Here is a 230,876-nt window from a genome sequence, read left to right on the forward strand (position 1 = left end):
GACTTGAAAAAGTTTTGGATCATGTCTCATAACAGACTGATAGAAAGTGGGAGCGGGACAGAAATCCTTAAAAAGAACATTTAAAAAAAATGTAACTGGCATGATGTCTGCCAGCTATCACCTTGATCGGTGCATTTCTTTGCCTGCATCATCCATTTACCCCCAACCTTCATCTGCCTTGTCTATTTAGATTGTAAGCTACTCAGAGCAGAGACTGTCTGTTGCTATGTGTATATATGATACCTAGCATTATAGGGTCCTGATTCTGAGTGAGGCCTCTGGGTATTGCTCTGCTACAATAATACTAATAATAAATATGTGCCGTATAGAATATATACAATTCTCTTTAAAATCCTACTATGCAACTTGCAATCACTGGAGCCCCACTAGCTCTTCTGGAATGCTGTAAAGATGTTTGATTAAAAATTAATGTAAAAAATTAATACAGCATTTGAGTAAAGTACAGAGATAGTATCCCAGGATCTGAACACTGTTATTATCACCTCTATTAATTAACTATAAAGATTCAGATCCTAGATTCCGTAGAAACCATTAATTATCCTTTCACCAATCTCATGTTCACAAAAGCCTAACAAGGCTGGTTTTATAAATTTCTCCTCTTTCTAGGGTTGAACTATTCTTTATCTAGCCTGGCTTGTTTTAAAACATGCAACACACTAGAAATAATATAATTTCTTTTCCTGTGGGGTACAGAAAAGTTATAAGAATGTAAATAGCCTTGATAAATAGTTTATAGACATGTTAATAAACGTAAAAGCTGAACAAGATTTGAATGTACAACCATTAGAAGAGCTGTAAAAGGCAAAAGCCAGGATTATCAAAACTGAATGCCTAAAGTTAGGCTCATGAGTCTGTATTTAAGTGTATAAAAACATGCCCTAATGGGAGCTGATGGGTGCTCAGCACTTTTGAAAATGCAGCAGGAGGCCAAACCTATATTTAGGGCCCTGACTTTATGAATCTAGTTTTGGAAATTTTGGCCTGATGCTTTTGGCATCATGCTACAGAGTCTTTGCTTAGTATTGATGAGAATTTACTAGTGCTAAATAAACTATAAAAGGGTTCCCTTAATGTTCCCCAAATGTAATGAGAGGAAGGATGGGAGAATAGAGCTGGGAGACCCAGGTTCAGTTCCCTACTTCACCAGATATGGGATGTATGACCATGGGCAAGTAACTTAGGCCAGATCCCCAATGGTATTTAGGTGCCTAACTCCTCTGTGCTTTAGTTCTCCATCTGTATAATGGGGATAATAGCACTTCTTTACCTCACGGGGGTGTTGTGATGATAAATACATTAAAAGATTGTGAGGTGTTCAGGTGTGGCATTGTATGTAACTCGTCTAGGAGACATGACTAACATAAACCTTGTGAAGTGTTATGAGTTTCAAAGGACTTTTTTAAACAACGGGCTCAGCCAATGGGCTAAGACAAGAATGAACTATTAGTTGAGTAGGTTTCCTAGGGAAATATGTGGGAGGAGGGGAATGCAAATGTCCACTACTAGACCTGATCCTTTGAGGCTTTGCCCTAGGGAGGAGACCTTTGTCTACAAATTACCTAATCCCAGGATCCAAAGCCCCAAAGAGCATAAAGGAGTAACTCACAGATTCATAGGGGTGTTTCATGACTGAGGGTACAATCTGGACTGTTGAATAGCTGTATCCCCTCAATTCTCCAGCCTTTTACACAGCTTTGCTGTGAGAGCAATGACTCCTGGCCTGCTCACGCACAGCCTCCAGTACGTAAATCACTCCCAGCTATACTGTATGAGCGCTATGGCCAGCCACTCTTCAATTACACGGCAGAGCAACACCAGCAAACTCACAGTCCCAGGCTTTTCCCCAGAAATGTGCATTTTGTACTGCCCAGCCCTCTCCTGGACAGCACAAGCTCAGACAAAGTCGGTCATTTTATTCATAGAAAATAATATGCGCAAGTCCCGTTATCTCAAATGGAGTTTCCCAAACACTTCAGTCCAAACACCCTGGTTTAGGTAAACCAATAAAACAAGTTTATTAATACAGAAAGAGGAATCTTAAGTGATTACATGTAATGAGGCATACAAGTCAGAATTGGTTACAAAGACATTAAAGGTAAAACACAACTAATACCTAATTTAACAAGCTAAGTGAATTCAAAACAAAAGGGCTCTCTCACCACATATGCTAGCAGTCTTACTAACTGAATTTATTTCAGCTAGGATCCCTCCCCAATCCAATGATGCTTTCTTTGTCCTTCAAGTGTTGTCGATGCCATGAGTGGAGATAAAGGGAGAGAATATTTTGGGGCATCTGTTCCCCATTCTTATATCTTTTCCTCTTCTTTGAGAATCATCTCCAGCTAGGGTTCAGGAGACAGGAAGTCTGTGGGGATGGGAGCCTCCCGCTGTTCCTTTGCCAAGATGTAAATGTCTCACTGACACCCCTTTTCCTGCCAAAGAATGGCTACTTAACCAGGTGATGGTCCATTTGATTTCATTGACACCTGGCTGAGGTGTCAGTTTGCCTTTTGTCTCTGAGGAACTGGTTTGTGGCTGCTCCCCCAGATTTGGAATGTCTTAATAACATTATACAGTAGAATCTTAAAACTTTACATACAATGTTGCCACACATATTTTGCCAGGAGAATAATGTTCAGCAAATTATGAGTCTTCAAATGATACCTCACAAGACATACTTTGTACAAAATTTATCACAGTCTTGTAAAAGGGGTGAACATAAGGGTACAGACTGTCACGGGGGTTCTTCTTCTGAGGAAAAAATTATGAACTTGTAACCACAAGAAAACCCCAGTGTGGGGTTTGAGGGACTATTCACCTGCCAGAGCCGTTGTTGGATTTGGGGGTGATCTCTGGTGAGGTTATCAGCATGCTTGTAGATTCTTTTATTGTTTCTAATATGTCTCTGTAATGCTTTTATGTAAGTATAAATGTGGTTGCTTAGAAACAGATGTATGGTAACTGTTCACAGCCTCTGAAGAGAAAGCAAAGCTGGCCTACTGAGGCAGTCTGTGTGACAGGGAATTCACAGTGTAGGCAGAAAACTGTGCAATCTCCAGGTCAGGAGAGGAAGAGATGCAGGTCTTCACCCAAGAAAATTGGTGGCTGGGGAGATGGAAGCCTAAGAGTGGACGCCCTGGCTGGATCACAAGGGGGAATTACAGGTGCAGTTATCCTGAACTGTGACAGGCATGTCAATGAAAATATCAATACAAAACTGAACATGAAGACTTCAATGTTCAAACACAGACTGGTGCTTAGTTCGTACTGAGATCCACATGTATGCAAAATTTCCTATATATTAAACTTATTTACAGTGTACTTTCCCTTCAATTAAAAAATGAGAAAAATAATAGCTGTGTATTTTAGCTGTGAATTTCTCCCTAAATGGTGATGCCTATTGCATGTTTGTATGTAGTGTTAGAATGACTGTGTGTGTTACCCACACACTCTAGGGCACCCACCTTTACTCAGTTCCTAGGGCTCAAGGCATAACCCAGTCAATTTAGGAACCCCCACCCTTACCCAGTTCCTAGGGCTCAGGGCGTACTCCTCTGCAGGTTTGTAGGATCTTTTTACCAGTGAAAGAGCCTTACACAGTAATATCCTTATCCACTATTTATTAACAATTACCATGCAAAATACACATGCTAAGCATACAATGACATGCTTACCAATCCTGATCATGCAGGTGGACTATCCCTGTTGTCCAGGCAAGGTCAGTCTCCTCTGGATTCTGGTTGGTGCACGTCACGGATTTTAGGCTGTGTTGGGGGAGCGAGTTCTTCTTCTTCTTCTTCCAGGTTTTTCCTTCTTATTCTTCTTCTTTTCCCTTTTCTGTTCTTTTTCCTTCCGAGCTAGTCTCCTTCTTGGACCTCAGTTTATATAGTGAAACTTGAGTCCTGCTTAGCTATCCCTAAACCAATCATTTTACTAAAATGTTACAAAATAATTCTTTGACCAATCCTAACATATTGTGTAATAATTCTTTACTCACTCATCATACCCCACCACCTTAGTTGATTTAAATCTTCTAAATTTAATTATGCAACAGACAGAAACAATCAAAGAACCAGACAGAGACCGTACGGATAAACAATAGAGAAGTGGGGACCATAAAAGCAAAACAATAACGAAGTCAGGATTTCACACCTACAACTGTTGATAAGTGGTTCCTTGCCAGACAGAATGTTATCAAACAAAGTTTTCTTTAGACATCTTAAGATCTGTTTCTTTATCTGGTGATGGTGGGTTCTATGAGGACGGGAGCGCCTTCTTACCAGCCCGATATTACATTGGTTTGATGCAATTTAGATGGAATGTGAGGATGTGGCTTCTTGGCTCGTGGCTGCTGTTCTCTGAATGTGGCTGCAGAAAAAGGCTTTGGACCTTACAGGTGTGTGCAAGAATGCAGATAAAACATAAAGCTTCAGAGCCTGATGCTGTCTGGACAATGTCCCAGATTCAAAGTGACCATTAAATTGAATTTGATTGTTCATCCACTTATCCCACACAAGAGGTGAAATGCAGAGGACCAGGTCCGCAGATGGAATAAACCAGCTTAGCTCTGTTGACTTCAGTGGAGCTCTGAAGCATAAATTTAGAATTCAAAAAAATGATGACTTTATTAAAACAGCCCAGGACATTTTGACTGACCTTCTGTCTTTGTCAGCAGCAAAAGATTCTTTCTCACAAGCATTTCATTAGTGGATCTACCTTACTAGGGAGCACTATGTAGAAAACTTTAAAGGGACAGAACAAAATAACATGTCACAGTTTAGAGCAAATGCATCTGTATTCCCCCTCTATGGTCCAGTAAAGGCACCCACTCTAGACTCCCAGGTCCTCAACCATCACCTGTCATGGTCTGAGGCCTGTTTCTCTCTCCTGACCAGGATGTTTCCAGACTGCATAGATCCCTGCCTATACTGTGACCGCCTCAGGAAATTAGACTGCCTCAGCAGGCCTTCTTTTCTTGTCTCCTCGGAGATGGTAAACAGTGAATTGCCACAGTTATAGTTACCAAACAGCTCTTTCTAAGCAAGCCCATTTATTCTTAAGGTAAAAGCATCACAGAAAAAAACATATTAAAAACAATAAAAGATAAAAGCTTATCAGAGGTCACCCCAACTCCAGTAAGGACTCGGGCCAGCGAACAAACCTCACACAGGGTTTTCTCCTGTGGTCACAAGTTCATCATGGCTCTTGCTCAGAACTAGCACACTTGTGAGTCCCTTCTTTATCCAGTTTGAGTCTTTGAAGAGACCACAAATAGTTAATCGGCCAGATAATGGGTTTCTGCTTGAGGGGCAGCTTCGAAAGGATGGATCTGGAGGTGGCTTATTTTGCATTCCTCTCCTCCCAAGTATTTCCTAGGAATCCCCCCTCTCTGTCTCGCACATTGTTTCAAAGAGTCCTTTGAAATGCATAACACATCTTTGCGTTTACATTAGCCATGTCTTCTCCTTAAAGAAGTTATATACAATCCCACAATAACAAGTCAACATTTGCATTTTTAATTCAATGCACTCCTAAAATACTTACACTTAAGTCAATACGATTTAACTGGGATAAAGCAGGAAATTACCATCTGTCACAACACCATGATAGAATACATGTTTTAAGCTATTTTTAATTTGTCATTTTAACATCCTGATTTCTAACCATATGTATATGTTTCATTGCTAGGGGCCAGCTGCTGCAAACACTTACACATGTAGGTAACTGTACTCCTGTAAGGAAAGAGGCAGTCAATTAGGAGCTAGGACAGCTGGGGTTTGTTCCAGATTCTGCCAGTGATGTGCTGCATGATCATGGGCATGGCAGTTCACCTCTTTGTGAATCCCAACCTTTGTCTGCCTGCCTATTTGGATTGTTAGCTTTTCAGGACAGCTTTTCTTAGTAGATGTTTGTCCAGTGCTTAGCACTATGGAGCTGGTTGGGACTTCTAGGAGCTACTATAAATAATAGTCCCATTAATGCTAATGATGGGATGCACATGAGTAAAGATACTTACATGCCTGTTTTCAGGATTGGAATGAATGAGTGTGCAGTTGACTACAGCTCAAAGAAATGCTATTAGATTAAAAATCATATGAAAAGCCCCACGCGGCACTCCCTGCATTACTGAAAACAGAGTTCATTATTAAAATTTAAATAATTTTTTTAAAATGTCATTCACTTTTCACCATATGTTCCCTTTGTTTATTTTTTATCCTTAGACTGTAAGCCCTTTGGGGCAGGGTCTGTCTTTTTGTCATGTGACAGGTTTCACAGTGGTAGCCATGTTAGTCTGTATCAGCAAAAACAATGAGTCCTTGTGGCACCTTAGAGATTAACAAATTTATTTGGGCATAAACTTTCCTGGGCTAAAACCACTTCATCAGAGGCATGGAGTGAAAAATAAAATACAACTGCATTTGTTCCAATCCCTCAGACAGAGACAAACACCTACAGGATCTATATCAAGCATTCTTAAAACTACAGTACCCACCTGGTGAAGTGAAGAAACAGATTGACAGAGCCGGAAGAGTACCCAGAAGTCACCTACCACAGGACAGGCCCAACAAAGAAAGTAACAGAACGCCACTAGCCGTCTCCTACAGCCCCCTACAGAATTACCCACAGCCCCCAACTAAAACCTTTCCAGCGCATCATCAAGGATCTACAACCTATTCTGAAGGACGATCCCTCACTTTCACGACTTTGGGAGACAGGCCAGTCTCGCTTACAGACCCCCAACCTGAAGCAAATACTCACAGCAACTACATACCACATAACAAAAACAGTAACCCAGGAACCAATCCCTGCAACAAACCCCGTTGCCAACTCTGTCCGCAAATCTATTCAAGGGACACCATCATAGGACCTAACCACATCAGCCACACCATCAGGTGCTCATTCACCTGCACATCTACCAATGTGATATAAGCCATCATGTGCCAGCAATGCCCCTCTGCCATGTACATTGGCCAAACCAGACAGTATCTATGCAAAAGAATAAATGGACACAAATCAGACATCAAGATTTATAACATTCAAAAACCAGTTGGAGAACACTTCAATCTCCCTGGACACTCAGTAACAGACTTAAAAGTGGCAATTCTTCAAAAAAAAACCTTCAAAAACAGACTTCAATGAGAAACTGCAGAACTGGAATTAATTTGCAAACTGGACACCATCAAATTAGGCCTGAATAAAGACTGGGGGTGGATGGACCACTACAAAAAGTAATTTTCCCTCTGCTGATACTCACACCTTCTTGTCAACTATTGGGAATGGGCAACGTCCACCTTGATTGCATTGGCCTTGTTAGCACTACAAAGGTAATTTTCCCTCTGTTAATATTCACCCCTTCTTGTCAACTGATGAGAATAGGCCACTTCTACCTTAATTGAATTGGCCTCGTTAGCACTGACCCCCCACTTGGTAAGGCAACTCCCATCTTTTCATGTGCTGTAATATATATACTGCTTACTGTATTTTTCACTCCATGCATCTGATGAAGTGGGTTTTAGCCCATGAAAGCTTTTGCCTAAATAAATGTGTTAGTCTCTAAGGTGCCACAAGGACTCCTCGTTGTTTTTGTCTTGTATCTGTTCAGTGCCTAGCACAGTGGGGTTGGGGCCTCTGAGCACTACAACACTACACAAAAGAAGTGATAGCAATAACTTCATTCATGTAGGACAATGGAAATAGACTAGTCAGTATCATTTGTGTTTCTAGCTCCTGTGGCTGTGCAGAAAACTTTGATAGCATGAGCTGAATTTAAAGTGATGCAGTATTGTCTGCCAAAGTTTCCAGATATCTTGAAACAGTAACTCTGAGAAGTATGAACAATCCTGTTTAATACCACTTGGGTGTTAACTCTGGAGTCTAATGATGCTCATTTAAATGTCTGTGTTAAATATTTCACTGCTGATCATTTGATAGAAACTTCCAGCTAATATGCTTATTCCACAGTTGAAAACTATCTCCTCAGGTGCCAAAATCCCCAGTTGTCACTTATCCAGTTGGCAAAGCCCTCAGCTTCTCCCCTTGACAATGTCCAGGATGTAGTGATGCACTGTCAGTGCAAAAATCTGTGATTTATTGGAAGTGTGGGAACAGCACAAAATCAATTGAATGCTATAGTGATTGCATTGTTCATTTCCATACTTCTTTTAATAAAACCTTGGGTTTTCCATTTAAATGAAGCTTCCCCAGAATTTTTCAGTTGACCGTACCCGAATGCCACAGATTCCTGAAAAATGTAAGGCCAGTTTGCCACACAATACATAGTGTTGATTAGCAAAAACATTGAGACTTCATGCTTGTAGCAGGGCATGCGCTCTGGGATAGATCAACTTTAAATAGTTTAGAACTGCTCCTTTGGGAAAATAATGCAAGTTTGGTGGAGCTAGGTGAAGGGCTGCTGAAGAGGGATGAATAGTCATTTTCCACCCCCTTTTGGTTCTGTGTTGAAAGCCACTAAAGAGAAGCCAAAAGAAGCTTTCCTGGCCAAGGCAGGTTTAGCAAGAATAGCTTCATGCCCTGGGCACTAGTTACCATGAAAGAAGCCCTAAGATTGCATTTTGAGATATGGTCAATGGCTGATCAAGGGATGTGGATACCAGACTCTCAATACAGGGCTGCCCTTGCTAACATACATAGCTGATTTGAGCATTAAACACCCCTAAGGCATGTATTTCATCATCAAATTCTGGCTTCAGTGGTACCAGGATTTGGCCCTTAATGACAGAGGATGCCATTAAGACACAGTCCGGAGTAGGGGTTGACCCCAGTGGGTGCTCAGCAGCATAGCATCACCCCTTAGGAGGGTGCAGCATACATTCATGAAGTGATCATGATCTAATTCAGTTCAAACTGAACGGAAGGATTAACAAAAATAAATCTGCAACTAGAGTTTTTGATTTCAAAAGGGCTGACTTTCAAAAATTAAGGAAATTAGTTAGGGAAGTGGATTGGACTGAAGAACTTATGGATCTAAAGGTAGAGGAGGCCTGGGATTACTTTAAATCAAGGCTGCAGAAGCTATCGGAAGCCTGTATCCCAAGAAAGGGGAAAAAATTCATAGGAAGGAGTTGTAGACCAAGCTGGATGAGCAAGCATCTTAGAGAGGTGATTAAGAAGACGCAGAAAGCATACAGGGAGTGGAAGATGGGAGGGATCAGCAAGAAAAGCTACCTAATTGAGGTCAGATCATGTAGGGATAAAGTGAGACAGGCTAAAAGTCGAGTAGAGTTGGACCTTGCAAAGGGAATTAAAACCAATAGTAAAAGGTTCTATAGCCATATAAATAAGAAGAAAACTAAGAAAGAAGAAGTGGGGCTGCTAAACACTGAGGATGGAGTGGAGGTTAAAGATAATCTAGCCACGGCCCAATATCTAAACAAATACTTTGTCTCAGTCTTTAATAAGGCTAAAGAAGATCTTAGGGATAACGGTAGCATGACAAATGGGAATGAGGATATGGAGGTAGATATTACCATGTGAGGTAGAAGCAAAACTCAAAACAGCTTAATGGGACTAAATCGGGGGGCCCAGATAATCTTCATCCAATAATATTAAAGGAATTGGCACCTGAAATTGCAAGCCCATTAGCAAGAATTTTTAATGAATCTGTAAACTCAGGAGTAGTACCGAATGATTGGAGAATTGCTAATATAGTTCCTATTTTTAAGAAAGGAAAAAAAAGTGATCCGGGTAACTACAGGCCAGTTAGTTTGAGATCTGTAGTATGCAAGGTCCTGGAAAAAATTTTGAAGGAGAAATTAGTTAAGGACATTGAAGTCAATGGTAAATGGGACAAAATACAACATGGTTTTACAAAAGGTAGATCGTGCCAAACCAACCTAATCTCCTTTTTTGAAAAAGTAACAGATTTTTTTAGATAAAGGAAATGCAGTGGATCTAATTTACCTAGATTTCAGTAAGGCATTTGATACCGTGCCACATGGGGAATTATTAGTTAAATTGGAGAAGATGGGGATCAATATGAACATCAAAAGGTGGATAAGGAATTGGTTAAAGGGGAGACTGCAACGGGTCCTACTGAAAGGCGAACTGTCAGGTTGGAGGGAGGTTACCAGTGGAGTTCCTCAGGGATTGGTTTTGGGACCAATCTTATTTAATCTTTTTATTACTGACCTTGGCACAAAAAGTGGGAGTGTGCTAATAAAGTTTGCAGATGATACAAAGCTGGGAGGTATTGCCAATTCAGAGAAGGATCGGTATATTATACAGGAGGATCTGGATGACCTTGTAAACTGGAGTAATAGTAATAGGATGAAATTTAATAGTGAGAAGTGTAAGGTTATGCATTTAGGGATTAATAACAAGAATTTTATAAGTTGGGGACGCATCAATTAGAAGTAACGGAAGAGGAGAAGGACCTTGGAGTATTGGTTGATCATAGGATGACTATGAGCTGCCAATGTGATATGGCTGTGAAAAAAGCTAATGCCGTTTTGGGATGCATCAGGAGAGGCATTTCCAGTAGGGATAAGGAGGTTTTAGTACCATTATACAAGGCACTGGTGAGACCTCACCTAGAATACTGTGTGCAGTTCTGGTCTCCCATGTTTAAAAAGGATGAATTCAAACTGGAGCAGGTACAGAGAAGGGCTAATAGGATGATCCGAGGAATGGAAAACTTGTCTTATGAAAGGAGACTTAAGGAGCTTGGCTTGTTTAGCCTAACTAAAAGAAGGTTGAGGGGAGATATGATTGCTCTCTATAAATATATCAGAGGGATAAATACAGGAGAGGGAGAGGAATTATTTCAGCTCAGCACCAATGTGGACACAAGAACAAATGGCAATAAACTGGCCATTTAGACTTGAAATTAGACGAAGGTTTCTAAGCATCAGAGGAGTGAAGTTTTGGAATAGCCTTCCAAGGGAAGTAGTGGGGGCAAAAGATCTATCTGGTTTTAAGATTCTACTCGATAAGTTTATGGAGTAGATGGTATGATGGGATAATGTGATTTTGGTAAGTAATTGATCTTTAAATATTCAGGGTAAATAGGACTAATCCCCTGAGATGGGATATTAGATGGATGGGATCTGAGTTACCCAGGAAAGAATTTCCTGTAGTATCTGGCTGGTGAATCTTGCCCATATGCTCAGGGTTTAGCTGATTGCCATATTTGGGGTCGGGAAGGAATTTTCCTCCAGGGCAGATTGGAGAGGCCCTGGAGGTTTTTCGCCTTCCTCTGTAGCATGGGGCATGGGTCACTTAAGGGAGGCTTCTGTGCTCCTTGAAGTCTTTAAACCACGATTTGAGGACTTCAATAGCTCAGACATAGGTGAGGTTTTTCGTAGGAGTGGGTGGGTGAGATTCTGTGGCCTGCGCTGTGCAGGAGGTCGGACTAGATGATCAGAATGGTCCCTTCTGACCTTAGTATCTATGAATCTATGAATTCTCCTCTGTTGCCAGCCAGCTGTACTGGCCAATCCCTGGAGGGGAGGCATAGTCTTGCCTCTGCCCCACTTCTGGTGGAAAGGCTGTGGGACACCACCTTCCATGCGGAGAAGTGCAGGGGCTGCAGTTGTAGCCAGTCCCTGCATAGGTTTGCAAAGTGGGGAAGATAACAGCTTCCAGATGCTTACCAACGGCTCCAACTTACTGTAATGAGAGGAAGGGTAAAGATTGGGTAAAGAGGGCCACTTGGCTTCAGTTCGCTCTTGTACCAATGATGTCGATGGGAGTTGGCCATTGACTTCAGTGGGAACTGGATCAGGCCCATAATCTGTGTGTCTCAGTTCCCCATCTGTAGAATGGGGATGGTAATAGAACTGGTTGGAAAAATTCTGAAAAAACAATGTTTCATTGGAATTTGCAGACTTGGCGAGTTGTGAGGTGATTGACCAATTTCACCAATGTTCTGAAAGAACACAGGCAGGTTTTGAAACCCTCTTGCGAGGCTGGTTTCCAGATAATTCACCCACCTGGCTCCTCAGCAGCCGGACGGGTGGGCTGCCGGAAAGCCCAACCTGCCAGTATCTGTGGCCCCAGAATACCCCTCACCTCCATGTGGATTGCTCAAGAGTCAGACTGACTGCCCCTGAGCCAGAACTTTCCTTTGCAGAGCATTTCTGGTTTTCATTCAGAACAAAGCCATGTTTTGGGATAGCCAAATCCGCTGTGGAATGGAATTACCTTTCTCTGCACTACTCTAAAGAATCTGCCACCTTTTGTCTGTCTTGTTTATTTTAATTATAAAGCCTTTTACAGGTACTGTCCCTAAGCATGTGTTTGTACAGGGCCTAGCACAATGGGGCCCTAATCTTGGTGGTGAACTCTGGGCACTATTGTAATACACATCATAAATATAGCTTTTATCCCTCCCTTAAACCACATACATATATGTAGATGTTTTACCAAATGGGAAAAGGGACTGTTTGCAGCAAAACCTTATAAAAAACTTCATTCTGAACTCACAAATCTCAAAATAAAACTTCAGAGGCCCAGAAGAGGTCCCAGGAAGTTCTGATTCTCGATCTGCTTGTTATGCTTTCCCTCCTTACTCGTAACTGTAGGATGTCACCTCTACCCCGACCCGACCAGGAGTGACAAGAAAGTCTTCTCCACAGGGTTCAGTCTCTTTATGTCTGGATAGTGCCAAGGGGAAAACCCTTCTGAGCAGAGTAAGGCCAAGCCCATTTTGGTTATCTTCTTCCTCTGGAGTTGTGGGTGGAAGGTAGGAAAGGAATGAGACGGCTGATGTTTTGTCTGAAATCATTTTTCTGAAGCGATGCGTAGTAAAATAGGAAAGTGTTTCTTTTGGGGTTCATTTATTTCATAGCAAAGCTAGACTCCTTCATGAATAAATGTTCCCATAAACAAAACTATTGAGAGCACTGGCTCAGCAAGGATTTCTGGATCAAGTATCGAAATGTGCATACTTGCCAAATGAAAACTGCCCCATAGTTTCAATCAATAAAAAGAGATGAGAGGCAAGGGATTTTTTTTGTCTTAGTATAATGGACTACACCTGCTAAATTGCCATGTACATTAATTATATTGTTATTTATATATTTGTATTGTTATGGTAGGTATCACCAGGTAGCATTGTTACATATAGACCTCCAAGTTCTTTTTCTTAGCCTGTGAACAAGTTTTGACTGTTGGAAAGATATGCCATGTTGGGTATATGCATCCATCCTTTCAGGTGCCTGGTGCAATGTTATGGAACTGTATGTGTCTATGAGGTTCTACAGTTATTTGAACTACTCTTGAATTTTGTACAGTGGCAGATTCTAGAGAGAAGGAGCTGTGTGAGTAGGAGGAGGATTTGCTTTCTGCCTTGGGCTCTGATTAGAGTCAACTTCTGAGGCAGAGTTGCTCCCTGGGAACTGCACATTGATATTGGGCTGAGATTCCTGGAGGAAGAGATTGCCTGGCATGCTGTTTGACTATATCATGTCATCACTGATGTCTGGGTGTAAATAAAGGAAGTTACAAAGAAAGCATACCCAGGCTCCGTGTCACTGATTTCTCCTCCATAGGGAGGACCTGCAAGGCCCTGGACACCTGCTGCTGGTCAGCACAGAGTGAGGCTGATGTCAGAATGAGGCACGGTGTAGGACAAAGGGGCACCTAGTGGTCCAGCCAGGAACCTGGGTCCCATTATGTTAGACACTTTACACACATGAAATGAAAAAGGACAGCCCCTGACTCAAAGAGCTGACAACCTGAGAATATGATAAGAGACAGCAAACAGGGCAGGCACCAGGCAACGACTGTATTTGAAATAATAAGTAGCAGTCGTTTCTATATGTAGCTTTAGCACCAAATCTGGGATTTATCTGGGGTTGTTTCCAGGTACTACAGGTAGTTTCTAAAGCCATGACCCTGCTAGGAAGTCAATGGGACTTAATACAAGCATAGGGATTCACCTGCATGGAGCTGATTGCAGGAGCAGGGCCAAGACAGGCCCTTTTCCAGGCAAAGAAGAGAATGCTGTGGTCAGAAATAAGGGCAGTGTTTTCAAAAGGATCTCATCACATAAGAAAGAGGTGACAAAGGGCCGTAAGCCAGGCAAAAGGAGCCAGCACAGCTGTGAGGCTCAGAGTATCTAGGGAGGCTTCCTAGGCTCTGTAGATGAAGAGGCTATTCTGTACTCCATGGGGAATGGAACCTCCCTGCAGGCAGGAAATGCCCACTGCGGTAATGTCTAGGTCCTTTTTAATACTTATTCAATAAAGTGTGAGGGGACAGGATGGAGCTAATTAGTTTGTGTGCCCAGGGTGACCCTAGGCCTGTGTCAATGTATAGGTAGATGGTGATTCACACTTTTGGGGCCCACTGTCTGTCAACCCCACCTCAACTTTCCATTAAAGTCTTCCACATTTCCGGGTGCACTATGCCACTCTACTTTGAAAGATGAATATAGGGAGTCAGTGCTCCCCCAGTGATAAGTGTCTCCCCAAATGTCCTGCCTGGATTATGGAAGTCTGTCTGAGGCCCCCCTCCCCCATCTTAATTTGCACAGAGATAACTCTGTGCTCACAAACTTTTAATGGTTCAAAATGACCTTGTCCATTTCCAGCAACCAGATGTGCATTTCACATGCCTGGGGGCTGGTCGCAGAACCCTAATACATTTCCAAGGTAGAAGCTGGAAGTGGCACTTGATCTCCATCATATATATGGATAAACAGAGACGCAAAGACATGAAGTGACTTTCTCAAAGTCCCTCAGCTGGTATGTGGAACTAGAACCCAGGTCTCCTGATCCCCAGTCCAGTGCCAAAATAAGAGATTAGGCCAAATACCTCCCTATTAGTGTCCATTGTGAGGCATCAGCCACTGATGTGCAGTTATCTGGACTCATCACACATGCTGCAGCTTTTTTACTTTTATTTTTAAAATAAATGTTAAATTTAAATTAAAAAAGTGAATAACCATTAGTGTCTTGTCTCCTAAAGATAATCTTTAAGAGCATCTAAGCAAGGCCCAAATCTTTAGAAGGGTGCAGAGCCCTTTTGAAAAATTTGGTCACTGTTCAAGTGCATTCGTGGGAACTGAATTCTTTTGAAAAATCTGGCCCAATTTATAGCTGCTGAGCTCTTAAAAAATCTGGTCCTAATAGTCGAGGGAGTATCCACATTTTTGCAGGCACTGCTGGGAATAATGCTTACCTCCCTTTGTCAAGCACTTTAAGAGCTATGGATGGATGACAAACGTTATATAAGTGCTAAATGAGTACTTAGCAAAGGCCCAGTGTTTAAAAACACATCTTTAAAGTGTTGCTATTGCAAACTATTGCCACGAGATGGCAGGTTTCAACTGTTTGATCAACAGATTACCTCCAGCTGGTCAAGCTTGTGCTACACTGCATAGGGAAAATAATCTGACATTCAGTCATGTACATTCTCATCTCAGCTCCTTCGCCCTGGAATTCTTTTTAATGTTGCAAGCCAGCTGGAGGTTTGATCTTAAAGGAGATGTCAGATGAGTGACGGCAAGGGGAGAACAATCAGAGCCAGTGTGGTCAGAAGGGGCAGGTGGAGGAAGGAGATGTTACAGGAAACCAGAAAGGAAGGCAAGGAGAAGCAAGATCAATGGGGGAAAGGCAAGAGGGAGGCAAAAGGGTGATGAAGTAGGTTGAAAGAGCAGCTGCTGAAGACATGGCCAAGAAGGGGAGAAGTAGGAGACACAGGCTGATAAGCCAGGGGGAACAGCTGCCAAGTAAGCAGGTTGGGCCTGGGCTGGGAGCCTGGCAGATGCATATCTGGTGGGTCAGACCCCTTGAGCTAGTGGTGTGTGCTGACTGCAGGGAAGGAGTTGCATGCTGGCTGGCCAGAGGGCATGAGGAGAAGAGGCTAATTGGAAGGAGAACAGAGCAGTGAACAGAGGAGCTGGAGACTTGGCCAGTTGTATTGGGCCAAAAGGGGCAGTGTGAGGAGGGCGTGCTCTAACTCTACTCACAGAGCCGTTCCCCATGCAGCGATGCCTTTACATAAGCACCGCCCTGTGCATTGCAGTGAGAATACACCCCCGCTCTGCTTTAAGTACAGTAACCCTGACAAATATTGGGTTTGAGTATGATACAGTAACACCGTTACAATATTCATGCCTTACTGTCTGATAACACCTTCACAGCTGAAGATCCCACTGCTTCACAGCTGAAGATCCCACTGAATTAAACCACACAACACCCCTGAAAAGTAGACAGCTATTTCCATCCCCACTTTATAGTTGGGTAAACATCTACTTGGAGCACATAATGATTGATGCCCTAGAAGATCACATATGCACAGTAGGCACTGGGGGGCGAACAATCTCAAATCTTCAGATCGCTGATGACATTGACGGCCTGGCAGGCAGCGAAGATGAACTTGCCAACCTTGTGAAATGATTGGATGAAACCTCCGCAAAATACGGCATGGAAATCAGTGCAGAGAAAACCAAGCTGATGACAAACAAAAGTGACGTGATCAGCTCACATATCATTGTCAGTGGACAAGAGCTGGGGACAGTGAAACAGTTCAAGTATTTGGGGGCAATCATCACTGATGAAGAATCCAAGGCCTATCCAGGATGATCTTCCAAGGGACAGTACAGGGGAAGAGATAGACAGAAGAAGAGATGGATTGACAACATAAAAGTGTGGACAGGAATTGACTTTGCAGAGATTCAAACACTGATACACAACCATCAGTAGTGGAGACAATTGGTTGATTGCTTTTCAGTGATGGTGACCCAATGACCAATGCGGTTCTGGGAGGGATGATGATGATGATGAAACTGAGGCATGGTGGTTAAGTGACTTGTTATGGCATGTCAGTGTGGGCAGTAGGAAGAGAACTCAGGATTCAAAAACTTTAGGAGGCAAAGAAAGCTCGGACTTGCCACTTATTCTAATCTGTATGCATATGATGAGGAGGCATGGGAAATTCAGTAGAATCAAAGATGACCTTAAGAACAGGAGAAAAGAGCTGGAGACTGGGTTAGTGCCAGAAGATTGGAGATCCTTCCAGAGTCAAGTTAGAGTGGGAAAAAGTAAAGACGGATATCTGAGTCCAACTGATGGATTTGTCTATAGTCCAGCGAGGGGAGGGTTTGGAATTCATGGAGAGTTTAAAGCCTTCTGTGATCAGAGGCTCGTTGGTGTCCCCTTAGCAAACGGGATTCCAACCACCTGGGTTCAAAAATGTTAGTCCTTGTTCGGCAGGCTTTAACCTGGTTAGGAAGGGGAGAGGAGCAAAGATGACAGACACCCAAATCTCACATGAGTTTTGCTTACTGGAAGAGACTAACTTTCTGAGCCAGAGATCATAATGCTGCGCCTATTGTCACTTTTCCTACTTCGAATGTGGTTGCTCTTTGTTGTCATTCTCTGGTAGTTAATTTAGTATCATGCCTCATCCCGAAGAGGTAGTCTGCCGAGAAGCAGCGGCAGAGGTCTGTGGTGTAACTCTGATGTGACTGGGGGAGTCAGCACAGAGACTGGGTTGCTGTCAGCAGCTGTGCAGTCCCCTTCATGCTCTGTAACTGCACAGAAATTGCTGCTGGGGTGGAGCAAACCACTGGGGTTTCACTGCAAGCTATTTTTCCTCTGACCGTTGCAGTGTAGGGAAGGCTGGAGGCAAAAAAAAAAAAGACAGTTTTGGCTTGTGGATTTCTAAGTCTGAAGGTTCAAACAACTCTTTACATGTAAATCTCCAAACCAATTAACACATTTAGGGGAAAAAACAAAGTGAAATCTATGAAAGTTCTTTCTTTTGCTCTTGCACAGGAAAGAACTTGTTATCCAAAAATCTGTAATATCCTAGCCAATCTCTATCCCTTCAGGTGTACAGTGCAATATTATGGAACTATACATGTGTATGGAGGCCCACATTTATTTGAACTATTCTTTGATTCTGCTTTGATCTATAGCAGTGGTTCTCAAACTTTTGTACTGGTGACCCCTTTCGCATAGGCAGCCTCTGAGTGTGACCCCCACCCCCGTACATTAAAAACACTTGTTTATACATTTAACACCATTATAAATGCTGGAGGCATAGCTGGGTTTGAGGTGGCGGCTGACAGCTCGTGACCCCCCCATGTAATACCCTCACAATCCCCTGAGGGGTCCTGAGCCCCAGTTTGAGAACCCCTGATCTATGGTATCTCAGAAAATGATTTTTTTGGCTCTAGTGAAAGAAGCAATGTGACCTAGAGCTAAGAGCAATGGTTCTCAAACTTGTTCCACTGCTTGTGCAGGGAAAGCCCCTGGTGGGTCGGGCTGGTTTGTTTACCTGCTGTGCTTACAGGTTCGGCCGGTCGCGGCTCCCAGTGGCCGCGGTTCGCTGCTCCAGGCCAATGGGAGCTGCTGGAAGTGGCAGCCGGTATGTCCCTCGGCCCACGTCACTTCCAGCAGCTCTCATTGACCTGGAGCAGCGAACTGCGGTCAGTGGGAGCCATGATCGGCCGAACCTGTGGACGCGGAAGGTAAACAAACCGGCTTGGCCCGCCAGGGGCTTTCCCTGCGCAAGCAGCGGAACAAGTATGGGAACCACTGGCCTAGAGAAAAGCACTGGGAATCAGGACTCCTAGGTTCAGTTCCTGATAGTGTTACTGACTTATTGTGTAACCTTGATTATGTCACTTAACTGCTCTGTGTCTCAGTTTCCCCAACTGTAGAATAAAAATGAAAAGGCTTGCCCATCTCAGGGGTATTTTGAGGAGTGCTTTAATGCTTGTAAAACAGCTGGAGAGCTCTAGCTGAAATGTGTTATAGTAGTGCAAAGTATTAACAAATGACTGCCAATGTCAGAGAAGATTGGTGACTTAGGTTCTGTAGTGTAGACATAGCCTATGTCTGCATAGCTATGGCAGCATGCATCCACAGTTTTTCTGCTGGCTTGTATTTAGTGAATGTTACAGCAACCTCAGGGCTGCTCTAACTCGTGGTTGGCTGACCACAACCAGGTATGACCAGGATGTAAGGATGCCCCAATTCCTTTTCCCAGAATCATGCCAAGGGTACAGGAGCTCCATGCTACCAAGGAATTCTCCCATGCAGTGAATTCTCAGGGTGTTGAGCCACCAACTTTATGGCCATTATGAGTTGCACAAGCAGCCAGAATGGGAGTCAGGATCTGAAACCTGTAGCACCCTGTGTATACTTTGAAAATAAATAAAGTATATCCTGTAAATCCTATTGTCTTACTGGTAGAAATCATGTATTTCTACAGCTGATGGCTCTTGAGATATCAGACCTTAAAATGATCACTAATCCTTTTGCCAACATGGTATTATTGGTATCAGTCTGGGACAGAACACAGCAAGTCTGAGAGCAGTGGAATTGTCATTCTCTTAACAGCAACAATTCTGCTGGTGAGATCTTCTACCAAACCCAAAAAGTCTTGCTGTAAATAAGATGAAGACACAGATCCACAAAGGTATTTAGGCCTAGATACCTTTCTGGAGCTGGGCTAAATTGAGATTGTCAGTAATGACTTCTGGAAAGCACCACTAGAATGCTCTCAACACCAAATCATTTCTTCTTTTGCTCTTCCCTTTGGTGGGCCTAAACTGCAAAATTCTGGCCTGGATTTTGAACCCCTGAAGATAGTGGGTGTTCAAATCTGCAGGGGTTTGGTTTTGTTCAGCTCATTCTGAGACAGGGGTCAGTTATGAAATTCTAGTTTGGGCTTGACTCACTCAAATTCAGAGGGAACTTGTGCTACAAGTTTGTTTTGGGCCCATCTTATGCTTAATTTCTTCAAGAGGAAAAAATCTAAATTAAATCAGCATTTCCCAAACTTTTCAAAACTGACAGGTTTCAGAGTAGCAGCCGTGTTAATCTGTGTTTGCAAAAAGAAAAGGAGTACTTGTGGCACCTTAGAGACTAACAAATTTATTTGAGTATAAGCTTTCGTGAGCTACAGCTCGCTCCATCGAATGCATCCGATGGAGCGAGCTGTAGTTCACGAAAGCTTATGCTCAAATAAATTTGTTAATCTCTAAGGTGCCACAAGTACTCCTTTTCTTTTTTCAAAGCTGAGTTTCATGTAAATGAAACCAATCGTACCCCTTACAACTAGTGTTAAAGGTCTAGCCTACATGAGCAGTCACTCCAGGCAGATTGCGTTAGGGATAGCAGAATCAGGGGAGCAGTAGGGGCTAGCACCTCCACAATGGAAAAACTGGGGGTGACTACATTTCTGCCCACCCATGCATTGTTCTGCTACATATTCTGGGAAATAAACTGGACACGTTGGGGGGCAGGACACAGAGGTGAGAGTGGGACTAGATGGGATGGAATGGCCACTGCAGGCTCTGGGCTCAGGCTACGAAGTGGGTAGGAATTTGTTTGGGTCAGGCCGAGGAGCAACTACCCGTCAACAGATTGCAGTGTAGACATACCCACTGTGACAAATAGGGCAATCTCCTGGATAAATCTGAAGGTTTGTTTTATACTTTTGGGATCCATCGTATTTAAAATGCAATTGTTTATGTGTTATTGTGCAAGTGCATGTAATTCCTCTAGATGTGACTAATGTAAACCTTGGGAAATATTAGGAACTTCTAACGATTTTTTTGAAACAATGTGAACTTGTAAAATTAAGTGAATTTCTCAGGAAAACTCTGCTGGGGGGTATGCTAATATAACCCCTCTGGTTAGGCAAAGATCTCATCTGTTTGAAGCTTTGCCCTGGAGAGGGGACATGCTGTCTGGCTGATTACCTATTCCCAGTCTCTTCAAAGACCCCAAACTGGATAAAGGACTCACTCAGATTCATAGGAGTTTTTATTCTAAGCAAAGCGTGTTATGAATTTGAAACCATAGGAAAAGGGCTGCTCACCTTTCAGAGCTCACATCAGGGTTGGGGTGATCTCTGGTAAGTTTATCAGCATGCATGTAGGTTCTTTATTGTTTTTAATAGGGTCTCTCTGTGATGCTTTTACCTTAAAAATAAAATCTGCTTGCTTAGAAAGAACTATGTGGTAACTTAAAATTGTGGCAATTATACTGCATATCATCTGAAGGGAGAAGCGAAGCTGCCCTGCTTAGGGTACTCTTTAATGGGAAAAACACAGTGGTAGCAGGGAACTGGTCAGCCTGGAAATACCCTGGTCAGAAGGAAAAGAGATGTGGGTATCCATCCCAGAGAGGTGATGGATGAGGAGCCTGAACTGGCTATCCTGGCTAGACTACAGAGGGGGAATACAGGTACAGTTGTCCTGAACTGACAAATATTTCTGTTTTACATGCTTTGAGCAGTGAAATAGTTAACTGGCATTTTAAAATATCATTGTTGGGGTCTGAATTAGCATTCATTGAAATAAATGGGACAGTTCACAACTCAGAGCTATTGTTTCAGGTTTTTTGCAAACTCAGATGAACATTGTTGCATCACTTATGCTCAGGCCACATTGTCAAGGTTTTCTTCACAATCATAACAGCTGCTAGCTTGTTACTTTTTGGTTTTGAAATTAAAGCTGAGGCTCTGATGAACAAGTCAGAGGGTTTGCCACCCCAGTCCCAGCTAGCTCCTGAACCTCAGTGGGAATATTCTGCAAAATGCTAAATTAAGTACCTTTCACAACAAGCAACATGAAAAAAAAATCAAAACACAGTTCCAAGTGTTTATTATGTATTAAAAATACTGTAAATAAGCCATACAGTTCACTTCAAAGTAACCTAAACAACTGTTAGAAACTTGAAAAGGAAAATCAACAAAGAACAGTGCAGTTCAAAAAGTAACAACAAAATTATCTCAATGCAGTGCATCCGCCTCACTTATTAAGACTTACTTGACTTATTAGCAACTTCTCACTATGTATAGTGGGAACAGTGTTACAAATGGCTGGGTATTTTATTCTTAAATATTGAAGGGAACTCCCTCTTTACCTTGGCTGTTCCCAGAAATTACCACTTGTGGGAGGTGCTAGTTCTATGAATCATTTTCTAATGCAGCCAAAGAGTTGACTAAAATAGGGCATATGCATTACACTCTCTGTAATGTGGGCTAGCAGATATCCCCATTTACAGAGCAGTCTGCACCAAGGCATAAGTACCTTTGAAAAACAACCTTTGAAAAGTAAACCTCAGAAAAAAAGGAAATCAGAAATCCTTTTCTAGGGTACAACCCCCCAGAAAGTTCCATGTTGGAGAGGTTCTTAGAGTGCTTGAAATTCTTTAATATTTGACAGTCATTCTGATTCTCAGCCAACCTGAGGCTTGCTCCTACTCCATTGAAGTCAATGACACAATCCCACTGACTCCAGTTGTACAGAATACATACAATAATACTAATTAAAGTCACTATCACCTCAGAGGCAATCTTGAAAGGCATTTTATTTAGAAACAATTCTGTTGGTATCATTCTGAATCTTCTCTTCCTCCTCCTGTGGTATTATTAGCAGGCTTAGGCCTGGTCTACACTAAAACATACGTCAGTCAGGGGTGTGATGCCCCTCCCCCATGCAGCAACCTAGATATGCTGACAAAAAACACCCCAGTTTGTGTGCTTATAGAAGAGGAGTTCTATTGGCATAGCTAAAGTCACTGGGGGAGGTGGTGTTCTTACACTGGCAGAACAACTCCTATGTCCGTGTATGTTGCATCTACACTAGAGGGCTGTGCTGGCATAGGCAGTGGTGTTTTAGTTCCTCTCCTCAGTCTTCCTCACTCAAAGCCCTAATCGTCTCCACAGCAACTAACCGTGGTATCACAAAAAGGAATTAGGACTTCAAGGGAAAGTTTCTGACAATGTAAATAACCCCAAAACAACACGGCAAAACGTTACTGAGCCCTCTGGCAATGAATCACATCCTTCAATTTAGATTCCTCTTCCCAGCCATGCTAATCTGTACATGGGGGTTTGGAGGTGCTGGAGAAAGGGGCATATGGGCACAAATATGTCTACTCTTTAGCAGTGCCATGGAACACCCCCCAGCAGCTCTCGTCTCATGTTTTTTGGAGAACTAGAGTCGTAGATGCCCTATACTTCTCCCCGCTCTATGAGTTTTCCTGTGTGCGGTTATGTATGCATGGCAGTCAGAACTTGCTTCTTTCCCTACATGGTGGAATAAGCTGAAGAAACAGATGAGTTGCCTCAGGCATAGTCTACACGTATTAGTTTTACCAGCATGATTATTTTGATTAAGGGTGTGTTTGTTTGGTTTTTAATCAAAACCGTAATACCACTAAAAGCCCTAGTGTGGATGCAGTTACAGCAGTATAAGGAACCTTATGCCAATATAGCTACCCCAGTATAAAGCACCTTTATATCAATATATCTATGGGTCTGTCTACACTACAGCTGCTACAGTGGCGCAGCTATGCATTGAAGCTATGCCACTGTAGCATCATAGCGTAGATGTTTTCTACATCGACAGAAGGAGTTTTTCAGTCGATGGAGAGATGGATTAACTACAAGAGGTGGTAGTGAGGTCACCAGAAGAATTCTTCCTTTGACCTAGCTGCATCTACACGGGGAGTTAGGTCAACCTAATTATGTTGTGCAGGGCACATTTTTCACAGCCCTGAGCAATCAAGGTAGGTCTATCTAATTTTAAGTGTAGACCAGGCCTATGTCTACGGTAGGGAGATTGTGCTGCTGTAACTATACCAGTATACCTAAAGCAGTACAACTTTCTAGTGTAGACTAGGCCTTAGTAATTTATCCTACTCACCCACCTATCCATCCGAACACACAAAACTTTTAAAAATGAAACTAAACAGAAGAGAGATCCAGGAACTAAGCACAACTGTCTCTAATTATGTGTCCTTGTTTTCTCTGGAGGTTTCAAAACACTGGGTATACAAAAGCTATTCTTTTAAATTCAATAACTGCACAGTTAGCACTGTTCACTTAAACTTTTTCATGTATCTTTTCTACTTTCATAAACAATCTATCCAGATCATTCCTTAGGTCATCTACCAAACTCCTGACAGACTCCACATTGTTCTCATTTGTTTCTATTTTCACTGAGTAAGCAACTAAACTATCTACTGCAGTTCTTATCATTTTCAAGTCAGATTCAACTTGATTGACAGAAGATCTTAATGTGTCTACAGAGCCTTCTACAGAAGACAGTTTTTCAAGATAGTCTTGAGATTGTGCTTGGCCCATCTGAGGCTTTTCTTGATCCACCAAAGCACTAACTTGTTTCTGGATGTTATGAAGTGCATCAGCAGAGTCTGGTAGGTCATTCACACTTCTTCTCAGTTCATCAACATCATTGTATAATGAGAGCTGAGATTCACTAAGACTTCGCACAGTGTCTGTTATTGAACGTACATCACCATCTGAGGTACTACGCAGAGATGCAATGGCTTCCTCGAGAGTTGCTAGCTTTCTTTCATACGCTTCATGCTTAGAAAGAAGTGATTCCATCTTTTCAGTCTGTTGAGCATCAGTAGAACTTAGAGACTGAAAATTGTCTTCTACATCTCTGAATCTGAATTCAAAGCCTTCCCTGTTCTTTTCAAGGGTTTCTAACACATTTTTGGAGAGTACATTTTCTTCCTGTTTGTTAAGGTTGGCTTTAATTAGCTGTAAATCTTCATCAAGTCTTTTAATCTCATCAGGGAGCTGCATAATGGATTCTTCAGCTTTAAGAACTTTCTCTTGAAAAGCTTTTAATGAAATGTGTTCTGTGTCTGCAGTCTCTTTGAACTTCTCAAGTTCCTGTTTGAGGTTGACTAATGCTTTGATTTCAGTATAAACATCAGATTCCATGGATTCTATTGTACTTTTCAGAGACTCTATGGCCTTTTCTTTGGTTTTCATGGATGTTTGCATCTCATCAACAGCATCTTTCAGCGCCTTTAATTCATGTTTATACACATCTGTTTCTCCCAGTGAAGCCACCTTTGCTTTCATATCGTTGATTTCATTTTGGCTACTTTTCTGGACTTCAGTGAATATGGCAATGTTATCATTGATAGACCTGGTCAACTCTGTTAATCTTTCTTCCACAGTGTTTTCAAGTGACATGAAGTCTCGTTCTCTTGCATCCTTTACCACATGAATGCCATCAGACAGGTCTTTCAGGATTTCATTTTGTAGTTTTTGAAGAACCTCACTGATTCGATTTATTTCACTCTCCCCTTGTTTAACACTCTTCTCGGTAACTTCTTGTTTATGCTGAGCACTTTTCATCATGGATTCAAAACCTCCAAATGTGGCTTGAAGAGAATGCACCTAAAAATAGAAATCCACATATTTTCAACTTAAATTTTCATCTTATGTTAGTTGATGAGGATGTCGCTATCTACCTAATTTACTTATAACCCCCACTATTGTAGTATCTGAGCACCCCAGAATCTTTAATGTTCCCTCCCTCAAAGCTTTCTTGTGATGCTGGGAAGTACTATTACCAAATAGGAAACTGAGGAACAAAGAAACAAAAGCTTGGGCTACACTGGAAAGTTATACTGGCATAGATGAGTTGGAGGGAGGTATGAAAAAACACACCCCGACCGACATAGTTACAGCTGACAAAACCCCCAGTATAGATGCAGGTATCTTGACAGAAGAATACTTCCAGCCAAGTGGCTCACGTTGTTCAGGATGGTGGTGTTCCTACACTGGCAGGATAACTCCTTCCGTTGATATAGGCTGCATCTATGCTAGGGGGCTATGACAGCATAGATATGCCCAGCAGGGGATGCAGATGGGGCCCTATGCCCAGGGGCCGCACTGAAGAGCCAGTGTCCAATAGAGGGACCAGTGCTCATGGAGTGCAGCCTTCTGCTCCCCTCCTGACCCTGGCCCATCAGTGCAGACAAAGTCTGTGCAGGGAAAGTGGACAGGTACTGAAAAAGGGTTGGGGTCAGGAGGAGAGCTTGTCCTGCACAGGCTCTCTCAGGAAGGGGAGCAGATGGGGCTCTGTGCCCTGGGGCTGTGCTGATGGGCCAGGGTCAGCAGGGGAGCGTCTCTGAAAAATTCCCAGGTCCTGAAAAAGCCAAAATTGAAGTGAAGTCTGTAAAACCCAAATAGTGGCTTTTTCAAAACTCAGGAATTCTTCTGAGAACATGAAGGGCTTTGCCTATTTGGTATGAGCTGATGGTCTCAGTCCAGCTCCCTGTCCAAATCACAGAAATTACCTCCACAGTTGGCACTGACTGGCACATTTGTTGACAGTCTCAGCTCAGAGGCCAAGGTATCATTGGGCATGAAGACTGAACTACCTCTCCCCCCTAGAACAAGGATCTAGGCATATGAATGGGAAAGCTTGCATGGCCATTGCCTGGCTGGTCCCGTTCTGCGGATAAACAGAATTTCAGGCTTTGGGTCTATGAAGGCGGCACGTTCAACAAGCACTAAAGTCACACAATTTAAAAAATCCCAAGTGATTTTAAAAACTCACGCCGACTTCAGTGGGGATCCTGCACAAAAGAACTCTTACAGGTTTTGGCTGTGTGGCAGTGGTGAATAATGCATGCTACAGGAATCCTGGAGATTCTGTCTTGACTCATTCCCTGCTACACATGTGGAGTGTGCATTAATCAGTAATGCCATGCAGTCTGTCAGGTTTATTGATTAGATAAGCTGCTTCAGAGCTGGTTTCATTTTGTAAATAATGTTATTAAATGGATGCACTTAAAAGAAAATATCTTATCTTTAATTATAAAAGGCCAAGTCATGAGGTCTTCATTCAGCTCCTGAGCCTACAAACACTTCCCACATGAGTTAGCTAATTAATTCAGTTACTAATGAATAAGTAAGTTATTCAGATACATGTTTGCAGGTTTGGATGCTCAGGCTGAACCTCCCTTGGTTTCAATGGGAGTCTGAGCTGAGTAAGGACTGCAGGATTTGGCCAAAAGTCTTTTAATTTTGTTTTAAATGCAAACATTAAGTGATCGACTGTTGATAGGTCCAAGTAATCCCCAAACTTTACAGGTGACCTGCAAAGGAAGTACGGTTTTACTATCCTTTTTTTCTTCAGGATGTATAGAGAAGGGGTAAAAGATTTCTCCCCGTCCTCCAATTTTCTTCAAAGCCTACTAAATTTATTCCTTAGGGCTTGTCTTCACTACTGCGCTGCGCCGATGTAGCACTTCTGGTGAAGACACACTATGTTGACGGGAGAGTGCTCTCCCGTAGATGTAATTACTCCACCTCAACGGGAGGCAGAAGCTATGTGGGTGGGAGAGCATCTCCCACTGACATAAAGCGTTGTGTACATAGTGCTAAGTCGATGTAACTTACATCACTCGGGGGTGGTTTTTTCATACCCGAGCGATGTAAGTTACATCAATTTAAGCAGTAGTGTAGACAAGCCCTAAGAAAAACCAGGTGTAGTATATCTATTTCTTGTTTTGCTGGAGTACCAAAAGGAGTTTTCTCAGCCTTCTGTTGAAGGGATAAGAGTATTTGAATCTTTAACAAAGATAGTCTTTCTCCCATACATTTGTCAGGTGTCTGAGGTAAATGGGTGTTAACAAAAGCAAACTTTTAAATAGTTTGTTCAAAAATCAAATTCCCTCTCAATTGCTCAAGTTTAAATCTAATTTGATTATGTTATAATCTCACTCCTTCTCCAGTTGTTCAGGAAAAACAGAGTAGATAAAACCTGATATTTCTAATAGAAAAATATGCAGGAAAAAACCCACTCTTGAATCCTACCTTGTCCATGCCCTAACTCCTTACCACAGTTGCCAACTTTCACGCAGTAAATAAGCACCCCGACTTTCACAATAAGCCAAAAATCAAGCTAATCCCATTTCAAAACTAAGCCAAAACAAGCCAATCCCTAAGAACCCCAACAATCTATGTGACTAGATCCCCCTGGCCTGCAGTCTGTGACCGTGGCGGGCCTGCTGTGCACCCCTGACTCCCTCCCCCACTTGCCCCTGCTTGTCGGGAGCTGATCAAAAAAAGAAGCAACAAGCTAAAAGCTGGCCAACAAGCAACTCACAAGCCCATTAAGCCAAAAACAAGCCCAATTTCTGCAGCTTTTTTGAGGGTTTGGCATATCTGCTCCTTACCCCTCTCACCTCAAAAAAAAAAAAAAAGTCCCAGGCCTCCTTCATATATCATAAAGAACCAAAAAGGGCGTGGAGGGGGGAGAGAGAGAGAATCCTTTCCTTTGCAGGCCACCTTTAAAATTTAAAGGAATGACAATTACATTTTAAGCAGTTTGTACCCTGAAGGTCTTATATGAGACTAAAAAGAAATTAAATGGGACAATGTGAATAATAATGTTACTCAAATTGCTATGTGGCAATGGTTATTAAATTGATAATGTGGTTCTATCAGTAGTTACCGCCCAGTGGTCTTTCAGTCTGATTTTACCATATACAGAGTTTTTCACTACAGAATTTTTTTCTGTATCTCTTTAAAGTTGTCATGTCACACATCAGATGTTTATAAGCCTTACACAGTGCAGGGAAACTACTGCTCACCTATCTCCTCCTGCAGAAACAGCTGTAAAATTAAACTAATGTGCTAAATTCATCCTATTAACTAACCTATCTCTAAATGTTACTGTTATCGGACCAGAGAATCTGGCTCTCTAATGTCACAATGTGCCATGTCAGGCCTAAAGTGCCAGATATGGTCAGTGGAGGATTCTCTGTAACTGGAAGTCTTTAAAACATGATTTGAGATCTTTGGTAACTCAGTCAGAGGTTATGGGTCTATTACAGGAGTGGGTGGGTGAGGTTCTGTGAACCTGCAATGTGCAGGGAGGTCAGACTAGAAGATCATGATGGTCACTTCTGGCCTTAAAGTCTGTGAGTCTATGAGACAGGAGACATAGGGAGATGGGTGTGTGTCGGGGCATGGTAGAATGGAGTTCTACTATGCCTGATTCTCCTCTTGTAATGACTCTGATGGACCATATGCCAAGTGATGTAGGTTGAAGCTGTTCCCCTGCACCTTTAATTTACTACACGGCCACGTGGTTGAGGATCAGAGCTCTAATGGAACAAAGAATCAAGACCAATATAGTCAAGATAGACCAATTTCTAATTTAATTAATCTTAATATGTACTCAGCCCATTTACTCTAAACAATGGCTAACTGGCCCCTACATGAGCCCTTTGCAAGAAAGGGATAAAACCCTAACTTCAAAATAACAGTTCACATTCATTATAAAACAAGGGTTTGGAATGGCTTCCATTTGAGAAGAAACTAAAAAGATTAGGGCTGTTCAGTTTAAGAGACAGATAACTAAAGGGGGGACATCATAAATGTCTATAATGTCCATAAATATCTAACATGAATGCTGTGGAAAAAGTGAATCAAGAGGTGTATATCTAGCTGTGCCCCCAAAGGCATGGATTTCAACCACAGTCTTTGAAAGGCTTAATATCATATATAAGACAGAAAAATGTTCTTTTACTGACAACCAGTTTTCTCCTTTAACAAGTCATGTTAACATGTCAAATAATCTTAGCTCCTCTGTAAATTGTGCTATACTACAAAGACTTAACTACAACTTTCCACATGATTTCCTTTCCCTTCCTACAGCTGATGTGAATAGCAGATGAGCTTATATAACTCTTACTTCTGACAATGGCTCTGTATGGCAAAAGACCAAAGAGGGTGGAGGACGGAGTTCCCTCAAAGCAGCCGGAACTGGCAGTGCTATATAGGTATAGCACAGTATCCTATAGTGATATAAGGCCATGAACTGATCTCCTCCCTCTGCCTTTCATCCTTACGTTAGAAATGCATACCTAATGTTAGCCAACCCTGACGCACAGGTAGCTGGAGTTTTATCTCCCTTTGGAACTAGAACACAGATATAAGAGCTGCCAAAATGGGTCAGACCATGGTCCATCTTGCCCAGCATCCTTTCTCCAACAGTGGCCTTCAGAGAGAGTGTACAGAACAGGGCAATTTTGGAGTGATCCATCCCTGTCTTCCACTCCCAACTTCTGATAGTGACCCTAAACATAACTCTTACCATGATTGCGTCCCTGACCATCTTGGCCAATAGCCATTGATGGAGCTATCCTCTATGAATGTACCCAGTTCTTTTTTTTAACCCAGTTATACTTTTCACCATCAAAACATCCCAAGGCAATGAGTCCCACAAGTTAGCTGTGTGAAAAAAGTACTTCCTCTTGTATTAAACCTGCTCCAATTAATTTCATCAGGTGAGCCCTTGTTTTTGTAGTGTGGGAAAGGGTAAATAACATTTCTTTATTCACTTTTTCCACGGCATTCATGATTTTTTAGATCTTTATCAGATCACCCCTTAGTCACCTCTTTTCTAAACTGAACAGCCCTAATCTTCTCTCCTGGTATGTTCTAAACCCTTGATCATCTTTGTTACCCTCATTTGAATCTTTTCTAGTTCCATTATATCCTTTCTGAGATGGGGAAACCACAACTGGACACAGTATTCAAGGTGTAGGCACTCCTTGGATAGCTAATTACTTAAAACATCATTTGTGCGCCTCTCTCTCAGAGCCTGGTATTAACTTGTGGTCTTTCAGTCTGATTTTACCATATACAGAGTTTTTCACTACAGAATTTTTTTCTGTATCTCTTTAAAGTTGTCATGTCACACATCAGATGTTTATAAGCCTTACACAGTGCAGGGAAACTTGCTCACCTATCTCACCACAGCAATCCAGAGATGAAGGGAGCACATTTTACACATCCCTATGCTTGGTAGGCCTCAAGACAAATTAAGGCTGGGATTTTCAAAGGGACCTAAGGGAACTAAAAACCTAAATCCCATAGATTTTGAAAATCCCAATCTAAATATTCGAACTAGTAGAGTGATGCTGATGTTTCCAATAACCTCAGCCTTCCCTTTGATAAGCAAGGGAAGAATAAAAGAGACACTGCCTGGTGTTACGGCACCTGAATTCGAATTGCTCTCTTTCAGAAAAAGCTCTCCTTAAAAATGTCTTGTTGCTAAAGAACAAAATATTAGCCCTGGAAATGATGGCAGTAACAGGCTGCTCAAGAGAGAAATGATAGTATGATTATGTCTAGGAACTTAGGTGTGGTCTACACTATAAAGTTAGGCCGTGTCTATACTGCCACTTTTCAGTGCTGCAACTTTCTTGCTCAGGGGTGTGAAACCCCCCCCCCCCCCCCCGAGCACTGCAAGCTTCAGTGCTGTAAAGTGCCAATGTAGATAGTGCACTGGGAGCCGCACTCCCAGCACTAGTAGCTACTCCCCTTGTGGAGGTGGTGTTTTTTGTTGTTGTTGTTTTTTTTTTTTTTTAATAGAGCTGGGTTGCCGCGACTACACAGCCACATTAAAGTACTGCCGCTGCAGCACTTTAACGTGGCTAGTGAAGACATGCCCTGCAGTCAGCTTTACTATATTGCTCAGACTGTGAAAAATTTCACACCTTAGGTTGGCTTAACTACGCTGCATAAGGCCCACTGTAAACACCACTAGGTTGACGGAAGAACCCTTTCCATCCCTGTAGAGTTTATGCTACAGTGACACCACTGCAGCATTTCTAGTGTAGACATAAAAAACTCTACTTTCAGTGAGTGCTGGATGAGAGAGGGATGGTATGTGTGGAAGGAAAACTAAAACTTCAGCGTTGCACTGTCTTGGCTTGCTCTCTTTTGTGCTCACACAGAACACACTCACAGCGGCCAGCTCCTGTCTGTTGAGTAAGTAGAGGACAGAAATTGATCTGAAATGTATGCCTCCGAGTTTCACAGATCAGGACTCCTCTTAGTTTAAATCCCTTGTCAGCTATTAGAGGACAAATAAGCTTGTGGTGATGGCACTGGACTGGGACTCAAGAGATCTGGCTTCTGTTCTTGGCTCTGTCATAGGCTGTCTGTTAGACCTTGGTCAAATCACTTAATCTGTCTGAGCCATAGCATACAAGCTGTGAAATGGAGAAAACAATACTTTCCTTTTTCACAAGGATACTGCAAATCTGATTCATTAGAGTCTGTGAGTTGCTCAGGTACTGAAGTGATGAGTGCCATAGAAAATACAATAAATAATTATATAACTACCTAAGTTCTTATACTAAGGCTATGTATTATATTCCTATGTCATACATGCCAAGCTTTTGATCCCAGTATCTCCCTTCCCCCATATATCTTTAAACAAATATTAGGCAAATTAAAACGTTGTGCCTGTCACATTTGTCAGTACCATGTGAACTTGAAATCCAGCCAGCAGGAAAAACTGAGTTCTACAATCACATATGCACTGAAGGTGTTTTTCTTTCCCTGGTTTCTGTGTAAAAGTCCCACACAAACAAACAAGAAACTGACCAACTAAACCCCCTATCCTGCACACTGATGCACGTGGGCAGATTCTTCACCTATATGGAAACCTCTGATCCCCATGGATCAGCTTACAGTTTGAGGACTTACTGATCACACATGGGAAACAGTGAAACTGAATGACTATACACAGGGTGCTCTCAGATGTACAAAACCCGCAAACTGAAAAAACAGACATTTTTTCTCTGATCCATTTCAGTTATAATAATCTCAGGTGTTACTGTATGTAACACTTCCTAACAGAAGTGCGATTTTTATTTTAAGTTGACAGTATTTCTAAAAAATTTTCACTTTTTAAAAAAATGTAAGTCATCCTGAAAGGTGTGGGAAGTGCATTGCACTGCCATGCCTGAAGCCGTAGCCTAGAAGCGGATTCCGTTTGAGCGAAAATAGCATCCTCCAGTTTCAAGGAAAAGGGTGCCTCTGTGATCAATTGGGCCACACGCTTCGCTGACTACTTCATTACACTCCTGTGGACATCAGTTGCAACAGAAGTTGCTGGTCTCATCCTCTTGGCTGGAGATAATGTAGGAATTTGGCAGACACTGTAAGCAGCAAGGGGGCAGCCGATCAGCAGTTCTGGTGCTACGGCTATTGCTTTTTAAAACAGGTGGGATTTTTGCTTTTCATAGCGTGCAGCAAATTCAACTGCCACTGAAAGCTGCAGGAAAATAAGGGCGATGCATAGTCAAAAACAGGTTTCAGAGTAGCAGCCGTGTTAGTCTGTATTCGCAAAAAGAAAAGGAGTACGTGTGGCACCTTAGAGACTAACAAATTTATTAGAGCATAAAGCTTTTCGTGCATTCATCGGAATGCATCCGATGAAGCGAGCTGTAGCTCACGAAAGCTTATGCTCTAATAAATTTGTTAGTCTCTAAGGTGCCACAAGTACTCCTTTTCTTTTTATAGTCAAAAACAGTGACAGTGTGAAAGCAAAACATGCTCTGCTATCATCTATGGTGTAGGAATAGCCAAGATTAGTCTGGTATAACTCAGGGGTGTGAATAAGCCACCCCCCTGAGCAACATCGGTTACGCTAACCTGAGTGCCAGCGTAGACAACGCTAGGTTGGCAGGAGAGCGACTCTGCTCCTGACACAGCTACTGCGGGGGGGCGAGGGGGGAATGGATTTATTTGGGCTAGTGAGCCCAACGGCAGCACTTTAACGTGGCTTGTGTGGTCGCAGGCAGCGCTGGGAGAGCGCTCTAAAAAAAAAAAAACCCCACCCCCACGAGGGGCAACGCTCCCAGCGCTGGAGCACTGTCCACACTGGCGCTTTAGGGCGCTGAAAGTTGCTGTGCTCAGGGGGGTGTTTTTTTCACACCCGTGACCAAGAGCGTTCCAGGGCTGCAAAGCGCCAGGGTGGAGAAGCCCTTAGCCAGGAGCGCTCTCCCCAGCGGCAGAGAGCGTCTTCACCGGACGCAGCACTTCCCCGGCCGACCAGCCCTTTGTCTGCTCAGGCCGAGCGCCAAGCACCGCCTTGCCTCCAGGCTTGGCCCGCCGTAGCGCCGTCAGGCCGCGCGCTCCCTCTGCCCTCGCAGCAATGCAGTCGTCAGAGGGCTGGGAGTCCCGGCAAACTTTGCCAGCGCCCGTCAGCTGCGGGGCGGGCGGGCGGGCGGGAGGGAGAAACCAACCCCCTCCCTCGTGCCTTACCTTCTGCGCGACTCCCTCCAGGGCGCGGGCCAGCTCCTCCCGCTGCCGCGCCGAGCCCTCGTGGCGCAGGCTGAGCTGGCGGAGCTCCCCGCGGAGGTGCTGCACGCCCCAGCCCGAGAACGCGGCGGCTGCCAGCAGAGCGAGGGAGAAGACAACGTTAAAAGCCCGGCCCAGGCTGCAGGGGGAGGGGCGGCCTCCCGCCGCTTTGCTCCCCTTGGCGGGAGCCGCCGCCGCCGCCGCCTGCTGCTGCTTCTTTGCCACGTCATCCGCGCCGCCGGAGTGGGACTGGGCTCCCTTTTCCGAGCCCGCCGAGCCGCTGCCCTTGCTGCTCCGCTGCCTGGCGGCGCACATGCCGGCGGGGAGCGCGGGCGGCGCCGCTTCACGCCGGTGAATCAGCGCGGGCTCCGCGGGAAGGGCTCAGCGCTGCGGGACGGAGCCGCTCGCGCTCCCCATTCAGTCCGGGCAGAGGCTATGGGGGAGGAGGGTGGGGTGACTCCAGCCACAGGAGCCGGGGCTTCCCCGCCCCGCTGCACGCCCAGCGCCGCCTCCCCAGCCCGGCGAGAAGGGGGAGCTGCCACGCACACCGGAGAAACCAACCCCGCTCCATTGGCCAGCGGGGCCCTTGCAGGGGAGCCAGGCAGTTAGGGTGGCCAGATAGCAAAGATGAAAAATTGGGACGGAGCATGGGGGGTAATCGGCGCCTATATAAGAAACCCCCCCAAATATCGGGACTGTACTTATGCACTTGGCAAAAAGAAAAGGAGGACTTGTGGCACCTTGGAGACTAACACATTTATTTGAGCATAAGCTTTCGTGAGCTACAGCTCACTTCATCGGATGCATTCGGAGGAAAATACACTGGGGAGATTTATATACACACACAGAGAACATGAAACAATGGGTTTTATCATACACACTGTGAGGAGAGTGATCACTTAAGATGAGCTATTACCAGCAGGAAGAGGGGGGAGGAAGAAAACCTTTTGTGGTGATAATCAAGGTGGGCCATTTCCAGCAGTTGACAAGAACATCTGAGGAACAGTAGGGGGTGGGTGGGGGGAATAACATGGGGAAATAGTTTTACTTTGCGTAATGACCCAGCCACTCCCAGTCTCTATTCAAGCCTAAGTTAATTGTATCCAGTTTGCAAATTAATTCCAATTCAGCAGTCTCTCATTGGAGTCTGGTTTTGAAGTTTTTTTGTTGAAGAGTAGCCACTCTCAGGTCTGTAATCAAGTGACCAGAGAGATTGAAGTGTTCTCCGACTGGCTTTTGAATGTTATAATTCTTGACGTCTGATTTGTGTCCATTTATTCTTTTACGTAGAGACTGTCCAGTTTGACCGATGTACATGGCAGAGGGGCGCTACTGGCACATGATGGCATATATCACATTGGTAGATGCGCAGGTGAACGAGCCTCTGATAGTGTGGCTGATGTGATTAGGCCCTATGATGGTGTCCCCTGAATAGATATGTGGACACAGTTGGCAACGGGCTTTGTTGCAAGGATAGGTTCCTGGGTTAGTAGTTCTGTTGTGTGGTGTGTGGTTGCTGGTGAGTATTTGCTTCAGGTTGGGGGGCTGTCTATAAGCAAGGACTGGCCTGTCTCCCAAGATCTGTGAGAGCGATGGGTCGTCCTTCAGGATAGGTTGTAGATCCTTGATGATGCGTTGGAGAGGTTTTAGTTGGGGGCTGAAGGTGATGGCTAGTGGCGTTCTGTTATTTTCTTTGTTGGGCCTGTCCTGTAGTAGGTGACTTCTGGGTACTCTTCTGGCTCTGTCAATCTGTTTCTTCACTTCAGCAGGTAGGTATTGTAGTTGTAAGAATGCTTGATAGAGATCTTGTAGGTGTTTGTCTCCGTCTGAGGGGTTGGAGCAAATGCGGTTATATCGTAGAGCTTGGCTGTAGACAATGGATCATGTGGTGTGATCTGGGTGAAAGCTGGAGGCATGTAGGTAGGAATAGCGGTGAGCAGGTTTCCGGTATAGGGTGGTGTTTATGTGACCATCGCTTATTAGCACCGTAGTGTCCAGGAAATGGATTTCTTGTGTGGACTGATCCAGGCTGAGGACATCCAGTCAAACTACTTGCAGTGCTGCGGGGAGGAGAGACTAGCAGCCCTTGCCTCTGTGGCATTTTCTGTTTGAAGTCTACTAAAGAAACTATAGGCAAGGAAGCTACGCCTACAGTTAAGGCCCTGTCTACACTGACAAGTTTCTGTGCAGTAAAGCAGCTTTCTGCATTGTAACTCTCGAGGTGTGCACACTGCCAAGCCACTTAGTGCGCAGAAACTGCACAGTAGCAGCGCTTTAAAAAAACCACCCCGACAAGAGGCATATGGCTTTCTGCGCCAGGGGTACAATGCTGCCGTGCCAGTGTAGACACCCTGGTCGATTACAGCGCTGTGATTGGCCTACTGGAGATATCCCACAATGCCTGTTCTCACCTCTCTGGTCATTGGTTTGAACTCTGCTGCCCTGTCCTTAGGTGACCAACTGTCATCCCCACCCTGTACATTCATTTGCAAATTTGAAAGTCCCCTTCCTGTTTGCTCGGTAATGCGTTCAGTGGTCTCAGCGCATCTTTTCAAGTGGCCATGCCTGTTCCATGCACCAGGTGATCTCCCACTTGGAGCAATGCGAGCTGCTGGACCTCATCAGCATTTGGGGAGAGGAGACAGTCCAGTCCCAACTGCACTCTAGCTGTAGGAATTAGGATACCTATGGCAGATTTCACGCTGCGTGATAGAAAGGGGCCAGGACCAGGACACACTGCAGTGCAGGGTCAAAGTGAAGGAGCTGTGGAATGCCTAGGACAAGGCACGGGAGGCAAACTGCCGCTCTGGTGCTGCACCCCGAGCTGCCGGTTCTACAAAGAGCTGGATGCGATACTCAGCGGCGACCCCATCTCCACTACGAAGGCCACTGAATACTTAAGTGGCTCGCGTGTCACTCAAGAGTGGACCGAGGCAGGAGGAGGAAATCTTGGACGAGAATGTGGAGGGGGACCCAGAAGCAAAGGGCAGCTCGGAGGTCAGAGATGCATGCAGCTAGGGGCTCTTTTATACCCCAGAGGAGGCTAGCCAGTCACAGCTGTTGGATGTTGGTGAAGCATAAACAGGAGAGGAGGCCACTGGTAAGTGGATTTGATTTTGGGAATCGCTGAAGAGAGTTGTTGGGTGCAGAAAGCATAGGTGCAGACTTCCCCACTTTCCCCTGGGTGCTCAACCCCCCCCACATCACACACTCTGCTCGTGGCCCCACCCCTTCCCTGCCCCCATTCCAACCCCTTCCCCAAAGTCCCAACCCCAACTCCACCCCTTCCCTGCCCCTATTCTGACTCCTTCCCCAAATCCCCGCCCTGGCCCCTCTTCTTCCCAGCCTCCTCCCCTGAGCGCGCCATGTTCCCACTCTTCCCCCTCCCTCCCAGCACACCGCCAAACAGCTGTTTGGTGGCAGCCAGGGGGAAACTCTGGGGGAGGTAGGCAGAGGAGCAGGGACGCGGCGTGCTCGATGCGGGGAGGACTCCCACTACAATCAACACCCATGCCTCTGCAGTTTGGCCCTGCTGAGGTACAGTGCCTGCTGCATTGTACTCCAAAGGAGAAAGTTGGATATGATCTCTGGACATACATAAATCTTTAGCCGCCCTGGGACCCCACCTCCCCCTGGGACCTTCCCTCCCCCCATCCCCCTCACTGCTGATGGTTTTTTGTTTGACTCTCTCCTCCAGTTGTTGTTTTTTAATAAAAGAATTGTGTTGATTTGAAAGCAATCGCTATTCTCTTAATTGAAAGCAAACAGAGCCCTGCAAAGCAACAGCCAATTATGTTAAAATTTCATATTGCATCGTCTGCACCAATCACAATCATCTCCTAGCATTGCAAGCACTCCAAGCATAGTAACAACTATTAGTGGCTTTCAGCTTCAAATTGCAGCTTCAAGGCATCCCTGATCCTTATGGTCCCGCGCTGCCCCCCTCTAATAGCCCTGGTCTCTGGCTGTTCAAACTCAGCCTCCAGGCGTTGAGCCTCTGTGGTTCAGTTCTGAGAGAAGCTTTCACCCTTCCCTTCACAAATACTGTGGCGCATACAGCACACGGCTATAAGCATAAGAATATTGTCATCGGCCAGGTCCAGCTTCCCATAGAGGCAGCACCAGCAGGCCTTTAAATGTCCAAAAGCACACTCAACAGTCATTCTGCACTTGCTCAGCCTGTTCTTGAACTGCTCCTTGCTACTGTCAAGATGCCCTGTGGATGGCTTCATAAGCCACGGTATAAAGGGGTAGGCAGGGTCTCCCAGGATCACAATGGGCAGTTCACCTTTCCCTATGGTGATCTTCTGGTCTGGGAAGAAAGTCCCTGCTTGCAGCTTCCTGAATAGGCCAGTGTTCCGAAAGATGTGTGTGTCATGCACCTTTCTGGACCAGCCTGCGTTAATGTCTGTGAAATGCCCACGGTGATCCACAAGCGCCTGGAGAACCATTGAGAAATACCCCTTGCAATTAATGTACTCAGTGGCTAGGTGCCAGAATTGGAATATGCGTGCCATCTATCATCCCTCCACAGTTAGGGAAGCCCATTTGTTCAAAGCCATCCAGAATGTTGGGCACATTGCTAAGAGTCACAGTTTTTCGGAGCAGGATGCGATTAATTGCCCTGCACACTTCCGTCAACACGACTCCAGCGGTCAACTTTCCCACTCCGAACTGATTAGTGACCAATCAGTAGCATTCTGGAATAGCCAGCTTCCACAGTGCAATCGTCACGCGCTTCTCCAATGGCAGGGCAGCTCTCATTCTTGTGTTCTTGTGCTGCAGGACTGGGATGAGTTCATCACACAGTCCCATGAATGTGCTTTCCTAATCCGAAAGTTCTGCAGCCAGTGCTCGTCATCCCATACATGCTTCATGATGTGATCCCACCACTCTGTGCTGGTTTCCCAAGCCCCAAAGCAGCGTTCCTCTGTGGTCAGCACCTCCATGAATGCCACAAGCAATCTCATGTCGTAGCTAGTATGTGTGGCGAGATCAATGTCACACTCTTCTTGCCTTTGTAGTTTAAGGAATAACTCCACTGCCACTTGTGATGTGTTGGTCCGAGCAAGCAGCATACTGGTCAACAGTTCAAGATCCAATCCTGCAGCCTGAAGAGGCAGGGTGCGCAGTACACAAACCATTGAAAGATGGCACCAAATGCGGCCAGAAGCACAGGGATTGCTAGGATGCGAAGCAATGCATCACTGGGCATTGGGACAGGACCCAGGATGCCCCGCAACCTCCCTCCGTCTTCCTACAACTCTTAGCGGCAGAAGAGGAAGAGATGCTCTGTGGGATAGCTCCCCAGAGTGCACTGCTCCGAATACTGCTGCAAGTGCTGCAAGTGTGAATATGGTATTGCGCAGGCAGCTGACAGTGTGAACACGCAACAGTGTTTTCCATTCAGCGCTCTCTAAACAGTGCTGTAACTCCCAGCGCTGTAACCTGCCAGTGTAGATATGCCCTTAAGGCTGCCCAACGCTTCCCATTACAAGCCGCTTGTTCAGGCCAGGTCTACGCTACACATTTACTTCAGTATAACTATCTTGCTCAGGGGTGTGAAAAATCCACCCACCTCCAGGGTGGCCAAGCCTCCAGGATTGTTCTGCAGTTTCCAGGAATTAAAGGTTCATCTTTCATGAAAGATTATGTCATGTGATGTAACCTCCAGGAATATGTCCAACCAAAACTGGCAAACCTACCAGCCTTGCTAGCCCCAAAAGTCAGACCTTCCCCAAAGTCAAGAAAATGAAAATAATGATAAATTATATTGGGGTTTTTTTGCATGTGGCTTTTGATTTTCTGAACTCTTCCTGCCCAGACCCAAAGCATTTGGGACAGCTGCAGTGTTGCCAGCTCTCCTAACAATAAGATGAAGTGCTCTCGGTTGGCTGCCAGATGATGCAGAGCTGCCAGCTTCTCCCAAACCACAAAAAATCTAATGAATGAATGCTGGTTGCCACACTCCCCAACCCCCAGTCCACGTCCAATCTGCCCTTTGCTCCTCTTGCAGTTCTAAGGGTTCTTCCCCCAGACTCCAGGTCTGGGAGGGCAGATCCAGCACATCCCTTTCTCCCCCTTCTCAGGCTGGGGAGATGGGAGGCAGCTCCAGGGGTTCTTCACCTCCTGTCCCCTTCCCAGGCCTGGTGTTGCAAGATGGGGGGGGGGGGGGAGGAGCACAGACCAGACTGATCACTTTTTTTCACAAGAGGGGAAGAGGGACCAGACCTCCCTGAGCTGCTGGGGACTATCTGCTCCTTCCTCTCCCCCTCCCCTACCCCAAAACACCTCCGGGCTCCTGAGGGGAGAGATAGCAACTTATCTCCTGCAGGAGCCTTGATTGACTGCCTTCCCCATTTCCTCACCTCCTGGGCAAGAGCAGCTAATCAGAGAGAGCTTTTCCGTGGGCAAGGCTGGCAAGGCAATACTGCAGTTTTCAGTTGCTTATAACTTTGCCAATCTTTAACCATTTGGGCTGAAACTTTTTATGCTGGGTGGCTGCTTCAGGCTGAATTTTTTGTTAAATGTCATTTCCAAGAATGAAGCTGGGCGAAATAATATGTGATTATGTATCATAATGAATACAAAAAGGGAGGCATAATTAAGGTTGCACTGGCAAGCTGAAGTCTGGTACTTCCTAACTATTGAGTGTTTGACTTTGCAACCTTATCGTTCTTGTAAAGTAGGGATTTTTTATGAAATATATACAGATAGAGACCTTTATGCTGCAGAGCTGTCCAAAATTGGATGGAAGATGTCCTCATTTGGGATTAATTTTAAAGTTGTTTTTAAAATTTCTCTCTCAAATGCTGGATGCTTTGGTGTGTGTAAGACGTTTAAAAGGTAACCAATCTATTTCTGAATCCTCAAATGGTCCTAGAAGGAGTTGACATTATTCAGAGGGGGGGAGGAGGAGATGATTTTTCCTTTTTTTCCTCCATTAATTCAATCTTCCCCTTTCCCCCTTTGTTGGACTGAGTATAGAACAAGTTCAAAAAAATCAAAAATTGGGAAATATTTCAAAACTTTTGAATTTTTGCTATATTTTCATCCATTTTTTTGTCCAGCTGTAGGTCTAGCTCAGGGCAACCCTTGCAGATAAACACCTTCTGATGTACAGTATATCTATCTGTTTTGCCATTTAGCCATGGTGACTTTTATGACATTTGGAGCCCAATCAAACCCCTATTCAGAGGGATTTCAAGCGGAGTTAGTGCACCTATATACAATACCCTCATCTGTACAGTGTATGTAATTAAGGCCGAGGTGTTCTATTGTTTCTGCTTCTGTGGTTCTGGGCCTCAAATTTAAGGAGTAAAACTTAGTTTTGATTCAGTGTTTAAAATGTCATCTTTGATTGTTAGAAACTGGCATTTTCTGAAGCACAGGGAACAACTGGACAAAGTTATTCATACATTGTCAGCCAACATGCATCACTCTTGGCTTGGAGGGCCCATTTCTAGCAAGGAGCTATCAACTCAGTCTCAATCAACCCACATTAGTCCTTTGCCTCTCTTCTGGTACTGCACAGGGATGCCAACTGTAACATAGTAACAAAAATATGTACAGAGCATTCCACATTTTTCAGACAGTGCTGAATGAACATTATAATTATTTCACCATCCCTTTGATGTAGGGGAATAAGTATTCTTTTCCTCATTTATAAAATGTGGCTACTGAGATGGAGCGGTTAAGTATCTTGTCCAACCCCACAGGGAAGTCAACTGGCAGAATCTGATGGGAATTAATGACTTCTTAGGCAAGTGACTGCTACTCTGAGCACTGTCAACAGACTGCAGAGGGACCTGAGTCCACCCCTTCAGTTTTGACAGAAGGCCCAAGGATAATGGTGAGAGAAATGGGGCAATCTGGAGGGTTTTACAGAAACTTCTATGAACAGTTTGGTCCCTCTATTCAGCATGTGAGGAACCAAGATTCTGCCTGAAATATAATTTGTGACCACCTCCTTCACCAGTTCTCATAGAAGTAGCCAATATCTGTGACATAAGGTAAACTCTACCAAGCATGTTCAAGACTGCCTCTAATTTCAATACAAAGTGATGATTAATGTGGCCTGATTTACATTGCCCTGTATGTTGTGCAATCATTTACCCCTGTGCAGAGTGGATGTAAAATGCTTCCATTCTTATTTAGTAGCTTTTTACATCCATTTTGCAACCTGCTCTGGAATAAATAACTAAACAATGTAGAAGATCACAGTGAGTAAGGCATTAACATCAAACTGGTTACTAGACAACAAATGGCAGCCATGGTGTTTTCAAAGCTGTTGGAAAATAGAAAAAAGTAATGAAAAATGTTACTCTCCCTCACTGTGATTAACCATGCCATTCAATATATATTTTGCTGTTTGTGTGAATACACCTGTTAAATTGCATACACAGAAAAATAATCCAATCTATGGCTTGGATTAATCTGATTCTAAAGCAGTATTGATCCACGGCTGCGTAGGGACAATATAAGTTGTGCATGAGATGAAAAAAAGTCATCTGACTTGTGTAAAGCATCCAGAGAACCAATGAAAAAAGCACTTTAAAGCCCAATGAGTGAAGATACACATTGTTTAAGTATTTGCAGGATCAAGGCCTTAGTTACAATAGGATGCTTTCTACAGCTACACTATAAACAGTCTAAATCTATTGTGTTTCTAAAGCAAATTTGATTTGTTCCTTTATATTTTACAGATATGTAGCTTTTCTTGCTTTGTGTTTTAACTACATTTAATTGTGGAGAGGCACACAATGAACAGAGGTTCATTTCATGGTTATGCATGCAAAAAATTAATCCTGAGGAGACAATGGTTATATATTGTCCTTTACCTGTTCATTTTGAATGTCTTAAAAGAATCACAATGGATTGTACTATCTTGGCTGAATCTTACCATTTCCTTTGCCTCTGTATTGATTCTGCTCTGCTTTCCTATAAGGATGTGATGTTTGTGCTAATCTTTCTTGGCTTGTGTGATGCTGGAAGATCAGGTCAGATCAGGGTCACATCCAACTCACTTATGTATTAAAATAGATCAAAATGAGTGTAAATGTAAGAGCGTATTCAGGTGTTTAAACTTCATGAAAAGTAGTGGAATGTTACTTGTATTGTTTTCACTTATCTGTTCCTATTATAATGTAATAGCAAACATTTACATTGTATATACCCTAGTAACTAAATAACCCATCAAAGAAATCTTGTGAAATGCTAATGAAGGATTTAAGGACTTTAACAGAAAATGGTTTCAGAGTAGCAGCCGTGTTAGTCTGTATTCGCAAAAAGAAAAGGAGTACTTGTGGCACCTTAGAGACTAACAAATTTATTAGAGCATAAGCTTTCGTGAGCTACAGCATCCGATGAAGTGAGCTGTAGCTCACGAAAGCTTATGCTCTAATAAATTTGTTAGTCTCTAAGGTGCCACAAGTACTCCTTTTCTTTTAACAGAAAATGCTAATTCAAAGCCAGTGGCCATTATGACTGATGGTCGGAGGTCAAAAGACTAAGTGCGTTCCTCACTTGCTGTCATCAAAGGAAAAGTCCACATGGGTAGAGATACTGTCAGGTTGTCTTCTGTCAGAAGAAGATACACAAATGAATTCAAAGAACAATCTTTCATCTCTGAACAGGGAAGTGTACCATATGCAAAGAGGAGATCCCCAGAGACAATTTGAGTATCCTGAAGGACTTTTGGGAAACAGGCAATTTATTACATCACTGCTACTATTTGGAATTACAAATTGTGACACACCTATTAATAAAAAAGAAAAGGAGTACTTGTGACACCTTAGAGACTAACAAATGTATTTGAGCATAACTTTCGTGATAGCATCCGATGAAGTGAGCTGTAGCTCACGAAAGCTTATGCTCAAATAAATTTGTTAGTCTCTAAGGTGCCACAAGTCCTCCTTTTCTTTTTTGCGAATACAGACTAACATGGCTGCTACTCTGACACCTATTCATATATTTTACCTGCTTTAACTGCTCAATAACTCTCATTTTTTTCCCCTCGGAGGCTCTCATATGCAAAGATCCTTTGGAACTGTTGTGGGAGTTAAATCTGCACACCATGGCAGGAAGAGGCACCAGATGAAAGGAAGAAATGTAGCTGATGCAGGAAGTGTATATTTTAAACATCCCTACACCAGCTTTTTTGAAATTGTCCCACTGTTGAGCCTATTATCAAAAACAGGCCTGAATGTCCCAGGAAACTCAGTGTCTTAATATCCATCTGTTCGAGGTAAGGACAGTCTGGCTCAGTCTGTCTGACCCAATGACTATTTAAGTATTTATCCACAGCAGATAGTCATTGGATCAGAGAGAGAGTGACTCGGTAGTCCAGTGGTTAGGGCATCCACATGGGAGACCAGGATCTAGTCCCCCTGCTCCAATCACTCTTTAATTATTTATCCACAGTGGCATAGCTTTAACAGGAGAAATTGAGGGAACCCCCTCTCCCCACACCAGAATAGATCACAGTGGAGCCTAAAACTGGGATTTAGGTGCCTAGGTCAGAGGATTAGGTGCCTAAGTACCTTTGTTGATTCCACCCTTATGTCTGACTTCTAACAATCTCTGTTCTCCCTTGCAGCTGAACCAATTTAGCATGAACAAAGATTACTCAGCTGTCAAACTCTGAAATGTAAACCAAAATTCAACATATTTAATATTTGAGTTATCTCCAGTCCTAATTCCTCTGTCTTTTCTGCAGCAGAGTCCATGCTCCAGATTTAAATTATATGGTCTTTAGGGAAAGCACTGTCTTTCGTTATATAGTGTCTAGCCTAGTGGGGCCCTCATCGTTGACTGGTACCTGTTGTGCTATCACAGTACAAATAATAAATTTCAGCTGAGCCTATCAATTCTCTATAGGCATTGGACGTTTTAATTTTCTTGTAAGATATGTTGTTTAGTGTTTGTTTGTTTTTAATTCTCTACAAAAATGGGTAAACAAATAATTTTAACTAAAGCTAATTTAAAAGGAGTGAATGATATTCCTGGGAGGGGAAACCGTGAGTTCTCAAATGGCTTGGCATTACAAATGGACTTCTCCCTGGCTTTTTTCATGAAAAGAGACCTTCCCTGAGGTTCTTGTATCCCAATGAGATGCAAAACTAGGACACGGTAAATAAACAAGCATGCATTAGAAATGTATTCTTCCTTGTGGAAGTAATCGGATTAGGCTATTGAGTGTAATCCCTTCTAATGTCTCTGAGTGATGGACACCAAAGGCAAGATTGACTGGTGGGATGCATCTCTTGGAAAAATAATCACTTATTCAACCAGGGGGCTAGGAATCACAGCATGATCTCCTTCCCACACTTTCAGCTCTTATTCATCAGTTTTCTTTAGCAGAGCTTGTGTTAATGAGGAGGTACTGCAAGCATCACCATTCTTATTTTTATTTATTATTTGCATTATGAGAATGCTTGGGAGCCCCAACATGCACCAGGACTCCAGTGTTCTGGGAGCCATACAAACACAGAACAAAAAGACAGTCCTGCCCTCCAGGAGTTTACAATTTAATAGAAGGTAATACAACCTTCATCACATGTACTACTTGTCAGGTGTGCTAATGCTAATGGCATTATTTCACAAGAAGGGAAGAAGAGCTATGTATAACAAGAACAAGCAAAGTATGATTTATTACCAAGAGCTACTTAATGCTGTAAGATGATTGCTAGCATTTTGCTTCCTGGTAGAAGATCACATTGCACATGGCTCAGGAATTTTTAGCATGAAGCAAGACGACTATGTCATACAATGTTACTAGTAAATAATCAAATCTTACAGTGCCTGGGCTTCATTGATGAAGTCAGTACAGCTGTAGGAATAGCTACAATAATGACAGTCTGCATTTCCTTAACACATTCCATTGGCAGGGCTTAAAGGACTGAGCAAGCCCTACAACGCCATAGCAGTGAGCTAGATGCATGAGTAAACTGAGGCAGAGAGGCTATGAGTGACTGTGCTAGGGCCACAAAACAAGAAAATGGCAGATGTGCAAACAAAACCTTGGCATGCACATGTTCTGCAGCTTGTTACGCAATGTAAAGTACAAGGACAAGTTTTTAAAAAGCGTCTCTTTAAATCCTAACATCCTTCCTAACAACAGTTTGGCGTGTTAGAGACACAGCTATCACTTTTTACAGCTATCACTTTCCTTGGCAGTGTACAAAGTGAAGCTGTGCCTTTGGAAATAGCCTACCTTGCCTGTCACCATGAAACGTTTTCCTCCTTTCCCCTCCGCTGCTGCTGCTGGCTTATTTTAAGTGATCACTCTCCTTACAGTGTGTATGATAAACCCATTGTTTCATGTTCTCTGTGTGTGTATATCAATCTCCCCTCTGTATTTTCCACCAAATGCATCCCATGAAGTGAGCTGTAGCGCACGAAAGCTTATGCTCTAATAAATTTGTTAGTCTCTAAGGTGCCACAAGTCCTCCTTTTCTTTTTGCGAATACAGACTAACATGCCTGCTACTCTGAAACCTGTGCCTCTGTGTATCTCATGGAGCTTCGCTCCCGGAGATCAGGCTGACAAGGTCCCTGATGGTTGACCTGCAGAGGAGCAGCGCCCACAGCAGCACCTAGTTTGCAAGCCTACGTAAGGACTATGTTCCTATTCTTCTTGGGGCAGCAGGAAAGGTTTTGCGAACCCGCCTTTCCCCCTGCGGGCAGCAGGGCAGTGGATGTTGGGGAGGATGGATTGGGGTGTGGGGGAGGATTCAGTGCCTGAGGGGAAGGCTGGGGGTAGAGGCATTTAGAACAATTGTTGTTGTGCGGGTACTCAAAACTATTCAGCAAAACTGTGAACTCTATATATGCTGGAAACCACTTCAAGCCACGGGGTGCTGCTGCACCCACGGGACCCCGAATTCCAGCACCCCTGGATGGGGGCATAAGGGGTCGGGGCAGAGGATGGAGAGGGGGATTCGTGCGTGCGGGCGGATGGGGGAGGGTATCAGAGGTGGGGGAAGCGGAGACTGGGAGGAACGAGGGAGGATATCCAGGGTGGGAGGCAGCGCATGGAGATGGGAGACGGATGGGGAATACGGGGGGGGCTGTGAGGAGAGGGGAGTGCATCGGGGGTGGGGGGCAATGGTGGGGTGGCAGACGGGGGGATTCCCTGCCGCGGGGGGGGTGAGGATGGGGGAGGGTATCGAGGGGAGCAGCAGGGTGATCCCTTTCTCCCCCCCCCCCTTGGGCGCCTCTTGAGCCGGGGCCGCCCGCGAAGGGAGGCACGATGCGGGGAGGGCGCACCGAGGACATGGCCCTTCCGTAAACACCATCCAGCCCTTCCCCATCCCCCGCCTGGACGGTTCCATTCTGTCCGGAGAGGGGGGCACCTACCTCCTCCCGAACAGAACTAAACCCAGAACCGCGGACTGGCGGAGCGAGAGGAAGATCCTGCCTCTCTCTGATTATTGGCCCCCTCCAGCCTGAGCTTCCTCCCCCCAGCCTCCATCTGCGTGGCCGAGCTGAGCGACCCACAAAGGGTTAAAACTCCCCCCCCCCCGCCTCTCGGCGGGATGGAAGCGCCCAAGGAGCTACTAATAGTCTCGGCTAAGTGGCTCGCGGGGGGGGGGGCCCGGGGGTTTAAAGTCCCGACCGCGCGGAGCTGGGCGGCAGCGCGAGATCGCAGGGTGAGCCCCCCCCCCCTCCCCAGGGAGCTGCCCGTCGAGGGCTGGATGAAGGCGGGTCCGCGGGAACGGCCGGGACCCTGCGGGGGGCTGGCTCTGTTCCCCCTCCCCCAATGGGCGGGCGGGGGCCTGGGTTTTGGGGGTGTCACGGTCTGGGCAGACGTTCCCCCACTGTACCAGGGAGGCGGCTAAGCCCCTCCGGCGGCGGCGGTGGGGGGGGTCGCTGATTCCCCCCCCCCCGCTTGTAAACAACCCCCGCTTGCCCCTTGGGGATTGTTCCCCCCCGCGTTGGGGCGCGGGCAGAGCCCGGGGGGGGGCCCGGCCCCGCTTCCCTTGGAAGCGCTGTTTGTTTTGTTGGGCTGGTGCCAAAGCTCCTGCCTCAAGTCACTGCCCAAAGCGCGGCTGGGGGAGGAGCCCTGGTGCGGCTGCTGGAGTGGGGCCAAGCTGCTCCTGCACGGTGCCCGTGGGACTCAGCGATCGGCTCCAAGGGCTGGCAACCGCCCCACTTCGGAAAGGTCAACGTGCCTGCGGGACGGAACATCCCCCGGGCCGCCCGGCTGCCGCCCTCTGAGGGCGGCTTCTTGACGTGACAGCCCACTTTGCCCCGCGCCGGACACACATGGTTTCGGAATCTAGCAGCTGTTAAGCAGTAGGAAGATTTGTTACCTCTGGAGACGTTTAGTGCTCACCTAGGCTGGCAGAGAAGCAGCACCCATCCCTTCAGAGAGCAAGGAGCACACCTTTGAAAATAAGGTACCCTAGCACAGTGGTTTTCAACCTGTGGTCTGTGAACCCTTGGGGAGGGTGTCTGCAGACTATGCCTAAGACTTCCAAAAGCATCTGCATCTCCATTTGAAAATTTTTGTTGATCTGCACATGAGAAAAGGTTGAAAATCACTGCCCTAGCTTTGCTGAAACTGACATCGTTCTCACTGCTTGTGTTGATGGTTCTGTGAGAACTAAGCATGTGTCTTGAGTTTTTTTTTTTTTAAAAAAAACAGCAAAAAATACTTGTCTATATATTCTTAATAGAAAAGCAAGAGGGGGCTCTAGACAGAGTTTTTCCTTTATACTAGCTAAGGACAACAGGGTGCTGTAGTAGGTGTAAACTTTAGTGACATAAATGTGCTTGTACCTTAATCCATCATCATCATACTTCACAGCCCATAGCTAACTGGTCATCTATGTAAAGTTAATCAACTAACAATAAACATACCAGACCTGAAGAAATATGTGGGAATAAAGTTTTGAAAGAAAACTGAGGAATCCCTGAAAACCCCAATCAAGAAAACTAATTGATGTTTCTAAACAAATGTTTCCCTTGCTATAGACAAAAGATAAGATGTCACACACAAACTTGTGTAGATCTCTCAGCAAAACAATTCCTAACAATCAAGAAAGGACTGGTGGTTCAAACCAAACAAGACTAATAACTTGTTACAAACTACTGTAGACTAAGAGGGAAAGTGAGGGAATTCTCTAACTTTTTAAAAGAGCTTCCACTAGCCCTGACATACTGTACAAGTACATATCAATGCTACAGCAGAAGTGTCAGCACCTGATGGGGGGAGGAAAGCAGCACAAACTGAAGATGCAGTAGGCGCTGGCTTGTTCTGGCAAAGGTTAAAAGAACATAAACCAAATGAAAAGAAACAAGACTCATTAATCCAGACTAGTAAACGCTGGTCAGCACACTTCCAAGGCCTATACAAAGGGAGCCAGTGTGGAAATATTACTTGAACAAAACAGCATTATTTTTTTAAAAATGTGCTTAAAGACTCTATTAAAGTAAACTGCCAGTCCTCTCTCAAGATACCTTGTATATTACATGAACTAAAGGAAAACCTTCAGGAAACTTAAACTAGGGGGAAATCACATGGCCCAGATAATGTCAAAGAGGAAACTTAATATACCCAGGCAGCCATTCTAAAACTGTTTTACCTAATCCTGCAATCTAGATATTTCGCTGATATATGTCATGTGTAGAGTGACCAGACAGCAAGAGTGAAAAATCAGGACAGGGGTGGGGTGCGGTGGGGGTAATAGGAGCCTATATTTAAAAAAAAACAAAACCGGGATATCTAGTCATATGGACTAATTAGCTCAATATATAAAAGCAAGCTTCCTTTAACCCAAACAACTATAGAGGTATCTATGTCAGCAGCAAAATATTCCATAGTATCTTCCTTTACGTTGTTAGTCAAATTTTGTATTCTTTTAATCTGTGAAAGTCAAATTGGATTCTTCCTGAGAAATTGACCGCATCTTTACCTTACCTGTTCAATATAGGTTTTTATACGGCGTTTATCACTGTAGTCTCTGAGCACCTTCCAATAGTATGTGAAGCAATATGGCTACACATCTGTCATTTGTTGTTTGTTCTCTCATTTCTTCCCTAGAGAGAGAAACGAGTGGATTGTCTTGTTTAAATATACCTGTTGCTGTGTGTGTGTGTGTATGTGTATTAGAGAAGGCAAGGTCAAAGAAATGTGCCTTGCACTTGTAGCAGATAGTGGTGCTGTTTGTGATAATGCTTACTTACTGATGGAGTTCGTTCCATTTTCTCAGACCACCCCCAGAGAAGGTTGTCTTCAACACAGACACGCTTTACTTTTTTTGCTGCAAGTTCCACTGTGCCAAAGGAATGAAGTTGTTGACCATGCTCTCTGTCCCTGAACTTTTAACAGTGTTTTGGGTATCCTGTGTCCTCGTAACAAACACGTAAAAAGCCAAGGGAAAAGATTTGTGTGCTTTGTAGTTTTAAAAATAGTTGTTTCAGTCTAGCATCGAGGAATGAACCTTAAATTGCTGCACAATAGAATTGGTGGAAAACCACATAACCTAATTAAAATTCATGTGCAATCTACTCAGCACCGGATAAAAATAAGCATGCCACCAAAGGCCTTCATGTAAAAAGGGGAGTAAAATTAGGATGCAACTTCAGGTCGAACCTTCTTACATGCTAGTGACTTATCAACCTTGGAACAATCCTCAAACTTAGGGAAGGTCTACACTAGAAGCAATACACTGTCACAGCTGCACTAATGCAGCTGCAGTGAGTCTGCCGAAGAGACACTATGCCAACAGGAGAGTGCTCTCCCATCAACATAATTATTCCACCTTCATGAGAGGCCAAAGCTAGGTCAATGGGAGAGCGACCTAAGGAGACACTCTAAGTTCTGTTGCTTGAGTGGGTGAATGTCATTTTTTCACACCCCTGAGTGACATAAGTTAGATCAATTGAAGCAGTAGTGTAGATCTGACCTCAGTTTTTTTCTCAGTTGTATAGTGGGAATCCCATCTGTGTAGTTGTACTATCATCTAGATGAGATGGCAGCTCATAGGACCCAGTAAGTGAAACTGGAAAACAAATACATTTAAAAGTCTGAAAACAAACTAAAATGCTGTTATAGAGATAAGAAAACTGAACATGTGCTAAATTATATTTGTACTTGGCCCTCCAAAATAAATGTCAGGGAGCTTAGACTGGCTATAAAAGCATTGCAAAAAAAAAAAAAGCTATTCCACTTTACACAGACTACTAGATTAACTCTCCAGTATAACTACTGCGGAAACATAATACTATAATTCAACCCAGTCTATTAAGTAGAAGTGCAGTCTGGAGCCCAATTTTAGCAGTTAATTACACTTTTTGGGACAAACTCTGTAAAACATCTGCAAACTAATATATGTACATTTCCCTCTCCTCCACACGCTGCACCCCGAACAATGACTGCAGAGCAGAGTTATTGCTTTCCTCCTTCTAGTGCCATCTCAACCAACAGAGCCAATTTTCTTTCCATCTCAAGCTTCTGGAAGGTATTCAAAAAAAAAAACCCACCATAAATCCAAGTGAAAACAGATCCACTTCCAAATATTGTTGCTGAACAACTCTAACACCCTGACAAGTAACATGATCCGTACCCACCATATCAAAAAAATACTCAAGATATTGGACCAACATATAAAAGTCACTGGGAAGAACAAATAAAAAACAAGATAGTTCTGTCCAATGATCTTCAGTACTCTATCATGTGGGCAGACTACCTCACTACACTGAATGTAAAAAGCTAAGTTTGATTCTTGCCAGTTACCCAATTGGTGGCTACAAATGTGGGGATACAAAACACACTTCAAATCAAGAAGAGAAACTTTAGACAGATGGCTTTCTTTTTCCAATCTCCGAAATAGGAGGGAGTACAAGAGATTTCCTGGATTTATCAGGGATAATAAACATTTTATATAAAAAATCGGGGAGGAAAAACTGAGTGCACAACTTGGAAGAAAGGAAACTACATTGCAGAGAAATGATCACGCTATATAGCAACCTACGTCTGCATCAAGAATGCCCACTAATGTTTATGGATGCAGGGTGTATATATGTATTATGTACATTTAGAAAATGCGAATCCCTCGCCTGAGCAGTTTGTACTTACTTCTGACAAATACGGGTTGGATGAGCTAATTTTTTTTTTTAAGTTCGGAATAAATATTTCCAGTTTCTGCTTGTTATGCACAGAAAATATAGGGTGTAGGTATGCGCTTATTGTGTGGTGCATCTGTTACAGTAACAACTGCCAGTAATGTCCAGATCCACAGTATTAAGATCTGTGCAGAATGCATTCCCTCAGCCTTTCCCCCACACCACAGAGAACTTCTCTAAGAAATAAGTCTTTGCTAGCAAAGATCATGATACTCTTTCCCTGTGTCATCTTATGTTGGGGTGCTCAAGTTTATAATTAAAAGCTTGTGAACAACTACATTAACAAAATGAATGTTTCCTCTGTTTCATGCATACATACGCATTGTCTGCTACAGAAACAAGTGTTAGTCTTGAGTCACTTGGTGGTACACAGGTGGGTGCATCACTATCAAGACCCTTGGCTGTTAATATCAGCAGAGTCAAAGTCTATTGAATGGGCATAGAAAGTGGATTCACTGCTTGTTCCATGAATGTGGACCTTCCCGCTCACTGTTGAAGCATCTAGTGGCATTGCAAGCTTTCCTCACAATCTGTTCAGTCTCTTTTTCTGGGGGCAGGCATCCTCAATCTGTAGGTTTGCCAGGCACCTATTCCTAACAGCTTAATACACTCACATGTGAGAGTTAACACCTGTAGTGAATATTCTACATTGTGAGGAAGAATTTTTTTTTTAAAGCATGCAATATAATGCCATGTGTCAGAGGTCTAGTCAAGCACCTCCTTATGGCCAGTCACCAAACTGCTGTGAGGGAACTGAGATGCTAGATCTTGTGTGTTTTAAGCCTCCAGTCTGAACAGAATCCAGTTGCTGCCGCTAGTTTGGGGTGCAGAGCTATCTGGCACCCACTTCTGAGAACTCAGAGCATGTGGCCCAGAGTCCCTGGAACTAGTACTGGTCCCTCAGGCTTCCTCCCCTACTAACCCGATAACTTAAATACCACCTTTTCCAGAACTCCATGTGAAGGAGTGAGCCTTTTGGTTTACCTCTTCAAGGGGCACATAGGATATGTCTACACAGGGATTAAAAAACCTGTGGCTTGCTCAGGTCAGCTAACTCGGGCTCAGACTCTGGGGCTGAAAAATCACTGTGTAGACATTCAGGCTCAGGCTGGAGCCCAAACTCTGAGACCCTGTGAGGGTGGAAATTCCCAGAGCTTGGGTCCCAGCCTGAGCCCAAATGTCTACATAGCAATTTTTAGACCCAGGAACCCAAGTCAGCTAACCTGGGCCAGCTGCAGCCATGCTGCAGGTCTTATGTTTCTGTGGATATGTCTACACAGGGATAAAAGAATGGTTCATCTAGTCCAGTAACCTGTCTTCTGACAGTGGCTGGTGCCAGATGCATCAGAGGGAATAAACCGAACAAGGCAATTACTGAGTGATCCATCCCCTGTTGGCCAGTCCCAGCTTCTGGCAAGTGATAAGATGGTGCAGGTTTGTAACACACCTCCTGCTATTAAATTGAGAACTAACATTTATACAAAAATGCTTTGTGTTGTTGTTTAGTTTAAAATTGTTATCGTTACTGTAAAAAATGTAATAAAACTAGCACCTTCCATATTCATCCTAACCATGCATTGTTGTTGCATTCAACTAAAACCCCAAAGGCTAAGCCATATAATTTAAAATAAAAAAAAAATACAAGGTTTAATAAAAATAAAGGTTTAAAACTAATAGTTGTGCTAAAAGCACAAAATGGGGGAATTGTAGGGGAAATTGCTGTTAACCTTGCTGTTGAACCTAACCCCATCCCACTCTGTGACAAGATCTATGCACTATATGCAGCATAGGCAAGAGCGGTAATACAAGAGGCCTACAGGCCTGCATCCTGTAAGACTTAGCTTAAGCTAAGAGCATTTGCATATGCTGGGCTATGGTATTTTGACCCAAATAACAAACTAGGCCAACCTCTAGCCTGGCTCAAGTCCCTAGCTGCCATTCTATGCAACCCCCGTCCCCCAAACCTGCAAAAGCCCCTAGACAAAACGCTGCCACAAGCAAACTGCAGATCTTAATAATAACAAAGTGCATCAGCACAGTGCTAATTATAAAACTGTTTACTTTGGCTCCTTATAAGGCTTTATTAACAATGCTTAAGTAATAAAAAAAGTATCATTTAACTTAAATGTAAAAAGCTATATAAGACTGGTATTATATAGAACAGAGAAAGACCAGGGTAGCACCTGCATGTGGCCATCTCTGTCTCCTTCTCCCTGCATGTTTGTATTCAAATAAAAAAACCTCAAACTGTTTGAACCAAACAGATGGTGTGACTTGTTTTCCACAACAAATGTAACATTAGTTTTTTTATTAATAGTAACTTTATTTTTTGTTTGTTTGTTTTTTTTCCTCATCTCATCCCTGGAGAAAACCTTTCCAGTTCAATTATTAGTCTGCTTTTGTGGCTTGCTCCTTTTAGGTGAATCCTTTCACATTTCAAGATCCATGAAGAAATTGAATGTCTTTGACAAGATGTATTAATTCCCTCTCTCCCTTTAAACATAGCTGCAGCTCGTGCCCCTGTAACTGCAGTAACTTTGTAGGAGAAAGGGATTGCTATGACCAAGTGCAGAAACTAAGGTGCCTTTAGAGTGCTGCTCTACATCTAAATTCATCAGTAGGGGTAGTGCTTTAAGGAGTACCTTTTAAAGAGTTTGAGAGCTCTGCTTCTGATGCTCCTGACAGCAGAATACCTTCTGCGTAAAGAGTAGATTAGAGGTTGATGCTGCTGACATTCATCTTTAGTTTTCATTTAACTTCTTGCAGAATTGAAAGTTTAATTCTTAGGATTTGTACAATCCTATACATGTTACAAGTTAAGCAGTAAACTTCACAAATCCACTAAACTTCATAACACCCTTATAAAGTAGGCAAGCATTTATCCCTATTTTGCAATGTAATATTCAGTGCTCATAACAGTAACTATTGAAATATTGCTGCTTTTGTAAAGAAGTCTTTAGAAAATATGAAGTGCTAGAAAATGTTGATCTTGTAAAATTATTTCTTTCTAGGTTCTGTGTACTGTACCAAGTGAAGTGACTCAAAATGCCCCTCAATGATGACCAGAACAGTGATTTTGATTCTTCAAGGCTTTCTGAAAGCACAGCTTCTTCCAGTGACTCTGAATATTCAAGGCAGAGTTTTACTAGTGACTCTTCAAGCAAACCCAGCTCCCCAGCTTGTAAGCAGATTTAACCTGTACAATAGAGATATAGGCTATATTTGTGTATTTTCTTGGGTGTCCCACACATGTAGTGGGACTTGGGATTTATAGTTGGTACTTCAGAGAGTGTTAGGAGAAAGGCACAGCTTCTTGTTTGGATCACCACATCTCCAAGAGGTACAGTCTGCCACCATAAAGCATAAGTAGATCCTCAGTATACATACAACAGTTGTTACTACTTCCTTCTAAAAGAGTAACCAAAGTTTGCCTGGCAGGGCATTCTTGTCTTGGGTTATTCTGGTTTTGGCTTATAGGTTACAAAATAGTACCATTCTGTCCATTCACCAAATGTTGCTTCATGAACAAAGGACAAGATGCCTCCATTTAGTCTTTAAACTTCAGAATTATGAAATCAAATCAATAGTGTTGTGACTTTTTTTCATTGAACAGTAAGAAGTCAAAACACAAAATAGACAGGTGAAGAAGCAAGTTATTTTGAATGACTTATGAGAATAAATACTACTGTACATAAAATGCACTTAATTGTAGAGCACTTCACTGATGCTAACAAATCTTTTTCGTATGTATACATTTGTCTTAGTTTAAAAGTAAACTTGTTAATGGAACTGAAAGTTTGTATTTGGTATGTTTCCTGTCCTATATCACTCTTCTCAAAAGTACAGTTTCCAAATATGAAAAATAAACTACAGAAGTTTATTTTAGAAACTTTGTGAGCAATCACTCCTTCTTTCAAGTAAGAGTGTGTTATGTTCTTCACAACATAAACTCTTCAATCAGAGACTTGATTAGTGGGGCAAAGACACTATGGCATATGCTATGGAACAGAAACTGCATATCTCAAAGTAATGAGTTAGACTGTGGTTACAATGATTGTGGAGAGAAATGCATCCATTTGCTCAGTAATAACATGCAGCCTGTATGCGTGCTTATTTATTTTGACTCTTATGTAAAACCTGCCCGTCCAAAACTCTGGGTTATATAATGGGTCCTGTGTTTAATGTGAGAGGGGTACATTGGGCAAGATATCAGAGTAAACTGCTGGTGCTGCTCTTCAAAACATGCCATGAGAGTCTTCTACCTTCCAAAGATAAGCTGGGAGGGCCATTCATTTACCAGATCATTTTAAGGAGATGCAAAGAACTCCCAGTTTTGCTAAAAGAAAAGGAGTACTTGTGGCACCTTAGAGACTAACAAATTTATTAGAGCATAAGCTTTCGTGAGCTACAGCTCACTTCATCAGATGCATTTGGTGGAAAAAACAGAGGGGAGATTGATATACACACACAGAGAACATGAAACAATGGGTTTATCATACACACTGTAAGGAGAGTGATCACTTAAGATAAGCCATCACCAGCAGCAGGGGGGGAAAGGAGGAAAACCTTTCATGGTGACAAGCAAGGTAGGCTATTTCCAGCAGTTAACAAGAATATCTGAGGAACAGTGGGGGGTGGGGTGGGGTGGGGGGGAGAAATACCATGGGGAAATAGTTTTCCTTTGTGTAATGACTCATCCATTCCCAGTCTCTATTCAAGCCTAAATTAATTGTATCCAGTTTGCAAATTAATTCCAATTCAGCAGTCTCTCATTGGAGTCTGTTTTTGAAGCTTTTTTGTTGAAGTATAGCCACTCTTAGGTCTGTGATCGAGTGACCAGAGAGATTGAAGTGTTCTCCAACTGGTTTTTGAATGTTATAATTCTTGACGTCTGATTTGTGTGCATTCATTCTTTTACGTAGAGACTGTCCAGTTTGACCAATGTACATGGCAGAGGGGCATTGCTGGTACATGATGGCATATATCACATTGGTAGATGCGCAGGTGAACGAGCCTCTGATAGTGTGGCTGATGTGATTAGGCCCTATGATGGTATCCCCTGAATAGATATGTGGACAGAGTTGGCAACGGGCTTTGTTGCAAGGATAGGTTCCTGGGTTAGTGGTTCTGTTGTGTGGTGTGTGGTTGCTGGTGCGTATTTGCTTCAGATTGGGGGGCTGTCTGTAAGCAAGGACTGGCCTGTCTCCCAAGATCTGTGAGAGTGATGGGTCGTCCTTCAGGATAGGTTGTAGATCCTTGATGATGCGTTGGAGAGGTTTTAGTTGGGGGCTGAAGGTGATGGCTAGTGGCGTTCAGTTATTTTCTTTGTTGGGCCTGTCCTGTAGTAGGTGACTTCTGGGTACTCTTCTGGCTCTGTCAATCTGACTCCAACGAGAGACTGCTGAATTGGAATTAATTTGCAAACTGGATACAATTAATTTAGGCTTGAATAGAGACTGGGAATGGATGAGTCATTACACAAAGGAAAACTATTTCCCCATGTTATTTCTCCACCCCACCCCACCCCCCACTGTTCCTCAGATATTCTTGTTAACTGCTGGAAATAGCCTACCTTGCTTGTCACCATGAAAGGTTTTCCTCCTTTACCCCCCCTGCTGCTGGTGATGGCTTATCTTAAGTGATTACTCTCCTTACAGTGTGTATGATAAACCCATTGTTTCATGTTCTCTGTGTGTGTATATCAATCTCCCCTCTGTTTTTTCCACCAAATGCATCTGATGAAGTGAGCTGTAGCTCACGAAAGCTTATGCTCTAATAAATTTGTTAGTCGCTAAGGTGCCACAAGTACTCCTTTTCTTTTTGCGAATACAGACTAACACAGCTGCTACTCTGAAACCAGTCTAGCTAGCTTCTCATAAATTAGTGTCCAGTTAATAGGAAATAAAATATCATGCCTAACTATTTCCATGTTTGGTTTTTGCAGTCCAATCCGTCTTTTAAAATTGAACTTGCCTACAACTGACTTTTGGCTCTCATCTCATTTCCTTTCCTTCATTACAGCAACAAGCCCTCCAAAAACTGTTACATTTGATGAATTGATGGCTGCTGCAAGAAACTTGTCAAATTTGACTCTAGCTCATGAAATTGCTGTAAATGAAAACTTTCACATGGAACATGTAGACCTCCCACAGAACAGGTAAGTTACTCTTTATAAATTTTGCAGAAACTGATATAGCGTGTGTGTGTGTGTGCATGCAAGGGAAACTGGTCTGAAGGTACACAACCTGCAAAGGTGTTCCACACTTAATGGGGAACTGTCAAGGCTGCAACATTGTGGCATAAGTTGTACAATTTGGTAGGGTTAACACATTTTCTTGTCCTGGAGCATATGATGCTCTGCCTTATCTGTAAGGGGAGATATGTAAGCAATGTGATATGCACTCTACTTTTGGAGTCCACCTTTAATGTTTCTTGCCAATCTAAGATCTCTGTGAAGGGGTGAGGGATGGGGAGCTAAAGTTGTAGTACTGCCGTGTGTATGGTATGTATGGCTTTTATCTATACAGCTTACTCAATAGCTCAAATGCTGTGTATAAACTATACTAATCTCAGTAATGAACACAGTACTCATGCTGCTTTGCATACTAAAACACTTCTTGGAAGTTGGAGGAAGAAAGGAATAATTTACATACCAAGGTTAGACTACAGTGGGAATGTTGAGAGATTATCATTTAAAATGGAATCTGGCCATGCTATTGAGCCAATTTTTACAAAAAATACAATGGGATTATTATTGATAACAAGTTAGGGTTGTTCTTTTATTTATATATAATATGCCAAAAAATGCTTCCCCCAAAACATATTACTCAATAGCACCAAGCTAGTGGAATTTGTTTAATATAGAGTTGGGATAAAAGTCTTTTATACCCAAATACTGAATTGCCAGCACGTCTTTCTGCAATGTCAGGCTGTTCTTGGGAAACCTCTCATTTTAATTCTTAATTCTGCTTAGTTTTGGGGGGTGATAGGGTCCAAGGGTGATCTGGTTGCAGATATAGATCTTCGAATTAGCAGATGTGAGATGATGGTTCTCCACCAAATCATTGGACTGGTTTAAGATTGTGTGTGGTGGTTGTTTTTGTTTTTAAACTCTGTTTACTTCTTTAAATCTTTTTGTGCAAATTGATTTTCCAGCAGTTTGGAGGGTAGAGTGAAACAAATTGTACATAAGGCATTCTGGGATCATTTGGAGTCAGAACTGAATGAAGATCCTCCAGAATATCATCATGCTATCAAGCTCTTTGAAGAAATTAAGGAGGCAAGTTAGTTTTTATTTCCTCCCTTCACACCTCCAGTATTGTGTTGACATCTTAGGCCCCATCCTGCAAATGATTCCATGTGGGTAGACCCCCACTGTAGTCAGTGGGATACTTCTACATGTTAGTTGCAGGATGGGGATGTGATACAGTACTATAGTATGCCTAGAATACAAAGTCAGACATCAACTTTCCAAATAGGATCAAGATCTTCCCTTATTACTGGAAATCCTGGTACCAATTCATTAACTTTTTAGTAAAGACCTACGGGTGTTTCTGAAAGGTTGCAAAGGTCTCAACCAGTAAGGTAGTAAACTTGTCTTCACCAGCTTCTGTATCTGTATTCTGTTCCCTTTGGCTGCTTTCTCCCATCCTGCTAAATAAAATAGCCTTTCCAGTTTCAGGATTTGCAGTCAGGCTCTACAGTGTACCCTTGACATCTTCAAAAAGCTGCTTTCATTTCATCACAGTTAAGGGCTTGCTGGTCTCGTGTTGCTGCACTTATTGACGTGTCTTATGGTTTTTTGGTTTTGTTTTTCACTTCAGACTCTTCTTTCCTTTTTAACTCCTGGAGCAAACAGGATTCGAAACCAAATCTGTGAAGTCCTGGATGCAGATCTTATAAGACAGCAGGCTGAGCATGATGCTGTTGACATTCTTGGGCTAGCTAACTATGTCATCAACACTATGGGGAAATTATGTGCTCCAATAAGAGATGATGATATAAAACAGTTAAAAGCAACTGTCAGTATTGTAGAATTGTTCAGGTTGGTGTTTGGCTACTTTTCATATCATTTTTTTATTTGTTTTGTTTAGAAAATATCAATTTTTGACAGACAAGGTGTTTGGGTGGAGAAGAAAAACTCAAAACTAACATTAAACTGGAATAGCGGGCTAAGCTAACAAACTGCCAAAATGCTTTCATTTGAAATAGGTGTTGGGTTAGGGTTTGGTAACACGGTACTTCATCTAAGAGTTCTAATTGTTTTGGGTTTTTCACAAGCATATTTTTCAATGGTGTTATGTTAGTGTTGTCATACCCTGAAAAGTGTCACCATTTTTAAAAACAAAAACGTCATGCAGTTCCATGTGTTTTACGCATACTTCCATATCAAACTTACTTATTCTTACAAGTTAAAAGGTGAGTGTTCTTGTTTAGAATTGGCAGGGAGGAAAAATGTACACTCCATCTGGAATATGAAAGTGAAGCTCAGTTCTTTTTATCTGTACCATTCCCTTTATTAAAGACTTCACTATTAAAATTTGATTCACAAATCTGCATGAGTCTCAGATGTATTAGCTCTGTAATATTAAAAATAGTTTCTTGCTTTATTATGTTTTTGCTATCACTTAGGCATACCTACAGGGAGCAAAGTGGTTGAGTAGGAGGGAATGAGGTGTTTTGTTTTTATTTTGGCATAATCAGAGTTGTTAGAATTTTTTAAATTTCAGTTTGCTTTGGCTGTGATGTGTTAATTGACTCCATATTGCTTCAAAACCTTTCTGTTATTGGCCTATGGCACCAATGTCTTGATCATGCAACATCTTTGCCCTACCTTTTGTAACTTACACCAAATATCCCAATACATTATTTAATTCTCCAAAATGCTTTGGTATATAAACTACCATGAAAGTCACTGCAGTGCTAGTACTTTCTCTTCAGTACTTGGAGCCTGTTCTCTAAGGTGGAATGACTACAAAACAAGTCAAGTATGTAGGTGTACATCAGGCTGTTCAAGACCATATGAGTTCATCTTGAAACTTCAACCTAATTTCTTCTGTGATGTTGCACTGTAATTTTGTCTTTGCTTTCAGACAAATATTCCATGTTCTGGATCTCATGAAAATGGATATGGTTAATTATACCATTCAAAACATTAGACCACAGCTTCAGCGTAACTTGGTGGACTATGAAAGAACAAAATTCCAAGAAATTCTTGAAGAAACACCAAGTACGTATTATGCTGTTTTCAGTTAATCAGATACAGTGGAAACCATTAAAACCAACCTTTCTCTCTGTTACTATAGATATCTGTTGAGCAAGGCACCTGGGGGCAAATGTGACCATATCATACCTTTATATGATAACTAATAATTGTGAAATGCTGACTTTATTGGTACTGCTGTTGTAAATTCATTAGACAACGCCACAAATACTCCTTTTGTTTTTGCGAATACAGACTAACGTGGTTGCTACTCTGAAACCTGTCAAAATGATAGTTTGTGAAGAACTTGTTCCTGCAATCAAAGCATTTGATATCTGATTAAAACAGTTCTGCATACATAGGGCTCAGTATTATCTCGCAATATATGGAACCACTCTCTTGTGTATCTGAAAATCTGCTCCTGTTCATGTGCACTTGCACAGTAGCTGGCTTTTCCAGAATACGTGCTATTACGTGCTATGTAATTGGTAGTAGGCAGAGCAGGATTAAGTCCATAATGAAGCATAGAACAACAAAACCTATTCTCTAGTGAAAATAAATGTTTAGTTTAGTTTAGATGTTGTAAAGGCAAAAGTTAATCTTGTTGCACTGTAAAGATAATACAGTTAAACCATTGTTAAGAAATTTTGGAAGAGGAAGGGAAACTGGTGACATTGATGGCTAATGCACTAGACTTCTGAAGGTTCAGATAGCTGTATTTAAATCTTGCTTGTGCCTCCAGTGCCACTATCTGCTATGGGGTTTTTATAACCTGTCTAGAAGCTTCAGCTGGTCACCTGTGTTGGCTAGGTGAAAAAAGCTTGGGGAAAAACTGACTTGAGTAGACTTAACAGTTCACTGCAGTCTATTTAGAGATCAGAAATGGAGTTGTCTTGTTTCACCTACATTATTTGTCAATATGCTGTACACTTGCATAGAAAGTTTATACAATAAACCTGTGCAAAATTTTGTTGTTGTTTAGGTGCTCTGGATCTAACAACAGAGTGGATAAAGGAATCAATAAAAGATGAATTGTCTGTTTCTTGTGAAACCTCTTCATCCCCTGGTGCTGATGGTAGCTCTAAACCAAATCTCAGTCCTACTCTGGTGCTAAACAATGGCTACTTGAAACTGTTACAATGGGATTATCAGAAAAAAGCAATTCCAGAGGTAAGAAGTGAATTCTCATGACTCTTCTTAAATTATCCCAGTGCCTCAAAATTTACTCTTAATTCTAATTGCATGAAAGTACTGGTACAGCAGTTATGCTGTTAATGATGCTAGATGTCGTGGAACTCTCCTGTAGGACTTCTCTTGCTAAATAATTCCACAAATTTAGTAGTTTCATAGTGGCATGCTCCATAATCAAGGAGCACATTCCTAGTAAGTATCAGTTGCTTGTTGTTCCCTGCATTACAATGTCCTAGTGCTGATGATACTATATATGTGTGTATGCACTTGTGTGGATGCTCTCTCCTCCATAGCAACAGCCTTACTAGTTACCTTAACTGTGATAAGAGCAAACTAATGTTAACGGCTAGAGAATTTTCTCCAAGAGTGAATTAATACGACAGCAGTTTATCAGTTCACATTATGAATGATCTTCTTGCCATGGACAAAGGCAGTGCATCTGTTCTGATATTACTGGACTTCCCTGTAGCATTTAAGACATTTGACCATGGAATCCTGCTATGCTGCCAGAAAAGTCAAGTATTAGCAGGTTCCTGCTAATAAGAGTTGGTCATTCCCCTTGGGCCATATATAGAATCATGATTGGCACCTGCTTTGCCATCTGGAGAGCCCTCCAGGGATCAATCCTGTTGAACTGTATGAACCCACTAGAGGAAAATGGTAAAGCAGCATGACTTAAATGGTAGCAATAGGCAAATGATGCCTAGCTCAGTTACCTGTACAATTAGTGGTGTGTTTAATCTATCTGCTAGCTGTCTAAGTACTTGGCTGAGAACAACAATGAATGAAGACCAGTTGGCAGCAGTTAAACCCAGAAAGACTGAAGTGATGCTGGTGGGGAGAAAGGAGCATTTACCAACTCAGTAGCCTCACTTTGAAGGACATGTACTGTTAGACTGTGAAGAGTTTACAGCATTCATATTCACCCGAACTGTTTACAACCTCTGAATGCCTTTTATGCCCAGAGCAGTAAAACATGCCCTCGTCTATCTGAAAGACAAGGTGGATGAGAAAATATCTTTTATTGAACCAATTTTTGTTTGTGAGACAGACAAGCTTTCGAGCTGCATAAAACTCTTCCATCTAAAGTTGGCAAGAAAACTGCTCCTGTTCCTGTCAGATTTGTACTTATCTATCAAGTTGCATGCATATGTGTGCTCTAGCTTGATTATCTTAATTCTCTTCCTGTGAATGAAAACTGTAGACTAAAGTTTTTGAAAACAAAACTTTAGTGTGGAACACTGTAGCCTGCACTGATGAATAATTGGATGCAAAGAGCACATGAACCCAGTGTTCTCTGTGACTGGCTCCCTGTTCCATACTGGGTTACAGTCAAGGCTTTAGACCCCGAAATGGCATTGGCCCAAGTTCCCTGAATGACCACCTCAGCCTGTTTGATCACCATCTCTTGTGATAGCTACATTCCACTGCAACAATGGTACTGTCCTCCTCAATAGTGAAATCTGTATGCAACAGATAACGGTTCGGATATAAGTGGCCCGTTAACCTGGAATTCTCTGCAAGAAATCAGAATGCTGCTAAGAACCTCAGAACTTTCGGAGAAAATGGCCAACTCACTACTTTGACTTAGCCATCCCATAATAATGCACTATAACTATCTTTAAGAAAAGGGGTAAGAGTGTGGGAGGAATCCAGTCTCTCTTGACTGGAGGGAAGAGAAATATATCAGAACATGTAGGCCCCAGTCCAGCAAAGTATTTAAATAATCTGAGTAGTCCCCATGAAGTAAATGGGACTACAAGCTTGCCTAAGGATAACTCTGTGCTTAGATATTTTTCAGGATCGGGGCCTTAATTTTTGGAGAGTCACTTTGATGTCAGTGATAGGGCTCCATATAAGAAGCTAGATGAACATTCTCATTATGATACTCTAGGAGTTATTTTTCTATTGCAAAACTGCTGAAAGAGTAGATACACCTTAAAATCCACCAAAGTGTCCTGTTACTAACATTAAATTGTCCATATACAACCGATGTTTTATGACTAGTTACTATTCCTACTTGGAGCTGGTCAAAATATTTTGAATTTTTAACACAACCCACCTGAAACTATTAAGTCTTCTTTTTGAAACTCAGTTCTGTATACATTGGATATGCTCTTCTGCTTAGTGTAGGTGAATTTGTTTAGTTTGAAAATGATTAGCATCATCCTGATCCTGGGCTGCTTCAGAGGCTTAAGTGGCCATCTCCTAGGACTGTCCTGTGGGCAGCAAGCTGCAGCCCCTCCTCCCCCTCCCCCCACCACACACTTGGGCTCACAAGGGAGGCTTCTGAAGGCAACCTTAGGTCAGTCTTCTGCAGTGTGCGCACTGAAGGAATCCTCCCTCAACTGTGTTCAGGACTTCTAGGGCTCCTTATGCCACTCTGGCCCTCTTTACTTTATAGAAAGGGGCAAGAGTTGGGGTAGGACTCATCCATACATTTTTCTATTTCTTGGTTATTTTTAAAAAATTGTTTTTTTAAAGGAACTGTATAATACTACATAGGCAAGGGGTTGGCTATAATTACTGTTAATTTCTTGACTCTTGAGCACTGAAATTTTCTACTGCAATGTTGCATGAAAGTAGCTTCTCCTCTGCCCCCCTCAAATTACTTGTTAGGGCATTAGCTTACGTCTCAGCTTGGTATTACTTACAGTAATCAATGTTGTTCTAATTCTAGACCTTAATAACAGATGAAGTTCGTCTTCAGAAGTTGAAAGAGAAGCTGAATGAGTTACAGATTATAGCCTGTGTATCTCTTATAACTAGCAATATGGTGGGCTCAGCTATCGTGGGCTTACCTGATTTTGCTGACAAATTAAAAAGGATTTCAGCTGTTCTGCTGGAAGGGATGAACAAGGAGTAAGTTCTTTCTCTCTCCCCCACCCCGCCTTTTAAAGAAAAAGGCCAGTTGGCTTGTAACAAACTTTACTGATTTATTTATTTATTTTTACATAAATAGTTAAAATGTTGTATAGCCTATGCACCTTGTTACTGACATGACTATAACTGATAGTAATAATCCATTTATTATGTATCACTCTTAGACCTACATGTGTACTAGTGAAAACAGTTGCCTAATGCAGTGCAATGAAGTTTGATAACTCCTGTGACCCCCTTCTGACAACAAAAATTACTACATGACCCCAGGAGAGGGGACCAAAGCCTGAGTCCACCTGATTCCCACTGCTCTGGATAGAAGAACCAAAGTCCAAGCCCCACTGACCTGGACGGGGTCAGGAGTCAAAGCCAAGCCCAATGGCTTCAGTCCCCTCCAGGGGGGCTGTAAACTGAGCCCTGCTGCATCCCTTGGGCTTTGGTTTCAGCACCAGGCAGTGGGGCTCAGGTTTCAGCCCCGAGCCCCAGCAAGTCTAAGCCAGCCCTGGCGACCCCATTAAAATGGGGTCATTACCTAAGTTCCCTATAAGCTGTGCAACAAGATGCCTTTCCCCCGGCCTGGCCCAGCCCATGCTCACCGGAGCTGCTGGGGAGAGGAGCCCCTCCCTGTGCCAGGCCCAGCCCAGCTGCGCCCCACAGGAGCTGCCGCAGCCAGGGAGAGGTGCCTCTCATCTGGCCCTGCGCTGCTGTGGCAGAGGGGGCTGGGGGGAGTCCTCTCTCCCTGATGCAGCCCCGTGGCAGCCTGCTCCCCCAAACTCCTCAGCCCCATCGCAGAGCCCTCATCCCCCAAACACCAACTCTCTGCCCCAGCCCTGAGCAGGACTGGCTCTAGGCACCAGCAAAGCAAGCACGTGCTTGGGGTGGCACAATTCCAGGGGCAGCATTCCGGCCACCCCCTCTTTTTTTTTTTTTTTTTTTTTTGCGCTCACGGAACTTGGGGTGGCAAAAAACCTAGACCTGGCCCTCGCCCAGAGCCCCCTCCCACACTCCGAACCCCTCAGCCCCACTCCCACCACACATCACCTCCATATTGGAGCACATAACAAAATTAATTCCGCACATGGACCTAAAAAATTAGAGGGAACACTGGTCGTGACCCACAGTTTGAGAACCGCTGGCCTAATGCATCCACATATTTTAATTCTTTTTTACAATTTAAACTTTTGTACTGAAAATCTGACACCAAATTCCATGTATAGTGTTGAAATTCCTCCATTTATGCACCATTCAGGTCAGCACAGACTGTGGCAGTGCAAGCTTCATCATGTTGCTCTGCCAATTGCTTCAGCCTTTCACATTATTCATTCAGTCCCTGGCTCCTCTGCTGCAACTGCCACTAGTGCTACAAATTGTGGTGATTGTGTGTGTGTGTGTGTGTGTGTGTGTGTGTGTGTGTGTGTGTGTGTGTGTGTGTGTGTGTGTGTGGACACTGCCCTATATGGACTGATGTTAAGAATAGAAACGTGGTTCACATATGCCACCAAACAGCTGTTTGGTTGTAACAACTCTGTCAGTCATTACTTGGGCAATTTGTACTGTGGACATATTCAGCTAAGTATACTTAAGTATTTTCCTGGACTGGCACCACAGTATTTAAGTGCATGTTTAATTTTAAGCACATGTATTAGTCTCATTGAAGCCAATAGAATTTAATCATATGAGCAGTCTTCTCTTCCTCCTCCCTCACATGCCTGCCAATGGGATCTACTCTTATCCTGGGGTGGAAGATTTGTGTCTTATATCTGGAAAGCTGACAAAGTTTGCAAAAATCCACCTGGCTCTCTTATTTTATTGGAGATGACCCATTTAAAAAGAAAAAGGGGGAGGGTGTCAAAATAGCTATGCAACTGATGTTACAAGAACTGTTAAGAGTTAAATGCTCAAACTTTTTTCTTTTCAGAACATTTGATTTGAAGGAGGCTCTGAATACTATAGGTGTTCAGATTTGCAGTGAGGTGAACAGGTCCCTGTCTGAGAGAGGATTTCCCACTCTCAATATGGAAATTCAAAACAGTCTAGTAGGTCAGATCTGTAGCATTGTTGAAGAAGATAATCCCATCAGCTCCCTGATTGGTTAGTATTATTTGTGTGGTTCACTGGTTGTATGCATAATTTTTTAAAATAAATGAAGGCTAATTGCCCATCTATACTATAAAAATTAAATTAATTCACTAGAGTTAAAGATTGCCTTATTATTGTGAAAAAGTTAAAATGAAAGTAACTTTCTTACAGTAAATATTGGGTCATAGTGTGCAAACCTGTGCTGCTTCTATTGTTTATATTAAGATAGTCTTCTGAAAGATTGGTTCAGGAGGGACAACAAAGTAAGAAAGAGTCCGCAAATATGAGCGGAATGCTCTCAGTGATTCTGGGATGTTCTCTGTGAACCCAGAAGTACCAGGATTTCAGAGGGGAATTTAATACCTAACTGTGGATTGTGTGCACCCGTGGAGGATCTATCTCCCACAACTCCAGGTTTAACTCAGTCTTAATTATAGCTGTGCATCTATTTCACAACATAAATCCTATTGCTCAGTCTGAAGGCTGTCCCTCTACAATGGGAAAAATTTGACTTTGTTCTAAATTAAAACTGAAGGAGGAAGGTAGGGAAAGGTAGCATTCAAGATGTGTCTCTGCTTTATTTTGATTCTTCCATGTGCCAGTGTGTGAAGTATTTCTAAGGCAACTGTGGCTTGACGCTTTGGATTTACATTTATATGGTCTGTTCTATCATGAACTCAGTTATCTTTTCCATTTCAGATAAACGAATCCAGCTGTATATGAAAAGCCTTCTTACTCTTCCAAGCATTCAGAAATGTATGCCTACAATTCCAGGAGGCCTTGCTGTGATTCAGGTAGAGATAGAATCTATTGGATCTCAGTACGCAAGCATTGTGAATTTTAATAAACAAGTGTATGGACCATTCTATGCAAATATTCTTCGAAAACTGCTTTTTAGTGAGGCACCAATGGGGAAAACAGAAACTGGTGATTCTACTAATTGAGGGAAAAGAATGATTTGGTTGTGCATCCAGCCCTTTTCCTTCACAGTATTTATTATAAAGATATTGTGAACTCTGTTCCCTCAATGTACATAATTTACTCCAATGACTGTTACTGAGACAGGGACAGACAGAGGTGTATCCAAAGGCGAATAGACCCTATAAAGTGTGTACAGGTAAAGCTTCCAAAATTAATTGGAAGGCAACTAATTAATATATATTTTTTCATGGTCTAAATCTGTTTAATGGATTTTAACGCACATTGTACCTGATCACTGTAAGTGTCTTCTTCCTAAGCAAGCATTTTTGACTTAGTGTAGATTTGGAAAAGTACCTCCTGGTTTTACCACCATTACAATTTAATCAATGGAACTCTTTGCACTCTTATTAAAAAAAATTACTAAACACATTTATGTATACTGGTGCAGTGACATAAGATGAAATTTTAGTTAATATATACTTAACTTACAGTGCTTTATTGGTGACACTACATAACTGAATATGCATCACTTCTTGAAAGACTCAGAGGAAAATAGCATGTAATTGAACTTGTAACAAAGTAAAGAATGAAATTAGGCCAAATTCTGATCCCAATAACTATATCATCGGGATTTGACCTATCTTTCACTAGTGCATGTTACTACACCAACATTACTATAAATGGTGTTAAGTGTACCAGTTATAGAGTGAATACATCTTGCAAAATAAAAACATTTCAGAATTTTGTCAAATGTAATCTAGCAATAAAAGATAAGTCTAGCAATTCTTTTATTCATGGAAAACTAACTTGGGTGCTGACTTCAATTTCCTTACACAAACAAATGGTTCTAAAAGTTCTCTAATAGAGGTCATATTGTCCTTTAATTAAACATTTGGAGGCCTAATCTGCTTTTTATACATGTAACGGTTGCACCTTTGATCTTCAGAGATGGTTAGGCACCTCTGAATTGGGACTTTAAGCCTTTGATCTTGAAAGCATTTAAGCACAAGAGTAGCCTTATTGACTTCAAGGGAACAATTTGTGCTTAAAATTAAGCATGTATTTAAATATCTTACTGGATTGGGGCCTAAATTTTGAATGTGAGTAGTGATTTTGTTCACTGACTGGATATTTCAATTCTTTAGGTCTCAAGTTCAGCAGCCAAAATCAGTCACTAATCACTTTTGAAAATTTAAGCCAAAAGCTATTAATTCCATACTCATTAGGCAAATGCTGTAGCCTAGAAGCTGGCCTGATCCAAAGCCACTGGAGAGTATAGAAAGACTCCCACTGTCATGAATGGGCTTTGGAGCAGGCCCTTGGGTCATTGGGGTCTTGCGGAGATTGTTGGATTGGACCTTTTGATATGGGAATAAACTTCTAAAAGTCTACACAATATAGACAAATTATTTTGCATATCTCACATTACTAGATATGAGTGCTGAACTATTCAGTGTAAAATGTTCCCATCAGAGTTAATCAAATATACTCAAAATATATAATTATAGTATTTGTGACTGTTAAATAGTGAATTAATCCTATTTTTAAATGTCAAAAAATGTAAACTTTGGCTGGTACAAGTTTCCAGATATCTTCCTAGTGTGTTATATACAGTATATTTTTATTTAAAAAATAAACTTTGCCCATATGGGATTAATGTGCCACTCACAATATATAGTACAACTAGTGTATCTCTTATGAAAATCTAAAATGGCTGGGCATTAGAAGCACTTTGGGTTTATAGTCAAACCTCCTTTTTACAGAATTAGGTTGTTTTTTGTTTTTGTTTTGTTTAGCAAGGGAAACATACTTTTTAGACAAGACAATACTTTTTCTCAAACTTAGGCTGGTGTCCCAGGAAAAACAAAGCAGGAATTTATTTTAAACTTTCTTTTTGGATGGTTTCCATGTGGGACTAAGCAACAGCAGACTCATATATTAAGTACATACTCTTCTGGATTCATGTCAAAAGCTACTACTGACATTCTATCTATGTACATGTGGGGGTGGAGGGAGGCTAAAAAGTCTCAAATTGCAACACTTCTCAATGACTTCTGACCCCACTTCCTCTTTATGCCTTGTTAAAAATATTGCACCAAATAGATGAGTACAGTTTTTAGTCTGAGAAACTCAAAATTAAAAGGAGCTGTTACAGTGTAACAAGAGTGCCAGGGAAGTGGTACATTCTTGTCTTCATGAATATGGGACTTCAGTACATATATCAAGAGAAGAATATATCCCAAAAGCTGAAAAGGGAAGTTCTGTTAGTAATTCCGTAACCTTGGGAAATCCAACTTTTCTAAATTTGTGCTTTGGGCCTAAAGAAAAGATTTTATGTTGAAAATGTACAAAAAATTGTATTGTAACTTTATCATAGCAATTTACCTTTCTAAACTTTCTAGTATAAAATAGAAAAATTTACTGTGGTGAGATCAGCTGGAGCATAGTTTATAAACCTCTGGTTTAAAACATCTGGGAAATTGACATTGTAACTTCCCACTGGAAAATGAGAACACAATAGTTTGTTTGCATTGATGTGACTTTTTTTTTAAGGGCATTTTATAGCATGGTATAGGTCGGAGATCACTTAAACATTACAATTAGGATATATTTTAACAGTGCTTTGGATGTAGATGTTTCCTCTCACTTCTGTCTGTTGCATGCTCATGGATCAAATGTTTACCTCCGGTCTGAATTTTGCTTCTTGAAAATAGACAATTATGTAGCAGTAGCTTTATTAGATAAAGTACAAATTAATTTTTGTGGTATGCATTTGTGTTTTGTATGCATTAAAAGTCTGTTTGTAGTAAAACTTTGGAGATAAGTCATTCATGCAAGCTGGTTCTCAGTTTAAATGTAATGCCGTCAGCTATTTTGATACATTATTGCAAAATGACTTTTCTGTAACTTTTCTCTTTTCAAGGAGTTCTTCAGGAATGTATCCTATTTAAATAAAATCGAAGAGCAGTTTTAAGTGCAGTTGTAGAAGTGGCTTAAAATAGCAATTTCTGACTCAAATCTGTTTTCTAATTATGTATTATGACATACCAGGATGCATTCCAGACTAATGAGGAGCTGTATCATGCCTGCCCTGCAAGCCTGGGTGACTTACAATGCCTTGCTGAAGTAGCTCCTATCAGGTTCACTCACAGACACCCTTCCAGCATACAAGCCACACCCTATGTATCTGTGTGTAACTGCAGGCTGCCAGCAACACTTGGGTTACACACTGACTCTCACCAGCCTTAGTTATATGGCAGGGTGACCCCAACACACCCCCAGTCCCAGGTTTCTCCCCAGAAATGTGTCCTGTATTGCCCAGCCCTTTCCTAGATATTATGTAGTATCTTAAATCTGTTATTCTTTAAAGGGAATAATATGCCATTTTCTTATCTCATAGTTATTCAGACACTTCAATTTAAACACCCTGGATTAGATAAAATTGCAAAAAGTTTCATCAACTACAAAGAGATTTTAAGTGAGTATGAGTAATAAGGCATAAAAGTCAGAAATGGTTATAAGAAAAATAAACAAACATAAGATGTTTAGTAATACTTAACTTAATAAACTACAGCAGATTCACCACATGCTTTCAGCCATCATATTGATCAACCCCTGTAGGTCAGGACCGCCCACCCCGCCCGCACCCTAGAGTCCAACAATTGCTTCCTTTTTTGCTTCAGATGCACTGAATGTAATGGGCAGGGGGAGAGAGTGGGGCCTTGGGGCATCTGTCCCTCCTTTTTATAGTTTGTTCCTCTCTTGAAAAACATTTTCAGCTAGTCACTAAGAGACTAGAGTCTATGTGGAAGGATGTTTCCTGCTGGGTTTTTCCTCACCTGTTTGAGCTTTCTTTGCGTCCCTTCCTGCTGGATGACTCTGTTTACTGCTTAAATACAAATTAGGCAAAGCCCACATTCCTTTTTTAGGACAGACCAGTCTACCAACCTCAGTTTGGGCAGGGGTGTGGGGTTTGGAACATGTCTTAATAACATTACAGGCAAATCTTATAACATTACATACAATGTTGCCATGCATACTTTATCAGGATTATACTGACTTGCAAATTATGAATTTTCCAATGATACAAGACCTGCCTTGTAATACATTTTGTACAATAATGTGTGGGATGTGAACATGGGTATTTTCTGTCACATGTATAGAGTTAGTCATAGCCATCCATTACTATAATATCTGGGGCCCAGATCCTCAAAAGCATTTAGGCTCTTAACTTCCATTGAAATCAACAGAAGTTAGGAGCCCTTTTGAGGATCTGGGCCTGACTGCCTTAAACTTAATGGATTTTATTCTCTCACATGCATCCCTTTGTCTATTAGTGACATACATTTTTTATAGCTGCTGCCTATGTTGGCTTTGTAATGCTACAGCAATTAAACTGAATTCTATTTCTCCTTTGCACATTAACAATATTTTGGACATACACATTCCAATTGCAGGACAGTATTCTTTTTCATATGTATGCAACCTCAGCACCTCAACTAATTGCCCAGGTTGGATGATAGAAGTTAGCCAGTATAATCTTGCTGGTGATGGTGCATGAGGGGAAGTAACACTGCTTGATTTCTAATCTCAGAATGAGTTTGTAACTCCTATCACCAAACTCTGCAAGAAAAGAGATTGAAAAGATTGCAGCTGTCTACTTGTGAGAGATGGTGGGGTGTGTGTATGTATGTACATTAACAAATGGTGTAGAGCAGGTAAATTGGGTATGCCAGTTCATCCTCCTGCTATATGAGCAAGGGGACTCTCAGTGAAACCAGCTGGGGAACCTGTTACTACAAGCTAGTCTTGAGAGCTAAAATTCTAGTTGGATTCAAAAAAAAGGATCACAAACGTCTATGGATAACAAGCCAGAGTAAATGTAGAGAGGATTTTAAAACCAACCAACCAACCAAAAAACCCAAGCAGTTGGATGGGATTAAAACCTAGAGCTGTCAAAAAAGTTCTGAAAAGATATTTTGCCAGAATTTGCTGATTTATCAAAACCTGAAATATCCCTGAAAATTCCAATGGAACCCAGATAAGTTTCAAAATGTAGGAGGCTTTATTTCTAGTAGATCGGGATGGCCAACTTGTGGCTCCGGAGCCACATGTAGCTCTTCAGAAGTTAATATATGGCTCCTTGTATAGGCTCTCACTCTGGGAGCTGCAGACGCCAACTTTCCAATGTGCCGGGGGGTGCTCACTGCTCAACCCCTGGCTCTGCCACAGGCCCTGCCCTCACTCCACCCCTTCCCACCTGCTCCTCACCCTTCCCCCCAGAGCCTCCTGCATGCCATGAAACAGCTGATCAGGAGGTGTGGGGAGGGAGGGGGAGGCGCTGATTGGTGGGGCTGCCAGTGGGTGGGAGGTGCTGGGAGCGGGGTGGGGGGACTGATGGGGGCTGCTGATGTATTACTGTGTTTTTTTGGCAACGTACATTGGTAAATTCTGGCTCCTTCTCAGGCTCAGGTTGGCCACCCCTGTATTAGATGCTTTCATGCAGCCTGCCCATCTGGCTCCTCAGCAGAGCTGCAGTTGGTTTGCCTCAAAGAGGGCTTTGAGTCCATGGTTTCAGGGCAGCGTGCCCTTTGGTTGGGGCTCCATTCCCTTTTGTGGAGAACTGTTAGGATCCTAATCTGAATAAAACCAAATTCTGAAATAAAATCCTCCATGAAAGAGAATTACCTTTCTCTACATAGCTGTAATAAATCCCTCATGCTTCAGGGTATAAACAAGCTCTCACTGAGATATATTGAGGAAAATCTTACTTTGTGGTTAGGATACTCTATAACTGCTGTGTGAACAATATTTTTTCGGGGCCGGGAGGGAGGGGAAGAGGGGCAGCATCTTCACCTGAAGCATCTGGTGTTGGTCATTCTCAGATACAGGGCACAAAACTTCCAAACTAACAAAACCAAAAAATCTTCAGTTTGTTCGAAGCAGGAATTAACATCACTGGGGGTGGAATAAATTCACAGCTAAAGGCTGCTTTTAATTTACAGGCCTGTTTCTTGCAGCTTATCCTCTACGTATTTCTTCAATAATGCACAGCATAGGGTTTCCTGGGGACTGCATATCTTATTTTAGAACCCTATGCCAGGGTAGCATCAAAACATGCAACCTGCATTTGTTAGATGCATTAGTGATCTCTATTTTGACAAACTTGAGTATACATTAGCCCTTTTGCTCCCAACTGCCAGAGTGCTAAAAATAATTTTTAAAAAGCCATCAAAGAGACACTCAGTGGAAAGAATCTGAACAGCAAATCAATAAATGGTTCATTTAAACAGATGCTGAAGTCCAGCTATGTCACCCTGCCTGCATCTGGTTTTACTTTCCATTCAATCTTTGGTTTCTCCTGCCCCCACCTTTTCAGGGGAAGGTGAGGGCAGGGAAGAACACTGTTTTGTTTGGTGATCAGCATGGATTAAAAAAAATTTAATTTAAATAATGAGATTTATAATTTAAATTACATTTTTGTCTTTAAAGATAAACCAATTTAAAATTAAATTTGGAATTATGACAACCTATGTTGAGACCTAAACTTGATATAATCTATTAAAATTTAAGACAAATTTTTAAAAATATTAAACGGTACTTGTTTGTGGTCCAAGTTTTAAAGAAAGTCAAACCACTGAACTGGTGACTAAGCACCAGCAACCAGCGTTTGTTGAAGTGTTAAACCAGCTTTTAGCAGCAGTAGCCTCTTCTGCAGGTGCAGAGAGAATATTTTCTTCATTTCAGTGTGGTCAACTAGTTCAGTTTAATCACTAGTTCATTCAAAGTTGAGAAACTGATTGGGAGTTGATAAAGCAGGAAAAAAACTTGTTTTCCTCTCCCAATCTGTGAATAAAAACTAGGTGTGAGAGGATAAGGTCCATTCTAAAATCTTGAAGGATATAGTACCAAAATAATCACTTCAATTCACTAACAACAAACAATATTTCCTTTGTTTAAAAAATCAGTTTTAAATGCAAAACATGCTTATCAAAACATTTGGCTTTTGTTTCCAGAACACTGAAGGTAGTTTTATTTAACTAATACGTTTTTAAAAGCTCTTTTACTCACTTTTAATTGAATTCCAATTTTCATCCAAATAGAGCTTGACACAAATCACAAGTAAAAAATTAACTAACTAGTAAATAAGAAATGCATCATTCATTATTTTCTAATGTAAAAATTAAGAATCTGAATAAATGTATATTGTTTAAATAAATGTGTATAACTATAGTGTACTGGCAGATTAGCAAAAGAATGCTTAAATTTTGTGTAAAGAGTAAGTTTAGTTTAAAACTGTTGATTTTCAGGGATTACCAGCCAGCGCAAACCAGCTTTACTTGAGGGAAAATAACTAAAAAGTATAAATATAAATTAAAATTTAAAATTATTTAAATCAAGGTTTCCTGCTTCTGAATTAAATCAATCCACGCTATTGGTGATGGGCTCTTATTTCCCTTTTAAATGTTTTTGTTCATATTGTAGGTTGGGTGTAGGGTTTGGATGTCCCTGACTTACAGTACTTTCAGAAATGTTTATTATAAAGCACCATCCACCACTTGTAAAACCAATTAGCAACATTTCAGATTTTAAGGAGAAATAACCCTGGCCCAAACTCACTGTTGGCGTAAGTGAGCGTTAACACCATTGACTTATACAGCCTTCAGAATTATAATAGTAACAAAACCATTCACTGCAAACTCCACAACCTGCTTGGCCTTGCATCTTTACTATCCCACTTGGTCATCACCTATATGAGAAAAAACTAGTATGCAGTTGTCAAGGTTCTTTCCTCACTCTGAACTCTAGGGTACAGATGTGGGGACCAGCATGAAAAATCCCCTAAGCTTATTCTTATCATCTTAGTTTGTACCTTGGGGAAGTTTTAACCTATTTTACCTTTTGTCCCTGGACCTTATTGCTGCCACCACCAAGCATCTAACAAATATAACCAGGAAACAGCCCACTTGGAAATGTCTTTCCCCCAAAATCCCCCCAAGCCCTACACCCCCTTTCCTGGGGAAGGCTTGATAAAAATCCTCACTAATTTGCATAGGTGAACACAGACCCAAATCCTTGGATCTTAAGAACAATGAAAAGTAATCAGGTTCTTAAAAGAAGAATTTTAATTAAAGTAAAAGAATCACCTCTGTAAAATCAGGATGGTAAATATCTTACAGGGTAATCAGATTCAAAACATAGAGAATCCCCTTAGGCAAAACCTTAAGTTACAAAAAGACCCAAAAACAGGAATATACATTCTAACTAGATTGCTTATAAACCCTTTACAAGAGTTCTGACCTGCATTCGTGCTCTGATCCCGGCAAAAACAACACATACACAGAGAACCCTTTCTTTCCTCCGCCTCCAGCTTTGAAAGTATCATGTCTCCTCATTGGTCCTTTTGGTCAGGTGCCAGCGAGGTTGTCTTAGCTTCTTAACCCTTTACAGGTGAAAGGGTTTTTCCTCTGGCCAGGAGGGATTTAAAGGTGTTTACCCTTCCCTTTATATTTATGACACGCCCCCCAAATCACAGATAGGGTGAAACGCTGGCTTTGATTTCTTCCTGGAGCTCTAAGAGAAAACAGAGTTAATAAGACACATGCACCTCTAAATATACTACCAAGTATATAAAGACCAACAATATTTTTCACATCTCAAGGACAATTTTAACCCCCTGATTCTGGGAAACTTTCACAGGAGAGTGCATCAGCCACTTTGTTAGAAGCTCCTGAAATGTGTTGGATCTCAAAATCAAAATCTTGGAGAGCTAAACTCCACCGAATAAGTTTGTTATTTCCTGTGGCGGTATGAAGCCATTGTGGCGCAGCATGGTCAGTTTGCAGGTGGAAACGCCGTCCCCAAACATATGGGCGTAGCTTTTCCAGAGCGTACACAATGGCGTAACATTCTTTTTCACTGACTGACCAGTTGCTTTCCCTCTCAGACAGCTTCTTGCTGAGAAACACTACAGGGTGGAATTCTTGATCCGGTCCTTCCTGCATTAAAATGCTCCCACACCAAGCTCGGAAACATCTTTGGTTATTAGGAACAGTTTGTCAAAGTCTGGGGCCCTTAGCACAGGGTCAGACATGAGTGTCGCTTTAAGCTGGTTAAAGGCCTTCTGACACTCTTTGGTCCACTGAATGGCATTTGGCTGTTTCTTTTTGGTTAGGTCTGTCAGTGGAGCAGCAATTTGGCTGTATTGCGGTACAAATTGTGTGTAATATCCAGCCAAGCCTAAGAAGGACTGGACCCGTTTCTTTGACTTTGGGACAGGCCACTTTTGGATAGCATCCACTTTGGCCTGTGGGGGTTGATAGTTCCTTGACCCACCTGGTGTCCAAGGTAAGTCACTCTGTTTAGGCCTATTTGACACTTCTTAGTCTTAACAGTTAGTCCTGCCTCCCTTATGCGCTCAAAGACTTTTTGTAGATGTTCCAGGTGTTCTGCCCAGGAATCCAAAAATGTGGCCACACCGTCAAGGTAGGCCACTACACATTCTCTCAATCCCGCTTGGGGATTATCTACAAGTCTTTGGAAGGTGGCAGGTGCATTCCGCAGCCCGAAAGGGAGCACATTAAATTCATACAGCCCAGCATGTGTGGTGATGGCTGACCTTTCCTTGGCGGATTCATCTAGCGGTACCTGCCAGTACCCCTTGGTTAAGTCCAAGGTAGAGATGAACTGGGCCCGTCCCAGTTTCTCTAATAGTTCATCTGTGCGTGGCATTGGATAGTTGGCTGGGCGAGTTACAGCATTTAGCTTACAGTAGTCCACACAAAAACGAATCTCGCCATCTGATTTGGGAACTAGAACCACTGGAGATGCCCATGCCCTGCCAGAGGGGTGGATTACACCCATCTGTAACATATCCTGGATCTCCCGTTCTATAGCAGTTTTAGCTTGAGGAGACACCCAGTAAGGTTGGACTTTAATTGGGTGAGCATTACCTGTATCAATGGAGTAGTATGCCCGTTAAGTCAGTCCTGGGGTGGCTGAGAATGTTGGTGCGTAGCTAGTGCACAGTTCCTGGATCCACAGTCGCTGTATATGCCCAAGTATCATGGAGAGGTTCACCTCTTCCACACCACCAGCACTTTTCCCTTTGTAGTAGACACCTTCAGGCCACTCAGCATCATCTCCTCCCTGGGCTGTAAACTGACTAATCTTTAATTCTCTGGAATAAAAGGGCTTTAGAGAATTAATATGATATACCTTAGGCTTTCGGTTGGAGGTGGGGAATGCTATGAGATAATTAACAGCTCCCAGGCGCTCCTGGACCATGAATGGCCCTTCCCACGATGCTTCTATTTTATGGGCCTGGAGCACCTTTAAGACCATGACCTGGTCTCCTACTTTGAAGGAACACTCTCTGGCATGTTTATCATACCAGGCTTTTTGCTCTTTTTGAGCATCCTGTAGGTTTTCTTTAGCAAGGGCTAGAGAGGTTCGGAGGGTGTTTTGTAGGTTGGTTACAAAGTCCATGTTAGTTCCTGGAGAAGGTGTAAACCCCTCCCATTGCTGCTTCACCCAACTGTAATGGCCCCTTAACCTTGCGGCCATATACAAGTTCAAATGGTGAAAACTCTAAACTGGGATATGGTGCAGCTCTGTAGGCAAAGAGCAACTGCTGCAACACTAGGTCCTAATCATTGGAGTGCTCATTTACGAATTTACGTATCATAGCCCCCAAAGTCCCATTAAATTTCTCCACCAGGCCATTTGTTTGATGGTGGCAACCAAGTGATTCACCCCATGAGCTTCCCAAAGGCTTTCCATAGTTCCTGCCAGGAAAATTAGTTCCTGCATCTGTGAGGATGTTGGAGGGCCAACCTACCCTGGCAAAAATGTCTGCTAGTGCCAGGCACACACTTTTAGCCCTGGTGTTGCTCACAGCAACTGCTTCCAGCCATCAGGTGGCAAAATCCATGAAAGTCAGTATGTACTGCTTTCCTCTGGGTGTCTTTTTCAGAAAAGGACCCAGAATATCCACAGCTACTTGCTGAAATGGAACTTCAATGATGGGGAGTGGCTGGAGAGGGGCTTTGACCTGGTCTTGGGGTTTTCCCCACTCTTTGGCATACCTCACAAGACCAGACATAGGTAGAAACATCCTTGCCCACTCCCTCCCAGTGGAAGGACCTCCCCAAACAGTCTTTGGTCCTGTTCACCCCAGCCTGGCCACTAGGATGATCATGGGCTAAGCTCAAGAGCTTTACCCGGTACTTAGTTGGAACTATCAACTGTCTCTGAGCATGCCAGTCTTCCTGGTGTCCACCAGAAAGAGTTTCCTTGTATAAAAGTCCTCTTTCTACAACAAACCTGGGTCGATAAGAAGAGCTGAGAGGCGGTGGGTTGCTCTGTGCTGCTGTCCAAGCTCTCTGGAGGCTTTCATCTGCTTCCTGTTCAGTCTGGAACTGCTCCCTTGATGCTGAAGACATCAGTTCCTCATTGGATTGTGGACCTAGGCTTGGTTCCACTGGAAGCGATGTAGGGGATGGAGCTGTATCCGTTGACTGTGAACTGCTCTCCGCTGGTGCACTATGTTGGGTTTCAGGCTCCGGCTGAGCCTCTGGTGTAGAGTTATCGGCTGCTGCCGGTTCTGGGAGTGGCTCTGTCTGGGTCTCTGGGACTGGATCCATTACTGCTGTTGCAGATGTTGGCATGGGGTCTGGGTCCATCACCTCTGACTGGTCCTGGTAGAAGTTTCCGGAACACAGCTAGGCGTGACAGCTTGCTTAGCCTGGCTGCGGGTGACCATTCCCACCCTCTTTGCTAGCTTCACATGATTGGCCAAGTCTTCCCCCAACAGCATGGGGATGGGATAATCATCATATATTGCAAAAGTCCTGTTCCTGAACTGCCCTTGTACTGGACAGGCAACTTGGCTGTAGGCAAATTGAAAGAGTTGGACTTGAAAGGTTGAATTGTCACTTGGATCTCTGGGTCTATTAAATTGGCGTCCACTAAGGAAGCATGGATAGCCGACACTTGTGCTCCGGTGTCTCTCCACGCGGTGACCTTCTTCCCACCCACACTCACAGTTTCTCTCCTCTCTGAGGGTATCTGGGAGGTATCTGGGCCTGAGGACCTCTGGTGTGATTCTGGTGCAATGAACTGTAATCTGTTGGGGCTCTTGGGGCAGTTGGCCTTCACATGCCCCGGCTCGTTACATTTAAAACATCGTCCAGCTGACAGATCACTGGGGCGAGGTGGGTTACTGGAGAACGATGTGGCAGGACAATAAGGTGTCTGGAATATTCCTTGGTGTGTAGTTGGGGCCTCGGGCTGCCCCCGGTAGTAGGGTGTGGTCTGAGGGTGTCCCTTCTGGTATCCACTCCAACTGCGACCAGGGTTGTTCCTCTCTCCTCCCTCCACCCGTTTTGTTCTGGCTTGCCCCGTCTCTCTGGCGGTCTGGGACTGCTCGTATCGATCAGCATAAGAAGGAAGACTTTCTGCTGAGTCCATTTCCTTATCCCATAAACACTGTTTTATTTCCTCCTTGGACATATTCAGGAATTGCTCCTGAACTATCAAATCACCCATTCCGTCAAAGCTAGTGACTCCCCTTCCTCGAACCCATTTATCTAACAGATCCTTCATCTGGTTTAGATAAGACACATTACTTAGTCCACACCCTCTCTTAAGGGTTTGAAATTTTACTCTGTACATTTCAGATGTAATTTGAAATTGCTTTAAAACCAAATCCTTGAACTTATTATAGTCAGAAGCCTCATTAATAGGCATCTTATTGAATATGTCCAGAGGTCTTTCAGCTAATTTTGTGACCAATGTGGTCATCTTGTGAGCTTTAGGAATTTTATGGAGAATGCAGAGTCTCTCAAAGGTGAGAAAATATTCAGCAATATCACTGGATTCATCATACTGTGGACATAGTCACTCCCGTTTGTGGATTGTTGGGGAAGGATGGTTAGGGTTATCCAGTAGATTCCGCTCAGCCCTTACTTTCTCCAACTCCAGTTCATGCTTCCTCTCTTTTTCCCTCTCCTCCATTTCTTTTTCCCTTGCCTCCATAGCTCTCCTGTGAGCAGCCTTTTGGTGTTTTTCTTCCTCTTTCACTGCCTCTATAGCTCTCCTGTGGGCAGCCTCTTTGGCTGTTTCTGCCTTGGGCTCTGTCATGTTTGCCTCTCTGTTTTTAACTAACTTTAGACCCGAGAGTTAGAAATAAAACAAACAAACAAATAACTTGGCTTGTCAAAAAATATCTATATATATAGGTTGTGCTGTAACCGGATATCTATGTTCTCTGATAGTGATTGTCAGCCTACAGAAAAATCCTTAAAAAAAACAAACAAAAACAAAACAAAACCCAAAACCTAACACCTTTGTCTCCAGGCAAATAGACAGAAAACCCCTCTAGTTGCTCTTAAGTTAAAAAAACAACAACAACAACAACCCACCTCTTCAGGTCTGTGAAGACTTGTGAATTTCCCTGCAGGAGGTTAACTACCTTGCCTTTAGGTATAGAAAGCTCCAGCTCACAAAAGACAATTCCCTTTTATCTCTGCTCTGGCCCCCAAGCAGAGGTTAAAAAAAAACTCAAACTGCTTTCAGCTTAAAACCTGCTTTCCAGCAGCCCAAAGGGAAAAAAAATGTCCTTTTTTAACATCTGTGCTTCTGGTTCAAAAAATTTCAAAGTGATTTCAAAATGATTTCAAGTTAATCCCACCGCTCTGCCACCATGTCAAGGTTCCTTCCCCGCTCTGAACTCTATGGTACAGATGTGGGGACCTGCATGAAAGACCCCCAAGCTTATTTTTACCAGCTTAGGTTAAAACTTCCCCAAGATATAAACTATTTTACCTTTGTCCCTGGACCTTATTGCTGCCACCACTAAGCGTCTAACAAATATAACCAGGAAACAGCCCACTTGGAAACGTCTTTCCCCACAAAATCCCCCCAAAACCTACACCCCCTTTCCTGAGGAAGGCTTGATAAAAATCCTCACCAATTTGCATAGGTGAACACAGACCCAAACACTTGGATCTTAAGAACAATGAAAAGCAATCAGGTTCTCAAAAGAAGAATTTTAATTAAAGAAAAAGTAAAAGAATCACCTCTGTAAAATCAGGATGGTAAATAGCTTACAGGGTAATCAGATTCAAAACATAGAGAATCCTCCTAGGCAAAACCTTAAGTTACAAAAAGACACAAAACAGGAATATACATTCCATTCAGCACAACTTATTTTATCAGCCATTTAAACAAAACAGAATCTAACGCATATCTAACTAGATTGCTTATTAACCCTTTACAGGAATTCTGACCTGCATTCCTGTTCTGGTCCTGGCAAAAACAACACACACACACACCCACCCCTTTGTCCCCCCCCCCCGGCTTTGAAAGTATCTTGTCTCCTCATTGGTCCTTTTGGTCAGATGCCAGTGAGGTTGTCTTAGCTTCTTAACCCTTTACAGGTGAAAGCGTTTTTCCTCTGGCCAGGAGAGATTTAAAGGTGTTTACCCTTCCCTTTATATTTATGACAGCAGTAATGATACTATTATTTAAGTTTAAACTCTATTCAAGGAAGTTAAAAACTGGGATGTGTTTTAGGGGTTAAAGCTGGAGTGAGGACTCCTTTGGTCCATTCTTGACTCTGCCTCTGATTCACTGACTGATATGGTGCAAATTACTTAGCCATTTTCTTCCTCAATTTACCCATCTGTAAAAGGAATAAAATACATGCTTACCTGACAGTGGAATCCATCTTTAAAAAGATGTACTGATTTTTACACCATGTATAATTTGTGTTTGGAACTCATTGCCAACAAAATATCACTGAGGACAAGTACTTATGATTCAAAGGATGATTGCACTTTTATGTGGATGGTAACATTCATAGTTCTGTAAGTTAGGATAAAAGTTTTAGGACCTCCACCCTCATCCTTTAGAGCATAAGCCAACCACTAAGGTTAAGAAGAAACTCTTCCCCCTTTTGCGGGTTATTACATAATTTTCCATTTTGGTATTCCATGTGCTCTCTTCTGACCATCTGGTACTGGCCATTTATGGGCACCAGACATGATACCAGAATCATGGAATGGTATGGCAATTCCTATATCCCTTACTTGTTTGCACAGTACAAAGCTATCCTTGGGTGCTACAGAAGTGCAAACTATTATTCAAGTAGGAGTTCCTTCTTATTGCAAAAAGTAAAGCGATTTGTTTAAAAGAAGTCTCTAGTATGAACTTTACTTTTAAATGGTGCCTAAAAATAATTATACACAACTTTTAACAAAATCAACACAGGGACTTTTACTGTGTATATTGATGCTTCTAGTGAGCTGTCATTTTAGTCAACTGGAAAGTCCCCTCCCACAGAAAGATAGGAAAGCAATTTTTTGTGTATTCTCCTGTGGTTCGCTATTGACAATTTCAAGACTCCACATATATGGCTGCTAAGATTCCTCACCCCCACCCAATTTCAGATATTGAATCAATAGAAGGCCTGGTAACTCCAAAGCTAAGGAGTCCCACAGAGTTTCAATTCCTGACAATAAGTGCCACTTGAGGAAAGTTTTCTGTGGTGTTGTGGATGGTTTTGTGGTTAAGGCAACAGAGTAGGATTCAGGAGATATGACCTTGAGCAAATCACATTTCTTTACTTGTTCCTCATTTGCAAAATGGAGATTATAGTAATTTGCTGCTGCCTCACCAGAGTATTTTGAATATAAATTATTTAATATCTGTGAGGTGCTGACACAGAAAAACTGTCAAAGAAATAAAATATTGTTTTTGAGCATGGTGCATATAAGGCAAACAGCATTAAGACTGGAAAAAATATCATAATGACTGTTACCTATTGACATTCTGTGACCAACTGGAAGGTAAAAAGAAAAGGAGTACTTGTGGCACCTTAGAGACTAACAAATTTATTAGAGCATAAGCTTTCGTGAGCTACAGCTCACTTCATCGGATGCATTTGGTGGAAAAAACAGAGGAGAGATTTATATACACACACACGGAGAACATGAAACAATGGGTTTATCATACACACTGTAAGGAGAGTGATCACTTAAGATAAGCCATCACCCACAGCAGGGGGGGAAAGGAGGAAAACCTTCCATGGTGACAAGCAGGTAGGCTAATTCCAGCAGTTAACAAGAATATCAGAGGAACAGTGGGGGGTGGGGTGGGGGGGAGAAATACCATGGGGAAATAGTTTTACTTTGTGTAATGACTCATCCATTCCCAGTCTCTATTCAAGCCTAAGTTAATTGTATCCAGTTTGCAAATTAATTCCAATTCAGCAGTCGCTCGTTGGAGTCTGTTTTTGAAGCTTTTTTGTTGAAGTATAGCCACTCTTAGGTCTGTGATCGAGTGACCAGAGAGATTGAAGTGTTCTCCAACTGGTTTTTGAATGTTATAATTCTTGACGTCTGATTTGTGTCCATTCATTCTTTTACGTAGAGACTGTCCAGTTTGGCCAATGTACATGGCAGAGGGGCATTGCTGGCACATGATGGCATATATCACATTGGTAGATGCGCAGGTGAACGAGCCTCTGATAGTGTGGCTGATGTGATTAGGCCCTATGATGGTATCCCCTGAATAGATATGTGGACAGAGTTGGCAACGGGCTTTGTTGCAAGGATAGGTTCCTGGGTTGGTGGTTCTGTTGTGTGGTGTGTGGTTGCTGGTGAGTATTGATAGAGATCTTGTAGGTGTTTGCCTCTAGCTTTCATCCAGATCATACCACTCGATCCATTGTCTACAGCCAAGCGCTACGATATAACCGCATTTGCTCCAACCCCTCAGACAGAGACAAACACCTACAAGATCTCTATCATGCATTCCTACAACTACAATACCCACCTGCTGAAGTGAAGAAACAGATTGACAGAGCCAGAAGAGTACCCAGAAGTCACCTACTACAGGACAGGCCCAACAAAGAAAACAACAGAACGCCACTAGCCATCACCTTCAGCCCCCAACTAAAACCTCTCCAACGCATCATCAAGGATCTACAACCTATCCTGAAGGACGAGCCATCGCTCTCTCAGATCTTGGGAGATAGACCAGTCCTTGCTTACAGACAGCCCCCCAATCTGAAGCAAATACTCACCAGCAACCACACACCACACAACAGAACCACTAACCCAGGAACCTGTCCTTGCAACAAAGCCCGTTGCCAACTCTGTCCACATATCTATTCAGGGGATACCATCATAGGGCCTAATCACATCAGCCACACTATCAGAGGCTCGTTCACCTGCGCATCTACCAATGTGATATATGCCATCATGTGCCAGCAATGCCCCTCTGCCATGTACATTGGCCAAACTGGACAGTCTCTACGTAAAAGAATGAATGGACACAAATCAGACGTCAAGAATTATAACATTCAAAAACCAGTTGGAGAACACTTTAATCTCTCTGGTCACTCGATCACAGACCTAAGAGTGGCTATACTTCAACAAAAAAGCTTCAAAAACAGACTCCAACGAGAGACTGCTGAATTGGAATTAATTTGCAAACTGGATACAATTAACTTAGGCTTGAATAGAGACTGGGAATGGATGAGTCATTACACAAAGTAAAACTATTTCCCCATGGTATTTCTCCCTCCCACCCCACCCCCCACTGTTCCTCAGATATTCTTGTTAACTGCTGGAATTAGCCTACCTGCTTGTCACCATGGAAGGTTTTCCTCCTTTCCCCCCCCTGCTGCTGGTGATGGCTTATCTTAAGTGATCACTCTCCTTACAGTGTGTATGATAAACCCATTGTTTCATGTTCTCTGTGTGTGTGTATATAAATCTCTCCTCTGTTTTTTCCACCAAATGCATCCGATGAAGTGAGCTGTAGCTCACGAAAGCTTATGCTCTAATAAATTTGTTAGTCTCTAAGGTGCCACAAGTACTCCTTTTCTTTTTGCGAATACAGACTAACACGGCTGCTACTCTGAAAACTGGAAGGTAATGAGACTGCAGCAGCACTTTCAAACTGCCCTTTGCCGAAAGTCAAAATCGAAGAGTTTGTTGCTGATCTGCAGAGGGTTTGCTTATTATCTGTGAGTCTATTTTAGTTCTCAACCCCATGGAATCCTAACCAGCTGATAAGAGGAAAAAAAATGTTAATGTTGATTCCAGCTTTGGCTCACTTGGTACTTCCCCACTTTACAGAAAATGACGTGACAGCGACTCTCCCATGGTGCCCTTCAAATAATAACAAAAGGGACTTGTCCTATGCAACACTGTCACATACTTATACAGGGATATGGGCTGCTGGCTACAGAGCTTTGTTTGTACCAGGTGTGCTCATAAGAAGAGCTTCTAATGCTCTGCCCAGCACGGCTGAAGAGCCTTTATACACAGCGCCCCCTAGGGGCGGAACAGTAGAAGACATTTTAACTTTCCGTGGCACTGAAATCCCACCCCAGGCTGGCGGGGGTGCGTGGAGGGGGGCAGCTGTTCTCAGAGGGGAACCGGCTGCCCCCCCATCGTGTCACATCAGGTTTAGGGCAGTTCTCCAACCCTCTCACCGGACCCACCCCTTATGTTTAGGGGCGGGGGAGCTCCCCCGCGGGGGGGGGGGGACAGGCTCAGACTCGGCCTCTGGGGAGTGAGGTTTGTGCTGAGCGTGTCAGGCGGACCGTGTCCCCTCCCCCAGCTTCCGAGCCTCTGGGCCAGGACCAGCAGCTCGCTCCGGGCAGGCGAGTCCCCCGCCGGCTCTTTAAAAGAAGCGGAACGTTCCCGCCGCGCGTCCGCTGTCGCGGGGGCAGATTTCATCGCCACACGGCGGGTCACTCGCGCGGAGCGTGCGCCGGCAGCCGAGTCTCTCCCGGCTCGTGTCTCTGCCGCGCTCGCCATGGACGCGTTAGCGGCCGAGCTGGGGACTCTGACCCCGGAGCAGGCGGCGGCTCCCGTGAACACGGTGGAGGTGAGCGAGGGGACGGGGATAAAGGCGCCGGAGGAGGCGGGGCACGCTCCGCTATGGCAACGAGCGGCGGCGCCCCCGCGAGCTGTCTCGCCGAGGCCCTGTTGCGCCTGCGCAGAGGCTCTGGCCTCAGCCACCGCTCTTTCCACAGTATCCGCTGCTGCGCATGCGCCTAGCCCCCCTAGGTTCGCTTCTCTAGTGGGCTTTCCTGGCTCCAGGCACCTGAGGTCCGAGTCACCTGTGGCGCATGCGCAGGATCAAGCCACCCTTACCACGCTGGACTGTCCCTTCCCGCAAGCTCCAGGCGGCTGCACGGCCTGGCAGCCCCCCGGCCTGGTGCCAGTGATTGGGCAGCCAGTGAGATGCTCGCAGGGGGCATGGCTTGGTGCTGTGCAGCCTCCTGTGCCATTGAGCCCAGCGGCTAGGGGAGGGCGCCCAGCCTTTCCCCGGGGGACCGTGGCCGCCCCCGGATGTTACAAGGCCAGCGAGCGCCCCGCTCAGCGTGGGCAAGGGCAGGCACGTGTGAGCTGCCCGCGATTAGGCTGCCTAACATGACAGGAGATGCGCTAGCCTTGTCTACACGGGGCAGTTAGCAGCGTTTCTAATGTGGTGTAATTTCAGTCTCAATAACTCCTGTAGAGGGTGACGCACAAAGAGCCTGGCTCTTACCTACCCCTAGGGAAATTTGCCTATCCAGCCCTGTATCTACCTTACACAGCTGCCCATCACCATAGTACTTGATCCCCTTCCACGTAACATGGATAGCAATAGCAATGTTCCTCCTGGACTTTGTGGAGTCTCTGGCATTTCTCCTTTTTTGGGGTAAAAGCACTGCAGGGGTTAGGGGCTTTGTTTTTGATATTTTTAGATTTTAATTCCCCCTGCCTTTTTTTGGTAGGGGTTTAGTTGATAGAAGGGGAATGTCAGAAATGTAGCCTTGAAACCAGTGACTCATCGCTGTGTTACCACATCTTAAACATATCACTGTGCTGATAGGACAAAAGCTGTCCCAGAGTCATTCAGCCTGGGACCAGGACTTGAAATGTACGTTTTGGGACTGTGCCATCCAATTAGGAAAGGGTGGTCACTCTACCTGCAAGATGTTGAGCCACCTTAGTTTCCACTGAGCTCAATGAATTGTGGGTGCCTGGTGCTTCATGGAATCAAGCCCACATATAGTAGGCACAAGAGGGTTGAGGCTGCCAATTGCACTGTTGGTCCTGTATCCGTGCAGCTGCCCTGAAACTAATTTTGGGCCAATTTTACTGGTGATGCACATGAGTTTATCCTACAGAGCAAACCATGCAAAGTTCTAACCCTTTATTGAACCCACTTTTCTCCATGCTTATGTTTATGCATACTACTACATACCAAAATAGTTTGTTGTGATACAGCAAGATTTATTTTTAAACAGTGGTGGAAAAATTTACCTTGATTTGCATTCAGTTCTTCCTCCCTAGGTTTGAAATGTAAACATTAAGCTGTTCCCTCTATTTTATGTTTTTTACCTTTCTCCTGTTGAAATATGAAAAACAAAGTTAGACTAAGACTGAATAAAAATCAATTGAATTTCATGTCTTTGAAAGCAAGTGATACAAACAATATCTGCAAAAAGAAAAGGAGTACTTGTGGTACCGAAGAGACTAACAAATTTATTAGAGCATAAGCTTTCGTGAGCTACAGCTCACTTCATCGGATGCAAGGAGAGTGATCGCTTAAGTTGAGTTATTACCAGCAGGAAGGGGAGGGGGGAAGCAGGAAAACCTTATGGCGATAATCAAGGTGGGCCATTTCCAGCAGTTAACAAGAACATCTGAGGAACAGTGGGGGGTAGGGTGAGGGGGGGAAAAATAACATGGGGAAATAGTTTTACTTTGTGTAATGACTCATCCACTCCCAGTCTCTGTTCAAGCCTAAATTAATTGTTTGCAAATTAATTCCAATTCAGCAGTCTCTCGTTGGAGTCTGTTTTTGAAGTTTTTTTTGTTGAAGGATAACCACCCTCTGGTCTGTAATCGAGTGACCAGAGAGATTGAAGTGTTCTCCGACTGGTTTTTGAATGTTATAATTCTTGACGTCTGATTTGTGTCCATTTATTCTTTTACGTAGAGACTGTCCAGTTTGACCAATGTACATGGCAGAGGGGCATTGCTGGCACATGATGGCATATATCACATTGGTAGATGCGCAGGTGAACGAGCCTCTGATAGTGTGGCTGATGTGATTAGGCCCTATGATGGTGTCCCCTGAATAAATATGCAGACAGAGTTGGCAACGGGGTTTGTTGAAAGGATAGGTTCCTGGGTTGGTGGTTCTGTTGTGTGGTGTGTGGTTGCTGGTGAGTATTTGCTTCAGATTGGGGGGCTGTCTTGTTCCTCAGATGTTCTTGTTAACTGCTGGAAATAGCCTACCTTGCTTTTCACCATGAAAGGTTTTCCTCCTCCCCCTCCCCCCCCGCTGCTTACAGTGTGTATGATAAAACCCATTGTTTCATGTTCTCTGTGTGTGTATATAAATATCCCCTCTGTATTTTCCACCAAATGCATCTGATGAAGTGAGCTCACGAAAGCTTATGCTCAAATAAATTTGTTAGTCTCTAAGGTGCCACAAGTACTCCTTTTCTTTTTGTGAATACAGACTAACACGGCTGCTACTCTGAAACCAGTAATACCTGAGATTACTGTACAGCTGAAAGAAGTTACAGGAATAAGTCTTTATTTTTTTCAGTTTTGACAGTACTTTGTGTTTGGCTGTGTGCATTAACATTTGTAGGATTAGGACCGTAGTTTTCTCTCTTGCAGAAAAGAAAGCAAAACACTTAAACTTTCTAAAGGAGTGGCTTTTTTTCTTTTTGTAAATAAATCAGGACATAGTATTTAAGTAGTGTTTTCTCAAAAACTTGTATTTTGTTAGCTTGTTTTTAATTGAAACTGTATCCCTTGACTGTCTGTGCCTTGAATATAATTTGTATTGCACATGTGGATTACTGTATGATTTAAATTGTCATTTGCTTGTTCATATTAGTAATTTTGATTGACTAGTTACAGTCCCTCTTCTCTACATTGTCTTGACTTTAAATAGTCTTAATGGTAGAAGTAGGATTGCCAACTTTGTAATATATAAAAACTGGAGACTCCCCCCAGCAGTAGTGCAGAACCTTCTCTGAGGCCTGCTCCGCCCCTTTCTGCTGAGGCTCCACCCCCCCATTTGCTCCTCTTTCCCCCTCCATCCATCTCTTGCTTCATTCCCTCCCCCTCCCCCCCTTCGCGTGGGTCAGGAGGGACTCACCTGCAGAGCCAGGGCTGGGAGCTGCAACTGCCAGACCCAGGTAGAAGGTGGCCCCGGCTGAATAGGGGCTGGCACGGGTGATGACTCGGCGCCTTCCCGCCTCCCCTGTCTGCAGTTACCAGACTTTGAATGTCCGGTCAGTAGATATGACTGGACGCCATCAAGTCCCCTTTTCAACCAGACTTTCTGGTCGAAAACCGGACACCTGGCCACCCTAAGTAGAAGAATAGTCGTTAAGCTTTTTAGATTTTTGTTAGATATACTCCTGCAGCTATTTCAAATTGTGTGTTTTATTTTTGTTTTTAGGAAAAATGGAGACTTCTTCCAGCTTTTCTAAAGGTTAGTGTTGTTGCTTTACACGTTTCACTTGTACGTGAATGTTCAAGCTCTTAAACTGAAAACAATTTAACTAGTGCAAGCCTGACTTGCTATAGGCAGCGTTTTGACAAGATAAAAGATGGTCAGAACTGTGTTTTAATCTTAAAAACTAATGCATTCATTTTAAAATCATATGTCAGCATGATTTGCAGATTCTCTAAACTTTTTATTTTTAGCCCTTATCCTTCAGCACAACCAAAACCCCATAGTTCTCACATTTAGTTTCCTTTCTTGTAAAAGTAGGGACTCCCCAATGGTCTCTCTTTCTCCTCTCCCAACTCTAATTCATGGCTGCCCAACCTCTCACAATCCATTAATGCCTTGTACAGCCAGACCTTCCTCCAATCCTGTATGCTCCTCAGTCCACCCTCCAGAGCATCAGAAAGCTTCCGTTTCTCTGATTAACCTCAAAAGTTCTCTATTTTGTTTCGGGCTTTTTCTATGCTTTTTTATTTTATTATTCCCTACAACATTTTCCCTCTTTATCAAGTCCATTATTTTTTCTTCTTTCTGTCTTTCCTTTTTTTTAACTTCCTTCTATGTCTTTTCCTCTGTTATTTCCCAAACCACCTGTCCCCTTTCCATCTAGAGTTTGCATTCTCTCTACAGTCATCCAGTTCCTTCCCCCATAATATGAGAGGCAAGCCTATTACATAAATGAAAGTTTGTTGATTAATCTCGAAGGGAATAATTTGAGGCAGTCTCTCTTTAGAGGTAGCCAATTTTTTTTAGCCAGTTTGAAATAGCGGTTTATGAAATACAGGCAGTGATTTTGGTTTGTTTTTTATTTCAGTGTTGCCCAAGGAACCAGTCTAGGTCATTGGTCTAGGGCCTGTAAAACACTTACTAGGCAAATATGGTCTCTGTCCCATAGAGCTTGCAATCTAAGATCCTTATCCGGCAAAGATGCATGCATGCATGACTTCACTCGTGCATGTGAGTAGCTCTGTTGAACTCCAGGACTTCTCATATAAGTGTTTGCAGATTTGGGTCCTCATGAAAGATAACTCTCACAAACAGTGAGTAATAATAAGTAGGCGGGAACCACCAGGAGTCTCTCACTACCTCTGCTGCTGCATGGGGGCAGGGTGGGTCTCTGCACATATCCGGTGCAGGAGAACAAAGTCCAGCAGTCATTTATGTGCTTTACTGTCATTCTGGCCCAGGGCTGTGATGGTACCTTGGGCCTGCCCAATACCTAATACCCATCTCATTTACGACCCCTTCCTTACATCTCTCCCAGCCACCCCCACAAACTACTTGAGGCTTGAACTAGTGACATCATTAGAATTCCTGAGGCTATAAGAATGCTCTTACTGGGGGAGGGCTGTTGGGACCATGTTTCCCAATGTCCTGGTTCTGCAGGCATGGGTGGAGGAGATGCAATTTGCTGTATGCTTTACATCAAAAGTTTACATCCTTCACTGTGTCCTTTTGTCACATAGCATTGTATTTGTGCCAACACCATACAATACAAATGCTGCATATTGTGATTTTTGTGTTGGAGTCAAATTTTTGATAAATCTCTGTTAATTTCTTCTGAAAGAAGTTTAAAAGTTAGACAAATTGTGATAGAACCACATATTTTGTATGTAAGAACATAAGAATGGCCATACTGTGTTGGACCAAAGGTCCATCCAGCCCAGTGGTCAGTGCCAGGTGCCCCAGAGGGAGTGAACCTAACAACAGGTAATGATCGGGTGATCTCTCTCCTGCCATCCATCTCCACCCTCTGACAAACAGAGGCTAGGGACACCATTCCTTACCCATCCGGGCTAATAGCCATTAATGGACTTAACCTCCATGAATTTATCTAGTTCTCTTTTAAACCCTGTTATAGTCCTAGCCTTCACAACCTCCTCAGGCAAGGAGTTCCACAGGTTGACTGTGCACGTGTGAAGAACTTCCTTTTATTTGTTTTAAATCTGCTGCCCGTTAATTTCATTTGGTGGCCCCTAATTCTTATATTATTATAACTTTTCCTTATTCACTTTCTCCACTCCACTCATGATTTTACATACCTCTATCATTTCCCCCCTTAGTCTCCTCTTTTCCAAGCTGAAAAGTCCTAGCCTCTTTAATCTCACCTCATATGGGACCCGTTCCAAACCCCTAATCATTTTATTTGCCCTTCTCTGAACCTTTTCTAATGCCAGTATATCTTTTGAGATGAGGAGACAACATTTGTGTGTAGTATTCAAGATGTGGGACCATAGATTTATATAAGGGCAATAAGATATTCTCCGTTTTATTCTCTATCCCTTTTTTAATGATTCCTAACATCCTGTTTGCTTTTTTGACTGCTACTACTCACTGCGTGGACGTCTTCAGAGAACTTTCCATGATGACTCCAAGATCTCTTTCCTGATTAGTTGTAGCTAAATTAGCCCCCATCATATTGTATGTATAGTTGGGGTTATTTTTTCCAATGTGCATTACTTTACATTTATCCACATTAAATTTCATTTGCCATTTTGTTGTCCAATCACTTAGTTTGTGAGCTCTTTTTGAAATTCTTCACAATCTGCTTTGGTCTTAACTATCTTGAGCAGTTTAGTATCTGCAAACTTTACCACTTTACTGTTTACCCCTTTCTCCAGATCATTTGTAAATAAGTTGAATAGGATTGGTCTGAGGACTGACCTTTGGGGAACACTACTAGTTACCCCTCTCTATTCTGACAATTTACCATTTATTCCTACCCTTTGTTCCCTGTCTTTTAACCAGTTCTCAGTCCATGAAAGGATCTTCCCTCTGATCCCATGACAACTTAATTTATGCAAGAGCCTTTGATGAGGGACCTTATCAAAGCCTTTCTGGAAATCTAAGTACACTATGTCCACTGGATCCTCCTTCTCCACATGTTTGTTGACCCCTTCAAAGAACTCTAATAGATTAGTAAGACATGATCTCCCTTTACAGAAACCATGTTGACTTTTGCCCAACAATTTATGTTCTTCTGTGTGTCTGACAATTTTATTCTTTACTATTGTTTCAACTAATTTGCCCAGTACTGACATTAGACTTTCCGATCTGTAATTGCCGGATCACCTCTAGAGAGAGCCCTTTTTAAATATTAGCGTTACATTAGCCATCTTCCAGTCATTGGTTAAAGAAGCTGACCTAAAGGACAGGTTATAAACCATAGTTAATAGTTCCGCAATTTCACATTTGAGTTCTTTCAGAACTCTTGGGTGAATGCCATCTGGTCCCAGTGACTTGTTACTGTTCAGTTATCTATTAATTCCAAAACCACCTCTAATGACACTTCAGTCTGTGACAATTCCTCAGATTTGTCACCTACAAAGGATGGCTCAGGTTTGGGAATCTTCCTAACATCCTCAGCCGTGAAGACTGAAGCAAAGAATTCATTTAGTTTCTCCGCAATGACTTTATCGTCTTTAATGCTCCTTTTTTATCTCGATTGTCTGGGGCCCCACTGGTTGTTTAGCAGGCTCCCTGCTTCTGATATACTTAAAAAACATTTTGTTACTACCTTTTGAATTTTTGGCTAGCTGGTCTTCAAACGCCTTTTTGACTTTTCTTATTACATTTTCATTCATTGTTCGTATGCTGAGTTTTTGTAAAGTTTTGTATATCAAAATAATTTTGTCTGGGAGTCACTTTTTGTTGTATTGCTTTCCTTAAATCCATGGGGACCTCATAGAGTCATAGAAATGTAGGACTGAAAGGGACCTCAGTAGGTCTTCTGGTTAATTTCCTTGTTTCTGAAGCAGGACTAAGTATTATCTAGACCAGAGGTGGGCAAACTATGGCCCGCGGGACCATCCTGCCTGGCCCCTGAGCTCTTGGCCAGGGAGGCTCACCCCCGGCCCCTCCCCCGCTGTCCCCCCTCTCCTGCATGGCAGCGCGGCTTGCGCCTGCTCATCTCCCAGGCTTTCCAATAAGCCTGACCTGCTGCTCTGAGCGGCATGGTTAGGGGGCGGGGTGTGGGGAGGTTGGATAAGGTCCCGGGGGGGCAGTCAGGGGACGGGGCGGTTGGATGGGGTGGAGGTTCGGGGGCGCGCTCAGGAGACAGGGAGTGGATGGGGCTGGGGTCCTGGGGCGATGGTTAGGGACAGGGGTCCCGGGAGGGGGAGGTCAGGGGACAAGGAGTGTAGGGGTGGGGGTTGGATGGGTCCTGGGGGGCCTGTCAGAGGGAGGGAGTGTGGATAGGGGTCGGGGCGGTCAGGTGACAAGGAGCAGGGGGTGTTGGATAGGGGGTGGGGTCCCGGGGGGCGGCTAGGGGCAGGGGTCCCGGGAGGGGGGCAGTCAGAGGACAAGAAGTGGGGGGGAGGTTGGATGAGTTGGGAGTTCTGAGGGGGGCAGTCAGGGGGTGGATAGGGGGTGGGGTCCAGGCTGTTTGGGGAGGCACCGCCTTCCCTACCCAGCCCTCCATACCATTTTGCAACCCCGATGTGGCCCTCAGGGCAAAAAGTTTGCCCTCCCCTGATCGAGACCATCCCTGACAGTTGTTTTGTTTAAACTGTTCTCAAAATCCTAGAAGATTTCACAACCTCCCTTGTTTAATTTATTCCAGTGCTTAACCTCCCTTACAGTTAGGAAGTTTTTCCTAATGTCCAAGGTAAATCTCTATTGCTGCAATTTTAAGCCCATTACTTCTTGCCCTGTCCTCAATGGATGAGAACAATTGATCACCCTTCTCTTTATAAAAACCTTTTTACATACTTTTGAAGGCTGCTATCGTGTCCTCCGTCAATCTTCTCTTCTCCTAACTAAACAAATGCAATTTTTTCAATCTTTTTTTATAGGTCATGTTTTCTAGACTTTTAATCGGTGTGGAACCAGCTGGGTAACTCTTGAGTTAGCTATTGCTTTCAATTAATTTTAAAGGGAACCTTCACACATCTTCATAAAGTGAATTTTATATGTATGTTTCCATTTGCTTAAATTATATATATATGGGTCTAACCACTGGACCAACCTTCCCCTATAAAAACTTCCTTTTCTTTGCAGCTTGCGGCTGATTATTTCCATGGAGTACTGAGATCCAGTATCCCTTAGAGATGCTATGAAAAAAAAATGCAGTGTATTATATTTACCTTCCATTTTTTTCTAATACAATACAACTTTTCTAATGCTTGCATTGGTTAAACTTAATCCTGAACATCTGCAGCATTGATTTCTACATGTTGATATCTGGTGGGTCCTGCTTCTGAACCATGAAGAAACAATGGGTGGTGTAAGTGCTGGTAGGATGATGCTTCCTGCTTTGCAAGCACATGGGAGGCTCTATCTGGAGCTGTTAAAGTATCTCCTGTGGGAGAGGCCTAGAAGCTACTAGTTTCATGTCTGTGGCGTACTGTGCCTCCTGGTACTTGCTTATTACTAAGGATAAGGTTCTGTCACAGAGGTCACGGATTCTGTGACTTTCCAGGATTTCCATGACTTCTTCTGGGGCAGGCCTGAAGCAGCAGCTGAGGTTGGGTGAGCACCCCTGGGGCTGAAGCAGCTGCAAGTGGCAGCGCTCTATTAGTTTCCCCCTCATCCCCAGGGGATTTTTAGTAAAAAATATCATAGAATCTGAGGGCTGGAAGGAACCTCAGGAGGTCAAAGTCAGGGACAGATTGCTGGCTTCTGTGAATTTTTGTTTATTGCCCACGACCTGTCCCTGATTTTTACTAAAAATATTCATGACAGAATCTACATTCCTCCCCCAATTCTAGTGTGTCTGGGGCAGGTTTTCTGAGGCTTTTCTCATTGTCTCTCACATCTTGCTGGACCTCTCCCTCTTTTTCACCCACCTTATAGCTGTAACCTGAGTCTGCTCCTTGACCTTTTCCTTTATCCCACACAGTTCTTCTGTTTTTAGATCTGACAAATTATTAATATCCCAGGCATCTATCATAATGGCAAACTGGCAAAAAAAAATGTTAATTCACAATGCAATTATTCATGCAAACTTATGAGATTGAGTTATATGCAGTTTGTTCTATAAAACTAGTAATTTTCAGTTGAGGCTTGGTTGAAATCAGTGGAGTTATGCTGGAGTAAACCTGGAGTCGTAGCATAGAATCATACTGGTCACCCTGTGGGTTTCCAGAAACTTCTCAGCTAAAAAAACTTTAAAGTTGGTCCAGAAACTATTATAAGTAGAACTAATTCCTACATATTAATTTCTGCACTGCTTTCATGACTAATTTTCCCAAGGCTAATTCTGCTGTATATGCATTGTTTTGTTTTAGGTGAAAGGACTTGTGAAGCAGCACATAGACTCATTCAACTATTTCATCAACGTAGAGGTATGCTTCCTTGGTGGAAAGGGAATAGGGTCAGGGGTCGGCAACCTTTCAGAAGTAGTGTGCCGAGTCTTCATTTATTCACTCTAATTTAAGGTTTCGCGTGCCAGTAATACATTTTGACGTTTTTAGAAGGTCTCTTTCTATAAGTCTATAATATATAACTAAACTATTGTTGTATGTAAAGTAAATAAGGTTTTAAAAATGTTTAAGAAGCTTCATTTAAAATTAAATTAAAATGCGGAGCCCCCTCCCCTCCCCCTGGACCGGTGGCCAGGACCCGGGCAGTGTGAGTGCCACTGAAAATCAGCTTGCATGCCGCTTTTGGCATGCATGCCATAGATTGCCTACCCCTGGAATAGGCCTAAATTTACAAAAGTCATGTGACTCAATTATTTTTTTCTTTTTTGCAGATAAAGAAAATCATGAAAGCCAATGAAAAAGTCACAAGTGATGCTGATCCAATGTGGTATTTGAAGTAAGCATAAGGTTGATTTCTGTATTGATGGTAGCAGTATAACTATTATCTTGCATAACAATTTGTAATTGACTATAAAAATGTACATGTAGTTACATTGTGATATACTTGAGAAGGATGAGGTAAACTACACTCCAAATAGAGATCATTTAGAGCTTTGAGTGACCACATTAAGCAGAATTGATAGCCATGCAGTAAAAATACATTGTAGTGATGGTTTTTCAGTAGTTTGGTGAATTCTCATAGCTGAGGGGCCAATATAGCTCTTCATTTGCAAAGGTAACTTTGCTTTTATATTTGTACATGAATTCCAAGACTTATTTCAAAATTCCAGATAGAGCATAGATCAAGCGCTATGGGATACTCTGGGAATGCTTCCAATGAAGTAAGCTGTAGCTCACGAAAGCTTATGCTCAAATAAATTTGTTAGTCTGTAAGGTGCAACAAGCACTCCTTTTCTTTTTTTTCTGGGAAGATGGTTGCTATTTGTTTATTATTAGAATGGGAGATTATCAAAATGAATTGTGTTGAAAAATGGACTCTGCTTCCGTCAGTTCTACCACACAAATATCTTCGTGGTTGATAATAGCAATGTTTGTATTACAGATACCTCAATATCTATGTGGGGATTCCAGATGTTGAAGAAAGCTTTAATGTAACAAGACCTGTGTCTCCTCATGAGGTAATAGTGAATCCAACTGTGGATTTCACTTCATGTTTACTGTGGGTGGGTTGATATTGTGTGTAGCTTTTCCTGCCCGGTATCTCTTCGCTGTCAGGAAAGATTCTTATAATGGCCAGGTATATTCCTAGTTTGGGAAAAGAAGGCATCGTTAGTTAACATTCTAATTGTAAGAAAATCACTCCAGTGGTTGTGAAATGACTAAGTACCTGAATAACTAATTGTTCACTTTTTAAAAACTCTTCTTCCGGTTTAAAGCAGCAGGTCCTCCTGATAAAACAAAGTGAATATTGTATGAGAGAATATATATATTCATATTTCATAGAAAAAACAGCTTTTAAAAAACATTGTTTGCAAAATCAACCACTAATAAGTTAGGAAGTGCCAGAATTAAAGTTGTCTGTGTAATATTAATTCAGTCCATCGTTCATTTGATAGTTTTTCCCGGTATCATGTTGGATGTCTGATACAAAGCCAGGACTAGAACCCAGAACCTGGTGCTTCTGGGTTCGCATCCAGTGCCTTAACCACAACATCCTTAATGTTCTTTAAATGTAGACGTTTTTGCACCTTTGTAGACTTTGAGCACCTGTCTTTGAGAGCTCCACACTCTTGAAAATCAGACCATTTACTTAAGAGCCTACATATGGACTTTAGATTTTAGGCACCTGTCTGGCTCCTGTTCCACTTCTCTGCTCTTCATGGAGTTTGTGTTCATTTTATTTTCTAAAAGGGATAAAATATAGGTGAGTGTTCTCAAGCTCTTTCATGGTCGGACTACTTTTTTAAGGAATTGTCTCATGGATCACCACCTCCCTCTCAGTTCATGACCACATACCGTTCCTGTGACAATTATCCCAATTGCTCCCATACAAAAGTAATACTAGAGAATTATTTAATGTTGTGTTTTTACTGCCATTTAGCAGCGGGAAAATAGGAGGAGAGCTGGCACCATATGACCAACAAGTTTGAGAACTGCTGGTGTAAATTAATTTTTGTTACCGGAGAAACTGTTTGCCTTTAGCAGGGAAAAAAGAGTATATATAAGTAATATATAAAAGAGCAATATACAGTAATCCTTCGGGCCCATCTTGTGTATAAACATGTCCTCACCCACAGGGCAAACTGTCTTCCAACATAAACCTGCATTTTACTCCATATACTGTTAATTCTGTATTTATATCTGTACAAAACCTTCAGTGAGTACATCAGAATCCTGAGAATTAGGTGCCTAAATGAAGGTAACATACTCAAAGGCTGAGGCTATGAATAAGATATAATATGTAGCTTTGAAGTCTTCTGGAAATGCAAATTAACCTTGTATCAACATTGCAGATGTGTATGTTTATGCAAAACTAGTTTGACATTGGATTACTGGCTTGGGGATTGGGGAGAGAGGACTGGTGAGATCAAGAATATTCAGAATGACAGAGCCTTGGACTATTTTATGCCCTAGCTCTGTGAGTGCTGCTCCTATTGATATCTGAGGAACTTGCATGTGGGGATTTAGGGAATTGAGAGAAAGTGACATTTTAATATTTCAACCTTTTATAACTCCTCTTTCATAAGAGAAGCACCATGTAATTGTCCATTATTGAATTTAAAAGATAGCTAATTGTCCTTTTTTAATCTTACACACTGGCTGCCTTACGAGGCTTTCAATTGCCCCATGCTGTTCGATGTTAAGATACAGTACATAGAGACATGCCTGAACCAAAAAACCAGATCTGAGCACCGGTGGGAGTGGGGATGGTCTTGAAATCCAGATCTCAATTTTTGCAGATTAGCGCTACCTGCATTTGAGGAAGGTGCCATCGCTTTAAAAGTTAAACTGCTTCATGTGGCCACAATGTTTCCATATGAAGAAGCAGTTACCATGGCTGCTATTGAAGTCTTGAAACTTTTGTTTTTAAAAAAAAAGACTTTGGAATTCCTTGGATTTTGTTTGACAGACACTGAAGAGACTCAAAAAGAAAAGGAGTACTTGTGGCACCTTAGAGACTAACAAATTTATTAGAGCATAAGCTTTCATGAGCTACAGCTCACTTCATCGGATGCATCCGATGAAGTGAGCTGTAGCTCACGAAAGCTTATGCTCTAATAAATTTGTTAGTCTCTAAGGTGCCACAAGTACTCCTTTTCTTTTTGCGAATACAGACTAACACGGCTGCTACTATGAAACCTGAAGAGACTGAATCTATCTCTCTTTTGCTTTCATCCTTCGTGATTGCGGGTGGGAGGCCAGGCAAAAGTGGGATCTTCTGAGTAATCTTGAGAATCTCCACTCTGAAGTAAGGGTGAAAAATATCTATTTATCTCTTTCCTTTTAAGTGTCGCTTGAGAGATATGACCTACTCTGCCCCAATTACAGTGGACATTGAGTACACTAGAGGTAGCCAGAGGATTATTCGCAATGCATTACCCATTGGCAGGTAAGATACAAAATATCAAGATAGCAGTATCAGCTTTTGTGTGTGCCATCAATCCTATTGGTGTGAAACTTAATCACTATATAAAAAAACTAGGGAAAGCTCTTTTTCCACCTTAAAATTAAAATAAAAAATAAGCTTGCAAGTGGAGCTTGGTGAATAGCAGCCGAGAGGATATGTTTCTGTTGGTCTCTTTGCAAATTTCTTTTGTTTTTCCAGAGCTTTTGGAAGTTGTAATTTGAATCTCTTCCCCAAAACTTGATTTATGCCTAGCTAGAGAGAGATATCTAAAAGAGACAAATACTACAGCCTCAAGCAGGGCTATTTTAAAGCAAAAATTCGGCACATTGGCTTCACACCTCGGCCTTCTTTACCTGAAATGGAGAATTTTGGGAGGTCTGCTACTGAAAATGCAAGCATCACTGGATTCCAATCTTGATAAAATTCTCCTTTAAAATTCTACCAATTTAGAGTCTAGATTGGATGTTGCAAAGTGATATTTTGAGTAGATGTGGCTGTGTAGAGGCAAGAAAACCAATTGAGTAGACCAAGGATGAGGTTGCCAGTATGGCTAAGAACACTTAATTCCTCAAAAAAGAGGATGGAATGCTTAAAAGGGGGAAAAAAAGAAGCTCTGAGAATTCTAGAGGGGCCAGAGGACCCAGTCCCCATAGTTTTCACTAGGACAGGATTCCAAAACTCCTTAAACTAGATAAAATGGCTGTGGCCTACAGAGAATATTTCATATATCACCTGAAAAATAACAGATTGAATACTGTCTGCAAGCAGCAGGAGGAAGAGGTTAAGGTCCGAACATTCTCTAGTCCCTGACTTTGATTCCCGAAGCAAAATAATTTCTATTGAATTTGTTAAGAGAACATGGATCGCAGCAGTTTAGTTATAGAGCCAAACTTACCGTAAATGAAAATAACAAATTTTTCTTATTTCTGAACCTTTACTTGATTGAAAGATTGTTTGAAAGAATTTCTGGGTACAAATAGGCCTTCATAATCATTCCATGCAGTGACTTAGATGTAATGAAAAAAAAAAAAGAAGTGATCAAGTGAAAGTGCATTTTCACAAAAACTTGTATGTAGTCATCACTTCTCAAGATACTTCTACACCGTTGCATCAGATATAGTGATCTGTTGTGGCTACAGGAGGGAAATGCAGCTGGGTGAGCACTTAGATTGTCGTAATTCACTTAATATTTTTTCTTGATTTTCTTCTACACTTTTAAACAATGAAAGGAATGAGGATTTGTAAAGCGATCATGGTATAATAAGCCAAAAAAGACCAAACTATTCCACAGACCTACTGCACTATATCTGTACACTAAAACCAGCAGTTTTATATACCTTCTTCTTTCCTGTCAAGTGGGAACGTTACTGCAAGGAAAAAGAAAATATTCTTCTGGCACAGCACTGTACCAATCTATTTTGTGATTTGAAAATGGCTCCAGTGATCCTATGCATTCACAATTTTAATTCCAAATGCAATAGACTAACAAGTTCCATGTCTGGATGAAAGGAGAGTCATAACAAACTTTCAGCTTGGTTTACTTAGTAGAAATATTACATTTAAAACAATATCCAAAACTTCTAGTTAACAACGAACATTTTATATAAAAGAACAGCCGATGATATACAAAAGAGAGGGAACGTCATTAAACGCATCAGTCCTGTGATACTACTCTAGATAGCTAAACAAGTTTTTAAATGTATAGATTCCAAAAAGTGTGTTTTTAAATTTTTAAATATGTTAAAACTGGTAATATCTGACTGGGAATATAGTTCCACCTCTTTTTGAAACAATGTGTTAATCTTTTCATAAACCTTTAAGTTAATTTGCTTGCCCCAAGTGAGCACATGTCATACTCTGTTTGATTTGCAGTTCAGCTGGAAACAAAGTTCCCATAAGTTTTTTGTTTTTTTTGTTTTTTTTCCCCCTTGCACTGTTGTAGTGGGAGCATAAAGTAGCTTTAAGTTTTAGTGGGGAAAGTGGCTTCTATTGTGTTGTATGAGAGAAATGTTTGGTCAGAAAAAAAACACTAACATTTTATTTAATTCCAAATTAGTTTGCCTGCCTTTTGTATTTCTGTATGCACTTTCAATGTGCATTGGCTCATTATTCCTCTCCCCATTTTTTGTTTCTTTTCTTTTAAAAAATAAAACAAAACATTTGAAGCTGTTTGCTTGGGAGGAAAAAAAATCAATCTGACTCCTTTTCCTCAAATGAGTAAATTTGTCTTATACTGTGACACGGAAGCAGCAAAGTAACATGTTTTCCATTATTGAAAAATTGAGGGTTGAAGTCTGTTCCCATTGGGTTTTCATCATGATATCTGCATACCCCATTCTGGTTCTCTCTAACAACTGGTTATGATTCCTGAAATTAGTAACCAAGGAATTAGGCCGATCACATTTGTGATCTAGGATAATGACTGGCATATAAAGCTACTTATCTCTAGTGAGCGAGTGAACACACTGTCCCAAGAAGATATAATTGGAGCAATTAAGATATTTGCATAGATGCATTGCTGTGAGAAGATAGCAATTCTTCTTTATTAAATACAGAAATTTACACACAACTAGGTCAATTGCTTTTTATTTTTAGATTTAAGTATATGAAAATGGCCAAGAAGTCCACGAAATTGAAAAGCTCCAAAGGAAAGGAATAAAGTTTAGTTAGCAAGAGATGACTGAATTTTAAGTTTTCAGGAGTCCCATTTGATGAAGTGGATATTTACTTGCATAGCTGCCTCACAGAGCTCTTAAACACATTAGGATGAAATTCATGCCAGCGAAGGAGGCCAGGGCAAAACTTAAGCATTGCTGAAGTCTCATATAAGCGCTATTTGGAGGACTTATGTGGAGCATGGGCCTTACGCAGGCCTCTACAAAGGAGTAAATTTCACTGTAATGATGAATTGTTACACTCATCTGTAGGAAGAACCATGGCACGTGGCTGTTTTTTAAGCAAATACAGTGTGTGAATAAATTACTTTTTATCACATCCAGAACGCAATTTCTTTTTTCTTTGAAATAAAGTGCCCTCACTTCTCATAGATTTTTTCAATGAAATATGTAAGATTTGAAAAAGTATCTTGTGAATCTGACTGAAAAAGCATTTTACAATAAGAAAAGTGGATGATTTTACTATGAGAACTCCAGAATTGCTTATTAACCAACAGCAAAAACTCAGACATACATTGGCAAAAAGGAAACTTTCATTCATCTGTTTCATGGGATCTCTCACTCTTTTTGTTTGGATCACATATTACAGCACTTAGGTTTTTTACACATTTTATCAGAATATTTGATAAGATGATGCACACAATGGGAGGGAGTTAAAGGAGAGGAACTTTAACTCAGTTTCCTTGCTTTTGTACTTTACTTCTGATCTCTACTTTTTCAAGTCCCCTGGGTCATAAATGTTCAACACATTTTCTCCAGTTTTGTCATCACTGACTGTTGTAAGGTCTGTGACTTCTCATGTTGTCATTCTTCTTAATTTACGGTACAAGGATAACTGGTTTTCTTACAGAATGCCTATAATGCTGCGCAGCTCCAATTGTGTTCTTACTGGGAAAACTCCAGCAGAGTTTGCCAAACTTAATGAATGCCCTTTAGATCCAGGTACTGTCTTCATCCAATTAATTTTCCTTCTGTGGCTTTTTTCCTCTCTAAAAGATAGTTTTAGAAAAATAATGTATATTGGGAGAAAAATAATCTCATCTGTTTGTATGTACTAGTTATTTTCCTAAGAAGATTAGTCAGGCTCTGTCTCATTATCATAATGGGTAGCTACTGAATATACACTAGTAGTTAAAGAAGCAAATAAGCTTTCATGTGTATTTTATAAAGGATGAGAAACAGTTCTGACAATATGGAAAACAGTATGCTCAGACAGGTCCCCTGGCCTCAGAAGTCCAACATTTTGAAAGGGTTGAGGTAAGAATGCTGATTTGTGAGGGAGAATAAATATTCAATTTATTAATACTGGGAATGCTAAGAGGATAAAAGGACATTTTAAAAATGTACAGTATGGTTGAAAAAGAGTAAGTACTTCTATTCCTTGTTCTGTAAAGCAAGACCAAGGCGGAAAAAGATAAAACTGAAAGTGGGTGGCTTTTTAAAATTTTGCACCTTAAAAAAAGGGAAAAGTTATTTATCAGTATCTATTATTCTTCTAGTATATTGCTTCTGCAGATCTGTTCTTTCTTGGTGTGGGCATACATATATCCCATGAGTGGGATATACAGAAGCAATTCTCAAAGGAGAGGAAATATTTGTTTACATTGTATAATTAATCTGTGGAATTCACAGCTCAGAGAAAATACTGTATCAAATTGTTCAAAAGTTTCTTGAACTGTTTATATGCATGACTAACATTCGTAGCTAGAGAACATAAGCTAGAGACAAATCTAACACTTCAAGACATAAATTGATGACTTCTTAGAGTAGGAGTGAAATTTTCCTTCACCGATATAATGTTGCATTATTGGCCAGGTGTACTTTGCTTAAAGGAGAAGCTCAGTGCTCTGATCCAGTACAGCATCTCCTATGTTTCCCTTATAGAAGTAGAGATTTTAAATTAAAGTTACTAATGTCAATAACCTGGCTTTACCATGATTTTAAAAAAAAAATTGTTAATGGTTCATAAGGAAACCACCAAAAGACAGATATTTATATAATCAAGAGAGCTGGGGAAATACAGATGTTATCTCTACCTAAGTATTCATATATCTGCTTGTTAGCAACAGATGTCAAGATCTTCATAATTTCTTAATTGTCCATACTACTTTTATTATTTTTTTTATTAAAGACAGATTTTTTAAAAAAGTTTACTTGCTTTGGTTGTAGTTTTTCATCAGTGTGTTGACTTTTCTCTCTCCTCCTCACTTCCCCCCTTTCCTGTCATTTATCAAAGTGCTTTCAGGAAGTGCCTTTATGTTTTCCCTGTTCCATTTTATCTCTGTGTTCATTTGTTATGATCACAAAACACCTCGGTGTAAAATGCTATACAAGTTGAGGATTGTTCCAAGTCAGATTTCTGATTAGAATACAATAACATGAAGTATAGATTCTTCATTGCTTCAGTTACTACAATAGAATTGAAATGAGTGAAAAAAGGTTAATATTAAATTGTTTCACTGGAGAAAGTAATTATGGAAACCAAGCTTATTAATTTGGGGTCCTGTGTTGTAATTTGCTGAGCACCTCACATGGTCAGTCCTTTTAATCATGATGTCTTAATCAGGTGCTGTTCTGGCAAACAATTTTATTTGTGGTTTAACTTGCAGTACCAACAGTTCATCAACATCCTTTAGATAAATATTTTCTGTCTCCCTTAGGGTTCTCTTTAGCGCCTATCATTATTGCAGATAAGCACTTTCCAACAAGATCTTAAGATCCCAAGTAGATCAGCATAACAAGATTCCAACAAGATCTATTAGTCTTTTCTCTCTCCATAGTTATAAGAGGTTCCCCTTGGATTAGAATTATATATAACATTTTGTGAGATGGTGTTTATTCCCCCTCTTTTCCTATTATGTCATTCTCTTTATGCATTTCTTGTAGTTTTAATTTTTTAATTTACTTTTGTGTTTATACATTATAACATTTTTGAAACTATATCGTAAGAGGTGAATAATAGCCGAGGAAGATGAAATGCAAACCCATTTTTCTTCTCTGTTTGGTAGGTGGCTACTTCATTGTCAAAGGTGTAGAGAAAGTCATTCTTATTCAAGAGCAGTTATCCAAAAACAGGATCATTGTGGAAGCTGATAGAAAAGGGACAGTTGGAGCTTCTGTTACCAGGTATGGCAAATGCACTGCAATCACTTAAGAGTCTTGTTTATGTCATCACTTGGAAGTTAACTTTCATTTACGTCAGTTTAGTGCAAAAAATATTGAAAACACATTTAGCACCACTCTCTTTCTAACATAGTTCCAATAACTTAAAGCCCCATCCTGAAGTCCACTTGCCCAAAGTTCCCACCAAAGTCAATGGGAGACTTTAGATTTGGCACTAAGTTAGTGAAGTGAGTTCCAGTTTTTGTTATAGAGCAAATTTTGCTGTGATACTTTTTTTGTTTTCTGTAAAAATACAGAAAACAAGTGCTACCTATAGTTTATAGTATTTGACCCAATCTTGCTCCAGTTATCAGTGGCAAACTCCAAGTGACGTCACTAGAAGATTTCTCTCTTTTTGGTTTCTAGTAAACACTGCAAACGTGCCACCCAACCTTGATGCATAAGCACGCTGACCTCTCACCAACATGTGGATGTGTAGGAGGCTTATTCAAGCTCTAGAAGTTTAACTTCTTTAGTTTAGTGCTCATGAGAGTTGTCAGAGTCTGAATCATCATGGAGCCTGAATCGTATGTTCAGTCATATGTCAGGTACTTCATGCATAGTGACATTTTCAGGCCTTTCCTCACCGCCTTACCAATGTGCTTCCTGACCTCTTACCACCTCTAAGACTAGGAGGGCAGTTAGGTTCCCATACCCACTCAGACTTCCCAGCTGATGCTGCCAGCAACCAGTTGAGGTGTAATGTTTTATGTTGTGGCTCCCTGCCTTTTCGGTACTGGTCAATTTACTTTGACCACTCAGTGGCCATCAGAGTATGGCAGTATTCAGTCACACAAATCTGAAGTGGATTTGAATCAACTAACTAGTGATGAAATGGCTGGCCCTTTACAACATCTAGGGCTACCCAATGGTTGCATCTCTGCAGTGGGGTAGGGAAAATGGGTGCCATGCTAATTAGAAGACTTATTTACACAAGCTCCATTCAAGGAAAAAGTTAATCTGTTGGGAGTGGTGTTGAGGTGGGGGGGCAACTTAATCTTAGGCTAAATCATCTTAGTATGGATCAAAAATCTATAGGGTGTTTTTTGAGGGTTTTTTTTTTTTTTGTACTCAACAAATTGTTGAAGACTGCAGATATATTCTTATGGGTTGGGCCTCTTATTCTTAGCCAACCACCTTTATTTTCTGTTTCAGCTTTTAGTGTTAATTTTTAACCAAAAACCAGTGCATCCTAAAGCATCTATTGCTGTGTTGAGCCACCTTATATGCTTTATTAGTAGATGCCCCTAACGCTTATCTCTTCCTACTGGAGTACTATTACACAAGCAACAAATGTGAGACCAAAAAGACTACAACAGGATGTGTGGTTATATCTCACTGCTGAAACTCTAACAGTCCTTGTGCATAGAAAGAGCTAATTGGATCCATGTGTCAGTTTATGTATTACTCACTTATGTTTTGCAATTTTCAATTAATCCTCATCCTACTAAATTTAAGTACTGATGTTCCCCATCACCAGTAACCTTCTCTTATTTCTGGTCTATGCATCTGTAGCTGTTGTTTAAAATCAATAAAAGGCATTGGAATTTATTGGTCTGAGTGAGTGAAATCTTCTTTATAAAGCACTTTAAAATAGTTAAGTAAAACTTAATACTCTTTTTTTTTTTTTTTTTTTTTTTTTTTTTTTTTTAACTTTAGTTCCACTCATGAGAAGAAGAGCAGAACAAATATGATTGTGAAACAAGGAAGATTTTACCTGAGGCATAACACTCTGTCAGAAGATATTCCCATTGCTATTATATTTAAGGTAATATAACTGTCAGTCTATAAAACTTTAATTCAAAAGCAAAGCTCTGTAGTAGCACTCATGATTTAATAAGTTCTGTAAAGGAATTCTGGACATGAAGAGTTTGACAATAACTGGGTTTACAGCATATTATTAGAGGGAGTAGAGTAAAATATAGAGATACGGGCAGAAATGTTCAAACCTTTAATTCTTCCTGCAAAGGCCAAAAGCTGTCCTTGCTATATTTCTTTTGAAGTTAGTGTATGTACAAGATACAAAATAGAACTACAAAACGTAGATTGCTCAAAATATTTTGAAAGACCTTTAAGGCATTTTTATTAGCTGAATCAGAACTGGTGAACAACTAAAGAGTGACTCAGTAATGGTGAAAGTAACCATGCATGTTTCATAGAATCCTAGAAATGTAGGGCTGGAAGGGACCTTGAGGAGTTAACTGGTCCATGCCCCTGCTCTGAGGCAGAACCAAGTATACCTAGGCCACCACTGAGAAGAGTTTGTCTAACTTGTTCTTAAAAACCTCTAACGATGGGGCTTCCACAACCTCCCTTGGAAACCTATCCCAGTACTTAACTATCTTTATAGTTAAGTTAGATGTTGGGAAAAACTTTCTAAAACTTCTGTGCTGCAGATTAAGTCACTTGCTTCATGTCCCCCCTTCAGTGGACATAGAGAACAATTAACCACTATCCTCTTTAATAGCAGCCTTTAACATATTTGAAGACTTATCAGGTCCCCCCTCAGTCTTATTTTCTCAAGACTAAATATGCTTGTTTTTTTAACTTTTCCTCATAGGTCAGGTTTTTAAAATTTCTTACCATTATTGTTGCTCTGCACTGGACTCTCTCCAATTTGTGTAAAACTTTCCTAAATTATGGTGCCCCAAACTGGACACAGTACTCCAGCTGAGGCCTCACCATTGCTGAGTAGAGCGGGACAGTTACCTCCCGTGTCTTACATATGACACTCCTATTAAAACACCCCAAACTTCTAGCCTTTTTTGCAATTACATCACATTGATTCATATTCAATTTGTGATCCACTATATCCCACAGATCCTTTTCAGCAGTACTACCACCTCGTCATGTGTTCCCCATTTTGTATTTGTGTTTGATTTTTCCTTCCTAAGAAATACTTTGCAATTCTCTTTCTAGAACTTCATTTTGTTGATTGCAGACCAGTTCTTCAATTTGTCAAGATAATTTTGAATTCTCATGCTGTCCTCCGAAGTGTTTACAACCCCTCCCAACTTGGTGTGATTTCCAGATTTTATAAGCATACTCTCCACTCCATTATCCAAGTCATTAATGAAAATGTTTAATAGTACTGGACAGATCCTTTGCTGGACCTCACTAGATATGTCCTCCCTGATTGACAGAGAACCACTGATAACTATTCTTTGAGTGTGTGTTTTTCGAAGAGTTATGCACTCACCTTGTAGTAATTTCATCTAGACCACATTTCCCTAGTTTAAGAGAATATCATGTAGGACTGTGTCAAAAGCCTTACTAAAATCAAGATATAGCAGGCTGCCTCGCCTGTTTTCATAGTCTCTGTCACAAACGCACAGTCTGTTTCTTTTCCACCATGAGCACCTCAAATCCTCTGTTTCCAAATAGGACAGAACATGGCACAAGTATACAGCAGAAGGAGCCATTCACACAGCTTTCTGTCCTCCACCCAGCTTACTCTCTGAGCCTCCCCCTGCTTCCTGTTCCTCCCAGTTATATATCCTCCTGGTTACTGAGCCAACTCTCTCATTAGCCCCAGCAATTACCACCCAGTGTCAGTAGTCCCCACTAGAAACAGGTTGTTTGGCTCCAATTAAGCCTACAGCCTTCTCTGTGCTGCAGCTACTTCAGTGACCAGAGTGCGACAGCTAGCACTGTGTCACACCTGCCTAGCTACTAGGCCAGAGACTTTGTCAAAGAAGGAAATTAGGTTGGTTTGGCATAATTTGTTCTTGATAAATCCATCTTGACTATCATCACTGTTATCTTCTAGGTGCTTATAAATTGATGGTTTAATAATTTGTTCCAGTAACTGTCCAGCTATCTAAGTTTGGGTGACTACTCTGTAATTTCCTAAGTTCTCTTTTATTCCCCACTTTAAAGATGGGCACTATGTTTAGTTTAGTTCTGTCCATGAACCCTTTCTATTTAGAGCAGTTTTCTCAGTGCTAATTGCACTGTATCTAACCCATTCTTATAACCCTGACTGCATGTTCTGTGATGTAGGATTTTATATTAATGCATCGTTTGTATGATCATATAATGGAGGACCCCTTATAATACCTATGTACAGTAGAGCATGGCAGGGTTTAGAAAAACCTGCTTGCCCAGTGTGAGTGGGGATTTTTCTCTGGAGAGTGGGCTGAATGAGGCTCCAAAGCTACTTGCTCCTTTTCTGACAGCAGATGAGGAGGCAGAGCATCTTCCACGATGCTAGTCCCTTTTGAGGAAGGGAGCAGGGACCCAAGAAGTTGGAACCACTACATCTTTCACAGGAGTAAAGGGGGAAAGGCATTGTGGAGAGTGGCTCATGAGCTGGCAATCTTTTCAGTGCATGAGGGTGGGGAGGGGACAAGAGGAGCAAAGAGCCCAGATAGAGAGGATTAGCTGGGAGGCCCCGGTGCCTTCTGCATGTTCAGGACTCGGGGAAAGCCTGAAGAGTGGTGCGGGTAGCAGAAGCAAAGGAGCTAGCCCTGGAAAGAGGCCATTGGGAATGCCAAGGGCACTCTGCACTGATCATTTCCTGACTCTTGTGAAGTTAAGGCTTGATTCTGAGTGAAACTCTCACAGCAACTTTACCTCTGCTCCAGGGTTTATAACATTTTTCCCAACACCTTCTTGCCCAAAATGTAAGTCTAGTAGCAAACTGAAAAAATCCTGCCACATCATTTTCCCCCAAAGCCATGCATGTTCATTTTCTATTCACTCATCTTCACTCCCTCCCAGTGCAATCAGTTCTGTCCTCTTCCAATCAGTGCTGTTCTTCTAAATTAAAGATCAGGTAATGCTGGTCTTCCTACCTGTTTGCTGGGCTCCTCTGCTGCTGCCCTCCTTCCTCAGACTGCAGAATGTCCTAGGCTTTCCAACTCCTTTCAATCTGGCCCTCTTAGAACCTTCACCCTACTAATGCATTAAGGGCCTGGCTTTTCAGAAGTGCTGAGCATTCAACCTCCAGTTGAAATCAGGAGAGCTGTTCTTGCTCAACACCTTTTAGATCTGGCCTTGGCTATCTCCACTCCCATAGCTATCACAGGGGGTAGAAAGCAATGAACATTTCTCAGGAGGTCTTCCGTACGTTGGCAGATTGAGGTCTTTAATAATGTTTAGGTTTAAGATTTTTAAGATAGCTTGTTTTTTCTTGCATCTTATTCCATATGATTTTCTTTCTCTGTAAATCAGGTCTACCTTAATTTTTTACTTGCTCAGAGTTTCATTTGTTTCTCAGATACTTCCAGAGCTCACCAACATCTTAATGTATGTGATGGCTTCAATCAGTCCCTTTCATAATTTTGAAGAGCCCTACCCTGATTAGGAAATTGTAACGTCCATTTGCATGCCAATGAAATCCTTACTGTAGTGAGTGAAAATGTAAATGATACAACAACGACAAAAATCACTTACACAAATCAAGTCTTTAAGATGCCACAAGTACTCCTTTTCTTTTTACAAATCAAAAATAAATTGCCAGAAGAGGGCAGCACATGCTCATAACATAAAAACAGTCCTCTGAGGTGGCTGCTATATGACCGTTTTAGTAGGCAACTTTAGAATTTTGGTAATATGTGGGGGAGCAGTTTGATTGGATTTGTTTCTGCAAATGGAAAATAGCTGAATAATATTTAGATTAAGTCTTGAGAAACAAGTCCAAAGTATCTCTCATCTTTAATTATTCAGATCTCTTCAAAAACTTGAGCAATATTGTCTGTTTTAGCAACCAGTGTTAAAGGAGATTGAGTAGAAATGCACTGTAAAAGTGTCAGAAGCAATGGGCTTACAATTCCTTTTTTTCTAGAAAATCAGATTAATATTAATGTGCCTATGCAGGTCTTGATCTTACTACTTGAGCAGTCAGAAGTTAAAGTCTGTCTTTATTTACAAAGTTGAACTGTCACAGTTTCTTGTCACCCAGTGGTATGTCCAAATATCCAGATACACAGAGGTATTCAACTACACTCTGCTGTTTAGTCATAGAAAACCTTTTTTTTACAATGTGGTAATGACACCTCAATCATATCCTGGCAACGTTCCTCATAATGTATCACTGATTTCCCTCCCCGCCTACTCTTCTTATAAATCTTACATGAACATTTTGTACACCAATGGGTTGCAGTAAGACAGGTGATCACAGTTGTTCTCTGAAGTGCAGTTAGCAAAGTATTTTATAAACTAGTTTAGAGATTTCTATTGATATGCCTAAGTAAACAATTATCTGTGTATACTTAATAATCCTGAATGTAGCAACTTCATTCTCTTATTCAGTGATAGACCTTTCCATACCTTTGCAATATCCTTTCTATGAAATATTAAATTAAGGTCCTTCTCACCACAGCCTGTGATGATACAAGTGGAAATTAAGGATCCCATGGGACTCTTTATTAAGGAATCTTGGCCAGGGCATCAGCTCTTTTCCCTTCTCTTGTTGAAAACAATTAATTTTGTCCCATGATATGAGAGAGCTATTGCTGAGTGCATAATGGCTGTGCTGTTTTCCTACCCATATTTGTTATTTTGTAAAATGATTTGGGAGATCCGGGGTATGAATGGCACTATATAAGCCATTTTCTGGTTTATATATCTTTTAAATATATGGATAGGAGGTAAGAAAATAAAATACTTAGTTTTTGTGTTTCAGAGCAAACTATTTTCCTTTGCAATACTTACTGCTCCTGGCTAACCAGTATGTCCGTTGATTTAGTCACTTGAGCTAGCGACCTCTGATTATATCAAAACTTTCTAATCAGTTAAGTTCATCTACCAAATATATAAAATATTTGGTTCTTTTGGAGGAGAGTAACATCAATAGTTTTCAGCCTGCAAAGATTTCCTCATTTTCAAGATGCCACTTTATCAATGGTTATAATCTTAGAAAAACTCTTGAGGGACGAGAGAAAAATATATAGCAGGGGTCTCAAACACTAGTTATTTCCTGTGGCCCAGCATAGCTCCCCTCACTCCCGCCTCTCTGCCTCAGCCCCCCGGAGTGTGCCGCGTCCCTGCTCCACCGCCTACCTCCTAGCACTTCCCACTGTTTGGCGTGCTTAGGACTTTCCAGGAGGGAGAGGGGAGGAGTGGGGATGGGGCGCGCTCGGGGGAGGAGGCGGAGAAGAGGTGGGGCTGGGGTGGGGATTTGGGGAAAGGGTTGGAATAAGGGCAGGGAGGGGGTGGAGTTGGGGCAGGGAAGGGGTTGGAAAGGGAGCGGGGTCTCATGGAAGGGGTGGAGTGGGGGCGGGGCCCGAGGCAGAGAGGGGCTTTTGTATCTTTGTATGAAAAGGTGTCAGTGATGTGGCCCTCTGGCCAATGTACTAGTCCTCATGTGGCCCTTGTGGTGATTTGAGTTTGAGATCCCTGATATATAGCATATGGAAACATGTCTCTGTTAACTTTTTTGTTTCCATAGTTGGATTATTTGATTTAACATTATGAAAATATACCCAACAGTCTTGCTATTTCTTAGAAGATCCTTTTCAGCAAGGAGCTAAGTTTGCTATGAAAGTGGTGGAGTATGCATGTGTGTATTTTGTTGTTGAGGATGCTATGTAATGTGCATTTATTTACACTATCATTCCTCAAAATAGAGAGTGGAATTTAGAGGTTAGAATGTTGTACTTGTAGTCAGGAGTCCTGGATTTTATGCTTTTGCCACTGACACATTGCATGCTTCGGGCAAGTCATTGAACTATTTTGCCTCAGTTTCCCCATCTGGGAGATCTCTATGCTAATGCCTCACAGCAGTTTGAGGTTTAATACTTATGCAAACAAATCTTTTATTTAAAATAAGAGACCTGGAACTAACATGACACATGTCTGCTGAGGCTAGAACTCATGGTATCTTCCAGATTTTCAGGCCAAAAGGTTTTTTGGGCTGCATTGCCTGCATAACATACGGAGCCATTCGGGGAGTTTCATAGGAGATGGTGCAATTTGAACATTTTAGCAGCAGGCTGTACTGAGCATGTGGGAATGTTAATTTTCCTAGGGTTTATAATTTGACCAAAGCTTAGCTGGTTGTTTTTTGACAGTGATAGCAAGAGACTATTCTCATCCTCCTTTCCCCATCTTTCACCATCACCAAATGTCAAGGCTTTGCTCCACGAGATGGAGGCAATAGATCACTTACAATAAATGATTGAAAAATCTTTTTTTTTTTTTTAAACAGAGGAAAAAATAGGTACTTTTGACGAATTTCATTCTTGGCTGTGGCATGTTTGCTGAAACTTTCATGAAGATAATACATCTATTTGCAGCCTGAAGTCAACACCTGGCATGGGAAAAATTTAGTCCAAACAGTAAATATTTGTCATTTATAAGTAACAGAAGAGAGCTTTATAATGGAAAGTGTTGGGCAACCTTAAATAGACGCATCACTAACAGCTCTACCTAAAAGATCTGAAAGCAATATGTATACGATGTGTGTAATAACTAAAAACAGCCTTCTAAGAAATTTCCTTAGTTCAGATTTCAAACAAAAAAACACTTGTTTTAGCTTAATAAATTTAACTTATGTGCTGGTTACACATCAGTGGCAAGATGATTTTGTATGTATTTTTGTTTTTTCCCCTAGAGACTATTATTTTTTTTACTATGTGGGCAGATATAGATCTGTGCGAATGACTTGGGAGTTGAAAAAAGAAAAGGAGTACTTGTGGCACCTTAGAGACTAACAAATTTATTTGAGCATAAGCTCAATTTATTAAGCTTATGCTCAAATAAATCAGTTAGTCTCTAAGGTGCCACAAGTACTCCTTTTCTTTTTGCAAATACAAAGTAACACAGCTGCTACTCTGAAACTTGGGAGTTGAAATAATGCAAGATAATACACTCTCCCAAAACTATTGGTGTAAAGGAACTTTAAAGTCAGATTTTAGGACCCAGATAGTTTTGTAAAACATCTTTACGCTGAAACCTTTCTAATTTCTGCATGTATTGAAGCCCATGAATAGCACACTCTGGGATCTGCAAAGAAAGAATTGAACAGGGTTCCCATTGTCTCATTAGGAAGTGGTTTTAACTTTGCAATAATTTGAAGTTTGTAATATGAAATCTTAAAGAAGCAGATTAATATCTCCCTCACTGTCGGTATGCTGAATTTATGGATTCCCACATCTCTAATTTCATAGCACTCATCTCTGAACTGTGAAAGCCACAAATTTATTCTACCTGTGATGGGGTCAACCTCTAACTTTTTCTGACATCTTTTAATCCAGTCACCTGCCAGTCTCCATTCTCTAATTTAACCTAAAAGATTACAGAACTGCATTCTAGGGAACTGCCATGGCAACCGTTAGACATCATCATTAAGATGTGGGCGGGGGGAGGAGGAGCTGGGCTTCCCAGGGCTGGGGCCAGCCTCCAGAAGAAGAGGTGCACTCTTACACACATGCTTCGTTAGGCAGCAGCAATTTCCACAGTTCTGGACACCAGTGGGGTTGGCAGACTGCATTCTAGTATGAACTCTGGACATTCTTCACACTGTGTGTGTGTGTTTGCTTCAATCCAGCTTTCTACTAAACTCAAAGTCCTATTGGTCCCAACCTCACTCTCTCAGCCTGGCACTCTCCTCAACAACCTGCCTTCCTTTCCTTCCTCCTCCTTACTTCTCTGCCCATATTAAACTATCCCTTCCTGAGATTTCCCTTTCCCCCACCTCTGTCCCATAATATAAGCCCCCGTGGCACTTCATCCAAAAAGAACTAAGAAGACCTATGCAAATCTATTCCCTGACCACTTTGCTTTTATATTTCTTTCCCCTAGCCTTTCTTTTTAGACCACGGACACCATTCCAATAGGTCTGTACAATACCCAGCACATTCTGAGTGTTACTATAATATGAATAATAGTAATGAGATATCTTGGGGCTTCTGGATTCCAGCTGTGATACAAGCTAACCACCCTGATTCTGCAGTGCATTGTGCATGAGCAGATGCAGAATTAGGGCCCAAAGTAGGAAAAAAAAGAGCATTAAGGTAGACATGAATAATCAAGCTGCTAAACATACCAAATAAAAATACAAACAGATGTTTTGTTTGCATGTCCTATTAGTATTGCATTCATGTTGGCTTATATGCATAGCTAAACTCGTTATACTGTGCAACACCATGTATAGTATGAACTAACAAGTCATGACATTTTGATACTGATTTAATGAAACTATTCCAGCAGCAATCAACCTCAATTTTGTTAGCCCAGTTAGCAGGAAATTCACAGTTCACTTTTTTCATTAAGACGTTCTGTCCACCTTGCTTTACAAGTGTTTGAACAATTTAAATCACATTTTAAATCTTTCTCAATTAAGCAACTAGCAACAATTTAAATTGCAAATGCATAAATATTCATCAAGAACCTGTTCTGCTATCTTTTATGTAGAAGCCTTTATCCATGATGTGCAAAAGTATGATTATTTTGCCTACTCTTTAAATTGAATGATTAAAGACTTGGATGAAGATCTTAATTGAGAATCTATAGACGCCTGGATAGATTTACTTGTAGATTGTTATAATAGTATCCTGGTAGTACTGCAGAAGTGTGATGTGTGCTCTACACCAAACCTACAATATACACTGAAACTGGAGCATTCTTACACCATTACAGATGTGTGGCTTTGAGACCTCATCAAGACACATGGGTGGGTTATTTTTGTTTTTTTGTTGTTGTTGTTATTTTTTTACTTTAAGGATTTCTACCATTTGTACCTTTTAAAAACAGTGTCAAACACCTGACAAAGGGGCCAACAAATGTATTGCAGAAGGCAAGGCAAAATAACACCCAGCAAAGACCATTTGAAGGAAGGTACTCATGTATTTTAAAGAAAATATGACTCTTTGGTACATTCTCAATTTTTATTGAGAATTGGTGTATAGGGTATACCTCGTAGGCCATTATTTACAATAGTCTTTGTTGTGCACAGCTTAAGGAAGAATATGAATGCAAAATGTAACTTTGCTCCCAACTTCTGAGAAGCATATTATTACTCCGCCAAAAGAGGTTTAGTGAGATTATTCCCAGTTTCTTGATATGGCAGAATTCCAGACAAATGTGTGAAGGGAAAAGCTTTAGCACCATCTGGAATCCACAAAGGCCTGCACTGCTGGCTACCACCTTGAAACACTTATTTATAGAGAGATTTTTCTAAACCTGTTAAGCGCTTTCTTAGTTTATTAAGCTTTTTCCACAGTATAAAGTATAACAAGGTGTCTAAGGATCAGTGAAAGAATAGATAGAATGGCTTTCAAGTGGGATTCTGTAGTGAAGTCATCTTCTAAATGCAAATAGCTGCAAAGATGGTACATTGCAAAAGTTACTCAAATAGAATATGCTGTAACAATAAGTTTGCAGAACTGTTTGGAGTAGGGGGCTTATGTGTGATCTCTTAGATAATTTCACCCTCCCTTATTGTAGCTCTTGAATAGGCTTTCTCTGATTGTTTGGAAGGCTACTGTTAGTTAGTTTTTATTTTTATTAAGAAATTATATTAAATGTATACTTCTGCAAATAAGGAACAGCTCACACACAAGTGAAAGGCACTTTAGAGCATTTGCTTTCCTGCTGCTTATCAAGACTACCATTTCAGGTTCTTCCATAGCTTGAGTATGGGCTGCCAGTGCCAGATGGCACGGTTTCTGAGAGAAGAAGTAGCTTTTTTTTGCTCCGAAGTCATACTGACAAACGATACCAAATTAGCATAAGCAAATGTCAGTGAGTTAACATAAAGCCAGCACTATTTCTGTCTTTTCTTCCTTTCCTAGGCCATGGGTGTTGAGAGTGACCAAGAGATTGTGCAGATGATTGGTACAGAAGAGCACGTGATGGCTGCATTTGCTCCCAGTTTGGAAGAATGCCAAAAAGCTCAGATTTTTACACAGATGCAGGTGTGTCTTTTCATATGGCCATGGGCTGTAAAATCTAAAGATGACTATTTATTTTGCCATTGGTACATGGGTTGTTGACACAACAGTTTTATGGTATTTTGTTGTTTTTGTTTACTTTTGGTTTGGGGCCATACATGTCACAAGAAAATTTCTGCTCTAATTGTCTGAGGAGAGGAGAAGAAACGAAGCCAAGACACATCTATTTGTACTCAGACATGAGAGTAGCTCATGTTTAGTGTATGTGGTGGGTAGTGAAGTCTATAATCTGAGTGAGCTGGATTTTTGTTGAAGGCCTCAAATTTTTTTTAGAGTTGGTCACGCCACAGACAGGAACCTACCACATGAGTGTGCGACTGCTTTCATTGTGCATGAACTCTACCGAAATTCTAATTCTTTGCATAAAGCCAGTAATAATAGCCACCAGCTAAGGATGGGTAATTCTCCTCAGTCTGAATGCCTTAATTAGCTGGAATAGAGGCCATACTGCTGCAAAAACTTAGATTATCTCTGGTATTGCATTATAAAAATGATGAAAACTTTTCATAATTAATCTTGAGTTTATTAAACTGGATCTCGTTTTCTATTTTTCATCCTTTTGGATTTGTCACAGTTAGGACCGGCATAGAAGCCCTTTTAAGTAAGAGCGTGAAATAATAAAACGGTACAAGGGGAGACTGCAGGGGGAACATAGAAACATGAGCAAAACAAAACCCTATTAAGAAAACATTCCATGCAAGAAGTACCAAATAGAATAAAGATAAATTGAGTAGAGAGGTGATGAAATCTGGGGAAGAAGGTGAAGGACAGCATAGAAAGGATGATCTAATGGATAGTGCACTGGTCAGGGATTTGAGACCTGGGTTCAATTCCTGGCTTTGCCGCGACTCCTTGTGTGATCTTGAGTAAATCACTCAATCTGCCCTGTGCCCAAGTTCTGTAAAAATGGGGGTGATAGCTCCCTTCTTACAGGGGCATTGTGAGGATAAAATCCATGAATGGATTAGCAGGGGCTTTTCTACTATGGTAATAAGAGCCATGTATACATAAATAGATGTGGTTACTACAGGAAAGGAAATAAATCTTACTTGTAATTTTCTCTGGATACATGCAATTACTGTGTTAACCTGGATGAAACTGACTGACTAGACAAGAAGGAGTTGGAGATGAAAAGTGAATTGGAGGGAATTATATTTTTTTGGCATGTGGAGCCATGCTTCTCACGTCCCCATGATGGTTTATTTTCCCTATATTGTGGCACTTATACCCTTTCACCATTCCCTATTCATCCACAGATGTTACCTATGTATATTATTGAAATGTACAGTATGGTTTTTGTCAGTTATGTATATTAAGTTGATCGCCTACGAAGCTTTCTGTGATGCTCATGAATGAAAGTTATTATTTAAAAGTATGTGGTGTTTTTCACTTCTGTGACTTGACTTTGTAGCTATGCCACTGACAACTAACTAAATTGCAATGATTGTGAAAAATGTGTGTATATGTATAGATGACATTCTTAGTACTAAACACATCTGTGGTACTTGCTTGACAGGCATTAAAGTACATAGGAAACAAGGTACGAAGGCAGAGGATGTGGGGAGGCCCAAAGAAAACTAAGATGGAGGAAGCACGAGAGCTGCTAGCATCAACCATCCTGACACATGTTCCTGTATGTAGTGTGCCCCTTAACTTGAAAAAAATGTTATTTTGGGAAGGTGAAACACAAGTTTTCCACTCGTATGAATCCTGTTAGCCATTGCATTAGAAGTCTTACTCTCTGAGATTTTTAAGTAACATGTTGCACTTTCCCTTTTTTAAGAGAGCCTGCTGAAATTGTTTTAGAACTTAGCTGAGTTCTGAATGAATCTCATAGTAGTAGACCAGTAAAACCTTAAAAAGAACAGTGAAGTGCCCAGGAGACCTAAGAGACTTTCAGAGCCCACTAAATAGAGCTCTTCTGTTTACCACATACTCATTGAATGACTTGCCCTCTGAAGCTTGCAGATGCTCTAGGAGAGAGACTGCTATATACAATTCTAACCTGATTTGCAACAGATCCTGCTTGTATAACAGATGAATCTCAATCTATTTAAACAATGATTTTTTATTTTTTTTTACTGTTTGCTTTCCAATACAGTGTGCAAATTAATACACAAGTGGAATGATGAAAAGTGAAGAAGGGAAATTGTCTGAACATTGGGAGGAATGCTCACCAAGAATGCAATTTTCAAGTTTTGTAAAAATGTGTGTAATTATGTTAGAGAAGCACCCCAAGGCTCCAGTTAGGATTAGGACTCTGATAGCAGCTGGGCAAATAGAAATTGACACAATCCTTGTCTCAAAGAGTTTGCAATCTAAGGAGATGAGCAACATGTGAAGAGTAGGGGGAGCGAGACTATCAAATACCAATTTTTATACACAATGTTATGTTTTTAAATTAGTTTTTGTAATTATATAAATATATATTTTTTTCTAGTTGCCCGTTAAATATTGGCTGATACCTTATAGGTGTCTTGCAGAAGTGGGTATTGAGAAGTGATTCAAAAGAGGAGTACTTATATGTATTTGTGATAATGCCCTCTGCAATGTCTCTGGAGATCCACTTTCAATGGTATAGACTAGAAAATATTAGTATTTGACTTTCCTGTTTCATATAAGACATAATGCAGGTATTGCAAAAACAAAAGTGGAAAAATGCAAGCTAATGTAATACCGACAGACCTCCGTCATCGGTGGGCAGGATCGAACCTGGGACCTCTGGAGCTAAATGCATGAGATTCTACTGCATGAGCTAAAAGCCACGTGGCTCTTAGCTAAGGCGGCAGAGAAAACTCATTTATCTCTTGCCCATCTGCCACTAGATGGGACAGAACACTATATACCCAGGAGGTGTGTGGGTTACATACTTCCCCTAGCTGAGGAAGCCCGTCCCGAGTTTCAGAGACTTTGCAGTTGAAATCCCAGAGCCCCCACTTGTAATGCCAACAGACCCCAGTCATTGGCGGGCGGGATCAAACCTGGGACCTCTGGAGCTTAGTGCATGAGCTAAAAGCCATATGCCTGTCTCTCTAAGTGGTCTCAGTGCCACTAGATGGGACAGAACACCACACCTGGGAGGTGTGTGGATTACACTAAAAAACCCAGAATAAATCTTTAGAGGTCTGTCTGAACAGAACTGCTAGAAAAACCTAATCTTGAACTGGTTGGTTTGTGTGTTGTTTTAATTATTTTTTCTGTGGACTCCCTAGCACTGGGTTTTCCATCTGGAGGTCCTGCTGCCTTAAGCTGCAGCCCTAGATGCCAGTTCAAGTGCCAATTTCATGAGTGTGGTATAATTACTGAGATAAACAGAAGGAAAGAAGTCTGCATTTTGAGACCTTAGTCACCATGTTCCCACATTCCAGGCTTCTCAACAGAAAAGTGGATGTATAGTCTCCTCATAGCAGCCAACCTTATAGTCCATCACCATAATTAGCACTCATTGCAATCTGGAGCAAAGTCAAGAATGTAGAGCACACTGACCTCTTGCCCGTAGAGGTAGAATTCCTAGCAAGTATTAAAATACAAGAGGAGAGATTTGAGTTATCTATGTGCACTGAAGCTCCTCTGAGGGAAAAGTGTTATCAGCCTGGTATTATTTGAGTACAAAAATTCACTTTTAAGATAAATAAATTCACAATATATTTCTAAAGGGGAGGAAACTCGCTAGTGAAATAGGTGTTTGAAGAAATCATATCCTTTTCCGTTAAGTAAAAGATAAAACTGTGTCTCAGTAGCTTTCTCTTTCCTCTCACTTCAGAAAAGGTTGAGTAAGTATAGTGGAGGAGATAAATAGTCCTCCAGCAAAGATGTCTTGATTTTGCAGGGATTTTTTTCCAAGCACACTCTGTGCCAGAGCCTAAACTTTATTAAAATAGTGTGATGAGGTGAACTGTATTGTGGATCAGTAGTTGCTGAATTAGAATTTGTCTATTTGAATGTGAATATTCAAACGTAACAATTTTTTTTTTTCAAGTGAAGTGGTATTTGCGAGAAAGGTCTGCTTTGTAGAGGAAAAACAAGTGACCAAGGAACGTGGAAGCCCTTCCTATATTAGAACAGTTATGAGGAATGGGGGCTGCTAAACACACTATTTTATTGCTAGTCTTCTTTTAAAAAAAATGGCACAGGAACATTCAAACATACATTTCTTCTGGGAATCTATTGATGTCTGCTAGTATAATAGCTAAAACCTAAATCTGCAAAACATGCAGAACAGAAAAGTCCTCCTCTCTCCAATGAAGATTTTAAGATCTATTTTCCCAGTTATGAGTATTTTTAAAGTGATGACCATGCAATGTATCGGTTGCATATGGCTTCACTTCTGATTAAAACTAAACAAGGATTCTGTGGCTGTTGGATTGAGAGAGGTAGTTTGGAAAACCTCAAGCCTTACAAGTGGGGGATCAAGGAACAACATTCTCAAATTGTGAATGGAGCTCCATCCAGCCTTCCACACAGGAAAGTTGTTATGCAGGAAACAAAGGAGAGTTTATCCAAATTGTGGGGGTAGGGAATATGTGATTTTTGGAAGATAAAGTCTTGCTGTCTATTCTAAGAGTGTAAATGCAGATTTGGTATTACCTCCCACACTAGAACTTTCAAGCTGAATCTAAATCAAAATGTGAAGTCTTGAAGGCTATTACTTGATGCAGTTGAAAATCTCTGTTTGGGAAACAGATCTGAAACAGAGTGGAAAATAATGATTCCTAACTCAAGATTGAGTTTACTGGTGGGATATGGGACAAACTTGCTTTATGGGCCAAGCTCTGTGTGTGTGTGTGTGTGTGTGTGTGTGTGTGTGTGGCAGGCAACGTGTCTTAATTTCCAGTGTAGTTGAAATAAGTTTCATTAGTAATAGTTGCTTATGTTTACAAAATGCCACAGTATTGAATTATTCCATTTCCTGCAACTTTTTTCTTCATAGCTAGACAATATCCGATATCAATTCAAAGGATTGCCATAACAACATATTTGACATACATACTTATTCCAATCTGTTTCATTTTAAGTTCTCTTTCAATGTTCCTAACACATTTAAGGTTTCTCTTGGTGGCTTTCATAATGTAAAACAAGCCCCATTCTACAGTCCTCACTCAGGCTCAACTCCCCACTTGTTTAAGTGGGGATCTTTGAGTCAAAACTGCACGTTTGATCCTGTGATATCAATATTTTTCTCGAACCTTTTTGCTTACAGGTAAAAGAGTTTCATTTCCGTGCCAAGTGCATCTACACAGCAGTGATGGTCCGCAGGGTAATTCTGGCCCAAGGAGAAAACAAAGTAGATGACAGAGACTATTATGGAAACAAGCGATTGGAATTGGCTGGACAGGTGGGTCCCCACTCTGGGGCTGTGTGTGTGTGTGTGTTTTTGTTTTTGTTTTTACTTTAAAAAAAATGTAGATGTGGGGGAACCTGTCGAGTTTGATTTCCTCCTCCTTGGCTTTTCTAAAGTTTAAACATGTGCTTAACTATAGGTATGCTTTCCCTGAATTGGGTCTTAAACAATATAAAACACTTGAAGTAAGATTCTCACCCTCACTCTGCCCCTTTACACTTGGGAATAGGGTTGGAGCAGTGTAAGGGGGCCTTAATAGCCCCAGGTCTGGCTGTAGGAGAACTCTCTTGGTACACATATTGCAGAAGACCCCTGTAAGGGCTGTCTTCTGAGGATCCCCTTGCAAGCTGTGGTGTAGAGGTTGGGACCGGAGGCAGGAGGGCATATCAGGGATGTGCTGCAGGCCTGCAGAGATTAGAACTGCCCCAGCAGGCTGCCGTAACTTAGACAGGCCCCTTGGGTTGTCTGAGTTATGCCGGGGGTTTCTCCAGCCACAGAAGCAGCTCAGATTGGGAAGGTGCAAAGATGGCTTAAAGCAACCTTAGCTCCCCTCCCTCTGGGCTGCGAACTCTGTGTTGCATGTCCTTGCATGCTCCTGATAAAAGGGGTTTGTTGTCTATATGTCTATCAGTTTAGGGCACTGACCACTTTAGTTACCAAGGCCCTAGTATAACTTACATTATTTTACATTTTATTATTTAATTGTGATGAGGAAGTAGTTTAGATTGAGGCTGGACTTCATTGCTTGACTCAGTACAAATTAAAACTGTGTATTCAGGTATATAATAGCATTTAAGGATTGCACGTGTTTTTATGTTGTACTACTTCTGTATCTTCTTAGAGCATACATGAAGAATTTAGACTGATGTACATAATGAGGCAAACTGGGAAAACTGTGTGCAACACACACACACACACACACCCCATTTACTTATGGATTTGTGATTGTAGGCACACAGCAGTGCCCTGTGCTCTTTATGCCTACCCAGAACATGACACTCGCACCTCAAAAATTCAAAGTTACCATTATCCCCACTCACCCTCACCCCTTACAAGTGCTTTAGACTAAAAACACAAACAATAAATGTGAGATAACCAGGAAATGCAGAGTTAAGATCTGCCAGAAAAAGAGAAACAATATTTCTGAAGCACTCTCCACTATTATGGCAGTTCAAGAAGTTATCTCATGGTGTCTTTCCACAGTGACATCCTGGGAGAATGCACTGAAGTTAAGATGCTTTAAAATAGAAAAACTTCATCTCCAAAATACATATGAATGTAATCTCTGCTCCTTGAAGTCTTTAAACCACGATTTGAGAACTTCAATAGCTCAGACATAGGTGAGAGGTTTTTCGCAGGAGTGGGTGGGTGAGATTCTGTGGCCTGCGTTGTGCAGGAGGTCAGACTAGATGATCATAATGATCCCTTCTGACCTTAGTATCTATGAATCTGACAGTTTTCACACAACTTCTCTTAAGTTATCAGAGCTCAAATAAAACAACAAAAAGTTTTAACTAGTGTAAAAATGCCCTTTTTTCAAACAGCTAACAAAACTTTGCCTAACTTTCCTCCCTAACAGAATTCTTTCTGATTTTACACAAGCATGGAACAACTTCAGCTTAAAGTTAATTTTTTCCCCCTGGAATATTATAATTGACCAAATGTTTTAAGATTATAATTAAAGCACCACTGCAGCCTTAACTTGTAACATTATTGCTGTAGTTCTGTAGTATTGTAACCAGTAAAAGCAATCATTAATTTGCCACTATAGCCATCCTACTTAAATAAATTGAAGGTTGATTGTTTGCCTTGGTGTAATCAAATCACAGAAATCATAAATACAACCTTTCTGCAATCTGAAACAAAAGCATTCTGGTTGCAAATGTTAAAACTGCCATAGTTGGTTAAAGTGATGGTGTAGCCATGTTGGTCCCAGGATGTTAGAGAAACAAGGTGGGTGAAGTAGTATCTTTCACTGGACTAACAGAAGTTGGTCCAATAAAAGATATTGCCTCTCCCACCTTGTCTCTCTAAAAGTTGGTTAAATTAAGTGGGAAGTGTGTTTTTTTTTTTTTTGTTTTTTTTGTTTTTTAATTGTAGAAGATCATCACAACAAAGGCAATGCATAGTAGTTTATTTCATCATGGATAGCTGTGCAGCGATTGCGTATATTTGTACCATTTGATTTAGTAGTTCTAGTTCCCTTGGGATTTCCTAAATGATCCTTGGAAGCTGAGCATTTGACTCCCCTTTCCTCTCTTTCCCCCACCCCAACACATCTTAACAGCATAAGCTTGATTTACCTCTACTTGGGGACTAAAATAATTAAAATAAAGCATAGGATGAGATTTCACTTTTTCTTTAAGTGAGTTTTAAAATTTTTACAATTAGCAGAAGTTTGTGTAACTAAATGGGCTAAGATTTTTAAAATGCTAAATTTGTGTTTCTGGAATAAAAATCCTGTTGCTTAAAGATTTGAATTAAAAAAGAGCATTCCCGTGTGAAGAGGAAAACATAGCGGTCTAAACAATGTAAAGACATAAAAGGCATTGTGTTTATAAAAATGTGTGAAAACAATAGCTACTAATTTCACACCCCATGGGACAAGGGAGTATGAAATGTGCTTTAGCTTTAGATAACAGAGTTGTATCCACTAGCCAAGCTGGTTTACAGAGCTTTCTCTTAGTCTTTCTGCCACTAGAGGCTTGGTAGGCCAGGTGCCAGCAGAGGTGTTAGCAAAACCTACTGATTTCAGGCTTAATCTTTTCACCTACCTTTTCTCTTTCCTTAATGTGTTCATTATTTGCTGAGCATTACTCTGTTCTTTGTCCTCAATTTTTTTTTGTTTCGAATGCAGCTAGCTTTGTATGGGTGAGATATGGAACAGCACCAAAATCCGGCACCCTGGAAAGCAAGGGATTTCTACCCTGTGACAAAAGAATACCGCCTTGACTTCAGAGATTGCCTAATCCCAGCTGTTCTGATAATATAATTAAGGCTGCCTAATGTCTTTAATTTTGCAACCAGTTTGTGTGAAAAGGAGAATTTGGCATTCTAAAGGCTTAAACACTAAATAACAATCTCAAGGCTCCTAATTAGAATTTTCTGACATTAAGCTAATTGGTAAAACTGTATTTCAGCAGCTTAACTTCTTTATTAATTTTTTTTCTTTGGATTTTCAATCAATTGATGAGCTGTCAGTATTTTTTTCTTAAATATAATTTGCTCTTTAGTGCTCCTGTCTTAAGCTGGCTGAAAGGCCTTGGACTAGCTCTGAAATGTATTGAATATTATCACTGGCATTCCATCCCTTTTCTTTTAATCACTTACTCTTGACCTAAATAATGTGCTTATTGTGAGACTGTTTTGCAGTTATTCACTGCTCTTACGGAGAGGCTGTGAAAGTACAAAAATTAGCAAACTGTGTAAGGCTTTTAGGCTGGAAAATTTAAAGTTGATGTACTTAGGTTATAACTTATTACCTCAAAGAAAAAGAGATTTGGTTTGTGTCCATATTCACTACAGTTCCTGGCACTGGAAGATTTTAGTGGAATTGTAGTGTTTTATTTTTCAGTCAGCAGGTTCAGTGCAGAAAATATTTTTCTAATTGGCTAATTAAAACATTCAGTTTTTACTGGACATTCATTTTAAGGTATGATCAAAAGCCAATTTACATCAATGGAAATACTCTTGACTTCAGTGGACGCTGGCTCAAGCCCCTTGATCATTAGAATTGTCAGGGGGACAAACTGCAAAACTGTTTCCCTCTCACTCACACTTCATTCTCAGTAAAGGGGTATAACTTTGAAGACTTCAGTTAAGTTTTCCTCCCTAAGAGTGTATGGTCTGTCTGACTTTTAAAATTAAGTAGAATGATTTTGAGCCAAAAAGGAACTGTTGTTATGGAAGCACCCACTGTGGCTCCATAGTCAAGGAGTGACAAGGTGTGAGTTTTGCATTAAAGCCTGGTCTACACCGGGGTTTAGGTCAATGTACCTACGGCGCTCAAGGGTGTGAAAAACTCCGACCCCGGAGAGCTGTAATTATGCCAACCTAAATCCCTGGTGTAGATACGGCTACGTCAATGGAAGAATATTTCCATTCACCTAGCTACCGCAGCTCAGGGAGGCAGAGTTACTACAGTGACAGAAACTCACGATAGTAACAGAAGGAGTTTATCTGTGGCATGCTACGGGGTTACAAGAGCATATCTATGGTGCCATTGCCAAGCTGCTGTAGCCCCCATAGTGTGTGGACAAGCCCTTAAAGAAGAGATTCAAACTTTTTGTTATGTATTTAAAAAAATATGTAGTGTATCCTTCCCAAAATGATAGCACTTACTCTTTTGGATATAGAATGAATTTTGTGGGAATTTCTAAGTAAATCTGTTAATTAAAATAAATAAAAAGTGAGCCCTTTAAGAAATTTTGCACCCAGTGTCAAAATGGGTTTTTTTGGTCCCAGTTCTCATAACAGAATAATGCAGAGGCTTCATACAGTCTCTATAGTGATACTGTGTGGAAGTGGGGAGGGGAAGAGGGGGGGAAAAACCTAATTACTTTAAAAATTAATTTAAACTGTTCTGGAACCACAAACACTAAAATGTCCTTATCAAGGTTATTGCATGATTTCCCTGCAGAGTTAAGGTTGTTTAGAAGCCTCCAGAGGGGTTTAAGAGATGATAATATTTATCCAGCAGACCATTTTGTCAAGAGTTTAGTATGTTTTTCTCTAAGGTGCCACAAGTACTCCTTTTCTTTTTGCGAATACAGACTAACACGGCTGCTACTCTGAAACCTGTTAGTATGTTTTTTGTTTTTTTGTTTTTATAATATATATATCCTCTGCTGTTGATAGGATAACATCTAGCTGCCTTCTGTAAATTACCAAGCTAATTGCACCTCTGGCCTGTCCTGGTCTCTTTGAATGCATCCCTTCTGCCCCTGCCCGCCTCCCCATCCCCGATCTCAGGCCTTGAGCTGTCTGCTTTCTCGAGGTAGAATCACAGGATTCTCACACTGTCAGATGGTGTTGGGCTATAGTCCCCTGGTGCTAACCGTGATTACCTCAGCAGGTCCAATTTAGATTCAGTACCTGCAATTTTCTTCTTTCTGGGAGCTATGACCAGTGGTGTCCAGTGACCAGACAGCCATATTAAAACAAGGTATTGTCTTAAAACTAAAGCATTTCAAAGAAAAAAGATCTTAAAACAATAAACATGCTATATGCATCTCTAGCCTACCAGAAGTCTATTCTCCTTCCAGAAGGGGAAACTGGTAGGTCTAAGCTTGTTACAGACATTCCAAGACCTTTAGGGTCTGGATGGCAGTCTGTTCCCTAAACTCATAACCCAGTTCAGCATCTTTGCTTCAGGAAGTGTGTCTCTAAATCCTGCTCAGGTTTTTAATCGCCACCCACCTTGTCCCTACAGGGACCAAGTCATTTTTACCTGTTTATAGCCCTTTGATCTGTTAACTCCCAGCGCTGGCAGAACAAGTCTTGCAACTTCATTGGATATAGGATGTAGGATCCTTTCATTGGATATAAGATGTAGGAGCTTTCCCGTTGTCTTTCAAGTGTGTGCTGGGATGTTTTTTAATCTGGGAGCTACTGTCTTCTTCCTGGTGTCAACCCTCATGCAATTAAAGCAATATAGGCATATAATAAACATTCCACTAAATCAGTGGTTCTCAAACTGTGGGTCAGGACCTCATTTTAATGGGGTCACCAGGGCTGGCTTAGACTTGCTGGGGTTGAAGTTGAAGCCCAAGCCCCACCACCCGGGGCTAAAGCTGAAGCCTGAGGGGTTCAGCCCGGGGCATCAAGGCTCATGTTACTGGCCCTATGCCTGGAACTGAAGCCCTTGGGCTTCAGCTTTGGTCCACCCCACCCAGGGCAGTGGGGCTTGGGCTTTGGCCTGCCCACCCCAGGGGTAGGGCTCGGACGTGCTTGGGCATTGGTCCCACTCCTGGGGTCGTGTAGTAATTTTTGTTGTCAAAAGGGGTCGCAGTGCAATGAAGTTTGAGAACCCCTGCGCTAAACCAATGTAGTGCCACTCTGTCTCAGTAGCTAGGTCATGTGCAGCATTCATAAAATTATGACATAGCTGCTCTATGTCAGCCATGCCCTCTTTACTGGTTTTGTCTTCATACAAGTCATGTTGATTTACGGATGACCCATAATGGATGAAGTGAGGGAAGATGGCTAAAGCACTCTTGGCAAGAATCTCATGATGACTCTGTTGGGTTTTTTTTAAAAACTGTGATGTAGTGGCTGTGCAGGATACATGAATTTTGGTCTCTGCCCTAGCGTCCACAAAATCTCAGTCAGCGAATTTGCTTGCCATCGTCACCAGTTTAGTTAATCCAAACTGCCTTTGTGCAGGTGGAATAATGCCCCTTCCATTGGGAGGAAATTTTTATTACTTTTATGCATCAGATGGATCTGAGCTGAGTTGTTTGCTTCTCTGGATGCAGGATAAGATGTGGAGTGAACAAAAACAGTCTTGTCTGATTTGAGTTTAGGCCAGAAATGTTTGCTGAGATACTGGAGGTGTTGGGGTCCTTTTTGTATCCCTCTCTAAAGCTCATCGTAAAACACTTCTTGTTTTCTGTGGGAAATTTTGACTTTTCATTGAAAAACTGAATGTTTTCCCAGCCAAAAGACACATCTCGTACAAAATTTCATTTAGTGAAAGACCCAATTTTCCATCAAAACAGTTTTGACAAATAACTGTCAGCAACCCTGTCCGTATCCCTTTCTGGCTGGGAAAGGCAATGGCGAAGAACTGACTCTACTGCTGGTAGGTTCAGCGCTTCCCTCGGAGAGTACACATTGCCAGCCTCTCTATATGTATAAATAAATAAATAGTACTCAGGGTTGCTTGAACAAGCTGCAAGTGATGATGGCCCATCTCAGGGTGCTGCTAGGAGGGCCTGATAGGGCCGTATGGTAACAAAGGCATGTTGTTGGTAAGAGTAGTGTCTATACAAATTGCATTACTGGGAAAAGTTAACATGCCTTTCCATGGAAGGGGTGTGGCTGAAAATTCTTATCCAGACTACATCTGACCCTCTGTAAGCAAGTACAAAGAAGAGAGATACAAATCCCAGCAAGACCCCTGTTTTTCTCAGGACTGCAGATGAAGTAGTTTGGATGATCTCAGAAGGTAATATCATAAGCATTCCTCCACTGCAGAGAACGTACTTGCCGGGTCTACAGAGCAAGACATAGAGATGTTTCTTTAGCCTATGGTGTTTAGAATTCATCTCCCTCAGGGTATGTCTGCACTGCAATAAACAACCCATGGCACCGAGTCTCAAAGCCCCAGGTCAGCTGACTAGGACTCACGGAGCTCTGGCTACAGGGCTGTAAAACTACAGTGTAGATGCTCGTGCTGGAGCCTAGGCTCAAGACTCCTCACCATGTAGGGTCTCAGAGCATGGGCTCTAGCCTGAGCCTGCTCATCTGCACTAGTTGTATAGCCCTGCTGCCTGAGCCCCGCAAGCCTGAGTCAGCTGACCCAAGCCAGCTGTGGCCATGCCTCAGGTCTTTGATTACAGTGTAGACCAGGGGTTCTCAAACTTCATTGCATCACGACCCCCTTCTGACAACCAGTATTGCTACATGACCCCAAGAGGGAGGACTGAATCCTGAGTCTGTCTCAGCCCTGCTGCCCCAGGCAGGGGTGCCAGGGCCAAAGCCAGAGCCCCACCATTCTTGGAGCTGGGGGGACCAAGGGCTTCAGTCTCAAGTGGGGGCCTGTAACCTGAGGGGCTCCTCCCCCACACACACACTCAGTGCTGAAACCCTTGGGCTTCAGCCCTGGACAGTGGGGCTTGGGCTTTGGCCCTGGGCCCCAGCAAGGCTAATACCAACCTTTGGCGACCCCCTTAAAACAGGGTCCTGACCCGCTTTGGGGTTCCGACCCACATTTTGAGAACTGTTGGTGTAGACATACCCTCTGAGACCTTTTATATATGGTGACCAAGATGGGAGGAAGACCTCTTCCGTGAAACACAAAATCAAATAGAGAAATTGGATATTCAAAAGGAAGGTTTAAGTAAATACTTCACATGTGTATATTGAAACTCAGTAGTAAAGGGGAAAGAGTGACTGCTAAGAGATGTAATTGTATGGTGATGTAGGAACCTTAACTTTATTTACTACTTCAGGTTATTTAAATTTTCAACCTTAGGTGCTAAGTTAAATCTAAGTGATTTTGCATTTAACATATAGAATTATTTATTTAGTACTATTGGCTTACACAGTGCTTTATAGATATAAGAAAATGTTCTCCCTGCCCTGAAGAGTTTAGTTTAGGGTGCCCAATCCTGCTGTCTTTAAAGCCTGGTGGGAGTCTTGCCCTGTACTTCAGTGGGAGAAGGCATAGGGTTAAGCATTAGGATCTCACAGGATCCCAAAGCTTGTAAAAATCTTGTCCTCAGCTGCTTGAGTTGTGCTTTGGGAGAACTCAGCTGTTACAGGAAAATCACTTTTAATTGGAAACAAAACAAAAATAATTAAAAAAATTCACATCAATTCCAAAGAGAGAGATTTTATTAAATGTCCTGGTATTCCTGAAGCACAGCAGTATTCAAATCACTCAGGCTGCTGTTGTGAAAGCTACTAGTCTTTAGACTCCTTGTTGAAATGATAACCTGTAAGTTAGAACACCTCATAGTTGTGAATTTAAATGACTTTCTGAAGTTTTCATGCTTCTGTTTTTGTGTGTGATTCATCTAAGATGTCGGCAAAATGGAGGCCTGACAATGTTGATTTCAGATGTTATGATTTCCAGTAGCTTTTGACTGTGCATAGGTCATATGCTTTGTGCAGCCTAGCTGGAGCATGTTGGTGGAAAGATGGCAGATGAGAATGGGTGGCCCTTCTTGTTGGGAGAGAAGTGAGTGACTGGCTCTGTGCTTGCAAGGGAGGAGACATGACATTATGTGCAGTTCAGAGGTGACAGTTATAATTCAGTTTCATTCTTCACACACAGAAATTAAATATGCAGTAGACTCCAGAATGTCTTAGCTGTGCTTGCTGATTACCCAATTTATTCAGCACTACAATGCTTTGTATGCTGGGAACTACCATTTTTGGCATTCAGTAGCTAGTGCATTTTTAGTCTTTCTGACATTCAAGTTGCTGTAAAACAGAATCTCAGAATAGGATTGCCAAGTTGTTAGAATTTATACTGCTTGTTTTTGAAAAACTAACTTCGTGTAAACATTGACAATGCATCATTTAATGATGCAAATTTAGGTATTTTGGCAAGCCTATTTTTCTGGAGGGTTGGAAAACCTTGTGAAATATCAATAGCAAAACCCTTCAGAGCCTGGAGGACATCTCCATAATAGACAACAGGCAGAATAACACTGCCTGGTAATAAGTTAAAATACATGGAGAACATATATTAGAAGAGGAGGTTTTGGGGACCATAATACATCATGTTTGAATAGTCCTTTTATACCAGGCATTTTCATATCCCCAATCCCCTTTGTAGTACTTTGTGTACCCACCTGTAGACTCTTCATTTAGTGATCATATCTTTCTGTGGGTGGATGGGGTTTGGCACATTGCAGGAGCTACTTGAATATAGACCATAGCTTAAGAATAACAGGAGGTTAGATGTACATCAGAGAGAGTACCAATCTAGAATCTCAGATCTACCCTGTCAGAAATGGGAAAGGAGTTTCAGCTGCACCAGAGGGAAGCAGGCAGTTCCTGGCACTGGCTAGGTTACTGAAAGGAAAGACTTGTCCCAACTCTTTTTCTGCAATAGTTGTGGTAACTGTCTGCTGCTGCCCCTCCCCTGCCTCAGTCTGACCATGCCAGCCACCCCAGCCCCAAAATCCATATTGTTAGGGTTCTTTCTAAAAGTGCTCCACGCAACAGCATCGTTCTTCCACAGCTCCCGAGGCATCCTTCGGAGGGAGGGAGAGGAGGAGAAACTCTGCTGTTTGTACAAGTAGAATCCCTAAGAGGGTTCTTCCCCCCCCTCCCCCCCCGAGGATGCCTGCTTATGCAGCGGAGTCCGGGGCTGAATGTTAAGGCAGTCAAATTTCTGTATAGCCATAGTGAAAATAGTTGTCAGGAGATCAGGAGAATCACACCTTAGCGGTGGTTGATCAAAGAGATACAATGTCACCAGGTTGAAAAAGGATTGTAATCAATAAATGGCTAGTGCAGCCTCAGAATTTTGAAAAGAGAAGTATGGTGAAAGAGAAAGCCAGAAAAATAAAAAAAGAGTAGGTGTTCTGGGCCATTTGTTGATTTGAAATTATTTCTAATCTGGTCTTCTGTTTGCCTTCTCACCAAAAAGTCAGGTACTGAATATACAGTTTTTATTCTTTTTAGTAAGGTGATGTTAGTAAGCATTGATGACCTAAAATGCATCACTTTTGGTCTCTCAGAAGAAGAAAAGTCGCTCACTATTCACTCTAAATCCAGTTGTTTTGTGTTTGCAGCTTCTTTCCCTTCTCTTTGAAGATTTGTTCAAAAAATTTAACTCTGAAATGAAAAAGATTGCTGATCAGGTCATTCCAAAGCAGAGAGCAGCCCAGTTTGATGTAGTGAAGCATATGCGTCAAGATCAGATCACCAATGGCATGGTAAATGCCATCTCTACTGTAAGTACTATGTTTTATTGCTGCTTGGTGGGGTTTCTCATCAGCCTGAAAGGGGGGTGGTGGCTGGGATGAATGGGTAAGTTATTTTTGTCCTGGTGGTTCCAGTATCTTTGATCATGAAAACAAAGCTATTAATATTCTTTATAAATTCAAGTGATAAAACTGTCATGAATAAAGCTCGAAGAACTCACTGAGAGACATAATGATCAACATAATACATTTATATTAATGTATACTACTTTGAAGTCCTACTGAAATGAACAGTGAGAACAAAGACATTTTAAATTATCAAAAAAATATTTTGTTTACATCAGTGATTCATGGTGAGTACTTGGCACCTAGATTTATCTGATGTCAAACTGCAATATTTGTGATGGAGCTGGTTGAAAAATGCAGAAAAAACTGACATTTTTTTTTGCAAAAAAAATTCAGTCAGTTTCAAAAACTCAAATTTTCAACCAGCTCTAGTTTGTAAATTGAGAAAAATAGAGGATCTGCTATAGGTCTGGATCTTTTAAAGGGACCATGCTTCTTTTTGTTCACAGGTGTTTTGTAATTAAGAGTAATGATGCAGTCTACTGGTTGTACCAGGGGACTAGGACTTCTGTGTTCTGTTTCTGTCTGATATTGACTTATGTAACACTGGGCAAGCTGCTAGGTGCTTTTTAAATATTATTTGTCCAACAACTAAAGAATTAATTTTCAGTGTGTACATGTGGGTTACTCTGGAGCCCATGTATCCGTTTCCTGTTGGCTAAAAGGACCTGGGGTTAGAGGTGAACCTTGTTCAGATGTACAATTCAGAAGTTCTGAACAATTTAGAGTTGCATAGGAGAACTGGTGAAAGCTGGTAACAAGATCAATTTTATAAGCTTCTTAGGGTGTTTTGATCTCTAGTTTCATGCTGTTTTCCATCTCAACAAAATCCAAGTGGGTACTTTTTATTTTTGCCAAAGCATAATGATGCCACTCCAGATCTGAACCTCAGTTTACCCAACTGTAAAATGAGGTTGCTATGAGGGACACTGAGGTTTAGCTAACTGTAGTGAAGCATTTGAAATTCTTTAACTAATTCTGTTTTTTAAAAATAGATTAACTCAAAGTAGTCCACAGTTAACAATTTAAAAAATAAATGTCAATACATATTGCACAGCCTTTGGAATTCTTGGTCTTTTTTCTGCTTAGAATCAGGTTGAGTTTTTCTTCAGTTTTAAAAACAAAATTGGCACTACAAATCACATGCAAAAACATCTTAGTCTTTAACTAGCAGAGTCCAGGTATAAAGCTCATCTTGTATTTAATTTTGAGTGTACCAAATATAGTTAAATCTTATAATGCAAATAACTAAAAAAGACTCACAAATCTGTCTTCTAAATCCTAGTGGCTTCTTCTAGCAGATGCCAGTTTTTGCATTTGGGCTGACAGAGATAAATCTGCCAACTATTCAGTATATACTATAAATTCTTCCTCCTTCCACTGTCTTAAGACTTTTTTTTTTCCCACTACCACACAAGCAATTAAAAGCCATCTGCTCTGAACCATTGAAAATAATTTCCCAGGAATAATGCTCAATGTATACTTTTCAGGAAACTAAACAAGTTCTATTTCTAAGACTGGTGCTATAGTAGAACAAATCTCACCAGAAAGTTTTTAAGGATAGTCCCTGAGAACATGGAATAGCTCAGCAGATTCGTAATTACACCCACAGCATGTAGAAGAAGCCATAGCATTCCTGCTTCAGCCATCTACGTGGTGTTCAATGATGCTTACTACAGACTTCATATTTTGTTTCCCAAAAGTGAAAGAGGGAGTGGGGGAGTAAGTGGAACATGCAATAATTTTACAGGCTTAAAACATTTCTATGTCTGTGTTTGCAAGCTGTTGGGACAATTAAAAAATATGTCTTAACCAGGAGTCTCTTTACTCTGAAAGACCATACTTTTCCTATTTGTTACAGGAATGTTATTGCTGTACTGTTTCATCTACATTTACACACTGTCACCTGCCACTCATTTTTCTGGACAGTGTTAGGTTTGCATAATTTCTAAAGGTCCATGCAACTCCTCAAACTAGGCTGCTTCTCCTTCATCTAAGTACCTGCCAAGAGAATTATTCTTCTCCAGCTCAGGTGAGGATGAAGAGCAAGAATACACAGAGCAGGCTATCAAGATGAGATCCTGGAGAAGAACTGGATTAGTCAGAATGACCGGAATCTGAGGTTGAGTCAATGGGACTCTTCTTCCTCTATGTCATAGAAAGAGTGAGGAAGAAATGCATGCATTCTAAATGGCTAAAGGCTTAAGGAAGCCAAAAGGTGGAACATATGCAGTCACCCTTTCCTCAGTAAGGTTTTGCTCCTCAGACAGCTCATTTGGTGAGGAGAGAGTGTTGTCTGAATAAGAGTCTGGTAAAGAAACACAGGAGTATTTTCTCCTGCCTGAGATGTTCAAGTCTGTGTCACACAGGGTAAACTGAGATTGAGGAGTTGAATCCTGTAGCCACAATGTGGCTTCTGTATTGCCCAAAGTACCATGCCATGCTATTCATGCCTCTGTGGAAAACCTCATTCAGAGACTAGGAGCATCTAGAAAAGGATTGCCTAATAGCAATATGGCAAGTTCCATGCACATCAGAAGGAAAATGTTGCTCCTTTTTTCTACTCAAAGTACATGTAGCAGTGGTAGCCCACATCCAAGACTTCTCTCCTGATGAAGGAGAATTTCCTCCACAAGGACCTTATGGATTGTAAGATTGTGCCTCACTTCAAGCTTCATCAGTTTCCACATGCTTCTCCAGGGCAGCCATTGTCTAAATTAAGGAACTGAACTAAGGTCCCAAAAGACAAAATAATCTACAGTCTGATCACCAAGTGTCCTGGCCATGTCCTTCATCACAGCCAGGACAATAGCTTTGCACTTTGGAGATATGTAGGCAAAGTAGCCACCAGGTTTGGCTCAATCTGCTGGACAGTGAGAAAATGAATAACATAGTAACAACTCTAACTTTAAGAAGCCCAACAAACCACACTCTGAAATGATTTCAGGGAACTAGGTCCTAAACTAAGTCAAGAATTTCTTTTGCTGACATCTACTGAAAGAGTTCCCCAGAAAGGACACAGGTTTCAACAGAGGGCAATCCTGAGGAAGATACAGCAGATAAGGATATGTATGCCATATTTCCACCAGCTAGTCCTATACCAGACAGCCTGATGACAGCCAGGACCTACATAATTAGTGGTGGAATCTTTCTTTTCAAAATGGAATGGAACATGCTATATCCAACAAGTGGATTCTGGAAACTCCCCGCAGAGATTATGTCCCGGAACTTGTGTTGAATTTAACAACAGATTCATATAGTCTCCCAAATCCATAAACTTGCAGAAATGCTGCAATCTGTTCTGTGCCACAGAATATCTAATGTCAATAGAGATGTTGGAGTCTGTCCAACAGGGGAACAAAGTAGGCTCTTGGTAATCTATCTTTGTTGTCCCCAAGAAATCAGAGCAATATTGGGCTTGAAGTTCCTTAGCAAAATATTAAGTATTTGAAATTCCATAAAGACATTCCATTCCATAGCTGCAGTAATCCCAAGGATATCATGATGCTGATAGACTTGAGAAAGCCTATATGAAAATCACAGTTGAGATTCCTCTGCTTCTATTATGACAGAACATATCAATACAAGACATGTCGGATTGGACTCTTTTCTGCCTGCAGAGTCTTTAAGAAAGTGTAGACCTCTACGCTGTTGGTATCCATTTTGACCTATCTGGAATAACATTCTCATCAAGCCAAACGCAGGAGGGACTTGGATCTTATTATGGAGACCAAGATAAAACTTTTGTTAATTCACCGATTCTTGGTCAGCTGCAAGGAAAATGTGGTCACGGTTAAAATTCACCAGCAAGTACTGTTACATATCAACAAAGACAACATGTTTCTTCCCTAGGAAGAATTCTTAGAGGCCAAGAGATCTAGTAAGTCAAACACAGATGACAAAAGAATCAACTGTAAATAATCTGCTCAGACTATTAAGTGTGGGTGTCTCGTCCCCATAGATCTTTCCAAGTCCTATTTGACACCATTGCAAAAAATTCATGCTGGATCACTGGGTCCCTTCTCACTCAAACATGAACAAGAATTTCTCCCTACTTGAGGGTGTGACTACACATCAACTGGGAGATGTAATTCCCAGCTCAGGTAGACATACATACGCTAGCTCAGCTCGAGCTAGCGCCTATAAATAGCAGTGTGGCAGGGGTTGGGCAGGATAGTACTCTGGCAGTGAGTCCAAGCCACTGCCCATGCTGTTGTGCGCACACTATTTTTAGTGTGCTAACTCTACCCACGCTGAGACACTCACCTCCCAGCTGTTGTGTAGATATACCCTAACAGACTGAAAAGAAGTGGAAATGCAACAAGTACATGGTGATTCAGGAAAGAGCAGTTAGCCCAATGCAGGACAGCGGTTGCCACTGATGCCAACCTGACCCAAGCTGTTCAATCTAAGTGTGGTAGTCACAACCAGAGGGAAGTGCATCAGCTAGCTCAAACTCTATTTTATGTTTGCTTCCAGCGACATCCCTCTCTGAGGTATTACGAGTGATACCCTTGCCAGAGATTAAGAAATTGGTCTGTTTTACTTGAGAAAGATTGCATGTTTTCTAGTCCTGACCTATCCTAATTCTGGGGTAATTTTCAGCATAGCTAGCTCAGATTGTAAATTTAGATCATTGGTCTCTTCAGATGAAAGTAACTTGCACATAGTTGAATTAGTGGTACAGTGTTTTTTTCTACATGGTTATAGCAAAGGTCACCATATTTTCAAACTTAAAAACTGAGACACTTCCATGATGTTGGGTTGTTTGTGTTTTTTTTGTTCTTTTTTCTTTCTTTTTTTAAGTGTTTAAAAGACTTCTATAAAGGAAAAAAGTACACTTTTTTTTTTTTTTAAGAAAAGTCCTGGTGTTGCTGTTGTCAGCTTCTGACTTGACAGCAACATGTGCATATTTGCCATGGTGGAGGATTTCTCTCCTGTCCCTCGCTCTCTCCCCTCCAGTATCTTAGTGTTCTGAATGAGTTTATCATATGACATGGAACAAGTGTTAATATTCAGTCGAGCAAAAGAACAGCTTTGATGGTGTCTACACCTATTTGACTTTCCTCTTCAATACAAGCACTTAATCACACTGAATGTTCATTCTCCTGGAATGTTCCTGGTAAACACAGAACAAATTCTGTTTGGTACAATGTCACAGTTCCACAAGATCAGTACTACGCCCCCAGTTTTGGAACAGTCTCTAGGACATTGGTGAACAACCTGTGCCCTGCGGACCACACACAAGCCATCAGGGTAATCCGCTGGCAGGCCGCGAGACGGTTTGTTTACATTGTCCGCCCGCAGCTCCCAGTGGCCACAATTCGCTGTTCCCAGCCAATGGGAGCTGTGGGGATATACTATGAAATTTAGACCCCAACCTGGGGAATATTTTTAGATGCAAATAAGGAAGAAGAAGGTTGTTTATAAAATGCACAGCATCTTCAATGCAGAGATTCTCTACTGGTTTGTCAGAAATACTCTAAAACAGTGATACTGAGAGGGAAGCTCGAGCTGCAAGTGGCTCTTTGCAGCACATGATGGTAAAACACTGTGTGATTTAATTATTAACCAATCGGGATGCTTTTACTCCGTTATTAATTATAGTTGATAAAATAATAATACTGGGTCAGTTATTTTGCTGTGAGAATAATATATATACATAAAAATAGTAAATAAAACAATGAATTCCCACTCCTGTGACTCTTTTGAATAATGTTGATCACTAATTTCGCTCCTGAACCACTGAGGTCTGAGTATCACTAACTCTAAAAGAAATATGAGTGGTCAGGATAAGGGGTAAATGATGGTAGCATTTTGAAAGAATACATGTTTTCTTTGCTCTGTAGGGAAATTGGTCACTGAAAAGATTCAAAATGGACCGCCAAGGTGTGACACAGGTATTGTCCCGCTTGTCTTATATATCAGCTCTGGGAATGATGACCAGAATCTCTTCTCAGTTTGAAAAGACAAGAAAAGTGAGTGGCCCCCGATCTCTTCAGCCATCTCAGTGGGGTATGCTTTGCCCATCGGACACTCCTGAAGGAGAGGTAAGGAACTTGCGTTTTATTTCCCTCACTTTTCCACTCACCCCCAAAACCCAGGAAGGCAGGCATAGTTTCTTTTGAACCAGACAGTCCTTTATCAGAGGATCAGCTTTGCTGACAGTGTTATGGGGAAGAGAATTTGTCTTTCATTACCCTGAAGGGCTGACTACACAACTCATGTGAAGCTCCCAATAGCACCACAAGTTCTCTTAACCCTCCTGTGAGATCAGCACTTAATTCATTGTTTTATCTACTTTGCCCTATTCTAGGATCTTTTGCAGTCTTTGGCTGATGCTTGACATTCAGTTTCTTGCTATACTGCTCTACTTCTTCCCCATCCACAAAGTCATCTCCATTCTTTCCTTCTTCCCAATACTCTCACCCTCTCTGTTCCCCAAGGTCTATCTCCTTTCTTTCCCACAGTGGTGGAGGGGCTGGTGCTTTTGCTTCTGGAGTGGGGGACAGATAGCTGAGTTTCCCCTTTCCCAGTGCTTTCCATACTTAGCTGAGCCCCTCTTCCAGCTCCTGCTGCAGGGGGCAAGGGAACACTGAGTGCCCAGCTTGCTAAGGCTCAGCTTCCTGCTCACCTAACAGCCTAGATTTGGCAAGCTACCCCTGGGAGATTGGTAACTTTTTCCCTTTTAAAATTCACAAGTTGGAGCTGCAAGTAAGCACCAATCCCCACCTCTGCCGCGGACTTTCTGTGAGACCTGGAGCAAGTCATTGACTATTTCTGTGCGTTGGTTCCCAGTCTGTAAAATGGGAATAATTATTTGTTTTACCTCTTTAGATGTTAAGCTCTGTGGAGCAGGGACTGTTTCTTTCTATGTGTGTACAGCACATTGCACTATGGAGCTCTGGATCTTAGCTGCTGCCTCTAAGTACCACTATTATAATTTAAAAAAAAAAAAAAGGTTGAAGGGGGCATGTTCAGAGACACTATTGTCTATCTCTCCAGTTCAAGTGAAGAGCTAAGGTACATGGGGATTTGCCATCTGATTCCCAACCCAGTCCTCTCTAATTGCACTCCCCATTCCTTGTTATGACAGATGTCGTTTGGCTGAGGTGAGCTGGATGGGACTCTATATGGAGCTCTTCATCTGGATTTGCAACAGAATTACATCAGGCACTGCCTTATCTTTGGAAGCTCATCTTGCTCCCTCTACCAGCCAGGGCTGAAGGGTCCAAAGAGTCTTAAACTCGTATTCCTTTATACTATAAATGAATGTGTCTTGTCTACTGTGAGATTGCCATGTCAGCCTGAGCCTTAAACTTCCAAAGAAGAGGTTATTGTAAATAATTTGTGACTATTACAGAAACTGCTGTAATTAAGAAAATTTTCTTCAAATTCTTAATGCAACAAAATTATAAAATTGTCTCACCAAACAATTGACACTGGGAGTGAATTTGTTCTGATACAATGCTTGATGGGAGCCCTGGACTTTCCAGCACTAGAAGATAAGCAGGATGAACCATTTGCTTTAAATGGGTGAAGTGATTTGCTGAAATGTCCAAGTGTTACATAATTTAATATGTTTATTTTCTTAAAGCTTACTTTACGGCATATGGAATGGCTGATACCTTCATATGGACAAAACCGCTTTTGTTATGATTCCTTTAAAAGCTGCCATTTTAGTGACATACTTTTTTTTGTATTGATTAGAATGAATAATATAAACATATATTTGGCATCCTAACAAGTTATTGTCACATTGGTTAATTTTAATTTTACCAGTGAAACTCTAATCTTAAGTCATAAAAATAGCCTTACATATAAATAAAAGAATGGATGCATTTTCAGCTTGGAGACTACCCTACTAAGGGCACATATTACATATTTTCAAATTCTTTAATGATGCGGAGTCAATTTTCTATTCTATTTCAGAGTATCTTTTACATGGAGAGATAAATAACATCTATTTTATACCTTACGGTTTAGCACCTTTTTAAAAAATAAAATTTGATCTCAATAGGAATTAAAATAGTTGCATATATCTTGTATTCTACATAATTTAATACTACTACTGTAATAATTTGAAAAATAGCTGCAGCTTTGCAGTCACACTTTTTAAATTTAAAATCTTCAATTTTGAATTCTAAAACATGGAATTTCAGTGTGATGATTAGAAGGTACTTCCTGGCTTATTAAAGAATCTGAGAAGAAAAAGATATTTTTTCCCAGAGGGAATTATTTTGTATCCAACCTCATTTCTATCACTTATGCTGTAATACGCATTGTACATACTTATAGAATTATATTAAAAACAGTTTTCAGAGTGTTAGTCTGTATTCGCAAAAAGAAAAGGAGTACTTGTGGCACCTTAGAGACTAACAAATTTATTTGAGCATAAGCTTTCGTGAGCTACAGCTCACTTCATCGGATGCACTCAGTGGCTGCTCCCTAAATAAATTTGTTAGTCTCTAAGGTGCCACAGGTACTCCTTTTCTTTGTATTAAAAACAGTGCAGTTTGTAACATCAGAATATGTACTTTGGAATAACTTGTTCATATTTGGTTTTTTAGGCTTGTGGTTTGGTTAAAAACCTAGCTCTGATGACTCACATTACTACTGATATGGAAGATGGCCCAATTATTAAATTAGCCAGTAACCTTGGAGTAGAAGATGTAAACTTACTATGTGGAGAAGAACTTTCATATCCAAATGTGTTCCTTGTCTTCCTTAATGGTATGTAACTTCCCATCAGTCTTGCTCCATCGTGACACAGATAGAGGGGGCCAAACTTTAAAAACTGTCCAGCATCTTTTTTTATCATAATCAAGTGCAGATGCAGTTTTTTATGTACCAATTTCAGGTGCATATATTTTGACATCTTGACTGCTCCTACAGAAAGAATTGACAGCCCAATGATGGCATTTAGTCATCTATAGTTGTTGTTTACGCCCCAAAAATTATGACCACAGTTATTTGTGGCTGCAAAATTTCTGGTACAAAATTGGAGGCTGTATTAAGGCGTCCTTAAATATGGGCTTTTAAATGGTACCTAACAGTACTGTATGAATCATGCACACGGGCACACTTTCAATTCCACACAGATTGTGATATTGTCTGGAATGTAATGCTATGCAGGGTTTGAATTCCTAATTCTTATTTTTTTTTATAAAGTTAGCATTACTATCCTCTTGAGAAATATTTTTATCTTTGTTGAGGAGAACTCCCATCCTAGAATCATAGAAATGTAGGGCTGGAAAGGGGACCTAAAGAGGTCATCTAGTCCACCACCCTCACCACTCCCCACACCATCATGGATAGTTACAAAAATTCACCTAGGAGAACAGGCCAGCTTCTTTCTTTTTTGCTTATTGGATAGACGTGTTTTTAAAAGAATGTGTATTATGCATAAAAACATTATTGACTTGAAGTCTGTTGTCTAAATCCTCATTTAATATCATATCAGTCTCACCATTTGTGATACTAACAGATTAAAAGTTATGAAATAAAATTGCTCTTTGTCATCAGTAATCACTTTTCAGACATCCAGTATTTGGTCTCTTTTGGTAGCAAAAAGGCCTCATTTACATTTTGGATTCAGGGTTTAGAAGATGGAGATAAACAAAAAGGGTTTTTTTTGTTTTTTATACCCTGTCCCTCTCTCCAGAAAGAGTCCTCAAGAAGTAAAATGACTTTCTTTGCATTTCTGTAGTAGTAGTAGTGTGTGTTTGTTTGTTTGTTTGTTTAAAGGCTAATGAGCCATGCACATGTTACACTTCACCCAGATTATAAATGGGGTTTTACAACAGAAATGGTGACTCAACCTTTACTTTTCCTAGTTCACTGGTTCTGTGGAATATGGTAGCAATGTCTTTTGCAGAGATGAGTAACATTCCTAAAAATAGAAAATACAACATTAAGTGAAAGCAAAAGACTTTCACTATTAAATCTACAATTTTGATCTTTTCAGTGCTTAAAAATTTGTCTTGCAGACCACTGACACGTGTTTGATTTGAACCAGTGATCTACAAAGAAAAAGGGGTCCCTATCCCATTACCAATCTCTAGCTATTGTTTGTTCATTTAAAAAAATAAATAAACTACTCTGAATTCCAAGAACCTACACCATTTCTTTTTATGTTCTATGATGATCTCAGTTCTGCTAGGTCTTTAAAAGTAAATTTTTACTCTATTGTCTGCAGAGATGACATAAAATGCTTAAGTCCATCCTTATTCAGCAAAACAGTTAACTTGCATGCTAAAATGCTTTGCTAAATATGAATGATTTGCTGAATTGGGTCTTAAAAAGGACATTCCAGTGCTATTGTGTACAGTTACCTTAATGTAAATTTCAGGGGGGTGGGGGGTATTACTTTCTTATAAGTCATCATAGCTATTTCTGGGTTAGTCCCTCCCCCATATACCTGTCAAAGAGCTCTTGAGTTCCAATCTTCAGAAGCTTTACTTACCTGTACATGCAATGGTGAATTTTGTAGGCATACTGAATAGCAATTCATTAAAATGAAACTGGAATGAGCACATCATTTTTGCTCAAGATGGTCAAGATAGAAATGTCAAGATAGAAATGTAGGCTATTGGAAGGGTTGGTAGACAATTTTCGAATGAAACTTTTTCTATGGAAAAGTGGATTTTTGAACAAACAAATTTTTGTGGAAGGTGTCTGTGTTCCTTGAAAAAAATTGGTGGTGTTGGTTTTTTTTTTTTTTTTTTTTTTTTTTGGCAGGGCGGGCGGTTGGAGGAAAAACCTAAAATTTTCAGACAAAACCAAAATATTTTGTGGGTTTCGACTTGAAAATGTTTTGGCTTCTTGATGAAAAGCTTAAATTTTTCAGGTATGTCTACTGAGCAGTGGGGAGTGAGCCTCCCAGCCCAGTTAGATAGACTCGCACTACCTCTGCTTAAGGTAGCATACTAAAGATAGCAGGGTGGACATTGCAGCCCGGGTGGTGGCTCAGGCTAGCTGCCTGAGTTCAACCCCCCCACCCTCTTAGAACCAAGCTTAGATGGCTAGCCAGAACTAGTGCCCTTGCTGCAATGCCCATATTACTATCTTTAGTGTGCTAGCTCAAGCAAGGCTAACTCGAGTCTGTCTCTATCTGGCCTGGGAGGCTCATTTCCAGCTGTAGCATAGACTCACCTTACAGGTATTTCCTGTCACATTTAACAAGGGAAGGAGCTCGGTTCTGAACTGAAGAGAATTTTGAAGCATGCAAAACATAGATCATAAAATGATCATTTTCTTGAACAGGTAACATCCTTGGTGTCATTCGCGACTATCCAAAACTAGTTCACACGTTTCGGCTAATGCGGCGAGCAGGTTATATCAATGAATTTGTTTCAATCTCCACAAATCTTGCTGACAGATGTGTCTACATTTCCTCTGATGGAGGAAGATTGTGCAGGTAAACTTCTGTGATGATTGGGGGACCAGCCAGACTGATAAGGGATTCTGTCACTGCCTGCCCTGCCCTTGGGGGCCTTTGTGCTGTGCAGCAATGGCTCAGGTCTCTGAACCAGTAGCCTACCTACAGCATAAGGTCTCACCCCCTAGGTTCTTAGCAGCCTAGTTACTCCTTGTAGGATGACACCAACAGTCTTTCCAGTCCCAAGACTCCCCAAATTCGTCCTTCCATAGTTCTTAATTACCAGACACTTGAATTGTTACTCTCAAATTTGTTAATCCCAAAGGTGTGAAACGAACCCCCCTCAACGCCTCCCCCCAGGATACCAGCTGACTTTGGCATACACATTCCACACTGTTTGGACACCAGAGACCTGCTTGGGGTGAAAATCAACAAAATATTTAATAGAAAAACCACGGATTCAAAGATCAACTAATAAGGGAGAGCAAACATGTACAAGTAACACAGAAAATAAACATAGATGCAACGTCAGGCTTTACGCTTCCATATTGGACAAAAATCTCTTTTCTAATATAAATTGCCTATTGCCTTAACTGTTTCTCAGCATACCCCCTAGCTATAGGAAGGATCCAGTTTTCATGGACAGCCTCCTGCCTCAAGACTGCCCCCCAAATTCTGGTTTAAAAACTTCAGTCCCCAGCCTGTTTTTAAAAAAAGACATCCTCTTCTTCCCCCCCCCCCTCCCCCCGCATGATGATTCATGATTATTCAGTGTGGGAAAACTTTCTTGGCTTGAGACGACACGGAGACATCCTGGCTATCATTAACTCTGGTGGTCCATCATTGTCTCTTCCTGTATTGGACAATGGATGGTTACTTGAAGCCAGTTTCATGTAAACACCTGGCTTGGGGAGAGCCCCTCCCTGATTCACTGCTTCTTCCAACTACAGCAGGACAGTTTTAGTACAGATTATGAGCACAATTTTCTATGTTCATAAATACATTGATTCATAACCACATTCTGAATGCATATTTGCTAATGATGATCAAGTTCAGAACATTAGTCTTTCACAAGACCTTACTTATATACTTTTATACTACAATAATACAGTATGCAATCATTTGGTTCACCTGCTCATTTTGGGGTTTAAACCTTTTGTTCTCCCCTTGGGGTATCTGGACCCTGATTGTCACAAACCCTTATTCTGTCCTGTTGGGGCTTCCCTGTATATTGTACCCATGTCCATAAAAATCCTCCCCCTATTACATGAGTAATAGTAGCAATATAGTTGTCTGTAGGGGCTTTGCTATGAATTGCTTCCCTCTAGGGAATGGTCTGTGTCCTGATCTTTAACAAAGGCTGCTTGCCTTTGGCTGATTTGGAGGGCTGTCTCAATAAGAGGAGCTGATATCCCCTCCCCTCCTCCCTGGGATTTTTGGGGTTTAAACCTTCTGTTCTCCTCTTGGGGTGTCTGGACCCTGATTGTCACAACTTCTCACCAAAAATCCTTCTAAAGAACTTAACTTGATTATCCATTACACATTGTGCGTCTTTTAGGCTCAGATTTTCAAAGTTGCCTATGGGGTTTTAGGCACCCAATCCCCATTCCATTTCAGTGGACTTTCAAAGGAGCCACGAGGTACTCAAAATCTCTGCCTTACTGTAGGATAAATGTGCAACTGAGTAAACGAAGTTTAAAAAATAAGCTGCTGTTCCAATAGATGACTCTGAACAGAAGTAAAAACAAAGTAAAAATGTCCCTCCTACCACCCAAGGAAATACAACATTAACAACTTTGGTATGAGTATATTTGAAATACTGTCACTTTTCTTTTTTTCTTTTATTTTGTGTTTTTATAAGAAACACATAGGTTACAGTCCTGCAGCAAGATGTGCATAAATACCCACAAGGCACCCTGTTGTCTTCAGCATCACATTGCAGGATCAGGGCTTTACTCTAATTGTAACTAGTTCTTTTGAAATAAATCAGTCTCCTTTGGGCTAGATAAAGGTGTGGAAGGGATGTAGCTGTTTGCTTTCATTAGAAGAAAACATGTCACACAATTTTGACTTATTTCTGTAGTTCCCATTTGACAAACATAAAATAAAAACATTTCTGCCCCGAGAAGCTTACAATTTACATTTGAAAGAGAGCAATTGAATTCAACGCATAACAATATGCTAGGGAAGGGAATGAGGTGGGTTGCCAAAGGAAGCTGGGGCAGGAAGACACAGACAAGAACGTCTTACAAAAATGTAACTGTTTTGAGACTGTAAATAGCTATGTATTTGAACTAAAATTACTATATTATTCATGTAATGTTGGTGCCTAGAGACCCCAGTCACATCAGAGTCCCCTTGTGCTAGATACTTCCATACATAATAAAAGATGTTCCCAGCCACAAAGAGTTTAGGGTCTAAAAGATAAGGCGCGACAGAGGGGTGAACAAATAAGGGAGGCCGGAGAGACGATGGGGTATAATAATACAAGCATGGTTTAGCTTAGGCTAACTGTGTGCACAGTTCATGGGTAAGTCAATCAGCAGCAGTACTCATGGCTAAAAGTGTCAGTCACCTTGTCTAGTAGTGTTAACTTTCTTTTAAAAGCCAAACATGCTGTTTGATGCAATTTGAGGCTTTCCAAAGGCTCAAAAATCATTTCATCATCAGCATATTTGTGAGCCAGCAATAAGTCAGACCTGGCAGGGATAGTTGAGGAGAATCCACAGACAGGAATGAACTCAAAGGCAGAGAAATTAACTCTCCAATTCAAACACTGCTAGTACAAATCAAACTTCAGATCAGGCAGTCCGGCAAAACATCTGAACTGTGTTCCAACTAAAAATAGGCAACATCGAGTGAAATAATGTGGATTTCCAAGAAAACTTACCCAGTTCACCCTCCTGTGTGGTTTTTTTTCCTTTGCAATTGTTCAGTTCTTCCTCTTAACCATTTAAAAGTGCTCATTAGCCCTCAAACAGTTATTTGGACTTCAGAGCAGACTACACAAGTATCTTTTACTTATTTGCTGCACTCTGTAAGAGCAACTTGTCCAAATAGCAACAGCCCTTGACGTTTTGATCTTGCATGCCATTCTTTGTATTGGTGTTTCCTCGTGGTGGTGAAGCTTCCAGAGATTCATGTGCTGCTAATATTGATAGATTAATCTACTGCAGCACGTAGTGAATTCTATTTATATTTTATATCATTTTAGGTAACAGTTGGTAGGAAAATGTGTCCTATTAAAACTTAAATATATATTTGTTGAGCGCTGACTGTGCTCAGCACTGAACAAAATACTGACATGTAAACACCCCATCTCAAGGAGTTTCCAACTATTTTTAGCCTGGTACTGTTGAGAAAATTTTAAATATTTCAAAGCAACCAACTTAATAATTTTGTAGGTTACATTTATCTACTTAAACTGTAGTTCTGAACTTTATTTTAATATGTCATATGTATCTTAAAAATAACTTGTTTATACTTTGGGGGGGAAATTGTATATGATACATACATTTTTTTGAACTGGTAAAATAAAACTCAGATTTGAAACAATCCAAGTTAATGGCTTGGCTAATTATATCTGCATAAATACATCAACTAAATGGCAGATAAATCTAGTTATGCTTCTACTTATTTTAAATGAGTACCTTGTTTAAAAAGATGTGTACTTCTACATCTGCACTTGATTTCCAAAAGTGGATTTACAAACCAACTATCCTATGCATTGATGTTACCTTACTTTAATTTATATTTGTTAACTCCGTGTATATCTACTGCAACATTCCTTTTTCCAACTTAGACCCTACATAATCGTTAAGAAGCAAAAACCTGCAGTTACGGACAAGCATATGGAAGAACTTGCTCAGGGATACAGGTATATTACTCTACAGGACTATGTCTGTTCCCCACTCCTCTCCATCTGTAAATGTAATAACAATATGCCCTGACTGAATTAAGAGTTCTGTTGTGGTATTGCAATGTCGGTTAAATGTTTACGGGAGAAGTCTGCTCTCACATGTAAATGAAGAATCAGAATAGCAGATATTTTCTGTTTTTTAAATCAAATACAAAAAAGTCACGACTCTTATTCTGCTATTGATTTGAGATTGTGATATGTGGTTTTATAAAATAAATGTATAACCTAAATTTTTAAAAGCAACTACTGACTTCTGATGCCTGATTTGAGACGCCTTAGAGAGTCTCTCGGTAAATGCTGCACACCTGCCCTCTGAAAATCAGGCACCTTTAATCAGAAGTGTCAGCTTGGACTCTCAGAAATTGAGGCATTAAGAATCCCTAGTAACTCTTGAAGGGGGGTGTGTGTGTGTGTGTGTGTGTGTGTGTGTGTGTGTGTGTGTGTGTGTGTGTGTGTGTGTGTGTGAGGTATAATATTTACATATATAAGCATTCCAGTTTAGTTTCTAATCAGTCTTGCAAAATCATCATGGAAATTTCTTAGTCCATCCACAAAATATACTTACCTTTATGATATGATGAAAATATTAAGGCTATTTAAAAAAAAAATCCCCCTTGAAGCAAACAGGTAAGTAAGATTGTTTTTTCTGCTTCAAATATTTAGAGAGAATTCTCTCAATCTGTGTAACTCCGTGCAGATAAGGACCACTTGTTTAGTTTGCTTTCCTTACAAAAGTCAGTTCCTTTTAATAACTTTAACTTTATTTGTGCATATGAATAAAATGTTTCTCAGTGTGTACCTTTTTTGGCAATTACAGGAATTTTGAAGATTTTTTGCATGAAGGCCTAGTTGAATATTTGGACGTGAACGAGGAAAATGACTGCAACATTGCACTGTATGAACGTACAATTACTAAGTAAGTGTACATTCAGACTAAATACTGGCACAGTAAAAATATGCATATTATAGCCTTCTTCCTTTCTGTTCTCTGAAATGTAAGTTCATTAACTATGTTTAGGGCCCTACCAAATTCACGGCCATGAAAAACACGTCACAGACTGTGAAATCTGGTCTCCCCCCATGAAATCTGGTCTTTTGTGTGCTTTTACCCTATACTATGCTGATTTCATGGGGGAGACCAGCATTTCTCAAATTGGGGGTTCTGCCCAAAAGGGAATTGCAGGAGGGTCACAAGGTTTTTTTAGGGGGGTTGTGATATTGCCACCCTTACTTTTGCGTTGCTTTCAGAGCTCGGTGACCGGAGAGTGGCGATCGTTGGCAGGGCACCCAGCTCTAAAAGCAGCAGCACAGAAGTAAGGGTGGCAATACCATACCATGTCACCCTTACTTCTGCACTGCTGCCTTCAGAGCTGAGAGGCCGGAGAGTGGCAGCTGCTGACTGAGGGCCCAGGTCTGCAGGCAGCAGTGCATAAGTAAGGTTGGCAATACCACACCATGCCATCCTTACTTCTATGCTACTGCTGGCGGTGGCTCTGCTTTCGGAGCTGGGCTCCCAGCCAGCAGCTGCCACTCCAGCTCCCCAGCTCTGAAGGCAGTGCTGCCGCCAGCAGCAGCGCAGATGTAATGGTAGCAGTACTGCAACCCCCCGCACAATAACCTAGCTTCTTTTTGGGTCAGGACCCCTACAATTACAACACTGTGAAATTTCAGATTTATACAGCTGAAATCATGATATTTACTATTTTTTAAATTCTATGACCATGAAATTGACCACAATGGACCATGAATTTGGTAGGGCCCTAATTATGTTGTAACATTGCTGTTTCCACACCAAACTCTTGCTTATGTTTATAACAATGTACAAATAGGAGATGATAGACGTTTAGGAAGCAATCTATGATTACACTAATCCTAAATCATCTATGGGATAGTCACAAATAAGTGAATTTAGTGTTTGATTTTTTTTGTGAGGAATTGAGGTTATAAACTCTAACCCACAAAAACATGGAATATGTGATTTTTATCAGTGTGAGGTTTTTCATGCTCTCTTATACTCATAATTGGCCAAACCATTAGAGAGTTATGCAGGTCATCCAAACAGCTCCTTATAAAACTTTTATACCACACCATTATGTATCCTGTTATTTTTGTCTACTCTGGAATGTCTTTAGAGAGCTTTTAAGAGGGTGGTTGTTTTTTTTTAATCTTTATCCACATCTAAAGCCAGATACCTTGTTTCTGTACTTCAGAGTTTCTAGACTGTCACTACCTATTTGTGACCAAAGAGCACTAAAATTAAAACAAAGCTTCTTTCCAGACTACTAATTCACACTTTCTCAGGCTTTTATTGAGCTGAGAATATCCTATTGACTCAAAAGCCAAGTCTAACGTATCCCAAGTGACTTCTCTGACACATCTTTGTCATATACGAAGCATGATTTTTACAGTTCTTCAAAGGTATGCCTATGCTGCAATGTAAGCCCAGGGTTAGTGGGACTCTAGTTAGCAGACCCCTGTTAGGGAACCTTGGGCTTGAGCATCTATGTTGTATTTTAACCCGAGGTTAAGAATTTTCTGACACATGCTTGAACTTCAGGCTCTGGCATTCACACTGCACCGCACAGACCTGAGTCAAAGTAACTATGTCCCAGAGTCCCTAGTGTGACCGGGGGGCCTGTAATGGATCACACTGAGAATGCCATGCTCACGACAGACTGCAAGAAACAGGGCAGACAGTACCCAATAACTGGTGGTTTATTCTTTAATTAGATTCACCACGCCAGTAACAAAAGAGCTTCTGCAGCACCACACTGGTTAACCAAACACCGTCCCCTCCAGGCATTCCAGTCCTTGGCTCCCATCCCAACAATCAGGTCTAATATAGAAAGAGGTTATTGAAAATCCAATTCACCACATGTGAGGTTCTACTCATGCCAAAGGATCAGTCAGACACCTACCACCAGGTCAATCTCACATCTTATCCAAATATCATGCTGTCAGTCAATCCATAGTAAACTAACTAAAGATTTATTAATAAAAGAAAAGAATAGTTTATAAATGGTTAATAGATCATATATACATATGAGTGATTGCAAAGTCCTTGTATTAAGTTTGTAGCAGTGATGGAATAAACTGCTCGTTTTCAGAAGTTGCTCTGGTAACTTCCAAAAGATTGGGAGATCCTCAGTTCTTAGTTCAAAATACTCCTTTTATTTGTAAAAGCACAGTCCAGAGATTTGGAGCAGGAAAAAGGCGAAAATGGAGATGTCTCGGGTGTCTCTTATATCCTCTGCCATGTGCATGGAAATGTACTGTTCCAAACAAAGCCCACAGCCCCTGTGTATGGAAAATTACTGACACAGATGGAGTCCTAGATCACTTGTCCACATCACATGTCCTTACAGTTTTGATAAATCACAGGGGTGACCATTGGCTCCTTGCTGGTTTAGGCATTTGCAGGAAGACTCATTGAAGAGCTGATCTCTTTAATGGCCTGTCACCACTTGAATGGTCTATCCACAATTGAGTGGTTCATCAACACTGGGCTGGCTAGACGGGATGTAAAACTACCTTGTGGGTGTCAACCAAGAACTAAACACATTTTGACATAAAAATACATAACAAATATTCATAAAGTCAGATAGAAAGATGATACCTGCATATAAACAAGATTATCATACTTAGCAGATTATCAACAGAACAGTTGTACCTTACATGACATACTTTGTATAAGATTTGTTGCAATTGTATAACCATGGTAGCAACAATGGTATAAATGGTCATCTTCAGTTATACATCATCACACACGCATCCTCCCAAAATGTGGCTGCTCTAGCCCTAGGAACATGGTGCACTGTGGGAAAACTTTACTGCTTGCCCTGCCCATTGCCAGGAAGCAGCTCGTTTTGCAAAAGGCTTGAGTGGTTTGCTCTTTGTTGCAAACCCAAGAGGTTCTGTGATAGTGTGCTTACAGATCAGTGATCAGAACAGAATGAGCTAATGCTGACCTGAGCATCTGCCATTTGCTGGGGGTGGGGCTTTTGTTTTCAATAAAGTGCATTGCAGATTGTTGGGTTAGAGAGAACTAAGGAAGCTGTCACAAGGAATTGTGGGATTCTTCCAGATGACTCCCAGGACCTGAGTCAAGCAAGGATGCGTCTACACTGCATAGCAATAGGGCTTAGACCCTGAGTCCTGGCTTGACTTGAGCTCGGACCCTCCGGCCCTGCAGACCCTGAGACAAGGGGGGTTAGCCTTGAGCCTGGGCTTTCATTGCAGTGTAGACATACCTCAAAAGTCCTAGGACCTGATTCACCCTCACTAAAGTCAGTGGAAAGACTCGCATGATTTCAGTGGAGCTGGACCTTTGCCAAATGAAAGTCATTCCATCAATAATTGCATTGATATTGCTTGTGCCTTTCACTTTAACAAGTTTGATCTGAGGGGCTCTTGGCTGGTTTCCTGAGTGCATCGCAAAGAACAGGACAAAAGGAACAAATTCCCACTTATGGCAAAGTTAATTGCCTTCAAATCATACTGCCAGCTGATAAGAGAAACAGCAAGGCACCTGAATAGACTGCAGCCTGGAACATCCCTGGCAATCTACATGGCCATCACAGATACTCTAAGCCTGGTCTACACTAGGCGTTGAGGTTGAATTAGCAGCGTTAAATCGATGTAACCCTGCACCCGTCCACATGACGAAGCCCTTTTTTTCAACTTAAAGGACTCGATTTCCTTACTCCACCCCCAACAAGGGGATTAGCACTGAAATCGGTTTTGCTGGGTCGCATTTGGGGTACTGTGGACGCAATTAGATGGTATTGGCCTCCGTGAGCTATCCCAGAGTGCTCCATTGTGACCGCTCTGGACAACACTCTCAACTTGGATGCACTGACCAGGTAGACAGGAAAAGGGCCCACGAACTTTTGAATTTCAATTTCCTGTTTGGCCAGTGTGGCAAGCTGCAGATGACCATGCAGAGCTCATCAGCAGAGATGACCATGATGTAGTCCTCAGAATCGCAAAAGAGCTCCAGCATGGACTGAACGGGAGGTACGGGATCTGATCATTATATGGGGAGAGGAATCCGTGCTATCAGAACTACGTTCCAGTTTCGAATGCCAAAACATTTGTGAAAATCTCCCAGGGCATGAAGGACAGAGGCCGTAACAGTGACTCGATAGCAGTGCCGCGTGAAACTTAAGGAGCTGAGACAAGCCTACCAGAAAACGAGAGAGGCGAACAGCCACTGCCGGTCAGAGCCCCAACATGCCGCTTCTATGATGAGTTGCATGCCATTTTAGGGGGTTCAGCCACCACGACCCCAGCCATGGTGTTTGACTCCTTCAATGGAGATGGAGGCACAGAAACACGGAAGCAGGTTTTGGGACGAGGAAGACGATGATGAGGAGGCTTAGATAGCTCACAGCAAACAAGTGGAGAAACCGGTTTTCCCGACAGCCAGAACTGTTTCTCACCCTGGACCTGGAGCCAGTACACCCTGAACCCCCCAAGGCTGCCTCCTGGACCCACCAGGCAGAGAAGGGGACCTCCTGGTGAGTGTACCTTTTTAAAATACTATACAAGGTTTAAAAGCCAGCATGTTTAATGATTTAATTTGCCCTGGCATCAGGTTCTCCTGGATATACTCCCAAAGCCTTTGCAAAAAGTTTCTGGGGAGGGCAGCCTTATCCATTCACCATGATAGGAACTTTACACTCAGGCCAGTAGCACGTACTCGGGAATAATTGCTTAGAACAAAGCATTGCAGTGTGTTTGCTGGCGTTCAAACAACATCGTTCTTTATCTCTCTGTATTATCCTCAGGAGAGAGATATCATTCATGGTCCACCTGGTTGAAATAGGTGCTTTTCTTAAGGGGACATTCAGAGCGTGCCTGTTGCCTGCCTGGAGCTAGTTTGCCTATGGTGAACAGAATGTCTCCACGCTGCACTGATAGCCCACGCGGGGTGGAGGGATGCAAAAAATTGCGGACCTTTGTAACGAAAGCACATGTGCTATATATGTACTGTTTTTAACAGCAAGGTTTACTGTTAAGAGTGTTACCCATTGCTTCTATAAAATGTATCTTTTCAAATACCACTCTCCCTTTTTTTTTTTTTCTCCACCAGCTGCATGTGTTTCAAGGATCACGGATCCTTCTCCTTCCAGAGGCTAGCAAAGATCAGAAGGCAAAAAAAAATGCACTCGCGATGAATGTTGTCTGAGCTCATGCTGTCCTCCCCACTGACAGAGCACAGATGAATGCATGGAGGCAGACAATGTCAGAGTGCAGGAAAGCACAAAATGACCGGGAGGAGAGGTGGTGGGCTGAAGAGAGTAAGTGGCGGGCTGAAGAGAGGGCTGAAGCTGAAAGGTGGTGGCAGCGTGATGAGAGGAGGCAGGATGCAATGCTGAGGCTGCGGGAGGATCAAACTAATATGCCTCCAGTGTATGGTTGAGCTGCAGGAAAAGGCAGCAGGAGCACAGACCGCCACTACAGCCCCTGTGTAACCAACCGCCCTCCTCCCGAAGTTCCATTAGCCTCCTCACCCAGACGCCCAAGAACGCGGTGGAGGGCCTCCGGCCATCCAGCCACTCCAACCCAGAGGATTGACCAAGTACAGAAGGCTGGCATTCAATAAGTTTTAAACTTTTAAAGTGCTGTGTGGCCTTGTCCTTCGCTCCTCCCCACCCCTCCTGGGTTACCTTGGTAATATGCCCCTATTTGTGTGATGAATTAATAGAGAAGCATGAATGTGAAGCAACAATGACTTTATTGCCTCTGCAAGCAGGGATCGAAGGGAGTTGGGAGGGGTGGTTAGCTTAAGGGAAGTAAGTGAACCAAGGGTTGGTGGGTTTCAATCAAGGAGAAACAACAGAAACTTTCACACCGTAGCCTGGCTAGTCATGAAGCTGGGTTTCAAAGCTTCTCCGATGCGCACCGACACCCCCCTCCTTTGCTCTTCTAACCGCCTGGTGTCTGGCTGTGCGTAACCAGCAGCCAGGCGTTTTGCCTCAACCTCCCACCCTGCCATAAGCGCTCCCCCTTGCTCTCACGATATTGTGGAGCGCACAGCAAGCAGTAATACAGTGGGAATATTGGTTTGCTGAGGTCTAACCGAGGTCAGGAAACGCGCACAGCGCGCTTTTAACATCCAAATGCACATTCTACCACCATCTGCACTTGCTCAGCCTGTAGTTGAAACAGCTCCTGACTACTTCTCCAGGCTGCCTATGTATGGCTTCATGGCAATGGCATTAAGGGGATAAGCTGGGTCCCCAAGGATAACTATAGGCATTTCACATCCCCAACGGTAGTTTCTGTTCTGGGAAGAAAGTCCCTTTTCCTCCAGCTTTTGAAACAGACCAGAGGTCCTGAAGATGCGAGCATCAGGTACCTTTCCCAAGCCATCCCACGATGTTGGTGATGTGAAAAGCGTCCCTTGTGATCCACCGGTGCTTGCAGCAGCACTATTGAAAAGTACCCCTTGCGGTTTATGTACTACGCCGGCGTGGTGCTCTGGTGCCAAGATAGGATATGGGTTCCGTCTATGGCCCCACCACAGTTAGGGAATCCGATTGCAGAAAAGCCATCCACTATGACCTGCACATTTCCCAGGGTCACTACCCTTGATATCACCAGATCTTTGATTGCGTTAGCTATTTGCATCACAGCAGCCCCACAGTAGATTTGCCCACTCCAAACTGATTCCTGACTGACCGGTAGCTGTCTGGCATTGCAAGCTTCCACAGGGCTATTGCCACTCGCCTCTCAACTGAGAGGGCTGCTCTCATCTTGGTATTCTTGCACCTCAGGGCAGGGGAAAGCAAGTCACAAAGTTCCATGAAAGTGCCCTTACGCATGCAAAGGTTTCGCAGCCACTGGGAATCGTCCCAGACCCGCAACACTATGCGGTCCCACCAGTCTGTGCTTGTTTCCCGAGCCAGATCAGCGTTCACCACCGCATGAACCTGCCCCATTAACACCATGATGCCCACATTGGCAGGGCCCGTGCTTTGAGAGAAGTCTGTGTCCATGTCCTCATCACTCTCGTCACCGCGCTGACGTCGCCTACTCGCCCAGTTTCGCTTTGCTAGGTTCTGGTGCTGCATATACTGCTGGATAATGCATATGGTGTTTAATGTGCTCCTAATTGCCAAAGTGATCTGAGCGGGCTCCATGCTTGCCGTCGTATGATATCTGCACAGAAAAAGGCGCGGAACGATTGTCTGCTGTTGCCCTGATGGAGGGAGGGGTGACTGACAACATGGCTTACAGGGTTGGCTTACAGGGAATTAAAATCAACAAAGGGGGTGGCTTTGCGAGAAACTGAATGGCCACCTCTAGGATAGAACTCAAAACCTCAAGGATAGAACTCAAAACTGGGTTTAGCAGGCCGTTGATTTCACAGAGGGAGGGAGGAGAAAATGAATACAAAAAAAATCTGGTCTATTTCTTGTTTTGAACCACTTCATCTATCTTTATACATCATGCTGGCAGCAGACTGTGCAATACGATCGCTAGCCATCGTCACCTCCTGGGTGCTCCTCGCAAAAGACGGTGCAGCATGACTACTGGCCATCGTCTTCTGCTAGCTGCAGATTAAAAGACAGTGCACTGCCAGTAGGACTCAATCGCCATGAGGTGAAACAAGGGAAATGACTTGGCTGAGTCACTCCCATGTTTGCCCAGGCACCCGGTTAAAAGAGCACCCAGGACTATGTCGATGACGGCTACCAGTCATACTGCACTGTCTGCTGCCAAAAGGCAATAAACTGCTGCTGTGTAGCAATGCAGTACCATGTCCGCCAGCACCCAGGAGACATACGGTGACTGTTAGCTGAGCGGGCTCCATGCTTGCCGTGGTATGGCGTCTGCACAGGTAACTCAAGAAAAAAGGCGCAAAACGATTGTCTGCCCTTGCTTTTACGAAGGGAGGGAGGGAGGGAACGGGGGCCTGACGATATGTACCCAGAACCACCCGCGACAATGTTTTAGCCCCATCAGGCACTGGGATTTCTACCCAGAATTCAAATGGGCGGTGGAGACTGCGTGAACTGTGGGATAGCTACCCACAGTGCAAAGCTCTGGAAGTCGACTGTTGCCTTGGTACTGTGGACACAGTCCGCCGACTACATGCACTTAGAGCATTTGTGTGGGGACACACACACTTGACTGTATAAAAATGCTTTCTACAAATTCGACCTAATTTCGTAGTGTAGACATACCCTTGCATAATAATGGGAAGAGACCCTATTTGGTCATCTAGTTCAAATTACCTGTTATAAGTGTGGAAGGTTATTACATTATCCATGAACAGATCTAAACTTGATCTAAGTATATCTGGTAATTTTGCTATAATACCCTGGCCATACAATAGTTGTTTCTTAATATAAATGATGAAGTAATTCTGTCAGTTTTAGCATCACACTGGGAACTAGTATTCAATTTATTTGCAATTATCCCTAAATCTCTTTACATGGCTAAGAATGTCCTTTATTTTGGTACAACCAATACAATTTAATGTGTGATGAATAATCAAAGTACCTGATCAAGAGTGCTGAGGTATCCCATCGCCATTCTTCTTGTCTGATGTCACAGTCAACTTTTTTAGCTATAGTGGTCTGTACTATTTTCCTTTTGCATTCCAATTGGAGATTTATTTCTTTTGAGCTTCAAGTGTCTGTCAAGGTGTCCCATCGCTTTATAATCTCTTTGTAAAACCTACATGTGTGTCGGGTCCAATTCTGGCAATGACGTTTTGACTTGTAGAAGTTAGGTTTGTTTAAAAATTTTGACTTCCTGTTGCAAACACTGTGGACCAGATCCTCAACAGGTATAATCATTGTAGCTCCAGTGGAGTCAGTGCTGTGCTGATTTACACCAGCTGATGATTTGGCCCTCTCGTTGTATGTGAGCACACGCACAAGGACCTGAGTTTAATCACCAACATCATGTTCTTAACCAAGTGTCTTGCACGCACTTGGTAACACAGTGCTCTGCTGAATTGTAACAAGAAAAATGGAAAGAATTAAAGGAATGAGAAGTGTGTTGAGGTAACCACCCTAATTTGCCTACCTACTGCTTAGTCCTGCCTCTGTATACATTTGTTTTGAGCCCTTTGTAATCTTCCAAAGCTTTGCTCATCATAGCAATAACTGATTTTGTGTGTGCAGTCAAGAAGTAGCAATCTACCACATCAAGTTTGACTGAATCTCACTATTCTACTTGGCATTTAGTGTTTCAGTTTTATGCTTGCTGTGACGCTGCATGTGTCCATACTTCAAATTTACTAATAATTCTGATGACCAGGCATCTACCATTCTGGATTTGCTCATCTGCAGGTGATGCATTAATACTCATATTTCCTAAGACAGATCTCCATTGAACATAGTTTGTTTAGTCAGATGCAGAGCAGTAGCATATGTTTATATGCCAGTGAGTAATTTTCAAGCTACTCAAATTAATATAAGCAGAAGTATTACTGTTAGTACAAACTGGTGAGAGAGTGCAAATGTCTAGAAAACATGACCTATGAGGAAAGTTTGAAAAAATTGGGTTTGTTTAGTTTGGAGGAGAGAAGACTGAGGGGGAAATGATAACCGTTTTCAGGTACATAAAAGATTGTTACAAGGAGAAGGGTAACCTGGTTAACCTCTTGAGGGTAGGACAAAGAAGCAATGGGCTTAAATTGCAGCAAGGGAGGTTTAGGTTGGACATTAGGAAAATCTTCTGTCAGGGTAGTTAAGCACTGGAACAAACTGCCTAGGGAGGATGTCGACTCTCCACCTGTCATAACCATACAGCTAAGGGTAGCCTAGAATTCCTCTTTACTTGTAAGGGGTTAAGAAGCTCAAATAACCTGGTTGGCACCTGACCAAAAGGACCAATGGGGAAAGAAGATAATTTCAAATCTTGGGGGGAGAGGGAAGAGGCTTGTTTTGTGTGTTCTCTTGGGAAGCAGAGAAGCATCAAGTCAGAAAACTCCTTCTCCTATAAACCATCCTAAAAGTCTCTCATATTACAAAAATTGTAAGGAAAAGCCAGGCAAGGCGTGTTAGATTATCTTTTGTTTTGCTTGTGAATTTTTCCTTTGCTGGAGGGAGGTTTATTCCTGTTTTTTGTAACTTTGAAACTAAGCCTAGAGGAAGTTCTTCTGTGTTTTGAATCTTTTGTTACCCTGTAAAGTTAATTTCCATCCTGATTTTACAGAGGTGATTTTTACCTTTTTAAAAAAATAATAAAATCCTTCTTTTAAGAATCTGACTGATTTCTCTATTGTCCTAAGACCCAAGGGTTTGTGTCTGTGATCACTTTGTAACCAATTGGTTAGGATATTATTCTCAAGCCTCCCCAGGAAAGGGGGTATAATGGCTTGGGGGGATATTTTGGGGGAATAGGAACGCCAAGTGGTTCTTTCCCTGATTCTTTGTTAAATCACTTGATGGTGGCAGCGTACCATCCAAGGGTAAAGAATTTGTGCCTTGGGGAAGTTTTAACCTAAAGATGGTAGAAATAAGCTTAGGGGGTCTTTCATGCAGGTCCCCACATCTGTACCCTAGAGTTCAGAGTGGGGAGGGAACCCTGACACCACCCTTGCAGGTTTTTAAGAACAGGTTAGACAAAAACCTGTCAGAAATGGTCTAGTTATTACTTAGTCCTGCCTGGAGTGCAGTAGACCGGCCCAGATAACTTATTGAGGTCCCTTCCAGTCCTCTATTTCTATGATTCTATGACTGAGGCTAATAGCTCGTTTTCTTAAACTATTTATCAGGGTTTTCATTTTCCCAGCAAAGCATGCAATTCTATGATGTAATGTTCCAGGTAGTCATCCTCTTCAGGCATTCCCTGCTAGATATATTGGGGATTCTTCATCCACCTCACAGTTGTGCTGCTTTGCCATCCCTTGCAATATATTGCAACTAAAAAGATATTGCCATAATTTCTATTTTAAAACACATAATTCAGGTTATCAATTTTAGCCAACATATGAGATGTCCCACATTGTAAGAAAAGAGGGCTGAGCATTGGGGGATTTTCAAATTGGGTGCCCAGCTCTTATTGGGAAGCCACCATATGGCATATACCTGAAATCCACACGCTATTTAATGACTCTGGAGCACTGCCATACATGTGTGCTTTGGACACATTTATTTTTAAAATGTTTGGCCCTATTTCAGAATTCCCTGCTTCATAATTGCCCACTTTGATTTAAAAACCATAGACTTGCTCCAGCCTATCTTACAGACTTTATCTAATCTTCATCTAGGGCTGGACACTTCTATCCCTCCATATAAAATGGCCTATTTATCTATTGTGCATGAGCTTTCTCCTCTGCAGCTCCTTCCACGTAGAACAAATTTTCTCTGATGCACCAATTCCTATAAAATCTTTTGAAACTGTACCTTTTATCCCTTGCCTGTATTTCTTAATTTCTTCCCCGACCATTCAGCTTTCTAAGAGTCTTGTTTAGGCATAGCTGTGACCTTCCTCCCAGATGATGTCATGGTATCCTCTTGCACTGAGGATCACCACCAGGGGAGGGGACCCCAGCTACTAGGAAGAGACAGGTAACAGTAACGGGGATTTGATTATAAAAATGTAGATGACCAGGAGAATCACAGGATGAATTGCCTGCTGGGTGTGAAGGTTGTGGACCTCTCAAGATGTGGCTAGATTTATGTGCAGTGCTGGGGAGAGCTGGTTGTGGTACATGTAGGTACCAATGACCTGGGGAAAGGTAAGAAAGAGGTCCCGGAGGCCAAATATAGCTTGCTAGGAAGAGATTAAAGTCCAGGACCTCCATTTTCTGAAGTGCTTCCAGTTCCATGTGCAAGGCCAATTAGACAGATAAACAACTGCAAGGTCTCAATGTGTGGATGCGATGATGGTGTTGGGAGGAGGGATTTAGGTTTATTAGGAACTGGGGAACCTTTTAGGTAAGGAGGAGCCTATACAACAGTCGTTCTCAAACTTTTGTACTGGTGATCCCTTTCACATAGCACGCCTCTGAGTGCGACACCCCCCTTATCAATTAAAAACACATTTTTATATATTTAACAGCATTTTAAATGCGGGATGAAAAGCAGAGTTTGGTGTGGAGGCTGACAGCTCACGACCCCCCATGTAATAACCTCATGACCCCCTAAGGCATCCTGACCCCCAGTTTGAGAACCCCTGCTATACAGGAAGGATGGGTTTCATGTAAACTAAAACAAACAGATTGCTGTCATGTTGGCACATGCTTGTTGGGACATGTAATCAGAAGTGAGAAATATATTTCTCTGGAATTTTTTAAACACTCTGTTTCCAGACATTCGAATGTGACCTCCATTTTTATTTTGTAGCTTATATTAAGCACCACTGGTATATAAAATAACATCTATTTATATCTTGTTGGATACTATGGTCAATGTGTTTACTCTTACGGTTTTTTTTCTTCTATTTGTCCATGTAAATTTGTACCCTTTCTGTCCTTTCTACCTCTCTGTATTTGGACCCAATGAAATCCCAAATTAAAACTTTGAATAAAATATATTGGAATTTGTTGTTGAGGCTTTTAGGTTTTACTCACTTAAATTTTTCTGAATGGTAACAAATTAAATTGAAATAATTTATCAGACTTTACAAAAATGAATTCAATAAAATCGTGCCATTCTGCTGTCTATAGGTATATTATAACCAGAATGAAAAGGAGTACTTGTGGCACCTTAGAGACTAACAAATTTATTAGAGCATAAGCTTTCGTGAGCTACAGCTCGCTTCCTATAACCAGAATGTGTGTTTTTCTTTTTAAGAGATACAACACACTTGGAGATTGAACCTTTCACGCTTCTTGGTGTCTGTGCTGGGCTTATTCCATATCCTCACCATAACCAGTCCCCAAGAAACACTTACCAGTGTGCTATGGGGAAGCAAGCAATGGGTAAGGTTTTTCTGCTTCAAGATTGGAATGTTGTCATGTTAAACATCACAGTGTAAAATACTACAAATATTCTTGTCTACTAGATCATTCAAAAATGTTTCAGAGGAAATTAGAACATTTCTTATGAGCAATGGCGTAGATGCCAGGAGAAATTGACTTTGTTCCAATTTTCATTTGTTTTTTGTTTGTTTTTATTTAAGAAATAGCTTAGCAAAATGGAGTCCAATGTTCTGGGGTTTTCATACTTCGAAAGAAAATTTGAAGAAACCATAGCACTATTGTTCCTATTTTTGTAACAGTCATTACTTTCAAGATTTCAATATAGCTGGAAGATTGGCAGTGAGTGTTTTTTCTTTTTTTATACTTCAGTGTGCTGTGGGTTTCCAAACAAAAAAGAGGGAAAAAAAGTGTTTGCACAAAGAGAGTGAAAGCATGGAGAAGTGATTTTCTCTGAATAGTTAGAGTACTGCCGTTTTTTAATATATATTCATTAACACTCAGTACCATGGCACTAAGAATTTCTCTCCCTTACCAGAAAAGACAGTACTTCCTCAGTGACCTCTCCACAGTATTTTATATTTTGGCTTTTTTTGGGAGAGGAAGCACTAGTGGGCATTTACAGTGTCATTTCAATGAAACAAGAAATAGTTAATTTTCTAAGCATGGGTTTTTAATTAATTTTAATTTAATAGTTGATATGGCTTTCTTTATCTGCCATCTTATGGATTTGCCATGTTAGGCAGTTAAGATCACAGTTCTAGTTTTGCCATTTGATAATCAGCCAAACCATCATTAACATTTTCTTGTTAACTTGCGTGACTGACTAATGTACTGTTTTGTCAAGCCCCAGCAAGTCCCAGTGAAAACAGCAGCACATCAGTTCAGTCTGCCCTGTTCAGACTTCAGCTATACGTGTCAATTTTACATCTTGTGTTTGTGACAAGTTGAGATTACAGTAAAAGAACCCCATATGTCATGAAAAAATGATTTCTTATATTAGGTTTACAAAATCATTTGTTTTGTGATGTGACTCCGAAATTGAAACAGTACACCTTTTGTGAAAATCTTCTAGCAGAATTAATGGAAGAATAGCTGCCTTGTACCTAATGGTCAACTTTAATGTGTTTAAAACACTTGTAAATTAAATAAAGAAAAAGAAGCATTACCACCTTAAAAAAAGAAAAGAGAGGCAATTTTTTTCCTTTACAAGTCCTATCCCCCCACAACAGTCTCTATTTTATGACTATTAGTCTCAGAACGTTTGGTTAGTTACCACACACAGTTAAGCAGGATCAGTGTGTACAGAAAGCCAATTCAGTATCTGTGGAGTTCTTTTGTAGTTTTCTGTGTGAAGGTTTTTTTTCTCGTTTTGTTTTGAGTGTCATTTGCAATTCATTGTCTGTGTTTTCTGAGGTTGGTGTATTCAGCTGCTTTGACCCTAGGTCTTGCACATTTAGCTCCTTGGATACAATCCTCTGACGTTACTGCTGACGCTAGGAACACAAAAGCCATTGAATATCTTTAGCAATAAAAAAAGCCTTTGTTTCGGTTTGTTATTACAAAACACCTGACTCCAAAGAATAAGCAGTGAGATAAAAGTACATTTTAAAAGTTGGCACATGACCTGGCTGTATGTTACTTTGTACACTGAAATATCAGCGAACACCCTGAGTCTTTATGAAAAACTTGTGTACACTTGGTTTTTTTGTTTTGTTTTTTTTAAAGTGGAAGTGATACCTAGATGTAGAAAAGATTGTTACATATGCTTGTAGATTAGCTGTATAAAATTAAACCTACAGAATATTAATGTAATTTATTTCATTTGTTTGCATGTATTTTTGTATTTACACAAATGCTGACTACTACTTCAAACTTCTGTTGCTTGTTTTGTGCTTTAAAAAGTTCTCTCTCTCCCCTACTGGCTTTGCATAGCCATATGGAAGGAACCATGCCCATGTCCACTCACTCCCTGTGGTGTCAAGAACTGGGAGTATTGAGAGAGCATGCTACCTTCCTAGAGGGAAGGTGGGACTTGGATTACTCAACATTGACCCCTCTGCTGATTTGAGGAAGCTGTACTGACAGGCTTTGAAGGAAGTCCTCTGTCTCCTCAATCAGAAACATAGTAATGTCATGGGTGAGAAGGGATGTGAAGCAGGGATAAATTGACAGGATCCCCTCAATTTAGGAATGAAATTAGTAATGCAATATAACTGGCAATGTGTAGATTATTAAAATCTCAAAGTCAACATTTCTACAGGATAATGCTTATTAAATGTACTGTACTGAAAAATATATTTCATCACCAGAATGACTGTTCTTGTTAATGTGCTGGTGCACTCAATAGTAGGTAAGATGGTCTTCAGTCAAGTGGTGGGGACACACTTTGTCCAGAGAATGTAGAATATGATGCATGTAGCAAAGTGCAGGGATGGGGATGTTACTTGTACTTAGTTTGCAAGTACAGTTGTGATTGCAAGGTCTTCTGATGGCATGTGCACATTGCAGTACAGAAATAATTTCAAATTTAAGATAATGGTGTGCTATGTAAGATTATAATTCAATTAATCTTTTATAATCTGCATTATTAATGTTCCATATGTGGCTAGGATAATCCTATAAAGGATCAGAGACTCTGAAAATAGAGATGAATAAGACCTATTATTATTTATTTATTGAGCAGTAGGCACCGGTAGGAGTCCCAGTCCATGGACCAGGACCCTGTTGTGCTAGGCTGCGGTCAAACACAGAACTTGGTCAGAAATGCAACAAACACCTTATATTTTTTCTACTACTACTGAACTGCAATTTTTATATAATATATAAATTAGTGTCTCTCTCTGTTTGTCTATGGGACTATAGACAAGCCAAGAGCTGCATATTAATATTCGGCTGTTACTCACATTGAAGATATGGTATGTTTTGTCAGAACATTAGGTGGTTGTAATGGAACAAATTTTTTACAGCCCTGGTTATTGCCGTCTGCCCTATGAATGCTATAATAAAAAAAGTGGATAAGATTACTTCAAATTCGATTCTGCAATAACTCTTCTAGTACTAAGAACCGTTGCTATCTATATATGTCAAAGAAAAGGAGGTACTTGTGGCACCTTAGAGACTAACAAATTATTAGAGCATAAGCTTTCGTGAGCTACAGCTCACTTCATCGGATGCATTTGGTGGAAAAAACAGCTCTGAAACCTGTGATTATATATTGTCAGTTGCTCCTGGAGAACTGTAGAGGTCCCTGATGACTGGTATATTACAGGGCAAAATTTAGTACCAATTCTCACAAATGGGCTGAGGAAAGAGATTGCAACTCTGGGAATAGAGCTGTTTTTTTTTGTTTTTTGTTTGGTTTGTTTGTCTTTTTTTAAGGTAACCATCTGTGATGTATTTCTCAATGTATTGAGAAGAAAAGTGTCTCAAAATTTGTACAGACAGTTTATTGGTGGGGGACAGAGGGGAAAGAATACAAACAAATGTAAACAAAAGCAAAACCAGTGGGGACTATTCTGGTCTGTACAACCTATTCTTGGGTTCTGCCACCATTCATCCAGGGACAGCATTTGTGCTGCATACCGTGTGTTCTCTTCTACCAGCTCTTCACTCTAGGGATGGAGGCACAAAAGTGCCTAAATTGAGCCAGGCTTTCATGCTCTGTCCCAATATACCCATAATCTCTAACAGATTGTGGTTCAAATAGGTGTTCCCTAACTGGGATAATTACTATCATGTAAAATTCTCAATGAGCTCAGTCATCTGCACCCCCCTCCCCCCCCCCCGCCCTGAGGATTCGGTGCAGCCTTTACATAAAGGTGTTCTATCAGCTCCATGCCCCTGCAGAAAGGAAGGAGTGGAATGTTTGCAGTCAAGTGAACGGAAATACAGAAGTATCAGCAATCCCTTTTTTGGTACCCACACAAATGCTCCCTTTAGTTCATATTTAAACATAGTTTATTTTTTGTACATTTGTTGAAGTTCATTGTGCTTTACTTTGCTTGGCTTTTTGAGGGAAGTAAACAAAACCTCTGTTCCTTTAGGAAATAGACATAAATGTTAGTGGCTCCCTTCTTTCCAACACTGCATAAAGGCCTTTTGGCAACACAGCAGACCTCAGGGAGGAAAAGAGCTCCTATCTCTCTGAGTTTGGGATGGGGCTCAAATAAACAGAGGATGAGAGTGGTTTGGCAGCCAGGGGAGAGAAGGAATTCTTTGACTGTCCGCACTGTGAGCCAGGGGTGTGATTCCCAGCTCGCATACACATGATTGTACTAGCTCAGTGAGAGAGAGAGAATCATAGAATCATAGAATATCAGGGTTGGAAGGGACCCCAGAAGGTCATCTAGTCCAACCCCCTGCTCAAGCAGGACCAAGTCCCAGTTAATCATCCCAGCTAGGGCTTTGTCAAGCCTGACCTTAAAAACCTCTAAGGAAGGAGATTCTACCACCTCCCTAGGTAACGCATTCCAGTGTTTCACCACCCTCTTAGTGAAAAAGTTTTTCCTAATATCCAATCTAAACCTCCCCCATTGCAACTTGAGACCATTACTCCTCGTTCTGTCATCTGCTACCATTGAGAACAGTCTAGAGCCATCCTCTTTGAAACCCCCTTTCAGGTAGTTGAAAGCAGCTATCAAATCCCCCCTCATTCTTCTCTTCTGCAGACTAAACAATCCCAGCTCCCTCAGCCTCTCCTCATAAGTCATGTGCTCTAGACCCCTAATCATTTTTGTTGCCCTTCGTTGTACTCTTTCCAATTTATCCACATCCTTCCTGTAGTGTGGGGCCCAAAACTGGACACAGTACTCCAGATGAGGCCTCACCAGTGTCGAATAGAGGGGAACGATCACGTCCCTCGATCTGCTCGCTATGCCCCTACTTATACAACCCAAAATGCCATTGGCCTTCTTGGCAACAAGGGCACACTGCTGACTCATATCCAGCTTCTCGTCCACTGTCACCCCTAGGTCCTTTTCCGCAGAACTGCTGCCGAGCCATTCGGTCCCTAGTCTGTAGCGGTGCATTGGATTCTTCCATCCTAAGTGCAGGACCCTGCATTTATCCTTATTGAACCTCATTAGATTTCTTTTGGCCCAATCCTCCAATTTGTCTAGGTCCTTCTGTATCCTATCCCTCCCCTCCAGCGTATCTACCACTCCTCCCAGTTTAGTATCATCCGCAAATTTGCTGAGAGTGCAATCCACACCATCCTCCAGATCATTTATGAAGATATTGAACAAAACGGGCCCCAGGACCGACCCCTGGGGCACTCCACTTGACACCGGCTGCCAACTAGACATGGAGCCATTGATCACTACCCGTTGAGCCCGACAATCTAGCCAGCTTTCTACCCACCTTATAGTGCATTCATCCAGCCCATACTTCCTTAACTTGCTGACAAGAATGCTGTGGGAGACCGTGTCAAAAGCTTTGCTAAAGTCAAGAAACAGCTTTGCTAAAGTCAAGAAACAAAAGTCAAGAGAGTAGAAGAATAAATAGTAGTGTAGCCACAGTAGCACAGACAGTAGCAGTGAGTACATATCCATTGGGTTCGGGTAGGTTTGTATGCAACACAGGTAAGCTATGCTGTCACTCCCTGTGCTATTGCAGCTACAGTAATATATATAGATATAATATTTGCACTAGTTCAACGAGAGCTACCTTTTGTATAGGATGCACCCTTTAAGGATGGTTACTGCTGATATATTGCATACTTACATTTCACTTTTATGCTTGAGTGAGTCTTCCTCTAATCAATTACATTCCTACTGGCGCATCTCACCTCTAGTGCTTTTTTCCTGTTTCTTTGTTTTTATTGTGCGTACTATTGCATCCATGGCTGGGAAAGCTAACAGTATGTATTGATTCTGCCATTTCATTGGTCATTCATGCCCATTCAAATGTGATTATAAGCAAAAAAAATAATCTAGTTAGAATTACCTTGTGGTATGATGAAATACCAACTTTAAAGATAAGGAATATCTATTCAGAAAGAGAACCATAATATTCATGCCCATTAAATTTCCACTAGAATTTCCTAAGTTTTGTAAAGGTCACTCGCAACTTTAGAAAACAAGGCATTTTCTCTCTGAACATTACTAAGGTTACAGATATGTGGTTGGGCTGTGGTTGAACTCCATAAACCTTGGCCTCTTTCTTGCTTTCCCTGGTTGGCCATTGGAACATAGCAGATATAGCCTATAACATAACAAGAGAGCATAAAACCCTTCGGAAGTAGAGTTGAGGAACAATCTGTATGTGTTTCACAGCCATGATAAGTGTATTTCTCATTCAGGAGCAACTTCCACTGAAGAATCAGGAACTGCATTTAGGATCACCTGAAAACTTAGTTCGTTTGAGTAGTAAGCTCCACAGATTCAGCCCACCCTAGAAAAAGGGATTATTCAGATAATGGTAGAAATTAACAGGAAAAGTTTTGAGTTTCTTTCACTGGGGGAAATGATCCCCTTGTTCTGCAGTAGGAGAAACTTCAGTTTTTCAAAGCGTAGGAAAGTAGGATGGAGATGTCCCAGTTGTCTGAAAAGTTGTCTCAGTGGGTAGGCACTTCAGTGGGTGGACTATTCCATGGTGGTAACTGACAGGCCTGATTTTTGTACCCTAGATGCAAGTGAGGCTGAAGTATCCAGTTCTTCCCCTCCCCTCCCATTGCAAACTGAGGGAGGGAGGGAGGAACAGCCTCTGCCAAACTTCCCCCAACAAATGGTGAATCACTCTTCTCCCCCAGAAGAAAGTAAATTGGTCACCAGTAAGATGCCAGTGAAGCCATTTATCACCTGTGCCAAAGCCCCACATGCACTCTGGGACGCTCTTCAGAGACCCCAGAGCTTCATAGCCACTTTGCAGACTCCAGGAAAGTGCAAGAAATGAGGAGAGTTTGTGGGACCCAGCAGAGAAGGCTGCCATCTTCTGCTATAGTGTTTCTGTCTCCCTCTCTCCACCTTGGAAAGGGGACTATGTTGGAAGTGTTTTGTGACAGCCAATATAGCATTGAGGGGAGGGCAAATCTCGGGAGTTGACTATGACAGTTGCTGTTTTAGATACTTGTTTTATGGGTCTTTTTTTAGTATTTTCTCAAATACATATACCTAGAAAGGGCAAGTATTTGTATATAAAGCATGTTTTTGTCATAACCTTAATAGCAGAATTGTGTTTTGATGTGGTGTTTGGCAGCCCAAAATCTTTGTGTTGCATTTCTTTTAACTGTAGCAACCAGTCCTTTTGAAATAACTGCAGGCAATGCAAACATTTTGAAAAACTAGCCCACAGGGCATAATTGCTAAATGTTTTTAAACATACTTTGTATTTAGTTCTTTAAGATCATAATTTATTAATGACCTAGAGACATAGCACAGGGCCTCACACAGCAAACAGTAGTAACATATGAGTGCTTTCACTATTGTTCTTCTACACAACAGTTTATGTTCCCCCGCTGGGTATTAATTATTTTTTCTTCACAGATTTCAGAAGACACTTTGGCAGTTTGGTGGGAAATGGCCAGAATCTCAGTATCAAGCTGGGAGGTCTATACAAAGTGTTGAATTCTGAACCGTAAATTTAAAAGTAATAGATGGAGGGTGAACTTCTACTGTAGTTCTACCAGCAGTGACTCCTCTGATAACTTCAGAAAGTAATCTGTCTTGGCTGCTGTTAACTGCATGCTTTATTCATGCTTTCTGACATTCTAACACAGATCATTGAACTAATTATTACCAGAAAAGGAAGTAAATATGATGTGGAGGACACAGAGGCTGATCCAAAACCCCTTCAAAGTCAATGGGAGTCTTTCCATTTATTTTGATGGGCTTTGGGTCAAGCCCACAGCCTCTTTCAACAACTGCAATTATTAAGAATTAACAGAAAACAGTCGCAAAAAGAAAAGGAGTACTTGTGGCACCTTAGAGACTAACAAATTTATTAGAGCATAAGCTTTTGTGAGCTACAGCTCACTTCATCGGATGCATTTCCTGAAACAGAAAACAGTGAAAATGAACTTGGCTTTTGTTGACTTATTCGAGGCTAGAAGTTTACCAACCTGCTCTAGTTCAGAGTAACACAGGCATTTACCTTGGGGTTTGGTTTTGGGGTTTGGTTTTTGTTTTTAATTGATCAGGATTTTTTGAGGATCTTTACATTAGAATCTTAAAGCCATTTTAAATCTTTTTTGAAAAAATCTGAAGTTATTTCAGCACAATCTCTAATATGAATTGTAAGGTTTTTGGTTTTTTTCTTCTGAAGACCTTACATTACCAGATATGTTACCTACATTTGTGAAATGTCGCATTGGTTATTTTACGTGTTGGTAATTTGTCTAAAATATTTCAAGTAGTAAAATAGAAGTTTTCATGGTATTGCTTTTGTTTTTAAATACAGGTACCATTGGATACAATCAACGAAACAGAATTGATACTCTTATGTATCTGTTAGCATATCCACAAAAGCCAATGGTTAAAACAAAAACCATTGAACTGATAGAGTTTGAGAAACTGCCAGCTGGACAGAATGCCACAGTTGCTGTGATGAGCTACAGTGGTTATGATATTGAAGATGCTCTTGTCTTAAACAAGGCCTCCTTGGACAGAGGTAATAAGCAACTGGGCCTATTCTTTGTCACTTGCGTAAAGCAAGCACAATAACCTATGGTTTTATTGCATTGCATGCTTATAGAATTAATCTTTCCTAAATTATGAAGATTAAACCTTTTAAAATTAGGAAATCAACTTCGTAAAATCCCTTTTTTTTCTATAAACTTGGGGAGGGTGTCTGTGTATACATATATATGTGCTTGAACGTGGTGTGTCTGTGGTGAAATTACACAAGTTGTGTGTTAACTATGAGTATAGATATGATGAAAACAAATGACTGACTTTTGACCTTGAATAACAAAGGATAAGCTATCCTTTTTCAAAAATATTTGTCTTGCATAAAGTTTAATGTGTTAGATAATCTGTTGGTGTGGGGCTTGCTTTTTAGATGGTGACCTGGGCCTTTGTTTGAGCCTAACAGAGAGAGAAAAAAAAGTCTCATTATTTTCCCTTGTATTGAAAGCGATAGATGAAATAAGACTTTTGAATGTATTCAGCAGAAGAAAGAGAACATATGTAGTTTGTGTCATTATGAACTTAATGCTAGAGGAAAATAATGCCAGCAAACAAAATAGAGAAAAACAAACATCTACATCCTCTTTAAAATCTACATAATTCAGTCTATTTTAAGTGGAAAAACATAGTTACCTTTCAATTAATGCATAAGTAAAATTTGTACTGCTGCCTGCTTTTAAACGTCACTCGTTCTGCACATATTCTTCAGCACTGTTTAGAATCAAGAATAATTCTCACTTTGATTGAGTTAGTTTCAGTATCGGGTGGCCAAAGCCAGACTCTTGCATTAGTTCATTTTGTCTCCCTTTTACCCCTTCCTAAACACGCCTCCTGCTTGTTGCTAGGCAGCAATAATAGTATTCCTAGACATGTATCTTTGGCATTAATGTCTGCCGCACTTAATTTATGCCTTTCTTTCTGAAACAACAACAGGCATGATTTAAAACTGAATGTTTTCCTTTCTGGTAGACTGGTAACGTTTACAGGGAAATCTAAAGACCATGTGATGCTTGTCAGGAGTTACTTGACATAATCTAATGATCTAGACATACTGTAAATGGCTACAGCTATCCTTCAGATAAAATATAAGTTTACTGGAAGGTATTGCTTCTAGCTGACTATATTTCTGAATATGGGAATGACAGGCAAGATTTGTAAGCCAGCTATTGCTCCTGGGAAAAGTTTTCTAAAGAGCACACAGTTCTTCATCTAAAAAACATTTTTGTGGAGACATGTATAATTCAAACTTCTTTAAGAAAAAACAAACAAACAAAAAGGAACATGGGGAGTACATGAAACAATGCGAAATAGGCATTTTCCTGTTGAGCAAACAGTTACCACTGAAATTTTTCAGTAAAATCTTTAGCTATCAGAGAACCACGAAAAGGAAAAGATGTGCAAAACTTCTTTTAACTTCTCCTTTTAAATCTGCACAGCTTTAAAATTGGGCCATCATCGTCAAATGCCTTTGATATATCTGAAAATATAGCGTGTAATCTGATTTTAAATTGTCAGCTTCTTGAGGCCAAAGACTTTTGTACAATGCTGTAGATACTGAAAGTGTTCTAAAAATAATCCTTTTTTGGGTTTTAGCTATTATGCATTTGTTTTCCTGTATTTTAGCTAAATTAACCATTTTAATTTTCTTTTGATAACTGCTTGATTATAAAATAACTTCTGTACATTATTAATTTGAAAGAGGTTCTTGTGTTCTATTTAGGATTTGGAAGGTGTCTTGTGTATAAGAATGCCAAGTGTACACTGAAAGCGCTACACAAATCAAACATTCGACAAAGTGATGGGTCCAATGTTGGATGCAGCTACACGTAAACCAATTTGGCGTCATGAAATTTTAGATGCTGATGGTATTTGCTCTCCAGGTATGTAAAACATTTCTATTAATGATATTTGAATTGTCTTTGGTAGGAGAAATTAGCATTCATTTTCTCATAAGTTGCTTTAAAATGTTTGCACCTTTTATTGTTTTATATTTTTTAGAGTACTATATCTTTTTAGTAGACATTGGAAAGCAGAAACAGTTATAGTTAAGAAAATAATCTGGTACCTGTGACTGTATTTTTTTTTTTTTTTAATATGCAGGATGAAAATGAAGCTCTAAATTTAAATAAAAATGTCTATATTTTGACACTTCAGCAAATGATGAAACTATATTGTTAAAACAATCATCTCACTACTTGTTTTCTTCCTCTTAACTTTCCTAATCTTCACATCTGTAATATTATTGAACTTTTACTATTTAAGTCTCTCTTCTATCATCAGATCTACATCTTTAAAACGCATCCCCTTATGATTTTTGTGTGTATCATCTCTACAGCTACCAACATTTGCAAACAATTAATAAGGATACTTGGGGAGAGAAAAGAAACCTTTTAACTCCCTAAAAGTATGTTTTGACAGAACATAGTGGGAAAAGTTTAAATATTCCCTTATAATTAATATGGAGATACGTATACTTATATAAGAATGGTCCTGCCAATATTGGGGGTCTTTTAGTTAGGAAGTGGTCTAAAAGTTAGTCTGTTGGGATCCAGTGGTAGAATAATTGTAAAAGCCTCTACATTTAATTTCAACACTGAAGCCCTGAAGAAATTTTTTTCTAATAAAGTACCAATTATGCTCTTTAATGGCATTGGAATATTTTTAAGCTCTCAAAATGTTCCTGCTTTCCCCCAGTAACTTAAAAGTATTGGGATAGAGAGGGTTGTAGCTGACTTCAAATGTAAAGCCTTGTCTATAATGGCTAGCCAAACCTAGTTTAAACTAATTTAGCCTGAATAGTCAACAAACATAAATTGAGCTTCAGTGCATATGAGCGCTAAAACATTGATGCCTGCCAATGGGCATGCTGCAAACTTGGTTGTTCTTTTTAAATGAAGTGAGTGAAAGAGTTGGAGGAACAGGAGGAAGAAGGTAAAGGCAGCGGGGGAAGGGAGAAGGTAACTGTGGTATCTTATGTAATTTTCTTTAGAGAATTATGAAAGTGTCCAAAATATGGAGGTCAGCTACCAAAACATATCAGTTTTACTCCTGCTAATATAAAAAAGAAATACAGGTGTAGAGGAGTTGCAGTATTTTAATGGCAGAATTCCCTCTAGGTCATCTTAGATATTTTCTTGTGTCTCTAGTACCCTGACAAGTTAAGTGGATATCAACCTTAAAATCAACTTGAGGGTTTGGGGTTTTTTTTGTTTTGGTAGATCCTAGTTTGATTCCTCTATTATGATATGTCTCTTAAGCCAATGCATTACAAATATAACAGACCTCATTTCCCATGCACCTTGCTCAATTCATCCTTTCCCAGTGTACTTGTCATTTTAATTGTTATAAAATCTATTTCTGACTATATGTAGAAGGCCAAAAATACTTGCATGACGCTTGTGGATTTTTTGTTTTTGTTTTTTGTATTTATTTATTTATTTATTTTATGTTAGGTGAAAAGGTAGAAAACAACAAGTGCTTGTGAACAAGTCCATGCCAACTGTGACCCAGACTCCTCTGGAAGGAAGTAATGTTCCTCAACAGCCACAGTATAAAGATGTACCAGTAACGTATGTCACACTATAATCTCATAGTTTAAAATATACAAGTGAGGAAAGGAAGGACAGGTAGCAGATGCTCAGCACTGGAAAAGTAAAAGGCATAAATTTTCCTTAGAAGTTAGATTCAGTACCATGGGCCAGACTTTTCATAGATTTTTAGGTGTCTAAAGGTGCACATAGGCACCCAGTGGGATTTTTCAAAAGCATCTAGACACTTAACCCCAGTTGATTTTGTCCCCCTGAAGATTGAAATGGGGTGGCAGCTAGAAACTCCCTGCAGACAGAAGGTGGGTAGGTCATGAGGGCCTCTCCCAGATGACACCATAAGAGGAGGAGTTGGGCCCCCAAGGTTCAGTGTTTGGGGGTGGGCACAGGTTGTGGATATGGGGGTGACAGAGGAATATGAGGATACTGGCATGGGAGGTTAGAGGTACATGCAGGGGCAGGGCACACATGGGTAGCTGCAGAGTGAGCAGGAAGCAGCTGCTCTCCAGCCACTTCTGAGAGCAAAGGAGTGAGTGCTTCACTAGTGTTCAATCCTCTGTTTACCCAGGTTGGCGGTGTGGGACGGTGCTCTGCCTGCTACACAGACTGATAGAGTGAGCTGTCTGTCAGCCTGTGTAGCAGCTTTAATTAGTCGTCCTCCCCCAGGAGGTGAGTGACTGGGTAAGGACGGCCAGTTTCCCCATAGAAGGGTCTGAAAACCTGTAGTCTACAGGCAAACAGGCACAGCTGGAATGTCTGTACACCATAAGAGAAGAGCCTCATACCCAAGATGGCTGAGACATCCTGTTGACCTTTTAGGTTAGCTTATATGATTCAGATGGTATTTGGTATTTCACCAAGTAATTTTCCTTTTCTCTCTGCTCTACCATGTCAAACTACCTTTCTCAAATCTTTCTGCATTCTCCTTACGCATAAAATTTAAGTTGCACCATCAAAGCAATCGATAGTTCATGTCTTGGTAAAATCTTTGATTCATCTTCTTCTACGCTCTCTGCCATTCTCTCTATATCCTTGATTCTTTCTTCCCCACTGCCCCTTATGTCTGGAGCAGCTTCCCTGTTAGTATATGCAAAGGACCCTCACTCTTGTTTCTTCATTTAAAAAAAAAATAAGCCAAACCTAAAACCAGTTTGTTCCTTGATTTATTTCAATGATAATGCCCTACCTCTCATATTTTACAAATATATCTACTCCTGGGGGAATACTGCGCATGCACAGAATTCATGTCCTCTGCAGATTTCTTTGCTTCCCTGCAGAAAAATGACTGGAGGCAGGAGAGGATGGGACTTCCTCTTCCTCTGCGAGGCGTAGCAGGGGATGTGTCAAACCCACCCCCAGAAACCTCCCCCAGCTGCAGGACGCTCAGAATCCTCCCCTGCTTCCTGCCTCCATCACCCCTCAGTTGTGGGGGGAGGGGTCACTGTATGGGGAGCTGCTCCCCCATCCACCCAACTCTCGTGTATCCGGACCTCCCATACCCAGACACCCCTCGAAACCTCAACCTGTACACCCAGTACCCCTCTAGCCCTCCATACCTAAACCCCACTCCACTGACCTCAACCCCTGCCTCTGGACCCCCACCCCTGCACCCAGACCACCCCCCACTGAGCTTCATGCACTCAAATCCCCACCCTGACGAGACCCACCTCCCTGCATGCACTACCCTGAGCCCCCACATCTGGACCCCCATGCCACTGATCTCTAAATAGCTGTACCCAGGCACCCAGACCCCCACCCCCCCAAGTCCCACTCCCCCAGCACCCAGAATCCCCTGCTGAGATCCCCACATCCAGACCCTTCCGCTGAGCCCCAACCACATTCACCTGGAAGCCCCTTCAGAGTCTCATTGCCACTGCACCTGGAACTTCCCCCCACAAGGGCTTCTGTGCATCCAGATCTCCCCACACCGAGACCCCCACTGAGCTGCCTGCACCCGGATTGTCCTATACAGAACCCTCACACCCCACACCTGGATTCCCCCCAACACTGAGCCCCTCCACACTTGGATCCTGCCTGATTGAGCATGCCTGCCCCACACCTGGTGCGCCTGGTGCAGAGGGTCAGGGCCCTAGTGTGTTTCTGGGGCAGGCCAAGGCCTTGTGCTGTGTCAGGGTCAGGTGCAGCCTCACCACTGAGTCCATATCCCGGGGGGCAGTGGGGTTGCAGGGTGATCTCCCACCTTCATGCAGCCAGTGGCCTGTGCTCCCCACTGCGATGCTGGAGCCTCTGCATTAATTTATTGGCAAATAAAACTTGCAGAATTTTGCAGTACTTTAAAATACAGTGCACAGAATTTTAATTTTTAATTTTTTGGTGCAGAATGCTCTCAGAAGTATATATCATGTAGTATTTCTGACCACATACTGATGTCCACTGCGACTGTCACCTGTTATTTGCTACAACTCTCCTTATGTGTAGTGTGGGAATAATGGAAATATTCTATTGTTTCTTTCATTGTTTATTTAACAAACACAATTTGAAGTAGTTGACATTTGAGTGAGAGATATTGGTGACTTAATTTTTGTTCTCTGCTCTGTTTATTCCCTGACTACTTTATTGTAAATATAAACCTGTAATTTAGTTGAGCAGTTGTTGATTCTTATGGAAAGTCCAGCAATATATAAAGAGACTTTATCAGGAAGAGGCCATCAGACTATGCTTGCTGTTTTGTATTGACCTTAATCCCACCTTCTTGCTCTTTTGCTATGCCTTTTTAATCCCTCTGTTCTCCAGGAATACATCCATCTCTTGAACTCTATATTACAATTTTGCTTCAGTGGCCTTCCATATACATACCACCCACAAAATTTACATTTACAGTCAGAAACCTGCTGATCTATAAATTTCTCTTCATAATTTCCACTTGGTTCTACGTGTATATAATTTAAGTGGTGTTTTTGTCTCTCTCTTAGATACAAAGGTGCAACTGATTCATATATTGAAAAAGTAATGATATCTTCAAACGCAGAGGATGCTTTTTTGATTAAAATGTTGTTGAGACAAACTAGACGTCCAGAAATTGGAGATAAATTTAGCAGTCGTCATGGACAAAAAGGTAAGTGTCTTTTTTATTAAAATGTATATTGGTAATTAGATGTAATGGACGCTTTTATATTTCTCCTCAAATGATATGAGTATGCAATAAATTGTGGGTTGAATTTTTATGGACTGAGACTGACTTAGGTCAGGTCTACGCTACAAACTTACATACTTACTCAGTTATACCGACCTAATCCTCGGTGTAGACAACACTGTCTCCCATCAACATAACTACCACCTCTCATGGAGGTGAATTAACTATGGGAAAAGATTTCACATCAGCATAGTAGCGTCTTCACTGTAGCGCTACAGCAGTGCAACTGCTGCAGTGTTTTAAGTGTAGGCCTGCCCTTAATCAAAAAAGAGCTTGTTTTCCGCCTACAGCACATTTCCTGTTTCCTGTTCTCATTAGGTCAGTTTGTGAGGCCTGTTGTACAGCTGTTACTACTAGAAAAACATATATTATCACATAGTCTGTTGAATTTGCCTAATATAGTAACTGTGTGGGAGGAAATGAGGAGGAAGTAGATGGAAAGTAAGCATACCAACGTTATGAACCTGAAGGACATTGGAGTCACCGTTTGTGACCAAGAAAGAGAGGATTGGGAGTTCTCTTTAAGGACCTGTGGTTTTAGTCATGTTTTAAGTTTGTCATGGGTTATCCAGAAAGATTATTGAAGAGGAAATCAAAAGTCAATTCTGAATGGACAGACAGGGTCAGAGATGGAGAGGTACATCTAAGGCCAATCTACGCTGCCCGCCGAATCGGTGGGTAGTGATTGATCTATCGGGGATCAATTTATTGCATCTAGTGTAGATGCGATAAATCATCCCCAGTCGCTCTGCCATCGACTCCAGAACTCCTCCACGGCGAGAGGCGGAAGCGGAGTCGACAGGGAAGCGGCGGCTGTCGATCCCAGGACGTGAGGACGCGAAGTAAGTGATTCTAAGTCAATCTAAGATGCGTTGACTTCAGCTACGAAAATAGTGTAGCTGAAGTTGCCGTATCTTAGATCGATTCCCTCCCCACCCCCGCAGTGTAGACCAGGCCTGAGAATCATCAGCATGGAGGTAGGTGACCAGATGAGGTCACTCCAAGCCAGGATGTAGAGGGAGAAGTTGACCAAGAATAGAGTTCTGAGGTGCACCAACAGAGACCAGAAAGGGGGAGGAGAAGTTACCCCCACAGGACGTACTAAGGACCTAATCCTGAAAGGGACTGAGCACCTCTGGAGAGCACTGGGTGTCCCTCAACTCCTTTTAAAATTAATGTTTGTTAAGGATAGTCACACCTTCAAGGGAGATGCTCACCACATGCAGGTCTGGACATTTAAAGGAGTAGTCAGGGATAGGATGAGAATCAGGGGCTTGATCCTGTGTGCACTGAAAGCAATGGCAAAAGTTCCCTTATTGGCGCTTAATCAGGCCTCAAGAGAGTACAGTTTCTGAAGCTCAGGGAGCAGAGTTTCAAGGAAGAGGGAATGATCAACTGTAAACTACTTTTAAAATCTATTTCAACCCATTTGACCCCACAATGAGACAATGTGTGCTTGGAATAAACGTGTACACCGAGATAATCTATTCTGCTGCAAAAATAGAATTGTCTTGATTATTTAAATAGCCATGGGTATGACTGTAGTTAGGGTTGCAAATACTACTTTATTGTGAGTGCTATACTAGTCCTGACATACTGTAACTTGGTTTAATTTTTTTAATCTTATTTTGGCTTGAGAACATTCCTACTCAATTTCATGCTAGAGGAGGGGGTGTGTGTGGGTAGGGGGTGTTTGTTTATAAAGTTTGAAGCAAATTGACCAGACCAGTTTGCTTCAAATTTTAAAGATATATTTTACCTTAAAATCACACTCTGATCACTTATCATGTACGCCCCCTTTCACTTTTTATGTGAATTTAGCTGCTACTATTTCAAGAACCACCAGAACTAAAATTCAGTGCTGCCTGACATCTGAGAAATTGAAACCCCAGCATTCAAATGATGTAAAACATTAATCTCTCAATTCCAGCAGCACATGAGTCCATGTCTGCTAAAATCATGTCTAGAGCAAAATGGAGTGGGGAGGAATATAGTGATCGCTACAGCTGGGTGAATAATGGAGGAAATTGTTGAATCTGACACATTCAAATACATTTGTCCAAGTTTCAGTGAATGTTACATGACCAGTTCTAAGTATTGTATGAACTAAGGATCAGTGTCTTACAATCTGAGGCCTATCTTTGCCTGTACTCTGGACTCCTCTTAGTCAGGCTTCAGGCCAAGATATGGTAGAGACATAGCACTTTTTGCTCCAATGGATGACTTCCTGCTGTCATAGAATCATAGAATCATAGAATATCAGGGTTGGAAGGGACCCCAGAAGGTCATCTAGTCCAACCCCTGCTCAAAGCAGGACCAAGTCCCAGTTAAATCATCCCAGCCAGGGCTTTGTCAAGCCTGACCTTAAAAACCTCTAAGGAAGGAGATTCTACCACCTCCCTAGGTAACGCATTCCAGTGTTTCACCACCCTCTTAGTGAAAAAGTTTTTCCTAATATCCAATCTAAACCTCCCCCATTGCAACTTGAGACCATTACTCCTCGTTCTGTCATCTGCTACCATTGAGAACAGTCTAGAGCCATCCTCTTTGAAACCCCCTTTCAGGTAGTTGAAAGCAGCTATCAAATCCCCCCTCATTCTTCTCTTCTGCAGACTAAACAATCCCAGCTCCCTCAGCCTCTCCTCATAAGTCATGTGCTCTAGACCCCTAATCGTTTTTGTTGCCCTTCGTTGTACTCTTTCCAATTTATCCACATCCTTCCTTTAGTGTGGGGCCCAAAACTGGACACAGTACTCCAGATGAGGCCTCACCAGTGTCGAATAGAGGGGAACGATCACGTCCCTCGATCTGCTCGCTATGCCCCTACTTATACATCCCAAAATGCCATTGGCCTTCTTGGCAACAAGGGCACACTGCTGACTCATATCCAGCTTCTCGTCCACTGTCACCCCTAGGTCCTTTTCCGCAGAACTGCTGCCGAGCCATTCGGTCCCTAGTCTGTAGCGGTGCATTGGATTCTTCCATCCTAAGTGCAGGACCCTGCACTTATCCTTATTGAACCTCATTAGATTTCTTTTGGCCCAATCCTCCAATTTGTCTAGGTCCTTCTGTATCCTATCCCTCCCCTCCAGCGTATCTACCACTCCTCCCAGTTTAGTATCATCCGCAAATTTGCTGAGAGTGCAATCCACACCATCCTCCAGATCATTTATGAAGATATTGAACAAAACGGGCCCCAGGACCGACCCCTGGGGCACTCCACTTGACACCGGCTGCCAACTAGACATGGAGCCATTGATCACTTCCCGTTGAGCCCGACAATCTAGCCAGCTTTCTACCCACCTTATAGTGCATTCATCCAGCCCATACTTCCTTAACTTGCTGACAAGAATGCTGTGGGAGACCGTGTCAAAAGCTTTGCTAAAGTCAAGAAACAATACATCCACTGCTTTTCCTTCATCCACAGAACCAGTAATCTCATCATAAAAGGCGATTAGATTAGTCAGGCATGACCTTCCCTTGGTGAATCCATGCTGACTGTTCCTGATCACTTTCCTCTCCTCTAAGTGCTTCAGGATTGATTCTTTGAGGACCTGCTCCATGATTTTTCCAGGGACTGAGGTGAGGCTGACTGGCCTGTAGTTCCCAGGATCCTCCTTCTTCCCTTTTTTAAAGATGGGCACTACATTAGCCTTTTTCCAGTCATCCGGGACTTCCCCCGTTCGCCACGAGTTTTCAAAGATAATGGCCAAGGGCTCTGCAATCACAGCCGCCAATTCCTTCAGCACTCTCGGATGCAATTCGTCCGGCCCCATGGACTTGTGCACGTCCAGCTTTTCTAAATAGTCCCTAACCACCTCTATCTCTACAGAGGGCTGGCCATCTCTTCCCCATTTTGTGTTGCCCAGCACAGCAGTCTGGGAGCTGACCTTGTTAGTGAAAACAGAAGCAAAAAAGCATTGAGTACATTAGCTTTTTCCACATCCTCTGTCACTAGCTTGCCTCCCTCATTCAGTAAGGGGCCCACACTTTCCTTGGCTTTCTTCTTGTTGCCAACATACCTGAAGAAACCCTTCTTGTTACTCTGGACATCTCTTGCTAGCTGCAGCTCCAGGTGCGATTTGGCCCTCCTGATATCTTTCCTACATGCCCGAGCAATATTTTTATACTCTTCCCTGGTCATATGTCCAACCTTCCACTTCTTGTAAGCTTCTTTTTTATGTTTAAGATCCTCTAGGATTTCACCATTAAGCCAAGCTGGTCGCCTGCCATATTTACTATTCTTTCAACTCATCGGGATGGTTTGTCCCTGTAACCTCAACAGGGATTCCTTGAAATACAGCCAGCTCTCCTGGACTCCCTTCCCTTTCATGTTAGTCCCCCAGGGGATCCTGGCCATCTGTTCCCTGAGGGAGTCAAAGTCTGCTTTCCTGAAGTCCAGGGTCCGTATCCTGCTGCTTACCTTTCTTCCCTGCGTCAGGATCCTGAACTCAACCAACTCATGGTCACTGCCTCCCAGATTCCCATCCACTTTTGCTTCCCCCACTAATTCTACCCGGTTTGTGAGCAGCAGGTCAAGAAAAGCGCTCCCCCTAGTTGGCTCCCCTAGCACTTGCACCAGGAAATTGTCCCCTACGCTTTCCAAAAACTTCCTGGATTGTCTATGCACCGCTGTATTGCTCTCCCAGCAGATATCAGGAAAATTAAAGTCACCCATGAGAATCAGGGCATGCGATCTAGTAGCTTCCGTGAGTTGCCGGAAGAAAGCCTCATCCACCTCATCCCCCTGGTCCGGTGGTCTATAGCAGACTCCCACCATGACATCACTCTTGTTGCACACACTTCTAAACTTAATCCAGAGACACTCAGGTTTTTCCACAGTTTCGTACCGGAGCTCTGAGCAGTCATACTGCTCCCTTACATACAGTGCTACTCCCCCACCTTTTCTGCCCTGCCTGTCCTTCCTGAACAGTTTATAACCATCCATGACTGTACTCCAGTCATGTGAGTTATCCCACCAAGTCTCTGTTATTCCAATCACGTCATAATTCCTTGACATCACCAGGACCTCCAGTTCTCCCTGCTTGTTTCCAAGGCTTTGTGCATTTGTATATAAGCACTTGAGATAACCTGTTGATCGCTCCTCATTCCCAGTATGAGGCAGGAGCCCTCCCCTCTCAGACATTCCTGCCTGTGCTTCCTCCTGGTATCCCGCTTTCCCACTTACCTCAGGGCTTTGGTCTCCTTCCCCCGGTGAACCTAGTTTAAAGCCCTCCTCACTAGGTTAGCCAGCCTGCTGGCAAAGATGTTCTTCCCTCTCTTCGTAAGATGGAGCCCGTCTCTGCCCAGCACTCCTCCTTCATGGAACACCATCCCATGGTCAAAGAATCCAAAGCCTTCTCTCCGACACCACCTGCGTAGCCATTCGTTGACCTCCACGATTCGACGGTCCCTACCCAGGCCTTTTCCTTCCACGGGGAGGATGGACGAGAACACCACTTGCGCCTCCAACTCCTTTATCCTTCTTCCCAGAGCCACGTAGTCCGCAGTGATCCGCTCAAGGTCATTCTTGGCAGTATCATTGGTGCCCACGTGGAGAAGCAGGAAGGGGTAGCGATCCGAGGGCTTGATGAGTCAAGGGAGGTATGTTAATACTCATCCTGCTCGACCCCTCTGCAGCATTTGATATTATTGATTATCAAATCACCCTCTGCCACCTTCAAGAGGCTTCAGGTGAATCAAAACTCACTATAATGGCTCATACCTTTGCCCTCAGATTGGACCAAAAGGGCTGTTAGGGACAAGAGTTTCTCCTTAGCTCTAATGCCCTTGTGTATGCAGTCCCATCAGTATGAGTCCTCTCTCTCTCTCTCTCTCTCTCTCTCTCTCCTCTCATATTATTCTTCATCTGTATAAAGGCCTTGGGAGAGCCAGTGAGATGACATGGGCTGAATGCCAGCATTATGTGCACAACATCCAGTTTTCAGAGTAGCAGCCGTGTTAGTCTGTATTCGCAAAAGAAAAGGAGTACTTGTGGCACCTTAGAGACTAACAAATTTATTAGAGCACAAGCTTTCGTGAGCTACAGCTCACTTCGTCGGATGCATCCGATGAAGTGAGCTGTAGCTCACGAAAGCTTATGCTCTAATAAATTTGTTAGTCTCTAAGGTGCCACAAGTACTCCTTTTCTTTTTGCGAACATCCAGTTGTATCGCTTTCTCAGTGTCTACCTGAATCAACAAGTGGATGAAGGGTAGCTGGCTAAAGCTAAACCCAGACAAGAGTGAGGTGATGTTAGTAGAAAGGAAAACACTTCAAAGAACTTGTCTCTTGTATAAATTTCACACTACTGATGACTTCTTTCCTCAGAGCAGGTAGGCAGCCCATACCATCAGTGATACTGGATTACCTAACCAGTCATGGCTGCAAAAAAATGCACATTTCTATCTATGGCCAAACGGAACACTTCTCCCCATCCTACCAGACATGGATCTGGCCACTGTCATCAACACACTAATGACCTCCAGGTTTGACTACTGAAACTGCAGCAGCCTGTCTGCTTAGCAGTGCAGGCTGCCATGATCACATCACCCTAGTCCTTCCACTCTCTGCACTAGCTCTCCATTGAATACAGTCCAATACAAGCTCTCTTCCTATTCAAAGCCCTTTGTGGAATTAGACATAGCTACCTGAGAGATTACCTCTTCCTCCGTGTCTGTGACCCCCTCGACAGGTGCATTCCATTAGAACCCTCACACTCAGACTTATAAGCATAGGAGATGGAGTTTTCACAGAAGCTGGATGTAAGCTTTGGCACTCCCTCTCACAAGAGATGAATGACCGTGGGCCTCACTAAGTACAGGAGTAAAGGCGGAACTCCAGTCCTTTTGAGTTGTCTTTCCCTCAATAATTTCTACACCGTATCCACAGATACCTACCCACCGACCTGCACAGACACAAAATTAATCCATCTTTTTCTCTGATAGGCTGGGAAGGAAGCAAGAGAGGGATTTAAAAATAGAAATACTGTAGCACTAAATGGGAGTTTCTAGACTCTATGGTGGTAGGGGTTACATCAGTACATAGAATTCTGCACTTGTTTGTTTATTTTTCAACACCAACCAACTTTTCTCAGCTTTAAGCCTGGTCCTATGATTTTACAATTAAAAATTGTTTATCCCTCGTCAATAAATGATCAGTAATGCTCATAAGCTGAGGATTCCCTAATTACTGTACAAGTAAATCTTAAACTGCAAATTTCTTTTCCGCTTGTTTTTATGAAGTGGAGAAACTTAACAAACTTAACTGAAACTCAGTTACGTTTCTATGTGGGTTAGCAATTTTGGCTGCATGTAAAGATGTAAGAAGCTTTGAAAGACTGACTTGCATGAAACCTGTTGCATTCTGAAGAAATCCTGTTTTATTTATTTCTGTTTCTAAGGCCTGGTTTACACTACAGTTAGGTCAGCATTCACTACAGTTAGGTCAGCAGAAGCCCCCTTTCATCAACCTAATTGTGCATGTGTCTACACTTAAATTTGTCTCCCAGTGATGTAAGCTCTCTTTTACACTAACATAAGCGATATATTGAGGTTGACAAAGTGCCTATGTAGACACTGTAATACCTATAAAAGAAAAGGAGTACTTGTGGCACCTTAGAGACTAACAAATTTATTAGAGCATAAGCTTTCGTGAGCTACAGCTCACTTCATCGGATGCATTTGGTGGAAAAAACAGAGGAGAGATTTATATACACACACACAGAGAACATGAAACAATCAGGCAGTAGCAGATGGTTAAAAGCAGCATTTTTCTTCTGCACAGTAAAGTTTCAAAGATGTATAAAGTCAGTGTTCTGCTGTAAACTTTTGAAAGAAATATGAATGTTCCTTTCCTTTTTTTTAAGCTCTGCTCCATACATTTGTTAAGGTTTTAATGTATTTGCTTTTAAGTTGCATAGAACTTTTTTTCGCAGAGTTTTTGTCACTCAATAAAACTCTATTGTTTGGAAAATAATTCACTTTTATTAGTTCCCAACACATGCTGTAAAATGGCTGGTGGTGTGAAAGCACCCCCTTACTTGATATTATACACTTTGATACAACTCGTATGTACAGCAACCACCACAAAATTAATAGGTTCATTGTCAGTGTTTCGTTCACCAAGCACCAAAGAAAGATTCAACTAGTGGTTCAGCAGGTGGAGAATGATGTTCACCAAACACTACACAGTTCCCAACAGGCTGCCAAAAAGTAGGGCCAGTTAGAGCACAATATACCACAACACATTACTGTGGCTCACTGTTAAGTGCTTTTTCAAAACCTCCCTGAGCTGGATAGCTCCACACTGAGTTCTTCTCATAGTTTTGTAACTGGGTCTTCAAACTCAGTTTGAGTTTGACAGCTGATCCACCTTCATCCCAGCAGCAACTTTTCCCCATTTGCTTCACAGATACTATAAAGGACACAACAGGCAGCTATAACCATTGAGATTTTTTCTCAATGAGATCCAATTTTGAGTAAACACCAGCATCCCTTCAATCTACCAAAACACATTCAACTGTCATTGTGCACCTCCTGATCCAGTAGTTGAATCTTTGGTGCCATCAGTGGGACCAGTGTACTTCATGAGCCATGAGAGTAAGGGATAGACTGGATCCCCCCCAGAATCACTTCTGGCATTTCAACATTGCCAATAGTAATCCACTGGTCAGGAAAGAAGGTCCTAGCTTGTAGCTTTCTGAACAGTCCTGTGTTCTTAAAGATGCAAGCATCAGGCACCTTCCCTGACCAACCAACGTTGAGGTTGATGAAATGTCCCCAGTGATCCACCAATGCTTGCATAACCCTAAAAAGGACCCCTTTCTGTTAATATACTCTGTGGCAAGGTGGTCTGGTGCCAAAATAGGGATATATGTTCCCACCGCAGTTTGGGAACCCCATTGTTGCAACTCCATCCATTATGGTCCTGCACATTGCCGAGAGCCTCAGTCCTGCATGTGTTGAGGTGTTCACCCAACACTGGAGTTGAAGGGGTTAACGGAGGCTTGATGGGCTTGCCATACCCCATCCCTGAAAGGAGCAGAGGAGGTGAGTCTTCCCAGCAGCTTAGAGAGGCTGCATAAGAAGCAGCCAATTGGAGCGCGGCTGCATGAAGCAGCAAATCAGGGCCCAGTGGACTAGTGCAAAAGGAGCTGCAGGGAAGATCAGGGTCAGTTGCTGTAGGGAGCTCAAGGAGTGAGGACTGTGTTCCTAGCAAGTTGCAGCAAGGGTAGCACCTTGGACAAAGCAGTTGCTGGTAGGGACTGGGGAAGCAAGAGAGCTCCTGGCTGGCTGCTGGGACTTGCTGGGTGAATGACCTGAGGAAAGGGCAAAGGAGATGCTGGGGCTGTACGGAAGTGGCCCAGGGAATTGAAGCAGCATTGAATGAAGTTAGAGACGCAGCAGGAGGCTGCTATCTACAGGGTCCCTGGGTTGGAACCCAGAATAGTGGGCGGGCCCAGGTACCCGCAGTTCGGCACCGGTGGACAGTGATACCTACCCCCAGAAGGGGGAAACGCAGATGGTGACATGGCCGGAGGGCCAAGTTACGAAGAGGACTCCTCAGTACTTGGACTTAGGTGGTGTGCAGGAGGAGAAGATAATGGGAGAGGCACCACCAAGAAAGGGTGCATGGCTGGCAGAGCTAATCCCCATGATGGAAGGAGGAACCGCTGTGGTGAGTGGACACTATCACACAGGAGATGATGAATAGCCCTACACAGCTGCATCACATCAACCCCCTCGGTGGATTTTCCAACTCCAAAATTATTTTCCTCTGACTGGTAGCAATCCAGCATTGCAAGTTTCCACAGTGCAATCGCCACTTGCTTCCCCAGTGTGAGTGTGGGTCTCGTTCTAATGTCCCTGCACTGGAGGGCTGGGGTGAGCTCAGCACACAAATCCATGAATGTGGCCTTGCACATCCAAAAGTTCTACAGCCACTGCTCATCAGCCCAAGTTCACATTATGATGCAATCCCATAGTCAGTGATTTTCTCAGGCCCAGAAGAGGCACTCCACCATTTGCAGCTGCTCCATGAATGACACCAACAATCTTGAGTTGCTTCTTGCAATGTCCTAAGCAGTCTGATCTCCAGGAAATCATCATGTTCTCTGCAGCTCTTCTTGTGGCTCAGCAAATACAGGAGGATCATGAATGCTGTGCTTGCAACACTTATAACTGTAGAGTAGAGCTGTGCAAGCGCCATGCTTCTGTCAGCAATGGTGGACAATGCCAGGTCCCATGTGGGATTTTCAAAATAAGATTGAAAATTATGGGATGGGGTGACACTATGGGGCGGAGAAAGTTGCATGCTGGGAAGTTGACCCCTTGCTGCCAGTCACCCCAGTTCAATTCATTTCTTCCCCACCATGCATTCCTGAAACTTCCCAAAAAACAGTGCACTGGATGGTAGCAGGTTGCACACTAGGATACCTACCTATGGTGCATAGCACTATGCATTGAAACAAGCACTTCTGGTAAATGCGTGCAGTGCGCACACAAGGAGCCAAGTGTTTACATATACAAGCAATATCCTAACTGTAGCAGCTTTATGCTGATGTAACTTTTGATGGCAAAAGTTTGTAGTATAGGCGGATGTCCTAAATTAAACGGACTAGAAGGATTCCTATTAGCATGGCTCTAATGACCTTTTACTTAGTGAGGAGTTTGCCCTGGTAGACTTAATTTTCAAGATGGCTTTTAATCCTAAAGTGGAAAGCATCTTAATCTTCTGGATTCCCGTGTTAGCTTTCCATGATGACTCCATTCACACTATTGGAAAAAACAGTCATTCCAAGCATTAGGAAAGTAAAGTCGGAAGAGCCAGCAAGGAAGATTTGTATTGTACTGCCAAGTATAAACCTTGGTTTTCCTTTGGGCAAACTCCAGGTTAATCTCCAATTTTATTTTTGACTGTTGCCATATTAATATAGCTTTAATAACGGAAGGGGAGGTCATTAGCTTCAAAGGTAAACTTCAAGGCACTCAGTGTGTTACCATTTAGTGTAAAAACAGCTGCAGTTCAGTAGTTGAGATGCCTTCTATAGAGCCTCCTTCAAAGAAGCTTCCTGTGTAGTCTTTCAGATTATGTTCTGATGTATCACAAAATTTAAGGATGTTGTGTAAGACTTTAAAAAAAAAAAAAAAAAAGTAGCTTTTCAGGGCAGAGGCCATGTCTTCGTGTGTGCATTTTTTGAGTATTGTGTTTTTGTTTGTACAGCACTTAGCACAATCCAAGACCTCTGAGAGCTGTAACTATATAAATATTAAATAACCATATTAATATTTGGTGTGATAAATGTCCTAGTTAGTATTAAAATATAGTCTGCACATTCTAATAGTAACATCATTAGGTGCCTAACCTTCATTGATGCTCCTGGGGCACCTTACATAAAAGATTAGAACAGATAAAAAATATTTATCTTCTGGCAAATCGTAATACTTTGACATGAGCCATTAATGTGCATATTCTGAAATAGAACGTTATTTAATCTGATTTAAATGGACCTGATTTCATTGCTCTCCAGAGATCAAAAATAAAGGTATTCTACAGAAGCAGAGAGAACCTGTGCCACTTCTACCCTACATGCTGCAGCCTCCAAAAACCCTATATTCTCTGACTTCAGAGAGCAAGCTGCTTTGCAGGGAAGCTAAATGCTCAATAAGTTATGCATTAGTTTGTAGCACTTTTTTTTAAGGTCCTAGTGCAGACCTCTTATTGACTCTCATGCTCATATGCTGTTAGTGACTTTGCACTCATTCTTGAAAATCACTAGGGAATGATGCTTAAGTACAGGAGTTTGACTTTGTGTTCTCAAGTATTATGCAGTTTTCTAAAGTGTTTAATACTTGTAATACGTTTATCTCTCCTGTTAAAAAATAATTAAAAACCTTTTGGAAACCTCATAGTAGTGGAGAAGCTATCTTGCATTTTATAGGCAGCATCCAGAATTGTCCACTGGTAGCTGTGGCATCACACACAATTGGAATCAGTGATTCGCAGAATGTCTGCACTTCAGGGCCTGTAATAAAACAACAATAGAAGGTAAGTTTAAAACTTACTTATGCTAATTGCCCCTTCACCCAGATTGTTTAAATCGTATTGGAAGCTTTCAACACAACATTAAAATTGTTAGAAACAATTCCTGTTGGTCTGTTCCAAATATTCAATCTCTATAGAATGTGCTCATTCTATATGCCCCCTAAATCTCTTACCAGTGTTTTGTCGTGGTGTTGTCTTAACACAGTTTTGAAGGAATCAAGAGAACTTTTAGGATACATATAGTTACTGTTATTCATTGAACTTTACTTGATCTACCTATAAGAAATTATCATTAATAAGGAGAGAGAATGGAAAAGGATGGAAAAGAGAACACTTTGAGTATGAGGAGGAGAGAGAACATGTATTTTTAGGTATATAAAAGCTAAGAAAAAATTGGAAGACATCACAGCAAGCTGGTGTGCTGAAACAGGCAAAGGCATAACTGGCTGTTAACATTAATGCTAAGCCATAAACAATGATTGAGCAGTAATTGGAGAAGGGCATGCTGAGGAGAGTGCTAGCATCATGATTCTCTGACATCAAAAATAGGGGTGGGGCATCAAAGTGGAAGAAAATCATTACAATGGAAATTAAGGTTACCAAAAATCCAGTAAATTTTCACAGTAAAGCTTTTAGATAAGAGACCTCTAGTTGGACATCTCTGAATTTGTCACTAGCTTATAACAATTAACTGCAGTTCTCTCCACTTCCTTTTTGAATACAGCTAGTTATCTACCTCACAAATTGGCATACACTCAGCTTGCTACAAGACAACAGGCAGGCTTTGCCAAGATCCTCCAAAAATCAGACCATCTTCCAAATCACATGCAGCAAGTGAATTAACTTTTTGTCTTGTTTACATTAACAGTTTTTCTTGATTCAGTGAGAAGGATGTTGTTTAAAGCTCTGCATTGTCAATTTCTCCTCTGAAGTCTTCTCACCTTTTGAAGAAGTGTAGGTGGAGATAAGTCAAGGCAACTCATGTGTAATGATAGCTTTTAAACATCTAAATAAGTAGAATGAGATCAGGAAAGCCACATTTTCAAGTGACTTCACATATTTTCTATATTGTGGAATGAGATCTGTAGTTTTAAATGCAAGAAAATAAAGGCTTAAGAAAATTGGACTATAGCTAGGAAAAAGTGGAGTAAAATCTCTCAAATCATCTTCCCAAAGGTATGTTCCAAGAAGAGGCTACTAGGCAAGCTTAATGGAAGGCTTTCTGGGTCTCATAATTTAGATATATGCTACCAGGTTTTGCCTTGCTGTCTTTTTCATGTCCTTCTCCCACACTCATTTCAATGCCCACTTGGCCTGGGATATAGCTACCTGCTCAGTTAGCTCATGTCCTTTCATCCTTCGAGTCCTTCCTTTAAGCATGCTTCTCCTAAACTGCCTGTAAATCCCAGCCCTCTCTTCAAGACACATCAACAAAATAGAAGCGAGGAGGAAAGTGAAATGAAGACAAAATGGGAAACTAACGTAGCACCAGCTGTATCCCACTTTCCAGCCTTCAACTGTATGTTGTTTGGGACAGTGACCTTGGTTGCCTACCAAGTACTTGTCACACTTCTAATGCTAGTAAACAAATATAGCCATCAGAGAGAGTTTACTGTCAAATTTATAGGAGACATTTGGTTTAACTGCAGGATTGTTCATGTATTTCCAAGAAGGGTAAGGAAACTTCCTACCTTGCTCTTTTTATCTTAAAATCTTCAAGCGAAATCATCTCTAGATGCAAAGAAGGCTGAGAGAGCACTCAACTAAACAAGCTTCATCTGCGTTCCATACAAAACTAAATTATTATATTTCCAGATTTACCCTTGCTTCTCTACAAGTCGCAATGAGGAAAAAAGTTAGGCTCCTTTGATGTGAAAAAAGCAATATATCACTTCTCTGAAAGAACATTTCTCAGTCTTTCATGTGAAAAAGGATTAACACCTCCAACAAAGGTCCTCTAGATCACAGAACTAAGCAGCAATACTGAACAGTTTTCCTGAGGAGTGGAAAAACTGTATTTAAGCAAGAGATTTTGAACTGGCAAACAGAAGCTTTTTAATAGCTGAAGATCTAAGATAAAGGATTAAACCTTTCTGAAGTATCTACACTTAAACTACTCTAAAGACAAGGAAGCGAGTTTAAATTCATGAAAGACCATCTTTGTTTTCCTAAATGAACGATGTTCTTTAGTGTCAAAATAGAATCTATTCACTGCATTGTGAACTATATAAACTTTATTGCAATACCACATATCTGTTAGTGTGGTCTTGTTTGGGGTTTACTTCATTGAATTCTGACTTGATTTGAGCAGCTGCTGTGGACACAATATTTGTCCACATGTAAACTGATAATTATCAAAATATTTTGATGTGGACAAAATAAAGAAATATGCTGCTTATCTGTTCTGTTAAAGAATACTTGTTCTGTATGTGTAAGAGGAGCATGTGAAATAAAGTATTATAGCTTTAAGTGGCAATTTGTAGCATTTTCCCATATGTAACTCTTAATTCGATAGTTCCTTGTTTCATAACATTAGGCATTATATCTAATAAACATATCTATTGTTCTAATACATATTCAGTGTTTGGAGTGATATTAAACAGAATTTTATTTTAAAAACAGGCTTGATAGCTACTGATATGTAATATTAGATGCAACTCCAGAGATTTGAGATGGATATCACTTGCTCGGAATTAGGAATGGGAGGATTTTTTTTTTTTGGCCATATTTTTATATTCAAAAGTTAAGTGTAAGAAAATGAAATCCCATAGAACTTCTGTTAGAGCTCCTGATTGTTTAAGCTTAACTTGCTGTAATTTAGTTCTTAAAACAGCATTTTTTATCTCAAATAGCAAACAGGTAACCTTCTGACCTTTTCAGTAAATCCCCAACTGAACCTTTGAAATTAGGCTGGTTTCGCATTTTATGGCACAAAATAAAAATCTCTTATTCCGTTATAGTGTATCCTGAACACACATTTTATTAAGCTCTTGACTCATTCAGCCATGTGTATTTTGTAAAGTTCCTATGGTTATTGTTTTACAATAGCTGCTTCCAGAAGCATTGTAAGGGTTTCAATTAATCAGCTCTTTGTGTGCTTCAGACTATGCAAATTTATCACATCAAGCCATTCAGCAGCTCATGGGAAAGCCGTGTACAAACTGTATTGTCTTCTAGCGCCTCCTCTCATTTAGAGTGATGTTTTTAATAAGCAAGCTAATCAAGTTTACTTATGCATTATTTATCTGTTAATTTTAATTCTGTTCTTTCTATCCCATGTCAAATGAGATGTAGGAAGTGATACGATCGATCTGTAAATGATTCAGCTGTTGAAGAAAGCTAATATGATTTAGCACTCTTTCTCCCCCCCACCCCTCCGAAGTTGTGTATATATAGTTGTGTAATAAACGGGATAGCTAATTAGAGAAATTTGAAGCAAACATACCTGGTACCATATATGATTTGCAGATTTGTCTATAAATTTGTTCTCCCCCAAAATACTTTGTAACTATAAAACAGCAATTGTATTTAAAAATAGCCTTCTTATTGGAAGTTTAGCCAATCCCTTCAATTCCGGTATGTACTCTGTCATTGGACACATCTAGTACTGAAAAATCCAGAGTCCATCTATTAAAGAATTAAGGTTATTTTTCTAACCACATAAAAGTAAAGGAGCTAAACAAGTTCATCCAGTAGTGGGCTTCTTCTCACCTCTCCAGCAGAAATTAGTAGTAATGCTGCTGCCACATCTATTCACTTAAGTTAGTCCCCTTTGCTCTCCAATGTGCCACCTGTTGATAGTAATTAGGCTTTTACATATTAGGTTGTTTTGACTTTTTTTAATTTTTTCATTTGTGAGTGTGTGTTTTATTTACGGAAAGTATCCGTATGGTGGCTTGTGAACGAGACTTACGCCTACTGCTGGATATTTTTGATTGTTAACGGTGTGTTTTAGAGTGGTAAATTCACACCTGCTAGCAAGCAAGGACAGCAACACGTAAGGGACACAAATTCTAGAGTTTTGAGTCTCTGCAGTTGGAAAAGTAAAATCTCTCAATAAAAAAAGTGAAGAGATCAAGGTGTCTTCAAGACCCTGATCTTGCAAAGAGATCCACATTGTCAGACCCTACTCCATGAACAGAGTGGGATTCCATACAGATTGACAGTTATGCCCACATGGATCCCTTTGCAGGGTGGTGCCAATGTGTAATCAGGAAGTTGTCCCATATCTGAACACAGTATGGCACCAGTTGAAGAACCGCTCCTAGTTATCTTCTGTTCGGAAGAGAAGTTGCTTGAAAAGATTTGATTTATTTGGCTGCTGTTTTGCAAAAGTACTAGAGTACTTCTCATTAATTGGATTTTTTAAAATGCTGTTGGTTCAATTTATAAAATCTATATTGAAATATTTGGAATAAGACCGTTTCAGTAATCTCTTTTTTAAAAAGAAATTAATTATATTATGTGTCAGCTTGACAATAAATTCCTTGCAAAAGTGTGTTCCAGAATTAAAAGGGGGTTTTGTTTTTGTTTTTTTTAAGTTGAGTGTATAGGCAGAGACCTAGAAAGCGTCTGGCAATCTGCCTGCTTACAAATATGAGCCTAAATTAAGTCCACATATTTTTTAAATAAAAAAACTTCTTTCACCCCATATAGAAGAACACATGTAGAATTATTTCCTGAACTATTTATAGATGTTCAGCTCTGTCCCCAATATGAGAACTGAAACATGTGTAGGTGAGAGCAGAATGTGGCCCATATAGTATGGCATTTTTAAGTAATCAGTCTCGGACTACATCTCTCACAAGAGATGGGGCATTTAAAGGGGGAGAAGGTAACATTACATGAGACTCTGAGGTATACATTAAAATATATACGTGATGGAGAAAAACGTTTTGAGGCGATGAGCAAAACTATTAGCTCCCTAAGTATGATGAATAGGGAATTCAGGAAGAACTATTTTATTTCCTTTTTAATGCCACAGAGGAAGTTTATACCCTAGTTTGCGTGTGTGTTCTTTTTTTTTAGATGGGCATGGTAAAAAATCAGTAGGTAAAGTGAATTTCAGTTCATACTTGGACAGGGAAAGCTCTTCAAATCCTGAGGTTGTTTTATATTCTACCTTTTGGGGGCAATGCTCTATTATCCAATTTCAAAGTGATGTTGCTATTGTGATGGATGATTTCATTTTATTTTTCATTGCTGAAAGGCTACACTGGGTAAAGCTAATTTGCCTGTTTGGGTGTGTGGTTGTTGCCTCCCCCCCCCCCCCGCAGGGATTTTTAACCCTGCAATGTGTGTTTGCTTTTCACCAGTAGAGGTTGTGCTGTAAACAATGGGTCAAGAATTCTGTATGAGTTGGGGCATGGAATCTGGGGCTTAAAATATGAACCTGTAAATAGTGTGATTAATGTCAACATATTTTCTGTATGATGAATTTTGTGTTCTGTGCTTTTCCAAGGTCCTGAGAAATTGTTTTTTAAATTAAATACATCATTAACATTATTAAGTTAATGCAATACACAGACCATCAAGATTTTTTAAAAATTGATAAAGTTTCTGGGGATTATTTCCCAGAGATGAAAAAATCTTGTGTGAGATGGTCTTAAAATTTTGGGGGAGGAAAATATCTTCAGTCTTGTTCTGCAAATATAGATGTACACTATATATAATGTTGTATCTTTTTAAAAAAAAATTAAAATCTGGATTTAGAATTAAGATTTAGAACTTCTTTTTGAAATAGGGACTTTAAAAATGGCCTACTCAGTTTCAGATCATCAGATTCTGTCTAAATATTTTGTTTTAACTTCTAAGCTCATTATGCTCTCTTTGTGTTAACTTGTATTAAAATCTGTCAGCTATGACTGGTCTCATAAGCACAGTCAGCGGACCAGAATAAGTTAATTATTTACTTGTGTCACTAGTGCTCTTCATCTAATGAAATGCACAGCTGTGTTAGATCTGCAGTTGGATGTGTAGATTCCATTGTTATACAAGTCAGCAGAGGGTAGAAGCCGCTATGATGGAGAGCCCTCAGTTCTTTCTGCTGTTCTGCCTTTCTGTGTCGATTTCATGGATCTTTTATCATTTACTTTCACACAAAACAAACAACACAGAGGCTGTCTGCTATGGGAACCGTCTTGGCATATTAAAGGGTTTTCAGAGCCTCAAGTAATTTTAAGTTAGCTAAAATTGAATTTTTGGCTTACAGGTGCCCTTAGTCCACATGCAATCTATGAAAACATTAGAAGTGAAAGGGAATGGGCAAAACTCACAATTTATATATCCATAAATATTTGGGGGGGAGGGGAAATGTGCAGTATGCAGAAGATTTAATAAAAACTCTTGTATTCTAATCTGCTTTCACCAAATGATCACATCTTTCTGCGGAAAGGATAGTTAATGATTTGTTGCAAAGAGATTGTGAAAATTAGTCTGTACTGGATTACAAACTAAACATAAAAATACAAAAGCTCCAGTTGTCTTCCCCTTTTCCCCCTCCCCCCTACTTACCATTCTCATTCTATTAACTACTGTCCCATGCACCTATCCCTGTCTTGTTTGGACAGTGGATGAGGAGCTCCCTCCTGAGCAGACGCCAATATCCCTCTGTGAACTGGCTGGTTGGGGGATGCCTTTTTAGGGATGTAACCAGCACCCTCAGTCTTTGCTCAGCTCCCTCCAGCCTAGGACTTTTCTGACCAAAGTGTGCTCTGGCAGTTGTACCAGACTGATCTCAAATAGATTGCAGATTCTTTCCACTCTGAGGGCTTCTGGAAAAGATTGACTGAAACACTAGACTTGGTTCAAAGGAATAGGGTTTTTAGTGCTTGCATTTTAGCACCTGATTTGAGATGTAACATCAGTCTGTATGCCGTGTAAGGTGGTGGTCTTTTAATCTGTCAAATTAGGTATGGAAACAACATTCAGGGTTGGGGAGGAAAGGTTTATAAAGTATTTTAAATCAATTTGAATGGGTTTCACACTTCTAACTAGCTTTTGGAATTTGTAACCTGCTTACCCTCACCTATGATCTTTAAACTATCATGACTGACATTTTTGGTAACTTTTAAGCACAGAAGGGTCCATATCTGTCTAACAAACTGTTATGTGTCTGGAACTTGATCATGTTTTTCTTGGTTTCAGAAGGTTCCAAGTACACAGTCTTTTGCTCAATAAATAAGTACCAACAGAAAACACATTATTTTGGGTCAGTTTTCTCAAAGGCTTGACTTCAGTCAAAAGGTTTATTCATGCATATTGGCCAAGATTTAAAAAAAAAATGACTAGTGATTTTCGGAGCCCAGCAGGACATATTAAAGGGATCTGATTTTCAGAAAGCATGCAGCATCCACTCTGAAAATTAGGTCCTTTTTAAGGTGTCACAAGTTAAGTGCCCAAAATCTTTAATCACTTTTGAAAAATGTAACCAATATTTTCTTAACTGAGTGCCTTATTTGAGTGAATGAGCAAATTATTACAACTGAAGTTACTATGTATGGGTATGTTAAGTTTGCTGGTTCTGCTGCAAGGGCACTGTTTTGGATGGCGTGGACTGTCGTTATGGAATTTATGCTTGCTAAAAAGTGACCCATGAGAAATAGAGAGGGGAGGGGCTGAATAGTAAGAAAGTTTGGTAATATCAGTCCTGATGTTGTCTCGCTTTTTGTGAATTGAAATATTTTCTCTTCTCTAGGGGTGTGTGGGCTGATAGTACCTCAGGAGGACATGCCATTTTGTGATACAGGAATCTGTCCAGATATCATTATGAATCCTCATGGCTTCCCATCGCGTATGACGGTTAGTAATTATATTATGATTAAAAAGACGCTGTCCCAAAAATGGAAAGTGAAGTGGATTAACCACAGTAAACAAGGTGTGAAAGTTGGACAACAAGATGCAGCATTGCATTTAAGATGTTCTTCCAGTCTTCATTATGTCCTATGGTGTCTGCCCTGGGATTCTTCAGTGGGCTGCTTTGTATATGTCATAAGATATCTAAATATGATATATAAAATAAATGATGATGTAGTTTCTGGACATCCCACACATGAGGTGCTGTGCCTCAGATTTGTAGGAAAGCAAAACATACAAGTGATTCAGTCATTTGAGAGAGAGAGGATACTATCCTTCCCTTAACACCATTTTAACACGTGCTGTCCAAGCTATGCATCAGCTTTCTTCATTCCAAGGGAAGTTTACCTATCTATTCTTCTGGCCTTCATCAGTGTGCTTCAAAAGAGATCGAGAGAGAGAGAGAGAGAGAGAAAACAAGGTTAACATTAATAGTTCTGACTCTGTCACTGATGGGTTGGTAAACTTGGATTTATTCAAATCATTGTAATCCAGTCTAAACACTTATGTACCGGGGACTGTTCACACAGTAAAGTTTAACTGGGTGCTAAAGTGTTTATAGGATTGAGGCCTAATAAAGTATTTGACTAACTGTAAAATAAATGGTTTTCATTGAACCATTTAACAAAAAGGAATGAAAATAAGCTACACATTTTTAAAGCTCTGATTTTGTGTCTATTAATGCATGGGGGAAAAACTGGTGCATTGGTCAACTTTTGAAAAAGAAACCAAGGAAAACTTCAGATTCCAAATGGCTTTTTGGCAAGAAACTGCTTAAAAAACCGTGAAATAATAGATCCTGAATTGGAAGCCAGCTTCCTATAAAATATAATCTTACTGCTCCCTTGTTTTATACTTTCACTCTTCCTATTCAGTTCACCATCCCTTCAGTACCATGATGCATCTCTTCTAGCTCATGAGTCTTTTCTTCTCTTGTTAAACTTCAAAATATTTTTCATTGACTTTCAGTGTTTGTTTCTCTAATACATACGTTTTCTTCAGGACATTCGTCCTTTTCAGCGAGACTGTGACATTCCAATCTGCCCAGCATAAGGAACAGCTGAGGGGGAGATTGTGACTCATGAGAGCTCCCAAACACAATCTCACGTCCGGTCTCCCTACTGCTCCAGGCAGGATGTAACCTTTGAGTCTATGCCAGGCACAGCATATTTTCCTTAATATGCCAGCATAGCTATGTCACTGAACGTACTGGGGGCAGAGCCAAGACTCCATCCAGCTGGGTGGGGGAAGTATAAGCTCTCCAGAGCCTACTTCCGCATATGTGTTACTGTCCATGTTGAAAGTAGCTGGTACATAGACATATGGGAGCACTTTGCACCCCCTTATGCCCTTGCTCTGCCATGCTAGTCAGGCTTTCATCTGGCCCTTTATTTATTCAGCCTTTCTCCCTTGTTGGTTTTTACCTTCTAGGTTTTCTTTTTTTCTCATCACTGTCTTTCTCTCCTCTACTCCTGCTACTGCTCTCCGACACTTTAACGTCCTTGGTTCTTTGGTAGTGGGGACTAGATCAGAGGTCCTGTTCACCTTACAAATGTGATGATGAGGACGAGCCAGGTGACAGTGAATTTGCAAGTCTTGCCCTCCGTATGCCAGTGAATTGTCAGTCCTGTATTAAGATGCCAAATTTTAAAACTTGAGGAGGTGTTTCAGAAGTGTAACATGTATATCAAGGAAGTAAGTACTCTTCCTTTTATAACTTCTCATGTTTTCCATTGTACAGGTGGGAAAATTAATTGAGCTCTTGGCAGGAAAAGCTGGTGTCCTAGATGGCAGATTTCACTATGGAACAGCTTTTGGAGGTAGTAAAGTTAAAGATGTGTGCGAAGATCTCATTCGCCATGGGTATAACTACTTAGGGAAGGACTACGTAACATCTGGCATCACTGGGTAAGAATCTGCTGCAAAATTTTACGCATTTCAGAGTAGGAGTGAGGAAAGAGCAATTTTTAAGTAATTTTCTTTTTAAAAGGACAGCAATTTTATGTGCTCTTAGAGTATTATTTGCAATGTCACGTTCACTACAATAGTACTGTAAAATATGGAATTGGAGGCAGGTGTCTGTTTCATGGGCTATAGCTGTGTGTGCTTTTTTGCTGATTATTCAGTGATTCAATCTTACATTACAGTCTGTTCTGTAACTTCCTGCTGTGTTGATAAGACTGTCTTCCGAGACAAGGAGCTCAAAGAACATGTTTAGGAACAGGAAAAACCCATGTGGCCCAATATGCTTGCCCTTTTTAAAAAGGTGTCTTAATCCCACTTTTTCACTATTCCTGCAAGTCTCCCCCACCTCCCTCCACTCCTCCAGAAACAAATCAAATGTATTCAATGGAAAGGATAATCCACATATGGAATAAGGTAGTTGGCAAGGCAATTAGAATATAAATGCATTAAAGAGATACCTAGATATAAGTGCCCTGTTTACTCCTTGATCCCTAAATTAGGTATACATTCTGCATGCATTTCTTTCTATTGATAACATAAGCTATATGAATGATACAAATTAAGTGATGTGAATAATATCTTAAGTCCCAGTTCCACTTCTCTCAAACAGTGATTCTTAGCTTGCAACTGATAGCGCACGGGTGAAATGCACCCACACAGCCTCACTGAAGTCAGATGGGCTCTGCACAGACACAGCAGTCTGCCCCTCTGCTATCAGTTGCAGATTTAGAGCCTTATTCTCCACATGAATGTATAGTAAAATACACTGTACTGTTATGAGGAAGCACTCCCAAACTATTCTCTAGAACTTTATTCATGACTCCATTGCAGATTGTCCTAAAAGTACAAATGCATTTTTTTTAAATAATTCATGGCTCCTGGATTATTTCAAATGGCTTTGCCGCTATTCCTGTCTAGTAGACTGTTTCATATCTTAGGGTAAAAATGAGCTGACCAAGAAGATTGTGTTTGTTGTTTTTATTCCTTTAGAGAACCCTTGGAAGCATATATCTATTTTGGTCCTGTGTATTATCAGAAACTAAAGCATATGGTGTTGGATAAGATGCATGCCAGAGCTCGAGGCCCTAGAGCTGTCCTTACCAGGTATTGTTGAAGAATGTGTGCAGAGTGCTTGCTGTGTAATCAGAAATGTGCTAGGTTCACTAAGCAGATAAAAGATTAAGGTGGTTTGTCTCTTAGTGTTTAACATATTTTATGTTCTTTGTTTAATATTAATTGGGGGAAAAAAACAAAACTCTTGTGAAACCGTGATAGGAGGAAGTTAGTTTGCAGATCCAAAGAGTGCTTCATACAATTCGAGGCTTCTACTCTGTTCTTAACTCATTCTGTTGCATCTGGGGAAAAGTAGACATTGTGAATCACTGGGTGGTGATTTTAACAAAATAGATACATAGACCTATGGGGTTGTTTAAAAGCATTGCTGTCCCTTTTTGTTTGTCCTCACTGGCATTTAAAGAGCTTTTTTCTTCTTCTGTTTTTGATTTAACTATAGTGTTCTCACAACACAGAGTGTGAATGGAAGAAAAAGCTTCCTTTGATATTGCAGCAGTCACTGGGATTTTTACATAGTACAATTAATGTTGTGACACTAACTTTTGCCCTTTAATATGAAATGAATGGATTGGCTACAATTTAATATAAACACCCACTGAAATGGTATGCACACATCCCCAAAATACAGCATCTGCAATGCTGTCTCCTTTCCCCCTCCCATCCAACCTCAATCCCTGTGGTATGGTCAAGAAAGAGATACACTCCAAGATGGCATTTACCAATCAGTGACCTTTCTGTTCTTATTCAGCATGGTGCTTGTTGGCAATTTCAGCACACCCTGCAATTCATCAGTGTCAGAACTTACAAAGAAACCTATGGTAAGTCTCCATTTTCAGCTGTTTCATTAAAGATCTGATAAAGCTTCCTTAGGTCCCGTGATGCAGTTATCATTCCACTAAATATGAATTCTCTTGTCTGCAGTCATGTTTGCATTCATCTGGCTTTCCCCTTGAATAAACATGGGCAAGTCTACACTACCCCGCTACATCAAGAGCAAAAAGGGTCAACATTGGTGTCTTTAGTCTCAAGTTTAGGAGTCAGAGGGTGTGCTTGAAAAAGCATGTATGTAATGTGATATGCTTCCAGAGATTTAATACCTCCATCTACACATTCAAGGACTCTGAAATCTTCTGCTTTCATTGGATTTATCTGGCTTCTTGCCCTTGAGGCCAAACAAAGACTCATCCTCTTCAGCTATAGTCCATATGGCTGCTCATGCTGCCTTCAAGTTGATGGATCCTTTTGGCTTATCAAACCTTATATCACTGAATCATTTTGCTTGGAAGTGACCTCTGATGGATTACTTTGTCCATCCCTCTGCATCATAGCAGGATTGCTTGCATGATCCCTAAACCCCGTGAGACAGTTGGTTGTCCGATCTAGTCTTGAATATCACTAGTGAAGATAATTCCAAATCTCTTCTGGAACCCTATTTACCTAACTAGTGTTATCTTGGTAGTTATATGTCCCATCTAAATCTTAGCACCATTACCGTTGATCCGTTCTTGTTAACGAATGACAGCAATTGATCACTGTCCCCTTTATAACCTACCCTCACATACCTGCATAATAGTCCATGTCTGCTTTTTTCTGGCTTTCCCCTTGCCTTTGAGGAAGCTAGTGGATTGTTCTATTTAAGCTACCTCATGACGGTCTTAGAAACTGTTTTTCTCCACTAATTCATCCTTTCTTATTATCATCACCTCCACTAAAAGAATGAGTTCCAGACTTTCGTGTTCATTTCTTCATCCATTGCATTTTACAGAGGACAAAGTGGGCTAACTGTATCTTAAAATGTGACTCTTTTAAATAGTACTCCTATAAAGATGACATTTCATTGTGGGGTTCACTGGTTATTGTCTCAATCATTTCCATATCAAATGTGCTTAGTTTTGCTTTGTAAAACTATCTCTTTAGAACTGTGGAAAACTCCACCTGGGATCTGAGAGTCAAAGCTGACTTCTTTCCTTCTTGAGCATCACTAGTACTAAAGATTCAGCACATTAAGTGATGCCCACAGACATCTGTCCAGCCTCATTGCCTTAAACATCAGTTTTTGCTTTTTTACTATTGCTATGCGTTGAGCAGATGTTTCATTTATCTCCTTGATACCTAGAATTTTTTTCCATGAGCAGTTAGTTAAGGTAGAACTTGTCAATATATATGAGTAGTCTAATATTTATTTCTTCTAATGTGTATTATCTTGCATCTGAATTTAATCTGCTATTCTGTTCTATATAGGTTTTTACACCATCACTGTAGTATCTGAGGGCCTTCCAGTAGAGCATTAAGCAATGTGACTAACATCTGTCACATGTTCGTCCTCTTATCCTTTCCCCAGGAAGAGGTGTGCGTGCAGGGGAGTGTCTTGTTTTAGTGTCTCTTTGGTTAAAAGAGAGAGAGAGAGGAGAGAGAGAGAGAGACACCAAAAGAGCTGTATGTTTCTGATAGAGAAGGCAAGGTCACAGAAGTGCACCTTGCCGATGGAACAGCACGTGGGGAGGTCCTTAGTTCCTGGGGGAGTTCTTTTCACTGTCTGAGTGGCCCCTGAGAAAACTGTGTCTCCTGCACAGGTCAGCTTCACCCTGATCATAGAAAGTTCCATTGTGCCAGAGGAGCGAAGTTGACTCGGAATCAGACCCTTTCTCCCCTGTTAGACTAAATTGGTCCGTTTCAGAAAGCTGTGTCTGTGGGAGCAAAATGTCACTGCAAAGAAAGAGACCTGACAGTAGTGGTGTATGAATATAAAGGCTTTGAGGGTTAGGCAGTGTCCCTAATTTTAACCTCATCCTGTCCTCTCTGCTCTATGGCAAATGTTTGGAGTTCCTGGGTCTCCACCCCTGAGACATAAATGGGTGCCAAAGGCCCCAAATAAAGCTCGCAGGCAGCATCAGAGAGGAAGCTAGAATTATATTGCCCAGTCAGCTCCGTATATATTTAACTACATTTACTGTTCTATGCAGGAAATCGGTGTTGGCTCCTCTATGGGTTATTTTCTCCTCTTGTGCGTGCGTGCGTGTGTGCGTGCGTGCGCGCGCGCACACAAAATTATCGGAATGAATAACTCAGTCCTAGCTTGTTGCATGCTTGCATTTTGAAATAATCAGACACGCCAGTTTCATAGTGCATTGTAAGAAAATAATTCGGTAATACTGGTCAATGTTGCTATCCAATCCCCAAGGCCTTGGAGCAATGTCCCCTCTCTTCCTGTCAGAGATATGAAGGTCCTTTGGATAACATCCCCACCCTTGAGGTCCAGGGATTCAGCCAGCTAGCACTTTTGTTTAACAGGAATGAGGGGGATCACTGTTGAGCAGAGTGAGACATACTTTCATCCCCAGGGGTTGAGTACCTTTTCCTCTGCTGGCCTAGGAAGCAAGAAACAGGGCAAGAAATTGAACTCAGTCTTCTGGATAATGCAGAATAGTGCCATTAAATTGCTGATTTGGGTTGAGGTTTTTAAGTAAATAAACATTGGAGTTAACTGCTTGATTATTCTGGTTTTAACAGTAATAGTTAAATAAACAATATCAGGATCAGCTGGCCCCAGTGTTTCATTTAAGGATAGGTTTCAGAGTAGCAGCCATATTAGTCTGTATCCGCAAAAAGAAAAGGAGAACTTCTGGCACCTTAGAGGCTAACAAATTTATTTGAGCATAAGCTTTCATGAGCTACAGCTGTAGCAACAAGTCCTCCTTTTCTTTTTTCATTTAAGGATGTGGTTCTTTTACTTTCAGTGCTCCTGGTGCTTTCTTGTTTTATTTGTGTTTCTCTTTTTGTTTTTTGACATTTGAAATGTTTTCTGTTTTTAAAGCTTCCATGTTTGGCTCTCTTGAACCTCTGTTTAGAATGCAGAAAGGAGGGCAACAGCCGGGGTGGCTGGATGGGTGAAAGAGAGAGAACATGCAAACCCTTTATAATATTATATTTTATAATATTAAATAATACTTAAAGGGGAGAGGAGATTTCAAAGCACCTCAATGAGTGAGGAGAACACATCCCATTGACGTCATGTATGCCTTGTGCTGCTAGCTTACTTAGGAGGTTTTGAAAACCCCACTCTCTGGGTAAAACTTTCTAAAGCACCGAAGTCCCATTGACTTTCAGTGAAACATAGGCATCTGTGCCAGTTTTGAAAATGGTGGACTTAGGTGCTTTACTCTGTATCTTTAAAGACCACAGCTTTTTAAGGACTGGAGAGGAAAGAGTGCACATAGCTTTTCCAGAATCTCATTATTCCATTGACTGGAAGGGGAGTCGTAGGTTCTCCGAGGCAGATTTTCAAAGGTAGGTAGGCACATAAAAGATGCAGATAAGTGCCTAGTGAGATTTTCAAAAGCACTTAGGTGCCTATATACATCTTGAGGTGCATCTTTATTCGGATACCTTTCAAAATCTGGCCCTCACAGCCTTGCCGGATAAGCTCCAGGATCAGTCGTTAAAGCTGTGTCTGAGCAATGAAGATGCCACCATCCGTGTATGTGAGAACTAAACTGTAAACAGATTCTTCCTATTGTCACAACAAGGAAGAAAATGAAACCAGTTACATGAATGGAAGGACAAATTTGAATTGCAAACAGATTAGCTTTACGTTCCCAAGGTGGTGACAGAAAAAAGGAAAGACTTCTTTGAAAAGTAAATACAATTTAAACCTTGACAAGATCCATTGAATCTAGTAACTAAGATAACTTTTTGTAGTCATTAAGCAGGATAATTAGAAATTGAAGCAATTTATTTTTGGAACCATTTTTCACTCTAAAATTACAACTTTACTATGGAAATAAAATAATTTGAATTATTATACACAAAATACGTTTATTACAAAAGTTGCAGGCCTGATCGCTAGTACACACTGGCTGCTTTGTCACTCCAGTGATGCAAAGGATCCAGATATCCAGCTCCACCACCCAGGTAAACCTGTACTTTAGGACCACCATAAACAATTCTTCTTATCCCTTCGTGTTTAAGGGCCTGATCCAAAGCTCATTGAAGTAGAAACTTCCATTGACTTCAATGGTCATTTTGTATCCATCCCTAAACCTTTAAAATCCTTTATCTTCTTTTAAATATTTAATGTGGCATATTCTGGCAACCACTTTCTGATTATCAAATTATCCAGGACAAAATAGACAATATTTTAATTACTTAAAGGGATACTGTAATGATTTAGGTAATGCATGTAAATTATTTATTTTACTACATTGTGATATTTTTAAATGTCTCCATTACGTTTTTTTAAAAGTTGCATTTTTGTCATTCAACTGCTGTTTGCAACCCAAGTATTGCTGTGCAGTGTGCTAGTATGTGAGAATCAAAGTCTGCAGTATTTCCAACCTAAAACATTCCAAAATCATGAGATTCATGTAAAAAACAACTTTTTTTTTTAAAGCCAGTTTTGCATTTTGATTTGCATTCTGGTTTCAGAGCCTTTTAGAGTGCACTTGAATCACATTTTCAAGCATTTCTCCACAACCACAAGGGGCAAAAACTTACTTTTTGCAAACAAAAGCTGAGATTTTCCAATAATCACTTGTCTTCAGGAGCTGAGTCTAAGTAAAATGCCAAATATCATGAGGTTTGTGATGAAATCATGAGTTGGCAACACTGAACTGACAAATCTATGTATGTTTTGCATTTCTGCTTAGACAAACTGCATAAATGTTAAGAAAAGACTTTTTTTAAATTATTTCCAGTTTAATAATCTTTTACTAACACACACGAAAGAGAGGGAGCAGCAGGCCGGGTGTTCTTCCAGGGCCCTTCAGCTTTGGAACTTGCTGTCCTGGATCCAAATAGTCCTAGTTTATTAATGTTTGTTTGCAAACATTGTTGGGCATGTTGCAAAGCCTCCTGTATTTTACCTAGCTGAGAGAGACCAAGAGGACACTGGTGGGAGATCATAATATTTCTAACTGTTGTATTATGACTTATTTTAAAGATTGGGGAAAAAAGGGATTCCTGGAACAGCTTGTATAACACAGTTTTTAAAATATGTCAAGGGGCTCCTGAAGCATAGGTGCTCCCTTTTAATGTGTGTGTTAAAGTAAAAGTAAATTTTAAAAAAAAAAAACCAGCAACAACACCTTGTAAAAGGACATTTACTTTAAAAAAAAAAAAAAAAAAAAAAAAAAAAGTCAAATTAAAACAAACATCTCATTTTTCCAGTAGGGTTTTTTTTCATTTCTGCATGTATCAAATGACTCATTTAAAATTTTATCAGAGGTATGAAGTTTTTTTTCCCTAGATCCCATTAGCTAAAATATATGTCCAATTGAAAAAACAATATCTGTTTTGGCTCCTGTTTTATTTAGCTGGATAATAAAACTTCAGTACTTTGAATGCTCTATAAATATAATGTTTACTAATTTTGTATCCATGTATGTAGTTATAACTGGATTCTTGGCTAATGAAAACTCATGTTTTTTGCATTTATTCAACTAAATCTGTGAAATAAAGAATTACAGTCTAGATTTTGCAGTCCTTACTCATGTAACTACTACTTATTACTTGTGCATGAGTAAGGACTACTTGCTGAAATAAAGGTTTGCAGGATTTGCCCTGTGGTGTAAGAGTTTAATTTAAGCCGATGGTACTAGTTCCTTAGGGAATACATTTCTAAAATTTGAGGACATAGGTGCCAGAAATATTTATTATCTTTAAATTGTTTATTTCAAAGGCAACCCACGGAAGGTCGATCGCGTGATGGTGGTTTACGTCTTGGAGAAATGGAACGAGATTGTTTAATAGGTTATGGAGCCAGCATGCTTTTGTTGGAGAGACTGATGATTTCAAGTGATGCCTTTGAAGTGGATGTCTGCGGACAGTGTGGCTTGCTGGGATATTCTGGCTGGTAAATTGACTCATTTTAATGTTTTCTTGTTAGTGGGTTTACATCCTGATCTCTTTCCCTCTTATTTTGCACATGCAGTATTATGTTCTGTATGTCCACTTTAAAGAAAGCCATTGAATCCTTTAAGTTACGTGAAGCAAACTGTTTAACACAGTAAATACATCTACAGAATAATACTTCACACTTGTGTAGTGCTTTTTATCTTGAAAGTGCTTTGCAAATGTTAGTTAACATTTCCATACATTTTAATTAATCTACATCAATGACCGGGTAAGTGTAAAGGGGATGCACTCTGAATGGTCATGGGATTGGTAACAGGATATAGAGCTTTTCACTATTAAGGCACTGGTTCCTTCTGACTCGGTAGTGCAGCTGTCACACAAAGTAGTCTCTGGGCCAAATTCTGTCCTAAATGAAGTTGAGGTTTCAGAGGGTTTAAGGCAAAACAAAATCTGGCCTTTGTGGTCCATCTCCCAAAGTGGGAATAAATATCCATGTCCCAAAATTCAGTTACAGTTGGTACCTTTTGGCAGTTTGAGAGACAGGACAAGGTTGGAATTAACATGGAAACTGTACTGCCCTCTCACTCATTCTCTAGGGGCTTGTCTACGTAAAGTTTGTGTGCCAATTTAACTCAACTAACTTAATTCAGTTGTTGCAACTTTCCTACCGGGGACAGGCTCTTCGATGGGTTTGTGTCTTAAATCACATTAGCTTAGGTCATTTTACAAACTAGCTTAAGATAAATTGATTGAAGACACTTAAAACTAATTTGAGTGTCCACACACACAGTTGCATGGATTTAACTAAATTGGTTTAAAATAATACCTTTAGTTAAAATGGTGCAATTTTGAGTGTAGACCGGGGCTTAGTTAATTGTCTCTGAGAGCTTGTCTGCCCTGCATGGCAAAGTGCACTGGAGGGTGTGATCTGTAGCGCTCTAACATGTTGTGCTCTAGCCAACCTGTGCAGACCCAGCTGGAGTTCTTTAAATGGTACCCAGTTCAGATTAATGTCATCCTGCTTGAAATGGAGCTACATCAGCGTGAACTGGCTACCTTTTTAGAGCACACCAGCTGGGTCTACGTGGGGCAGTTAGAACACACAACATGTCAGCGCTCTACAGATCACACCCCTCTGGTGACTTCGCTTCACTGTGTAGACAAGCTCTAAGTCATTGGCAGTGTACTGTCGGGAAGTGCACTGCCACTCACTGTACCTGTTTTAGCTAGCTTTGAAAATTAATGGCCGCCATCAGTCCTCCAAGTGATCAGTCTAGCACATTTCATGATTCAATTAACTTTTATCTTTATTAAGGGAGAGTGATGAGATTTTTACAAAAAAGACACATAGGACCATATATTTCTAACACAGTCATAACTATTTTTAAAGGACTGCTGTTCATTTTCAGTAAGATTTTCAGAAGCATGTAGTGTCCTTTCATACTTAATTTTACTACAGAATAGAAAAAAAAATCTTTAATACCATACTATTTTTTCTGCAAGTTATACTATACAAAAAGGGCACCGTTAGTAGATGGTGTTCTTAGTTGCTGAGACTGTGGGGGGGTTTTGTGTGTACTGTAATTCTACTTATGTTCTCTGACCTACTCCAGTTCCCTTTAGCCCTTAATACTTTCTGTTTGTTCTCATGAGCAATAGACTTTCTGATTTCCTTTTACAGGAGCAAAGTCGGCAGGATTCTCTTCTCTAAAGCCATTTCTCCACCTAACACACCAACCGGGGGTAGACGGGTGCATATTTGTTTTGTTCTAAGTAGAGAATGTTTTCTTTTGGGTTGGAGGACCAGGAAGAGCCTGAGCTCAACTCTGAATCTCTGATCTGTGCTGTAGCAATTCAGTACAGCATAGATCATTTGGAGATGTTAGTATTGCTTTAGTCTCCCATTGCCATGTGCTTGTCCTTGCTAGAGAACAAAGTTTACCACTCTCCTGGTGTGTCTAGGCCAAATTTTCTTCTGGAACCAGAGTAAACTCCAGGGGCACAGGTGTTTTTAATGATTGCCCCTGTGGCCATTCCAGGGGCAGTGGTGGACAGGAAATAACAATAAAGAGCACACAGGAATGCATTAGTAGTAAAATTCAAGGAGCTCTATTCTCCTGCCCTAGGATAAAAGCGACTCTTTTATTTAAAACAGTGGGAGTTATTTGCATCCTGCATTGGAAAAATCAGGCCCCATGTCCGCTACTGTTCTAATACTACAGAGATTTATCTCAATACAATAGAGAGATCTGTATGTATGGTTTTGTTTGTTTTTTGTTTTTTAAAAAAGCAAATATTCTCAGACTATCTAATGAGTCTTGCTGGCTCAAGTTTTTCCTTGAGTCTTTGTGGTGCCTGTAAAGCTGATGGATTACCTCTTTGCAGTACAGAAATCATTTACAGGGGAATTGGACTCTCCCCTATGCTTGGCACAGGAAAATTACTTTCTTCTCTGGAGAACTTCCAGCCCCTACTAGAAAATCATCCTCCAGATCTAAACTTTAGAGAAACAGAAAAAGCTCTTCCACTGGATACAGGAATAGAGACAAAGACCCGATTGTACATATCATCTATATTATAAACAAATGATTTACCTTTTCAAAACGGGAGAATCAGCTGTATTAATGTCCTTGAACCCCCCAGCCCCTGAATCCCAGCCATAAATTACTGAATAGTTGAGGTCATAATTTCATGTGAGTCTTGCAGTGCAGAAGAGAGGGATAGGGAGATGAGAGTGATGATCTGCATCTTCTGTTTGTTGTACTTCTCTGGCTGTGGAATCTCCCCCAGATTACTGAATTTCCCACATTGCCACCATTTATGCTTTGCCTTCCCACACTGGCTCCTATACAGAGCACCCTGATAGGTACTTCCTTTCACTGTGGGAATACAAGACAAGGGTACACCTGTTGGTGGTGATAGAAAGATGCACTGATTGCTGGGGAAAGGAAGTAGAACACGACTAGCCCAGCAAGGATGGAGCTTTCTTATTGGAATGTGACCGTCTGTCAGTCTCCCTCTAACCAAATGCCTTCTTCTTAGGAAAAAAAATATTTCTCTGCAGGTAAGATTATATTGTCACTGTCGTCCTGGATTCTAGCCTAGTGCAAGCTTTATCCTGTGCAGACTAATTGCATTTTCCTCGAGTACTGAAAACATGGAATTAGAGGCCAAAAGTATTTGGAATGCAACACCTTTTAATGGTGTGGATTTGGATCCCAGTTGCCTTAATTTTCTACTACGATTTTGGTGTACTGGGTATAAGGCTATACAGTAGGTTGCCAGGAATACATCTTTGTTATTAGAAGCTATGGAAGTTTGTCTGCCTATTTTTCATCGTATGTTATGGGCGAGAAAGTAGACTGAAAGTAAGTCTTGCTCTTTTGTATGTGAAAGAGATGGGACACTGTTTTTGGTCTCAGTGTCAGAATATCTTTCTTTTTATCATTTGATGTGCATGTGTTATGCCCAAAAAGAGGGTACCTCTTTATTTTCCTCAACTCTTGTGCTCATATAACTGAAGTCTAGGTGGATAGTCGGAGGATTGAGGTTGTTAAACACTCATGTTCCCTGAAAGGAGCATAAAGCCTGCTCTGAACATCCCTCAACGATCAAGTGATTTATTTGTTTTTTAAGAGAGCGAGTGTGCGTGAGTGTGCACCCGTGCATGTGGGGGGGGGACATGTAACATAAGTGTTATAAATAACAGCAGAACTACCTAGCAGCAGGACACCACCTGTTGCTTTTCTTACCGTTAATGTTATTTAAACTGTTTAGATTCCTGGTTGTGCTTTTGTCATATGACTCAGCCAATGACTACTGAAGATGTCAGGCCTTAGGAGAAGACTGTATTTGGATTGTTTAGTACTTTATAATTGTTTAAATTCTAGTTTGATGTCAAGTCCTGTGAGAGAAGACTAAATCGTTGTTTGTGACTCAAATCTCTCCTGTTAAGCAGCTGTGTAGACAGGCATTACTCTGCACGTGAGTGCCAGGTGTACCCTTTGAACTTCTGTCATGGTACCAAAAATATATATTTGGGCCAGACTAATGAACATGTGATAAGTGCTCTGCCCTCGGGAGCATGAAACCTGGGTTCATTTTCCAAAGCCAGGCTCTGGCTCCACCAGCAAGGATGGGCCGAGAGTGTAATCTGCTTCTGAGTAGAAGGAAAATGCCTTATGTTTCTCAACAGCAACTCTTTCCACCTGTGTAAGGCCCTGCTTTGTACAGCTTCAATGCAGACGTGGCCAGTCTTAACAAAGATGATGTCTGTAACATGGGTCCTTGAAGGAGTTGGAGGAGCTGAGGGGAATCAGAAAGGCTCCATAAATAACTCATGGATCCTTCGACCAGTGAGGGTGAAAAAATGAGTTTTTCACCCTTTAAATTAGGGGTTTGTTAAACAATTAAACCCTTTTTGTTCAACTTTGTTGCAAAGTTTAAAGTTTGTAAACTGTAGGTGAAGTTTCTCCCAGAGAGAGGAACAGACATTCAAAGCAATTTAATTCTGTTAAAAGCTCCCTGGTGGGGAAGCATAATCAATAATGGGTGGTTTCAGCTATTAAATAAGCTGTATCCATTCGTAGTTGCAGCCAGTGACCTCTAATGAGTAACACAGTAGAAACTAGGTAATTAGAGCAGCTCAGAATCTCTCAACTGGCCTTTGTCAGAGACTCAAGCATCAGTGAAGCACTGCTCTGGGAAAGCTTGTAGCAACGCATTGTTCTGTAGATGACAGTAAGGGCACTAGTCGCCAGGAAAAAATGGTTACATATAAGATGTCCCCCTAACACGTATATCCAATATAGGGTGGTACATCTGGGTTATACTTTCCTGAGGGAAGTAACAACATACTGACCTCAGTGGCAGGATTGGTTCCTCTGTGGGCGAGGAGGGACCCCTGCAGCTGAGAGTCTCCCAGTGAAGGTTTTAAAAAAATTCACTGTGGGTTACCAATTTAATATTAGGTCCTCCTCACCTTACTCTTGTGGATAGTCCCAATGAGTTCAATGACTGTGCTCTGATGAATACAGCAGACAGGGTTTGATCCTTACACTGAAGATGTTCATGACACATAGGAGACCATAAATATTTTGGGAGATTGTGCAGGCACAATATTTTGGTATTTGAAAATTTATGGACACAGAAAATGTTGGCCTCTGGTTTAAATTCAGCCTTTGTGTGAGTGTAATTTACACTGCACTGAATAGCTGTCTGTTTACACAAGGGCTGAATTTGGCCCTCTAAGTGCACATATCTTGAGTTATGCACTGCGCATCTCTAAACATGCACGCCCTCCATCTAGATTTTGTAGGCAAACCTCTGACAGTATGGGATTGTACTGTACCAATGCTGGGGTAGATAAGGACATGTGACCAGCCAGAACATACCCCTCACTCCTCCCCACAATATCATGTCTGTCTGCCAGTCTCAACTTGCCCTGTCCACCACTGAGCTATGAGGTGCATTTTCCATTTAGTTCTAAGAAAGATCCTGTTAAATCTCTGTACCGCCTCTGGCACTGATCCCAGACTGGACAAGAGTATGACCAGAAGCAGAAACATCATGCCCTATAGAGAGCTCCAGGGCTGCACATGTGACTGCCTTCATTTTCTATAATTGTTGCTATGTCCACCGCAGAAAATGGTCACCTTTCTCATAACTTTTTCTCACGCAAATATAAACAGACAATGAGGAAAAGATTTATTGCAAAAAAAAAAATAGAGCTCTGTTTTCTTTAAAACAGCCTCAACAATCCAATTGTATAACAGTGCCTATTGGTTTGGGCAACAGTAATGCGCACGTGGAACAGTATTCTCTGGAAACAGTTGGTTCTCTTTAACTAACTTATTATTGTCTTCAGTCAGGTCAAGAAAGTACTGATCCAGCTTTTTGTTCAACTCACAAATTGTGTGGGGTGGAATCCATTCTTCACTCTGAACTGTACTGTAGTCAATGCTGCTGTACCGCTAGCTGAGAGATCAGTTGGTAATGAAGGACTCCAAAATATGGACCATGTAGAGGCAGAGCAGCCTTGAATTTCTTGAAAAACAAGTAGCTCCTGAACAGCATTATTTATTATTAAGGCTAAGATTTTGCCATGGTTATTTTTACTAAAAGTCATGGACAGGTCACAGACAATAAACAAAAATTCACGGAAGCCGTGACCTGTCGTGACTTTTGCTACTACGGCTTCATGGTTTCCCCCAGCACCGTGGTGGCTGGGAGCTGTGGGGTTCCCCCTCTGTCCAGGGCAGCCGGAAACTGCAGGGGAGTCCACCCTCCACCCATAGTGGCTGGGAGCTGTGGGGTACCCCCTCCACCCACACTGGCTGGGAGCTGCAGGATGACCATATTTCCCAAAGAGAAAACGGGACACCCCAACCGGTTGCCCGAGGTGTTCCCCTTCCCCCCCCACATTGCGAGGCTGTCGCCTGTCGCTGGAACCCTAAGGAGTGCCCCCTCAGGAGTCTGTCACCTGTCAGGGAACCTTGTAGGGGGGCCCCCTGTTGCTTGTCACTGCCGTCGCCTGTTGCTGGAATCCTGCCAAGGCCCCACTGGCTGTCAGCTCCAGTGTCCTGCAGCCCCTGGGGCTGAAGCAGAAAATGTAACTCAGGTCTCTGGAAGTCACACCTTCCGTGACTTCCATGACATAAACGTAGCCTTATTTATTATCGATAGTTCAGGACAGGAAAGAAGTGGCATTGTCTGATGGAATAACTACAGCAGACTTTGGTGTTGGCTCTCAGAATCGAGTGTCATGTAGCAAATTAGTTCATTTTATCATCCATTTATCATTGTGTTGTTTAGTATTATGGTCAACTCATATGTTGTTTCATATATAATCAATGTATGCTGAATAACAGCAAGAGTGGATCCCTGGTAGTTTAATACAAAATCACTAAATTTAATTTAAATCAAGTCTACGGTAGCCAATTATTTTTTGTCAAGGTCCAAATTTCTTGGTTAAGGTATAATCAAGGTCCAGACTCCAGAGAAAATAATAATAAAAATAATAATAATTGTTATAAGTAGTAAATATAAAGATTTTGGGGTCCATTCAAAAGTGTCTGGCAGTCCAGATTTGGCCCGCGATCTGCCTCTTGACTACATCCATCTCCCATTGAGTTTGTTTATGAAACTTCAGTTGACTTCATTGGGCCTGATGCTATTGACATCAGTGGGTTTTGGATCAGGCCCATGGACAGTAGAATCAAGTGACTGAGTAAACATTGATTCTCACCATTGTGGACATTGGCAAAACTCCCATTGACTTCGGAATGAGCCTTCAAGTGAACAGCCATCAAATAGGAGGTTTAGGACCTAATGATCTGAGACAGGATGTGAACCTCCATCTAGAGACTGAAAAGATAGATAGCCCATTCCAGACTCCTGAATGATTGAATTTCCTCAGTGGCTTGCTTTCTAAACTTTTTAAAGTATTATGGATAATAAATGAATTGAAGAATGAGAAATGGGAAAGGTGCAATGTGATATTTGCGGAAGAGTTTCCAATTCTCCATATGATGTGTAAGGTTAGAGGGAGAGGGAGTAAATACTAAATTTTATGTTGCTGGTTCTTATCTCCATGTAAAATAAAGATAATCTGTAGAATGCTTGGCAGTCTGATATTAGGCTATTGAACAAAGGGCATTTTCATTCTAATTTATTTGAAGTGCCCAGTTGCACAAATGTACTGAAAGGAATTATACAGCAAACAAAAAAACCAACTCCCTAAATTATCATAAGATTCTATTACCCTGAGTGACCAGTGGCGGGAACATTTAAAGGCTGCTTCACTAATTTCCCATTTTAATTGCAACCTGAGCTGCTTTGGTTGCTTATTTGTTTGTGGAGGCTGGAGGAGAGAGAAATATTCAACATAGTATGAATTAGTATAAATGGATTTGGGATACTTTTTGGTAATGGGAGAAATCTCAGATTAGAAAACAAAGGTTGAAGGCCCCTTCTCCCTGCTCTATCCGTTTTGAAAGTGAGTAGAATGGAAACTGAACAACTAGCCAAATGTTTAGATTTTGAATCCGCTTGACCACTGTCTATGTAATGCTGTCTCTTGAGTGGCCCTATTCCCAGTGTGTGAGCAGGATATAGCACTCAGTCCTGCAAGATGCTGAGCACTTAGGTCCCAATCCAGTAAAGCACAGGCTTAATTTTAAACACATGAATAATCCTGTTGGCTTCAATGAGATTATTCAGGGATTTACAGATACGCACGTCCTTAAATATTGCAACAGGGCCAGAGTGCTCAGCACATTCTAAGATGGAGGCCATAGAAAATGTATTGTTTAAATGCAGTGGGATACAAGAACCATTTGATAATTGTAGCAGAGCTTCATGTATAAACCAGCAATGAATTTGTTTTTGTTGTTTCCCTAGGTGCCATTATTGCAAGTCATCTTGCCATGTGTCATCCCTGCGCATTCCATATGCCTGTAAACTATTATTCCAAGAACTTCAGTCTATGAACATTATACCCAGGCTAAAATTGGCTAAGTACAATGAATGAGCCTGCAAAACAAAGATTTAAGAAGAAATAAAAAAAGTGTGCAGAACTGGAAGGAATTTCTGTGAAAAGGAGTGACTGTTAAAACTGGGGGAGGGAGGGAAGAGTGCTGATGAATTCCTTATTATTTCCCCCCCCTGCTATTTTAAGTTGATTGGGAGACTATGCTGTAGAGAACATCAAGAGCAATTGGTGGGGACTCAGGCAGCCAGGATGAATGAGATCTATAGCAATTGTGAAATAAGGCCCTGATCCAACAAAGCACTGTACGCATGTAACTTTTAAGCATGTGATAATCATGCATTCAGGATGCAAGTGCTTCTCTGGATCAAGGCCTAAGGGTTATTAACTACAGCAGTTTATCCATATTGCTTAAGTATTAGTTTAACTTTTCCAGACTGACAGTGTATGAAAGACTAATAAAAAATTTTTCAAGTATATTGCCTGTGTTTTGCTTTCATGACCCAGAGTCAATGTTGTAAAAGATGGTATGGTAAGTACTTTGAAGGGTCAAAATTGCTAAATTTCTTGCGCTGAAGCATTTATTTACAATCTCTAGACAGTTTGGAGAAACTAAACACATTTTCTGAAAAACTTCCATACAATCTTTTTGAACAATATTTTCCTAAAGCAAGTAAAGAAAAGATGCATGTGTGTGGGGGGTGTAATACAAATATAAGGTCAAATGCTGCCTTCAAAGGCATACACAACTTCCAGTGAAGTTTGAGAGTGGATTGCATGCATGCATCCGAGGGCGGAATTTGGTTTATAGAGACAGATTAATATTTTGATTCTTATTGAGTACAGTATTTTAGTACATAATAGCTTGCCTTCCAAGGGTTGAAGGCCTGAAAAAACAGGATCTAAGTGCTATAGATGATGATGGAGAGTCTCCCAGGATTTGTTTAAAAGAAAAATTGGGATTTTAAAATTAAACGTGACACAGCTTTAGAAAATATACTGTAAAGGACAATCATGCACTGGCAGAGAGACAGACATGAGTGACCTAAGAAGATTTAGAGAAGGAAAAGAGCTATGTTTCTGTTAATGGGATACAGGCCGAGAGCTAAAGCATGGGTAGAATTAACACTCTGAAGTCACTTGGGCCCTGATTCAGCAAAGGACATAAGTACATCTTAATTTTAAGCACACGAATAGTTCCACTGAAGTCAAAGTTAAGCATGCGCATTGTTGGATCAGGGTTTCAAGGTGCATCAGAGAAATAGCTGAGCAGTCTGGATCACAAGGAAGAAAGTAACATATTAGCTGCATAGTGGAGATCTTGAGAGACGCATCAACCTCCTAAATAGCCAAGAAATTTCAATAAACTTGTCTTCCTTATTTTCTTTCATAAATGGCTCTGCCTCTGGGGGGGGATGGAACAAGTGACAAGTCCTGAAAATTTTCTGATGAGGTGCTACTGAACTGGCTCGCCATTTTTTAGCTGCATCCCAAACATTTAGAGCAGTAGCTTTGTGTCTGGGTTAATGAACCAAGTCTGAGCAATAAGACTCACAAATGAGGGGGTGGATCTCTTCTTTTCTTTGCAGTCAGAGTAATAACAGTCTGGATAATTTAGAGAAGAACATTTGGACCTGGAAAGGTTTTGGGGTTTTTTAGTCATCTGTGACCTGAACAACAAGATGCTATTAACAAAAAGTTAAGGAATGTACAGAATTGTACATGCCCCCCAAAAAGGGTAACTTATGAGCCACTGCTCTACCCAAATTACCTTTCTGCTGCCAGGCTGTGAGAAGGGGGCGGGAAATGAACAAAAAGCCCTGGCCAAATAAGTGCACCTACGTTGTTCCCAGAGACTGCCAAATTGAGGCTCTGGTGGACCACCAGAGGGAGTGAGCTTCAAATGCTAGGGCCTTCCCCTCAGAGAGCTCTGGCCTGGGTCCTGGAAAATATAGTCTGAGTGAGGTGTTCATGCTGCCTAGTCCTATCCTAATTGCTGTGATGGTCTGGGGTGAATTACAGGCCATTCAGAGCTCTGAAGGTTGTAAGCAACATCTAAAATTGTATCTGCAAATCAACAGGTAGCCAGAGCAGAGATCAGAAGGAGCAAAGGAATGTGTTCATAATAGCTTACCCCATTCAGAAAGCAGGCTTCTGGTGACATTGAAGGGTAGTCGTAAGAGTATGGTACAGCAGTTGAGCTTAGAGATGGCAAAGTCATGGGATAATGATTGTGAGGCCTGTGCTAGAGGGGAAAGAGAGGTAGGAAAGATGGGTAGCCCAAGATTAGGGATAAAAGGCAGTACGGGCCCCAGTAGCTATCGGAGAATCTCTAGCATTGATGCATCCAGTAGAATGCAGAGACTACAAACAGTTGTGGCAATAGGCAGGTGTATCTCAATAGATAGAGTAGATGCTGCCTCCACCAATTCCACTAAAACTGTGCCCCAACAATAAGCATCTACCACCTTCTTATCCAGGTAAAGTCAAATCCCGGTTTCTTTCATCCAGAGCTGCCTCTCATACAGTGGGAGAGTAATAAGATTGTAGAATTCAGTTGAATCCAATATTTTACTACCTATGTTTACACCATGTGTTTTAAGAATGATCACCTACATATACTGATCTAGGAAGAAACTTTGGAATGATATGCTATGCTATGTTATGTATGCTATCAGCACTGCCGAGCAAATATAGGAAATAATTCAAGAACCGTTTATAGACTAACTCCTAGGACATGCTTCTCAGGGTAGAGGTGCAGGGGTAGAGGATCCCAGTCCACTGCCCAGAAAAAACTCTGCTTTGAAATAAGTCCCTCAAGTTGCTACCCTACTTTCAACTGAGAATCTGATCCTTGCAGCTCCGTGGAACTAGCACGCAGTCTTCAAAAAGGAATTTGAAATGCTGCATCTGTCCGCATTCTGCAAGTTGATCTTCCCTTTGTAAAGTGAAATGCCGTCACACACCGTTCTAATGTCAGCTGATGACTCCCATGCTATGACTCAAAACTCCTCAAAACAGCCGTGTAATGACTTTTTGTCTAATCACTGAAGGAGATGTAATGTTCTAAACAAATACTTGCTCTCAGGGTTTTCATACAGAGTACTGTGGTTAGGAAACTGTGGCATCAAGTTTTCATTCTATTCCAGCTTCTTTATTTCTTCCTACTTGGTGTCCAGGAGAAGCTTTTTACCAGAAGTACTATTCAACATGAAGGTCACTAATATTATTCCCAGCTGAAATGCTGAACACAATCCACTTTCTAGCACAAGCAAACATGTATTTTGCTGCTAGCTGGGATACCTATGCTAAAAATCATTTGAAATCATCCCATTTATTTTGAGGATACAAGGATTTGACGGTATTAAAAATGTAGAATTGTTAAACTTAGTTTCCAGCCCAGACTTCTGTAATCAAGTCTATTATTCCACTGCAAAATGAAGTTTGGGTCTACATGGATGAATTTAAAACTGTCCCTTAAAATACCATAAATGTCTAGTCATGCTGTGTAATTATGAGAAATAAAATGAAATAAAAAGGGTGCTGAAAGATGTTTAGGTGCAGTTTATTCATAAAATCCGGACCTTGTAATTGAAGCTGGGTTTAGCTAATCACGTGTTCAGGCTTAAAAAAACAGCCTCATTTTTGGGCCATTCAGATCATTAAAAGCACCTTTATAAAAAATTTCAGTGAAGTTTTTATGTAAACCTTCCCAAACGCTCCAGCATTGTGCCTGTGCCTTGTAACCAGAAAGTGAAATTAACTATAAACAAAAGTGAAACTGGCTAGTCTTGTTTCATCATTCATGCAGGATGTTGTGCAAATACATAGTGAAAAGATTTTTTTCAACATCTTTTAAAATAATCTAAATGTAATAATATTAGGTAAAACTGGTTTGTTTTTAATGTATTTGTCTTCAGAGATTATAAGGCCGGAAGGAACCATTGTGATCATCTAGTCTGACCTCCGGCATAAAACTTCTGAATTAATTCCTCTTTGAACTAGAGAATATATATTAGAAATACCTCTAATTTTGACTTTAAAATGTCCAATGATGGAGAATTCACCACAGACCCTTGGCAATGCCAGAGTCCCCTTTAAACATATAGTTGGGATATACAAATGGATAGCAGCAATGCTCACAGAATAGGTGTTACTTTTTTCTGCTTAAAAGCCCAGGAGAACTGTGCACGCAGGCACACGCACACGCAGGCACACATGCACGTGCGCACACAAACACACACATTCTTGTCCTGATGAGAAATTGAAAACTGCCCTCAATAATTACTTGCATTTCTTGATTTTAAAATGAAATGATAAAATTTGACACTTTTCACAGGAAAAAAGGCTGTTTAAAAGTGTAATGCTTATTTTAAGGACTAAGGAAAAGGCTAGTGTTTTACTTTCTTCTTTGGCAAATGCACCAGCATAAAGGATGCCGCTGGCCCTGTGCCCTCTCAGTTTCTTCTTACAGCACATGACGATTGCTGGAATGACCCTTTTTGCTGTACCAAGGCTGCTTTCCCAGTGGTTTTGGACTTTCTCTGTTCATATTTTATACAGTTATTGCAGTCAGTGTATATAGTTCTTAGTTAGTTAGTGTATATAGTACGGTTAGTAGTTGTCCCTGTCGTCGAGAGACTTTTTGCCCAAGGGCTGGGCATGTCCTGGTCCCTGGGCTTCAAGCTGTGTGCATCATGCGGCAAGCTGATGTCAGTGAGTGACCTGCATGCTAGCTGTCTAAAGTGTCTGGAGGAGTCTCACATTAAAGAGAAGTGCCAGATCTGCAGAGACATCAAATCCCGCACGAAAAAGGATAGTGACATTCGGCTGAAGGCCATTCTTATGGAGGCGGCCCTCAGATCGGCCTTGGAGCCGAGCCCCTCCGAATCAACGCTGAGCACCTTGACAACCATGCAGAGCGCTCCCCTGGCACCGTGCTCTTCCCAGCACTTCTCCCCATCCCTGGTGCCGAGGAAGAGACACATAAGAAATAACACACCGAGAAAGGGCATCCTCCCATGCAGAGGACGAACAAGAGGGGAGCGACTAGCATAGTGAGACCTGCATCAGGCCACTCATCCTCCCCAGAGCCTCTGATGAAGCCATTGACTCTGCCTAGGTGCTGAGTCCAGTACGGGACCTGTCACCGTCTCTCGGGAGCAGCCATGGGGTCAGGCATCTGCTGGCACCTTCAATCCCGGAGGCTTTCCAAGCTGCAAAGGACCCGCTGTCCCTCCCGATTCCGCTAAACCCTCAAGGCCCCTTGTCAGCCAAGGCGACTGGGGACAGAAAGGAGCAAGGTGCAGCGAGCTCCACCACGGCATCGACTACCACAGCACCATCCGGGGCAAGCCCTCCATGGTCCCGAGGCAGCAGTTCCCCGGCACTGCCCAGAGGCAGAAGCTGGTACTGCACCACCATGGTCTCCAGGGGAAGAATCCACTTCAGACTCTGACGGGGAATCCTTTGCTCCACCCAAAACTTACCAGTACCCAGCCTACACACCAGACTTCGGTGCCAGCCCTCTGGCCTGCCCTTGGCCGTTGACCAATGCAGTGGCAGTACTGGAATCCTTGGGGTTTTCCCCCGGTACTGGTCACTGCTTCCCACCTCTCGTACTCAGTGGTGTCAGAAAGGTGAGCTCCCGTCTCTTCCTATCTGGCAACGGACCTGACTCCGGTACCAACCATGGTGCCAACGTTCAGGAAGTGGCCCCAATGGATATGGTGGAGGGAGACGAGGAGGAGGGAGCCCTGCCTCTGGCACAGACCGCCTCCCCCTCATCCCCAGACGAGGCAGTCACAGGGCCTAGTAACCCGCTCCTAGGAGCTCCCAAAAAGGGTTGCTGTGAACTTGAGTCTGGAGGTTGAGGAGCTTAAGGAGTCTAGTCTAGCCCAGCCTAGTCCACATGCTAGCTGCAGCTGCTCCCTCCAGAGTGGCCTTGTCCATTAACGAAGTGGTGATGGGCCCTGTCAGAACACTGTGGCAGACTCCTCCTTCTCTGCCCCCCCTCCCCCGCACCTCAAAAAGGGCAGAGAAGAAATACTATGTCCCAGCCAATGGGTTTGAGTACCTTTTATTCGCACCCACACCCTGGGGTCCCTGGTAGTGTCGGCGGCGAATAAGCAGGACAGACAGAGGCAGGCGAGTGCTAACCCCAAATATAAAGAGGCCAAGAGACTGGACCAATTTTTGAATGTATGGTTTATTTGACAGGCAGTCTCTGGTTATGCATCTCCAACCAGCAGGCACTGCTGGGGAGCTACAATTTTAATCTGTGGGACTCATTGTCCAAATTTAAAGGCTCCTTTCTGCAGGAGTCAAGGCAGAAGTTCACAGCCATCCTAGAGGAGGGCAAAACTGTGGCCAGGACCTCCCTCCAGCTGGCTCTGGATGCAGCCGACTCAGCAGCCAGGACTATGGCATTGGCAGTCATCATGAGGAGCTGTTCATGGCTCCAATCCTCTGGCCTCCATCACGAAGTGCAGCAGTCCACCCAGGACCTCCCCTTTGAGGGCACCTTCCTCTCGGAACAGACGGACTCGAAGCTCCACAGCCTCAAGGATTCAAGGGCCATGCTTCGTTCCCTGGGCCTTTACATGCCCCCAGCTTCCAGGAAGTACTTTAGGTCCCAGCAGCCTCCCAGGGCAGGAGCCCTACAAAAGAAAAGGGAAGGGTTATAAGCTACGCCAACCCTTTCCTCCTACCTCAGCCTTCCAGTTGGATTCTCATAGATAACCCGGCTTGGCGAGGCAGACCTTTTGAAAGTATGCCTGAGGGCAATATATCAGTCTTGACTCCATATCCATCTTCCCTTTTGTTATTGGACCATCTGTCACCCTTCAGCCGAATATGATCTCATATAACATCGGATTGTTAAGTACTGAGTAAAGTAACAGTCAGTTACACCCTCCAATTTTCATCCACCCCTCTGTCCCATCCCTCGTCCTCATCCCTCTTCAGGGACTCTTCTCATGAGCAGCTTCTCGTCCAGGAGGTGCAAGCCGTCCTATGTGTGGGGACTGTAGAGGAAATTCCTCAAGACTTGAGAAGAAAAGGGTTTTACTCCTGATATTTCCTAATCCAGAAGGCCAAGCGGAGGGGAAGGGGGTCTAATGGCCCATCTTGGACCTGTGTCACCTCAACAAATATCCCAAGAAATTGACATTCTGTATGGTCTCCCTGGACTCCATCATTCCCTCCCTGGATCCAGGAGACTGATACGCCGCCCTCGTCTTAAAGGATGCTCATTTCTACATCTGTCTTCCACAGACACACAAGATTTCTCAGGTTTGTAGTGGGTCAGTGCCACTAACAATTCATCACTCTTTCTTTCAGCCTATTGGCATCCCCACAGGTCTTTACAAAGTGAATGGCCGTGGTAGCAGACTTCCTCAGGTGTTGAGGCGTAGAAGTCTACCCATACCTCTACAACTGGCTGATCAAAGGGCAGTTGCAGGCTCAGGTGCAGTGCATCATCAGTACAGTCCAGGCCTCTTTCCAGGCACTGGGTCTGTTAATAAACAAGCAGAAGTCAACCCTGGTCCCTATTAAGAAAATAAAGTTCATCAGGGCATTGCTTGACTTGACCCAGCCAAAGCGTCCCTACCACAAGCCTGATTCCAAGCTATGTTGGACCTGATTTCCAAGGTCACAATTCACCCAATACGGGTCTGCTCGGGTCTACCTCAGACTACTGGGACACATGGCAGCATGTACCTACATGGTGCAGTATGCAAGGCTATGCCTCAGACCACTCCAGATATGGCTGACATCAGTCTACTCCCCAAGCAAACACCACCTGGACTCAATACTCATGATTCCACCTCTGGGTCTCACTTTGCTGGCATGTTGGAGAGACCCAGGATCCATAATGGAAGGGGTACCCTTTGCTACCCTTCAGCTATTGATAACCCTCATCTCAGACATGTCAGACCTGGGGTGGGGAGCCCACCTCGGTAGTCTCAGGACCCAGGGCCTTTGGTCCTCAGAGAAACTCTCCCTGCATATAAATGTCAGGGAACTCAGGGAAGTACATTTGGCTTGCCAGTTGTTCCTTCCCCAGATCTTAGACAAAGTGGTACAGGTCCGGATGGACAACACTGCACCAATATTTTGCATCAGTGTTTTACATCACAAGCGGCGGGGGTGGGGCTCGATCTTCAGCCCTGGGCCAGGAGGCCCTTTGGCTGTGGGATTTCTGTGTGAAACACGCCATTCACCTCAATGCGTCAAATCTCCCCAGAGCCCAATACACACTGGTAGATCGTCTCAGCAGATCTTTTCCTCTCTCCACGAGTGGTCTCTTCACCCACAGGTCATCCATGTCATCTTCCAGAGGTGGGGGCCTCCACAGGTGGACCTGTTCACCACCAGACAGACCAGGAAATGCCATCAGTTCTGTTCACTGCACAGTCACAACATAGGCTCCCTCTCCAATGCCTTCCTGCTCTCATGGGCAGACAGCCTGCTTAAGGCCTTCCCACCGACGCCCTTGGTTCACAAGGTCCTTCTAAAAAACCAAATGGGACAAAGTGAAGTTTAGCCCGATAGCACTGGCATGGCCATGCCAGCATTGGTTCGGCAAGCTTCTAGACCTCTTAGACTCACATTCCCAACCCTCCCGGATTTCACAAGACCACAGCCAGTTGCTTCACCCTAACCTCGCCTCCCTGCTCCTGACTGCATGGTTGCTGAGTGGCTGAACCCTGAAGAGCAGGCCTGCTTGGATCAGGTTTGACAGGTCTTGCTAGATAGTAGAAAGCCTTCTATCAGGGCTACCTACCTGGCCAAGTGGAAACATTTGACTTGTTGGGCCTCTGAACGAAATCTCTCTCCATCCTGATCTTCTCTTCAGTCTATCTTGGACTATCTGCTCCACCTAAAGCATCAGGGTCTGACTCTCTCATCTATTAAGGTTCACTTGGTAGCCATTTCCGCCTTCCACCCTCTGCTGAATGGCAGATCAGTGTTCTCCTGTGAGATGACAGTAAGGTTTCTGAAGAGGCTGGAAAGACTCTACCCCCAGGTTCATGATCCAATCCCCCCATGGGACTTAAACCTGGTCCTGGTGAGGCTCATGCCCCCCCCCCTTTGAGACATTAGCGTCATGCTGCCTGCTGCTTCTCTCTTGGAAGGTCACCTTCCTGGTAGCAATCGCCTTGGCCAGAAAGGGCTCTGAGATCAAAGCCCTGATGTCAGAACCCCCTTATAAGATGTTCTTCAAGGACAAGGTCCAGCTGCACCCCGACCCAGGCTTCCTGCCAAAGGTGGTGTCACAATTCCACAACTACCAGGACATTTTTCTATCTGTCTTCTTCCCAAAACCTCATGAGTCTGCTGAGGAACATCCGTTTCATACGTTGGATGTTAGATGGACTCTCCCCTTTTATATTGAGAGAATGAAGTCCTTCAAGAAGTCCACGCAGCTCTTTGTAGCAGTAGCAGAAAGGATGAGAGGGCTACCTTTGTTATCCCAAAGAATCTCATCCTGGATAACGGCCTGTATTCGAACTTGCTACAAGCAGGCGAAGGTTCCACCTCCTGCCATTGTGACTGCTCAATTCACAAGAGCCCAGGGTTCATCAGCGGAGTTCCTTGTGCAGGTACCAATCCAGGACATCTGCAGGGCCACAACCTGGTCATCGGTGCATACCTTCACATCCCGCTATGCCATCACCCAACAGGCTTGAGATGACACTGGTTTCAGAAGAGCAGTATTACAGTCAGCATGTCCATGAACTCTGCGCCCACCTCCAAAGGTCCTGTTTGTTTGTGATTCACCTAGCGTGGAATGGACATGAGCAAGCACTCAAGGAAGAAAACTTGGTTACTAACCTTCTGTAGCAGTTCTTCGAGATGTGTTGCTCTGGTCCATTCCATGACTCGTTCTCCTACCCCTCTGTCAGAGTTACTGGCAAGAAGGAACTGAGAGGGTGCGGAGCCAGTGGGGCCCTTTGCACTGGCACATATGGCCAGAGGGTGCTAGAGCTGGCCCAATGGATACCACTGAGGTAAAAATCTCTAGCAACTGTACATGTGGTATGCACACACCTGGCATGGAATAGACATGAGCAACACATCTTGAAGAGCAACTCTTATGGAAGGTTAGTAACAGTTTTTTTTTCATTTGTTAGTGATGGGAAGAAATGAGAAACTAATAAGTAGTGTTTTGCACCTTCAAAGTGCTTCACAAGTCACTCTCATACCACACCTGGTAAGTCAGTTTTGTAAGTATGATCCTGATTTTACATCTGGGAAACTAAATCAACAAGGTCCAAATTGCTGTTGTACTGGTGCAGACACACCCTCACCCCACCGAGGAGAATGTTTCCCCTAGCTTGTGGCTGGTGAGGGCTGGCTTGGCCTTCCTCACAGGTTAGAGTAGTCCTGAGGCTGGCGCTGACCTGTATCCCTAATGCAATGCCCCATAGGAACCAGTGTACTAATACAGAATAGCTGGAATGTAGGCACACTCTGACTCCACTGCAGGGAGCCCCTCCACTGGGGGGGATGGGACAGAGCTGGCTTTACACCTTCCAGAGAGGTCTCCTACATCAGGGTCATTCTCTAAAGGGAGTTTACAGCCCTGTAACTAGTGCAAAGGGAACATAGGAGATAGATGAATTTCCCCCCTGCTCCCCAGCCCTCCTCCCCCTTAGACAGGATGCCTCCCACCCATATGCAATCCTGGAGCACCTCCTCCCTCCAATTGCCCCACTTCAGGCCGGGTCTATGTCCCAAGCTCACTTCCCCACCAAAGCAAGCCCCAGGGCCCACCCTACACCCCACCCTCTGGGGCACTGCCTGATACCCACCTCCATTGAAATAATCGCAATTGCACTGAAGCCTGCTAAAGTGACAACAAAGATTCTTCAGTATGAAAAACTGACCCCGGGTGACTTTTTTTTATGGTGTTTGCTTAAAATGCTACCTGGAAACACCAAAACTCTCTTCTCCTTTTACAGAAGCTTTTCTGACTTAAACGAAAAAATGAGGAAAAAAAGTCTGTTTTGAAAATATCTTTCTCTTGTGTATATACTTGATCCTAGATATCAACTCCTTATGTCAGAAGTCCAGGCAAAATGTCATTTAACCAGAATGTGGATGAAAATGGAAATGCTTCAGGCAGCAGTCTAAAATAATGATGTCATAGAATCAATGTCTGAAACTGAAAGATCAGATGATGAATCGGAACGTCTTATAAAACTCATTAAACCTCCAAAAAGATAGTGAGATCTGGATGAGGGAAGCCTAAAAAGGATTGGGCCAATTCTTGATTAATTTGAAGGTGGGCCAGGTTTCAGTAAGAAAGAAAACATATTAAATGATGGGGATCCATCATAAAAATGTCATGCCCGAGCTGTATCAACTGGCAAAAATTGTATTGGCAGTTGCAGCAACACAAGTGAGTTTTTGAAAGAACACTTCAGGCTTCAAATGTATCCTTTCATCACAGAGGTCCAATATGACAGACCAAATATTAGACATTTTTTAGTTCACTCAAACAAATTGTTCATAAAAAAAATTGTTTGATAACACTAAAACATTGGGAAAACTCATGTAAAGTTAGAAAATGGACAAAAATCAAAAAAGTTTCATTTTTTTCAACTCTTTCGAATTTACTTCCACTAAGATTGAAATTTGATTTGAACCAGTTCACACTGGTACCCAAACTGTTTTTGGGGGGGTTTATTGGTGGCTTGATCTGGAACTGAACCCAAAGACACTGAATGCAACTGAACACGAACCTGAACTGAACCAAAACAAATATCTGTTCAGCTCCCTTTTAGCAGCCACCTTCATCTTTGAGCTGGAAGTTCTGCCCGCAGGAGGAAGTATACAGTGTTCACATGGAGCATCACTTGCTGGGACTTGTCATCTCTGCAGAGGCAAACCTCTGGGTTAAATTAAAGAAGAGGGCTTCCCTGGGCTGCATTCAGCTCTATGGGGATTGTACCTTGGCCACCCCATCCTGCACATAATCACTTGAGAACTGCATCCATCTCACCAGCACAGAAGGAACGTGTTCATAGTAGTTGCTGTATTCCTTTCTAACAAATTATTTAATGCTGGGACATCACAGGGGTGGTTCTGTGAAGCGTTAGAACACATGGGCCTGATTTGCAGAGGTGCTATGCACAGATAGGTCCCACTGACTTCAGCGGGCATTCTGGATGCTCAGCACTTCTGAAAATCAGGCCCACATAGTATACTGCTCCTCTGCCTGTGATTTGATATGAGCAGGAGGCGTCTCTCCCCTCTGGGTGCCAGGCCACAACACTAGGAGGCCTGCCTCTGGCCAGACAGGCTCACTGGCCCTCACTCGGCCCCACTGCCTGATGCTTTGCCAGCACGCCTGGCCTTCCTGCTGCCTGTGCCTCTGAGTAATTTCTGAGGGAGCAGTTTCTCGTAGCTTCTCCATGACTCCCAGCTCTGGAAGCGCCATTACATTTAGCTCTTCCTATTTTTAAGTTAAAGCTGACTAACCGCCCACGCCCACGCCCACCCCCACCCCGCAGAAGCACCACAGGCTTCCAGCTACCCCGCCCCAAATATTTATTCATACACCCGCATGCACATCCCCACATAGGGTGACCAGATGTCCCAATTTTATAGGGATAGTCCCGATATTTGGGGCTGTGTCTTATATAGGTGCCTATTACCCCCTACCCCCGTCCCGGTTTTTCACACTTCCTGTCTGGTCACCCTATCCCCACACCATGCACAAGGTTTTCACAGCAGCAAACACGGGCAGGCTCCAAAGATTGCTCACACTGGGGTTTGCAGGGCTTCAGCAAGGCCAGGAATTCAGGGTGGGGGGAACCTTGTTTTGTTTTATTAAACCTAATACACTATTTCTATTTTACAGTGTTCTAGTCACAATGTGAGGAAAAATAAACTCTGAAGTCGAGAGAAAGGGAGCAGCCAACTATGAAGCCCTGATTCCACCTTGCAGCTGAGCCGGAAACCCCCAAGTAAAAGCCCTGGGCTAACCCCTGCTCTGGTACACCCATGTTTGTGGCGGTGTAAGTGATTGGCCCTGTGCTGGGAACAAAGGCCATGTCTACACTACAACATTATGTTGACCTAACTTTCATTGGCCAACAGCCACTGCGGTTTTTACATTGTTTGTGCACATGAGGCTCCATGGGTTGGCGGTGCACGTCTTCCCAGGAGCACTTGTGTCTATCGTACTATCAGCGTGGAGCATTGTGGGATGGCTCCTGAAAGCCAGTAACAGTCGAGGTAAGTAACGCAGTGTCTACACTGACGCTATGTCAACTTAGCTACATCAGGCATGATTGTGCACTGCTCAGGAAGGTGGTATTACTAAATTGGTGTAGAGAAGCACTTATGATGGTGGGAGCCAAATTTAAGTAAAGACGCTTCTACAGCTAGGTTGACACAAGGCACAGTACGTTGGCCTACCCATGTGGTGTAGACCAGGCCTGAGCTAATGATGCTGTGGCTGCACAAGGAGGAATAGACCCCACCCTCAGCTCCCTCCCTCATAATTGTGCTGGGCCTAGGAGCCAGAGGC

General features: G+C 41.7%; 3 protein-coding genes across 13 annotated transcripts; 2 read left to right on the forward strand and 1 right to left on the reverse strand.

Moving 5' to 3' along the window:
- Positions 1 to 21,593: 21,593 nt before the first annotated feature.
- Positions 21,594 to 34,409, reverse strand: CKAP4 (cytoskeleton associated protein 4). The gene is made up of 2 exons (XM_038379470.2): positions 33,859 to 34,409; positions 21,594 to 25,173 (listed from the first exon to the last, which is right to left on the reverse strand). The coding sequence occupies exons 1-2, from the start codon at positions 34,207 to 34,209 to the stop codon at positions 23,839 to 23,841; spliced, it is 1,686 nt and encodes a 561-aa protein (XP_038235398.1). The 5' UTR covers positions 34,210 to 34,409; the 3' UTR covers positions 21,594 to 23,838.
- Positions 34,410 to 46,388: 11,979 nt separating this feature from the next.
- Positions 46,389 to 73,396, forward strand: TCP11L2 (t-complex 11 like 2). 11 transcript variants are annotated; one of them, XM_043519732.1, is made up of 11 exons: positions 47,407 to 47,545; positions 55,037 to 55,206; positions 58,047 to 58,182; positions 59,181 to 59,304; positions 59,849 to 60,069; positions 61,118 to 61,254; positions 62,210 to 62,397; positions 65,099 to 65,280; positions 67,217 to 67,389; positions 68,077 to 68,171; positions 71,222 to 72,037. In XM_043519732.1, exons 2-11 carry the CDS (start codon positions 55,071 to 55,073, stop codon positions 71,270 to 71,272), a joined length of 1,443 nt encoding a protein of 480 aa, XP_043375667.1. In that variant the 5' UTR covers positions 47,407 to 47,545; positions 55,037 to 55,070; the 3' UTR covers positions 71,273 to 72,037. The 11 variants fall into 11 exon arrangements, with proteins under 11 accessions (XP_043375632.1, XP_043375614.1, XP_043375667.1 ...); XM_043519737.1 differs by lacking the exon at positions 71,222 to 72,037 and adding an exon at positions 73,026 to 73,396 and having other exon boundaries at positions 47,486 to 48,295; XM_043519690.1 differs by lacking the exons at positions 47,407 to 47,545; positions 71,222 to 72,037 and adding exons at positions 47,650 to 48,295; positions 53,306 to 53,453 and having other exon boundaries at positions 68,077 to 71,110.
- Positions 73,397 to 87,030: 13,634 nt separating this feature from the next.
- POLR3B (RNA polymerase III subunit B) lies at positions 87,031 to 217,809 on the forward strand. Its single transcript, XM_043519596.1, is given in 30 exon segments — positions 87,031 to 87,204; positions 90,796 to 90,828; positions 97,074 to 97,130; positions 97,541 to 97,605; positions 98,212 to 98,287; positions 100,619 to 100,719; positions 104,263 to 104,354; positions 106,421 to 106,538; positions 108,234 to 108,342; positions 118,313 to 118,435; positions 119,988 to 120,104; positions 123,672 to 123,806; positions 134,285 to 134,446; positions 140,392 to 140,592; positions 143,113 to 143,275; positions 145,808 to 145,961; positions 149,725 to 149,799; positions 150,659 to 150,757; positions 163,605 to 163,732; positions 172,127 to 172,336; positions 174,074 to 174,117; positions 174,119 to 174,233; positions 175,806 to 175,820; positions 175,823 to 175,922; positions 178,832 to 178,974; positions 198,794 to 198,897; positions 200,693 to 200,859; positions 201,907 to 202,020; positions 208,667 to 208,840; positions 217,243 to 217,809. Coding segments are annotated over 30 exon segments (3,396 nt in total). The 5' UTR covers positions 87,031 to 87,132; the 3' UTR covers positions 217,373 to 217,809.
- Positions 217,810 to 230,876: the final 13,067 nt, after the last annotated feature.

Source organism: Dermochelys coriacea, chromosome 1 (assembly GCF_009764565.3).
Source record: "Dermochelys coriacea isolate rDerCor1 chromosome 1, rDerCor1.pri.v4, whole genome shotgun sequence".
In the NCBI taxonomy this organism is placed as follows: Eukaryota; Metazoa; Chordata; order Testudines; family Dermochelyidae; genus Dermochelys; species Dermochelys coriacea.

Bases quoted from the DNA above. Each gene is read 5' to 3' on its own strand.
- CKAP4 (XM_038379470.2), bottom strand. From the start codon at position 34,209: ATGTGCGCCGCCAGGCAGCGGAGCAGCAAGGGCAGCGGCTCGGCGGGC. The intron at 25,174-33,858 runs GTAAGGCACGAG...TTCTATTTTTAG, and splicing joins TGGAGGGAGTCGCGCAGAAG to GTGCATTCTCTTCAAGCCAC.
- TCP11L2 (XM_043519697.1), top strand. From the start codon at position 55,071: ATGCCCCTCAATGATGACCAGAACAGTGATTTTGATTCTTCAAGGCTT. The intron at 65,281-67,216 runs GTAAGTTCTTTC...TTTTCTTTTCAG, and splicing joins CTGGAAGGGATGAACAAGGA to AACATTTGATTTGAAGGAGG. The intron at 67,390-68,076 runs GTTAGTATTATT...TTTCCATTTCAG, and splicing joins TCCCATCAGCTCCCTGATTG to ATAAACGAATCCAGCTGTAT.